At 32.7% G+C, this 270,445-nt stretch overlaps 13 protein-coding genes and 2 pseudogenes across 25 annotated transcripts; 11 read left to right on the plus strand and 4 right to left on the minus strand.

The window, feature by feature from the left end:
• Nucleotides 1-13,398: 13,398 nt before the first annotated feature.
• LOC148619439 (uncharacterized) lies at nt 13,399-23,443 on the plus strand. The gene is made up of 6 exons (XM_088579316.1): nt 13,399-13,462; nt 16,130-16,261; nt 16,620-17,009; nt 18,263-18,319; nt 18,643-18,712; nt 22,388-23,443. Exons 3-6 carry the CDS (start codon nt 16,733-16,735, stop codon nt 22,857-22,859), a joined length of 876 nt encoding a protein of 291 aa, XP_088435442.1. The 5' UTR covers nt 13,399-13,462; nt 16,130-16,261; nt 16,620-16,732; the 3' UTR covers nt 22,860-23,443.
• Nucleotides 23,444-24,214: 771 nt separating this feature from the next.
• On the plus strand, nt 24,215-37,878 carry LOC148619440 (uncharacterized). Of its 3 annotated transcripts, none has more exons than XM_088579308.1 (8): nt 24,215-24,363; nt 26,003-26,293; nt 32,618-32,755; nt 34,728-35,060; nt 35,614-35,883; nt 36,355-36,404; nt 36,679-36,749; nt 36,986-37,878. In XM_088579308.1, the coding sequence occupies exons 1-8, from the start codon at nt 24,312-24,314 to the stop codon at nt 37,515-37,517; spliced, it is 1,737 nt and encodes a 578-aa protein (XP_088435434.1). In that variant the 5' UTR covers nt 24,215-24,311; the 3' UTR covers nt 37,518-37,878. The 3 variants fall into 3 exon arrangements, with proteins under 3 accessions (XP_088435434.1, XP_088435435.1, XP_088435436.1); XM_088579309.1 differs by having other exon boundaries at nt 36,989-37,878; XM_088579310.1 differs by lacking the exons at nt 24,215-24,363; nt 26,003-26,293 and adding an exon at nt 32,132-32,276.
• LOC148619441 (uncharacterized) lies at nt 27,584-31,376 on the plus strand (annotated as a pseudogene).
• A 10,644-nt stretch (nt 37,879-48,522) lies between the features above and the next one.
• Nucleotides 48,523-69,888, plus strand: LOC148619442 (L-rhamnose-binding lectin CSL3-like). Of its 3 annotated transcripts, XM_088579322.1 has the most exons (6): nt 48,544-48,747; nt 55,493-55,552; nt 58,217-58,519; nt 67,869-67,928; nt 68,735-69,037; nt 69,560-69,888. In XM_088579322.1, the coding sequence occupies exons 1-6, from the start codon at nt 48,693-48,695 to the stop codon at nt 69,637-69,639; spliced, it is 861 nt and encodes a 286-aa protein (XP_088435448.1). In that variant the 5' UTR covers nt 48,544-48,692; the 3' UTR covers nt 69,640-69,888. The 3 variants fall into 3 exon arrangements, with proteins under 3 accessions (XP_088435446.1, XP_088435448.1, XP_088435447.1); XM_088579320.1 differs by lacking the exons at nt 67,869-67,928; nt 68,735-69,037; nt 69,560-69,888 and adding exons at nt 61,116-61,185; nt 61,759-65,259 and having other exon boundaries at nt 48,523-48,747; XM_088579321.1 differs by lacking the exons at nt 55,493-55,552; nt 67,869-67,928; nt 68,735-69,037; nt 69,560-69,888 and adding exons at nt 61,116-61,185; nt 61,759-63,374.
• Nucleotides 69,889-70,032: 144 nt separating this feature from the next.
• Nucleotides 70,033-72,323, plus strand: LOC148619443 (uncharacterized). The gene is made up of 2 exons (XM_088579324.1): nt 70,033-70,106; nt 70,652-72,323. The coding sequence occupies exon 2, from the start codon at nt 70,734-70,736 to the stop codon at nt 71,106-71,108; it is 375 nt and encodes a 124-aa protein (XP_088435450.1). The 5' UTR covers nt 70,033-70,106; nt 70,652-70,733; the 3' UTR covers nt 71,109-72,323.
• Nucleotides 72,324-78,490: 6,167 nt separating this feature from the next.
• LOC148619444 (acyl-coenzyme A synthetase ACSM3, mitochondrial-like) lies at nt 78,491-93,680 on the minus strand. Of its 3 annotated transcripts, XM_088579327.1 has the most exons (18): nt 93,663-93,680; nt 92,905-92,961; nt 91,366-91,662; nt 89,768-89,859; nt 89,368-89,480; nt 87,299-87,417; nt 86,515-86,576; nt 85,854-85,908; nt 85,487-85,608; nt 84,709-84,865; nt 84,032-84,160; nt 83,306-83,380; nt 82,531-82,611; nt 81,918-82,019; nt 81,385-81,512; nt 80,469-80,568; nt 79,311-79,430; nt 78,491-78,765 (listed from the first exon to the last, which is right to left on the minus strand). In XM_088579327.1, the coding sequence occupies exons 3-18, from the start codon at nt 91,627-91,629 to the stop codon at nt 78,673-78,675; spliced, it is 1,812 nt and encodes a 603-aa protein (XP_088435453.1). In that variant the 5' UTR covers nt 91,630-91,662; nt 92,905-92,961; nt 93,663-93,680; the 3' UTR covers nt 78,491-78,672. The 3 variants fall into 3 exon arrangements, with proteins under 3 accessions (XP_088435453.1, XP_088435452.1, XP_088435451.1); XM_088579326.1 differs by lacking the exon at nt 93,663-93,680 and having other exon boundaries at nt 92,905-92,979; XM_088579325.1 differs by lacking the exons at nt 92,905-92,961; nt 93,663-93,680 and adding an exon at nt 92,542-92,701.
• LOC148619445 (uncharacterized) lies at nt 88,333-102,501 on the plus strand. Of its 2 annotated transcripts, XM_088579329.1 has the most exons (5): nt 88,333-88,640; nt 94,316-94,566; nt 100,175-100,294; nt 101,411-101,548; nt 102,220-102,501. In XM_088579329.1, the coding sequence occupies exons 1-5, from the start codon at nt 88,600-88,602 to the stop codon at nt 102,450-102,452; spliced, it is 783 nt and encodes a 260-aa protein (XP_088435455.1). In that variant the 5' UTR covers nt 88,333-88,599; the 3' UTR covers nt 102,453-102,501. The 2 variants fall into 2 exon arrangements, with proteins under 2 accessions (XP_088435455.1, XP_088435456.1); XM_088579330.1 differs by lacking the exon at nt 88,333-88,640 and having other exon boundaries at nt 94,023-94,566.
• Nucleotides 102,502-104,086: 1,585 nt separating this feature from the next.
• LOC148619446 (trypsin-1-like) lies at nt 104,087-110,837 on the minus strand. The gene is made up of 7 exons (XM_088579328.1): nt 110,692-110,837; nt 108,609-108,724; nt 107,037-107,140; nt 105,769-106,034; nt 105,219-105,361; nt 104,580-104,637; nt 104,087-104,252 (listed from the first exon to the last, which is right to left on the minus strand). The coding sequence occupies exons 1-7, from the start codon at nt 110,735-110,737 to the stop codon at nt 104,146-104,148; spliced, it is 840 nt and encodes a 279-aa protein (XP_088435454.1). The 5' UTR covers nt 110,738-110,837; the 3' UTR covers nt 104,087-104,145.
• Nucleotides 110,838-111,391: 554 nt separating this feature from the next.
• LOC148619447 (trypsin-1-like) lies at nt 111,392-118,763 on the plus strand. 2 transcript variants are annotated; one of them, XM_088579332.1, is made up of 8 exons: nt 111,392-111,509; nt 112,539-112,660; nt 113,274-113,377; nt 114,903-115,168; nt 115,448-115,590; nt 116,637-116,732; nt 117,676-117,733; nt 118,657-118,763. In XM_088579332.1, exons 1-8 carry the CDS (start codon nt 111,461-111,463, stop codon nt 118,755-118,757), a joined length of 939 nt encoding a protein of 312 aa, XP_088435458.1. In that variant the 5' UTR covers nt 111,392-111,460; the 3' UTR covers nt 118,758-118,763. The 2 variants fall into 2 exon arrangements, with proteins under 2 accessions (XP_088435458.1, XP_088435459.1); XM_088579333.1 differs by lacking the exon at nt 116,637-116,732.
• A 5,365-nt stretch (nt 118,764-124,128) lies between these two features.
• On the plus strand, nt 124,129-195,750 carry LOC148619448 (voltage-dependent calcium channel gamma-5 subunit-like). 5 transcript variants are annotated; one of them, XM_088579337.1, is made up of 6 exons: nt 127,642-127,840; nt 130,064-130,136; nt 176,123-176,459; nt 180,840-180,929; nt 194,772-194,906; nt 195,223-195,750. In XM_088579337.1, exons 3-6 carry the CDS (start codon nt 176,225-176,227, stop codon nt 195,462-195,464), a joined length of 702 nt encoding a protein of 233 aa, XP_088435463.1. In that variant the 5' UTR covers nt 127,642-127,840; nt 130,064-130,136; nt 176,123-176,224; the 3' UTR covers nt 195,465-195,750. The 5 variants fall into 5 exon arrangements, with proteins under 5 accessions (XP_088435462.1, XP_088435463.1, XP_088435460.1 ...); XM_088579336.1 differs by lacking the exons at nt 127,642-127,840; nt 130,064-130,136 and adding an exon at nt 124,129-124,356; XM_088579334.1 differs by lacking the exon at nt 130,064-130,136.
• Nucleotides 195,751-199,900: 4,150 nt separating this feature from the next.
• LOC148619449 (uncharacterized) lies at nt 199,901-202,543 on the minus strand. The gene is made up of 3 exons (XM_088577039.1): nt 202,392-202,543; nt 201,617-202,005; nt 199,901-200,661 (listed from the first exon to the last, which is right to left on the minus strand). Exons 1-3 carry the CDS (start codon nt 202,541-202,543, stop codon nt 199,901-199,903), a joined length of 1,302 nt encoding a protein of 433 aa, XP_088433165.1.
• Nucleotides 202,544-212,475: 9,932 nt separating this feature from the next.
• Nucleotides 212,476-228,599, plus strand: LOC148619450 (uncharacterized). The gene is made up of 5 exons (XM_088579339.1): nt 212,476-212,540; nt 213,516-213,672; nt 216,170-216,442; nt 218,639-219,640; nt 220,584-228,599. The coding sequence occupies exons 2-5, from the start codon at nt 213,585-213,587 to the stop codon at nt 220,811-220,813; spliced, it is 1,593 nt and encodes a 530-aa protein (XP_088435465.1). The 5' UTR covers nt 212,476-212,540; nt 213,516-213,584; the 3' UTR covers nt 220,814-228,599.
• A 1,594-nt stretch (nt 228,600-230,193) lies between these two features.
• LOC148619451 (4-aminobutyrate aminotransferase, mitochondrial-like) lies at nt 230,194-247,812 on the plus strand. The gene is made up of 13 exons (XM_088579340.1): nt 230,194-230,352; nt 230,823-230,947; nt 232,553-232,670; nt 233,155-233,204; nt 236,158-236,238; nt 236,588-236,680; nt 237,749-237,875; nt 239,100-239,248; nt 239,654-239,791; nt 244,658-244,825; nt 246,691-246,837; nt 247,266-247,377; nt 247,558-247,812. Exons 1-13 carry the CDS (start codon nt 230,295-230,297, stop codon nt 247,677-247,679), a joined length of 1,488 nt encoding a protein of 495 aa, XP_088435466.1. The 5' UTR covers nt 230,194-230,294; the 3' UTR covers nt 247,680-247,812.
• A 613-nt stretch (nt 247,813-248,425) lies between these two features.
• Nucleotides 248,426-251,350, plus strand: LOC148619452 (uncharacterized; annotated as a pseudogene).
• Nucleotides 250,234-265,051, minus strand: LOC148619453 (uncharacterized). Its single transcript, XM_088577041.1, has 9 exons — nt 264,904-265,051; nt 263,326-263,453; nt 262,852-262,948; nt 261,454-261,602; nt 257,640-257,674; nt 253,196-256,709; nt 252,534-252,693; nt 251,658-251,743; nt 250,234-251,198 (listed from the first exon to the last, which is right to left on the minus strand). The coding sequence occupies exons 1-9, from the start codon at nt 264,949-264,951 to the stop codon at nt 251,012-251,014; spliced, it is 4,404 nt and encodes a 1,467-aa protein (XP_088433167.1). The 5' UTR covers nt 264,952-265,051; the 3' UTR covers nt 250,234-251,011.
• Nucleotides 265,052-270,445: the final 5,394 nt, after the last annotated feature.

A 270,445-nucleotide genomic window follows, 5' to 3' on the forward strand; every position in this document is an offset into this window, starting at 1 on the left:
CTTTCAAGACAGCATTAGAACGGATGTTTATAACAAATATGCCGATGTATGCAATGGCCTGTAGGACTTGTTTATTCCATATTGTCGCTGAAGGAAATAGTCTTGATATTTATGATTTCACCATACAAATGGTATTTCAATAATACCATAATGTATGTAAATATACTTTGCATCCAACAAAACAAAAAGATATTTACACACTTTACATTTAATGACAATGTTTATTTTTTTAAGAATGTCCAAAAGGCTGGTATGGGTTTGAATATAGTTGTTATTTGATCGGCAATGGTTCCAAACAATTGAAGTATAGCGAGGCACAAAAAAAGTGTGAACAAATAAATAGCCGTCTTGTATCAATTTCTAGTGAGAAAGAAATGAAGTTTGTAATGTCAATTTTGATATCAGAAATAACTAAATCAGGAACATTTAGCGCAAACAATAAAGCCCATATAGGTAATAATGATTTAATTACTAGCAAATTCGACAGTTTTTGTCTTGCATCAAATATGTTTTCAAAAGAAATTCTACAGTGTTATATAATTGCCTTGTCTTGTTTCCATGTCATACCACAAACTGAAATGCGTAAAAAACAACAAAAAGATAAAAAAGAAAAAATTAATAAACAAAAAACAAAGAAAACAAAAAACAAAAAACAAAGAACAAAACAAAACAAAAGCAAAACAAACAAAAGAAAACAAATGGAAAAGCAACCGCTCAACAATTTGATAATTTTGTTTTACTACGTTATATATGTATAATCTGATCTTTAAATCTAGTATACATAATTTATTCATAAAACTTTAAGACCTTATCAAGGTGAGGATTTCTTATCACTTTCGACAGTCTTTTACAACATTTATAAGGAAAGACCCACTCTCTTCTCTGAGCTAACTGATTTATTCGCCAACATTTCATACATTTGCTGAAAGTCTTGCTTTTGTCTCTATAATTATTGACTAATATTTACATTTGTCATTTTGTATTATTTTGATAGAATAAAAATGATATATTTTAGGTGTTTTAAAAACACGTTTTACAAGACACTTTACAGATCACGAATGGAGTAATGGAGAGGCCATGCCATACGCAGCATGGTATTATAATCATTATAATTAGTAGTATCAAAATGCTCTTAAGGATGTTCGCTGTTCATGTTTAGCCATTTTGTCAAATTTTTCAACTCCTGTGGTTTTATCCATTTCATTGCATAATTTCTTTTGTCCTGACCCCCACATTTCTTTTCATAATTTCATTAAACACACATTGAAATGTTATCTTAAGTTTTTTTTTATGAAATCCTTGTTACTTTGTCATAGGTTTTATTAGATAAAACCCACTAAGACAAAACATATGGAAAATGTAGACAAATCCTCCCCCAAGTATTAAATACGTATATCTCCAAAGCACGAACAAACTGACGCATCCATTTGTCTTCTCAAATGCTTCTAGCATGAAATATATTAAAAGATTTCACAAGAAGTCTGTGTCGGATACGTTCTCCCGAAACTTTTAGAGTGAATCAGTACATTCAAATGAAAATCTTTTTCAATCACTTTGTATCTAAAATATTATAAAAAGAAAATAAGAGAAACACATGAAATTAAAATGAAATATCAAACATAAAACGTTGAATTCTTAAATACTTCAATATGGAAGACATTTAACTTGAATAAAGTGTTTTCTAAAATCTGCACACATGCCCCTTTATACAGGACTTTGCTAAATAGCTTAATCTAAAAACTATGATCATATGACTTATACTACAATCATCTATCCTTTCACTTCGGAATAAGTGATCTTAACAACTTGATAAAAAAGTGTAAAATAAAAGTTGTAATGCAGAACCATTTGAATGTTTTCAAAAAAATGTATGAAATTGCAAATTTTAAAAATGAAACATCAAATTTACATATAAAAGCATGTTTACGAATGAAAATATATACCAGCTCAAATGTCAGTGTTTATATAAGTAAACCGGAAAAGTCCAACAATATTTAAATGAATAGAAATTTGTACTTTCAATACAGACAAGGATGCCATCTGCGAATGTGTTTGTTGTCTGAATTTGAATAGATTCAGATAATATCAGAAAGCATGACAGAAAATAAAGCTTTTAGGCAATTTGAACATGCTGACATTTTTCGTATCAAACACATGTACATTATGTCTACAAGTTATTCTTCCATCTAATGCTGCAATAATTGTCATTCTCAGTTCTCTCAGATTGTTTGTTTGTATTGGGGTTTAACGCCCGAGCAGCAATCTTTCAGCTATATTCAGGCGATGAACATTCAGTGGATGATACAATTAACATGAAATGATGATGAAATGAAAAATGGGATGGGACACAAGGGTAATGGGGTCGACAAATTTTGATTGCCGCTAGAAATAGGGAGAGGTGGGTAGGGTCGGGCAATTTAGACTCCTGTGGCGTAGCCCTATGGTTCCTACTCCGAGGAGAATACCACAGTAGGGTTCTTTAACGTGCAAGGAACATGGCATCTGTCCAAACACAGTGCGACACTATGGTTTGCGGTCGGGGTTTCCGTATTATAGCCTGACAACCCCAGCATGTAACACGCCAGCGGTACCCCATTTCACCACATGGAGCACAGAACCCAGTTGTTCTGTGGGCAGAGCGTCCTAGCTGACGGCTAAGGTTCTGAGCGCTATTTAGTCGCCTTTTATGAGAAGCTTAGAGCTGCTGCTGGCCTATTCTTTTGACATCCGGACCTGCACGGTGCTCGATCTATAGATGGCATCAGAGTTAGTGTCTAGGCTGTCTGGCGACTCCTTATTAGTGTTGCTGCACTTGAAAGACCAAAAAAATTATTTTTTTTGGTGTTCACCTTATACTTAAAAGTTGCAGAAGAGTAATCAAGGGAACCAAGGTTCTGGCGGTAATCAAAAGAATATTATCCAGGGACATGGGAAATAGATATACACAACAAAGAACATAAAGTATCTAAAATAAAACTTACAAAGTAACAGAAGAAAATGAGCAACTCGGACTCTACTAAAAACTGGGAGCATGGACCAGGTGCACCGGTAGGGTAAGCGTCCTCTGCCTTCTAGAAACACCAGCCGAGTTGCCCATAAAACGTCAAGTCCGGGGTTGTCGAAGAAGGAAAGGAAACTATGACACGTTGGACAAATCAGTTTTCATGGCGCAGATGGATACACCGTAACGATCCATTAGTTCATGATGACGATCAAAACTTGTGTAGTGATGACTTCAATCTAGTAACAACATAACCCTGTTCCAGAAGCGTAGTTGTTAGAAGTCTAACGCGATACAAAAAGTCTGCGTAGTTTTAGAGCAAGCTCTGGCATAAGATATGAGTTGTGATATGAAAACTCCATAAACAGGTGCTGAAGGGTTGTTGCCACAGATGAAAGGAAAGATGCCAATTCTGAATGAAAAGTCATCATGTTTGTCGTAAAGTTTGGTCAATAGTTATCCCTTACCATCGATTTCTAAGTGTAGGTCAAGATATGAGGATGACTTCACAGTGTCTGTAGTAATTTTGTCTCAAGTTCTTTGGGGTAGATGCGATGTAACAAATAACCAAATGTGGATTGTTTAAAGATAATACGTCATCTATGTAGCAGAAACTGAGATTAAAGGATATAGCTAAACGATATTCTTTCTTTCGGATCAGATAAGTTATTAAGTCAGCCTCATACGAGTTAACGAATAAGTCAGCAAGTAGAGGAGCACAATTTCTTCCCATTGGAGTGCCGACCGTTTTTTGAAAAACGCGTCCACCACACTGGACAAATAGGTTATTGATTAAAATTCACGCATTTTGTAAATTCCTTCTTCTGTATATTTGGAAGATGATCTGGAATTTTTTCTTACAAAGTGTGAGGAACCGAGAATTATATATTTGTATCTAGGTGTACCATCTTTTTTTGAAAAAAAAAAACTACGATGTTTAATGTGTTTAAGTCGGGATTTTAACTGAGTATGCGAAATAGAAGTATACAGTGTTGAAAAATCATAGGTTTTAATGCTATTATAATTTGATAAAAGTCTTGAACTGATGGTGTCCGGAAGATCTTTTGAATTTTTCAGGATCCACATTGAATCAATACCACTACGGTAGTAACAAGTGTTGTGGTAGGACTGCAGACCATCTTTGACAGCTGTGGGTATAAGTTTTGAAAGAGGTTTGATGGTACATTTTAGAAATCCAGCTATGTAACGTTGAATCCGGCATATAGCATGTAAATTACAATCATCTTTGGTAGAGAGACCAAAAGATGATAGCACGGATTTATGGTTTTCCACAATCTCTTCTTTGGATAGTGTGATAGCAGTATAGGTCTTATCACTGGTTTTACTCTCTATGTCTATCTCTGATAATAAACATTGGATGTACAACGTTTTACAGACAAAACAATGTTGTTTTGGGCTTTGTCTGCTGGTTCGAAACATATTTGCCATGTATAGATGACAATGTTTTTGCTACATCGGGGTCTTTAAAAACTGATGTAGCATTGGCACTCATTGACCTACTTGAAACTTTCATCCGTTTCAAAATTAAAGGCCTGACGGCCTTTAACCACTCTGATAGAGAATCAATGTCTTATCCATTTTCTTGCGTAGTCCTCCACGGCATCCATAAGAACTTTAAAGTTATAATTCCAATTTATGGATCGATCGTGGTTCACAGTTCTGGGGACCTTTAGAAAAGATATTACGCAGAAATTCGTTTTCGATTATGGTTACATGTCCCTTAATGGATATGAACTTCCAATTCATGACGTGATCCTTATATCTAGACCTTCATTAGTTATATAGTGAAACTTCTCCAAACCGTACTTTCAGAAAACCGGTCTTCCCATCAAACAGGCCGTTTCTAAAATTCCCGGCCTTAAAACATGTGTGTGTTGTCTTCAATAGAACGACCACCCTTTAATCCGTACATCGGCCGGTTTTTCACAGTTTTAGATACATATTTCAACTAAAAAAAACCTCTCTCGATTACGGCCGCCCGGTTATATTGTTCACCTGTAATAAATGTGTCAAATGATTACGTAATATTACCTAATTAATAATTCATTTACTGTACGGTTTGTATGTCGATTTTTTTATCATCAAACATGAGACGCTTCTCATAACACCTAATTTATCTTATAATTTGCTTTACAAGCAAGACATTGGGGTGTTTAAGATTTTATGTCTATACGGGGTATTAAATAGACGTTCGAAATAAAATGTAAGCTGCTAGAACATAACTTCTAATACATATGGTATGAACGTTTGGTGTTATATAGGTAACTTGATTTTAATACATCGTTTTCAACTTTATGTGTTCAACTTCAATATAATCGCCGAATCGAATTAAATTACGTCTGCACACGGACAATACTGTCAAAAATCCCTAATAAATTATTTCCGTCCTTTAAAAGTCACGATTTTATATTTCTTATTTACTTCCTTCTTACTGGACAAGGATGAATGGCTTAGGAAGGTCTTTTTAATTGGACATTGTATTTTTGTCTAAAATTACATCGATTTACTTTCATATAAAGGCTATGTCAAATGTTGAATGTTCAGTAAAAATAGTTATACCTTAACATTAAGCCAATCTTTATTTTGAGTTGCCAAGCTCATATTCTATGCAACTTTTTGAAATAACCCATTACTACATATGTAGATGGGCAAGATTCATTTTATCCTTTTTTTATTGTATGATTTTACTCCCATGGCTGTTTTAATTAGTACAAAAATAATATTTAAGGTCTACACTTATCGGTTTCTGTTCATTTCAGATATCATACGGGGAAGGATGAACCTTAAACGTTTCCGAAAAAAACTAAACGCCTAAATCCTGTCATAAATTTTGTAATTAGCAAAATGTGTAATGATATACGACTTTTATTGTCCTTATACATTCTCCTATCGTCATGGTCTGAAATATGTATGGGCAAAAATGTCCAGCTTTGGTATGAAATTGTGGGTTGGTTGTCATGGTCCGAAATGTCTTTGCGTCGAATAGTCCGGTATCGATTACGTAATTTTCGTAAACTTTCGGGTGCCATATTTTGACAATCCCTATCTTAGAAAAAACTCAGATTTGATTTGTATTTAATCATCGAAGCTAGTTTATGTATCCTAGACTGATGTCGTTAATCGCATTTACAAGAATATGAAAATGAAGCTGCCATTTAAATGTTTTAAGCTCCCGATTTAACATGCCTCAAACCGGATATTGATGCTTTTTCTGCCCTTAAGTATGCTATGCAGGACCCAGTTAATAATACAGCCATTTACGTCTCTCTCGGGAACGTATAAATTATAGTTTTGTATTATGAAGACAAATGTTCAAAAATGCACCTTGGTTGTTGAATTGAATGCTCTTGTAGGCATAGGAAAAACGGGAAACAGGGAACGGGCTCATGATGAAAAGTGTGAATAACAAGTTCTATTCAATCTATTTAAGACCTGTTTATCGAATTATGTTTTTCGTTTTGATTTAACACACAGGAAGTTATGCATGTCTGCATGTCTTTATTATGTTGTCATTTCTTTACAAAATACAAATTTAATGGGCCATACTAATCTATGTCATCCCTTCCGAACAAGAATGTTAAAAACAATATCGGTTAACTTCCTTAGAATAAGAACTGTCTACTAAATAACCTCTATTGCAAGCAATGAGTAGTTCCAATATAAAATGTTATTTTCTGCTCGGCCGATTATTTTTTTACTTTTAGCAATGTGTTGCATAAAACAAGACTGACATATTTTACTGGGTTTCCGATGTGATAAAAGCATTTAGACCCAGATGATAAAACAAGATAAGTTACAGTCATTGGGAGAAAAATTTGTAGTTTCTATGATCGGTACGGAATCCTACCTTTTAGATATAAAATTGATATATATTATGAAGTGGCTCATATAGTGTAAAGTAAGAGTTCCTTTAGATGTTTTTTTGCCCCTGACGGAGGCCATAAGGCAAAACATTTGGGTCTAACTCTCTATATTTTTATGCGTTTAATGTGTATTTCATTTATAATAAGTTCCAGTTTACCTTTTGAATGTGACTATTGTTCACTTATTTATTATTCGTAACATACATTTTACCTCTGTACGGAATCAAATTTACTTCATGTATCCACAACTTCATTTCAAATTGTGACTTTAAGTAGGTACATTTTTGCGTCATTACTAACCTAGCGTTTCCGTCTGTCTTTTGACACTCGCCTAAAACAACATTAAATACGTTCATAGTGCCGAAAACCAACAGAAACGAAAAGTATTGAAATGGTTTAAAAAGTCACGGCAGAAATGTATTGTGAAAGAAGATGGTTGATTTTATAACGTTTTGAAAGTTACGAATTTTGAAAGTGTAGGATTTCAAAGACAGTATAGTTAAAAAACCATCATAATCAGTGTTTGAAGTCTATATCAATTTATTGTATATAATTCAGTTTTGAATTGGTTGGATGAAACTAGTTTTATAAGAATACAACCATCCCCGTAAAGTACAAAATGAACTGCAACAACAAATAAACACACCATAAAATTTACTCAGTAATATATCTAATTCTTCCTCGTGAAATACCTCTACTTTTAAGATATAGATACAATGAGATATCCAATTAAATGGCGCTTGATGTTACTGAAAGCTAGCTCAGAACATACTAAAGAATGAGTTTCATCGAAATTACTGGCATTAGAAATAATCGGTCACTACAACTCCAGTGAACTGGATTTGAAGTAGTAAAATCAAATATTACATACGTAATATTTGATGTAGTGTAATACTAAATAAAATGACTTAGAAATTACGTAAGTTTGCAACTAGGGTTTTCTTATGAAAACAAGTTTCAAAGAATAGACAATTATTTGAAAATGGTATCCTTTACGAATAAATCTATTAGGGGTAGTTGATCCATCGGATTCTGTTTGAAAAAATGTGTTGTATAGAGTATATATCCACAAAACAAATGAGTCTGCAACACCATTTTATTTTTTTTAACCTGCAAGTGCTATTATAGAGATTATAGCTAAAGGTGCAGCGAAGCCACCCCGACAGTGGTGAAATCCACGGCAACATGCTTGTGCAAATTAGCGGGGGTGCAGAATGATGAGAACAAAACAATTAATCATCCGTAAGTGTTATGTCGCGGAGAGAATATGAAATAACAATAAGTTTCCTCATTAATTATAAAAAAACGATTTCTTAAACGTCTAAAAATCTAGCATTAATAGAAAAATGTATAGTGTATACATTACGAGAAGGTCACGTCGCAGTTTATGTCATCTGTTTTACTTACGTGTTTTAACCAGTTCCGAAGGGAAAAGTCTAAGAATGGAAAATCAACACTAGGAAAATCAAAATCGTTTCTTTTTATAATTATATTTGGTGTAAGGAGCTTGCATTTTCAGTGTTATATCTAAATTACGAAAATGTGTATAGTTTATGCTAGGCTTATTTAACTTAAATGATTTTGGGTAAATATCTTGAACATGATTTTCGAAGTGAGGATTAGAGTTCAGACATTTATACTTTTTTAAATGCAAAAGGCTAAAAAAACTTTTTTTGCAATATATCAAAAAACGTTCAACACAGAAGTTTTCTCCATCAATACGACATCATGCAAAGACAAATCTCAATGCGTAATATTGAATATGTTAAATCCATCAGAGGCCCGTCGAAATGCACAGACAATGATATGAAGGATATTTCACAAGAGACCATTCAGTATGTGGAGGAGCGATGCAATAACAAAACAAACTGTGTCGTCGACAGAAAAAATATATCAGACAGGGAACAATTCCTCTATCAATTTGGGTTTTACGATCTGTAAAGGTACTTAATGTTCAGTTTGCTTAGGTAGCACTCGAAGTACTGAAAGAGTAATCAAGGGAACCAAGGTTATAGCGGTAATCAAAAGAATGTAATCCAGGGACAAGGATCAGACATGGAAAACAGACATACAGAAAGAACATAAAGTAACTAAAATCATACATACAAAGTAACAAAATTAAATGAGCAACTCGGACTCCACTAAAAACTGGGAGCATGGACCAGCTGCACCGGTAGGGAAAGTGTAAAAACTTAAATGTGGGAAAGCTCATATTCGTATTTAATCGTGCTCTATTTTATCATGCATATCTATTTTGCATATCTTACAAATCAATCACTTGATAAGCTTCATATTGTTTGTTAAGCGTTTTAACTTCTTAATCGTTTAAGATTGATAAAGGGTTTGTAACTGTCTTTGCTTTTCCGGAATTACTGATTTTGCAATGTAAACAACCCATCGTTTTATGTTGATAGATATAAAGATTTTGTATCATAGTTACCATTCATCTCATTCTTTAAATGGCTGTTAAATGTAAGTGTAGTATCAATTGACATGTCATACAAGTATCGTACAAGATTGTAATTTTGACAAATCATCCACACTACCTTGGACTACGATTAGCAGAAAAAGTGCGTCAACCTTTTGGTGATTTAGGCGACATGGTAGTCAACACTATTTACCACCCACTGATCACACACATCCAGGTTTTTATTCGTAATCTTATTTTTGTTTACCTTAAACATATTCATTGAAAAAAGTAATACAGGAATTATCTATAACGCTTATCAAACAATAGACTTAAAGTCGTTGTACTGACATAAATATGAATAACGACTACGACTTCCGCAAAACCTACATAGATTGTGAAATCTGTTTGCCAAGAATAGTAGTAGCTTTTGCAACCCAAAAGAAATACCACATTCGATTGTCTATATAAATACTGTACGTTTCATTTCAACGAACAATAATTCAGCACGGTATGCTTACATGTATCAGACCAATTCATCACATAATGACGTAACAACAGTAACAGGTGTTTACACATGATTGTTTGTTTTGTTGGTTGCGCTTTAAAGCCCGAGCTGCAATATTTCAGCTATATGCAGGCGATGAACATGAAAGGGATGATAAAATGAACATGAAACGATGAATGCAAAAAGGGATGGGACACAAGGTAAAAGGGGTCGACAAATTTTGATTGCCACAAGATAAAAGAGGGGATGGGTAGGGTTAGGCAATTTAGCCTCCTGTGGTGGAACGCAAAGGTTCCTACTATTATCGAATACCAGGAACGTGGCATCCTTCCCAACACGGTGCACCACTATGGTTTGCAGTCAGGTTTTCCGTATTATAGCCTGACAACCCCAACATATAACACGCCAAGGGTACCCCATTCCACCACCTGGGGCACACATCCCAATTGCTCTGTGGACAGAGCGCCTAGACCCCGGCTGGGTTTCTGAGCACTATTTAGTCGCCTTTTACGACAAGCTTAGCGCTGCTGCAGGCCTATTCTTTTGACACCCGGACCTGTCAAACAATCCTAGTTTCGGTGATTTGATACATATCATCTACTAAAAAGAACTTGAGATATTACAGACACTGTGAAGTCAGCCTCATATCTCGACCTACACTTAGAAATCGATGGTAAAGGAAAACTATTCACCAAACGACGAACGTGATTACTTTTCATTCAGAATTGTCAGTCAACTTTCCTTTCATCTTTGGCATCATCACTTCAACACCTGCATATGGAGTTTTCATACGTTATGTCAGAGCTTGCCGTAACTACGCAAACTTTTTATATGGCGCTGGACTTCTTGCAATTAGGCTTCTGGAACAGGGTTATGTTGCTTCAAGATTAAATTCATCCTTACAGAAGTTTTATGGTCATCATGAACTCGTGCATCGTTACGGTATATCCATCTGCACCACGAAACATGATTTGTTCAACATGTCATAGTTTTCCGTTCCTCTTTTGTTTATCGCGGACTTGACTTAATCGGCAAGCTTACCCTACCGGTGCACCTGGTCCATGCTCCCAGCTTTTAGTGGAGTCCCAGTTGCTCATTCTTTTTTGTTACTTTGTATGTATTATTTTAGTTAATTTATGTTCTTTGTTGTGTATGTCTATTTTTCATGTCTGGTCTTAGTCCCTGGATTACATTCTTCTGATTTCCGCTAAAATATCAGTTGTCTTGATTTCTTCCATTGTTTGTATCAATTTATCATTACGCTGATGCTGAAAGTTTAAAACAGCCATATATTTTATTTTATTCTAGCACTTACATTTCAGGTGATAAAGTACACAAAATATATGGACATAAATATTTTGTATTTAACCTTTTTTAATATTTAAAAACTGCTTTTTGTAACCACTAAAAATGTAATCGAAGATGATCAATTGCACAATTGTTATTCTTTTTAACAGAAGTAACACAAGTAGAAGTAACGTGTGCTTCAATAAAAGATGAAAGTGATATTGATACATGTGCAGATCCTGAAAATGTTACTTTAAAATTTGACCCCGATGTAATTACATGCGTGGGAACTTATAAGAGTATTGGTGAAACATTTCTTCAATGCAATATCGATAGACAACGCTGTTTATTAACTACAGAGAGGTGTTCAGAGAAAAACCTGATTGTTTCTTTCATAAAAATGTGCACGTGGACTTTTTTTGTTTAGGTAAGTCAATTTGTCATTTTGTTAAAACATTTAGCACTTTTTATTGCATTTCCTTATTTTTTTATCAAAGAAGTAATAAAATAGGGGGAAATAGACCCAAAATACAAGATATAACAGCAAAACATAAATTTTCCTACAATAATGTTTCTATCTGTTTGTAATAAATGAAATACATCGTTGAAATCTAATATCCCTTTATCTGCTGTAAAATGTACCAATATGAAAATATTGCTTGAACTGCTCTTGAGATTAAAATGAAATTTCGAGTACAGTGAAACTCACGGTGCTCGTTGCAATTTCAATGCCTACCCAATATTTATATTTTCACAGGTGTGCCAACGACTTTGGCTATTACAGATAAACCGTCATCAACAGATAAAAAATCTTTTATCATTCTTCACCATTAATTTACTTAAAACATGTAACTGCTTAATATAAACATCCAATAAAATAACTAATGGGATCCTCCATTGCATTTGAATATTGAAAATTTATCAAACTCACATGTATGTAAAAGATGAGGTTAAGCTATTCATATCAATGTTTTTGTAGTTTGACGAATAATTAATAAGATGTTAAGTGTTTTTGTCTTTCCTGTCTGATATTGTGGTTGTTTCAACTACCTTTTTACTTTTAATGAATAAAATTATTTCTTTTAAGACAACATAGACTGGCTATAGATGTTACAGCTTTGGTTATATGTATTATGGTTAGAGTAATTGCTATCATTGTCTTAAAGTAAGTTTAAGAATGAGTTTTACATACTATTCTCTGTGTTAAAAATTATACAGGCATCAAAGCAGAAGAAGGATTGTCGAATACCAAAGCAGGGTTCTTTAACGTGCGAGGAACGTGACATCTTTCCCAACACGGTGCACCACTATGGTTTGCGGTCAGGTTTTTCCGTATTATAGCCTGAAAACTCCACCATGTAACATGCCAGGGGTACCCCATTCCACCACCTGGGGCACACATCCCAGTTGCTCTGTAGGCAGAGCGCCTAGCCCCCGGCTAGGTTCCTGAGCACTATTTAGTCCCCTTTTACGACACGCTTAGTGCTGCTGCAAGCCTATTCTTTTAACACCCGGACCTGCACGGGGCTCGATTCAACAAAGTTAACAGCAGTTATGTGGAATATGTATATGCTACACTATAGGAACACATTGTGGGCCCAACTCCTTAGATACCGCTGAACGGATTTTGTTCGAGTTATCTTGGATAGTTATTCGCAATATGTAGTTGATCATATTGCGCTGCAATTTTTATTCAACGAATTTAACAGGAGTTATGGGACTTTGTTGTTTTTTTACATACTGCACTATAGGTATACTTTGTGAACGCAACTCCTTGAATACCGCTCAGCGGATTTTATTCGAACTTTGTAGGATTGTTAGTCACAATATGTTGTAGATCATATTGCGCCGCGAATTTGATTCAAGGAATTTAACAGGAGTAATGGGACTTTGTTGTTTTTTTACATACTGCACTATAGGAATACTTTGTGGACGCAACTCCTTGAATACCGCTCAGCGGATTTATTCGAATTTTGTAGGATTGTTAGTCACAATATGTTGTAGATCATATTGCGCCGCGAATTTGATTCTACAATTTTTACAGGAGTTATGGGACTTTTTTACTTTTTGTTGCGGCGGTCGACATATGGCTACATGGTGTTTTTTTATTTATTGAACGATTCTCTCTATGGTTTTCAAGTTAAAAGCTATAACCACAAAATAGCGAATTTTTTCACCCAAAGGGCAATCATATTTAGGAGCCGATATGTTTTCTATAAAAACATCTATTCTGAAATATTCAATACAAAATTAATTTTAATTTTAATTCCATTTTTTGCATGCAAATGACAAATTTAGTACATATTTTTTTTCAGATAGTGTAGTAAAATGTGACGAGAAGCTCAGGATCAATGAGAACATCACTACCCTCTCCTGTAATGACAGTATTAAAGTTCTTAATTCTTAATTTTTAAGAGAGTAATCAAGGGAACCAATGTTATAGCGGTAATCAAAAGAATGTAATCCAGACACAAAGATCAGACATGGAAAACAGACATGTACAACAAAGAACATAAAGTAATTAAAATCATACATACAAAGTAACAAAAGCAAATGAGCAACTCGGACTCAACTAAAAACTGGGAGCATGGACAAGGTGCACCGGTAGGGTAAGCGTCCTCTGCTTTTCTAGAAACACCCGCCGAGTTGCTCATGAAAAGTCAAGTCCGGGGTAGACAAGCGAGGAAAGGAAAACTATGACTCGTTGAATAAATCAGTTTTCATGGTGCAGATGCATACACCATAACGATCCACGAGTTCATGATGATGACCATGAAATTTTGTAGTGATGACTTCAATCTTGTAGCAACACAACCCTGTTCCAGAAGCCTATTTGTTAGAGTTCTAGCGCGATACAAAAAGTCTGCGTAGATTCGGCAAGTTCTGGCATCACGTATGAGTTGTGATATGAACACTCCATACGCAGGTACTGAAGGGTTGATGCCACAGATGAAAGGACATTTGACAATTCTGAATGAAAAGTAATCACGTTCGTCGTAAAGTTTGGTCAATAGTTTTCCTTTACCATCGATTTCTAAGTGTAGGTCAAAATATGAGGCTGACTTCACAGTGTCTGTAGTATCCTTTATCTCAAGTTCTTTTGGGTAGATGCGATGTATCAAATCCCCGAAATTAGGATTGTGTAAAGATAATACGTCATCTATATAGCGGAAACTGAGATTAAAGGATCTAGCCAAGGATATTCTTTCTTTCTTTCTTTCTTTGTTGGGGTTTAACGTCCGAGCAGCAATATTTCAGCAGCTATATTCAGACAATGAACATGAAATGGATGATAAAATAACATGAAACGGAAAAAAAAAGGATGGGTCACAAGGATAATAGGGTCGACAAATTTTGTTTGGCCCTGGAAAAAGGGGGGATGGTTTAGGTAGGGCAATTAAGCCTCCTGTGGCGGAGCGCAAAGGTTCCTACTCCTATCGAATACCACAGCAGGGTTCTTTAACGTGCGAGGAACGTGGCATCTTTCCCAACACGGTGCACAACTATGATTTGCAGTCAGGTTTTCCGTATTATAGCCTGACAACCCCAGCATGTAACACGCCAGGGGAACCCCATTCCACCACCTGTTGCACACATCCCAGTTGCTCTGTAGGCGGAGCGCCTAGTCCCCGGCTAGGTTTCTGAGCACTATTTAGTCGCCTTATACGACAAGCTTAGCGCTGCTGCAGGCCTATTCTTTTAACACCAGGACCTGCACAGGGTCGTAAGAGTGAAGGAATAGGTCAGCAAGTAAAGGAGCACAATTAGTTCCCATTGGAATGCCGACCGTTTGTTGAAGATGATTTGGAATTATTTCTTAAAATGTATGAGGAATCTCTACCAAGAACTATATATTTGTATCTCGGTGTACCATCTTTTTTGGAAAAACAACGATGTATAATGTTTTTAAGTCGGGATTTTAACTGAGTATGGGGAATAGAAGTATACAGTGTTGAAAAATCATAGGTTTCAATGCTATTATATTCAGATAAGTCTTGAACTGATTGTCTCCAAAAGATCTTTCGAATTTTTTAGGATCCACATTGAATTAATACCACTACGGGAGTAACAAGTGTTGTGGTAGGACTGCAGACCCTCTTTGACAGTTGTGAGTATAGAAGTTAAAAGTTTTGAAAGAGGTTTGGTGGTACATTTTGCAGATCCAGCTATGAAACGTTGTTTGTATGGATTCTTGTGAAGTTTAGGAATCCAGTACATAGACGGTAAATCACAATCATCGTCCTTGGTAGAGAGACCAAAAGAGGATAGCACAGATTTATGGTTTTTCACAATCTCTTCTTTGGAGAGAGTGGTAGCAGTATAGGTCTTATCACTGCTATTATTTTCTACGCCTACCTCTGATAATAAACATTGGATATAAAACGTTTTGCAGACAAAAACAATGTTGTTTTGGGCTTTATCTGCTGGTACGACAACATATTTGTCATGTATAGTAGAAAATGTTTTTGCTACATCGGGGTCTTTGAAAACTGATGTAGCCTTGGCACTCACTGGCCTACTTAAAAAAATTCCCAACGATGTTAGAACCGTCAAATTTGCGAGAAGCAAATTTTCGATCGTTCCCTCCGCGGGACTCGAACTTGTACCGCTGTGACATCTATGGCAACATTGCCTGCAAAATATAGCTTTCGCAAATATATAAAGCTATATAATATGAAAGCTACATTTTATATAGCCTAGCTGGTCGAGTAGAATAGGGCGCTGGACTTTGCGCAGGCGGTGTTGCCATAGATGTCACAGCGGTACGAGTTCGAGACCCGCGGAGGGAACTATATAAAAATATAGCTTCCGTTAACCGAGTGATACTTCCTCGTAAGTATATATATATATAGCTCCAAATGATATTTTTGTAGAAAGATTAGGCATTAATTTTAATTTCTGCCTCGTCGTGTTTTGTAGTTGGAAGATAATTCCATTGTTTTTTAGTAAAATGATATAAATTTTGTCCAAAATACTAAACAAATATCGGTACCCCATATTTAGTTCCGTTTTGGCTATACAATGTTCATGTATATTTATAGTTAAATATTGCACGTTTGACAGTGGAAGTAAATGGTGTGGGTTTAAAAGAAATGGAACCAATGCATCGCGATTGTGGTGGAGGAGACGTCGGAGACTGTCAAAACTGCTATATTCAGATCATTCGCAGCCAGGTAAATAGGCGTGATATACTAATTCTCAAAACGTTAGATATTAAAGAATTATACACCAGGTCCTTTATTAAACATACATACTAGGTTTTTTAAAGCAATAAGGAAGTACAAGAGGGTGAAAACAAAACATTTTAAGAACAACAGGTAATTTTAATAAGCCTGTACTGCTTGATAAGTCGTTATTTCCATGATATTACTTCCGTTGCATATTATTCTTTTTGTTTGTAAATTCATGCTGACGTGACGTATATTGTATTCTTGAATCTCAACATCATAACAAAATGGTGTTTTTCCCATGTATGCATTTTGACAAATTTGATATTTGAAAATAAACTTAATATTTTATTATCAAATTCAGATGAGGATTTTAAAGGTTTTCTTGGATTCTTTTCATTGATTTCAGCGACAAATAAAAGTGGCCATTTTGCTTATATACGCCAAAACAATTCTATAAATGGTGATGAAGCCACAATGAAAATGATCGTTGAAAAATATTCACGAAATATACCGTGCGTTTCGTTCTGGATTTTTAAAACTGACACCTTGCATGAATTAGATGTGTACGGTGGACAAGATAAACTTACAACGTTATCCGAAAACTACAGTACTACAACATGGGAAGAAATAAAAGTTCCGTTTTCGGGAAAGACAATCCGTGAGATTAGTTTAAGTGTATCCCGCGGTAATACAAGCTTCAACGGCATTATAGCAGTGGATGACTTTAATTTCATTCATTATTCGTGTAATGGTATGTGTAACAGTCTTAAACATAATAATAATATGAAAATTATGTTAGCTATGCGTTATGAAATTTTTATTTTTCCTACAAGTGTTGTTAAAACAGTTTCAAGAATCATTAAACGATCAAAAATAGTTACAGTATATTTTACCTGAATTTGGAAAAAGTGCACATTTTTTTTCATTTACGTCGACATTATAATTTCAAATTGCTTTTTATTCTAAAGTGTATGTTTCCAGCAAATTGATACCATCTACATGATAAAAGGAATATAAATTTGTTAATCATAAATTGCAAAGTTGTGACCAATTACTGATGAGAGAACATTCAAAACATTCAGCTCCTTATAACTGCATTTCTCGACAATTGTGACCATATTCAGTAGCTCTCAAAAATAACCTGGAAGCCCGGGTAATATTTTCGTTCAACAAGTTTCTCTCAAATATAACCCCGGGTCACTAGTGACGTCTTCTGTCTTTTGATTGGCTGAGCGAATATGACGTTATTTTATTTACTTTATACGTTCTAATATTCAAAATTAAATACAAAATACGTTTAAATATTTTTATCTAATTACTTATATCATCTTCCGATACAAATGCACAATAGTTCAGTTAATTTAGATAATTTCATCTTTGTTTTTTTTTTAAATTTTATTTCATAAGCGGCAGTTTACTCATACATGTATATTGTGTATATCTATCGCTGGTGACATATAGTCTATATTTTTTAGATCCTAGGGTCGCTAATGATAATGACCAGGGAACCAGATTATTCTGTAAAGTCAATAAACAATCCTATAATTATTTAAGTAATTTCCTTAAAACATACAAACATACAAGACGTATGTGTTCGAATTCCTGATAATGGTATCGTAAATTATTGTACAAAGCCTGATTATCTTAACAGATCAAACGTCCCAATTTACACTGCTACGACGCCTGACTGCCGGTGTATATCGAACTTGCCCGACGAATTGAAAACGTTTTCTGAATGCTTCAGGGTAAATGAAGTGCACATTCGTTTCACTTGCATAGGTATGTCCTGAGATAATCAGGGTGTTTGTTGCAAATGCAATTACCGTTTTCTAATAATGTCTTGAGGATCTATTGTTGACAGCATCAAAACACTATCTTGAATAAGTTATGAAATTTAAATTACTAGTAGTTTTTGTGTAAATAAAGTAAAAAATTGGTAGAAAAAGTCGGAAAGATCATGACCAAGCTATGAATGTGATAATGATGACTATGTGATATTTTCAGATACGACAACAACATCAATATCGTCTGACAATTCATTATCCACAGAAGATGCGATAGGTAATTTGAAGAACTGTTTTCAAAGACTATTATTAAATGATTTTAGCGATGCTGGTCATGTGATTTAAGAATGGTTAGAGATACAGAAATGTCCATCAATCAGCAATCAAAAGTTTTGAAAATATACTGAATTTGAGTTTCGTATGAAAATTCAAAGTTCAAAATAAATTGTTTCTGATAAAACCGAGCCTACGTTCTATAAACATGTCAAAAGTTAATGTACTGCTTTGTAAAAGACACCACTTAATTTGCAAAACAGAGTAATTTCGTCAACTCAAATGTAAGATTTTTAATTGTTTATATTGTATACATTATGAAACTAGGTGCGGCTATTGGAGCATCGATAGCAGTAATAGGCATTACCTTAGCAATAGTAACGTTTATAGTCATAAGGTAAGAAAAACAAAAGATCATAGTTACCTAGGGTAACAAAGTCTCATCATTGTTGAACTATAATTCTTCATCGACATATTAGGAGGTAAGCAGTATCTTATATCATGTGCAATATCATGTTTCAAAAAAGACAAACACTCTATACTTACGAACAATAATTTGTTTTAAATGCATTTAATAGAACAATGAACTTCAATGGACATTATGCTACATTAATCGCCTCAAATATTTTGATTTATCTCTCTTTAACTGGAAACATATTAATTGTTTTTGTACTGGACAAAAAATCTAACCTCTTATTTGTCTCATTTATAATATGTACATAACGTCATTGACTTTTCAAAGTAAGATAAATTGCAAGCTATTGTAAAGAACAGTGTGTTTATTATACTACTTGAATTTTCAATAGCAGAAATTCTATATGAAAATTATGCGTCAATTAAGATAATAAGGGTCTTTTGTTTATCAATAATTTTTCAAAGTTTTGAGACTCCACATATGATTCCCACCACTTATTCGGTACAATCAATCCAAATTAACCCCCTTAAGTTGTTCTAATTAAGGAGGGTAATTTAACAGTTAATAAATCTAGGATGCCAAAATAAATATATACCAGTTTTATATATTGTAAATTTCTATATGCTGTATACGTGTTTCAAGGAGTAGCCTCTCATCACCAGCAGCATCAAATATGTAGGAAGATCATAATCAAATTATTAGTTGTATACAAGAAGTACTCATAACCAAAACTATCGAACGAGGAAGCAACGAATGAAGTCATGCATTACGTTATCAGTCTTCCTAGACCTGTCAAGAGATAGCATATTTTAAGTGAAACAAGTACCTGCGTTTATGACAACTTCCGAGAAAAAAATCACCACTGTCGTGTTAAGTTTCCCTTGACCAGTTACCAGACAGCGCGTTGATGAATGAAAAATATAATAACCTTTTGTTTATGATATTTAAGTAAATTATTATCCTCAAACATAACAACTTGATAACAATTGATTTTAATACAACTTAACAAATGACATGACAGTTTTCAAAATATACATGTATGTTTGTCATCACTATCCCAGGCAGAAATAAAAAAAGAAGCATATAGACATTTCTGATATTTTAACCGTCTGACCTATCCAAAATGTCATAGTTTTAATAATGTTAGTTTACTCTGGTTAACCTGCTAGGTTTAAATCAAACTTAACACGATCTTTGCAAGACAAAAATGCAATTTATGCATTTTGTCTCAATATTTGTCTTAATAACATGTTTATAAATGGATACTAGAACGTGCAAAATCAAATTGGAGGTATATGTCCCAACTACTCATACTCTTCTTAGAAACAAAAACCATACTTAAGAAGTCCTAAAATGACTCTTGTGAATTTAAACATAAATTATGCACATTGTGATTAAATGACAGATTGGCAGAGGGAAGTTTTACAAACTTTTACGCCCCGTGCAGGTCCGGGTGTCAAAAAAATAGGCCTGCAGCAGCGCTAAGCTTATCGTAAGAGGCGCCTAAATAGTGCTCAGAAACCTAGCCAGGGGCTAGGCGCTCTGCCCACAGAGCAACTGGGATGTGTGCCCCAGGTGATGGAATGGGCTACCCCGGGCGTGTTATATGCTGGGGTTGTCAGGCTATAATATGGAAAACCTGACCATAAACCATTGTGGTGCACCGTGTTGGGAAAGATGTCAGTTCCTCGCACGTTAAAGAACCCTGCTGTGGTATTCGATAGGAGTAAGAAACTTTACGCTCCGCCACAGGAGGCTAAATTGCCCGACCTTACCAATTCCCCCTTTTTTCGAGTGGCAATCAATATTTGTCGACTTTATTATCCTTGTGTCCCATCCTGTTTTTATCATTGCATCATCATTTCATGTTCATTCTATCATCCATTTCTTGTTCATCGTCTGAATATAGCTGAAATATTGCTGCTCGCACGTTGAACAAGCAAGCAAGTAAACAACCTTTTACCATTGTTTTTAACTTGTCGCTTTTGAACAAATTATTGGAGGTAAAACCGTTAGCATGAATATGCTACATAAAAAAATAAATCTGTAACGAGCAAGTCAATAGATAGCGAAATCGAACTATCTATTGTTCATTTATTGCAAAGACAATGGATATGCTGAAAATGTCAGCTCAAGGCCACCCAAGGGTCTTCAATAACCGACAAGGAGACCCTCACACCGTAGGGCAACTGGCCCTATAAACAATATTATATTCGAAATAGCGCTGACTTGTATACTCCGACAACATAAAAATAAACTACAACTGAAAACGAAACAGGACATACAGAGGCAAGATGTATCGGACTTACGACAAGCGCAAAAAAAATTAGGCGGGAGTAAAGTACTTTGGCGTAATCACAATTTCACAATTAAATACACCTAAACAAAGGTCTGAGTCATTTGTTAGACAGATATAAAGAAAACTGACTATTAGCAGTTACCTGATATGTAAGCTCTAGACCAGTTTAAACCTACAATAAGTTATGTTCTAATCGTATGCCATATCAATCCAAATTCTTCTCAAGCGGGTTTTTGAACTATGGTACATCACAAATCATCAAATAAGGACACAACCCATGTCATGCCGACAATTCAACTTTTTTTTTGTGTTAAAACTTCATCAGGATAACTTCTACTAAACCGCTCAAGGGACTTTGTTTTCATCTGTGGCAACATCCTTTCAGCACCTAGGTATGGAGTTTTCAAATCACAAATCATACGTTATGTCAGTACTTGCGGTAATTATGCAGACTTTTTGTTTCGAGCTACCCTTCTTAAAATAAGCTTCTGGAGCAGGGTTATGTTGCTAAAAGATTGAAGTCATCACTACAGAAATGTTATGATCGTCATCATGAACTCGTGGATCGTTATGTTGTATCAATCTTCACCGTGAAAACTGACTTGTTCAACGCGTCAGAGATTTCATTTTATCTTTCGTTACCCTGAACTTGACATTTTATGAGCAACTAGGTAAAGAAAAGCTTACCGGTGCACCTGGTCCATGCTCCCAGTTTTTAGTGGAGTCAGAGTTGTTCATTTACTTTTGTTATTTGTATGTATTATTTTTGGTTATTTTATGTTCTTTTCTTGTGTGTTATTGTTTTCCTTGTTTGGTCGTTGTCCCTGCATTACATTCTTTCAATTTTTGCTGGAATCGTGGTTCCTTGATAACTATTTAACTCTATCATTTGGGGCGGGAATATTCCTTTGTGAGGTAATTCACAGTATTTCTATTTCATTTTAACTCAGTCGTGGTTTAGTTGTATTTGCTCCAAAGCAATGATGATTTGCAAATGAACAGAACCCCCCCCCTTTATTTTTTAAGTGCATACACATCTTAATAGATTATTATTCTAAAGGAACTGTAAAACAGAAAAAAAATAATTTCCTCTCTTGTGATGTTTATTGAACAAATTATTTTATATTAAGTAATGAAATAAATGACTACTCAAAATTCATGAATAAGAATATGTCATTATAACGAACTCTTTGTGAATGAACAATGTTTTGATAAGGCGGTTTAAACCGTAATTTCTGGAGCGGTTGCTGAATAAGTAATATCGTTAACTATTGTAGAATCTTGTAATATTAATTGTCTGATTTCGTCAGTTAAGATTTTGAAACGCATAAAAACTTCATCTTATGATTCTACTTTAGGAAAAGAAATAAGAGTAGAAATATCCAAAAAGAGACGGAACAACATACAGACCATTATATTGGACATCAAAATGTTGCTTTCTCTGAAAACTCCAATGAACATGCGTCATACGATGTGATATGTTATAACAACGATAAAGGCGAAAATAGCGATAACTTAAAGAAAGTCAATTATGACTATGCCTTTCCAGAACCATATCAAATTAACGATAAAAATATACCGGCTTCCGTAGAAAATAAGCAAAACGTTAAAAATACCACTGACCATACCGATGATTATTTTGTACTTGAAAAACAATGTCAGTATGAATTGGCCCAACCGATGGAGAACACCGACAACACCTACACCATTACGGACACAGAATACGCAGTTTCTGGTCAAAATTACCACAAAAATAAGGATGCTAATGTTTACTCGCGTTCTGGGGACACTCTGTATGATTCGACTATTCATACGAAAAAGTCAAAATGAAAATCGATACGATCATTTTGTATGACAGCAAACATAATGGAACTATGATTGAAGGAGAAGATAGCCTTTTTATGGGCGATGTAACTTAGTTCTTGCATTTAAAATTGGATTTAACAAGTTACATATAATTGAACTAAAATAACTGTATCTTGAGTTCCACGGCCGGATTTTTTATTTTTGGTTTGATGAAAACTTAAAGGTGAATAGTTCAATATTAATTATCAATAAGAAAGCATACACAACTCATATTTTACCTAGTTTTTGTGCTTGTACTAATAGATGACTTGCTAGAACGTATTAAATTTTATGTATTCTATACTTAATTCATATCATGTATACCTTAATATGTGTATTAAAAAAGGTCAACTGTTCGCTTTTTTTTTTGGGGGGGGGGTTTCTTAAATACAAATATTTTACTGGTGCACTGTGAGTATAATAAAAAAAATGTCGTATGCAGAATATTTAAAACTACTGAATAATAACTTTGAATGTTTAATATTCCAAACGGTTAACAAACACAAAGAAATATAGTAGTTTTCAGAAACATCTTCAATTATTTGTGTAAATTTATTCAACGGTGTCATTGTTCCAATAAAGATATATTTATATTTACATTCTATACGCATGTTTGTTCCGTTTTCTCGTAGGAATATTATAGACTTTGTTTCTAATACTAAGACATGGACTAGATGCGTGACCCGTGCATGTGGTACAATAGCTGTTATAAAGAACATATTGATGGCATAGCTCATTTTAATTTTTTTCGCACTTTATTACCTTTTTATCAAGCAGATTTTTAGGTTATAATCTCATTATGTAAAACCACAGAAATTAGAATAATACATCAAATTTAGATGAAATCATACTAAAATGAAGAAAAATATAGCTATGCAGGGGCACAATTTGCCCTCAGAAATTTCGTGGTTTGTTATTTAATAGAAATGTCTCTGAGTGAAAATCACTTTAAAAATGACAAAAGCACTCGAGGAAATTACACTAACATAAATACTCACACACACATACAAAACACATGAGCAATCAAACTCATATCTCAATGCTCGGTTGTTTACAAAAGGAAAACTTTAAAATTAAAAAAATGATAATGTTAACTATGTTTAAAAATACACGACTCCATTTAGCCAAGTGCATGTATTTCTTAGAATTATGCAAGAAAAGTATTTGAATTTGGAAAAATAGTGATCATGATAACTGATCGAAAGCAACAAAGTACACTGTAATACTGATAAAGACAAAATAACGTTCATCCGCTTTTGAGGTACATTTGTAAGTGTATATTTACTGAAACAGGAAATTCGAAAATACTTATCACAAGAGTTTAAGGTCATAATTTAGTATAACACTTCATTTACTTGCACATTTAGTATATGAAGATTTATTCAATACTTCCTTCTTCAAGGAAAAAAAATGTGTGACTTACTTTGATTTACTACGATGGCAAATATTTGCATGATCCAAGCTCTTTTTCTGTGTTTTTACTCACAAGGTACGTTGCTCGATTACAAAATAGTTTTCATACAATAATGCTACAATAAATTACATCTTCAGTTACTCTCTCAAACACATGAATGTATGAGGAAAAGTCCAAATGAATCGGTTTTCCGAAAGTTGCCTACATGTGCATACACTCAAGCCACATTTTCTTCGGGCACATGACTCAACAATTGGTTGATATAGACCTGTTTCTTAGTGCATGTATGCTGAGTTAAACGTTAAACTAACAAAACATGACCATTTAAAAATATTTTAGGTACATGTATGTACCTGTAAGTGTGCTTTTTACCTTTAGTCAAACTGATTTTAAAGCAGAAAATCTGTAATATTTTAAAGCGCTTTTTAAATTAAAATGTAGCTATATCCACTTCAATTACTCTCGTTACTTGTAAGTATTTCTATGTATTTTGTACGGACAACACATATATACACGTATTTTTTAATTTCCTTTAACATGTAATAATCATATGAAGTCACAAAAAGGAAACAATGGCCCTTTGTTCTTTATTTGATTGAAACTTTTTTAAGAAATCATTTTGCAGTTTTGAATAGATAATTATTTTGGGCTTCTACAATCGGATCCATGTTCATTGTCTATCTGGCCAACTGATACCGTGAAGGATTATTTTGGACGGTGTAAGATTTTGAGGATAAAAGATATACGAAAAAGTTACGTCTGAATTTTATATGGACTAGTACTTAATGCATTTGTATAACTTAAAAAAAAACAAACTTTCGATAATATTTTATAAACATGTAGAAGATTCGATGAATATGTCTGTCTCTTTCTGTTTATTAACCTGGTTTAAATCACCTTTTTATTTAGAAATGCCTGTACCAAATCAGCACCATTGCAATGGTTTTTAACTTACCGGTTTTTAACCTGATATTGCCATGTTTTATACGGAATTTCCGTTTGACTTTTTTCTTTTGAATACTTTGAATAATCTGTTCGGTAATTTTGTTATTACTTTCGTGATTTCATAGTGCATTTGGTATTTGTTTAAATAAAGTTTGGTGAATTAATGTTATTTGTTTATGTTTACCTTCCTATTTCAAGTCATTTATATGCATTAAGTTATGCATGTAATTTGAATTCACTACTTTAAAATCAAAGACATGTTGAACCTTTTACGTTATATAATACTATGAAATTAAAGAATGAAATGTATCTTTTCCGGGTGTAAAAAGAATAGGCCTGCAGCAGCGCTAAGTTTGTCGTAAAAGGCGACTAAATAGTGCTCAGAAACATAGCCGTGGGGCTAGGCGCTCTGCCCATAGAGCATTTGGGATGTGTGCCCCATGTGGTGGAATGGGGTACCCCTGGCATGTTACATGCTGGGGTTGACAGGCTATAATACAGAAAACCTGACCTGACCGTAGGGCATAATATAAATACCAAATAAGAAATAATTTCAGATATCACAAAAGATCTTCAAAAAGTTTAAACACACCCCTAAAGTAAGCTACGTACGCTGCAGTCACATATTTTTATTTCTGACACAATACAGATTTTTATTAGATTTCCCTAAAACATAAAGCACTGATAATTACTGTCACTTAATTCTTATATGACTTCAAATATATCTCGCAGATGTATTTTAGTTACAGAAGCTTTTTTTCTGCTTTAGGATCCCTGGCTTTTAATTCTACCAAAATTATTGATGGAAATTCAACTATCATGTGCATTGATACTAATCAAGTCCTGAAAATAGTCAGTATATACAGTATCCAACGTTTGATGAAATGCATAGATCGTATAGAGACTAGAACAATTTCTAATCAAACGATACGACGGGTTGGGGATCACTGCAATGGACATCAGATGTGTTATATTAACAGGACTTTAATGTCTGCTGAAGAAACGTACCTCAGCCAGAAAGGATATTTTGATCTTGCTTATAACTGTCGGTTTAATCAAGGTATAGTATTGCAAAATACATACCAAATGTAATCGTGTATCTGTAATTTTGTGTTTTGTTCTCATCGTTACACGTGTTTTATCACTTGTATTCCTTTAGATATATATATATATATGTGTGTGTGTGTGTGTGTGTGTGTGTGAAATCCTGTTTGGGTAAGGTTTAAACTGACAAACGTCGAGGCAAGTCTATATCTCATACAACATATATAAATACTATCACATATGAATTTTAAACTCCTGCGGCAGATCATAAGAATCAATTTCTAATTGTTTGTATGTTGTTGTCCCTTTCGGCAAATGTCGAAGGGGACTTAGGTTTGCACTCCGTCCGTCCGTTCGTCATTCTGTCAGTCCATCAGTCACACTTGGTTTTCCGGACTTTTTTTGTAATGCCTCATCCAATTGATTTCATATTTGGTATATAGTCTTATAATGACAAATTACAAATTAAGTTCGAATGACGTTACGGTTGAACGATTTTGCAAAAGTTTTTGCCCTTGGACATAGTTTTATGTTTTCCGGACTTTTTTTTCGTAATGCCTCATCCAATTGATTTCAATAACTGAAATATTGCTGCTTGGACGTTAAACCCCAACAAACAAACAAACAAATTGATTTCATATTTTGTATATAGTCTTATCATGACGAGTTACAAGTTAAGTTCGAATGACATCATGGTTGAACGCTTTTTACAGAAGTTATGGCCCTTGGACATTGAAAATTTCATGAAATTATATGTTTTCTGGACTTTTTTGTAATGCCTCATCCAATTGATTTCATATTTGGTATATAGTCTTATCATGACAAGTAACAAGTAAGTTCGAGTGATGTTACGGTTGAATGATTTTTACAGAAGTTGTGTCCCTTTGACATAGAAAATTTCATAAAATTTTATGTTTTCCAGACTTTTCTTTGTAATCCCTCATCCAATTGATTTCATATTTGTTAGCTAGTCTTATCGCCCCGTGCAGGTCCGGGTGTCAAAAGAATAGGCCTGCAGCAGCGCTAAACATATGAACCGTATGTTGTAATTATTTTTGGGTATCAGATTATTTTTTGTAAACTAAATTACAATTTGGAATTCATCATGTACCCCTACATACTTGTTTGATTTATTTATACGGAACTTTCTTAATCTACCGAAGCAGAGCATGTTAGCTATACGTGATATTAAAGCTGCTGTTAAGATCACTGTTGTTGACAAGACCAGGTGTTTTCAAAATTTTTTACATTGTAATCAGGTTATAGGAATATATCTTTTGTAAGTTGTTTGTCATCACCTATGACCATGTTTGTTGTATGTTTATGAGTTTTTTCATTGTTCCAAACAATACGGCAAACCCATCTTTCAATATTTGATTGCTAGACGCAAGAATCATAATAAGAGTGATTACATGTAAGTTTAGTTGTGACGTTTACTCCAGTTACCTTAGATGATACAATTGTCTGAATTTAATGATAAACCATTAAATTCGTTTATTGCATTAATACAATTAGTTATGGTTTATATAAATAAGTGATATTCGGAAGAATTTTAAACGGTATAAGCGATTGCGCGCTTTTAAACCCGTGCAAAGGTATACACTTTTCCCGCTTTCAAAGGAATTGTATTTATAAAGGAATGTTGTTAGCTCATCATTCACACTTTGATATTGGAAGGAATGCAGTCAAAATTCAGCACTCGAAAAAATTGCAGTAAGCCGAGAGGTAGGGACGAGGCAGAGCCAGACAAAGGCACAATCCAGTTGGTAGGCAACAAAGGCGTAGGCGGAATCAGATTCAAAATGAAGCTGAACCAGTTCAACCCCGGCCTCAACCCTAGATTGCAGCAGTTGATAGGCGGGAAGAACCTATGAATCAAGAAATGCAAGTTCCTTTGCTTACATTCAAATTTTATCGTCAATTTCATGTCCATCGTCTGAATATAGCTGAAATATTGCTGCTCGGACGTTAAACCCCAAAAAACAAACAAAACTAATTTTGTTGATAAAACATGAAAAAAAAGCTATCGAACAGCTTTCATATATGGGTACAGTCAGAGAAGCTGCAAAAGATGCTGCAAAAGATCAGTGATATACATATGATCAACAATTTAGATTACGTGTATCACGTGATGTTACCAAAAAGTGGTTGAAAAAAAGATACTCAGTTGTGGCTTAGATTTATCACTACACTACTAAACAACATGATCTACAAAGCAATAGTCCAAAGATATGTTATGATTACAATTTTTAAGGGATATGCTTTAGACGTAATTGCCTTTATATGCATTAATTGCAAACATATTCACTCTGCTTTGAAATGCAGCAGATTAATCAATACTGGTTCCAGGCAACAAGTTATAAATCAATTTGGATATAACAGATCTGATGCATTTTAAAAAAAAAGAAGAAACCCATAAATTCGGGAAAAATCAATGCAATTCATTAAGTTAAATATTTCCGATCTCAACAATGAGCAGTTTAATATTTGGTCTCTAGGATATTCTCAAGTAAAAATAATTGAACTAGAGAAGTTACTTTACAACTACCCCGATAAATATAATGCAAAGATTTTACTAGATGGTTTTACATTTGGATTCAAATTGAATTATGCTGGACCACGAGGTTCAGTTATATTTGATAATATTGTCGATAAGACAGAGCCCTGAAATTGCTTCCAAAAAATTACAAGCTAAAATTGAATTGGGACGTATGACCGGGTCTTTCGACAATAAACCTATCTCAAATCTTAGAGCCCTGTGCAGGTCCGGGTGTCAAACGAATAGGCCTGCAGCAGCGCTAAGCTTGTCATGAAAGGCGACTAAATAGTGCTCAGAACCCTAGCCGGGGGCTACGGCGCTTTGCCCACAGAGCAACTGGGTTGTGTGCCCCAGGTGGTGGAATGGGGTACCCCTGGCATGTCACATGCTTGGGTTGTCAGTCTATAATACGGAAAACCTGACCGCAAGCCATAGTGGTGCATCGTGTTGGGAAAGATGCCACGTTCCTCGCACGTTAAAACATCCTACTGTGGTATTCTCCCGGAATAGGAACCATAGGGCTCTGTCACAGGAGGCTAAATTGCCCGACCCTACCCACTTCTCGCTATTTCCAATGGCAATCACAATTTCTCGACCACATTGTCCTTGTGTCTGGTCCCATTTTTTATTTCATCATCATTTCATGTTCATTTTATCATCCACTTTATGTTCATCGCCTGAATATAGCTGAAATATTGCGGCCTTCAACCCAAACAAATCTCAAATCTTGCTCTCCAGTAGGAATAATTCCTACGAAAACTAGTGGATTTCGGCTGACAACTCACCTTAAGATAAAATGATGGTAAAAATATATGTTATTAATCATTTGAAAATGTTGATTAAGTCCAGAAATCATCAGCATTTAGAATTGTAAAGATTCACCCTGATGATTATGTTTTATTGGGAATTAAATTTTTAGATAAATATTTTTTTTGATAAATGCATGCTCATGGGTTGTTTTATTTCGTGCTCAATTTTTAAAAAGTTTTCTACCTTTTTACATTGGGCTGTTTCTGAAGAAGCAAAATCAGAAAATTTAGATCATTACTTTAAATGATTTCTTTTTTGTTAGGAGAGTTGAATCAGATGAATGTTTAAAATTAATGAAAGCTTTTTCAAAGGTATGTTTAAGACTTTTAAGAGTTCCGATAGCGGATGTAAACCTGTGAGACCTACCACAAATATAGAATTTTTGGTACTTACTGTAGATACTTTGGAATTAATGATTAAAATTCCACAGGAAAAAAATAGAAAAATTAAAAGGTATTTCAAATGGTATATTAAATAAAAGGAAAGTTTCTCTAAAAGAATTAGAATCATTAACTGGTATGTTAGCTTTTTGTACAAGAGCATTGCCATCAGGTCGAGCTTTTAGTCGCAGATTGTATGCTTCTTTGAGTAAGGTAAAGATACCTCATTTTCTCATTGGAGTAACTTTAGGGATGAGAAAAGATTTGGAAACATGGAAATCATTTTTTGGATAAGTTTAATGGAACTTGCTACATGAAAGATGTTAATTGGATGTCAAACGTTGATTTGCAATTATGTACGGATAGCGCAGGTGGTAAATCGTTAGGTTGTGCAGGAGAGAGTAATCAAGTGAACCAATGTTATAGCGGTAATCAAAAGAATGTAATCCAGGGACAAAGACCAGACATGGAAAACAGACACACACAACAAAGAACATAAAGTAACTAAAATCATACATATAAAGTAACAAAAGTAAATGAGCAACTCGGAATCCACTAAAAACTGGGAGCATGGACCAAGTGCACCGATAGCAGCCAATGGGTTGTTTTAAGGTGGCCAACCAGTTGGCACAATGAAACATTGGCTATATTACTTATCCTGCAATTATTCTAATTGCCATGGCTATTTATTTGTGGAAAGAAATATTTTCTAATAAAGAATTTTATTTCATTGTGATAATTTAGCACTTGTTTTCAACGTTATATTCGTATAAATTAATATTGAAATATTTCAGTGTATACAGGTGAAAATATTGATTTCAGGTTCGTCTATTATTCATAGGGCCTCAGAACATGTTAAACAAAGGCCAACTGTATCTTATTTTGGATTAGACAGAGATGGCTACAGAGTTGTTTGGATAGGATAAAGCGGTCTACGTTGGCATTCAGTAGAAATCATAATTTAGAATTTACTATCTGCAAAAATGCCCTCCTAAATAGCTTGTTATACATTGTGGGGTTAATGATATTGCTTGCATATCAAATGGTGATTTGATTTTTCAAATAAAAAAAAATACATTACAAATATTTGTTTAATGTTGTCATATACAACTATTATTTTGTCGGGTATTTTACCTCGAAAATGTTGGCGTTTTGATATTAGTAATTTTGTTTCAGAATCAATTAGGATAAGAATTAATAGGACTATAAGAATTTTTACCCAAAGACTTGGAGGAAAGGTCATCTTGCATAAAGTGTTTGCTGATCAACACTCATCTTCCTCCGAAAGTGACGGTGTTCATTTGTCTTATATTGAAAATGACATTTTCATAAATTCAATTCAATCTGCATTGGAGATGTTTATTAACTAGTTGAGTTGTGATTTATATTGTACAGTTATTTATAAGTACACGAATAAAGTTGTATGTTGTAAAATTGAATTTATATTGTTTCAAATTGAGGTTATTGAGGCGAAATTGTCATCGACTGATTAATTTTGTTGGCGATGTTAACTGCGGTGGTGACTTTGCAAACTTTATGATGGTTGCCCGTCAGTGAATATCAATATATTTATTTCATTCTTGCGTCAACATACAATCCGTTTGTTGACAAGTTAATTTTGTTGAATTATTAAAGTCATGACAATTTTGGCCAAAACCTATAGTTGAGTTGTTTATTTTATTATAAGCATTACTAAAATCAATCGAATTGTTTTATTAGGTCATTAAATGATTCATTTGATCATATTTCAAGAAATTTAAATGAACAATTCTGTATTTATGGTAATGGTTTTGTTTAATATAAGCAATAACTAAATTTAATGAATCAACTATTAAATTCGTTTATTGCATTAATAGAATTTGTTATCGTTTATATGTTATCATTTAGTTGAACTTTTTAAATACCTAAGCGATATTCAAAGGAATTTTAAACGGTATAAGCGATTGCGCGCTTTTAAACCCGTGCAAAGGTATATACTTTTCCCACTTTCAACGAAAATGTATTTATAAAGGAATGTTGTTAGTTCATCATTCACAATTTGATATTGGAAGGAATACAATCGAAATCCCTCCCACCGAAAACCCTTTATTTCGATACCTTTTTCTGCTGTTTTGTTTCTTTTTCAGATAGAACAATATCATCAGTAACCACAAAGCGTCATGATTTACCATAAAATGTGTGTCTAGAAAAAAGATTGCGTGTTGGCGGAATTTATCAATCCTCCTGATGGTAGCCCGGTGGTGACGTCACAAATTTTATGATGGTTGCCCGTCAGTGAACATCAATATATTTATTTCATTCCTGCGTCAACATACAATTTGTTTGTTGATAAGTTGATTTTGTTGAATTCATTAAAGTCGTGGCAATTTTCGCCAAAACCTATAGTTGAGTTGTTTATTTTAAGCATAACTAAAATCAATCGAATTGTTTTATTAGGTCATAAAATGATTCAGTTGATCATATTTCAATGAACAGTTCTGTATTTATGGTAATGGTTGTGTTTAATATATGCAATAAATAACGGATTATAAAATATTTTGTTTTTCTTTAATCAGTTTCAACTGCACCAGACAGCTATAGAGGTGTAATTATGATTTTATTATCTTTTTAGTTAAAAACTGTAACTTTGATGATGAACTGGGACATGTATGGTGCAACTTTACAAGACTTGGCGAGAAGGATGGATTTATATGGCGACGAAAATCTAAATTTAATTTCTTACGATCTGATCATACACATCCAAATACCCGTATGCTAATTTTTATTACTTACATTCGTCCTACTGTAAGACGTAAATGTTCACCTGACTTCGTTTTTTTTAGCTCACCTGGCCGAAGGCCATGTGAGCTATTGCCATCACTTAGCGTTCATTGTCGTTAACAATTTTTCAAAATTCTTCTTCTCTGAAACTACTTGACCAATTGGAACCAAACTTGGATGTTTCTTAGGGTATCATGCAAAGAACTGGTGTGGGGATTTTTGATCCAGCGAAAAACATGCCCGCCGTTACTAAAAATAGAACATAGGGGGTCAGACAGAAGTTTTTCGCATATATCTCCAAAACGGTTAGGTTAAGCCCAATCACGACCAGATAGAAGTGTTCAGCATGATGAGATCTATCTGCGGTCAAGTTTTCATTTTAAACTATTCGGCCACGTTGGAGTTATAGCCCTTTTTTTTTTTTTTTTTTGCTATTTTTAATATTCCTACTTTCAAAAATCTTCTGCTCTGACACTACTTGACCAATTAGAACCAAAATTGATATAAATGTTTCTTGGGGTATCCTGCATGGAACTGATGTTTGGATTTTGGATCCATCGAAAAGCATGGCCGTTGTTACTAAAAATAGGACATAGGGATCAGACAATATTTGTTTTGCATATATCTCCAAAACGGTAAGATTTAGCCCATTCTAAAAGGGGTAAAAGTGTTCAGAGTGATAAGATCTGTCTGCGGTCAAATTTTGATTTTAATATATTAAGCCATGTTAGAGTTATTGCTCTTTTCAAAGGTTTTGGCTATTTTTAATGTTATTTCAAAAATCTTCTCCTCCGACACTATTTTACCAATTGAAACAAAACTCGGTATAAGTGTTCCTTGGGGTATCCTGCATAGAATTGAAGTGGAGATTTTTGATCCGTCGAAAAATGTGGCCACTGTTTCTAAATATAGAACATAGGAGTCAGACAGTAGTTTTTTTTTTTTTTTTTTTTTTTTTGGTTTTGCATATATTTCCAAAACCGTTAGATTTAGCTAAATTCTTTCAATAGCTGAAATGATCCTTATTTTTAGGACTACAAAAGTCTTCAGGCATAAAATTTGTCAGACGCTTTCTTATAAGAGTTATTGCCCTTGACAGGGGAAAAATGACTTTTTTTACAGTTTTCAGCCAATGTCTTAAAAACTATGATAGATTTAAACTTTCATTTACTAAAATGATCTTTATGATAAGTCCTATCAAGGTTTTCTTGAGTCAAAATTGTTGGACAACTTCTTGTTTAATTGATTGCCCTAGAAAGCAAACATTCATACAGGTGAGCGATTCAGGCTCCTGGGAGCCTCTTGTTTAGCAAAACACATGAGACAACCAAGGTCAATTGATATCTAACTTTCATTCCTTGTGTCCCATCCGAAATTTTAAATTACCGAATTTCAAAATCTTTTATACTACATTACTTCATACTGAATAATCAATCGCCCTTTTCCAAAATGATTTAGAAGTTTACAACAATTAAGTTTTTTAAATGAAACATGTACGATGTTTTTCATTGAAATATTCTAGTTGGTAGTCATCATTAAACGATATGTTACATGTACTAATAGATAAATCAGTTTTCATCAGTGACGCTAAGTTTGAATTATCCTTTCAACAAAGCTAAAAAAGAATTTCATCACAACACTGTACTATTTATTTCCTAGCAACCACAAACAAAGAAGCTACATGGAATAAAAAAGCAAACTGATTTATATTAACATAAATATTTGTATCAAACCATATCAAATGGTTTTCATTTATTTCCTGAGTACATTCATCTGTTGCATGTTCTTCTTTGTTTTATTATTATTATTTTTTTTTTTGAAAGATGCTTTATAAATCATCATTCTACGATAATGTATGCACGTAATGAAGCTAGGTAAATTAACTAAGCTTCTGGTTACGCATGAATATATGTATTTTGTGAATGGATAAGGTACAGCTGAAATATTGTATTTTATTGCAGCCTCGAAGGGAAAATTTGCGTATATTCTTCACAGAAGGAAGGCGTCTTTAAATGCTACTACTACGATGATGATGGAACTTAAAAACAGGTCTATTAAAGATAGGTGTTTAGTTTTTTGGTATGTGATTACTGACACAAAGCATCGTATGGAGGTACAATTTAATGGCGAAACCAAGCATACAATGTCTGGAGGTCAAAAGATATGGACTCAAAAAATGATTTATGTGTCTGAAAGAATACACAATATTACATTCCTCGTATCTAGAAATGGTGTAACATTTGATGGTCAAATAGCTATTGATGATTTAAGTATTTCTGATATTGATTGCAAATGTAAGTATTAACATAAATATGATATAATGATATCTACGATACCATCAACCATAAGGATACTAAAACAATAGCAAAAAAGAACTGTTTAATAAAACACAGGTTTTATTTAACCAATTTGTAGTGTATATAACCAGAAGGGAAATATAACAATTAAACTATAGTCTATCAGCTCAAATAATTCTTTAGCTGTAAGAGATAATACCCTAGCGCCACAAAACTTTAACAATTACTCAAGTCTGAGAAAATTCTAAACTGGTAATGCAGTCATCAATTTATTTCAAAGACTGTGATTGGAGTTACAATATAAGTAAAGAATATTCTTTGACTATGTTTCAATTTTTGTGGCCCCTGACCTCCAAAAATTCTTGGGTTTACATTTGTTATATCTTTACTGAATTTGAATGTATTTTAACATTCAATGAGTCACAGATAAAACAGTCAAAAAAGGAAACATATAACTATTCAACTTCCTGGTATTCCCAAATTGAATTGAAATCCCTTGCTTTTTGTCATCAAAATAGCACGTGTTTATATATCTTACATGTCTTTTCAGATATGACACTACAAGACGATATGTGTACTCCACTATCTAACATAGACGATAAATTAGAGACTTGTGGTGAGCCTGAAAATTTGACCATCTCATTTGATCCAATCGTGCAGACTTGCACAGATGTGTACTCTTTTATCAAAGAGTCATTTTACAACACATGTTATACATCTAAACCACATTCAAAGTGTGTGTTTGATCTGAGTACCATTGTTGAGATGAAGTCAATGTGTTTCTGGCAAGATGAGGTTATTGTGGAATACGATTGCCTAGGTATTGATAACATGCTTTTATAAGAGTTTGTACTGAAGCCTTGGTTGTTAAGAAATAGAAAATTAAGATAAATATAGTTTTCTGATTTAATTAATTTGTTTACTTGACTGTTGAATTTTTGTTTTTTGTTTTGTTTTTGTTTGTGTTTTTTGTTTTTTGTTTTATGTTTTTGTTTTTGTTTTTGTTTTTTTTTGTTTATGGGCTAGAAATCACAATTATGAACTCTATACGTTGAACAAATACTTGTTTTAGTAAGTAAAACTTACACGATAAATTTTGCTATTAATTACATAACAAAGAACAAATATAATATAACCGGGAATTATCCAATTATTTTTTTTGTCTTGGAAATAATTTGTATATAATATATAAATGAATCCAAAATCATTTTTCAATCAATCATTATCTCTAGAATATATATATATATATTTTAAGGTGTAAGAATGACCTTTTACTCTCCGTATTTTATAGATTTAATGGACCCTTGGTTAAATATAAATAATGAGTCGCCGAAGATATCACTAGGTTTGTATTCAGTCAACTGCATTAACATAATTTATGTCAGTTACAAATACCAAGTGTCGTTCCATTAAAAATTATATATCATTCTACTATGAATTAAAGGTTATTTGGTTTATTTTACCTTCAATGCACCATATGAAACCTTTGACACTTCTGCCTGTTCCTCAATATTTTGAGCTGAACAGTGATTTGCCTATTTTTTTTTATTTTTTTTTCTTTTTTTGTAATTTTGGTTTCCATATCATTTCATTGAAGCGATTTGGTTTTGTTTACCTAGGCACATTTGGAGTGGTAGCATCCTTAGTTTGCATATTGATATCCGTGGCAGCATTTATCAGCATAAGGTAATGAATTAGCTAGTAAAACTTGTTAGACTAATATAACCCCTTCATTCTCCATACTTTAAAAACATCAAAACATTTTCACGCTATATTTGTACGCTATTAAACACTTTTTTTAACGCAGGTATTTTATTTCGTAAAATATATTTGGCAAGTTTGAATGGAGTTTTAAAAGACCGAAGACCGAATAATAGAAGACGACAAAAAAGACTTCTACATTTAATTTCAATTTCTTTCAGAAGAAGAGGAAAACGAAGAAACGCAAACTTAATTATTAAAGATCAAACATTTGAGGACTACATGGGACATCAATGCATCAATTTAACTAAACACCAATCAAGTAATGACACTAACCAGATCCATATAAACCAAACCGCAGAAACAACCTTCATTGATTCCAACACCGACTACGATTACGCAACATCCGGATTTAAACAGACTAACAGAAATAGTAGAAATGATATTGACAATTTTCTGGAATTCAACAGAGATACCGAGGACAGAGATAACATTTCAATCGATGAATATACTATTGAAAAGGTGAACTTTTTACTTGAAAAGTCATCTCCAGATTATGAAATGAGTAATCCAGAAGTTGAAAATGACATTCACGGAACTAACTTTGCAGTATCAGGTCATTCAAAAAGCAATACGCATACGTATGGCCATTCCAAAGACAAAATGTATGATTCAACAGAGCACGCACGGGACAGGTACGATCATTTCACGGGACTGAAAACTGACGATGACTACGACATCAGTCGAAAGTGATAATCAATTCATATATCTGTACCATATTGGATTGTTTTAACTATAGTTAATAATAGAAACATTCAAGTACCTTAAGTTATCGAGAAAATTAAAACTAAAGACAATATCACCAGTAAATAGAAAGGGAAACTGATAAATTCATAAGAGACTAGTTACATTCGTTGAAATTCTGGGCTATGCTATTTTATCTTTATTGAGTGTTAAGGAATTCAAAATGTTGTTATAAATGCCACACTTTCAATCGTTTGATTATTTTTACCGTTTATCATTCGACTGCAATATGGCAATTTTATTATCAACGCTTTTACTTCTTTCCAGCATGTTGTATCATTAATGAGTAAAATATCGCCTGATTGGCAGAGATGTGTGCCATTTTTTATATGATACACAATGCATAAATGATGGTAATCTTTCTCCAGAAACACTCCGATTTTTAGAGTTCGAATTTCTCACCTCTGCTTATTCGTTTAGCTCTCCTGTTTCTCTGTGCTTTGTTTGTCGATAAATATAAATCAGGGCTACTAACAAATTAAGTTAAATAAACACACACAACAAAGAACTGAAATCACCAAAAATAAAAACTACAAAGGAACAAATAATGAAAAAAGAATTGCAATAAGACTTGTTGAAAAATAATAGATACATCTAACAAAGACATATTATGATTTCATCATATAAACTTAATTCATACAATTTCTCAGTATAGAAGTCGGTCCTTATCTACACTAGTAGAACAACGAAAATTTCAATTGAGGCCAACCTAAGGTGTTACAAAATGTGCTTGGTTTTTTTGTGTAAATAAAAACTTTTTATTTCTTGTGCTTTTTTTTAATATCACAGAATCATTTTTTTTTTGTGAATTTATTTTTGAAATATCATTATATAAGCCCAATTTACGAAAATAGATACACGGTATGATAGATATGAAAAATGCATCGAACAAAAGAAAACTTATGTTAAAGATAAATTTTAAAAGTCTTGGCCTTTTAAGACTTTCCACGTCAGTTGGCATGAATATCAACTATAATCACAGATAGGTATTTGTAAGAAGCACAGACTGATCGACCGTCAACAGTACCTGAGCTCACTCTGCCTGGTTTGAATGGGTCGTGTTGTCGTTCGTAAAAGTGTATTTTGTGCTGTAAGTTCTGTTCGTCGGTTGCGGTTTTCCATACAAACTTCTTGCTACCTTAAGGGAATTTGTCTTTGCATGGTTTGAAAACATTGATTTGTTTCTGCACCTGTATGAAGCACGGTTTGATTCTTTCTCTTAACACAAAACATTTACTCTTAGACCTGAAATATAATCAAACATTATTAAGCATATCCATCTGCTCGATAGTTTTAAATCGTCTTTACGGGTTATATATCCACACACTTAAATGAATAATTATTACACGAAATAACCGCCAGATTTATGATATGTACATATAAACTGGATGTTTTAAATCGCATTTCCACAATGCCTACCGTCTTGGGTAATGTACATTCAATAAACTATAGATTTACACGCTTTAAGTAAGAGAGACACAATGAAATGCCTTTGGTTAGTAAAAAAGAAACCACGAGCTTGAAGGACGAGTGAACCAACAGCATATCATTGTTTCTGTTACTTAAATTATTGTTTTGACTTCCCCGTATTAATCTGTATTGACTTTTAATTGGGCCTTTTGTGTAACTCGAGTGATCTTAATTCGCTTCGATATTTCCAACAATCTTGCATTCATTCGTTTAAAGCAGTTTCGAATAAAACCACGATCTATAGCGCCCCGTGCAGGTCCGGGTGTTAAAAGAATAGACCTGCAGCAGCGTTAAGCTTGTCGTAAAAGGCGACTAAATAGTGCTCAGAACCCTAGCCGGGGCTAGGGCGCCCTGCCCGCAGAGCAACTGGGATGTGTGCCCCAGGTGGTGGAATGGGGTACCCCTGGCGTGTTACATGCTGGGGTTGTCAGGCTTAAATACGGAAAACCTGACCGCAAACCATAGTGGTGCACCGTGTTTGGAAAGATGCCACGTTCCTCGCACGTTAAAGAACCCTACTGTGGTATTCTCCCGGAGTAGGAACTATAGGGCTCCGCCACAGGACGCTAAATTGACCGACCTTACCCACCTCTCCCTATTTCCAGTGACAATCAAAATTTGTTGACCCCATTGTCCTTGTGTCCCATCCTTTTTTTCATTTCATCATCATTTCATGTTAATTTGATCATCAATTTCATGTTCATCGTCTGAATATAACTGAAATATTGCTGCTCGGACGTAAAACCCCAACAAACAACAAACAAAAACGATATATAGCAGCTTCGATCCATATCAAGATGTCGATATGTGAACAGTAGATGACACGAAATTTCTATATGACCTTACACTAGAGTCAGGTCGTCCGTTCGAATTTTCTTTCTTTTAGTTTCCGTCCAGCATTATAATCATAGATTGTTGTCCAATGAAAAAGCTGTAAGGTTTGTCTCCATTTCTTTCTTATGAACAGAAAAAACTTGCTAGTATTTCATTTATACATATGTATTTCTTCAAAGTACCTATTATGTTATACAAAATAAAGTACATGTACTCTATGAAACACAAGAAATTATTATTATTATTATTTTGTAATTAAAGGGCATGCGAAAACTGAAGTGTGCTATTAATAACTCATACATTACTTTGGAAAATATTCATCTATTTTTTTATGTAATTATGTTACATCATAGATGTATGATTACATATAAGTGTATCGGTGTAAAGACCAGACTGTTTGTGAAACATGTAAGTGTCTCGGTTTAGAGACCAGACAGTGTGTGAAACATGTAAGTGTCTCGGTGTAGGGACCAGACCGTGCGTGTGAAATATGTAAGTGTCTCGATTTAGGGACCAGACTGTGTGTGTGTGAAACATGTAAGTGTCTCGTTGTAGGGACCAGACTGTGTGTGTGAAACATGTAAGAGTCTCGGTGTAGGGACCAGACTGTGCGTGTGAAATATGTAAGTGTCTCGGTTTAGGGACCAGACTGTGTGTGTGTGAAACATATAAGTGTCTCGTTGTAGGGACCAGAATGTGTGTGTGAAACATGTAAGCGTCCCGGTGTAGGGACCAGACTGTGTGTGTGAAACATGTAAGCAAAATTCAAGGTCCTGTATTGGTAAAAGGAAATTAACAATAGGAAATACAAATATAAATAGACTCTTTATGCTTCTATTCTTAACACTTATACGTTTAAAACCGATAACCAAATTTCATATTTGTTTCATCAATTCATTCCAGATTTGTCCACTACGGCTACTTTTACTGCAGTTCTCTCCACAACTACAAAAACATCATGTAATGACGATAACAAAGTAATCAAGATAACAAACGCATCATTTCAAAGAGACAAATAAAATGTAATAAAGGTTCTGGAACAAAAACCATATCACCAGACACTATAAATTGAATAAAACAACATTATAAGACATTTTGTAATAAAAGAAGAATGATGATTCCAGACAAAGAAGGTGTCTTGAATGATCTTGGATTCTACAATTTGTCCACTTCTTGTCAAGGTATAAATGTACAAATGTTAATGAAAATTTCTCCTTACATTTTTTTTTCTGACGACTTCTGACTTTTTTACCTGAAATATTCTATGACAGTCAAGGAATAAGAGACTGAATTCCTCTGTTATTAATTATTTTATATTTACCACTCATGCTAATCAAGGTTTTAGTGGTTGTTCGAAACTAGAAAAGAAAAGCTTGCAGTGATGAAGAACGAATTACAGACATAAAACAAACATACCCAAACGGATACTGTCATTTTTAAACAAAAGAAAAAAACAAAAAATACGATGTAATATACGGATAACGCACAAACACAATCAAAGAAGGGAACTTCTTTATTTATTTAATGACACGACTCTGACTTGTGTTTCACGCCCCTAGAGATAATAACTTAATAATTACTCTTAAAACGACATTATATAACATCAAGAAATAGGTGAACCGGTAGGGGTTTTCTCCACTGTGTTTTAGAGGCACCTGTCGAAGGACGCTTTTTTTCGAATACAGTATAGTGCAAACAAGTTTGGCGAATTTATTTCTCGTCTATTTTAACACAGTAATCGTCGACAAGATCACAACTAAGTGACTGTAGAAACGCGGTTGTTACATCCATAGTCTTGATGTAATATAATGTTGTTTTAAGAGTAATTAAGGACACCAAGATTCTAGCAGAAATCAGAAGAATGTAATCCAGGGACGAAGACTATAAATGGAAAACACGCATATATAAAATATGAAACACAAAACGAAAATTTAAGTTAACTTTTGCAAGCCACTTATACTGAATGGGTTGAGTGGAGAATCTTTATAGCTAGCGCAAAATCTTCACAGACGTGCGGAAAATTTATGTAGTGAAGTAATATTTCAACGGTCCTATCGAAGATTTGTTGAACAGTATATCTACTGTTATTTTTTAAAATATAACTTATGATTTGTTCTGATATATAGTGGCTATCAAGTAACTTTGTTTTTAATTTGTTTATTGCAATATCACACAAACCGTAACCAGATAATCAAAGAGAGTTATTTTGATTCGCCATGGTGCATTTTGAAAAGAAATTCTATCAAAGGCGACGGCACATGGAGGCCTCGAAAGGGTTGTTTAGACAACTTTAAATTATTGGGTTATAAGCATCCAAGTAAGAAGGGGAGTATTGTATAAATATTTACTCTTTTCCATTGATAAAATGCACAAAGGTTATTATGTTGTGTAACTTATTTTGTTAACCCAGCATTCGTATTCACATTCATACACCCCTCTTACTATTCCTGGGTATACCCATGTGGACTTTCATTTTGTTTGGTTTGCTTACAGTTTTGATGTACGAGTTATACATATATTCAATATATTCAATTTCAATATAACAATATGCATGTGTATATCAATTATTTTTTAATCCCTTTTGTTTTTTTTTCACCATCTAATTGCCTGTATAAAAAAATCCCGAAAGGTGGTGCAAAAGCTATATGTTCAATAGATACAGAAAATTTACATATGAAAAATATCTGTTTGACATTTTCATTCTTTAAAACGGACATAAAACATTCATTAAAGGTTTATGAAACGTCAAACAAGTCGCTGGTTGAAACATTGACTAGAGTGTACTCAAAGTGGACGAAAATATATGTGGAATCGGAGGCAAAGCTTTAAACTTAAACATAACATAACGTTTAGAGTATCAAGAAAAAGCCAAGCTTTTGACGGGAACATTGCTATGGGTGATTTGAACGCTTTGAATTATTCATGCAGTGGTGAATGTTATTATTCATGTTTCCAAAACAATGAAGGGGAACCTTCTGTTATAGTAGTCGACTATTTTTTCTTCTGTTTTTTGCACAGTTTCATATTGTATGCAAAGTGTTAATCCCATACATCAACAATTAACAAGTGGGTCATATTTTTTTAAAGTGTGTGTCTTCAAAATTAAGCACCTGCAAATGGATTTCCAGAAATTACACCAGGTGCACCAGAAGGAAGAGCAGCCTCTGCTTTGCCATAGTATGCGTCTAGGTTGGTTGGTTGTCATTTTGGTAAGATGTGAAATCTAACTAAAATCTTCATGTCACATATGTGAAAAAGAAACTTCATATCAGTCAATCATATTGCAATGACGACTATAAAATTCTGTAGTCATGATAGCGACAAAAGCTTCTTAGAAGCTAATATGACAGTTCCTTGGCCTTCGTATAACATCAGTGTTTAAATTATATACATTACATTAGCGATCAGATGTTATATATATTTCTGTACCACATGAATGGGGAAGTTTTAAAATCACAATATTAGCTCAAACACCCAATTGGCCGAACTCTTGTCTAGAGGTGCCTAAACAAACGCTGTGTTCAGCATTATATCTGTAAAGTTTAAAATTGCAGGGAATACATGTAAAATGAGGGCGCTAATCACTTGGTCTAGAAACACTCAGCTGGGGCACAACAATTTAATGCTGTACGAAATCAAGTTCAAAGTGTACGGCCTTAATCATAGCAATCAATTAACATTTCAAGGCAGATTTTCTAGCCCAATAATACTCGTCGACAGATAGAATACAAAAATACCAACCACATATATCGCTAATTTCGAGATGCTGTACATGTATTTTATGGAGTAACCTCTCATCAGCGACATGAGAATCATTAATATAGAAACATCTTAATCCGAAAAATATTTTCATACAAGAAGTATTCAAAACCAAAATTATCGAAATAGGAAGCCAAATTCACAACACTGAGGGTTTCTAACTTTTGCAATACAAGGAATGGACCCTCGTCTCAGGTATTTTAAAAATTGTGATTCATAAAATCTGATATGCATTCAGACTAGTAAAGGCTATTGAGTCGGTGAGTGTCCTCGGGGACCTTAAATTTACCAGCAGAAGCATCGACCCAGTGTTTATTAGATACAAAAATATCAAACATATATATTGAAAATGTGAACTGTTATATTGAGGCAATTCCGATGGTGACTTGATACTTCATAATATACAATTACATGTAGAATTAAATCGCCATAAAAATGGTTCCTATTTTTGGTTATTTAACTAAACTTTTAGCCAAGAAAGTTCGGTTTTTTAGAATTAATATCATGGGTTTGTTGTTTTCTTTATACGCTTGATTAAGTAGGCAAGGGGATGTGCCAAACATGGTTTTATGACGTGTATGGCTATGAAAAACTCACATAGAAAATTAGAATACCCATATATACAAAAGTTTTCATCCTGTTTAGGTTTGATAATTAAAAATTAATATATTAAACTTTATATGTGTTGAGTATTATATTTGCAGAAATGAAAGAATAGAAATCGTGAAGAGAAGTGTCTCCCATTGCAACCTGAAACTATCTTTGACAATCCGTTTAACACAAAAATCACCTTTGATCCTGATATCAACGAGTGCACTTCTTTGTTTACTCAAATTCAAGAACAGCTCATTGACCAATGTAGTAGTTACACAGGTGTACAGTCGTGTGAATTGAACCTATCTGAAACATTATAGAATGGACGAGAATGTTTTGGGAGAAATGACAGTCAGATTAATTTTACCTGCACAACTAAAATAAGCATATACTTTAAACATAGTCATAATGTACTTGTATGCCCATATTTGAAAATAACATACAAACTTGCCATCTTTTTTACTACCATGCGATTATAACGCCGTTTATTAACATGCCAACTAGATTTAACGAAACTCTTCTTACTTCTCCCCAACTTTTATACGTGTAATCTACAGTGTGCCATAAAGATGAATGTTTAGTGAAAATAAGCCCTGTTTTAGCATGTTTTCATGTAAATAAACTTGTAATAAAATCTATATTATTTGCTGAAGGATTGATCAAATAAATAGGAAAACAGTTGCATAGCATTGAGTGTTACTCAATACTGTATAATCTTTTATTTTAGATGAGGCAAACGTTCCAACCGTATCAGACGTTGAACAATTATTTGCGATTTTTGGTAAGTTATGGGGAATTAAACATCGATCTCAGAATTAAACACAAAACATGGTTTAAACAGTCTTTTTGGTTTTGCTTCCATTTAATTGAGTCATTAAGTGTTTTATGGAGCTTAATAAAATGAACTGAAATAAGGTAAAAAAAGAAACGCATTAATTTCTGTAAATGTGATATATGTTGCTACAATTTTACCAACAATAGCATAAACATGCATTTATCGATATATCTTCTCTTTCTCAATCAGCAACAGAAATTGGAGTTTTAGTAGCGGTACTAGTACTAGTGTTTTGTGTAGTGGGAACATTTGTCTTTATCTTCATGAGGTTTGGAGTATGTGTTCAATGCATAGTCAAATGTATGTATGTGTGTTTGCTTGTTTTGGTTTTGTTTTTTTTTTCTTTTTCTTTTTGTTTTTGTGCTACCTTTTTGGTAAATTATAAAAAAACAATTCTTTCAATCCATTCACAAGGATTGCGATTTTTTTACAACCATTACTTCAATCACGAACAGAACTCGATAGATACATTTTCCAAGACACATGACAACGTTACAATATATATTTTATGTAGAGTTGGGATCCGTTCAAACTTTTATTCTATTCTGTTAACTTATGTAACTTTTAGAACTTTGCAGGATAATCTGAGTTGTGTTGTGATAAAGAAATGCCATAAAATGTTCTGACCTCGAAAACATAAATCGTTATGAACTAAAAGTCTTGTAAGAAATTTATATACATATTCATCTTCTCCGAAATTCAATTATCATAACTGTCCAGACAACCTAACAAATGTTATTCACAAATGTTTGTGTTCGTTTATTATTATTATTATTATTATTATTATTATTATTATTATTATTATAATGATAATGTCGTGTATATTAATTTGTCAAATTTAATTATTGTTTTTTATCTAACTAGAATGAGGAGAATTGGCAAAAATACTAAGCGTGATATACGGCAAAAAAACAATTATACAGGTCATCAAGACATTTCTCTACCACAAACGATAATAATAATCCGCCAAGGGGAAACGAGAATGCTTGCCATCAAACTCACAGGAATGTGAGGCAAAGTAATTATGAGTATGTTGAATCAGAACAAGAACTGATTCCAAACTGAAAAGATAATGCTTTAATGTCTATTTCATACAGAGTGAGTGACCAGTTATCCCAAATAAAAGGTGAGTGTCAACCAGAAGGAATGTATTTTGTACTTGAAAAGACAGCAGATAACTATGAGATGTCCAAACCGATTGTTGACAATGAAAGTATATACGATATTTCCGACAGTGAATACGCGATATCAGGTAGAAATTATCATAGACAAGATATAACAGACAATGTATATTCTCAGTCTGTAGACAATACATATGACTCCTCCTGTCATGCACAAAAGGACAATATAGATCATAGATCACGTTCAATACTATCAACACCCGGGGTAGACAGCTGAAGATGATTATGACATAAGTCGATGATAAGTCATTTTTTATACGTACAAACAAGAGTAATGCTTGGTTTACTTTGTCTTCTACTTTGCTTGTTCTATTTTCTTTAAATTGTTTGTTTTTTGTTTGTTGGGGTTTAACGTCCGAGCAGCAATATTTCAGCTATATTCAGACGATGAACATGAAACGGATGATTAAATGAACATGAAATGAAAAAAAAGGATGGGACACAAGGATAATAGGGTCGACAAATTTTGATTGCCACTGGAAAAAGGGAGGATGGGTAAGGTCGGGCAATTTAGCCTCCTGTGGCGGAGCGCAAAGGTTCCTACTCCTATCGAATATCACAGCAGGGTTCTTTAACGTGCGAGGAACGTGGCATCTTTCCCAACACGGTGCACCACTATGGTTTGCGGTCAGGTTTTCCGTATTATAGCCTGACAACCCCAGCATGTAACACGCCAGGGGTACCCCATTCCACCACCTGGGGCACACATCCCAGTTGCTCTGTGGGCAGAGCGCCTAGCCCCCGGCTAGGTTTCTGAGCACTATTTAGTCGCCTTTTACGACAAGCTTAGCGCTGCTGCAGGCCTATTCTTTTAACACCCGGACCTGCACGGGGCTTTTTTAAATTGATTTACTATTTCAGCCGATCTGATATGCTTACAATATGCGCAGGTCGACGTAATTAGTGAAAAAAAAACAACCATTCTACAAGTTGTTAGGAATATTTTTAAATTCAGTTCACCGCCCTTTTGATAAACATCTTAAGCTAAATTGTAAATATTTAGTTTAAAGTTTAGCAACAAGGAAAACTTTAACATGTCATTGTAACTCGGAACAAAGAATTTAGATAGGCGTTCAAGTTTCAATTTCCGTAGACTGCCAAAATCTCTCTGAAGTGTATTACATGTTTTTATATAATAATTGTAATTAGAAATTCATATATATATATATTTAAAAAAAGAAAAAAGAAAAAATGTTAGTGACATGAATCATATCCTTAAAACGAATGTACGTTTAGCCGATATGTCTTTTTTTTTCATTTGTTCATGCATTTTTTATTAGACTATACGGAATAGATGAATTACATCTGAAACAACGATGGTTACGTCTTTTCTGATATATAATTCAGATAGAGGTTTAAAGTGATCCTCCGTGTTTTGAGTTAACCTACATTTATTTTTTTTTATTTTTGTCCAATATTATTTTCCCAACATCCAAACAAGTTTCCTTGATTACTACTAGTGTATTGCTAATTATGTTGAAGTTGACCTTTTCGAACTATCCTTGAACTCAACGTGTATCACAAAAATGAGAAAAGACCCATGTGGAAAAAGGAGTTGTAAATTGAACATGCAATTGATACCATATTGTAAGCCAAGAAATTCAATATCGGTAATATACTTTTAAGACCTGCTCAATTAACCAACACCGGCTTATGCTCCTTAAGTTCAACTAGCAAAACATGATTAAGATATAGAAAAAAATTTACCAGTAAAAAAATATTAGACAAGCTTCTAAAACAGCTGCGAGTAGTAAAATGTAATCAGGACCAGACAACTTTCCAGCAGAGGCATTAAAAGCAATAAAATGAGGTAAACTACACGCATTATTTACCCGTCTTTTCTACACAAATGGAATGAGGAACATATGCCTGTTCATTGGAAAGAAGGATAGACCTTAGTAACTGTAGTAACTACATAGTAGTTAATACGTAGTTAATCAGAAAGAAGGGACGCATGAAGTTGATAAGGCAAAAACACAATAAGCCAAAGCACTTTAATTCAGCTCGAAAACATCCCATTATGATAATGATGAATTTGAATTAAAAACCATTTATCTAAAATTCAAATGTATATCCGTTTAACTTGTTTTATATGTTGTCGTCAACACGGTCATCTAACGAAATAAATATCATTTTTCGTTTTCCCTTAATTTAATATTATATTGCTATAATCAAACACAATGAACTGTATTGTGGGTTATTGTGAAAGTATTCTTAAAAATGAATTCTAAAAATATTCTTTTCGATAACATATGTTATGCGTTAGGTTTTCCCGGATTTTGATGCTTGAGATTGATCAAAACATAATTCACAAACATAAATAGCGTTCTTTGTCCATCGTATTTTAAACGCCAGTGAAGCTACTTAGCAAGTTATGTTAGACACATTGAAGACTAACCGTTTACAAAATAATTTTTTCAGTGAACGGAAAGGTTACAGATTTTGTCTACAATGGATACAAGAAATGCTTCTTTAAAACAAATAATTGTCATCTTTGTTTTATCTGGTAAGTACAATTTTTCGATATTTTAAGGTGCATGTTTTGTCATAAGACAAAAAATTAAAAGTTGATAAAGCAAACTCATGACGGTCCAATTTTGTAAAGTTTAGAATCATGGTCGAAGTTTTAAAATTACTTTAAAACTTTCAAGAATGATATTTAAGATGACAAAGTACCCGTACCGTTACTTTTTCCATGTCGTATTATCTATGGGTGATAACCTACTTTTCTAACGGCTAAACATTCAAATAGTCTGACCATCGTGTTTTCTTGGACATTTTATTGTCTATACATACATCACAAGATACGACAGACCAACATATAAGCATTTTAACACAGTATTTGATGGTAATATTAACCAGATTTGTCAATATTTGTACTAACAATAATATAGCATGAACACTTTAAAATGAAGTTGATACCACATCTGAACAACGCCATTGACATGAGAAGTAAATCTGAATTTAGCTTTACTTGTACACCATAAAGCCTTTGTTTAATTTTTTTTTTTTTAATTTTATTTGTTTCATGTTAAATTAAAGGTGAATAAATTTAGTCATTTATCTAAAAATTAAACATTACCGAAATCGTATACTCAATCAAGAACAGAAAAACAAAATTAAACATACTTTCAGGATCAACAGATGTACTTCGAATGTAAACATACATTTTAGTAAGCTTTGAAAAGCCCCGACAAAAAGGTAATACAATCCATAGTAATAGAACAGTGACACTTATTCCAAATAAGCGAAAACTTCACAAAAATATATTAATGACGAACATCTCCTGACCCTGGACAGCGGCAAGTCCGTGTTGTGGTTAAACGAGTTTCACAAGGCCTTAACTATCCCCAGCAAGTAATTTCAAGTCACAAATAAACTTTAACAACAAACAAACAAACGTTAAACTTCTCTCAATGATACAATGTTCTCCATGAAATACCTCAACATATGCTATATACAATGTAAACAAAACGCTATGTTTACTATAAGAACGCTTGCAAGTACTAAATTCTAGCTGAAATCATGTGAAAGAGTAATTAAGGTAACCAATTCAAGGTTATAGCGGTAATCAAAAGAATGCAATCCGGGGACGAAGACCAAACATGGAAAACAGACATACACAACAAAGAACATAAAGTAACTAAAAGTATACATACAAAGTAACAAATGCAAATGAGCAACTCGGACTCCACTAAAAAGGGGGTGCACCGGTAAAGTAAGCGGAATAATGATAATACCATCAAAACTATCAACAGAAGACAAAAAAATGCTCACTACGATTCCTGCGGACTAGATTTGATGTAGGAACGTCAAGTACTTAAAAGACAAGCTTAGCTTAGAGGTTACAGACCACCAATTCAACCAATGAGCATTTGGAACGTACGCAAAAATAGTCCTACGCAGAAATTCCCCCTGTTCCTCATAGTGCTGTGAAAAAAGTTCTCATCTTATTTAAAAAATGTAAACAGTTTCTGAAAGGAAAAACATTTCTGTACATTTTATAGGTGCATTTTGCTTCTTGTGATGTGAAGCCTAATCTCCATAATGATTTTAAAATATACCCCTATCTTATGAAAACACTGGGATTTCCCATGCTATTTATAGACCCTTCACTTCCGGTGACAAGTACTGCACTGCAAGTCTGCTAACCCCACATGCCATTCTGAGGATTGTGCGCTGACATTTGTAGAATCATGCTGATATATAGTCCTCTGCAGGTTAAAGTTAAGGTAAAGTCCAGAGAAGCCATTGAATATTGTGAAATTAGCATAGAAGCCTATGGAAAGTGGAATTAGTGGTTTTTAGCCTAGATGTAGTGTAAAAATCAGTTAGTTTTACGTAGGCATGAAATTAGGGGTCAAATTTTTCTTTTTGTGAAAACAAGGTTCAAAGAATAGACAATAATTTATAAATCGTATCCATTACGAATGGATCTTTATTGGACCTCCAGGTTTTGTTTGATAGTTTGTGCTTTCTTGACTATATGCACGTAAAACTAGGTGAGGAACACCATTTTTGATACGATTTTGCAAGTATCTTTATATTTTTGTATCAAAGTTTTGTATTGATGAAAAAAATATTTTAAAAATTTTTGATATTAATACTCCTGGTGCAAACGCTTTTCTATGAGGAATTAGTTGTGTTCATTTTTATTCAAATACGAGCAAACGAACCACTTGTGAAATGTAAATACTTCAGGATGGTGATGATGGAATATCTAGGAAAAGAAAAGGATAATAGGAAAACCAAAACATCTCTTTTGTCGCATTTCCTTATATGAAAGCTGCCATTTTCTAGTCTAATATCTAAATCAAGAAAAAGGTGTAACAGAACTTAAATTATTAGACCTGATCTACTTAAATTCTATTTGGTTTAATAGAGTATATATTTTTTTAGAAATTCAGATTATTTACGGCTAAGATATCATCAAGATATCTACGAGTATTATTAAATTCACGCAGGAGATCATGTTTTGTAGGCTCTTTTAAATTTAGCCATGAACCGTGATTCATAACAAAAGAGAACCAAATCGCCCAAGAGAGGAGCACAGTTAGCCATCGATTGAATACCACAATTATGTATCAATTTAGTATTACCAAATCGAATTTTGACATTGCCAATTATCTAAATATGTCCAATTAACGTAAATCCCGTCTTAGATTTAAAGTACATTGCAGTCATTACAAGAAATGAATTGAGAGCACGATCTATCAAAGGACAATTTAATCAAATGACGCTTCGGTATTTTAATGCCGATTTCAATTAAATCATGTGGGAGTGTTCCTTCATAATAGAAAAGTCATAACTGTAAAAAGAATCCTGAAAGTTACGAGATCGATATTGTACCTCAAAGAAATTTTGACAGGACGCTTACCGTACCGGTGCACCTGATCCATGCTCCCAGTTTTTAGCGGAGTCCGAGTTGCTCATTTGCTTTTGTTACTAATTATGTATGATTTTAGTTACTTTATGTCCTTTGTTGTGTATGTCGGTTTTTCATGTCCGGTCTTTGTCATTGGATTACATTCTTTTGAATACCGCTATAACCTTGGTTCCCTTCATTACTCTTTCAACAAAATAGTTTACACCAATATTTCTTACATTTATTGCAATATTTAATAACAACGTTTTCAATAGTGGTTAAAGAAGAGGTTAATAATTAAGAAATGCTAAAACCATTTACTAGAGGTCTAGTTTGGCCCTGTCCATCTTGATATACAATAGTTTGAACAATTCCTTCTCCAATACTTTAGGTAAAAAATACCACGACAAATTACAGGCAGACGTCATAGGATGTGTATCCATCGATAACGACACGATCTCACTGTCAGTGTTCACAACAAACAAAATCAACTCACACATAACGGAAAAACGGTCCGTTAATATTAAACCGTCCAACAAAAGTTTGGTTTTAATATATCTGTTGAAAAGTGTTTACGTTCATATAAACCCAGGCCCACCAAAACGGCAACCGAAATTCCATGCACAATCTGCGCTAAAGGCGTAATTGCTACAAGCAAAGCTATGGTTTCCAGTAGTTGTTAGAAAAAGACTCATATCAAATTTACATCAGATATAGCCGAACAAATGTACCAGAACAACCAAAATGGTCAAATATTCAATATTTGTGCAATTATTGTATTTAGCAAGATCTACCTCAAGTGAACAACAATGAACATACATATGATATTACCAAGAATAGCAATAACACGGAAACCACTAAAATAAACAGGTATGACTGTGATAATAGCATGATTTATGAAATCACAAAATGTAAAGTACTTTGTTTTTTTTTTCAACATTAATGCTAGATCGCTACTACCTAAAATGTCAAAATTAAGAATTTTAGCCAGCAATGCTAGAGCAGCTGTGATTGCAATTTCTGAAAAGTGGTTAGATGCTACTGTCACTAATGTTGAAATACAAATGGACCTATACTCCATATTACGAAAAGACAGAGACAATTACGGAGATAGAGTCTGCATTTATACAAACAATAAACATGCCTATAATACCAGAAATGACTTACAATTGGGAAAGAACTTGGAACCATCTGGATTGATTTTTTGCTTCCAAAATCAAAGCCTATTCTAATTGGAAATGTTTATAGACTCCCAGACATGACAAACTTTATTGATAGATTTGGAAAAAAAAGTAATTTCTCAACTAAAATCTGACATAGAAACCTATATTTTGGGAGATTTTAATATGTGTACGAAAAACAAATCTAGATCCTGATGTAAATCACTCACAAGTATGGTGAAATTGTTTGGTTTTGAGCAGCTTATAGACGAGCCTACAAGAATCACTGAAAACAGTTCCTCTATTATTGATCTTATTATCTTTAATAAACCAGAAAATATTTTGAAATCTGGGTCAGTATGTATTGGTATAAATGACCATAACATAATTGATTGTGACAGGAAAATAAAGACAACGCCAGTAGGCAAACATAAAATCATTAAAATCCGATTAATGAAAAACCATTTTTCAAATTTCTTGGTAGATGAATTTAAAAAATGTAGATTGGGCAAACTGTATTGAGGGTCAATCAGTAGACGATTGTTGAAATAGTTTAAGGGTGTTATTCACTGGTGTCTTAGATATTGTATCAACATTAAAAGAGATCAGGGTAAAAAAAACTGAACCCTGGATGACAAATGAAATTGTAAATCTGATTAAAGAAAGAGATCATCTTTTTAAACAATACAAACAGTTTTCTTGATCTGAAGATTACAAACTGTTTTGTCAAAAAAGGAATAACGTTCAAAGAGAGGTCAACAAAGCAAAATCTAATTATTTTTCAGACAAAATTGAAGAAAATAAAGATGACCAAAAAAAATTATGGAAACAATTAAAAGACTTAGGATATAAAGTATAGTCTAGTATTGTTCTTAAAATAGAAATCGATCTTTTCAAGACTCGAAACCAATTGCAGACTCCATTGATAATTTTTTCACTACTTGGCTTCAGAACTTGTTAAGAAGTTTGCTAAAGCCAAAGGTTTATATAGTGTCATCTCTCAATAATTTTTAGAATTTTTATAAAAGGCGAAATCCAAATAACAAAAAAATAGTTTTACAACCAGTGTCGTTTTTAAAGAAATTTCATCTTTAAACGCCTCAAAAAGCACAGGATTAGACGAAATCCTTCCAAGATTTATACGGGATGGTGTTAAAGTTTTAAAGTATCTTGATTGATAATAAATTATCAGTGCATTTAGGTAAAACCGAATGTATGCTATTTGGTTCCAAATGAAAAATCAAGCAAATCTCAATTTTTCTGCTAAATGTTATGATCATGAAATTAAAGCTACACATGTTGTCAAATATCTCGGAGTTCATATTGATAGTAATTTGAACTTTGAAAAAATAGTGTCAAATATTGTTTCTTAAGTCAATGGAAGACTGAAATTTTTATATAGATATGCTAAATGTCTGGAATCCAGATCGAGAATAACACCGTCAACGTCTTTGATACAATGCTATTTTGATTATTCATGTGCCTCTTGGTATAGTAGTTTAGGGGCGGGATTAGCAAAAGTCAATTGAAAATCTTGCAAAACAAAGTTGTTAGGTTTATTCTCGGCCTTGGACCCAGAACAAGCGTAAATTTTGAAAATTGGACAGTTTCAATATGCTGTTGGTGCCAGATAGAGTGCGCCAACTTAGAATTAACCATGTTTTTAATATTTACCATGGCACTGCACCTGAATATTTGTGTGAAAATTTCAAAATGAATAACAAAATACAAGGGGTTCTTCAAATCTAAATTATAGTATACCTAATTGTAAATTATGTAGTAAAGATAGTTTCACATATCATGCTATACAAAGTACCACTTACTGTTAAAAATATCACAAACAAAAATTATTTCAAAACTGAAGTTAAACTCTTTATAAAGGAAGAAGCCAAAAGTAGAGAAGAAAATGAATTTATTTATTTTTAACTACAAAACGTCACCTTTTAATATAATAAATTGTATTTACATAAAATGTTAATATTTTAGCAAATGTGAAATGCTTCATGAGTAGATTCAAGTATTCTTCGTGTATTCTTTTTTTTTTAAGGACCCCACTGGAAATAAGCCTTTTTTCATAAGTATGGCTTTATGGGTTTTCCATGACAAGTGTCAAGGTTACATATAAATGTCAATTTTTATTCATGTAATGTCTTTGTCTGTGTACGTTTACGTCTATGTGTATATGTATACTGTAATTATGATGTATTACATGTGCTTGACGTGTCTACATAAATATAAATATAAATAAATAAGTAGAATTTAAAGAAAAGAAATGATTTCAACGGTTTTTATTTTGGAAATTGTTGGTTTCCATAAATACGTTGGGATGGTCATGTGATCGGTGCAATTACATAAAAAGCAATCCGTTTACGATGTATTTTAGTTATTTTAGTCGAAGTAATGAATTGGAAGCACTCAAATCACTTATTTCGTTACGAAGTATTTCTGTTGAATATTTACGTCATATGATGACTACAAAATCAACCGTTTTGTCCATTGGAACAAAAACATTTTATTCTCCATGTCCTTTTACTTTTTTTTATTTATCCTTATTCTAGAAATTGAAAATTAGGTGTCGAATGGTATACAGTAGTAATAACATACTTTAAATAAGTAAAATTTTATGCACATTTTACACATGTATTGTTGTGTTTCAAATGCAATAGCCACATGGACATTAATGTAACACACAAAGACATTTAGAAATATTTATTTTATGTTTTCAGTTTTCATCACCACTGATATAAATGGTGAATATATTTGTCAATCAAACGAAAGAAGTGAAGGTTAGTTTTTTTTTAATTAAATTTCATAATCTTTTCATTTTTTTTTTATATTTACTTTAATTTGTTCTTGTTTGTTTTTTTGTTTGTTTGTTTGTTTGTTTTGTTGTTGTTGTTGTTTTTGTTTTTTGCTGTTAAGCTTTCTGTTTATTATTTCAGCTTTTGTGGTGATTGTTTTTGCTTTGACATGGTTTTATCCTGCTTGATTAACATCTGTGATTTACTTATAATTTGCTTTCGTAGACGAAATAGAAATTTGCGTACTCAAATTATCGATATCATATAATATCGTTCAAAAGATATAAAAAGAATACCGAAAAACATAAAAGGACAACAATGTAGCTAGAAACAAAACTAAGCGAACAAGGAACATGTAAAATAAAACACAAATGACCTTCAGAGTCACCCCAAAATCAATGCACCGTATACAACACGATGAACAAGCCATTTCTCATGGTGTAAATAGATACTCTATCACGATCCACGATTTCAATATAACGACCAATCAAAAACCTTTTTTATCACTTAAATCTGTTAACAGATTATTGTTATAGAAGTCTAACTGTAATAAGTCTAGCTCAGTACAAAAAGTACGCGTAGGAACCCATCATATGGGTGGTGAAATGTGAACTGCTTATGCAGGTGCTGAAGGGATGTTTCCGCATATGAAAAAAAATACAAATATAACTGAAAAAATAGACATTGAACAAAAACTAAAACACTAATAAAATGAATTCCAACAAAATTATAAGACACATTCGGTGCTCAAAAAGGGTAAACACGTTCTATTTCTCTAAAATACCTGTGTCATTGCAAAAGAATGAAATCCGTTGAGAAACTACCTAAAATCATGTTACTCCCTAACACATTCTGTCAAGGTTGAGTAACAAAGAGGTGCCAGTACTAACACTGGTGCAACTCAATAAGCGATTCACACCTGGGTGATACCATTTAACAAAAACTCATGATATAAATAAAATGGAAATGATGGAAAATCATCTAAATAGTCAAATCATATGTAAAAAGTTAAACAAAACATCTGAAAAAATAAAAATTTTATGTAAAATAACTTCATTTTGTTTTCATACAGGTAGATACTTTTATGAGATTATTTTCCCACAAGTTATCAGTTTGGTGAGGTAGAAACATGCGCATGACATATCGATCTTTAAAACCTTACAAATAAGTACGTTACTTTTAAAGATCTTTTTGAGACAATCAGTACAAGACTATTTTCTGAATATAATAGCATTAAAACCTATGATTTTTCAACACTGTATACTTCTACTCCGCATATTCAGTTAAAATACCGACTTAAACACATTATACATCGTTGTTTTTCCAAAAAAAAGATGGTACACATAGATACAAATATATAGTTCTTGGTAGAGATTCCTCATACATTGTAAGAAATAATTCCAAATCATCTTCCAAATATACAGAGGAAGATGTTTACAAAATGCTGGAATTTTTAATCGACAACGTGTTTGTCCAGTGTGGTGAACGTGTTTTTCAACAAACAGTCGGCATTCCAATGAGAACAAATTGTGCTCCTTTACTTGCTGACCTATTCCTTCACTCTTATGAGGCTGACTTTATAGCTGATCTGATCAGAAAGAAAGAATGTCGTTTGGCTACATCCTTCAATCTCAGTTTCCGCTATAAATATGACGTATTATCTTTAAACAATCCTAATTTCGGGGATTTGATACATCGCATCTACCCAAAAGAACTTGAAATAAAGGATACTACAGACACTGTGAAGTCAGCCTCATATCTTGACCTAATCTTAGAAATCGATGATAAAGGAAAACTATTGACCAAACTTTACGACAAACGTGATGACTTTTCATTCAGAATTGTCAACTTTCCTTTCATCTGTGGCAACATCCCTTCGGCTCCTGCGTATGGAGTGTTCATATCACAACTCATACGTTATACCAGAGCTTGCCGAAACTACGCAGACTCTTTGTATCGCGCTAGAACTCTAACAAATAGGCTTCTGGAACAGGGTTATGTTGCTACAAGATTGAAGTCATCACTACAGAAGTTTTATGGTCGTCATCATGAACTCGTGGATCGTTATGGTGTATCCATCAGCACCATGAAAACTGATTTATTCAACTCATAGTTTTCCTTTCCTCGTTTGTCTACCCCGGACATGACATTTTATGAGCAACTCGGCGGATGTTTCTAGAAAGGCAGAGGATGCTTACCCTACCGGTGCACCTGGTCCATGCTCCCAGTTTTTAGTGGAGTCCGAGTTGCTCATTTACTTTTGTTACTTTGTATGTATGATTTTAGTTACTTTATGTTATTTGTTGTGTATGTCTGTTTTCCATGTCTAGTCTTTGTCCCTGGATTACATTCTTTTGATTACGCTAAAATCTTGGTTCCCTTGATTACTCTTTTATAAAATATGGATAGTTTTTAAGCAGTAACTTCCATTCTAATAACATCTACATGTTTTAACAATACTACATGTTTACGACTCAACGTAGTTGAGAGGACAAATTGCAAAAATTGTTCACATATAAAAAATCTAATGATACCGTTATTTCGACCTAAAATATATTTGGATGAATTTTAAGACTTTTTACCTTTCAATTTTTGTATATTTTGCAAACAATAATAAAAATATTCTAAGTGTTATCATTTTTCACACAGTTGTGTGCCAAAAAGAACGACTGAATATCAATTGTACACTAGAGGCAGGAAATAGGAGATCAGCAGTACATTTCATCAAATCAAACTTTGGTCGTAAAGGTTCTTCTCATTGTACACAGTGGTTTGGTTTTGAAACCTTCGATTGTGACGACCAGGAAGAATCACTTCGCATATTAAACAAACATTGTGGCGGCAAATCACTTTGTAACTTGAAAGTAACTAAGGATCTCTTTGGAAACCGATGTTTAACAATCACTAAATATTTGGATGTTTCTTATTGCTGCGTTTCAATCAATTACAATGGTAAGAACTTAAGTATTTTTAAGCTTTAAAAATCATTCAAATTGATTAATGTTCCCTAACCAAGAAATATTTTACTTTTGATCTAGCATGGTAATGCGATAACATAATCAAAATGCCACAAAAATATACAATGTGTTAAATTTCTTAAAATCTAAAATCGTAAGTATTATCATTTTATTATTTCGTGTATGTTGGATTCGAATTTACAAGACAACACTTTCCCTGGCAGACAGTACTGTAAAAGGCAACTTGTATATGAAAATTTATAGCACACGGACGATTTGTTTTCAAATACAAAATAAACTTAATAAATAAAACTCATATTCAGTCTTCGATTCGGGTAATGTTACCGTATTTCTAAATCTATGTAAAGCATTTATCAAGGCAAATAAAAAAAGATAAGGGAACAGTTTTTATCATTTACCGATTTCAGTACAACTGATGCAATTCCAGTGGAACCCTTGTCTGTTGTAGTTCCAGTCATTGAAAGTACTGTCGACAATGGGATAAATTACTTTTCGACACAATTATCTTCAGTTATATTCAATTATTGATTGAATACCATATAGAATAATTTTAGAAGATCTTGTTAACGCATTGCCTTATCTTTATGGCCTTACAAATTTCAATATGTGTGAGCCAAAAGTGTTAAGAAGGGGGGGTCGTTGAAACCAAATACATCATACTCCTGTAAGTGAGCTCTTAATTGCTTGATTTTGAGTACTGTTTTTCACGTATGTGTTCTTTTGGCAACGTACACGTAGAATGCCGTCATTCTTGTGGTACTACTTGAGTTTATGTTTACGTCTGCTCGATTTATTTACCTTTAATATGTATTATATGTACTTCTGAATCAAATTTTTATCACCTGAGACTTTTTCACGCTTTTGAAACTATTGATTAGGAGCCTGTTGGCGACGCATTCGCATAAATGCTTATTTCCTTTCATAGCTTACTTTAAGGTGTGTATACATTTATTGTAGACCTGTTTGTGCTCCTCATTGTATGAAATAACTTTTTTATAAAGGTGATACGATGGTGCATTTGTGGCGTTTCACCGTATTTGTTCTTTTTTCTAGTTTTGATAGTGACTCGATACTCATATGTGTGCATGAAAGGTATCAAGAAAAGTGTTAAACTTTTTTTTAGGCCGGGGGTTGCAGGGGTTGTCGTTCTTTCGTCTATAATATTGTGAGAAAGTTTGTTATTGTGGAACTGAACTCTTACTATAATACCTTTCATATGGAAATTTAAACTGAATTTTCTTTTATAAAGAGTAAAAGTGGATCTATATAGCTTCACACGTCACAGGGTTTATACATCAACACACGACACGCCAGGCATTATATTAAAACTTTATGTAGCAATAGCGGTTGTCATAGTGAGTGATCTCTCAATTATTGCGTTGAATATGTATCACGGTATCTCTTGACTATATCAGTTTTCACACTGACTGCGCAAGTTTCAAGCTGCACGTAACAAATCGGGATTGTCTTTAACAGTGACAAAGAATGTATGAATGATCGGTTTTTTTCCCCCGACATTTCAGATAAAACATCACAATCAGAACTTGTATATTTAATAAGCGAAGAAAAACCGTTTGTTACTAGTATAAGAGATGCTTTACTTTGAGGACAATAGTGTTATGTGTATTTGTGCCATTGAAATGTTGAAATAAAACTGTATCGTTTGCAATTTTTAGGGAAAAGCTTGTTATCTTGATATGCTGGAAAAAAAACATCGTATCTCCAAAGTTGCGTAAATTCAAACCTTCTTGTTTGTTTGATTTTTTGCATTTTTGTATTTAGTGTTACTGAAGACGACACTATATATTTCGCAAAAAGATGTGCCTTTAGTTTCAACCATAGGTATGTACCAATACCATGTCACATTTTGGTTATGTTATGTTTGGTTATAAACTACTCCTTATTTTTATTTAGTACCAATATATTAGTCTTATTTATTATATTATTATATTTGTTTATTAATTCTACTACATCTATTGTTTGAAAACAAGTAATACTGTAATTGTACTTTTACGCGATTTTCAATTTTTCAAACTTTAATTGATTTCATGGTTTTCTTACGTGTTCTCTTTTTTCTGATACCTTCTCAAATCACATTTCTTTTGAATTTTACAGTGTGTTTATTTCGGGGATTCATATCTCTATCACCTTTGGACCTCTGGTGGTTTCATTTCTTTTACCTGATACGTATGACGATACATCATAGATTTGAATACAGCTACATATGCTAAATTTATGTGTTTTAACTACTTTAGGATTTAACTTGTTTTTCATAAATTCATGAAATAGGACGATTCACTCATAATACAAAGCTTCCAATTGTTACATACAATTTATGCATAAAATATAAACTATTGTGAACGCTGTCAATGTGGAGACAGTAGAAGATATACAACCAATCAAAATAAATGAAAAAAAAGCATATGCAAATAAGGATGGAATTATATATAATACCACTCAACAATATTAATTATTATACTTATCTTTATACTTATTTCTTTAACCATTTTATTTACAAGGGAGTTTTTTTTTTAGATATCTATGACAATAATATATATTGTTGTAATTAGGTATAACCGTCGGAGTTGTAATCGTAGTGATGTGTAGTTTGATTGTTGTTGGAGTATTAAGATGTAAAAGGTAGGTATTCCGTGCATTACCATACTCGTAATGACTTTAAAAATTATTCTCCCATTCTAAGCCGATGAGTAAATATGCACGTGACTTTTTAAACATCGGATGGTGATTAAATTTCTGCGAGAGCCTTCCCGCCATTTTACATTTCCGAGTTTCCTACAGATTTTGTGGAAGAAACAAATTATCCTCCAATTCTCAACGTGATTACCAGATTTTTTCACTTGAGCTTAAGCGAGTATGTAAATCTAGAATTGTGCCATCGAGAGTGGAGATACAGTGTAATCTTCTCAAGACTGAAGGACAATATAACGAGAATAGGTATTGTGAATATGTCGAAGAGACACACAATTGCAGAGTAACAATATCGGTTTGTTAGAAGAAAATTTTATTCTGCATTTATCTTTTGCTTTCATGATACATTATACAGATTTTTCTACATCCCATCCAAATAAAAGTGATACTACCATGTTGCTTATATTAAGCTCAAATATTAAGATAACAATTTTGTCAAATGTTTAATTCGACATTTTATGAAACATTTATAGTTTATATTAGTACTTCATTATCTACTATTAGGCAAAAAATGATCCGTAACAACACTCAAAGACTTAGACTTACAGAACATACGGAAGACTATATATATACATGTAATGGGCAACAAAACATGGTTTTACTCGAAAGAAACAGAACAAATGTACCATTCCAAACAATCGGATTGACTCAACATCGAAACCAAAGTCACTCAAGTTTAAGCAATCACTATGAGGAGGTTGAAATTGGTGATGAAATAGTTAGATATCATAAAGACAACACACTGTGCAAGCATGGACAAAATCATGCATCAACCAGTAGTGAGGATAAACTCAACGGATTGTATTTTGTACTTGAAAAAACGTCAAAGGATTACAAGATGGCAAAACCATTAGATGACAACGAAATTACCTACTTCATGTCTGATACTGAATATGCAATATCAGGGAAAACCTATCATAGAAGAAATGATACAGCCGAAGACGGCCATTCTGTCGTAGCTAATATGTATGATTCCCCACTTCAGAAGAATAAGGTGAACTCTGACCCTGATCTAATCAGTCAAATCACAGAATAAGCACATGAGTGTAAAAACAGTGCCTATATATTCTAAGACTTTGTGATGAGGTTGCTCCTGGAATCACCTGTATTGCATACTGTAATTTAAAATACTAATATGAGTAGAACTGTATATATATAATGTCAAATTTTATATATCGATATGCTTTGATTATTCGAGTTTATAAACAATCTAAAATACAACTTCATGTAAATATGTAAATAGTTGTATTAAAAGTTATATTTCTTTTACAATCTGAGCATCCTTTAAAACAATACTTTGAGGGACAATAAACAAATAAAATAACACTTAGGTAATATTACTCACACCAGTCCATGTCTTAATACATCTGTACTAATGTTTCTTCATTTCATTTGGATGTTTTTTTTTATTCTTCCACAATATTTTATTGTACTACATCTGTACAAAGACTTTTCATTGCAACTAAGTTAAGATATCTACCCAGATTAGGAAGAAACTAGAAGCTCCAGAGAGCCTGAGTCGCTCCCCTGGTCCAAAAATTTCTTTTATGTTTGAAAAGCAGGACTGTTGATCTGATAAGAAGCATTTAATTAAAAGAGAGCACATTAGTTATCCAGCCAGTTTTCATATTAAAAAATCTCCAGAAGACTCATTTTTTTAGTCTTCAAGGGCAAATGCCCAACATCGATAAACATATCTTTGTAAAAATTTAGACATAATTTGATCAATAGTAAGTTATTTTTACAAATCCTCAATTTTTAGTTATGCTGGCTATGTTTTTCGACAGAAAAAAATCAACTCACAGATTGTTAAGGATTGCCTAAATAAACATTCATACCATGTTTGGTCACAATTCATCCTATTAGTAGGCAAAAATTTTCAAAGTTTGTAATGTAAAAGGTTGAAACAAATGGTCTAATGGCCAGGTGACCTAAAAAATGGAGGTTCTTATAAACATCTTTTTTTTTCGTCAAGTAACAGAATGTTAAATGCATTAACAACAAATGAATTATTTTATATAAATAAAATATTTTACAAAACCAAAATTGGAAATAGAATAACAAGGTTATGAGGTGTCAAAAATTGGGATTATTTAAAGTTGTAAATTGTCCAATTAGTTATTTATTTACCAACCAATCTGACACATAATGAAATGCAAATGACACCACTCTCCTATATCACGAATGAAGTCAACTTTAGTGTTTCGTTGCATGTGTTTCTGCAGAAAAAAACTGGAGACTCTTAATCGGTAACCTGGCAAAAATTAGTCTTTGTAGCTTTCTAAAGCTGGACTCTTGCCCTTACCGTACTTTTGTCACAAGATTCATGCAATCATTACAGAGCTTCTTAGTTATCCAGCGCTTTTCATATTATAAATAAATAAATCTCTAATCTTTATATTTTTCCCTTCAAGGGCAATAACTCCAATATTGAGCAACAGCATAGGTCGGTCTCACCCTGCATATTAATTTCCCCACTCGAAAAATAGACTACACTCTTTCGTATTCATGTTATATCAACAAGTCGTCAATTGTTATTCGTTGTGACCATGTTTTCGACAGATAAAAAAGTGTTAAGGATACGAACAATGCAATGTTTGATTACAGTTCATCCTACAAGTCGTCTCAGAAGAGATTTTTAATGAATATCCATATCAGGACCCATAACTCATTCATTTGTTCATGAATCATTCTGAAAATTTCGAACATGTAAGTAATCGTATCATGCTGAACGATTTTAATCTCTGCCAGATTTTTTCTTCAATTTGACCCCTACGGTTTATTTTTAGAAAAGGTGGTAATATTTTTCATAAGATCAAAAATCCACACGCATGGATTGTTAAACATATTCTACCTAATATTCATGCAAAATTTTGTTTTAAGCCATCCAATAGTTTCAGAGGAGAAGATTTTCAAAGATTGAAATGTAAAATTCGTGGGAAAATTCCATTTCAGAACCCATTACTCATTCTTTCGTGAACGCAAAAAACATCTCAAGCATTCGATAAAGTGAAAGAATTGCTACATCAAACGAAATAGGAAGTTTAAATAATACAGCACTCAAAATCGCTTACGCAAATTCTGTATAAAGCCATTCCTTTGAAATAAATTCACTCATTTGGAGTCTAGATGATTGGGAAAAATTTAGTTGGACGAACGGACGATCGATATGACGGACAAACTGATTCCAATATACCACCCATTCGTTAAGGGAGTAAAATCTGCACTTTTACGTGTTATGATATTAAAGGATTACTTTTTTCAGTCATTGCCCGCTTTTAGTTTCTCAGTAGGTAAAGCTCCCAAACTCTGATGGGATTACATTTTAGGACATAATCTCTTTTAAGTTCGAACTGTTCAAATTTGGTAACAAAAACTGACAAAGGGTATATTGTAAAATTGGTCGTGATTCTATTACCAATGCAACATTCGATTATTCGTGATTTGACTTAAATCCCTACTTCATATCACAACATCGAGTTTCATATTGTCACACTGGCTAGCGTTGCTTTCATTTTATTTTCAAGTGGCACAGAGTTGCGTATGTACCATCATGTAATTTGAAAAGTGATCAGAGTTTGTAAACAATGTGTTGGTATGAAACAAAGATGAAGGCTATATAATGTAGTTATATATTTGATTTACTTTAAAAGCAATATGTATCGTATTGGCGATAGTGGCTTCACCAAACGGATAATCTCATAATAAATAAAAAGGAAGACAACTCTGATTCGAGATTAGAATGTTAGTGTAATTTGCCTTTTTTTATCGGTAACACTTATTTTGTATACAAAATTAATGGACTAAGAAAGCAGTTTAAGTGTCCTATTATAATTTTGAATTTACATTTAAGCACATTCAAGTGTTGTCTAAACCATAATACTACTTAATAATACACATGAAGTTATATTCTGCCGGTAATTGGAAAGATTGAGTAGTAAGATAGTAAGTGACGATTACTCTTAATGTAGAGATTGACAGAAATACACTTTGTGAATATCGAAAGCATGTTCAATTTTCCTCTACTTGCTGACACATTCCTTCACTCTTATGAGACTGACTTTATAGCTGATCTGATCCAAATGAAGGAAAATCGTTTAGCCAGATCTTTTGATCTCAGTATCCGATATATAGATGACGTAATATTGTTAAATAATCATAGTTTCGGGGATTTTATATATGTCGCAACTTAACCAAAAAATTCGGGATAAAGGATATAACAGACACTGCGAAGTCAGCCTCATATCGTGACCTCCACTTAGAGATCGATAGAAAAGGAAAACTATTGAACAAATTGTACACAAGTTGTGTTTTCTTTCTTTCTTTTTTTGTGGCAACAGCACTTCATTAATTGCATATGAGATTTTAACAATTCATACTTGATGCTAGAGCTTGCTGTAAACTCGTTGATCGTTACGGTGCACCATGAAAACCGCTTTGTCCAAAGTGTCATATTTTTCCTTTTCTTTACCTCTGACTTGACATTTCATGAATAAGTCGTTAAGTGTTTCTAGAAAATCATAGGACTCTAATCCTACCATGCACCTGTTTCATGCTCCCAGCATTTAGTGGAGTCCAAGTTGCTCATTTACATTTGATATTTGTACTTTGCTATTTATGTTTTTTGTCGTGTGTGTCCTTTCCCTTTCCGTGTCTTTATATTGCGTTCTTTTGATTTACGCTCAAATATTGGTTTTCTTGATAACTATTCGTGTCTTCTGTCTGATCTTGCTAAACATGATGAAGGAATGAGTGGACTTCAAACTTGGAGATTAACAGGCTATGTCTTGTAAAAGTAAATCGTGCACTGCTAAAATTTTAAGACCACGGATTATCTTAGAACAATCTACCAAACAGAACTCTTTTCTACACATAACCATAATAGAATATAAAAAGAGAATCGACAATCTTGATAGAGAAAATATTTGTAAGCGATAAAGTAAGATCGCAAATATCATCAGGAGCTCATACGAAGGACTAAACTGTAGAATAGAGTCATTCAATGTCATACATGTAACTGTCCGACAAGGCTGTCTTCCTTCACTGTTTGTTTTCTTAGCAAATTTACCACAAAACAGTAACCAGGGGAAAGCCTTGACACAGCTTAAAATCTAAGATCAACAAAATAGACAAAATATCGATCGGGTAAATTCGAATGTTGATTGGGCGAAAATCACAGTTGTCTGGATCAACAGACCATATCTAACAAATTCGACTTGAAGAAGAACACATATAGAACATTGTAAGAGTAATCAAGGAAACCAAGGTTATAGCGGTAATCAAACGAATGTAATCTAGGGACAAAGACCAGACATGGAAAACACAACAAAGAACATAAAGTAACTAAAATCAAAAATACAAAGTAACAAAAGTAAATGAGCAACTAAAAACTGGGAGCATGGACATTGTAAGAGTAATTAAGGAAACCAAGGTTATAGCGGTAATCAAACGAATGTAATCCAGGGACAAAGACCAGACATGAAAAACACAACAAAGAACATAAAGTAACTAAAATCAAAAATACAAAGTAACAAAAGTAAATGAGCAACTAAAAACTGGGAGCATGGACCAGGTGCACCGGTCGGGTAAGCGTTCTCCGCTTTTCTAGAAAAGCATTGTAAATCAAAAGAATGCAATATAAAGACACGGAAAGGGAAAAACGTCATGTCCTAGGAAGCGAATTTAATCAGAAAGGAGGGACTGATTAAGGTGTGAAAGCAAAAATACAAAAAGCCAAAGCGCTTTCATTCCGCTCGAGAACATCTGAGTTCATATGATATCATTATGATTATGTCTTTTGTTAAATTCAATGCATTTTATCTATATCTATATATATTCAATCTATATCCGTTTAACTATGTATATTATTTTCCGCGTTTCGTTGAAAATATATAGTATTACATTAATATAATCAAACACAATGAATTGAAAACTGCATTGTGTTGTATTGTAAAAGTATTATTCATTCAAAAAAAACAAGCGTTCTTCTCCCGCTGTATTTTATACGCCGATTTAGCTAGTTAGTAACTTCTCTTAGACACATTGATGACTTACCACTTACAAAAGGTAATGCTTCAGTGAACGGAAATGCTTTATTGATACAATGGATACAAGGAATCTTTTTTAAAACAAATCTTGATTCTCTCGTTTTTATCTGGTAAGTACAATTTTTCAATAATATAAGATGCATGTTTTGCCATGAGACAAAAAAAAAACAAAAAGTTTTAAAATAAACTTTTTACGGTTCAATTTCGTAACATTTATAATCCTGATCGAAGATTAAACTACTATAAAACTTTAGAATGATATTCAAGATAACAAAGTACCCGTTAGTTTTATTTTTCCATGTCGTATTTTCTTAGGGTGATTATCTGCTTTTCCAATGGGAACATATTGTGCTCCTCTACTTGCTGACCTATTCCTCCACTATTATGAGGCTGACTTTACAGCTGATCTGATATGTAAGAAAGAATATCGTTTAGCTTGATCCATTTATCCTTTTATCTCAGTTTTCGGGGATTTGATACACCGCAGCTACCCCGCAGAACTTGCGATAAAAGATACTACAGAAACTGTACATGTGAATTCATTAAAAATTTATTTTATACTTTCAGTTCTCATCACTACTGATACAAATGGGGAATATATTTGTCAATCAAAAGTAAGGAATAAAGGTTGGTTTTGTTTTAAATTCCATAATCTTTTCATCTTTCATATTTCTTTCTTTCTTTTTTCTTTTCTTTTTTTTTTTTTGTCACTTTAATATGTTCTTCTTTGATTCTCTGTTTGTTATTATTTCGAAACCTCTTCTTACTCAAATTATCGATATCTTTCAATATTGTTTACAACATGTAATTGATATAAATAGAATACCGAAAATAAATAATGACAACAAGATAGCCAGAACAAAACGGACAAATGGCTTAAGAGTCCAAAACAAATCAATGCGTATTTTTTAGACTTCTGGTGTCAGTTTAAATAACTTATGTTTGTTTTAATGATGTAAATAATATGGAAATTGTGGAAAATAATCCAAACTAAATGTAGAAGATAACAAATCTCTTAAAATAATATTGTTTGATATGAAATTGTTTTCATGCAAGTAGTTACTTCTATTACTATTTTTCCGCAAGTTGTCAAACTAGGGAGGTAGTAAAATGTACATAAGATATCGATCTTCAATTTTTTAACAACTTTAAAAAATGAAGATTATTTTTAAGCAGTCACTTCCATCTAAATAACATCTATATATCTTTACAATCCATGTTTACAGGTAAACGGTCTGGAGATCAAATTCGATGTTGATATGACAAATTGCAAAAACTGTTCACGTTTAAAAAAATCTGATGATACTGAAATTTCGACAAGAAATATATTTGGAAAAATTTTAGGACATCTACTTTCAGTTTGTGTATACTTTTTAAACAAAATAAGATATATTTCTAAGAGTTGTCAATAGTAGATTTGCCATTTTATGCAGTTTTGTGCCAAAAAGAACGACTTAATATCAATTGTGAACGAGAAACTGGAGATAGGACATCAGTAGTACTTTTCATCAAATCAAACTTTGATCGCAAAGGTCATTTTCATTGTACACACTGGTTTGGTGTAGAACACTTCGATTGTGATGACATGGGAAAATCACTACGCATATTGAACAAACGTTGTGGCGGCCGACCACTGTGTTACTTGAAAGTAACTAAGGATCTCTTTGGAAACCCATGTTTAGGAATCACTAAATACTTGGATGTATCTTATTGTTGCACTTCAGTTAATTGTAAAGGTAAGTAATTGAGTTTAGCATGAAATTAAGAATGATTTTCTTTTTTAAGCTTTAAGAATCATGTAAATTGAATATTGCATTACACTTGTAAGACCAAGAAAACTTTACTTAGTTTTAGCATGGTAATACGACAGCAATATTCAAAATGCAATAATATTTGACCATTTTTTTTTATTTCTGAAAATCTCAAATGATTTCTACTATCTTTTTATTATTTCATGTATGTTGAATTCGTAATTACAAGACCACATCTGCCCTGGCTGGCGGTACTGTAACAAGCAACATATATAAAAATAATTATGGCACACAGACGATTTTATCAAATACAAAATAAACTTAATTAACGTCATATTCATTTGTCTTCGAATCGGGTAATCTTACCGTCTTGAAACATTTTTAAATCCATGTTAAACACATGTCAAGGCAAATAGAAAAAGAAAAGGGAACAATTTTTTATCATAAAAACAGCAACTGATGTTAGTACAATTGATGCAATTCAAGTGAAACCCTTCTCTGTTGTAGTTCCTGTAACTGAAAGTACTGAAGACACAGAGATAAATTACTATCCAACACAATTCTCTTCAGGTATATTCAAGTACTGATTGGCTACCATATTAAACATTTTGAGAACGCCTGTGTAAACGCATTGCTCAATCTCTATGGCCTTATAAATATGTGTGAGCCGGAATAGTTAAGGGGGTCAGTGGAAGCAAATACATCATAGTCCTGTAAGTGGCTGCGGTCATTCTAGCGGTACTACTTGAGTCTAGGTTTGGGTCTGCTCGATAGATATACCTTCAATACGTATAAAGTAGGTCTGTACCAAATGTTTGTCTCCTGAGACTTCTTAAAACTTTGGATTAGGAGCCACATAGATTATTTAAACTTAAAGGTATGTATAAACCTATTGAAAAACTGTATGTAATATTTTTTATAAAGGTCATACGATGGTTTTTACGAATCTATGACAATAACATATATATATATTGTTGTATTTAGGTATAACCGTTGGAGTTGTAGTCGTAGTGATCTGTAGTTTGATTGCTGTTGGAGTATTAAGACGTAAAAGGTAGGTATTCTATGCATACCACTCTCATTATGATGCTGTGATTCCAATTCTATGTCATTAATTTTAATATAAGAAATATATATTATATAATAGTTGTCGATAAATTGGTCAATATCGTGATATTTAGATTGCCCACAGGACTGTGGTATTGACTAAGACCGTGATAAGGACCGAGCCATAGGCCCGTGGGCATTATCATATTATGATATTGACTGGCAAAACTTTATACTGCAGGTTAATTAATACCACGTGTAAATATTTTATCTAATTGAAGTTACTGATTTTTTTTTACTGATATGAAATAATCGCAATTATCACATAACAAATGACGTTAATAATTCATTTTCCCACTCTAAGCCAGTGATTAAAAATATTTTTTTTCAGAATACAATATACAGACTTTTCTACATCCCTTCCTATTAAAACAAATTCTAACATGTTACTTACATTAAGTTAAAAAAAGATGACAATTATATTGAAGGGTTTAATATGACAACTAATAAAACCTTCATTGTTCATATTAGTATTTCATTATCTAATATTAGGCAAATAAGGATCAGTAACAACACTCAAAGACTTACAGAACATACCGACAACTACATACATGCATGTAATGAACAACAAAGCATGGTTTTACCTGAAAGAAGCAGAACAAATGAACCATTTCAAACAATCGGATCGATTCAACATCGAATAAAAAGTCACACAAGTTTAGAAAATGGCTATGAGGAGATTGAAATTTCTAATGAACTGATTAGATATCATAAAGACAACACGCTGAGCCAGCATGGACAAAACCATCCACCCACCTGTAGAGATGATAAACTCAATGGATTGTATTTTGTACTTGAAAACACGTCAGAGGATTACGAGATGGTCAAACCGAGAGATGACAACGGCAATACTTACTTCATGTCCGATACTAAATATGCAGTATCAGGGAAAGCTATCACGGAAGGGATGACACAAAGGAGCACGCACATTCTGTCGAAGCTAATATGAATTATTCCTCTGTTCAGAGGAATAAGGTGCATAAACTCTGACCATGATATAGCCAGTGAAATCAAAGAATAAGCACCTGAGTGTGAAATCAATATGACTACGTGATGAGTCACATTGACCTTAAGAGTGCAGTCAAATTAACTAAAATGTTACTTTATATACGGGAAGAGATGTTTTATCACCTAAATTAACATCATCAACTTATTCAAACTACACTGTAGTCACATACTTACTGTAACTATATCATGTCGACTTTTAACAAGTACACTATATATATTTATGAATGTAAAGAGGGTATAATGTTAAAACACGACTACATTAATTTGTAAATAGGTATTAACGTACTTGTATATATCACCATGAACCTGATGAATAGGTTGATACCCGGTGAATCCTCTCTATCCTTTGACGAGTAGGTTGGTCTCCAGTGAATCCTCTTTATCCTTTGATAAGTAGGTTGGTACCCAGAGAATCCTCTCTGTCTTTTGATAGATAGGTTAATACCCAGTGAATCCTCCCTGTCCTTTGATAAATAGGTTGGTACCCAGTGAATCCTCTTTGTCCTTTGACTATTCTACTGAAAGACATAATATGTATTGCCCTAGTACAGATAGAGCGTAAGTTTCGTGACTCAAGGGCAATGTAACATAGTTTCAAACGTATTCTACAAGGAAAGGGCAATCTCATATTTATTTTTATTTTATTTTATTTTTTTTTGGGGGGGGGATAATCTCTCTAATACTATACAACACAGTCGCAAATAATAGTTGGAGTTTTCCTATGTTAACACCACTTTTGTGAAAATATTTGCTAAAATATGAGCTGTTGTTCTAGATTTATACATGCGGAAAAAAACAAAGTCGGAGTTTAGAGTGGTTTGTTTATTGTGAAATTTTGTGCTGAGAAATATTGTAAACGGAAATTTACGTGTGAATTTAATGAACAGTCAATTCGAAAGATACTTCCTGTCCTGAATATGTAATTTATAATACAAAATCAAATCCGTGAGGTAATGTAATGTGTAATGATACCAAAAATAATTGTTTTGAATGATTAAATCTGAGAACAAACTATTTGTTTTTCCTGGTATCGATCGACTGTGTGAAAAACCGAATTTATGGGCATTTGACCCGATTAATTTAATTTTGATTTAATGTTTGTACATTTGTTGTGTTGTGAAATTACATAATTATAGTTTGAAGTATATCGTTAATGTAGTATAGACAGGGCTATATTGGTATCCAGTTCTCGCTTACCCTACTGAAGCACCCATGCTCCCAGTCTTTAGTGGAGTCCGAGTTGCTCATTTGCTTTTGTTAATTCAATTTTTTAACAACTTTAAAAAATGAAGATTATTTTTAAGCAGTCACTTCCATCTAAATAACATCTATATATCTTTACAATCCATGTTTACAGGTAAACGGTCTGGAGATCAAATTCGATGTTGATATGACAAATTGCAAAAACTGTTCACGTTTAAAAAAATCTGATGATACTTAAATTTCGACAAGAAATATATTTGGAAAAATTTTAGGACATCTACTTTCAGTTTGTGTATACTTTTTAAACAAAATAAGATATATTTCTCAATAGTTGTCAATAGTAGATTTGCATTTTATGCAGTTTTGTGCCAAAAAGAAGGACTGAATATCAATTGTGAACGAGAAACTGGAGATAGGACATCAGTAGTACTTTTCATCAAATCAAACTTTGATCGCAAAGGTCATTTTCATTGTACACACTGGTTTGGTGTAGAACACTTCGATTGTGATGACATGGGAAAATCACTACGCATATTGAACAAACGTTGTGGCGGCCGACCACTGTGTTACTTGAAAGTAACTAAGGATCTCTTTGGAAACTCATGTTTAGGAATCACTAAATACTTGGATATATCTTATTGTTGATGAATAGGTTGATACCCGGTGAATCCTCTCTATCCTTTGACAAGTAGGTTGGTCTCCAGTGAATCCTCTTTATCCTTTGATAAGTAGGTTGGTACCCAGAGAATCCTCTCTGTCTTTTGATAGATAGGTTAATACCCAGTGAATCCTCCCTGTCCTTTGATAAATAGGTTGGTACCCAGTGAATCCTCTTTGTCCTTTGACTATTCTACTGAAAGACATAATATGTATTGCCCTAGTACAGATAGAGCGTAAGTTTCGTGACTCAAGGGCAATGTAACATAGTTTCAAACGTATTCTACAAGGAAAGGGCAATCTCATATTTATTTTTATTTTATTTTATTTTTTTTTTGGGGGGGGGATAATCTCTCTAATACTATACAACACAGTCGCAAATAATAGTTGGAGTTTTCCTATGTTAACACCACTTTTGTGAAAATATTAGCTAAAATATGAGCTGTTGTTCTAGATTTATACATGCGGAAAAAACAAAGTCGGAACTTAGAGTGGTTTGTTTATTTTGAAATTTTGTGCTGAGAAATATTGTAAACGGAAATTTACGTGTGAATTTACTGAACAGTCAATTCGAAAGATACTTCCTGTCCTGAATATGTAATTTATAATACAAAACAAATCCGTGAGGTAATGTAATGTGTAATGATACCAAAAATAATTGTTTTGAATGATTAAATCTGAGAACAAACTATTTGTTTTTCCTGGTATCGATCGACTGTGTGAAAAACCGAATTTATGGGCATTTGACCCGATTAATTTAATTTTGATTTAATGTTTGTACATTTGTTGTGTTGTGAAATTACATAATTATAGTTTGAAGTATATCGTTAATGTATTATAGACAGGGCTATATTGGTATCCATTTCTCGCTTACCCTACCGAAGCACCCATGCTCCCAGTTTTTAGTGGAGTCCGAGTTGCTCATTTGCTTTTGTTACTTTGTATGTATGATTTTAGTTACTTTATGTTCTTTGTTGTGTGTGTTAGTTTTTAAATTCTGGTCTTTGTCCCTGGATTACATTCTTTTGATTACCGCTATAACCTTGGTTCCCTTAATTACTCTTTCAACTGTTGTATGGATTGTATTAAAACCAAATACGATGCTTTATAAGTATGCTGTGTCTACATATTCTTTGTGAAGAGGTTGCCCCGGGAATTACGTGTATAACATACTGCAGTTTGAATTACTAATGAGTGGTATTTTGTAAATATTATAACTGTATATATATATATATATATAGGTCTGAAAAATTCCCAACGATGTTAGAACTGTCAAATTTGAGATGCAAATTTTTGGTCGTTCCCTCCGCGGGACTCGAACTCGTACCGCTGTGACATCTATGGCAACACCGCCTGCACTTAATCCAGCGCCCTAGACCACTCGGCCAGCTAGGCTATAAAATATAGCTTTCGCTGGCCGGGTGATTGCTCCTCGTAGGATTAATCTTGGGCTGTAACTTAGTACACGATGTATGGTAGTACGGGACATTTTATTTAGATGTTGTTATGTAGGATAGAGGATCAAATTAATGATGCATGTCACAACAAATCAAGATTATACAACGTCTCAGAATGTGACGACTCTATTCGCTACACTGCTCCATCGGATCAAATTGATACAGGGAAGATATGTAAACGTATAGAAAGGTCAGAAAAATTCCCAACGATGTTAGAACTGTCAAATCTGCATCGATGGAGCAGTGTAGCGAATAGAGTCGTCACATTCTGTGACGTTGTATATATATAATGTCGAATTGTATAAGTCTATATGCTTTGATTATTCGACTTTATCTACGAACTAAAATACAACTTAATGTAATTATTTGTATTAAAAGCTAAAATTCTTTAATAATCTGAGCATCCTTTAAAACAATACTTGAGATTCTCATTTGTTTTTGTTGCTTTATATGTGTGATTTTTGTTGCTTCATGTACTTTGTTGTGTATGTCTATTCCCATGTTTGGTCTTTGTATCTGGGTTACATTCTTTTGATTACCGCTATAACCTTGTTTCCCTTGATTAATCTATGAAAGGCAACACACAATAATAAAAACACTTAGGTAATATTACTCACACCATTCAATGTGTCAGTACATCTGCACTAATTTTCTTTATATCATTTGGATTTTGTTTTACTTTCCTCAATATTTTTGAAACCAATTGAAACCAAGTTAAGATATGTACCTATAATACAAAAACACTAGAGGCTCTACTGAGCCTGAGTCGCACACCTAGTCAAAAATAGTCTTTTTATCTTTCTAAACCTTGACTCTTGACCTTACTGTACTATTGCCATAAGAAGCATTAACAAAAAAAAGCATGTTATCTTTCCAACCGGTTTACATATTAAAAAATAATCTCCTGAAGACTCATTTTGGAGTCTCCAAGCGCAAAAGCCCAACGTCGAAATACAGATCTTTATGAAAATTTAGACATAACCTGATCAATTTTACCTCGGGAAAATTTGTCTAATCCCATTGTTTTTTTTTAAAGTTATTTTCACAAATCCTCAATTTTAGTAATTCTAGCAAGAATCAAAACATTTCTATACTGATTGTTAAGGATAACCTAACAAACATTCATCCTACAATCCATCCTACTAGTAATATCAGATGAGAACATTTTTCAAAGTTCGAAATGTAAAGGTTTAGAAAAAAATCTATTTCGGGACCAGTTACTCATTCATTTGTCAACAGATCTTCCTGAAAATATCGGCATTGGTCCATCCAATCATGTTGAACAATTGTTCATTCTGTCCAGTAGTTTTTGGGAAGAATAATTTTGAAAGAAACAATATAAAAAGGAGCGAAAACACGTCGAAAAGGGACATTAAACTACAATATGGTATGACAGACTAACACTAAAACTGGACCACAGATAGATCGTATCATGCTTAGAACGTGTGTCCTGTGTCAAATTGTGGTTCAACAAAACAGTTTTAGAGATAAATGCGAAAAACTTCTGACCCCTATATTCTATTTAAGTAGGTGACCACGTTTTTCGACAGATCAAAAATCCCAAAACCGGTTCTATGCAAACTACTCTTAGGGACATTAAAACTAAATTTGTTTTTATTTGGCCCAGTAGTATCAAAGGAGAAAAATAAACAAAATTACGACGATGACGGACGACTAGGGAGGCCAAGTGGGGGCAATATCTCAAAATGGCCTATGTTCAGGTTAGCTAAAAATGGAGGTTCGTATAAATATCACCATCTTTTTTCGTCCAGTAACAGAATTATAAATTCATTAACAAAACATGGATATTTAATATAAATGATATATTTTACAAAACCAAAATTGGAAATAAAATAACAAGGTTATGAGGTTTTTTTTCTAAAATTGGGATTGTCATCATGAAATTGTAAACTGTCCAATTAGTTGTTTATTTACCAACCAACTTGACATGTACACTTAATGAAATGCAAATTAGTGAATATGACATCACTCTCCTATATCATGAATAAAGTCTTCTTTGGTGTTCCGTTGCATGTATTTCTGCACAAAAAAGCTGGAAGCTTTGAATCGCTCACATGGTAAAAACTAGTCTTTATAGCTTTCTAAAGGTGGACTCTTGCCCTTACCGTACTATCGTTACAAGAATCATTCAATCAATACAGAACATCTTAGTTACCAACCCGGTTTTAAATTATAACAATAAATCTCTCATCTTAATGTTTTTGCCTTCAAGGGTAATAACTTCAACATTGAGCAACATATATTTATGAATTTGTAGCATTGGTCGGTCTAACTATGATGATTAATATCCCCCTAGAAAATTAAGCTTAACCCTTTGGTTTTCAAGTAATTTCAAGAAGTCCTCAATTTTAATTCGTGGTGGCCATATTTTCGACGGATAAAAAATGTTAAGGATAGATATCCTAACAAAAATTCATACAATGTTTGGACACAATGCATCCTACAAGTATCTAGGAGAAGTTGATTAAGAAATATCCATTTCATGACCCATAACTCATTTATTTGTTAACGAATCTTTCTGAAAATTTCAGCATTCACGCATATGTAGGTAATCCCATTATACTAAACTGTTTTTGAGTTATTTGCCAAATTCTTCAATTTGACCACTATGGACTATTCCTAAAAACGGTAGCCATATTTTGCACAAGATCAAACATCCACACGTATAGATTGTTTAATATATTCTATATAATATTCATGCAAAGTTTTGTATTAATTCATACAGTAGTTTCAGACGAGAAGATTTTTCAAAGTTGGAAATGTAAAACTCGTGGAAAAAATCCAATTCAGGACCCATAATTCATTCACTCGTCGACGGATCTTTCTGACAATTTTGGCATAGGTCCATTCCATCAAGCTGCAATTTGACCCCTACAAGATTTTAGCTAAACCATGCTGTTTTTGAGTTATTTGCACAATTGACCCCCCAATGGTATATTTTTAGTAACGGCGGCAATGTTTTTTTACCAGATTAAAAATCCCCACACAAGCTTTGTTAAAAATACCCAATGGAACATTCATGCAAAGTTTGGTTACAATCTATTGAGTAGTTTTAGAAGAGAGTATGTTTGAAAAAGTTGACGGACAACGGACATATAGTGATAGCAATAGCTCACACAGCCTTTCGGCCAGGTGAACTAAAAACTTGTTTGCGTTTATCACAATTACTTGTTTACTCTAACAGAAAACGTTTAAGATAATTTTATGTGTGTTTATTCTTTATCTGTTCAAATGCAATATGAAGCTTCTCGTACAGTGAAACCTCTTTAAATATAACTCCTTTTGGACTGTATAATTCGGTCGGTTTGGACAGGAGTACGGTTTATCCATGTTCAAAATGCATTTAAAGTGACACAATGAGACTTCAAAAGTGTCTGGTATAGGCAGGATTCGGTTTATAAATATTTTCGGTTAATTCAGGGTTCGGTTTGGAAATGTTTTCGGTTAATTCAGGATTTCGTTAAGACATGTATAACTATAGTAGTGGAAAAAGACAATCAGAACTCGAACGGTAATCAAAAAGAGCATGATCCAGGGATTACCACTAGACAAAGTAAATAGGCACAAACCAAAGCACATAAAATAACCAAATTAAAACGTAAAAGGAAACAAAAATGAGCAACTCACACTACACTATAAAATGGGTGCATGGACCATATGCACCGTCAAGTTAAGCGTAATCTGCTTTTCTAGAAACAACTGCCGAGTTGCTTATAAAATGTTACGAAAAAGGAAAGCAATGAGAAGGCTAACAAATTAGTTATCATGTGTAGATAGATACAACATAACAATCTACAAGTTCATGATGACGACCATGAATCTTTTGTAGTGATAACTGAACATAAGCCAGTAAATATCTGGAAAAAACACTAGTCGGTCTTATATACATAACTAATTGAACCACTTATTGTGTTTACAATAGGCGTGATTCCTGTTTCTTATCACATGCAAACAGTATAACATGGGGCTCTGAGGCAGAAATCAATTCTTAAACATCAAATAAATTTATTATAAAACTGATTGTATACTGAGTATAAACATATTTGTTCATTTTCAAAAAATGATTGTATGTGTAATGTCTATATTATAATACCAAAATTTAACTCGCTAATGATCTCGGCAAGTGAATCTTGTTTACAGACTCACTTGTACAGATTTACATCATGCTCAACTCCTTACACGTCCCCATTCTTTGTCTCGTAATTCTACTCTTCTTATTTTACCACTCACTGTTTTCGGTAACTGTTCAACAAACTCAATCTACAGAACAACAAGGTTTTATGTTTGATATATATATACTAGTATATCACGCTGTCGATTTCACCGTGGTAAATTCGCTCAGATATCTATATCATTCTTAACAGTCAACCGCCTTTTAATTTGATTCAATCATATCTATATACTAGTTATTATGCCATACAGTTGTGTATTTTGGGTATTCAATATCAAAGTGGACAGGTCGTTCAAAAGATATTGAAGTAAAATATCGAATCATTTTATCTGATGCAGTGTTGAATACATATCAATACAAGTTCCAAAAAAAAAGGAAACTAATTTTGTTAAAAGTCGTTCATATGGACTAAATCTTATTCCTTACTAAAAGAAGACCCTAAATTTGTATTCTTCCTGATAGCTGGAATTTTGCTATCAAAATTGAGCAATTTCAATAAAACAACTACATTTGTAGTCGAAATTATCTTTTTTGTTTTGAAAATTCTAAAAAAGTAAATCACATCAATTGTTGGAGCATTTAAAGGTAAAAAGAGTGAATGACAGAAAACTGCAAACCTAAGAAACAGACATACCTTCCGTGGATACTTATAAGGTGCAGTAACAGATTTGACATGATCTTGTATCTCAGCTGTCAATTCCTCCTTATCATAGTCCACATACTGGTCGGTTAATATGATGAAGGCTTTAACGACCTATTAGAAAAAGTGTTTAATATATATATATATTCTTTCTATTTATAGACCTTTCTCTACGTTTATATATCTTCCCTGTATCAATTTGATCCGGTGGAGTAGTGTAGCGAGTGGAGTCGTCACATTCTGAGACGTTTCTATGATATTGATTTGTTGTGACATGCATCATTAATTTGATCCTCTATCCTACATAACAACAACTAAAATAAACTGTCCCGTACTACCATACATCGTGTACTAAGTTACAGCCCTAGATTAATCCTACGAGGAGAAATGACCCGGCCAGCGAAAGCTATATTTTTATAGCCTAACGGGCCGAGTGGTCTAGAGCGCTGGACTTTTGTGCAGGCGGTGTTGCCATAGATGTCAAAGCGGTACGAGTTCGAATCTCGCGAAGGGAACGACCAAAAATTTGCTTCGCAAATTTGACAGTTCTAACATCGTTGGGAATTTTTCAGACCTTTCCATACGTTTATAAATCTTCCCTGTATCAATTTGATCCGATGCAGCAGTGTAGCGAATAGAGTCGTCACATTCTGAGACGTTTAGATATATATATATATATATATAATAAAATCTTAATAATAGTTTTACTTCATGCATAATTCTTTGCTATCGTAAGATGTGACTCTTCAAAGACAATCTCTTTGGCTAATATTTCTTTTTCAAACTATCATCCACATATTTTGCTTCTGTTTATTCGTGGGTCTTTTTTAGTAATCTTCATGTGTTTCTGTTTGGTTTTGTATTGCTTTTTTTTTTGTTTTTTTTGTTTTTTTTGTTTTTTGTTTTTTTTGTTGTTTTTGTTGTTTTTTTTTTTTGGTTTTTTTGTTTTTGTTTTTTTTGTTTTTTGTTTTTTTTTTTTGGTTTTGGCAGGGTGGTTTGTTGTGTTTTTTGTTTTTCTTTTTTTTTTGTTTTTTGTTTTGGTTTTTTTTGGGGGGGTTTTTTTGTTTGTTTTTTGTCTTTTTTATTATTTCTTGATAGAGTTGCAATTTTTTAAACATATAATCAATGTTTGTAATAAATGAATACCCTTACCTCCCCTCTATCCTTGTCTGGACTACTGACTACAGCAGATTCTAATACAGCAGGATGTTCTATTAAGGCACTCTCTACTTCAAATGGTCCTATCCGATACCTGAATTGAACCGTAGTTTTAAAATATCCCATTCACAATGATTTCCTAGTCCCATTTATTTTTATTCGGATGTAAAAAATTCTTAATCATAAATAATGAAAAGAACATAACTTCTAACATGCAAGAAGTTTTCATACTTATTGTTCTACAGTAATTGAAAATAGTTTAGAGACTATGCAACATGTTAGAGGCAAATTACATAATGTGATACTATAATTAGTATAAAGGAAATCAACCAATATTGAAAATAATCGCAATTGAAACATGTTTAGTGCGCTATAAAATCTGGTTAAACCCACCATTCTAATGGGAAATTCCAAGACCATGTCAGGACCGTTGTATTTCCTTTTTTCATTGACATTGTTAATTTTATCCTTCATAATTACAGATGTATATCCATCAATAACTAAAGTATACACTTCACCAAGAGCAATTTGGACAAGACAAAGAACTAAAACGTGCGCAACGTAAAGTACGAACATCGTTACAAACCGTGAGGTATACTCAAGGTGGGGAGAGCAGTTCTTGATTATTGTAAAACACCAGCCGTGCTACAGTACTCGTCGAAGGTCAAGAACAGTGAAAGAAAAGTATTACAAATGTTTCCATGACATGGAGATTTCGTTTGTCACACACTGAAAACAGGTCATGTGCGGAAAGACCATAAAACTTATAAGTTACGAAATGAACCAAAAACGACTATCAACAACTTTGCCCTTTCATAACCGCTCATCTATACCCAATCCAGACAGTAAGACAAATAATGAAAGCTAAAAATAAAATATAGCGTTCTGAAAGAGAAAAAAAGATACTTACCCTGAGGTTAATATGACATCATCATCACGTCCAATAAACCATATATAATCATCTTCGTCCATTCTGCCTCTATCTCCAGTCAAGTAGAAATCTCCTTTAAATACGGCCTTATTCCTGTTGTCGTCATTCTAAATATAAAACAACAGCGTGAGTTCAATTTGACATTTTATAGTTTGTTGAACCATGTCCACTAAGCCTTTCTTATTACTATTTTCTGTAGCTGTATGTACATGTATTCGATCTAGAATTCAATGAATCGACTACTTTCATTCATCAACAATTAACAACTAAAATATTTTTTTGTATCTAACCTGTGTATGTTTGTTCTCTAATTACTACAACAAAATCCTAAATCACTTTTGAACCATTAAAATGCGTCCGTTAATGATAAAAAAATCATCGTCAAAATGACAAAACGGTTTTCAAATATATGATGCGCGTATCCCCGTTTTTATTTTCTTTATACACTACTTTTCTTAACGATAGAAATAGCAGACTTCTTTTGCATGGTAAAAACATGCCAATACACTTACTATATATCCCAAAAACAGACCTATTGGTCGGATCGGGTTCACTCTCACGCCAATAATGCCTTCGGTATTTCTGGGAAGTATATTCCCATCGTTGTCAACGATCTATAAGTAAAAGCATTATTTAAATTAAATAAACATTTTATTTACATTTTTTCAGTCAATAGGATTAGATTTCTTCATTCAAATTTGGTGTTAGGTCGTTTGGTGAGCTTAAAGTGACTAAATTGCTAAAAGTGTCACAACATGAACATATATATAACGTATGACATTTATTTGGGCTGAGTACTTTCTCATTTTATGTAGATTTAACTATACAATGTTACTTAGAGTGCTAAGCAGCGTTTGTTTCAAAACAGTGATATTGTATTATAAATCAGTATATTAAAGTACATTTCTAACACCTGTTTTACAATTTCTATTTAACTTAAAACAGTTAACGTAACGAAATGCGGGCCGCAACACATTATAATGATAATCATTATTATCATTTCATTACAGAACTAATTGTAGCATACATAGAATCTAAAAGTGTTAACTTCAATACACAGAAGGTAGAACATCATTGTTATAATCCTTAATATGTGTATTGAAATTATACAATGAGAACACATACCTCAATATCAATACCCGGGGCTGCCTTTCCCATAGATCCTGGTCTTATTTCCGAACATTGGTACGTTCCACATAAGAAAGTCTGAAAATTCCATTTATATGTACGTGTAACAACTACGTTTCAGACTGCGTAGAATATTAATAATGTATTTCATCACTTTTTTTATACACAATGAATTTGCTGACTATTTTGGTGTGTTTCAATGATAGGTCAAATGGGTTCAGTTTTCATGTTAAACACTGTGACATATAAATATTTTTTTTCATGAATCAATAACTAGTTTATTGTTTCACTTTAGTCATGTAATGATACATCTGGAATTAATTACAGAGTGTTGCCTAATAAATCAACATATGCCTGAAGGAAATGAAGCGAATGGAACCAAATAAAATAGAACTTTATAAATAGTGAGTGAGTTTAAGCACCAATCCATTTAAATTCAAACACTGCCTTTTCGATCTACACTGCCATAATTTTTCATAACTATATAAAGTCATTTCTAAACAGAGATCCGTATTTAAAAAAAAACAAAACAAAAACATGCATTCATCTCCCACTCAAATAAAGCAAATCAAGTATGACAACTCTTAACAAAATACAAATTGCATGTACAGTCTATAAAATTTTTATCTTGAAAGTGCAACATCAAGATGACAAACTAAGACTGGTTTTGTGGTCTGTAACTGTTTCTGCATAAGAATCGAAGGGTTTTTGACATGTATGAATCACTTCTCGTCTGAATTTTAAATAGACTGCTTCTTAAAATATTTCTCACAGTTTCAGTCTGACCATATGCTTCATATAATGGTAGGCCTGTGCCGTCTTCCCACTCTTTCAATAGCTCTGGGTTCTGTTAAGGAATCGAAATGAATAAGCAGTTTAGTCAATATTTCTCCCTTTTCAGGTTTTTTTTTCGGATTGTATCTAAAAACCATATATTAAATACAAACTTTTATGTTAAAACTTACAATTAGTGAATGAACAAAACAATTGACTTCAATACATATCCCACAGAGAAATGTTGCGATATTTATGACAAAATGACTCATTACTTTTAAGTTCGAATCGCTATTTTTTAACGATGGAGCGTCCGCGATGTCTTTTATGTATATGCAAATGACGAATATAATAAGCTCTGGATTGCCAAGGAAATTCGAGGAGAACCACAACAGATCTATGACTGTTTTATTTTTTAAAGTTGGCAGAAATTATGGGTATGCATGTTTGGACAAAACTTTCAATAGTGTTGACTATGATTTTGAAAGTGCTAGCTGCTTCATGTACAGGTAATACATTACTCAAAGTAAAGTTAAATTAAAATTCAAAACAAATTTAAACCAATTTTGCAGTTTATCGTGTTCAGTATGTCTAAAATTGAACTAACACGACGTATTCAAGCGATGTTTCCTCATGCCGAGCGCCTTGTAAAAAAAGGCATGACTCGGATTTTGAGTCGTGTGATTATGATAAACATTCATACCTGAAGTTAGTGTATACTTACCACTGGTTCACCAGCACCATAGCAGATGAGCTTTTTATTCCAGTTGTAATTGCTGAGTTGTTGTTTGCAGAGATGTCTGTAGACAGTAGGCGGGCCACAGAAGTTGGTCAATGGATATTTGTCGATAATCTGGTAGAATAAGAAGGAAATCACACAATACAATTATCTGTCATTAAAGTTACATTTACATGTTCAACGAAGTTTGTTATCCACATAAGTTGCAATTTGAAGTATATGTTCCCCTAGAGTTTGATGTTTCAAGTAGCAATAATAATTTTTGTATATTATCATATATAGGTCTGAAAAATTCATCAAAGGTAAAACAGAATATCAACTCATGAAACCTGTATTGTGATTTTGAAACTAAATGATTAAGATGATTGTTTTTACTAAATCCTTATTGTATTTGACATAGTAAAGAAGCTTTAAGGCCACACAAACAACGTCATCACACTTGATAAATACATGAATTGCAAAATAAACTTGTGTCATCATCACTAAGTACAGTCGATTTAATTGGTTCAATTTCTGTTTTACATCTTTGATAGACACTTCAGCTTAACAAGTCACTAATTCAAGTAGTATCAAGAAATTGTAGTAAAACAGATTGTCTTTATTTACCAAGTTGTTATATGACTATCTTTTTTGTGAATTAATTAACATATTTAGTAATTTACCTGTAGAGTTCTTTCTGGATCAAATTTGTCTGACAAATGAATGAATATGCATGCGCCACTAATCCATGGAGCAAATAGGGAAGTCCATGCTGCTTTTGCCCAGCCAGTATCAGCCATGGTCCATATCATTCCAGTATGGTTTATATTCAACATGTATCTACATTCACCAAGAAAAGATGTAAAATAAGGTAAGCGTGTTTACCGAAGAGGCAAAATACAATGTTGATTATATATACGATACATGAAAGATGCACCCGTTTGCTACACAAAATAGCCATATTCACGTGACACGCACGAACATACACGGTTGTCATACGATGCTATGTTCACACATATTTAACTCAAGATGTGCACTCATTAGATGCAGGCGCACGGTATGCAAACGATGCGTCACTAAATGCATACAATGCACTCGCTTGATCCATACTACGCACTCACTTAGTCAACAATATGCAGTTGCCATTTCAACACGTTGCACTAACTGATTCCATATTTACAAATGTTTCAGAGTATATCCAGTAGAATAATATAGAATGTGAAATACACATTGAACATTTAACAAAAGACACATTTAGGTGTGACTCTTGTAAAGTTTATTTTGAAATATTTTTTTTTCCTTTCGTTCTAACTTACAACTGTGTTACAACGAAATTTAAAATATCAGGTTGATGCATATAAACATTTTGTTTTGTAGTTATATACTTTTGGTTGCAAGTACATGTCCTTTAAAGCTTTCTGTGTGCTAATAATACTTTTTAAAAATGTTGTTGAATCATACTTTCCAGTAATGAAATGCCCTAATCCATAGCTGCTATGGGAATGAAGTGCCATTTTGGGGTCTCCTGTTGTACCACTGGTAAAGAATACCATCATAGGATCACTCGCTTTAGACTTCACAGTCTATAATAGATAGTGACCACATGGGTCAACTGTTTGGGTTTTGATAATTGTACTAAGATTAATAAATATTTGAGTCTAAAATGCAAAACATGCCGCAAATAAATATGCTAAATGGTGTACATCGTTGTACCATCCAAAACTTTAGTATTATATACACATTCGTATATGTGGGTAAGATTTTTAAAATTATTTCTTTCGGTTTAGTAAGACAATAAACACTTTCTGTTTTTGCTTAGCATTTTTACCTCAAAACTGTTGGATGCATTTTTCATTAGACCATCGAAGTTCACCCAACCGGATCTACAAATAAGAGATAAAACGAAGTAACAATTATGTCCATCATACAGAGTTAAACAAATGTCCATTATTTCTAACAAAACAGTAACTGAAGAAGAAAGTTTTATTCTGTAGTCTATATGTTTTATAATATTCGCAATACCACTGTAGTGTTAACAGTATAAATGTTTGCAGTTTTTAGAATGTAGAATTGTAATGATATTATTGATGTCCATTGCAATATTCATAGTAAAATAATACAAAGAAAAGGTTAGGTACTGTGTCATCTGCATTTAAACTAATATTTCCAAAAATACAATCTATAATTCTAAAACAACGTCCGTTGTAACGTCGAATACATCGGAAACATGGCAGATTTCAGAAAACACGTTCACGATTGACATCCATTTTTTTCTAAACGCACATGAAGAGGTAATTAATATCTTTAAGATGTTTTTCAAAGAAAACAAACGATAAAATACATATGCTATTTCATTTAATTTAGTGCCTTAACTAATATTGCAAATAAAACATAAGACTTTCGACACTAACTGTTCAAAAAGTTAAGCTTTATACATACAATATTTCTTATATTTGCTTGTTATTTCTTATATCATGCGAACAACTTACCTAGTTCTGTCACTGTCTCCAACGAAGAGTTTTTGTGATGGTTGTTCAATGCCTTCTATTGCCTTTGAAATATTAGATACATGTATTACAGTTTATATTTAAAACATTGAATATTATACATCAATTACTAATTGAAGTTTTTATCAGCTATTAAGTAGTAGTCTTTGTAAAAATCATGCAAAATCTGAAAAAAGTGATACACCCCAAAAAAGGCTACATATTTTTATTTTTGTAATTAAGTTGGTTTATGGGTGTATATTATGAAATGTGTTATTATTCATTCAAATCTGCCTGCTCTTAGGAGATAGTCAACATTGAAAATCCAATAGATTCTATTGTATTTGAGTGTCATTTACAGAGTTATCTCCCTTAATTTTGAAACCTACAGTATATTCTAAATATTTTTTATTTCCTATGAACCCGGGTTATATGAAAAACTGAATGTTAATTTCTGTTCAATATGACAATTTAAACAAAATATCAAAAATAAAAATATGTAGACTTTTCACCTACGAATCACATTTTGCATGATTCTTAGCTAGAGTGCTAGTTAATTACTGTCTAGACTTCCATTATCATTATTACATGTAGATGGAACCTAGCAAGAAAATGTCACAATTTCAAGCATTGTAGTTCTACGAGTAATGAATAAATAAAAGTTCCTACATTTGAAAGAAAAAAAATATAACTAAATACAAGAAGATACAAATAAAATGTGTTAGAAATTTTGTTTTACGTTTCATGAATTTTAAACTGCATGCTTAAAAGTACATTTTATTTATACCATATCAACATTCTCTGCTGCTGTGATATCAGCAATAACTAGTTTGGCGCCAGATGATTTGATTCTATGTTTGATGTCCTTTGGCCTTAGAAGCACGGTTCCAGGACTTAGTATGACACCTACAATGATTGATTGATTGATTGTGATTTAACACCCTATATTAGATAGTTCATCCATTTCAGGACGAGAATATGGTACAAAAAATACCAGTTTTATATATCGTAAATTTCGATATGCTGTGCACGTGTTTCAAGGAGCAACCTCTCATCAGCAGCATTAAAATCAAATATGTAGGAAGATCATAATCAAAATATTAGTTATATACAAGAAGTACTCATAACCAAATATATCGAATGAGGAAGCCAAATCCATCACCGAGAGGTTCTACCATATGCAATGCAAGGAATGAAGCCTCGGTGTTTAATGTATTTTTAAATTTGGAATACTACAAGATTTCATGAATAGTGTAGATAAAATATGATATTATTCCGTTGACTGATTGAATGTGATTTAACACCCTGTATTAGATAATGGTACTTGATCCATTTCTGGACCGGAATTTTAGTATGCTAGCTTACAAAAGCAACAACCCACTAGAAAGCATATCACCCAAATCGGACACATTATTTTGACTCCGACGAACAGATCATGAATCATATTGCCGAAATGAAATAAGACCGTCGCTAATGAACAATATCGGTGGAGTGATTCCTATTTCATATCTGGGAATATACGCAAAAAAATGTTCACGAGGAAGAAAATCATCATATAATTATTAATCGGTGAAGACGGATCAATTTTCTTTCTTACAAAGGAAGAAATACTTCAAGTATTTTCTAAAGAGTCCAGTTTATCGAAAGACTCTCTAGTGTATATGTTGAAAGAGTGAAACAATCATTTTTATTGATTAATTTTACTTAACAATACCTTGTAAATAATGCTTAAAAACTGCATTTCAGATGCAGACAGTTTAATGGAACAACATTATATAATCCAGACATTTAGTAAATTATATCTGACACTTATCTTACACAATGATTGCAAAAAACTAAAAAGTGTCATCGCTTTAGCTTTCAGACACAGCAAAAAAGAAATTCGAGACGGAATAATCATGTCGTATAAATTATGCATGGGAAATACAAAGTATAGTTCAGAAGGTCTCTCGTGACCCATCATTCGTATCTTTAGTGTACACATTTAGTGTTCATCTATTGAATTAACGGTTCAAGTTTAGGAGCCTGATATTTTTATATTGTTATAATATAGTTTTTTTTTTAAACTTTTAAGAACTAACTCGAACTATGACTCAGTCAGGAATTTTACCCCGAAAGCTAAAGATAAGGTAAGTACCTTTCTTATCTAATTACTCATGAAATGTCCATAAAGAGCTTTAAATTTGAGCTAAGTTATTACATTTACTGTGGTTATTAGTACTTTTTCAGCTTTCTTATTTTAGTAACAATTCTATCCCTGAATATTTGTATATGTTTGCGTTACTTACATGACGGTATCATGTTTGCAAATGTTTATAAACTGTTACACAAGTTCTCATTATAATAGAACATGACACAATTACATCGAGCACAGTTCAGTGAGATGGAGAAGATGCTAAAAATACATCACTTTGTCCAAATGAACATGTACTCACTTAAAATTGATGTTAGAATTGGTCATTTCGATCTGTACAGAAATTTAAGAAGTGCATAATGTCGTCTTACTATCATAGTCAGAGGCGGATTCAGGCGGGACGTGGCGGGTGTGCGCCCCTCCCCTAAAATTTGCAAAGCATGGGTTGTCAGGGGTAGATTTAGGCGGTATTGCCACAAAAGATATCTACATTGCACCCACTCTGGAAGAATATTTAATAAATTAACCTAAAAAAAATTAACTGTGCGCTCCCGCCCCCTTTTCTAAAATCCTGGACCCGCCCCTGATAGTTTTCAAAACCACTGTAGCATGTGAAAAAAAAACAAAATTCCCTGAAACGTAATGTTGAACTTTGTCTATTGCTTATCGTTCTGTCATCGCAAGAAAATCTGTCAAGGACCCTGACGACCATGTTTTCTTACCTGCTCTTATTGCAGCCAAATTAATAATCCACCATTCCGGTATTCTTGGAAGAATAACGATGATTGTGTCATTGATCTTCAACTTGCAATCTTTGCACAAGACATTGGCTGCTCTGAAAAAGTGAACACACTAATACTTAGGACACGAAAGCTATCGTTAATATTGTGTTATCGTCATCACCTGTTACATGTACATATATTGTCAAAGATCATATATTTCAAAAATACTGACGAGGTTTACTAGAGAAAAAATGTGGAGAACATTGACCACAAGTTTTTGTAAATTTACAAGCTATTATGATTGTTCGATCACATAAGAGTAAATGTCAAAATCTTAAATAGTTTATTTTTCATAGATGATGCAAATCTTGTTCGATTGTCATATCGTTTCTGTCTGTACCTTCTAGACAGCTCGCTTAGCTCAGGAAAGCTCCATTTTAGTTCGTTCCCATAGTCATCTATCCACCAGAAGGCAGGATGACTCGGATCCCTCTGAAATTGAGGAATTTCTTCAACCAAAATATACACATGTATTAAGAATTCGCGTGAAAGTAAATGTTTGTCAAATAACACTAACATAACATAAAAAGTACTGGTAGCAAATCGACCCCCTCTATAGTATAAGTAACAAATCAACCTAGGCCATGTATAGCATAAATAACAGAAATACATGTACCTACCGGTTGAACTTATTGTTCCTATTACTTGAATACATGTATATGCACTTCTATTCTCCTATGTATTCTTGTTATATTGTACATCATTGTCAAAGTATTCTTCGTGTATCGACAACTTGTCGACTAAAGCCCAAATGACAGGCTGAGCAGAAGAGACGGTTGAGTTTATTACTGGAGATAATATAACCGAACAGTTAAGGTACCAGTATCGCAATGCATATCCCTGAGCGGGTGTACGGGATGCTATAAAAATATAGTGCATTTTCTTTTTGCCTCTCTACAAACTAATGTTATGTCAAAAGATAGGAACAATGACTTATAAAATAGAGCAAACATCACACTATAAGATGACAAACATAAAGAAAAATAGAAAATCTAACATAATGACATAAAAATGTTCCACTAAAAAGGTTAGTTTGATGAGTGCAAAACGAAAGTGAAAGAAGAGAAAATGGCTATTTATAGTTCAAGACTACTTTTCTGACCGATCGTCGTGGACTCACCTTATTTTCTTTGCGGGAAATTATTTTTTCACATGTCCTTAGACATGCTACATAAGTAAAAGTTTTATTGAATCAATTTACATAGATTTTTTTTTAATCCTAAAAATATGCACTTCACTATAGAAGTCTATGGGAAAATTAATACAATACTGAGACCTTAAACACTCTTATCTCGATAGCTTGATATATCGAGTCCCTTGAAAGAACGTTCTGGTCGATGACCTGGGGTCAAGCAAATTTCATACAATAAAAATGTCAATTTCAGGGTCTAAGGAGCACATTTTGCCAAGGGCGTTATTCTTTTTTTAATAATTAAGAGAGAAACAAACAATATTACCATGGAACTTTTCTGATATCACATTTGTCGTACATGGCCGACTCTGGTACTCGGGACATTATTTATTGCCGTTTGCAAATATTTACTTAATACTGCACTAATATTTAAAACTGTTACTGATCTGTAGCATTTTTTTGTTATGAATGTGTTCATTTTAGTAGTTCCAGTAATACCCAAAGAACACGCTTTCGACTGGATGAACTGATGTACCCCTGGGTCACAATAAAGTTCTTCTGTATTCTGAATCGATTTATTTACAAATACAGTGGCATCAACAGGTTTTGAAATAGGGGTCCAGGCTATATTATTTGCTAATTTTTCCCCAAACCATGCCCTAAATCAAACAAAAGTGGAAGTCAGATCCTTCCTACTGGACCCGCCACTGAATCGTACATTTGTCAGTTGCACGACGATACCGATTGCCACATTAAACTACATGCATTTTGCAAACATTTGCTTTGGTTATAATGTAAGTGCTTACCTCTTTGCTCACTGCCCATTTATCGATCACGTGTTCACAAAAATTGAAATATTCGGGTATTTTAATATCACTTGCCAAATTCCTATGTAGTTCATAATCGTTGACATTGTTAGGAATTCCGGGAACTAAAGAAAATTGTCTTTGTGGAATACGTGCAGTTGTTCTGGAATAAGATAATAATGTCCGTCTCGTTTGATTCGTTGTGATAAAGTGTTTATGTTTGGATTTGTGAAAAAGACAATTAACATATCTTGTTAATCTCATTTGCCGACCGTTAGGAAAGAATAACCCGAAACACTGCAATAAAACAAAAAAAAATTATATGTATATATTGGCATATGTAACAACAAATGTCTTTATCTTAGTATGTCCGTGTATTTAAAATTTAAATTGTCGAACTACAGTGTACCTCAGCCTAAAGCGTATTTAGAATATTGTAAAAGACGTTAAAATTAGAAGTTCGCATTATCAATGATACTGACACGACAAATTGTGTTTTCTATTTAATATGAATATTACATAAGAATACTGCTTCTGCTACGTGTAGATATCATATTCCTCAAAATATTACTTTCACATTGGGGAAAGACAAAAGCAGTAACAAATTAAAGGCACGTGTATGTTAGAAACAAAGAATGACAACTCTTGATGACGCGAAACATCACAAGTAGATATTGGAGAAAACTCTAAGCTTATTCAGTTCATTCAATTATTTTAAAATTCGCATTTACCTGTAATCATTACTTTATAGTCACTTTGTATCAATACACACGTACATGTTTATATAGTGTATATATTATACTTTCAATTTTCACACAACGTGGACATGCAAGAGAATGGTTAACTTTTAACTTCAGAAGAGGATGTACAAATTTGTGTCATACGACACCTAATTCATGATACAGTCTGCATTTAAATAAAAAGAAGTATGGCACCTGACATACCCACCGCAGTGAACCACAGTGCATATAGTGTTTAATGTGGTAAAACCATTTGATTAGAAAATTAAGCCCCATAATTGCAATTGCATATACATGTATGAAATACAACAAGTTCTTCATCACTATTCAATAACAAACTTTATCTGCTTGCCGGAAAAAGCTCTTTGAATGCACGATTTCATAATAAAAGATACTTAAGAGAGTACATGTACATGCATATATAAAATGTACTTACATTTGCTATAGTTATGAGTGTAAATCAAACATATACGTTTTAAATTGTATGCTTTCTAGCTTTGATCAGAATGATCTTAAACTTTGGGAAATGTCCTATCTTAACTAATATGCAAGTTTAAACTTCCTTAATAATAGCCGAGTAATACAATATTCAATATGTGTGTGTACACTGTTAATTGTTCACAAACAGTTTACACACAATAAAATGTATTTAGCGGACAGTGCATAAATAACAAAACTAAATTATAGTCTTCTACTTAAATTAGACGAGCATCGTCCTATGTATAAAATAAAACCATGCACGTGCTAGAATGTCGATCACACGTATTTGCTTGTGTGTATACTTTTTATCTATATTTACCTGTTTTCTTGACGGTAAAGGTATATTTACCCTACTTGATGTACTTCCAGCGCATGCCTGAAAAGCTTAAGTTTGTTAAACATTTTAAAGATTATAGATGGATGATAACGTTCATGTTATACTTGTATGATCAACTGTTTCAGATATAGTTGTAAAACTAAAACGTTTCATTTCATTACATCTTTTCATTAAGGTTCAACAAATCCGAAAGAAGCTATTAGATAAGATTCGGAAAATCAACGTTTGCTCACTTTTTACTTATTAATAACACATATTTATGTACTTTATTTGACCCACCGAGTTACGATATTGATTTGCTGCACTTGCAGTACACTGTAAACTAATGTCAGGAAATGTGCTCCGTGCGCCGATTTTAATCAAACAAACTCATTTCCTTTCCTTGACCTTGACTAACAGCCTAATTTCGTTTTATGACATTGACCGCATATAAAATAAAAAAGTAGTTGAGGGTGAGTTCCTGGATAAACAAATCGAACAAAACAGTAAAATATAGTGTGCATATTGTATAGCTCGTATACATATACTAATTGGCTTCATGAAACTTTCTGTTTAAATGCACGAAAGGATTCATCTATAAGATAAAAATTAAATAAGACCGAGAAAAATATTCAAGGGCATAGATAAGTTCTTATAGTTTAAAACTCTGAAATACAAAATTGATTAAGAAAACCACTTTAGAAGTCCCGTTTTCGAAACATCTTTTGCTTATACAGATAAGGTAGTAACAATAAAATTACCGAACACTAATCCGATCCACAGCCAACTCAGATGGTCAAGTCAAGTCCAAAATAAATCTGACAAACACTCAACGACTTCCTGTGTAAAATGATATATTAGAAACTCTATCCAAACAAATCCATTATTTACCCAAACAAGTCGAAATGTTTATTTTCATTGTTCATTATTCAACAAAGAAAACAATCATTTAATATAACCAATACAGAAAGAGAAAGCTGTAATAACATACGTTAAATGATAATTATAGTGGTCATTGTTAACGGTTTCCAATATGTAAAAATAGTCAGAAAGCCTTCAACATCGATTAAATGAAAACGTTAGTCGTAATCATTGCCGTAAATTGGTCGATTCCAACAGTTTACTGGGATATCGATCCTTCTTGACAACTTCGCTGTGACTGTCATAGAAACCATTAACAGCGCATGCTTGGCAGGAAGAGCACGACGCGGTAATGTCTTTTTATCACCGCTCAGTGATGTAATTGGAATTTAAATTAATTTATCGAATTTCAAGAAGAAATTTCTCAAGATGACTTGACAAACTGGCTGTCGTTAAAAAGCAACATGTGACGTTATCATAAGTGTTTTCTCATTTGATACATTCTGTGTGTATATTAAATTATGACATCTCCTTTATTAATTCTCATCTGCAGTGCTATTAGTGTTGGAGTGTTGGGTTCTTTCCTACTGTTGCTTGTATTTGGAGTGACAAGATGGGAGGAATTGGATTATGATGCTGCTGTTTTGTCAAAATATGTTAATGCTACATCTAATATACAAGTAGTTTTGCCAACCAAATCGAATTGGTTTACAGAGTTCAGAGTTCAAAGTGGAAGTGTTTGGACATCTTACTACCTATATAAAGAACACAATGATGTTTGGAAACAGTGTGATGATATGTCAGGTAATTTATAGGGTGGTACAGATAGGGTTGTAGCCTGTTATACCGTCCTTTATCTTTGTCTATTACTATGAAAACGTATATCATTTTATGGAGAAACTCCTACCAATATTAAATGATAATTCATATGTTCCTCTTACTTTCCAAAGAAAAAAGCACAGACACAAAAAAAAAACAATATACGTACAAAAACACATTTATTTTGTGACTTAGTCTACTAAATATTATTTTAGACATGTATACGTCATTTGAAACCAACTCGGTACTGATAAACGTGTCGTCACTATTATGTTGAAGGTTAAGTTCAAAAATATATATTTACTTTTATCATTACCTGATAAAAAATCCCCTCTGATACATGTATCCTTTATTCTAGTACAAATCGTCTTTTCTTGTCTATTACACGTGGAATTCAAATTCACATCTTTTTTAGACCTTATTTTCTCTCTGAATATAGAGTTGTTGTGTGTGTGTGTGTTTTTGTTTTTTTTTTTTTTTCATTTTCGTGTTTTTTTTCTATCCATTTCTTCATGTATGTTATATTCTTTGAAAAATATTTTTATGATGATCCCTCAAGATAACATTATCATCTGAAAACTTCATGTGCAGGTACTGAAGGGATGTTGTTAAAGATGAAAGGAAAGTTGACGATACGGAAAGTCACGGCGTTTGTCGTGTAATTTGATCATACTTTTTTTCCCTTTCTATCGTTCTCTAAGAGTAGGTCAAGATATGAGGCTGACTTGATAGTGTCTGAAGTGTCCTTTTCTCAAGTTTTTTCGGGGTTGATGGGATGTATAAAACCACGAACCTATAGGAATGTTAAAAAACAAAACATCATATTTATAGCGGTTATTGAGATCAAATGGTCTGGCTAAACGATGTTCCTTCTTTTGGATTAGATGAATTATAGTCAGCCTTGTAAGATTGAAGGAATGAGTCAGCAATTGGCGGAAAACAATTTGTACCTAATTGAATACCGACCGTCTGTTGAAAAATAAAAAATGGACAACAATTACTCTGTTATTCAAGATTTTTGTCACTTGCATTACTAAACTTGCTAGCAAGATACAGCACTTGTATGGGGAAAACTTCTCATTCTATGGTATATGGGTGGAGACTGGGGAGAGAATGAATGGAAATAGTGTATGGGGTGGGAATTTTTTAAAAGAAATACGTTTTTTAAAACATACATCTATATGAAAAATATATCAAATTCAACTAAGAACAGCATTTAAATAATGAATATTCTAAAATCTACAATTCAATGTGATAATTTAATTTATATACAAAGAAAATGCATTGGGGATTCTATTGAGGGATTGAGCATTTTTTCTATGGGGAAGTTGGATGGGACGATGGGGGTGGTAAATAGTGTAAATGGAAAGTTTATACCAAGAGCTGTATCTAAAGCGTTCTTTACGAGGAGTTTTATATGGTATCAAATCAAATCAAATATAATTATCACGATTTAACATTAACCTTATTTACTTTGTAATGACCTACATGTACATGTAATAGTGATTTTATGGTTGATCTAGCAGATTTGTATATTAGAGGAAAAACTTCAAAGATTTAGATAACCGCACGAGTATTTCAGGTTGTGAATGAATCATAAACTATGGTCCATGCTCCTAGTTTTTAGTGGAGTCCGAGTTGCTCATTTACTTTTGTTACTTTACTTAATGTTCTTTGTTGTGTATATCTGTTTTCCATGTCTGGTCTTTGTCCCTGGATTACATTCTTTTGATTACCGCTATAACCTTGGTTCCCTTGATTACTCTTCTGTAACGGTTCAGCTTGATATTGAAAAACACAGGAAGTACATTGAAGATACACAAGTATGATTCATCACTGTGGCTATAATTTCTTCATTTAATCAATTGCCATGGAAACATTTGACTCTAAAGTACATGCATGTTAATTCAATTTTTGTTTTGGTAAAAGATCAAACGAAAACTAAGATGTTTAGATGATACATTTGCAAAGTTCACATTCTTTTTACCACATTTCATGTCTCTGTGAGTTTAATACTCTCTCTCTCTCTCTCTCTCTCTCTCTCTCTCTCTCTCTCTCATTACTTAATGTTATATATGTGTTTTGTAGATTTTGATATTCCTTATTTATTTTAGTTTTCTCCACCATTTATCCATCATTTATCATAATACACCGCTATGTGTTAGATGGGATTGTTTGTTATCGTTGGTTTTCCGTCTCCGTGTTATGGCCGAACGAAATATCTATTGTCGTAAGATTTTCCCCCATCTTGTAACGAATATATAAATTATGTATAACGTCTCAGAACGACTCTATTCGCTACACTGCTCCATCGGATCAAATTGATACAGTGAAGATAATGTAAACATCTATAAAGGTCTGAAAAATATATATGAATTCGTTTTTGTTTCTGGTTCATTGTGTCTCCATTTTTTTTATAACGATTGTGTTTTTTGTAGTATTCAATACTTTTTGTTCATTCTAAGAACTTTTTAGAAACATTACGTTACTGTTTTGTTGTTTTGGAATGTTTAAAACTTTAATAGATAATAAATTGTCGGTCCACTTTAAGGTTCTTCATATTCGTAGAAAGCCGCCGTGTTTTCATTACAGCTCACAACGACAATACGTTGAAATGTAATTATAAGTACAGTATTTCGACCTTATGACTGAGAACAAAATGTGAATGGAAGGATGAGTAAAACAAACAAAAAAGTTTTATGTAAATCGTTCAAGAGTTACAAGAGTCATAGAGTATTGCTTCAGAAATGAGTAACATAACTTAACTGGATATAAATCAAACCGTCATCGGTTTTTTTTTTTTTCTTTTAAGCTCCTCGTAAAGTTATCAATAAAATTGTTATCAAACACGCTCATGCTTTAAGTTACATAAATTGAAAGGTACCCAATCAGAACCAGTGCTTCGTTCCATAACATCGGGAAGTACAATCATTTAAACTGAAGCCTTATATACAAATATAGCATGTAACAGAACTTATGTCTCACGTTGTATTGATTTTCAGTATTAGCTGAGAAATCACCTGCTGTTCAAATATAAAGGCAGATTTTTTTTTTAAATTGATGACGAAGGAAGACAAATTCGCAAATAACGAAGATTTTTTTTTTGAATAATGTTATAAACTTGTAAACGGAACTTCCAAAAAATTGACACGGTATATAATGACTTATTCCACAATGAATTCGCCATTGTACATTTTTGTCATTATTGATCATAAGACTGGTACATGTATGTGTCTTTAAGAGTGGAGCAAAATTTACTATTGCTTGTTGCATGTATTGAAATTCTTTTGATGTCTGGTACGCAAGTCTTGAATATATCTTCAAATAAATGTTAGAAATAGTGAACTATTATTGGTAATGGAAAAACTTCTTTAAAAAACACTAAAAACAACGTCCATAAGTGATATCAAACTCCTGAACAAAATTGTAAACCCAATCGTTACTTTCAGACTTTCAATTTTTGAAATTCTTAATAAAACAATAATTAACTTATTTAAGGGAATCAGATTTACTAGTGATGAACTGACGAATCAAACCAGAATCCCGTATTCTGCTTTAACCCTAACAATATTTCTGCGTTGGACATAGTTAACGAATATGCGCAAAAATTTCAATAGCAATATTTGAATTGCGATATGAATTCATTTAATCATTCAAAGCAGTATACATATAAGTAGAGGTTCACGTCAGACATACGGGTGGAAAATCCAAAAATTTGAGAAGGGGGCTGAGATCCAGACATTTATGGCGTTTCTAAGCAGTCGTTGCTTTTTGTACCATATATTGCACATAATTTAATCTTTCAACAAAGAAGATGGAGGGGTTCCAACTTCCAAAACAATCCGTCTGTCCGTAACTGCCAAACTTTACAAAATGCTATGTTTTAATCTAGTCCAAACGTTCAAAAATCAATATAGAAAGGAAGCATTGTAGCATACAACGGTGTGTATAGACTTTAATTAGAAATATAGATCTGTAGTCTACTTAAACATACATGTAAACCACCTGCCTTTCAAACCTTTCATCTCATCTATTTTACCTTTATTGTGACATGCAATACTGTAATATTGAACAACCATGTCTGAATTGAAACTTGAACCAGGATCCTGTCTAAACGTATCGTGTTCTAAAGTCCTTTGTTAAGAAAAGCTAAACTAAAGTCAAAAAATCAAAATGACAGTTTATCTGGAAGATGTTTAAGTAAACTCTGGACTGTTAAATCCGATGGTTGATAAGATATCTCCTGGCTGTCTATTTGTCGTTTTGTGTGTTATTATGTTTTTTTCTCTCTTTCTTTCTTTCTTTCTTTCTTTTGGTTTGTTTTTGTTTTTGTTGATTAATATAGTCAATTAAGACAACTTTAAATTTATGCTTTGTTTATGGTTATTGTCTTGTTGCGATCAAAACCATACATTAGAAAAGTTTAAATAATTTATTTAGGCAGATCAAATATTTGATAATTGCAATTCAATCAATAAATTAATCCATTATTTTATGCAATATTTCAAGGTCGTTTATATTAATCATTAAATTAGATTCAAAACTATATTCCTAAATACAGAAATGTTTCAATTAAGTATAATTTTATGAAGATTACATTTAGATCGATAGATTGAAAATTCATATGCATCTCATGCCCATTACTTGCACAACAGACACTCACAAAATCTGTTTGTACTAAAACCAACTTCGTTACATATGTTTTACTGATGTTAAGTAGCAGTTTTTGTACATGCAAGAATCATGCAAATTCAGTTAAAATATGATGCACCTTAAACCAGGCTATACATTTTTATTTTTGACAGTAAGTTGCTTTCTAGGTCTATATGATGAAATGTATAATTATTCATTCCAATCTGTCTGCTTTTAGAAGATAATCCAACAGTTTCTATTGTATTTCAGTGTCATTTACAAAGTTATCGCCCTTAATTTTGAATTCTAGTGCATTGTATATAAATTTTATCTCATAAGAACACGGGTTATATGAAAAACCGATTGTTAATTTCTGTTCACTGTGGTGATTTAAACAAAATATTAAAGATAAACGTATGTAGGCTTTTCACCCATGAATCACATTTTGTATGATTCTTAAGTGGGGTGCTACTTAACATGCTGTAAACACATTGCTCACCCGGAATCAACAATATGCATGTACTTTCAGAGAAACATATACATACCGTACATGTATAAATGAAACTCAAACATTAATAAATGAACGTTGGTTTTTAACTCATTTACAACCTGTTTTTATTACACATGTACAATGTAGTTCACAAAAATATCCTGCTTCGAGACTGTGTTATTATTTGGCTTTAGTTTCTAGTGCTATAGTGCTATTGTGTAGTGGACATTTCACAGTCAACACACATGATCGTATCAATATCTCAATTTTACGATTGGCTTTAATTTAGTAATAAATATAATTTTCATGTTTTTATTGAAGTGATAAAATTGTTGTTGCCCATTATAGTATATTGCTTAATTGTACCCCATTATGTCAATTCACAACAGATTATTGATTTGATTTGATTTGATTTGATTTGATTTATTAAGTTATTTATTTATTTATTTTTTTTTTTTTTTGCTTTTCTAGATGCTGCAAGAACTGAATTGTCCAGGTTGAATGCAACAGTGAAGGAATGCTACAACTTTGTTATGGAATACGACGAAGAAAAAGATACATCACTTACAACTGATGGCAAAGCCTTGGCTAGTATGTTTATGTTATAAAACTCACAGGCACTTGGGAACAGGATTTTGTTTCCCTAAAAATCATTTTGTTTCCAGATGTGAGTTATTATGCGTGTTCCCTGACATGTCCGCTTGCTATTTAATGCTGTTTATACTATGCCTAGTTTTTCATTTATATACTTCTCTATTGAAAAACTAGGCATAGTATAAACAGTAATAAATAGCAAGCGGACATATCTGAGAACACGCATAATAACTCAAATATGGAAACAACATGATTTAATGATATTTTAGGGGGAAAATCCTGATCCCAAGTGCCTGTGATAAAACTCTATGGTTTGTCGAAGGTCAAGTTGTTGTAATGAAAGTAATATACATATATAATGTATGTACATGTAATTATGTGTCTGCGTACATTATTTTTAAGCGAACGAGAATTGTATAAAACAGGTTTTTTTTTTTGTCGGTCTGCTTAGATTGGTTTAACTGTGCATAAACAGTTCCTATTCACAGAAGCGTTTTATAATTTACAATCCTAGACAGCCGAGTTTTATGAAAAGAATTTAAGTAAAGAATATAAATTCAATAAACACTTGAGCTTAACTACAAGTTTCGCCCAGACTTTTTAGAGATGTCTAACAACGGAAAACGAACCAAAGCGATCTTCCCCAAATAAAACCAAGTATAAAAATCTGAGTTCTAAGTTAACGTACACAGTATAGACTGACAGACATTACAGCCATACACACTGACCAAAGATGGTGGTACAAAACATGAATGGACAACATACCACTCTTCAGGCTTTACAGCGGCTTCTGTCTAACCAGAAAATTATCCCTAACAAAAGGAAATCGGATAGGAAAAGAAAGAAATTATCAATTGAAATAATCTGGAATGATCATAATCATGTCCGATTTATGTGGGTCCAATGGCGGATTTAGGGGGATACCCCTTCTGTTGGTTGTTGGGTTTTTTTGTTTTTGTTTTTTGTTTTGTTTTGTTTTGTTTTGTTTTTTTTTTGCTAAATGTAGGCATAAGTAAGAAAATGCTGATCTATAACCCCCTTTATAAACTTTTTGATCGACTCCACCTATTATAGAATTTGACAGTTAATGTGTTTCATTTTTCTTATTTTTAGGGTTACAAAATTCTGCAGCGTCCTGTTTTATTGTCAGTATAATAGATCTAGTGATGGCAGCTGGTGTCGGTATTTTTGCAGTAATTACCAAACAAGTTACCGCTTTTATGGTAACAGGCGTGCTTTACGCAATGGCAGGTACGATATTTTTAGATATGATTATGAATTTTACGTGACTGCCACTACTTCTTCTCCAATAAACACCGAGTTTAGCTACATCTTTATCATGTATACCAAAACTTAAAGTGTATGTTTACGCTATAAAATTTATAGTTATATATAGTAATTTGAAATTAAGAGAGACTGTTACACTTTTCATTTGTCGTGATAGTTTGATAGATGTACTTGCAAAAGTAGCTATAAAATGAAAAAAAAATCTTTAATTCAATGCGACTTCGTTTGTTACATTAAGTCTTTTATAACAAGCTAAGAGTTCAAAATCATTCGAGATAATTTCGTGATTTTACTGAAAAATTTCAATGTGCACTTTGTATATCAATCGGTTCAGGAGTTCCAGTTCTTAGATGGTCATCATATCTTTTTGTGTACAGCAGAGTAATGCATAGAAATAATTATGAATTTCTTATTTCTACCACGATTATCGCACTGAATCCTGCTAATTTAATGCTTATAACAAAGACTGGTAAATTTGAAGTATTTTCGCTCCAAATCGTTTTATATAAAGTTTTACATTAATCTATATAACTGATCGTTTAGCTTGGAAATTATTTTGAAATTACTGACTTTTACATTTCATAAATGTCATGCAGTAAAAAAAAGTCATTTTTGTACTATAATTTCTGTTTCAGGTTTATTCACAATATTTGGATTGGCCATTTTCCATACTAAGAACTTTTATGAAAAGTCAGAATGTCATACTATCCGGGAGTATCCGTCCTCGAGTTGTGAAGCCAGAACAGTTTCTATATTATGGCCCGCGCCTGTTGCTTGGTGTGGAGTTGTAGTATGCTTTGTTGCGTGTTTCCTGTGGTTATTTCTTACAAGAGCCTTACGTGTCATTAAAGCTAAAACAATGTTGTGATATGTTAAGAGTATACGTTATATTTTTGTTGAATAAATCATTATTTGTATCTTTTGAGTAAATTTATCGATTTTGCTCTTTTAGAAGTAAGTACTAGAGTATATCATGAAATCAAAAGCTTATGAACTATCGACATGAACAAGACGAGATTGTGCAAATTGTGTTGGTGGTGGCATTTGTATTTAGGCACAACCTGCAGTCTTCTGTCAACATCCGGGAAATACTTTATAACTATACGGAAAAAGATTACACTGTATATTCCTTTCTACGGAAGCCCGTTAGTACCATGTGAAGCTCTTTTTTATTTTGTTATAACAACTTAACTAACTTGTTGTATCAACTTAGTTTACTTGTTATATCAATTTAGCTAACTTGTTATATCAACTTAGTACATGTATATAAACGATTTAAATGGCCACATCCCAAAACAATTGCATTAAAAATGGACCGAGAAAGGATATGTCGCTTTTATTTTGACCTTGGACTTAGATATTATTAGAGTTTTTAGCACAACATCATCATATTACTATAAGTATGACAACATTGAAGAGAATATTCAGAAAAGAGGGATTGTTCAGACGCAAATTTCGAAATGATATTCTCGAAGTAGCTGAATTTATCCAAGATAACAACTAGATAATGGTAGTCAACTAGGATATCGCACAATGCATTTAAGATGTAGTCACAATGGAATATGTGTCTCAAGGGAGGCTGTGAGTATCTTAATGAGAATTTTTGACAAAAAGGGCATCGAGTTTGGATTAAAACGTCGCCTCCGTAGACGAAAGTACTTTGCATCTGGTCCAGACTTTTTGTGGCAAGTAGACTCATACGATAAGCTTAAGAAATTTGGTATCTGCATAAATGGATGTATTGACGGGTTTTCCAGAAACATAATACGGCTATGTGCAAATCAAACCAGCAGTGACCCCAAAGTAGTTGCAGAGTACTTCATTGAATCAGTAAGCAAAAGAGGTGGTTGGGCACATCTTGTAAGAGGAGATATGGGGACTGAAAACGGACATATTGCACAAATGCAAGAATTTCTAACCAATCGCGAAGAGAGTTTTATATATGGTAAAAGTACGGGAAATCAGCGTATTGAAATGCTATGGAGTTTTTTTCCGAAGGCAATGCTCACAGTTTTGGATAGATGTTCTTTCAACCCTTCTCGATAATGGGCAGTTTAGTGGGAATCATGTCGACAAAAATTTGATGCAATTCTGTTTTCTCCGTTTGGTTCAGGTAACTATAAAGTTGAATTCAACATGTCGACATCTTACTAACATGTCATTACATTAATATTAGCAAGTCGGTATTGTAATTCATTTTTTTCTACATCATTCCCACATGCTATCTTCAACATGATAACTTGATTCCAGCTTATAACACACAATATAACTTATCATTCTGACTTATTTGCCACAAAGTATCCTTACATGGGGTGTACCATATGCGTTTCCACAGTTTAGGTTATATATATATTTGATATTTTGATAGTGTTGAATATGTATAACTGAATACATACCATTATACATTGCATATATTAATTATTTTAAAAATATATATATGTATTCTATTCAAAAAGAGTTTTAATATGTATAACACAAGAAAAAATAGGTTGAATAAAAGAATAAAAGTAAAACAATTTACTAAAAATAATAACATAATCGTGAGGGTTCTATATGACAATCTACACATCAGCAGTGTTAGCAGCAATCCAGTCCAGGAATTTATGGACGTTAGCGTATACCGCAGGAAAACCTTCTCGGGCACAACCGAAACCCCAGCTAACAATACCTGAAAGAACAAAGATTACCAGTCAGAACTCATTAACTGGCCTATCTTTACTATATGCAAATGAATGTGTATGTATAAGTACCTACTTGAAATGGTCGAGGCGTATGTATCTCCGTACAGGTTGACAACTCGTAAAAAATGTAAATACTACTGTCTAGTATTTGTCTGGGGCGAGTAAAAAACAACTGATTCGGAACCCTGTTTACATAGTTACATTGTATCTTAGACTTGATAAAACAAAATAATATTGATTTCTCTATTACTTTAATTACTTTAGTATTCTCTCAAAGTACTTAAATTGGTTGTAATATTTATTATTTATCTTACCAATCAAATCCCAGTGTCCTTCGCTATTCTTGCAGGCTAATGGACCACCATTGTCTCCCTGAGTAAAGGCATTTTCATATAGTATTTTATTGATAAAAAGCAATGTAATGTCAAGTTAACTCATGCAATATGTTCCCGCATTTACCAAAATGGTTAAAGCCCAAAATTTGTAAAATTAAATTATGTCTGATTTACCATAGTTCTAAAACATTCTCTGTCAAGATGGCGGATATTTAAGGGGTTTCCGGGACTGGAATTTCAGCCAACTTCTCCAATGAACAATGTCATAAACCTCTTCATCATATAAAACATCTCACGATGTTCTGCTTCGAACAAAGGACTGATTGTACCAAGGACAATTCCAATGGTTCCTATATAATTTTTATTGTTTCTTTGAGATGGTTGCATGTAAGAACTGTGTCACATTATGGTGAGCATTGATCTAGAAACATATCCATGAAGATCCATGACTTGTGTATAATGTCGGAAATTTCTGTTTTCGTTTGACACTTGTAAGTGGATGAGTTTCATGTACATGCATGCATTTATTTGCAATTGTTAAATCCAGTTTGGATTGTTCATGAGAAAAAGAATCAGTCACTATAGCTATCTATTTGTGAAAATAATAGTAGTACATACTGCGCATGCTCCTTCTCCGCCGGCTAAATATCCTGCGCACAACATTGTATTGACATCATAGGAACCACCGACATTAGTTGAGCACTGAGTATCTGTTAACACTGGTTTGTACACTTCTTTTAGTCTGTCGGATGGCTCTCCGCCTGCGTTGCAATGTAAAAACTATTTTTTTAAACAATTGTTAAAAAATAGGACATCCGTTGCATTTTGAAATTTTTTGTCGGGCGCATATCCAAAGAAAAGTGTGTAGGTCATAACATCACACCTTTAAATTAAAAAAAGTTTCTTGCATGAAATCATTTTATGCTAAAAATGCCTTTTCTTGCTTTGCTGGTCTTTACACCACTCCTTACCTAAAATCCTGGACCTCCATTAAATTTCTTGTACATGTACAATTGTAGCTAATTTAAACGAAAACTATAATTGTTTATCTTCTTCACACTGTCATGTGAAAATGTACAGACAGTAGAAATATTTCAACTACCAAAAGCAACTACTTTGAAAAGGTCGAAACAACTACATAGTATTTACATAATGAAAATATTCATACCTTCTACAGTGGCTCCCCATCCAGTTACAACACAATCTTTTCCCCAGAAGTCACTGCTTGGGAATGATGTAATACAGATAGGATAAACGGCATTACTTTCTGTGACATCAGTAGTCAATTTGACTATACCAATGTCATTCTCAAGATAGTAAGGACTGTAGTTCTGATGGACCACGACTTCCTTCACGTTGTAGGTTTTCTGATAGATCTCTTGTGCAGACCTTGAGTGAGCACCAACATCGACCTGCCAATCTGCTGGGTTTGTTCTATAAAATGAGTTAAATTTCTAAAAGCAAACCATTCCTCGAACGCCAACGAATTTACAGGAAAATTATCGTCAGGTCAGAGGATCAAGGTATTCGAGAAATAAACAATAAATAAATCCAGATTCCAGATTGTCAATGCTGCCAAATAAAAGGACATTCATACATGTATTTGAAAAAAGCATATACGACCTTAGTATGTAATGAATATTTCTCACTTAGGTAGTCGCAAAAACAGAAAATTAAAAAACAAAACAACAAACAAAAAAGGTGTATAACTCGTCTTAAATTTTTTGTTCTATACTTAACACTCATAACGAGAATGTGGTGCAGAGAAAAAAAAGACTATTTTCTATAGCTCGCAGAATTCGTATATAAATAGCATGCAGAAATTTAAAATTATTTTATATTTTTGAAGCAGCTGGTTATCAAAAATGACAGCTTAAAACCTATCTGAATACACAACTCGCCATATAAATACACTAAGCTGCTCTTAGAAACCTATTTGAGTACAAACCTCACCTTCAATACACTGAGCTGCAGTTATAAAACAATTTTAATACATATCTCATCCCTCCATACACCGAGCTGGTGTCATATACTTTTTGGGGTACAAACAGTAACTTAACCATCAATACACTGAGCTACTGTTATTAACCTATTTAAGTACAAAACCTTCCCCTCAGTTCACTGAGCTGCTGTTATAAACCTATGAGTACATAACTCACCCATCAACACATTAAGCCGCTGAATATTATAAACATACTGGAGTACATTTTGTACATAACGCAACCCTAAATACAATTAGCTGCTGTTATTAACCTTTTGAGTACATTACAGTTACTCATCCATACACTGAGCTGTTGTCATGCTCAAATGTACCTATTTGAGTACATAACTCACCCGTCAATACACCGAGCTGCTGTTATAAACCTATCTGAGTACATAACTCACCTACCAATACATTTAGCTGCTGTTATAAACATTTTTGAGTACATAACTTACCCATCAATACACTGAGCTGCTGTTATAACTGCTAGTTTTCCTGATGCAGCACGAACCAGAGTACCACCACATGTTAGAGGGTTAGAACGGAATCTAAGGTCAACCTGTCGTAAGAGGTCGGACATTATTCATATATTGCAATGGTTCCTTCGTTTGATTGCTGTTTGGTACCATCGTAGACTACGCAAAAAAACTAGAAGTTAAACCTTTTTTAAAAGTTTACTTTCAAAATATTTTATTTCGCAAAAAAAGAAAAAAAATGCCATTCGAAAACATTGTCTATTTAAGACCAGATATATAAAGTGGATAACATTATGATAGGATTTTAAAAAAATATCACTTAAATAGAACAAAAATAGAGAAAATAAAACCCAAAAAAATCCCCAAAAAAACCGCATGTTTTCAATTTTTTTTTAATTTTAAGTTTTTTTTAAAATAAAAATTGATGTACATAGAAAGGAACACACAGTATTAATAGCAAATATAGGTTGCATTGCATTGTCTAGCAAAAGCAAATTGATTTTCTTAACACCACTTTTATGAAAAAGAAACATAGACCGAAGTTTGCTAGAGTAGTGGACCTTTGATCATAATACACGTTCTACAGCCTTCCATAAATATCGCACATTCATTCTACTCTGCATGGTTTGTATGATTAAAGTATTCATTATGTCTATTTCCTAAATATTGTACTTGTATTAATATTATTTATTGCATACTACAAAATATCGTTAATAAATGTTCACCTTTTCAGTGGTAGTCTTACTTACATGTAATAAGTTTCTATTAGACATTTTTAATAAATGTTCACCTTTTCAGTGGTAGTCTTACTTACATGTAATAAGTTTCTATTAGACATTTTTAATGGATCAGTGTTCAGCGTCAATTGCTAATTTCGTCGGGATCTTGGTAATGTTATATTGTTTAGTTGTGTAGAATTTTCCATGCAGTCATACACAGGCAAAATTATTTCAAATGATTTTCCCACGAATTGAGCAAATAAACTTCATGTCAGAATTCACGTGAAATTCGAGTGAATCGACTTTCACGTGAATTGTTCTCATGCAATTCATGTGAAGTGAATTTCCCTTGAAAATCACGTTAAATTCTTTTGAAGCTCGATTAACATGAATTTCACGTGAACAATTTTTTGGCTGTGTAGTCCTTATCGGAGTTTATTTCTTTAAGGTTTGTGCAGTTACTTTAACATTCTTATCCTCACTTTTAGCACGTTTCTTATGTTAGATTGTTATGAATGAATGAATTAGTTTTGAAAATCGCATATAGTGTTTCTTTTGGTCTAAGCATTCTTTGTTATTTCAGTGCCTTTTTGTAAGTGTATTTGCATTTCAAATGAAATAAAGATCTAAAATGAATACTAGTTGTTACTACAAACTCTGTTACACTATTCCCCTTTTGATATTGTAAAATCTCATTTTCTTTCGAATTTCAATACTGAATTAACCAAAGTTATATATTTTATTCGTTCAAAGAGTTCCACTATAGAAAAGTGTGGTATATCGAGGAAATGGCCTATAAAGTAACTTTAGCATTACAGTCTACTTTATGTACCTGCCAAGGCCAGCTGTGTGGGACTGCCTCTCTGCCGCCGACAATTTTAGATGATGGAATCGGCCATGTGTGTGGTGGGTATGTCTGATTACCGCACTGTATATTTGTGCTCTGTCCTGGAATACAAATTTAGATATCTGCAAATTTGCAACGCACAGATATGAGAATCATGTATCGAATAAGATTCCGATTCAGAATGGAAATTCTTCTAAAATTCTACACTATAAATGTACATGAATAAAACGTGAAACGAATGGTCGAATCATTGGCCCATCCTGGGGAGTGGGTTCTAGTGGTTGTTTACTCTATCTTTGTTTTAAATGTTTGGTAATTTTGTGCATTTTTGGGAGAAATTGACCAATTACAAAATATATAATCCCTGGAAGTTATCTATATACAAATCGGTAGACAAGTCTGTATTAAGTGTTTGGCAACATATATGGCAAGGAGTTTGAGGCCAATTAAGGCTCTGATCGTGTCCTGCAGGGAAAAATCCCTTCTGGGGATTCTTTTGCGTACCTCTACGGAATATTGTTTTCGTTCTGTGTCAAACTTTTCAAATTTAGGCCATGATGACTACTTGAAGTTTGACGGAGAAAGACAGGAACGAGATGTGATGACAAAGTTGGAAGACAGCAGAAGAGGTTGCCAGAGCTTGACCAAGGTGGAGAGATCTGTGACTCGCCTTATGCTCCACGAGGAGTCAAGAGGATAGGTAGGTAGTACTTGAATGTTAATGTATCATGATACTAGTAGTTCTAATTATTGACGCTTCGGTCTCTATACCGATATGATTATTATATTTATTAATTAGATACAAGGCATTCCTTTTTTTAAAGAGAGAGATCGAAATTACGTGTATATTAAACGAATTGGCTAATTAAGCAATAATGTTGTAAATGGTATTTAATAACGAGTTGAAAAACCCAGCGGAAAAGTATGACGGCAATAAGTTCCGGGGATAGCTAAGGGAAAAAATGGTTTTTACTTTGGATCTTGACATGTTCTTGTTACGTTGTTTAATTGTTTATACTCCCTGCAGAACGGTGAAGTATATAGTGATCGGAATGTCCGCCCTTCTCTCCTTATGAGCATCCATCTATTATCCGTTACTCCTCCTACACCACTGAATGATATTTAATGACACTTTCACAGAATGTTAATGACATATTCCCATTGTACTCCTCAAATTACAGATTTTGACTTAAAATAGTTTGGAGGTTAAAAGGTGTATGATTTCAATGTGTGAGTGGGGTATCATTTCAAACAGCTTTTCTAGTTTAATTTTGAGGTAATTGAAAAAAAAAAACCTTAATTCAATCATGACTTGAGACAACATGGAAGTCACGTACAGTTCAAGCCTATCGAACTTCAATGATTAATCATGTACTGTCAGTAAACTGTACTTAAGAGGGGATCAATTATTTACTGTAAATAAATTGTACTAAAAAGATGGATCAGTCGTGTACTGTCAGTAATTTGTACTAAAGAGGGGGATAAAACATGTATTGTCAGTAAACTATTAAATAGTGGTCAATCACGTACTGTCAGTTAACTGTATATAAGAAGGCAATTAGTCATTTACTGTCTAAACTGTATTTAAGAAGGGGATGAATCGTGTGTTGTCAGTAAACTGTACTAAAGAGTGGGATCAACCGTGTACTGTCAGTAAAATTCACTTAAGAGGGGTATCAAACATGTACTTTCAATAAACTGTAATCAATCATGTACTGTCAGTAAACTGTACATTAGAAGGGGTGGTCAATCATTAACTGTCAGTAAACTCTGAATACTATCATCCTGGAGATGGAAAAAGAAGTTTTATTAGACTAGTTGTAAGTTTTATAAAAGTTGCTGCTGTTCTCCGACAAATTTAATAATACGTTCGCACCTGTATTATAAGTTCATGACCAAAACTATATAAATGGTCTTTAAGTTAAAAATTGTGTACCTGTTAACGTATACGGTTTCATTTACCTTGTACGTAGATCTCCGAATGATGAAGAATTTATGAAATCCCACAGACATGCCATTTAAAAAGAAAACTCCTGCAAGTGAAGTCGTAACATAAATAAACGCGTACCTTGAGCAAGGAGGAAGTGTCCCACGAGGAATATGATTGCCCTCATCTTCGAAAAGGTCGTCTATAAGATTGGATCTGTCTTATCTAGTATTGTACTACAAGTCATGATAATAGAACTCACGAGGGAACGCCAGCCCCATTTATAATTTTACGCAATCAATCAATAAACCTAAGACAACCTTGGAAAGTGTACTTCTGAAGTCTCTAGCTCTTGGGCACTATTTGTTCAATCTTACAAAACTATCTTTGAATTCGATTAACATTTATAAATTAAGACGTATCAAGGCCAATATTCACATTTTGGTAAAGAAATGGTCATTAAAGGTAGATACACAGAAAAATCACTATGAGCCCAATAGGGAGTGATATGATGCTCTGTTGATACATTCAAAACTTGCATAATTAATTCCCTTTATCGGCATCATTACAGTCGATTTGACGAATATATATTGTTTTTAATTTCGTTTAGGATCAAATCTGTTAATACAATGTATAGGTGACTTTAGAACTTATAACCTAACTTATAATATGCATATTTTATGGCGATATTCCTGATAAGTTAATGTCTCATGATGCAATAATGTCATAAACATGTTTTCAGGGAAAATAAGTTGAGCAATGGTCTTTACTTATATCTTAATTGAAAGTGGAAAGAAAACAACCATAAACTTTAAATTTCGTGACAACATGTTCACTGATAACTATATATGTATGCTAATAGATTACCGAAATCACAGAGTTGACCGAAATCTAAAGCCTTTACCAGAAAATGGTAATATTTTGGTTCGTTCTCGGATGTTTTGTCACTTTCGCGAATGGTAAGAGACACAGATACATACATTTTTTATTCAATTATCTTCATATAGTTTGAACAGAAAAATAACTGCAGTATATTTCGTAACCTATATTGACAGTAATCTCGTTGACTTTACTCTATACCGTATCCTCGGTCGAAACACCAACTTGTAACATTTATACTCGTTTGATAGTTGTATACTCTCGAATAACGCTAATTAAGATTGCTGTCCTAGTAACCCCAATTACATGCATTTATTCAAGAAATACCAGGTTGAATAATGTAAACGCTAAGTTATTTAAAGACAAAAACAAAAAAACAAAAAAACTAGTAAGTGGCTGAAGGACCGCCACCCTAAACGTAATTGTAAGGGAAAACGCTGATTACCACTATCATTGCGGTCTCCACACCGTTTGATAATTGCATGATTAAGCTACATGTAGTTCTCGAATAGAAAGTTAATTGTTCTGGAACTTCTTTGATACATAAGCAGATTACTAATTATTATATACATGCATATACTTTTAAAACGTATCGATATTCCATATATTATTTGTTTTTTTGCAACCCCGTATATGCTGAAGTGGGGTTCAAGCAAACAGTTGTTCGTTCCACTTAAAGTAATTAAACTGTTAGCGTCAATATACCGAGAAAAATACAGAACATTAAAACATACATGACTAATTAAATGACATCAGAACCAAAAGACATGTCCAAAGCGTGAAAACAAGAACTAGGCGATCCTCATGCCCAATTTAAACAATAGAATAAAATATTATAACAGAAGATAATGAAAACAAGACAACATGTGTAACTAAAGCATTTGCAAAATTACTTCAACAAAAAATCACTAGAATGACATCGAGTGCTCCGGAAAGGAAAGCATCTCCTGCTTCCCCAGTGGCAACCTTCATATTGCATATCAGTAAAATCTGGTAAGCGTCTAGTTTAGTGGGTTGTCAATCAGTTAAGTTAAGTTATGAAATCAAAGATATCGTCGCAATTATGAGATAGAAACTTCATTTTGGTCACATTGAATGTATTGTTTTAGGTTTAGATTGTGGTAACACTACAGCATGTGGAGTACAATTTTATCCTCCACACACGCCACCAATACCTGAATTACGAATTGTGGGAGGTCAGGAAGCTATTCCTCATAGTTGGCCATGGATGGTACGTGTTATAAGTTGCTTACCGGCTATTAAGCAATATTGGGTAGCGGCGGGTTTTTATGATTAAGGGAATAAGAATAAATTTAGTACATTTGTTGTTCTGTTCGGGTGATTGTTTCCCATGTTTTACAATATTGGTAAAAGTTACCCCTGTTAAAAAGTAATATTATGTCCCTTCCCATCAAGGCTAAACTAACCATGGACATATGATAAGATTGCAGCATAGGTTTGACTTTTTAGTGCATCAGGGAAGATAGCATTAAATGTTGATTAAGAAGCTACTTTAAGTATACTTAATTTACTTTACTTATAATCATTGTGTTTTTGCTAAGCTAACTTATAAGTCATCTTTCTTTTTTAATTTTTACTATTTTTCAATGCCAGTAAATATATTCAATCATCTCATTGAAAGATTTAACCCCAGTTTTATCTCTGATATTGACAAAAAATATTCAGAATTGTAATTACATAAATGTAATCTGTCGTCCGTTTATTCCTAATATTAAAATATTATGTAAATATGATTCAACACTGCTCTTGTTTGTTTTGTTTGCACAAATTTTCCTATTGAATAATATATCAAAGCACTGTATTTTTACCCTTACCGTTTCTAGGCATTACTCCGCTTCAGAACATCGTCTCTATCTTGCGGTGGAACTTTGATACGAACATGCACAGACGAGATGGTTGTTATAACTGCAGCTCAGTGTGTTGAAGGGTATGAACTCTTGACTCGTTTTTGTGGTCTACTTATAGATCGTATCGACAACATATTTGTCCAGTGTGGTGGATGTGTTTTATAACAAACGGTCGGAATTCCAATGAGAACAAATTGTGCTCCTTTACTTGCTGACCTATTCCTTCACTCTTATTAGGCTGACTTTATAGCTGATCTGATCCGAAAGAAAGAATATCGTTTAGCTAGACCATTTAACCTCAGTCTCCGCTATATAGATGACGTATTATCTTTAAACAATCCTAATTTCGGGGATTTGATACATCGCATCTACCCCAAAGAACTTGAGATAAAGGATACTACAGACACTGTGAAGTCAGCCTCATATCTTGACCTACACTTAGAAATCGATGGTAAAGGGGAACTATTGACCAAACTTTAAGACCAACGTGATGACTTTTCATTCAGAATTGTCAATTTTCCTTTCATCTGTGGCAACATCCCTTCAGCACCTGTCATATTACAACTCATACGTTATGCCAGAGCTTGCCGAAACTACGCAGACTTTTTGTATTGCGCTAGAACTCTAACAAATAGGCTTTTGGAACAGGGTTATGTTGCTACAAGATTTAAGTCATCACTACAGAGGTTTTATGGTCGTCATGAACTCGTGGATTGTTATGGTGTATCCGTCTGCACCATGAAACTGATTTATTCAACGAGTCATAGTTTTCCTTTCCTCGTTTGTCTACCCCGGACTTGACTTTTTATGAGCAACTCGGCGGGTGTTTCTAGACAAGTAGGGGACGCTTACCCTACCGGTGCACCTGGTCCATGCTCCCAATTTATAGTGGAGTCCGAGTTGCTCATTTTCTTTTGGCACTTTGTATGTGTGATTTTAGTTCCTTTATGTTCTTTGTTGTGTATGTCTGTTTTCCATGTCTAGTCTTTGTCCCTGGATTACATTCTTTTGATTCCCTTGATTATTCTTTCCTAAAAAACAAACATGTATACACGTAGTTACATTTAAATGATAGGAATTAGCAAAATTGGGAACAAGATCAAGCCTTAAACAAAAATGAATGAAGTTCCTTCATATTTCTGTTACTGTAGTTTCATACATGATGTATACTTTAAAATGATTTAGTCTCCTAAGAAAAAAATGAACAGACTTACGTAAGCAACAAAGCGAGATAACTTAGAAATCACATATCGATTTTGATGCTACATTTAATGTTTCTATCAAAACGCCTAGCGTTATAATTAGGCCCAGTAAGTTTTGAAAAATTATATAACTGTCAATGACTTTACATGTTCATGTATCTAATGGAGAATTTACTGGTAACCGAAATGAAACGTTGTCAAATCTAAAATGATGCAGTTAACCTGAAGAGCCTACAGGTTTTTGCTTCGAAAATGGTGAAATACAGTCTCTCGAGTGTGCATGACTTGGCAAATATTTCTTATACTAAGAAAACCCATTCTGAATTAACACAATTGCATCATGGTTATTTTTTTATCAGTTTAGGGGAGGTTTAATATTCATATTCTGATATATACGATTTAGGACCTTTGCCTCAGATTGGCAGGTAGATTTAGGAGTTCACTCAAGATCTGCCAATGAGCTTAATCAGAGAGCTTATGCTGTTAGCGAGATGCATATCCATGATAACTACAGCGCATCCACACTGGAGAGTGATATAGCAATATTACGGTTTAATGAACCGGTAGAAGAAAATTCGGACGTTCAACCTATTTGTGTGACGTCACTTCCAATTAGCGATTTTTATGGACAGCAGTGTGTAGTTACCGGGTGGGGTACAACGACAGAGAGTAAGTTTCAGTGACACAATTATATGTTGCTTTGTATATATTATCGATAAAGTATACAATTGTAAAACTATGGTGTCGTTTGTCATCTGAGAAAGCCTGAACAACGCACACTTAATAAATTATTTTTTTTAACACCGCCAATACATGGAAACAGTTTTTTCAACTCCTTTTACTGTTTTCAATCGAGAATGGTTCCAGGCTATTATTTGGATTAGTACGATAGCAAAGAAACGTCTTTAAATGCTTAAACTACTACCGGTATCAATTTTGACATTACAGATGGCAATTTGGCAGACAGATTAAAAGAGGTTTACAAACCAATTATGGATAGCAACCAGTGCCGAACATTGTTAGGCGATTTGTTTAAACCCGCCTTTATGACATGCGCAGGATATCTTGATGGCGGGAAGGGCGCATGCCAGGTAATTAACATGTCCTCCGTGTACACCTAATGTATGTAACAAAAAAGGCAACATTACATATCAACCTGCAACTGAATCAATAATTTTAAGTCGCTAATAGTGTTAGCGACTTCTGGCACTCTGTATTTAATATTCGCATATGATTTGCTTTAATGTGAAGTCGTACGCCACATAATCCAGCAGATCTTCGCCGTGTTTACCACGAAAGCATCGTAGTTCCAGATTCATACGAGATAAAAAATGTACCTCTTAAATATCATACACGTGTGTTCTACCTGTGTTTCTTGCTTGTATGAGTAGGGGAAATTTTCATGAAATGATGCAGTAAGCTTTGGACATTATCCGGTTTCCGATTCAGGCACTGAGGCTAGTTACAAGACTATATAGGTCAAATACATTAGCACGCCCCGATATTCATGAATATTCATTGCCAGCTGCTAAATCTGGTTCATAAACTGGTTCCCGGTCAATATCAAAAGCGACCCAAAGATCCCTACAACGTACCATTTTGAATTATATACCATACACATGTCTACGCGTGTTTTTTTTTTCAAAATGATCAGTCAGTATTGAATTTATATAATATTACCCAGTTTCCAGTACACCAATATCTATATATAGCCATTCGGGTCATCACGGTTACAAAAGAGTACGCAATAATATCAAGGGCACCAAACTTTCAGCGGAAGTCCCCCGATTTTAGAGCGTATTGCATTTGTACCATTTAGGATGTTTAAAGTATGCCAAAATCAGTGACAGTGAATATTTGACGATTAGCGACTTTGAAGACTTCAGTCTGATTATTTCAGTACTACTTTCGGGAAGTTGTACGATGTACATTCTCTAGTGCCGAACTCGTCAATCACCTTAACTAAAGGCTTATCCAATACATCGTCTAAAATATTCATTATAATGCAGTCGTTGTAACAAGAAATTAAATGAGACGAAATCCAAAATTTCAAGACATTAATTCCACGATTGACTGTCTTAAAATTTAAGGCAGATACATATTTCTGTTTATGGAGTTTTAATTTTCATTTTCACAGATACTTGACAGTTACATTGTAATGAAGATAACCGTTTCGGAGGCGTCAAATCCACAACTGTCGCCCCAAATCATCAAATACAAATACAGTTATCTCGTAATTAATTAGATTTATAACGAAAATAAAACAAAAACAAACTTTCTATTAATTGAGGACATTTTCATGGAAAAAACTGATGTATGCAAAGCAATTATACTGCCATTCTTTTACATGCATTTTCGTTATTCATTTCATTAAAACAAATTTAGCTGGAATTTCAAAATTTCAGTGTCACGTTTTTCACTCTATTGGTGAAGTTTTGTCGACCACATAGGTATACAAGTTAACTAAATAATTTTAAAATTATTCAAAGAGTTCTGTTCTAAAACTGTTTAAAATTTGGGTGATACCATTATTTTGCTTATAATTTGCTATCTATTGAGCTATCATCAACAGATAGAGCCGAAGCAACACCTTTTTCGAAAACCAATTATTGTGGATGCACGCAAATCTTCAATTTGTGTAATGACAAAAGACAAGTGAAAATAATGCGTCATATATTTTGACAATGCCCGTTTGTCAAGCAACAGATAACTTATCGAACTGTTCGAGAATTATGATGATAATGACCTAATCTTAATGAAAGGAAAACAAATTAGAACACGAGACTAAGGATGACTTCCAGTTCTAGTGAAGTTAGTATTCCGTGATCCATTGATGTCATATTAAGAAGAAATCCAATGTATTGCCTTACTGAGTAACCTGACTATAATTATTTATAGTTGCCAAGGGGTTACAGATACCCCTCTCCCAAATCAGACAAGAATTGGTTTGTTTAACGTTAAGCAAGAGGTCCCAAATTTCAAACCAGCGCTAAAAAACCCTCCCTCGATTTCGGTTTGGATATTTACGCAATAATCACCTCTTTTTGTCATACTGTCTGTTGTCGTATCATTTACGATGCAATACGTTATCGTCTGTTGTTACATGTATATGTTTACGGAGGTAGGTAAATGAGTGCAATTTTTTTTTTAAAGTGTACTTTTATTTTGTTTTGCAGGGTGACCAAGGAGGACCCCTAATGTGCTTAAACAGTGCTAACAAATATGATTTGATTGGTGAGTGTTTGAAATGCTACAAAGTAAGAAAAAAATATACGTCACTGCATTGCACGTGTATGCAATGTGCATGGACCTTTATGTAAATGCGTGTTGTGTTTTTATTGTACATGTCTATAAATTTAACTAAAACAGTTGTCTGTGGTACATGGCAGCAGTTATTTTTTTATAAGAATACTGCCTATTGAAAAATAACTCCGCATGTAACGAAAAAAACTCTATGTGTAACGAAAAAAAACTTTGCATGTAACATGACTTAAATCTCGGAATTTCTCATTGGTCATATGACTGAAGCAGGCACATTTTAATTTTAATATAACTATCAATACTGACTTTATGAGTATATTAGCAATCCGCAGGTAATTAAGTCATCGCCTTAGCATGCATGGTTCAATTCATATTGCCCGTTAGTTTGGATTCCCCTTTCATAACAAATCTACAACTTAGAGAGTGTTATTTTGAAAAAAAAACGGAAAAATCTAATGACGGTCAAATGCATGACGACTTAGGAGATTAAGCACAAATCTGTAGTTCTTGCTGTCAGCATCAATTACTTTGCTTCATTATCTGCTTATTCAGCACGTTTTCAGATCATTCTGTCATTTATCCCGCAAAATTATTAAAACACTAGTAATGAATACTTACTTTCCAGTCTGTGCAATTATTGTTTGTTTTGTTTTAATATAAGCATTAATTATATTCTATATTAGAGGTGTCTCTACGTGTATCTACCCAACGCGTCAAGAAAATATTGAACATACATGTGATGGGTTTAATTGTCTAAAACAGTGACCGAAAATGTATCTGAATGCGTAAATGTGGAATTAGAGAGGAAAGGCAAACAAAAAATGAAGCAAATATGATTCAAATAAATGTTAAATATACGCTGAAAAGTCTTATTTACGGTTGTTTGTTATTTTTAGGTATTGTCAGTTGGGGACTTGGTTGTGCTAGGGAAGGATATCCGGCTGTTTACGCCAATGTTCACAACTACTTAGATTGGATTAAAATACATACTACGTAGTGTAAAGTTTTTCTGTATTTTTTTAATAGCGAGCACAGCAAGAGTGGAAAACAAGTGATTTTAACAGCAACATAGGTCTGAATTTTTTTTTCAAAGGCCCTCATGGATAGGTAACAGCCAAACCGAAACCGGGTCGGTGATCAGGGCAAGAAAGCGGTTCCACGACAAAAAAGTAGATACAAATCGGCGTCGATGGATGACAGCTCCATTTTTCATTGTATAATATGTATTCTAATTTATTCTTGATCACTGTTTTTCACAAGACATATTCTCTTTATCGGTCGGCGTGACGTTATGCGATATGTCGTCAAGGTAGCCACCAGTGTTGATTAGAGAAAGACATTTTGTAAATTCTTTATTTAAAGAGGGTTACCCAATTAGAATAACTTTAACTTTCATTGGGGCCCTCTAATACACAAATAAATTTTAAACAACTATACAACATAAATACAATAATACATTGTATATAAAATGTTAAGATTCTATACATCTACGTGAATAGACAGTTATATAAATCCATTAAAAAATGACCTCGATCACGTTGTGCACAATAAATATTTTAAAGTGAGTACCACAGGCATTGAGGTTATTTTAAATAGACCCCAAAAATGTGGCAGTCATCAATTATATCGAAATTCAACGAGTTGGTCATCAAAAAAGGTTTATCTTGTAAAATTTGGTCTATGCGAAATAAACAAACAAATTGATCCAATCAGAAAGCTTGTTACTTGTGAAAAAGAAATCATGCTCATCAAATTTACTCAGAACTTTTAAGACGCAACGTTAGATTGAACAAAATACAGATACAGGAATAACGAAAAAAATGTAAACTAGAGTTCGAAATGCTCTTGATGACGTACTTTGTGTTAACCTAAAATTGTCTAATATTCCTAATGAATGATTTATAGCAGCCCTCGCCCAAGAAGGATTCGTCGTTGACAACTAAAATAACAGAGTCTTCGCTGCAAGTTTAACCAGGTATATAAAAATAATGAACAAAAAAAAAAATAAAAAAGACAACAAAACGAAAGATACATGGATGAAAAAGTCCAAAAGCGTGCAAAAAGTAGGTCCCATTTTCAAATTCTCACATAGAATCTACGATACAAAATTACTTAATTTAAAAAAAAAACAATTGTAATGCCATTTGACAAGTGGTTTTAAGAACTTTTCATCGTATGAAAAAAGACTATCTAGAAACTACCATTATTAATGTTTAGAGGAATACTGGATATGCAGACTAGGTACTGCAATACCTAAGGGGCGTAATGACAACATTAAAAGTTTATAGGAAACCCGTTAAGCCAATATAACAATAACATAAATGTGATGAATTTATTTGACAAACATTCAAGACGGATAATGAGTCATGGCCATTGCTATTATACATTACCCAAGATGCATGATGTCTCCTTAGATGGTCTTCTTCCTTTTTATACAAAAAACCTCTTGGACTTCATCACATTCAAACTAAACTATATTCTATACCTCTCAGTCTACTACACTCTCTGTACATTCCTGTTTCTGAACCTGCCCCATCTTTTTTACAGACTTGCGGCCATCATTTTGGATATTGGTTTCCACAGACTCTTTAAACCAAGTTTTGTTAAAGGTAAAGATGGAAGAAAAACGATCCACTACCATTTGTCAATGAAGCTATAAATGCAATTAATTGGGCTAACATCCTCCATTACAAATACGTCACGATTAAAATTCTCCCATACGTCAATACCGATTATTGCATATACCTATACTTCACCTATTGCATCCAAAATTTTCAATTATAAAAGGCTGTTGTAGGACCTCGAGATTGAGGACTTCAAGGCTAAACCACCTGTCTGCTCTTGCAAAAACTCTTCATTCAAATATGGTCCTTCCGGTCACGTCATTACGGGAGATTTAAACATCATCGAAAACGAATCTCTCCGTTTGGTCCTTTCTGAAGGTCCAAGTACTGTGAACAACGCTTCATAAATTGGAATTTTAACTTTAAAGTTATTATGGATGCCGTGGAGGACTACGCAAGGAATAAATAAAAAAGCGAAGACATTGATTCTCTGTCACAATGGGTAAAGGCTGTGTGGCCTTAAATTTTGAAAAGTATAGAAGTTTTAGGTAGGTCAATGAATGTCAATGCTACACCAGTTTTCAAAGACCCCGGTGTAGCAAATTGTCTATATGACAAATATGTTATCGTACCTGCAGAGAAAGCCCAAAACAACATTGATTTTGTCTACAAAACGTATTACATCCAATGTTAATTATCAGAGGTAGACATAGAAAACAAGTGATAAGATCTATTCTGCTACCGCTCTCCAAGACAGAGATAGTGGAAAAAAGAGATAGTGGAAAACCATAAATCTGTGCTATCCTCTTTTGATCTCTCTACGAAAGACGATGATTGTGATCTACCGCCTATGAATTGAATTCCTAAACTCCACAAGAATCCATTCAAACAAAGCTACATAGCTGGATATGAAAAATGTACCAAGAAACTTCTTTCAAAAGTTTGAACCTCTATACTAACAGTTGTCAAAGAGGATCTCCAATCTTGCCACGACACTTGTTACTCCCATAGTGGTATTAATTCACTGTGGATCCATCCTGAAGAATTCGAAAATTCTTCTGGAAACTCTCAATTCAAGATTAATAGCATTAAAACCTATACTTTTTCAACTCTTTATACTTCTATTCCCCATACTTACTTGCAAGTCCGACTCAAAAACATTACACATCGGTAACGTTGTTACTCCAAAACAAACAGTAAACCTAGATACAAATATGTAGTTCTTTGAAGTGATTCCTAATACTTTGTAAAAATAATTTCAAATCATCTTCCAAATATACAGAAGAAGATGTTTTCAAAATGCTGGAATTTTTTATCGACAACATAATTGCCAGTGTGGTGGACGCGTTTTTCAATTTTTCAATGAACGGTTAGCATTCCAATGGGAACAAATTTTGCTGCTCTACTCAATGAACTATTCCTTCACTCTTATGAGGCTGACTTTATAGCTGATCTGACCCAAAAGAAGGAACATCGTTTAGTTAGGTCCTTTAATCTCAGTCTATGAGTCCGATTTGTTCATTTACTTTCGTTACTTTGTATGTGTTATTTTAGTCATTTTATGTTCTTTGTTGTGTATGTCTGTTTTCCCTGTCTGGTTTTTGTCCCTGGACTATTTTCTTTTTATTTCCGCTAGAAACTTGGTTTCCTTGATTACTCTTACAATAAAAATAAGGAGTCACAATTAATCTATAAAAGCAAGACATTTTCACGTAATTTTCATCATCAACTTTTTGTTATTTCAAAGTCATCTCATTTAAACTTCAACCAAATAGAGATTTGAACTTTTGCTTTTGTATCCCGCTATAGATATTACTTTCATTAAGATTAATGATAGTACAGTTTCATATCTTTTTTTATTTTTTTATTTTATTTTATTTTATTTTATTTTATTTTATTTTATCTATCTATCTATCTATCTATCTATCTATTTTTTTTAAATTTTTTTATTTAATTTTTTTTTTTTTTTTTTTTTTGTAAAATGTAATTTTTACACAGATTCAGTGCAGAATTAGAAAATAAGACTCGCGTTTGGCACGATGATGTTATATGTAAAAGTGAATAAGTCTTACAGTCTTAAAGTTCAATTGCAAATGACATTTGACCAATCGGAAATCATTTCTTAAGATGTTAAATAAAATGTCTCTTTTCTTGTTATTCCTGTCTAGATGCTAAATTAATGTTATTTGTTTTCCATCCATTTTATGTCCTCTCTTTCGTCAATAATCAGGTTCTCGCAATAAAAAGTAAAAAGCAATTATAACTTGGAGAAGTTTGAACTTACAGTCTAAAGTGATACTGTATGTGGATCAACTACAATAAAGTCATACTTATTATAAGGTGTAAGTGGTTTCTTTACATTCATGAGTAAAATGAATTTGATATTTTACCGAGTGCAATATCATCACTCACGTACTCACTCTCCACCAATCACAAAAGCTTATGATTAGCATTGTACATCTGACGCAAACATCTTATTTTTATTCCAGACATTTTTCAATACGATTCTTCATTGATGTTAAATGTACATTGTGTAAAGAGCAAGAGTTAGAATATTATTATTCAATAATAATAATAATAATAACTAGTCCCAGCTAATAGTATAAAGGTGACCTTGAACCCAGTAATCAAACATAGGACCTTTACACTTTTACAAGAACCAATTGAAATTGCTGTGAACAGCATTGCCGCTGAAAGTGGACGTTCCTGTCTCATGTGAAGACAAAAGCGCAGGAAGTGGCTTTTGGTTAGAGCCCCACATGTATCCATGTTCCGCAACACTTTCCTGAGCCCGTGGAATCTACCGATTTTCCAGCTTTGAGAATCGGGTTTGTTTCTTCTACAAGCCGCTAGTCTATGCGAGAAGCTCATAATCACGAAATCGTCTTGCCGTCGGTTAAAAGCTTAACATAGGTCATGTCAATTGTTAACTTGTATACGCACATTAAATAACATTTAACGCTAATAAATAATAAAAGTTAAAATTTATATGACGCTTCTTTTTGGGAATCCCCAATTATATAGATTTCTAGATCAACACCTGAATGCTTCCAGTTCTAATTGCCTAAGTTCTTGGACCACAGTGTCCTCTGTTACATTGATATTGGATTATTGAATATTATTTCAAATGCGGTTTTCGCTTGATGTCATACTTCCAAGTACTCTGTAATTTTTCCCGTTCGTTTTAAAAGGTCAAGATTCTTTACAATGTTTTATAGCTATGGATGCACAATTTGATGTTGAAGACTAAAGGCATTGATCTCTGTTATAGCGAAGTGATAATGGCTGCAAATTTTGTCAGCACCGAATAAACGATTTAAACACCATTTACATTGCGCTAATTGCCTACAGAATGTGTCATGTCTGACAATAAAATTACAACGTTAGGTACCTTTTTGAAGCATAAAAGAAAGTCAATGCTGTTTTACTAAAACGATGTTGTCTGTCGAAAATAAGTGCAATGTTGTAGTCACTGTACAATGCTTATACAAATACATAAGGTATGTGGCCATTTTGTGAAATATTATATCATTTGCGTTCACAACAAATATTTGTTAATGTCCTCGCCAGAACTTAGGGCGATCAAACTATCTATAAAATATGAAATAGTTTGTACAGCAACGACATAATTCTTAAAAATTAAATTATTGAACACTCATTAACGCAATTTAGTAAATGCGACACAGAGTTAATGGTTTCCTAGAAATACGAGAATTGCTGACTGTTTCAATCAACAAGATTACGTCGGAATATCAGTGAAAAAATCAAATCGTAAAATAGAAATAGGTTTTTTTTTTATAAAGTACTGTATAGGATGTGTAAGGGATTAATTATAGATCGAATACGATGGTAGTGTTAATATTAGATATATACAAAGTATAAATGTTGTGTCAATCAACTTATTGCCGTTATATATTGTATGTGTATGTTTAAGGCAAGACAAATAGTCCGTATTTATTTAACTCTATATACCGACAGTTTTCAGAAATTGGAGACAACCTACTACTCTGATATTTCATCTACGAAATGCAGGTAAGTCATCATCGTTAACTATAATTAATTACGTATTGCATGTTTTTTTTTATAATAACCTAATTAGGAATATCGGGATAATCACATTAATATACATATAAGGGTGTAGAAAACTGTAATCATTTCTTTTTTGTTTGTCCTTTCTACAATGAAGAACGACACAAGCTTTAAATTATTAATACTCTTTACTGGCTACTGGAAATAGTAACACGTAAACAAATATGGAAATTTCCTATGAACAAACACTAAAATGTTCAGATGTGTTTTGAGTTCATCATGTGATCAAAACATTTCATATTGTGAAAAGTAATGTATGGGAATGTTTTCGTTTGTATGTACCATAGACAGGGATTTGCAGTAAAAAAGTCAAATTATTTTGAAAAATGAATTTTTAGGAATTTCTATAAAATTAATATATAATGAAATGATTTAAGATTTATTTAGTAAGACCGTCAAATATTCAAGACTCTCACATCATCAACCATCATTACACCAGTTCATTTTCTCCCATTGTTCTACAGTAACACTTATTTTTCTTTGTATTTTCCCTGCAAACATGTTTTAATTTTTTTTGTAGAAATATATGTGGGATAAAATTTTGTAATTTGATCCAAGTGTATCATATGCGTATCGATTTATATATATCATTATCATTGTATTGTAGAGACTGTGAATTTCATGCTTTGTGTTATCAGCTCCTTTAATATGTTTAAACTAATTGTACAGTAGTGAAATGAATTATTATATATTTGCTTTGATTCTCATATTCTCTTCCGGTTACCCCGCACTAAATATTGTGTTTCTAGAAAAGCAGAGGACGCTTACCCTACCGGTGCATCTGGTCCATGTTCCCAGTTTTTAGTAGAGTCCCAGTTGGTCATTCGCTTTTGTAACTTTGTTTGTATGATTTTATTTACTTTATGTTCTTCGTTGTGTATGTCTGTTTTTTTCCATGTCTGGTCTTTGTTCCTGGGTTACATTCTTTTGACTACCGCTAGGACCTTGGTTCCCTTGATTACTCTTGCACTAAAATGATGTATAGCGGTGAAAAACACTACAAAAATCATGTCAGTTGATCTCCCTAAAATGGAATGATTAATAATACATGAGATACACTATACTTATATTGCTGCTGTTGTTTGATTCACTGCAATCATATTGTTTTGCATGTTTGTCTTATTTTTACAATATTTCACAAATTGTTTATGTTAGAAATTAACATTATTATTATTACATTTTTTGTTGCTGTAGTTGTTGTATTTTTATCTATACCTTTTCTGCATGTGACGTCACTGTTTATGAAACATGGTTGACATACATAAACTAGTTTAAAGGTTCAGCCATTTTAAGAAATGATCTTATTATTTTACCTATTTCACCAAGCGTAACTTTATTATTGACCTTTCGAATGCACAAAATTCAGTTTGGTACAAAGCGATGTGGGCTTTTGGTTTTTATACATATACATGTAGATAGACTTTAGGCAAATGGGTCTAAAGGTTTTAGATTAGAAGTAGTGTTTCAAATATTAAGACATCCCGTAGCCGATATAATCCCAAGATGTTCTTTATCCAAGAAAATAGTTTTCTATGTGAATTAAGCTTCAATTCATAATGTCAGAATACACACATATCTGCACACACATATATAGTCTGATATATACTTTTTTTAAAGAGGTCGAACATTAAAGAGGTAAACGTTTGGTGTTTGTTTACAAATAAAGGATTAACACGAAACGTACTTTATGAACGTTGATCATCAGTGTTAATATGGACAATAACAAAAGCCTTAAAGTAAAAGCGGGAATTAAAATCCTGTAACAAACCCGTATTATGACAAGTTCTTATATAGACATATTAAATTGCAAAAATATGTGTTTTTATAGACATTTTTAATTATGTTTTATGTCTGTGGTTAAAGAAACATTGTTTTTCAAGTGTCGCAAATACGACCTGAAAGCTAGACAGTACAATACAAAACATCTCCATCGTTTTAACTCTGAGCAAAATTATTATTAAAAGCATAAATTCCGAATATATCTTGGGTATCTACTTTAATCTGAATGAAGAAGAAATACAAAAGTATTCGGGGTAAAACAATTTTACTAATCAGATAAAATGTGTGTTATGGAAAATATTTTCTAAATACATACTTACATGTAACAACACAATTGGAAAACAGGTGTTCCCTTTTTAGAAATCAATTAACGTTAAATCTGAACTAACTTGCATAGAAATGCTTTCCATTGATATTGAAGAACTAAAAAAATTTCCTTCGGTTCATTATGGTAACAATTACATGTATGCCATTGTTTTAACCATAATGTATTTTGAAAATTTTCTCCTGTTGAATAATATATATGTCCTGGTTAGGTTACCTGTCTGGAAAGGGATATGTTGGTATACACTTGCCATGGCAGCGAGTATGTTCAAAGCTCTTGACTGGTAACCACAGAGGCCAAGTTGCTCACAATTCCAGGCGGATTTACAAAATAAAGAGAATTTTCATTAATCTACAGTTTATTACGATTATATAGAAAATACAAGTTACAGGATAAAAAGTGTTTTCGTTTTACATATTATACGGAATAAAAATACTTCCAATCTTACATTCAGTCTTCAAACGTATATTCCTAAACATCAAATCTCAATTCTTTATTTGACCAGCCATCCCATTATATTCAACTACTAAATTTCAATCTCCAGTTTGATAACTGAAAATCAAAGCTCTAATATACTGTTCAACACCAATATAACACCAACTATGCCCCAACTACTTCTATTATGATATCTTACATAACTGACCTTAATTAAGCACCAATTTAACACCAATTTAGCACCAAGTTCCAATATACCAAAAACTTAGACAACTACTTAAAACAACATGGTACTGTACTTCATCACCTTTTCTATAGCAAACTACATAAAATTATGATAAAGATAAACTTCTGGATATACGACTAACAATACAATCACTAAATGAAAATATGCCTATCTAGACATACAACTTGTTATCATAAAAACATACACCTCTACACACTTCTTAAACAAAGAATGTACGTATCCCTTAGCGTGACGGACGGACGGACGTAGTCGAGCGGCTACCAGACTTGCTTCAACCATTGGTGACGCAAGTACCCCATAGTCTTCCTCTTGGGCAAATTCGTAGTATCAGCAGTATAAAAATCACATGGAACATAATTCGGAAAATAAATATGTAAAACTGTCGAAATTATTAGATAATGCGGATGGCATTTGCTTAGAGGACAAATTGGTGTATTGATAACTAAATGACGCAAAGCCGATCTTGTTTAAATAAGGAAATCTTTAACGTGTGTAAATCGTTTGTTAAGCAACATGATTATTCCTTTGAATAGTTCTTGTACGCTAATTTACACTTTAACATGGAACTAATGGATTTTTAGACTTCTGAGAATAGTTGAGTGTTACTGTCGACAGCATGACCATGAAGTAATTATGAATAAGTACGTATTCCAAACCTAATATATGATGATATAGATGTAGTGCATGTTGTCGCTGAAAGCACAAGTGTTATATTTATGGTTATATTACGTGCATTATCTGAAATGTTGTTTGTGCATTAATCAACAGATGTATTTTCACATAACAATAATTTTAGTAATAAATTGCATCAGTCGAGGATTGTAAGGTGTTTTGTACAGACTTGAAAAATTGTTATTTTCAGATCCTTATGTTTTTAAAGTTGATATGATAATATTCAAACAGTACATAAATTATCTAAGTCAGAATCCTCCTTCAGTCTATCATTAAAGTCAATTTTTAATGCCCACATTTCTGTCTAGTGACGATTCATTGAGCCTCTGTTTCTATACATGAATTTAGTTCGTTTCTTAAGGTATCTTAAGAGTTTAAAGTAAGGAAACATAGTTTTTCGAATCATTTTCAATGTGACGTTTATACACGAAAATGTAATTTTAGTCACCCTTATATATATGCATTGTACAACTAAATAATAGCTCCTTTTTCAAATGCTTAACCATATAAAATCTATGATGGTAGTATACGTATCATTTTTTGTTTTATTTCCAATGTATAAAGAGTATGACCTTTATGTACATACATTTTGTACAGTTCTAAATTATCTAACTATGGTCTTGACGGTTATTTATCAATCATTTCTGTATGTTATTCAACATGTTAATAATATGTTTTTATTGATATTAACACACGACTCACTGACTTATCAACTAGTTTTTTTATTTGTCCGTCAGTGTATAAATATACGAAATGCTTCTTATTTTAGAAAGTCATTTTTCTTCTTAATTCAATAGTGAATGTATTTCAAATCGTCTGTCGGTGTTTCTGATATTTATCAAGTTCATAGCAAACGCGGCGTCAAGATGAGCAAGTACCGGGACGTGTATTACTAATATAATATCATACTGAAAGACAATTAAAATCCTTATTTTCACATGTCATCGTATTTTAATTTCCCGCATTTCTGCGTTAGAAGTTTTTTTTAATTAAGTAATCTAATAGACCCAATAGTATATATATATATATGAATTTTTATGGAACGCCTTAACTGTATGATGAGATACACATTTGTTTACGTGTTGTCAATTTTATATTACTTGCTGTGGTTTTATAATTACATGCGGTCATTTTGTATTTACGTTATGTAGGAACATCTTTACATTATGTCGTTTTGTCTTAACGTTCTGCCATTTCGTCTTTACGTTCTGAACTTTTGTCTTTACGTTCTGAACTTTTGTCTTTACGTTCTGCCATTTCGTCTTTACGTTCTGTAATTTTGTCTTTACGTTCTGTCGTTTTATGATTACGTTATGTCAACATATATTTACGTTATGTGGATTTATCTTTACGTGTGTTAGTTTTCTTATAAGGTGAGGTCGTTTCATCATTACGTTATGTCGATCTCTAAATACTTTATATGCATTTTCTTTTCTTTACGTGCAGTGATTTCTTCTTTACGTGATGGTGACAAAAAATGACGACATGTGACCCCGGAACTTTTCGATCCGGTGTAAACCTCAAATCAGTCCGTAAAAGACAAAATAGACGTCACAACGCCGATTAGAAAAATGCTGAATGAATTACACTTGAGTAGTCTATCCAGTCACCCTAGAGTGTTTATTCTATAGTAAAAATAGCTTATTTGTTATTTACGTTCAATATTATCCAAATTGATACACCTGGGACTCTGTTGATGACTTGTGGCGATTATCTTAGTCAGAATTTATAAAACCAAAACAAAAAATAATAATAAGAATTTAAAAAATATGAAAAAATAGGAATTTCAATATTCCCGTAAAAAGTCGCATAACTTCGACTCGCCAAGATATTACTCGACTAAAAAGTATCAAATTGTGAATAATTCGATAGAAATTAAATTTCCTGAATTAATAAACCACCAATAACTGATTTTCAAGAAAGATTTTGTTTTTAAATGTTTTAAAATTTAACCCCTTCCCCGAAAAAAACTGGTCTCAGTATCAAGCATAATTCTCATTCACAGCATACCGACGCTGTGAAACTCATATTTTAGGCATTCATAATTTAAAAGATAATTATTTGCCCATAATATCTGAACAATTCAGGCGTGTGTTTTTTTATAGGGTTACAATTACTATAAAATCGTAAAAAGTAGAATTTATAGAATTTCAGAATTTCTTCTATATCACCCGTTATTATCTTTTTTTCAGAATACCGTAGTTTAAACAAGCTTTTGTGTGATACAGTAGATTTGTATAGTGTCTAAGCTGTCAAATCGGCCAGGTAATTAATATTTGAACTTTTCCAAATAAAGTTGGTGCAAAAATTACCTCCCCTACCCATGAAAAAAAAAACTCAACATGAACCAAAATGTTAATTTTTAACATATAAACGGCGTACACTGGGCATGTTGCGGGCGATTACTTTCATTTTCGATGCATCCAACATATTTGCTAATTTCAAGAGCGTAGGCGACAATAATTTGTTTTTGTTTTTTTCATAAAAAGGGAAAATTCATAAAGAAATTCAAACGCCTGAATTGATCAGATATGTTGAGTAAATCATTATCTTAATTACGAATACCTGAAATATGAGTTTCACAGTGTCCGTATGCTGTGAATGAGAATTATGTTTAATGAGACCATTTTTCTAGGGATAGGGGTAATATATTTTTTTTTTTTAAATTCTTTCTTGAAAATTAGTTTTGGTGGTTTATTAATTTAGAAAATAAATTTAGTCACGCAATAACTTGTAGATTCGAATTTATGCAAATTTTCGCAGGAGTCGAAATTCCCATGTTTTTGGAATTAAAAAAATATATTCTGACTACGAAAATCGCCACAAGTCATCAACAGAGTCCCAGGTGTATCAATTGTGATAATATTGAACGTAAATAACAAATAAACTATTTTTACTATAGAATAAACACTCTAGGGTGACTGGATAGACTACCCAAGTATATTTCGTTCAGCATTTTTCTAATCGGCGTTGTGACGTCTATTTTGCCTTTTACGACTAATTTGAAGTTACACCGAACCGAAAAGTTCCGGAGTCACACGTCATCATGAAATTGGTGTCCACATCACGTAAAGAAGAAATCACTGCACGTAAAGAAAAGAAAATGCACATAAAGTATTTAGAGATCGACATAACGTAAAGATGAAACGACCTCACGTTATAAGAAACCCACTGCACGTAAAGATAAATCCACATAACGTAAATATATGTTGACATAACGTAATCATAAAACGACAGAACGTAGAGACAAAAGTTCAGAACGTAAAGACGAAATGGCAGAACGTAAAGACAAAACGACATAACGTAAAGTTGTTCCTACATAACGTAAGTACAAAATGACCACATGTACTTATAAAACCACAGCAAGTAATATAAAATTGACAACACGTAAACAAATGTGTATCTCATCAGACAGTTAAGGCGTTCCATAAATTTTGACATGTTTTCATTTATCCCCACTTTTAATTACTGCCAGAGTGATTCTCTTGAGACGGTTATCACATTGGATTCGTATACAGGTTCCACTCCTTTTAATTTGGTGTTTCAGATTGGCGATATTTTTTTAGAGAGTTAGATATTCATTCGTTATGTAGATTTCTAAGCGTTTTGAGGTTATAGCCCCAAAACCTGTATTTTTATTTTTATTTTTTTTTTAAATTGTTGGCTACTATGTCACAAACCGTTACAGAAATGGACATACTGTCATGTATATGTTAATCTGTTAATGACAATTAGACAAGTACCTGAAAGTAGATCGAAATAGAAATAGATGAGGAAGATCATTCGATTATTCTCAAACAATTGATCTTTTAATGGTTTCATGTTGTTTTGTTTTTGTTTTTTTTTTTTTCATATTCAATTTCATATTTATATATCTGTGGTATACCAAATGCTAACGCAACAATTTTTGATATCGTACATATGAGATATGATTTATGTTAGTGACATATTTTTCTATAATAATAACTGGTTTTCTCTATGTACTGTTGCATTGGTATAAATTGTTTCCTCTTAATTGTGTGGAAGAGTACAGCATACATGCTGATGATTTCGTTGAACCGCTGTTTTAACTTTAAATTTATATATTCAAGCTTAAAAGTTTCAGCGCAGCAAATATGTGGATTTAATCTTGATACATGTATATTTGATGGAAGCTAATCATTTTCAATCGAGTCTCTAGTCTTATTTTTTTTGGTGAAGGACGTTTTGATGATTTATTATTTTCAGGTTAAAGGACCAAAAGGGATCATCGCCCTAAAATATTCTTTTAAATTTCAGTTTGATTTTTTCCCTATAACAATTCCTGTTTCATTTTTGTTTTCACTCACTTCTTTTAAAATGCCTTGAAATAGTGATCTGATGTGTGATATGCATGTTTTATTGATGAGTTACATATATAGGTTGAGTTCTCTTCTACTTTGTTGATTTTTGATGGATTACTGATTGTACTGCAAGGGGAGGCAATTGTGACATACCGACACATTTGGTTTAATTACCCTCCAGAAAGTGGTCGAGGCATATAGTTTTCCCCTTTGTTCATCATTCAGTCATTCCATCCGACTGTCATTCCAGGACAGGACTTTCTTCTTAACCCCTTAAAATATTGAAGATTGTGCGTTTAGCTAAAATCTGGTATGGTGAAGTTGTTCAGGAAGATGAAACGAAGTTCGGAATGATCTTGTTGATGGCTGTTTGAGTCCTGAAATAAATTATTTAACCAAAGTTGACATTCCCAAAATCTTCTCTGAATTAACTGACTGCATTGTAACTAAATTTTGCTTGAATGTTCCGTGGGGTGTGTGTAATATAACAATCTCAGTGTGAGGACTTTTGCTACAACAAATAAATATGGCCACTGTTACTATACCATGGAGATCAATTTAAAGATTTTTTTTTTAAATAACTTAAAAACCAAATGGGTTTAACTTTATTCTGATAGTGTAAAACTAATCAGCTTGAGACGGACATGCATCCTTGTACACATCTTGTAAAGTATGTATACTAAAATCAAGTATGTTTTAATATTCTCCATCAATGCTAACACGGCAACTACATCTTCATGTTCATTGCTCCTTAACAACTGAAACATAAAGTAACACTTCAAGTTTTGGTACAGTTATATTATCCAAATCCTCTCATAGATTTTATATTTTTTTAGATTTATATCTCAAAGATATTCTCGATCTCCAGACTGATTAAATTTTATTTCAGGGGTATTGAATGAGCTGAAGCATTTCAAATCAAATGTGCATTTATGAGTAGTATCAGCTTTCATGATTTGGTATCTAAATTTTGGAAGACTTTGACGACAGTTTCCTGTTGTTAACATTTCTATTCCACTTTTCAAAAGAAAAGGTACATGTAAGGGGTTTATTTGTGATAAATACCGGACCTTTTAAAAAATATAACTTTCATAACATCATCACGTTTGCAAAAAAATTACAGGTACATGCAAATGTTATAATTTTTGTATGAACCTACAAATAAAAGTTTATAAATTAGAAATTATTTTTAGAACCTACCACATCAGTATTCTAACATACATGAACAGAATTTCAAAGTTGGAGACAACTGCGCCTTTCTGAGTTTTGTACTGCTACTGGAGGGATTTGATTAATAGATGTTGTATAAATTTGGTGACGTTTTTGATAACTTCTAACATTGCTCGCGCTCAAAATTATTTCTCCTCTGAATCATATCTTTCTCCATCATTACGTTATCATTAAGATGTGCGATGCAACAAAAACCCAGCTTTCATGTCGTGTTAATTTTAGTTTTAACGTCCTTTAAAACCAACAAAAAATTAACACAGTAAGAACGCTTCCTGGGTTTGGTCAATTACCTCTAACAATTATACGGCATTTATCATAAATTCTAAACTTTTGCCCTTTCGCCATTTAATGGTACTAAATTTGAAATACGGAAAGGATTAAATTTGATACTATTGAAATATAAAACAATGCACCATATAAAATTATCTATACCAAATTTAAAATTTACTTTAAAATAAACTAACCTTACTTGATATATAACGAAATATAATGACCAAAAAACTTTCGGTACGCATCCATATGATTACGCTAAGCCAGGCTATTTGTTTCGAGTTTCCTCTACGCAAAGTAAAATTTCCCGAAACAAAATGAGCCAGGCTTTCAATTCGACACTCTCTTCGCTTTTGGTATACACATAGGAGGCATTCGCTTGTTACTACAAATAGGTTTTCTATAAGCGTGTGCATTCAATAATAATGTTCGGTAATCCCTTTATTCACGAGACGTGTGTGTTGCTTTAACTAATATCAAGACCGTAAATATATAAATCTCATTGCTCGATTTAAAAACATATTCTAAAGCAGATGCAATAAAACAACTGCGATTAAATATAGTCTAAATTTAACGCCATTATGCACTTTCAATCCTCGAAGCAATGCTCCCGCTATTCCACCATTTGGACCCAGAAATTATTCCTGGGTGCGTGGTTAAAAGGAGTTGGGGAGAATTTCACCGCAAAAAAAAGTTTCTATTTTCTCTTTTACAGTATAAACAATAAATATCGAAGCAATCAATTGTGGGCATTGATGTTGCAGTCATTTTGGGCTATAAATGATACCAATCAATCTCTTATAAAGGCGTACATTATAAGTTTTCCAAAAAAGATATTTATTTGTATATTTTTATAAAATATTTTAATAGTTTTATTAATGTTTTGGTAAATCTAGTTCACATGTGAATAAAAAGTCACATTGTGTATCGATTAATGAATAATTGTGCTTTATTGGTACTTGTATCAATAATTCACTTATCGATTCATTTACTTGATTTATTGAAACCAGTAAAAGTAAATAAATTCCATAACAGCTAATCATATGTGATAAACATTACATTATTTCTAAATAACCTTAAAATGGTCTTACATACTCTCATTTAATTTTTTTCTGTTTATTTTTACGGAAAATAAAGTTACACAAGTAATTTATTTTATTATTATACCCATCTCCCGGTATTTTGAGTTTCTATTATTTCCCACGTTGAATGATAAATTATGTAATTTGGACAGTAAGTAACAATTATATATTCCAGATTTGTAATACGAACTGTCGCTGAACATTGTGATGGGTCAGTAAGGTATCTGTACATCTGTTTCTAAAATGCTATCAAATCATTATAATTCGAATCTTCTAATATTAAGCGCGGTGTCAAACTACTAACTAAAACTGTATGAAGTCTTTAATTTCATTTCAAGTTACCTAAGAGGGAACAGATTTTTTGATAAGGCCATAAACTTTGTGTGACTTTATTTATAGTGAAAGAAAGTGAAAGTGGTACATGTTACAAATAGACATAAATACCAACCAAACAATGGGAAAAGGGAGACAACAAATTACCCGGATCAACCGAATGGGCATCATACTGCATACTGTCCATATATATAAAACAAAAGTCAAACAGGAAAAATGTGCAATTTACAAGCTAAGAAGTTCCTGACTTGGGACAAATATAAGATACGCTGAGATTGAAATAGTTAGATAGAGGCACAACCTTCCCTATCTCTTACAAATGCAGACAAACAATTCTCAAAAAGCAGATCATGTATAAAAAACAATTAACACAGGACTACTTGCAGTTACTGATATATCAGTCTCAGACCTCAGTTGACTTGATGGAAAGATTATGTCTCATTACAAAGTAAATCAATTATCATTCGTCTTATTTCTGGAATAGAATAAATCTACAAATTTATAAGTGATATAAAACCATTTCCATCCAGTATTAGGACAATGACCTTATCATGGTATACAGGAATCAATTTTATTTGTAATTAATAAATACCAGATAAGTTTTATTCGAAATGAACAAACATCAGGGGATTCATAACATGTGTTAAATCCTTACAAAACTAGTAACAGAAAGAGGACAAATCAAATTATTTTACGTTCACTTACACACGTAAATAACATTTATCATGATGGATTTCATAATTAAGTTGGACTGTTTTTATATTATGCCTAACATTGTTGCATGCTAACTAATAACCATATTTGAACAACACGTGAATCGTGAACCCGATCTATAAGTATCTACATGTAGGGTGCTGTTTGTTTAAATTCGGTCTAGTTGTTATTCCCTTTTTGTATCTGTCCTTGTTTATTAAACGGTAAAACTTGGCAAATATGTAATTAACTTACAGTCATGCAGATTGGTATTGCAAGCATATTATTTGATACACAAGATAATTGATAGATTTCATTGTATTATGATCTTGTTTCTGGCAATCTTGTGGTGTTAAAAACGCGATTATTAATAATAATAATGAAAATCAAGGGTGCAAGTATACAAAGGTTTTTATTACAACAGATTACCAGAATTATTCAGAGACTATTTTAAGACTAAACAAATTAAGTTTGTTTTGCCCTTTTTAATTGCGATTTTATGAGTGATTTTTTTAGACAACACGTTTAACAAAAGTTTCATCGATATTTCAATTGTTTTATGTATATCTTCGTTTTCACCCTTTTTCGTTTTTGAGATTTAGTGTGCGCGTGTTCGTATTTTTTTTTTATTTTTATTATTTTTTTTTTTTTTTTTTTTTTTGTTTTTGTTTGATGATTATACCAAGTTTCATTAAAGCGTGATGTTGATGGATCCGGGCTGCAAATGGTGATATAAAAGCATTATTAATATTAGATGCAGTTAATTACAAACAAGCTTACATGTACCTTCTACTCTTTCTATTGCGGGTTCGATAGATTTTATCTTAAAAAATCGATACAAAAGCTCCCCTGAGAACTACTTGTATGGTAGATCACTTTGATGCTCGATGGCTTGAAGACTTGCACTGCAAAATGCAACAAAAGGATTACGTAAGATAACAACGTTGACTGCAGTATCACAGAAACTTACATTTCCAAGTCACAGGAGAATTCTAATTAATATATATATATATATATATATATATATATATATATATATATATATATATATATATATATATACAGATTATCTTTGGAAGACTACCTAATTTCTTACTAATATGCATTATCCTTGATTCAAAATAAAGAATATCCCAAAGGCTTTTATAACTGCGTATATAAGAAATTAAGATAGATATGCCCTTAAATTTGGAAGTGTTCTAACATGTATTAGAGTGGAATAGGTATAGAATTTTCTCAGATAGTTTGAGAAAATGAAAATGTACTTGCTGTAACTGTTTATTCTTATTTATTTATTTAATAATTTTTTGAATTAAATTCAATTTAATTTTTTTTTTTTTTTTTGGGGGGGGGGTGTTTGTTTATTTTTATTAATAGCCATACATGCCAAGATATTATGGGCAACCGTCCATACGTATTTATTCATGTCTCCATCTGTTCGGCTCTTTGTCCACCGTGGTTTTCATGCGTAATATTTCACTATTATTTAGTAATGCAAAATACAGATCAATTTCGAGTTTCAACATAATTCTCTTGTTTTTTATAGCATGCCATTTTTTAAAAATTTTGCCAAATACACTTTTAGGTACTTCTGGTGTTTTATTCAGAGTTTTGTCCCACAACATGGCAGAATATATTGTGTGTCCATGTAAATGTCCCATTTCATGTGCTTGTTTTACTTATTATTTGTTGTGTGGGATATTAACGAAAGTTTTTGATATAGATTTAATTTTCATTCAGTCCAATGCGACTTATAAAATTTGATCATATTCACACAATACTATGACACACTTTACAACATGATTTTGTTTTATGAAGATGTCGTTTTAACACAGACGGAGAGTCTTGAACAGTATACGTGTAGCTCTGTTATCGTTTATAGTTTTTTTTTTCTTTTTTTTTTGTATTTGATAACATGGTAAAGTTTAAAATGGTTTGTACTTGCATATCACTATAATTGAAAGTGAACGCAAGACAGGAAAATCCTTTCGAATGTGTTTTATGATATACGGAACATAATCAGACATTCTGTTCACGCGTATCCTTCTCATGAACCAATGATAAAGACAGTTTTAAATTACTTTTTGTCTGAATTAACTATATTGTTTACATACATTTTCTAATTCCTTGGTAGAGTATCGAATGGTGTAAAGTTTTATTAACCTTCTTAAACGTTAGTGACTTTGTATGGTAGTTTGATTCTGAATTGAAGGCGATTGTAAGGTAAGACAAAACAACAAGATTAAAATTATGTTTTATTGACATAACTCAGCATATCAATTATACATTACTTAATAAATTATTGACACTAATTTTGTTCATTTACTATCCATTTGCAGATATACAAATCTTATAAAATATTAATACAAGAAAGACTTGTTGCAAGTCTGTGATCTTTTTTTTAACATCATGAACTGTAATATCATGATAGAAATGGTTAGTTACAGGTCTTCATACTGACAATTTTTGACTAGACATTTTATGACATTGAATAAAAGATCCTTTACAAATATGGCCCTTTCTGTTTACATTCAGTCAGGGATAATAACATAATTATTATAATTGACCAAAATAGAATCGTCTGCGAAAACAAACGAACGACTGTTAAAGGTAGAATTGAATTTTACGCAAAAATAATAATGTAAAATAAAGATAATTTTTCGAATTACCGAAGGGTTATTTTCGCGTAAGCTATTTTCCAGCTCGTTTATTTATTTATTTGTTTTTATTTTATTTTTTTTTTTTTTTTTGTCGTTCCCACTATGACATCTTGTGAACAAATTTGTGTATTTAAACGGTTACAAAAACAAGACAAAAAATGTCAGCGGGGTGTTACTTAATTAATGTGCTTTTTACTGTCCTTTTCATATGTTTGACGAACAAAATAATTTGTGATAAGTTGTCTTTATAACAAAGGTTTTCATGGGTAAAAATATTGTAAACGCAAGTGTCACATTTTACACCAATTTCGTCGAATCACACCTTTACCATTTCAGTTGAATTTTGCTTCCTTTCCATGTCATTAATGCATTAATTTCAATTAAGGCTTTGAAAGCATAACAATCATACAATTAACTGAAAAAAGTATTCAGTATCGATTAGGAGACAACTGTATTTAATTCGATGATCATGAATTTGACGGAGGCAAATTGAGTTTACTGTCGACTCTTAATCGGAGTAAAAAATCGGATACTTTCCACCTTTAAATCTTTAAATCTAGATTGATTTCATATTTGACATATTCATATACATGCTGTACCCCCTGTTATAATACAATTTTTTATACTAGGATAAACTCTCCATAAGCATCTGGTTTGGTCTATTTAAAAAAAAAACTTATTTATATATTTGATATTCCATTTTATTTTAACTTCCGAATGATATTTCAATTATAGAATGATGTTTGAAAATATTTATATTGTTATAAATTGTATTTCCTACGATGTTGTAGCTCCTTCGACATATTATGGTTGAACTCTTCAGTGCTGGATTTGGCTTTTTGCCTCGATATTTTTTTTGTGATTTAGGTGCTTCTTGTATATACGTCTACAAACAATGTAATTGTTTTTTTAATCGTAAACTTCCTACATTTTTGTCTCTAATGCTGCTGATGAGATCTTGAAATACGTAAACAGCATACCGAAATTTGCAATAATTAACAGATAACTGCATTGTACAAAGACGCCGTCGAGCCAAAACTTGCCATTAAATTTAGAAAAAAAATCACAACAAACTTAGATCATTTCATAACATTGCTATATTCACACATATATGTTGAAATAATGTTATCTTAGATTTTTAAGCACAAAATGCTCAAGGAGTAAAACAAGAAAAAAAAACATGAGGTTTGCATGTGCCGAGAAATTTTTTAAATCGTATTAGAAAGAAAACTCTTTTACCCCATGAACGACTTATATTGACATTGCTACATGCGCCATTTCTAAAAAAAAAACGGATTGAATATCTATTTTGCCAATTATTTGTAAAATATCGTTTCTATATAGTAACAGAGAAGCTTTTCAGAAGTAACATGTTGACAAGTACCAGAGATTTCCGAAATTAAAGTTAAATGCTTTGACTTACTATATAATGTTGATGGTAGTCACAGAGTCATATTGTGTCTTTCCCGTATACTTCGAAGCCATTTCATGTTATTGAGTACTACATACAAATGCACTTGTTGCATGTGATTTGTTGCAACTTTTGCTTTATTCCTTTACTTGATTTCAGTGTGTTGCCAAATTAACAATTACCATGAGAATGTCAAGTGCTTATGTGTAAAGTCTTTAAATGCTTCATTCGCCAAACCATCAATCAAATTAACGTATTGTATGCCTTAGACCACTAATATTCTTAAGACGAAAAAAAAAGTACTTTAAACCTTGGTATTTTTTACTCTTAATCTCGAAATTAATTATAAGATAACATTTATTTGGAGATTGCGTGTCTTATTAGTCTAGTTGCTTATTAAAATATATTTTAGTCAACATTTGTCACCGGATCTCAGTTGAAATCTCTTTAAATTATTATACCGTTATTTTGAAATGAGTTTGGATAGCCAGTTTTTTTCTTTTAAATTTGAATCACAAATAAAAGTTTCACCCCACCAGAACATTTTTACATTTTTGTTATCAGTTCAAAATTACAAAAAAAATACTTCTGCAGGCTTTTATCTGGAATATTACTTAATTACATTAAATTCAAGTGCATATCATGGATTAGATGTTATAATTAACGTAATTTAATTAAGCCACAAGACAGAAAAGGGGTAGACTTAGTAATCATAGGATACTCATTCAGACCAAACTATACCTGCTTTGGTTTTTTTTTGTTTGGAGAGTACTATTTCTTTTTTTTTTTTTTTTTCATTATTATTCAATGCCATGCAAGAAGTGTATTGTGATCGTGGTGTCTGTACTTCACATATTTTTGATGTTTTTATAGAAGTTTTATATGGATATGCCATATTGTTCAATTCAATTTCAGACTAATGCAACATGATTGTTTTGATAGATTTGTGCTTTCGTTACCATATCCTTACTTGGGGGTATCATTTAGTTCACATTTTTCCTAATTTATTGAGCGATAGTCGTATAAGTGATTGTTTTTTACAGTAATGTTTAGTTGTGTACTTCGGTTTATGAGCCTGACATTCAGTATAATTACTACTGCCTGCTTATTTTCCATGACCGGTAGCAAATCTTTTGTTTTCATGTCTTACTTCAGAATGATACGTTATTTTAACATATTACTTCGTCTAAACAAACAATGGAACATTAAGTTATTGTACAAATTATATTTCACTTCTATAAATAAATTAATCATTATTACTCTGTTCAGAATATAATGCTGACAGATTTATCTTGCTAACAAAATAACCTGCATTTATGCATTTATGGTCGTTCATCTTATGCAGATGACACAATTAGATTGTTTTTTTGTTTTTTTTTTTCAATGTTTGATATTTCACTTATCCATAGCAAAACCCTAGTCACCCCAACCAAAACAAACGCAGTTGAAAGTGTTTACAAAATTTTGAAAGCACGATAAATCATTTAAATCAAATTGATATTTCCAGGGATTAATTTCGGAAACAAGATATGGAAGTAGGGTTTTCAGCAAATACAGACAGACAAACCAAATAATGAAATCTGACAGTGTTGTCCCATGGCATATTTTTTTTAATCTACTGGAGGCTTGTAAAATATATTGATTACAATGCGTATACTCTTTGATTTTGCGTTTGTTTGGTTACATATTTACGTATGTTTTATTATAGTGGCCACTCTTCATTGTTTAGTACAGAGAGTAAACACTAAATTGTTAATTGCAAGCAATAGCTAGTGTTGCCATGTTAACTTGTTGTTTGCTTGTTGGATTGATTTTAATTTGCATAATGTTGTTAGATTAAATCACCAATTTGTACCGTATTTATAAAAAAAAAATGCAGTATTACAAATTTCAAAATATCCTTAACACTGAGGTTTCATTCCTTGAAGTGCCCATCGTAGACTTCTCGATATTGGATTTGGTTTCGTATTTCCTATTTAGATATTCCTATATGTTTTATTGTAATCCTGCTAATGAGATATAAAAATAGAAGATGTGGTATAATTGCCAATAAAAAAGTAATCCACCAAATACCAAGAAATGAACAATTAAACTTCTACAGGTCAATACATGAGAATTTGAGAGTTTTCTCCTTGAAACATGTGCACAGCAATTACAATTTTCAATATATATGATTAATATTTTTATATTCTCTAACATCATACCTTTATTCAAGTTTCTTCCAACCAGTGTTTCAAATGTCTTAGATTACACTTACACAAATGCCAAATAAATATAACTTCCTTTTTCGGAACAGAACACTACCACAATGACGTTATCTCATACTACCAAAGATAGCCTAAGTTGTGAGATCGAGTATATTATTAGAGGATTTCGGACACGCCTTATTATGTTTGTAGATAAATCAAGAGAACCAAGATTCTAGCAGAAAGTTTAAAAAAATGTAATCCAGGGATAAAGACCGGGCATGGAAAACGGACACACATAACAAAGAACATAAAATAACAAAAATAATACGTACGAAACAACAAAAGTAAGTGAGAAACTCGAAATGCACCTAAACTAGGAGCGTGGACCGGTAGGGTAATCGTCCTCTGCTTTTCTAGAAACACATACCGAGTTGCTCATTCTAAAAGAAAAGTCCGGGATAGACGAAAAAGGAAAGGAAAACTATGAACTAACTAATTATAACTAATTACACAGAACACTGTTAAATTCCTTTCTTGTTTGAATAAAATCCATTTGTTCACTTTAACAATGAAATATGCTCCAACTAGCTATAGCAATTTTTAATGCATGAAACTATTGACGACCCATGAACTTGAAAGAGTTACCTTTTTTTTCATGGAATAATTGACAATTAATTACAATGAAAACTTTGTCTATGCATAACATGAAAATTGCTTAAATCCATTACATGTCATGGAAACATTTCAAACTAACCATAAAATGGAATGTTTTAAAACAATCTACAAAATAAACACGGATAGCTATTTATAATCAGGTACAGTGAAAGACAACCAGTCTTTTATATGGAAACATGTGATACATTATAATATACAATGAATACTATTGAAAATTTAGTACAGTGAAAACTATTCAAACTTTATTACAGAAAAAAGAAACAATTTATAACAGTGAGAACTATTCACAGAGTTAAACAAATAAAATTACTGCATTAATATGAAAATTATTACTCAATATTTACATGGAAGCCTATCTTTAAAAAGGTCGTAAAAAAAATTGCCACAAATAACATACTGTTGCTATGAAAACCTCACACCTGTTTATTTATTTTGTTCTTAAGTGTTTGATTGTTTGTTTGTTCTGTTGTTGGTTTTTGTGAGTTTTATATTGTGCGTATCTGTGAGTATTCTTTCCTTGGTGTTATTTGCGTTTGTACAATTATGTGTTATTGAAAGTATTTTGTCAGATGGATGGTCCCTCTGAAATTTCCCTCCTCATTCATTGGCACTTCGGTGGGTGTCATTACATTACACGGGAACATATTTTAAACAATTAATAAAATGGAATATTATTAGCAATTTTTAACACGACTAGCTTTTAGCCATCTGTATGGATGAACAGTGTGACCATAAAGTTACGGACGAAAAAACTTTCAATATTTATTGCATTGGAAATAACCTCATTTCGTTTATAGTAATCCTAGACTGTACTTATTTGGAGGGTAATAACAAAATTACCGACCTGATAAACACCAGGCACTATTCAAAATGAATACACTTTAAAGCACTAAACATCCTGCTTCACATGAGTGAGTTTATTTGAGTGAGAATGTTCAGATATACGACTTTAACAACTAATTTTTTGCTTTTAATCGTGCATATTAATGTCACCTGACTGTAGACGAGTTCATGGTACGGTGTAATGTCTAAAAACTGTTTTCAAAACATCTACAGTTCTGAGGATTAGAAGGACACCTGTCTTAGTATGCTCTATTAGTCTAATTACTAGCTTTCATCTTAAAAATCAACGACAATTTATTACATTTGGATTATACACACCAAAATGTCAAGCTTTATTTTTTATGTTTTTAGATGTCACAGACATTTATTTCGTTATAATCGACACTATCATTTAATTAATCTCTAATGAACGCTCTGTTAATCTGATCAAAATCATCAACAATAAGTTAAAATATGTAACTCAAAGCTCTACTGTGTCTGTCTCTCGGGTAAAAGGTTACCTGTATTATTAAATGCATAGATTATATCATGTTAAAATCTGTTTTTGTTTCAATTTCCAAAATGAAAAAAAAATCTGCTTTAGTTTTAATGAATCTCTAACAATACGAACGTCGTAACTGATTAAAATTGTTGAAGTGTTATGTTTGCTTCGGTTTGTGTGAAAGTGACATACAGGGGCACAACTAACAGAGCTTAAAAGCTTGAAATCGTCGGTTAGACAAAACAAATTAAACATAATCACAACACACAGAAATTGATATTAAAAGCACACAAAAACACTAATGTTAAAGAGTTATTTGAACTAATCTTCAAGGAGGAGGAAAACTGGCTAGGGACAAATATACTTTTAGGGAAATCGATCGAGAGAAAAAAAACTACGACTCAATTAGAATATTACAATTAAATCAAAAAAACGAAACAAATCATAACAGAAGAAATATGGAGACATTACATATAGACAAAACAAATTCCACATAAAAGGAAATAAACTGACAACTTGAACACTAAATACCGTGAATCTAGACCGATTGGTAACGTCCCAAAAGACACATATCTATTTTATCTCATATCATAAGAAATCTGCTTTGACGCAATTTGTCAGTCAAGTTATGATTTATCCGTTGGCTTCACATCATCTGAAAATATGGTTTAATCAACAATTTGTAAAATAACAAGTATAAAAGTAATAACTGTGTTTTGAGTTACACATCAGGATTAACAGGGAAAGGGAAAAAAGTCTAATGCATTTTGTTTTTATATGGTTTTTTTTTATAATATAACTTTGAATATTCGTTTTAATTGTCATTTGGTATTTAATTTACTGATAGGAATTGCTTTTGAAATATTTGATATAACAAAATATTCAACACTTTTCGTGATATGCAAAATGAGATGAAGTTTGAAAGTAGCCATATTCCCAAACCACCAACAACCAAGGAGAGAGAAATGAACTTATTTTTATACATCTAAGAAAATTAACTTTATATAAGGTTTCTTCTTGAAACAGTGTACAGCATGCCGGCAGGTGCAGCATTAATATATTTAGTATTCTTATACTAATCCAATTATAAGAAATATAGTGGTACTATCATCTTTGATGAATTCCAACCAATTTTACTTCTTACAGTTTTGTTTTGATATACTTTGCTATTTTGCTGTTTGACATTGTGTACATATTTAAATACTGCAAAGTAGTAATTGTGTCAACTCCATCCCAAATTCTAGTTTTATGATTCTTATTTATTGTTATTTCTACGTTTTTCCTCCTGATTATGAATGACAGTTTTGTAGTTGGATGTTTCACTAGCTATTGCTTGCAATTAACAATTTAGTGTTTACTCTCTGTACTAAACAATGAAAGGTGGCCAGTATAATAAAACATACGTAACTATGTAACCAAACAAAAGCAAAATCAAAGAGTAAACGCATTGTAATCAATATATTTTACAAGCCTCTAGCAGATTAAAAAAAAATATGCCATGGGACAACACTGTCAGATTTCATTATTTGGTTTGTCTGTCTGTATTTGCTGAAAACCCTACTTCCATATCTTGTTTCCGAAATTAATCCCTGGAAACATCAATTTGATTTAAATGATTTATCGTGCTTTCAAAATTTTGTAAACACTTTCAACTGCGTTTGTTTTGGTTGGGGTGGCTAGGGTTTTGCTATGGATAAGTTTGCGCTATATAGATGACGTATTATCTTTAAACAATCCTAATTTTGGGGATTTGATACATCGCATCTACCCAAAAGAACTTGAGATAAAGGATACTACAGACACCGTGAAGTCAGCCTCTTATCTTCACCTACACTTAGAAATCGATGGTAAAGGAAAACTATTGACCAAAATTTACGACAAACGTAATGACTTTTCATTCAGAATTGTCAACTTTCCTTTCATCTGTGGCAACATCCCTTCACCACCTGCGTATATACTCATACGTTATGCCAGAGCTTGCCTAAACTACGCAGACTTTTTGTATCCACTAGAACTCTAACAAATAGGCTTCTGGAACAGGGTTATGTTGCTACAAGATTGAAGTCATCAGTACAGAAGTTCTATGGTCGTCATCGTGAACTCGTGGATCGTTATGGTGTATCCGTCTGCACCATGAAAACTGATTTATTCAACGAGTCATAGTTTTCCTTTCCTCGTTTGTCTACCCCGGACTTGACTTTTTTATGAGAAATTCGGCGGGTGTTTCTAGAAAAGCAGAGGACTATTACCCTACCGGTGCACCTGGTCCATGCTCCCAGTATTATTTTAGTGGAGTCGGAGTTGCTCATTTGCTCTTTTTCACTTTGTATGTATGCTTTTAGTTACTGTATGTTCTTTGTTGTGTATGTCTGTTTTCCATGTCGGGCCTTTGTCCCTGGATTACATTCTTTTGATTACCGCTATAACCTTGGTTCCCTTGATTACTCTTTCAGGAACACAGCCAATCAGTCATGTTTCTTCTAAAAGGCATGGTTCAGGTCAAATCGAATTTTATTGGCCCTGGAAATAACGATTTCCACTACAGCCCTTCATTCATATGTCAACAAACATTCAGAAGCACCTTTTCTAAAAGGACGGAGATGCTTCCTCTATTCATAACGTGCAATCGGATTTGAGAGAAAACCTTAGTTCTGTTGATGACTTAAAACTCCTATATGTATCTGTTAAGTAACTTTTTCTGTGGTCACTTGAATGTAAACTGCTTGAGACAACCGTGGTGTCCTTCTTGTTCTGTAATTCCTGCTCGCTCTTAACTTCGATTATAATCTATATTTGTCTAAATTGACGATCCATAATTGAATATGAATGATTTAAATGTAAAGAAATAATCTGTTCAATCCTTGATTGGAAAACTCTTCAGATTAGCAGCTGATCTTATTGAAAAAATGTAACTAAACATAAAAATACGTTTGAAGTTTTTAAGATTCCTTAAGTATTTTGATATACTCATCATTACGTTTGAAATCAATGTAAGAAGATTATTTATTTTAATCATATTGTGATCTGATATTTTAATATATGTTTAAACCATTATTTAAGTGATCAGTTAATCCTTCTCCCATCCTTTATAATGATGCTTTGCAAAGAAAACAAAAACAGCTTATTTACTTTCCAAAGTATTAATGCTATGAAAGGAATTATTTGTTATCGTGCAAGCCTAATACACCTACAACAACTGAGTAATTCAAACATGTATTTTAACCTAACTTTTCGATGGGTTTAAAAGATAATAGAATTTCATACTATTGTTCAGTGCATAAACCCGGGTAAAAGACGGTAGTTGGCGTAGTGATATATCGGTGCATATGATTAATCTGCTTGCCTTTATTGTGAAAAACGTTAATGGAATTCCGAAACAGTACTTGCTATGAGCCATCTTACAATGACTTACAAAAGAAAACAATATTTTTCGGGAAGTAATTTGATATCTTTAATATCATTTCCCCTACATTTGACAGTCGCATGTTGCGAAACACAATTACAACAGTGTGTGTACTCAGAATTGTACTTCATTGGCATTAATGAATAATTGTTTACAAGAAAATCAATTTAGTTTTCGCCTTAAATATATTGTAGTAAAAGAATATTTTATTATTTTCTGAAAATTAGAATAAATGCGTCTTATTTCTTGTAGAGTGCCAATATTAATTCTTTCTGCAAATTTTCGGTTGACCCGTCCCATCAAACCAATACACTTCTTTGCTTTAGGTTTATAGTGATAGTGGTGCTCGTACGTCCGTCCTTTTTCGTTAGTGTTCATTCCATTTACTTATCACAGCCACTTGATACTTTTGAAAGAGGTTTTATATTTGTAAGCGATATCATGGGATTACATTTCAGACAGATGCAATATCAACTTCCCGTTTGACGATTTTGTATGCTTTGACCAGATTGTAACTCCCTTGTGTGCAAATATATTATAAAAAGAGCTTTGTTCACAATTTGTACTAGTCTTTATTGTGGCATAGATATGATTTTCTAATCAAATATTCACTATATTTGCGGTATAATTTCATGAGACACTCAGCTGCAAGGTTTTTATATTAGTGCAGAATATGTTTTCTCTTAAATTTTTTTTTTTTTTTTTTTTTTTTTTTTTTTCCGCACTGTTTATAATACGATCAAATCATTGTCATGCTTTCTGCGAAAAAGAAACAGAGGATATCTTCGTCATTATTATTTTTTTTTCTTTTGCGGTTTTTTTTTTTTTTTTTTTTTTTTTTTTTTTTAATTAAAAGTTTAACATACCATTAACATAGATCAGATCTAATAATTCTAGTAGATGAATTTTTCTAACTTTATCTCAAAGATGACTATGAATCAACATAATTCAGAATTTTAGTGTAAAAACACATGTCACAAATCTTGATATTGAGATTATTGGGCCTTAAAAAGCTAATATTTTACTACACTTTATACGGCTTCTATTGATTCAATATTTCTCAAACTTATGAAAAAACTGGCAAATTTCTTATAACTCTATATAAAGAACACTCAACTTGCATTCTTTCATATTTGAAAACGACTATTGGGGTCACCGAACTTTTTCTTGCAATATTACAAAACAAACAAAGTTCCTAATACATTTTGCCGCCAATTTTGCCCCCTTTAAAAAATTCTCGCCAATAATTTTCCTTTGAAAGAAACTTTTAAAAAATAATGTTTTTACTTTTATCAATCTAAATGTTAAAAAAGCATCATTCAAGTAAATTATTTTACCTTATTCCAACAACTATAAGTTAATAGATAATATATATGTCTGTATGATTTTGCAAGATGACAGAAAAGCATGCTCCGTTTAATAGGTATGATATATATTATTAAGTCATTTGTTAGGTATATGTTTTAGGTAACTATCTTAACAAAATCATAATGTGAAGTAAGACCATTGCACATTTCATTTTAAAACTAGTCATGCGAATTGTATTTTAAAAAATATGAACTCATATTATTGCTGCCTTTATTACAGTTTATCTAAGCTGTGATTTAGTTTGGAAATTGTGCAATTTATTTTGATAATCTGACAACAATATCATAGAAAAGCATAAACAAGTTTATGGATGGGTGATCTGAACGAACAGATTACATAACATAATGAATTGATTACTCATGATTTGTATTTTGCTGTCTGACAAATCAAGTATCAATGATTAAATCTAATGAATTTGAAAACAAAATTATATAACGCAAACATAAATATGAGTAATTTTAGTGCATTGTCATTTTTGTGCAAGTGTAACTTTGAAGCATGATCTTATTTTGCGAAATCAAGAAGTTTTAACTTTTTCGATTTTGGCAACATTCAAGGTCTTTTTGTCTTTCTTTACAAATTTGAATTAAAATCATTCCTATATGCGTGTCCTTTTCTCACATGGGAAAGTATTACTAGTTGTTTTGCGCCATCCGAGGTTACTTTAAAAAAATCTGAACTAAAATTTTGTTGTTTTTTTTTAAGATTAATACAGTCCTTAATGTAGATATCATATCATAAAAATGGACGTAAAATAAAATACAATATTCCAAAGGTAAGTAAATCCGTTTGGAATGTGATTGATTTATTGATTGTTGGGGTTTAACGTACGAGCAGCAATATTTCAGCTATATTCAGACGATGAACGTGAAATGGATGATAAAATGAACATGAAATGATGATGAAATGAAAAAATGGGATGGGACACAAGAATAATAGGGTCGACAAATTTTGATTGCCACAACAAAAAGAAAGGGATGGGTAGGGTCGGGCAATTTAGCCTCCTGTGGCGGAACGCAAAGGTTCTTACTCCTATCGAATACTACAGCAGGGTTCTTTAACGTACGCGGAATGTGATATCTTTCCCAACACGGTGCACCACTATGGTTTGCGGTCAGGTTTTCCGTATTATAGCTTGACACTCCTAGCATGTAACACGCCAGGGGTACCCAATTCCGTTACCTGGGGCTAGGTTTCTGAGCACTATTTAGTCGCCTTTAACGACAAGCTTAGCGCTGCTGCAAGCCTGTTTTTTGTAACACCCGGACCTGCATGGGGCGTTTGGAATGTGTCGTATTTGAATCAAATTCAAAATGAGATATAAAGATAAAAATGCAACATTTGTATTCCTATGTTCAAAACATATGGGATTATATGTTAAGGACCGGTATGGAAATATAGGTTTCCCATTTATTTGTGTACTACAGATGTATCCATCTGCGCCATAAAACCGATTTGTTCAATGTGTCATATTTTTTTCTCCTCTTTGGTCTACCCCGGACTTGACTTTTTATGAGCAACTCGGCGGGTGTTTCTAGAAAAGCAGAGGACGATACGATTACCCTACCGGTGCACCTGGTCCATGCTCCCAGTTTGTTTTTAGTGGAGTCGGAGTTGCTCATTTGCTCTTTTTCACTTTGTATGTATGATTTTAGTTACTTTTTGTTACTTTGTTGTGTATTTCTGTTTTCAATGTCTGGTCTTAGTCCCTGGATTACATTCTTTTGATTACCGCTATAACCTTGGTTCCCTTGATTACTCTTGTCAAATCAACAAATTCAAGATTCTACGAATTGATTTGTTCCCTAAATCACAAAAAATTGGTAACAACGAATAAAAGTATTTTAACAGTGTTTAAGCTTTCAAATGTTAAACAACAGTAATATCCTATTTATTACTACAATTTTTCATTGCAATACGTGTTATAGGATGGCCCGACAATTGTATGAGAGACGTTCAAGCTTTAGATGCATGAGTCTAATAACGACAGTAAGGTTTTAAATCTGAGGGCAACGTGTGACAAATAATACAAAAGTACAATTTTAATGCTGCCTTCGAAAATTCAACTACAATTTATAATGTCTATTCCATCTCATAGAGACTCAGCATACATTTTATGGTTGTTTGTTTTTTTTATATATTTGTTGTTGTTTTTGTTTTTGTTTTTATTTATTTATTTTTTTTTTGTAGTTGTGTAATTTTATTTTATTTTTTTGGGGTTTTTTTTGTAGTTGTTTTATTTTATTTTATTTTATTTATTTATTTATTTAATTTTTTTTTCATAGCAATTATGTTATTCGCCCAGTTACCCACCCCCCCCCCTTTCCACTTTTTTTCTTGATTTCATTAAACACTCCTTAAAATGTTATTTGATGAGTTTTTTATCTTTGTTATTTCTTCAGAGTTTCAACAGATGAAACCTGCAAATGAATGACCTATGGGGAATCAAAAGAAATTCTTTTCCCGACGAAATTCCAATGATTATATTTCAAAAATCAAGCAAATTAATCCATCATTTTTTTACTCGTATTGTTCAAGCGTGAAAGATCTTGATAGATTTCACAACCTTTTAAACAGAGTAACGAACATCCTTAATACCCCCTTCGCTTACACGAATTTTTTTTCTTTTTTTTTCCGAATCCTTGCAAATCACAAAGACTAACACGAATTCTTGCGATTGATGAACTTTTACAATTGGTAACGAGTATGGTCGATCACTTTCCGATTTACTAAATATGAATGCGATGAGTTCATGATAACAGTTCACGATTCATTGCGGTTAAATATGATCAATTTAAGAATGCATACGAATTTATTGCGAGTGTATTGCGAATTGTTACGATTTTTTACATATAATTAGCGAATGGTTTTGCGATAATAATTGCAGTTTATCTACGAGTATTTTTACGAACGTTGACAATTTTCAATGGGGTTGCATATTGTCATGTAAATTCAAGCCATACAACCTCATGCATTCTTCAATTAAACATTAGAATAATTTACGAGAGAAATAAGTCAATATTATACCAAAAATGCTTTTCAACTGCTTCGCCCACTCGCAATTCGTCCTAGACAAGTCATCCGTATATATTTGCAAAGTGTTCGCTTTATCCGTAAAGTTATCGAAAAAAACCGTTAACTACTCTCAATCATTCACGAGTAAATCGTAAAACATTCGTATGAAATAGCAAACAGATCTTTCGAATGCTTTACGAGTTCATACGATCGATAAACGATCAAAAATGATTCGTGGACATTCCTGTTAAACGTTTTGCGTGTTCAAAAAATTCATCTCCTTTTGCGGATCCCTCCACTCCCATACATTACATGAACGGCCTTGGGCCCTTCATTGAGTTTGGGAGCTCCGAGATCCGTTCATACATGCATGAAAGACCGAAAATAGCTGTTCAATCCTATAATGAACAGATCTCGGAGCTCATGCATGTATGAACTTTCTGGCAACGACGTTTTCGACCAATCAAAAAAGGATATAAGCATGAAGAATCTCATGATAAGAATTATTTATACTTAAACACATTTTCACTCCACATACCTTCCCTGAAATAAGCATATATTTTATCAACGCAACCGCGTCAAGCAGCGCCTGAAAGGACTGCTTAGGGTATACAGTAATGTATAGTGACATGCTTTTTATTACAAGGACATTACCAACATAAATGAGTTGTAATTTAATTAGAGTTAGAAATTATCTCAATTAGGTAAATCCGGTTCCGAGATAATGGATTTCCCGACTAGGATATTGTTCATTTGCTCTATATTAAGGAGAATCAAGAAACATCCCAAAGGATGGTGCTACAAGATATAGATAGGAATAGGAATTGAAATACATGACTTCACTGGTCAATCTAATATATTACTATAGCTAACTTCCTGGTTAGCATTGTGAATTCGGTGGACTAAAGTTATTTTGGTCACTTACAAAAACGTTTGGTATGCTGTAATTTCGGAACAAACCTAATTGTGTTTTGATTATGGGAATAAATTCAATTTTCCATGGAAAACCATTTAATATGGAAACGTGAAGTGCTTTGTTTCGTTTTATAGAAGATGAACTCATTTGAAAATGATGTTGCGTTTCAGAAAAAAAATTCAGAAATGTTCGACTTTGTTTTTATAAATTGTAACTATGAGGTTATGTAGTGGTATAATGGTATATTGAATTGCTTTTATAGTTCATATTAAATATATGGTAACCTTTATTCAAGCAGGACTATATTAACTATTCAAGAATATAGGGCTGGCAGATGTAAAGTATATATATTTCCACATTTAATAAACGAGATACATACAATAATTCAAGTTTTGGGACCAAAAGAAAAAGACTTGTATATGAATATATCGACGATTAAAATAATCTTAATTGAATTTAAAGCACCTTCCAATCAGTTTAAATTGATAAATTGGAACGTATAGTAAAACATCCAAGCTCATGGACATAAAACAATATTATTTTCTTTTTAACACAACATGCAAATATTGCCGGTATAAAACAAAGCTAAATTTAGTGAACAGCAGTTATAATCTTCTGGGACATTAAACTATATTGCATCACTCAATTCCTTGAAATCCATTATTATATAACATGTCAGTCAATCTAAAATCATTATTTTTTTCTCTTACCTCTAGACAATATTATGATTGTATCGCTCATATAATGCACAGATAATAGAATTGAACGCATTAGGATACAATGATTGATTGTTTTAGTGTTGGGTTTTTGATGAAGTGGACTCGTGAGATTAGACTTAATGTATGGAAAACCTAATGTGTGTGAGCGCTATTAAAATTATATTTTTAATATAAATTTGAGCTCAAACAAACGCCAAGTATACGTTTCATCTCTTACTATAGCTAACAGATGATGGAAAGCCCATTGTGTTTATTTTCTTCGTTTTTACCTGTGTTTTGTGTTTTTGCCTTCTTCCTTGGTACTGATAATGGTAAAGATGGTCAAGAGAAGAGAGTTATGGTTAATATACTTTTTTTAAAAAAGTAGCAGTACAGCTTTGACAATCATTGAACTTAAAGCACGTTTGCTTTTTTTTCACATGACTGAAAGAAATCAGCATTGATCAATATGGTACAGATATTTTGTCAGAATCGTATTTTGTTTCAAAACCTTTATATTTCTGGCATAACTGGGTCTTCAAAATCCCCCGCATGTGCACAACTCCTATACGAAGACTTACGTTTGTTAAAGATTCTACCCAGAAAATAACAACTGAACTGGAAAACTTTAACTTTTATTTTAAGGAATTATTTGACAAATCAATTATTTTGTATTAGAATTAACAAAATATTAAAGTTTCGCATGTGTGAACATCTTTTACCTTGTTACCTTCATCTTCTAAATATCACATTGAAACTTATAAAGTGGGGTTTCTAGAGTAACAATTCTTGTTACTCAAGTAGAACTCTTGTTAAATTGTTGGTTTTAAAGTATTTACCAAATTAAAGATGATGGAACAAGGGCGGACATCAGATAAGGTATATTGTTGTCACATCTTGGTTGGCAAGGCAACACAATGTGTTAATGCGAAACAACTTATTACATTGCGAGTGGAAGGTAGAAATAAGGACTGATTGAATGGGAACAATATATACGGTTATAAATAAGAACGGGAATTGAGCTTTTGAAAGGAGAATAGTAATTTGTGGAAAAATTGAGTATACACTTCAATTTGATTTTAATATGAATTAAAAAAATATCAACATTTTATCACATAGAATGTAAAAAAATACCTCATTTTGTACCTTTGATGAAGAATTATTAAAAGAACCAAGTTTCTAGCAGTAGTCAAAAGAATGTAATCCAGGGACAAAGACCAGACATGGAAAACAGACACACATAATAAAGAACACAAAATAATCAAAATAATATGAAAAAAGGCAACAAAAGTAAGAAAAAGGAGTATGGACCTGGTGCATCGGTAAGGTAAGCGTCCTCTGCTTTTCTAGAAACACCCGCCGAGCTGCTCATAGAAAATCAAAAAGAGGGAAAGGAAACTGTGACGCTTTGAACAAATGTGTTATCATGGTGCAGATGGATACACCGTAACGATCCACGAGTTCATTTGACGACCATAAAACTTATGCAATGATCAGTAAGATCTTGTAGCAACATAACCCTGAAGCTTAATTGTCATATGAAAACTCCATACTCAGGTTTTGAAGGGATGTTGTCACAGATGAAAGGAAAGTTGACAATACGGAAAGAAAAGTCGTTGCGTTTGTCGTATAATTTGGTCACTAGTTTTCTTTTACAATCGCTCTCTAAGTGTGGTCCAAGATATGATGCATACTTCACAGTGTTAGTAGGATCCTGTTTCTCAAGTTCTTTGGGGGGTAGACGCCATGTATAAAATCCCCAAAACTAGGATTATTTAACGATAATACGTCATCTATATAGCAGAAACTTAGATAAAAGATCTGGCTAAACAATGTTCTCTCCTTTGAATTAGATCAGCTAAAAGGTCAGCCTCATAAGAGTGAAGGAATACTTCAGTTAGTAAAACAGCACAATTTGTTTCATTTGAAATGCCGACCGTTTGTTTAAAAAACGCGTCTACCACACCGGACAAATATGTTATCGATAAAAAAATCCAGCATTTAAGAAAAATCTCCGGTATATTTGATAGATGATTTGGAATCGTTTTTTACAAAGTATGAAGCATATCTACCAAGCTCTACATATCTGTATCTAGGCATGCCGTATTGTTGGAGTAACAACGTTAATGATGTATAATGTTTTTGAGTCGGGATTTTAACTGAGTATGTGGAATAGAAGTATAAACAGTTGACAAAATCATAGGTTTTAATGCTATTGTATGTGCAAAAGTTAACGGGGTTTTGTCTATGGGTCTATGAGTAATTGAAAACATTGATTGTGGTATAGTAGAATAAGGGACTCTTTCGTGTACCTTGGACGGGCTATAAATATAACTTTATATAAAATGTTTTGTCACAATTTCTCCCAATCCAAGCCAGTAATTACAAATGCGCGTGACTTCTGAACTTCAGATCGGAGGGTTTTTGAAATGTTATAATTCTGATTTTTCCCATTTTGCCTGATTCTTACAAAAACTTACACTTAGCATGTACATGTAGTTGTGGCTTGTGTTTGATTTGATTTATTTTGCAAGTAATAATATTTAAATCATAGAAGCAAAAATATCATATCATCTGTTGGCTGGTTGATTTGGTTGATTGTCCGATGGCAAATATTTCAGAACGAAAAACGGTTGCGCAATCTCAGAGTAATCCCTATACTAAATCGGCCCGAGGAGCAATTTTTTAAAATTACGATTTCTTTTAGAATTTGGAATCTACAGCCAACAGGAAGGCATGTCACCCACTCGGAAATATTATTATTAATTTATGCATTTAAGAAGTAATTTAATTTGTATATACTGCGAGCTCGGATGCAGAAGCATTAAATCAACATGAAATAGCATCCGTGAACTGCAGTATTTTACACGGGCAGGCTTCCACTATACTGACAAGGTGGTTGTAGAATGCTTAAGTCGTTATGAAATGATTGTGATTTTAGTTTCATTTGGAAAACGTCAACTTTTTCATCTAAAGCGTTCCTTTATTTTTCTCAACTTTCAATTACAGCTGTAATACTAAACTACTGCTTACACTAACGATCAACACGATCGACATTATCTTTTCAAGAAACTCTTTATTGATATAATCAATACACCCAATAACAATATGTTGCTACAAGCCTCTTTACTAACGCTTACTTAGTTAAAAGACTTAATGTTCCAGGAATAAATTGGCAATTCCAATATCCTTCGTCTTTTGACATGACAGTATCTTGCTGCGAACCGAAATTACAGCGGACGTAGTAAATATCATTATCATTCGTTTTCCATAAGGTTCCACATAGATTTATCTGACAAATCCTGAATTGTTCGTGACAAAATGCATATCATATATTTATTTATTCAGGAACTTTAAAATAGTCAGAAGGCATGATAAGGCTATGTCGTTTCTTAAATAGTATCACCGAGAAAGTCATCTAATTGCAAATTACCTCTTTAAAAGAGTCAATTCGGATTTTCCGGTGGCTGTCCATCCATTTATGTATCTATGGGTAATTTTCTTCAAATCTTTAATTCGTAATCTAAATGTTACTCCTGGAAATATTAAAAATGCAAAGGAACATAACAATAGATAATTTTATGTTTCTGCGTTTTTAATAATTTGATATATTAATGTGAATATTCATGTTAATTTTTGTAAATATGTTTTCTATAAGAACCTATGCTGCTGGTAGTGTAACATTTAAATACGTGTTTGCAATACACTTTTTATACACAACGATCACCTTTTCAACTATATTTATAACTGCGACTAGATATATAAACGTGAATAACGTTGTAACGTGCTTGCAATATCACTTGTAAACGCCGTCTTACCAGCTTATGAGTAGTCAAGCAAACCAAGATTCTAGCGGAAATCTAAACAATGTAATCCACAAACAAAGACCATATATGGAAAACAGACAAACATTACAAAGAACATAAAATGACTAAAATAAAACATACAAAGTAACAAAAGTAATTCGGACTGTACTAAAAACTGGGAGTGTGGACCAGGTTCACCGACCGGTAAGCGTCTTCTACCCGCCTAGAGGTTCATAAAATGTCAAGTCTGGGTAGAAGAAAGAGGAGAGGAAATCTATGACACGTTGAACAAGTCAATTGTCATGGTGCAGATGGATACGTGTGCATTGCAACGATCCACGAGTTCATGATGGGGACCATAAAATATAATGCATCCTTTATATTTGTTTTAATCTGTTTCATTGAAAACCATTATTACCACGGTGAAAATTAATATACACAATTCGAAAGTAAGTAGGAGGAAGTGACGAAAGTTAAGACAGGGTCCACATTTGTAACGCTCACTGCTCTGCTTAACATTTTTTTTAAGCTTATTTAGTTTTGACGTCTTTCGATTCACTTTCTCGGTTTGTTTTCTTAACACATACTTACAATTGTGAGAAAAGAGTGTTCTACTCTTATAATACTTTTTTCCTTCGAATTCCATTGTAAACATAATTAAAACGAGTTGCTTTATGACGTTTCACAAAAAAGAGAAAACACACATTAATATAGCTCCTCTTTCTGAGGCCCTTCCATTGCTATCGTAATCCCTTGGATATCAAACCTTCTAGTCATGGTGAGACATGTATAGCGGGAGATTTTCGCGAACTTCATGTTTTCGTTATAATCGAGAGGTTTGGGAAATCATGAACAAAGTGCTCGACATATTTAAGTCAAGATATTTTTACGTATAATTTCTATTCCATTGATTGTAAGAAAAACCACGAACATTCAATACCCCTATTCATAGAGTAAAATTGAGGCATTTGGTAACCAAGGAAATAACCCGCTATAGAGTACATTATGTTTCATCAAACTAGATTGTTTTGGTTTAGGAATTTATGCACAAAAGCAAACTAATTTACAATTGTTTTATTACGTTTTGGTTTGATCCAGATGGTGTGTGTTTAAGTATGTCCATGCGAGTTGAATTGCGTAAATGTTTCACTTCTGAGTTAGTTCGTTTCAAGTTGTATGTGGATGATTATCTTATTATACTTTTTTCAGTTATGATACGTTTTTAGGTTTAAATTTGACAGATGTCAATACATGTAGTGTAATTTTATTTTCTATAACGTTAAATGTAAGCGTTCTACGAAACTCGTCACGGTAGTTATAATATTCATTTTCCGAATACGAAGTCAAATAAATAGATTTGGTTTTCGTCAATTTGAAATATGCTTTAATAAACTATAAGCAATATTTTTTTTATTTAGAATGGGAAGACTTTCCCTTATTTTTTCTTTTCCATTTCTCTATTCTTGGTAAAGCTAAATATATATATTTTTGATTATGTTCCAATCCTGCTTCCGATACCTTTTAATAGTATTGTTTCTCCTATGATAGCTATATTACATGGTCTCAACTTATTTACTAACAATCGCTATGATTATGATCAAAGCACGTGATAAATCAATCCTTTGAAATCGTATAATTCTTACACAACATCTCCTCTTAAGCACATATTAACACTATATAAACCGAAACATGAATTATCCAAAAGATACGTTCGTAAAGTAAAAATAAGGAACACTAGTACCGTATTCTTCACAAACTATATTTTTGTTATTTGAAAATCCTGTTAAAGAATGTATGTCATCCATTCCTCTCGCGTCGAAAGCTGTCAGGCAATTCGTTATGTGTAAAATCACAAGAAACTTAGCGGCAAAATTCTTCACAATTGAATTATTGTATGTCCATTAACACAATTTAATAAGCACAGAACGGAGATAATGGATTTCCGGACAACAAGAAATGTTCACTGGCTTTATCTACAGGGACACCGAGAAATGTCTAGTTTGGTAGTATAGAAGTCTTAAAATTGGTATGGTTACTAAATGTTAATTAATGGCTTTTGGGTCAATGTAGTCAGTCCATGTATGGTGTTTACAATTAGCCCTTAGCCTTTCTGTTTTATTAAAATCTTAAAATCCTCCTTTATAGTATCCTTGCTTGATAAAAAATAAATGACTTGGTTATAATAAGTACTGCTGATTTTTGTCACTTAGAAATTTACACAATAGTTAATAACATCCAGATTGGCGTTCATACTCAGGCACAGAAATGAACGGTTTTTTTGGTAAGATTGTCCCTTTCTCATTTTACTAATGGAATAAACTTTTTTGTGAAGCATCGTACAATATGTTAATATTGTCTTATTAGCTATCTATATTGTTGTTTATCGAAATACGGATTTCTTCAATAACCATGCACATTAATACCGTGAAATGTAATAATTATAATTTTGAAATGTAAATTTATTTAAATTGCTTTCATCGAAATCTTCTTTCTATTGTACATTAACCATTACCTTCCGTATTGATTAATGGTCAGATTAATATAATATAATAAGTAATACAAGGTTGTTATACGGGCACGGGAATATTTTGCTATGGGGCTTGGAGAGAGGTGTAATCGGTTTAATCTGGCACCATTCTAGAGTAACAAATGTAAAATATTGTACCTATAGGTTTCATAATGAGTGACAGATGAATATTACAACTATCAACTCGAATTATTTAATTTCGACAACATAACAAACAAGCATTGGCGAGTTGTTTTAAATAAAGAGTCATTTTCACGAGTTAAAACCTTTGTCTATCTGAGTCTTTAAGAATGTTTTTAACAGCTTGACATTCGGCATCTGTTATGACGGAAATTCTATGACGTCACCAATGGTTTCTGGGGAACAACGTTAGAAACGTCACAACGTCACTTTCGACCGATCAGTTTTTTTAAGAAAATAATACACAATCACACAACAACCAATCGTAACGGCGAATTTTTCATATCAGTATAACGAGAATAGGTATGGTGAATATGTCAATAAGACAACAACTCCTACTGGATTGAGCCCCGTGCAGGTCCGGGTATTAAAAAAATAGGCCTGCAGCAGCGCTAGGCTTGTCGTAAAAGGCGACTAAATAGTGCTCAGAACCCTAGCCGGGGGCTAGGGCGCTCTGCCCATAGAGCAACTGGGATGTGTGCCCCAGGTGGTGGAATGGGGTACCCCTGGCGTGTTACATGCTGGGGTTGTCAGGCTATAATACGGAAAACCTGACCGCAAACCATTGTGGTGCACCGTGTTGGGAAAGATGCCACGTTCCCCGCACGTTAAAGAACCCTACTGTGGTATTCTCCCGGAGTAGGAACCATAGGACTCCGCCACAGGAGGCTAAATTGCCCGACCTTACCCATCTCTCCCTATTTCCAGTGGAAATCAAAATTTATCGACCCCATTGTCCTTGTGTCCCATCCCTTTTTCATTTCATCATAATTTCATGTCCATTTTATCATCTATTTTATGTTCATCGTCTGAATATAGCTGAAATATTGCTGCTCGGACGTTAAACCCCAACAAACAAAACAAACCTACGGGACTGAAGTTGCAGCCACAGGCCACCCATTGTTCTTCAATGAACGAAGAAGAAACCCTCGCACTACTGCGCAGTCTGCAGCTGGCTCTAAAAAAACTTTATACACAACTACAGCGAGTTGCTTTTATATATTCAAGTAACATAAAAATAAACTAAAGGTATAAACGAAACAAGACATACAGAGGCCAGACATTCCTGAAGTGGGAGAGACTATTCATATCACATTGTCCATGGTGTAATATCACAAATATGTAGCCGTCCGAAAAGTAAATAAAACGACCAAATCACAGAGAATAAATAAACATTATTAATAAAATATTTTTGTAACACAGATAATCCCTGTTTATTACGTATGAGGCGATGTTTGACATGTATGGGGAATAAAATATGGGAAATGGAGGCAATGGGGTGGGGAGAGTGTACCAGTGTGTGTTATATGCTCAAGAAAATGTCTCATTGTTATGATAGAATACAAAATACAATAAGTATTGTAAGATTTTTCTTAAATTGAAACTATTCAATTTTAGTATTCATTGCGTCATCCTTTATAACATTCTTTTTTTTAACGTTCTTCGAAATGCATACATTTATTACGTATTTAAATTTAAAAAAAACATAATGTTTTTACTTGTGGCAGAAATGTGACTATGTTATATCACTAAAAGTTTAAACTAGCATTCTATAATTTTTACCATTTGTAAAGTAGGATTTATCTCAAAATCGCAAAATCGCAAAATTAATAGGACATAGGGGCATTAGGCTATGAATATGGCCAAACAATATAAACTTTGCAGTAATAGCATAAAAATTGTCCAAAACATGTCAAAATATATTTTTTACATAAACACCTAGAAACATGTATGACCAGTGGGTTACCAAAAAAGTACTAAATTAACAGAGTAACTGAAAGTTGGTAAACTCTAGCAATACTTTCGCCTTTTTATACTAGAAGTATCCTTATGTTTCTCAGTTATTATAGCTATTCATAGCTAACCGTTTAAACACTCGATGATTAACTTTCAGTTGCACTTAAGGCAAACAGTAGCCTTTAACGCCACTTCAGCTTCAATTTTCGACTAAAATGAAGAAAAAAACTGCATTCATGAATGCACGCACTAGGATTGGCATTTGCAGTAAATAAGAAAACACTTATAAATCTATCGCCTTTTAAGTTCTACAGTCTCCACTATGGTAAATATGTGCCTATTATCCTGCATATCTTTCATTTATTTCGCCATATATTTTTCTTTTCATCATTCACCACTCTATATTATTCGCTGAGCTGTATTTTTGTACTAAGAAACAGTGCCCAAGGCCTAGTTTTTATCTAAATTCGAGATGACAATTAATGCACAAAGTTGCAAATACATCATTTGATTAAGAACTATAAACCCAGACAACAAAACTATCATTATTAATAAAAACAAAACCTGCAAAGCATGGTTTAACCCCCAGGGACAGCATATAGTATTACATTTCAGCTTTATGTAATCAACTGTTATGCAACTCTTTATTCAAACTAAACATTTTCATCCAATTTGTTTTCGATATTTGACAACAAAGCGATTGTATAACAGAAATAAATAGGCAGATTATAATTATCAATGTATTAGACTACCCTGTGTACTTTAGATGTATTACGTTACACGCCCAAGCATTTACCAAATATGTTGCAAATACGTTTAACCGTAGAGATATATTCGAAAGTCACGAAACAACAAAAATATGCTTAAACACAATGAAAAAGAATCTTATAGAAAATAGCATAATGACAAATCAATATGTTTTGATTGATTGATTGATTGATTGATTGATTGTTGGGGTTTAACGTCCGAGCAGCAATATTTCAGCTATATTCAGACGATGAACATGAAATGGATGATAAAAATGAACATGAAATTATGATGAAATGAAAAATGGGATAGGACAGAAGGATAATGGGTTTGAAAAATTTTGATTACCACTGGAAATAGGGTGAGGCGTGTAGGGTCGGGCAATTTAGCCCCCTGTGGCGGAGCCCTATGGTTCCTACTCCGGGAAAATACCACAGTAGGGTTCTTTAACGTGCGAGGAACGTGACATCTTTCCCAGCACGGTGCACCACTATGGTTTGCGGTCAGGTTTTCCGTATTATAAGCCCGACAACCCCAGCATGTAACACGCAAAGGGTACTCTATTCCACCACCTGGGGCACACAACCCAGTTGCTCTATGGGCAGAGCGCCCTAGCCCCCGGCTAGGGTTCTGAGAACTATTTAGTCGCCTTTTACGACAAGCCTAGCGCTGCTGCATGTCTATTCTTTTAACACCCGGACCTACACGGGGTCAATCCAGTAGGAGTTGTTGTCTTATTGACATATTCACCATACCTATTCTCGTTATACTGATATGAAAAATTCGCCGTTACGATTGGTTGTTGTGTGATTGTGTATTATTTTCTTTAAAAAAACTGATCGGTCGAAAGGGTTCTGAGCACTATTTAGTCGCCTTTTACGACAAGCTTAGCTCTGCTGTAGGCCTTTTCTTTCGACACCCGGACCTGCACGGGGTCAATATGTTTTGAAGCACGATGAGCTAATTATGATTTTTTTTTTAAATATTTGATGAAAAGCATAGTTTTATATGGAAACACTTTTAAAGTCGTTTTTTCCCTAAGATGTCATGTATTAAAACATATTTGCTTGAAATGACAGTATATAACAATAAGGAACAAAGTGGGCAATAAAAATAAAATGAAACTAGTATCATTGATTGTATAAGAGTGATGGATTGACAAGCAATCAAGAATATAGGCTGCAATTCTAGTTTTATTACTAAGTTGATTTAGAATTAACATACATTTACTTTTCAGTGGATTCTTTCAGCAATGTTCTGTCATTACAATCACTCAACTTGAAGATTAGTAGTTCTCTAAGCCAATGCGACAAGCCCTTGATAAATGATAAGTTGTATTAGGGTTACATACTTGTCATTTCAAATATTTTCCATTCATTTCTTTAATGGGCCTTGTTGAGACATAGTGTATATCATTTGCATAGTTTAACAGTCTAAAGTAAGAAATATATCACTATGATTTTTATGAAGAGTCTTGAATTGTTCGTAACATTGTACAAATGAGATGAGTGAATATGATAACCGATTGATTCCTGCATATACAGCCATTAAAATTTTGATTCAGTTTTAATGGAATCCGATTTGGTAATGTTCTTTGTTGTGTTTATCTGTTTTCCCTGTCTTTTCTTAATTCGTGGATTCTATTCTTTTGATTTCCACTAGAATACTGTTCCCGTGATTACTCTATAGTCAACCAGACACATAATATACAAAAAGAAATATAATTAAACAAACAAATACTGAGTACCAATTTAACATGAACTCGACCACAAAATTGAAGAAAGAACCAACTGCAACGTTAAGTCACTTGTTTATTATACATGTAACAGTGCGTTTTTTAGTGTTCCTTGTGTAAAAGGAAATGGACCATTCAAACTTACAAAATAAATTTGGTATTTCACTCTCGGATTTTCTCCCGTCAAAACGTAATGAAACGATCACAAATTTTAAAATAAATGCTGAACATAGCAATGAATTATAAATTATGGAGAAAATATAAATAACAAATATGATAATACATTGTTTATCGTGAATAACCGAAATGAAATTACTCGTACCGGAACGCATCAAGATTTAACTCGTGCTCGGAAGAAAATCCGCACATTCGTTAAATCTAGTCATTCTTTGACGATTGTGGTCATATTCAATTATTATTTGTCCTATTATAAGTCATCTTCTACTTATTCGTGTCATATTTTGAATTTACAATAGAAAACAATTTGAGTAGAAAACAATATCTGTCATTTTGTTGAAAAGATTAATTATTTAATGGTATAAATGATGTTTAGTTTGGTATGCTGTTGATTACTTACTTAAGTATTCCTTAATGTTTTAAAAGTACCGAAAGTGCAAATTTTGTAGCATTGACAATTATAAGATAAACACACTAAAAACTTTTGAATTATAAATAGCGTGATCAAATCCGCTGAGACCTGCTACTGTATGCATCCGCCTCGATACATAATCAAATATGTAATAATGAACAATGTCTTTCAAATAAAAGATATTATATATCCTATTTCCATAATATTACTACATTACAGCCGTTCATCTCCAAGTGATAAAAAGAGCATCTGATTATTGCTTAACAACTTTTTTACGAATGGTATTTCGTGTTCAAACATGATGACCAGCAAATTTGTTTCTGTAGATGTATTGTATTACAACTTCTGCAATTGGAATTAGGCTTCTTATCATTCAAAATACGCAGTGTCATCTGGACGGGCTGTTGTAAAAGGGATTGCGCTATACGTTCTTTTTAAAGTCTGTATAAGATTAACTGCATTACAGCATATCAATACAGCTTGGTCTGTAGATATTGACTTTTAAAAAACATTCAATATATAGTGATTTACAAGTATAAAGATCTTGGCATTTTAATACATACACATCTTCACATGTTTTGTGGTAGATTTAGGGGCTTTCCCTTGCGCTGCTCTTGGTCAATGTGCGAATACCCAGCTTTTTAGCTTTTTATCAATCTACCGTGAAAGTACTTCCAATTTTCATGGTTAAGGGAAAATTATCTGTTCGTAGATTATTAACTTTGTGGATTTGACTTTATCATACAAATGAATGGGTAATTCCTTTTCGTTAGGAACTAAATTTCGTGGTTTACCGAACCCACGAAAATTGGTACCCCACGAACAATGATACTTTCACAGTATTTGATTACATTTGATGCTTGTTGCTTGTTGCTTGTTGCTTTTATTTTGTTCAATTTTGGTTTTGTCACCATTTTGAATTTAGGATGTTATTTAAAAAACAATTTTTATCATAAGTTTCTCAGTCCTTCTTGACATATATATTACTAATTTCTAGTCTTTCATAGACAGTGTTATCTAATGCATTTCATGACAGAAACTGATCATGTGAACACATAACCTAACCAATAATATAATGAGACAACAGTATGATTATGAGGAACTTATCCACAACATAAAAGTGCATTTGGATCTTCTCCATTAAGATAATAAGTTTATGAACGCAAATCATATCAATGTACAAACGCATTTTCCAAATAAAGGCCACGATTTTTAAAAAAACATATAAGCAAAAGTTCAATACTTTCTATTGATATAACGAATCTCTGACGTTTATGACTCATTTGTTTCAATGTTAAAATATTAATTCATTGTTTTATTCAGAATGTCACAGAGTAAAAAAAAAATAATATTGAGATAATTGTAATCCAAATAATAATGTGGTAAAACATTTTTTTTAGTGTTTAAGTGCCAGTCCATGTATTATTCAGATACTACCTATGGTACAGGTGATTCATGATGTAGAAAAATCCATGGATCAAATGATGCTATATTTTTAAGGAACCATAAATCTTTTTTTTTTTTATTTATATCTGTACTTGTAAGAAAATCATACATTTACCTCCAACTAAAATTAACCAAATCAAAGCAAATCAGGAACGATAACTCTTGCAAAGTGCTAATTTCATGCACAATTTATATAATTTCTATCTCAAAAGCGCAACACCCAAATGAAAAACAAGAATGGTTATGTTGTCTGTATCTGATTTTGTAAAGGAATTCAAAGTAAATTTGGTGGGTTTTTGATATGTATAAATACTTCATGTCTAAATTTTGTAAAGATTCCTACTTAATTAAAATCATTTTATTTAAGATCATATGAGTATCTGAATCTTACTTGACACTGGATTAAATATAACTGTTAACACGTACCAATTGACGTTTATAAAATTATCAATGGCAACAACATTGTTTTACACAGGTTGATTGGACGGTCGTGGAAATGTTGTATATTTTAAAGTACAGATTAACCACTTTATTAAGCATATTCTTAGTTCTTCTTAAATAAATTTGCTGAATACAAAAAATGGAACTGTTGAGTAATCACAAAATGACATGCTCCGTGATTATTTGGAAGAATTACTGTTAGTTCAACATCGAACTTCCGAATCAATCTCATTGTCATACTTATCCGAGACTACAATCTTGTAAACATCAGACTGTCTTGTATTGTATTTATAAAACAGAATAAAAGTGAAATCAATGAATTCAGGTACAAGTAAATGCCTATAATATAGTATAAACTTGGCTAATTAGTACATCAAAATGCTCTCAGAGTTGCTTTTGTGTTTTGTTTTCATTAGTTTCTTCCAAGTTCTCAAAGGTAATCACTCATCTAAAACTTCAAATTTACTGTAGCATTTATTTTTTGTATTAGCATGAAACTGAACGTTATTTGATCATTTGTGTTTCAAAACACTAGTACTATTACAGTTAGCGAGTCTGAAGTAATTTGTTTGATTTCAATTGTACCATATTTATCAATTTTGAAAATGGACGAATGCATCCAATCCATTAGCATACCTTGAAATGACTCCACTTAAGTGTTATTCAAATTTCATTGACATGAATGTCACCTCAACTTTGTTGTTTTTATATGCTGCAAGCAATGCGTGACTACCGGTGTACCTGCTTCATATATTCAGTTCTGAAAGAAATCTAAAATGTTTTATATCTATTTTTTTTATCAATCTGGTACTTACAATTGATCTTTGATACTTATGTCTCTGTTTTACTTCTATACTTTTGACGTTCAAACGTTTTGATTAAACATCGTTCCTTCTGTTAGTTTATATATTGATTTAGGTTTTTTTTCTTGGTAATTTGAAATTGCCTTCTTGAATGTCTTTAGGCTTCGGATAATGTTTATGGAAAAACCAGCATTTGATAATGCCAAAATGCTCAAAATCATATGCATAATATAACAGAAAAATACTTTTTTTGTAACATCAGTAACTGTAGGAAAACTGTAAATCTTATTCGATCTCATAGAACTTCAATTCCTGTAGAAAATGTCAAACCATTTCCAAGATAGTTTTGTGGTTCATTATACGGTGTTACGTTACAGATTGTCAATGAACTATGGATAAATGGATACATGATATACAAAATTTTATGTTACATAATGTAATGATAAACGCGTTTGCAATTAAATCATAAATTTCAAACATATATGTCCCTTTCTTTTCTTTTCGTTTTTCAATTTAGAGACATCAGTGGCCGGTTTAAGAACAAAGAAATCTTTAATTGAGATTTGTTCAAAGCTTCCCTTAACTCAATTACGATCAATCAGATCACTTGAAATTGAAGATTTGAGAAAAAAAAAAAACTCAGGATTTGAGGAAATTCTCAATCTGTGTAAAGAACTGAAGATAAGAATAAAAAGATACCACACAAAATTAAAGTACTTAGAATATGAACTACAAAATTTGGACATTAAACAGAATGCCCGGAAAGGTGCGCATATCATGCTCAACCACGCCATCATTTAAATTACAATCGAGTAAAATCAGGTAAGCGTTCAACGATTTTGGTTTTGTTTTTGTGTTTTTTTGAACAGAAATGTTTATAAGTATTTGATGGTGTATATGACTTACAGTTACAAAAAACTTGTATCCGTTTTTCACATGAAGACATTGCTTCTTTTGTTTCGCATAACTTAATGTAACATAGATTTTATACAAGTAAATAATGATACCTATAATATCCATCATTAAGTAATAAAAGGACTATTGCGTAATTATTGGTGGTTTTAATCCCCCGCAGAGAATCATATTGCACTCGCAAGCTCGTACCATGTAATTTCTGTTGGCAGAATTTTCACCAATATAAATGCAATAACCCTATTTCACTGCTTTTTTGTGACAAAGCACATGTTTGCATCCTTTCGATTTCCTTTAGTTATGCATTGCTCTTGTCTTATTTTGTGTGTAGGCTTTCTTATTCAAAACAAATAATATTCATGAAGAAACACATATTTCTGATGTGCTTTCTTTCTTTGCAGTCTCCAAAGACTGTTTATATTCACTCAATCTGTTTTCTCTACAACGTATCCTGGTTCCCGGGACTACGTTCCAGGTATTAGCTACTAGCAATACACAATACTACAACGCCTCTCAGACACCTAACATGATGTCTATAGAAATACGTTGAGAGTTAACAGTTATAATGAATGTCTCTGCTAATGCTGAACTTCCTGTGGTGATATGAGCAAGTTAAATTTTGTTCGTTAAGAGATTAACATCTGTACATATCTGAATTCCATGACGGGACTTTTAACCAATCTATTCATTGATTTATATCTATTCCGAAAAACTGACAACTATAGAAAGGAAACTATGAATAAAATGACTTGGGCAATATTGGTGGATTAAACCACGCTGCGAACACCGACTACGATTTTCTTCTCTGACAATGAACATTTTATTGATATGCTGGGCCTTGGGAATCAAGAATTCTAACATTATACGTATTGTAGTTGATTAATCGGGAAAGCGGAGGTATCAAATAATACTAGATAAATTATGTGGTGTTATAAATAAATGATGGAAGCATTCAGTACTGAAAGTTTGGTTAAGAAAATACAGGTAAGGTTTATTATTATCTAAATGTTACTTCGTACTTTTTTTATCATTGAAAAATTTTGTCATAAAAAAATTGTTTATGACATTATGTGATTGACTTCATTTTATGGAGATACTAGTTCTACAATCAGTCATATTATCTATTGGAAACGTATATCTAGTCGTCATTTTCTCTTAATGCATTACAACATAGTGTGTTTTTGAGTTACCTCTTAAACGGTGTTTTCACATTATTAAATATTTATTAAAACATAAAATTAATGTCTTTGTTTTGCTTTATTTATTATAAACGATGTATTTATTTGACGAAATTCGTTTCCCCAACCTGACATATCAATATCCATATAACAAAGAGGAGGGTTGAGGAAATTCGGAATATCAAACAAAGTGCAAGTTCTAATCGTGAAACAGAATACGATCTGGAGCGATCCACAGAGGTTGAGGTGCGATGGATTTTGATAAAAGAACTCCGTGCCTTACATCCACACGGAATAAATAAAAAAAATACATTAAGTTCTTCCATGCTTGTGCAGTCTTTTTACAGTGTTTTTTATGATTCCAATTGAATTCCTCAGAAAGTTCAAGATCATCTCAAATTTGGGTTTGGGTTTCACTTTCGACAATAACATTAATACGTCATATTCACTTGATTATGCAGTGAGTTGTATCCATACACACTCAATTTATGTCTAGCACTGAAGGTCATATGTTGACTGAAATTTTGCTCGTTCATATTCTTCTATAACATCTTTATCGGTATCGTTGTAAAATCCTTTAGACTCATATATATCATTAGCTAATGAATGGTGTCTTGACTTGAATGTGACTGTTTATCAAACATTTGGGAGAGTGTACGACTTTAATTGGAACAGTCTTCCACTTATAAGAACAATTTTATTAGCAATTAAAAATATCTGAAATATAAAATCTATTCCATTAAAAGGAAATTTAGAACTAAAGAAGCACTCCAGATAAGAATCATGCAAAATTTGATTCATGGTTGGAAAGCCATCATTTTATTTGATATTTTGTATAAAATGTTATAGTAAACAGAAATTGATACATGGCTTTTCTTATAACCCTTGTTCTTAGGAGATAAAAATTATATAGAATCTACTGTAGAATTCAAAATTAAGAGAGATAACTCTAAAATACAATAGAAACTGTTGGATTTTCAAAGTGGATTTTCTCCTACCATCAGACAGATGGGAATGGATAGTTATGCATTTCTTCATATGGACCTATAAAGCAACTAAATAACACATAAAATGTGTAGCCTTTTTTGAAGGGGTGTATCACATATTACAGAATTTGATTCTTAGAAAGACTATTACTTAATTGGCCATAGAATATAGATTAAGTAAGAACATAAACAATGACTTGGTAAACGTAGTTGTCACTGGACACAAAAATACAAATATATAATAATCTAACAGCTCCTAGCCTAGGCAGGGCAATTCAAGGTCACGACTTTTTATGAGCAACTCGGCGGATGTTTCTAAAAAAACAGAGGATGCTTACCTTACGGGTGCACCGGGTCCATGCTCCCAGTATTTAAAGAAGTCCACGTTGCTCATTTACTTGTGTTGCTTTGTACGTACTATTTTAGTTACTTTATGTTCTTTGTTGTGTATGTCTGTTTTTCATGTCTGGTCTTTGTCCCTTGATTACATTCTTTTGATCTATACTAGTATCGTGATTCCCTTGATTACTCTTACAATTATTGAAGGTATTTGCATTTTTTAAAAATTATTTTATCAAAATGATTATTATTATCCCTCAGAATACTTATTTGAAAGAAACAAAAAATGTCATCAAAATGAATTTAAGTTGTAGCGAGGAAACCATTTTTTAAAGGTTCTGGCTTAGGGGTCACTTCCTCTATATCCTCAGAAAATGATTGAAAAAAAGAACATAAAGTAACTAAAATAATACATTCACTGAAACAAAAGTAATGCGGACTCCACTAAAAACTGGGAGCATGGACTAGGTGCACCCGGTAAGCGTCCTCTGATTCCTCTGATTTTCTAGAAGGAAAGTTGACGATCGCCTTTTTTGTTCAGGTAGGTGTCTGAGAAATGTTGATTGACTGGTTCCCCAAATTTAGTTAATTCTTCTGTTATCTACGTAATCGTGGTTTTGATACATGATGTATATATATATATATATAAATTTTTATCGCTTTTGTTTTCACTTAGAAACTTCGACCAGTATGTTAATTGATGTTGTGTGAGTCTGCATTTTTGTCCTAACTATTTGTAAGCAAATTTCTACAAAATTGCTGTGGTAAGCTTTAATTTTACAACTCGTATATCGTCAGATCTAAATTGATTAAGGAGCACATTGAGGAGCATACGAGTAATTGACTTGTGCAATGGGTACATATTACTCACACAAACTTCTGACGAGTTGTCTTACATATTGTTCAGTTATTAAGATATTGTCAATGATTTTGGTAAGTTATATTTTACTATTACCAAATGCAGATTCTAAAAAATTTTACGTAATATAGGGATAAGCAGTTTTTCGAAATATGATGTTTGTCACATCACATGTGGGGCCTGCCGTTCCGTTTTCATCTATTGAGTAAGTCACGTTTGATTCATCCTGGTGGCAAGTCATGTGTGAATGTTTTCTGAAATTACCGATTTTTAAAAATGATACTTTGGCAGCTTAATTAGAAAATAGGTAACGTACATTCTGTATCTCAAAACAATGGAGGAAAGCAATTTATTGGCAGTTTTGAAAAAAAAAACATTGACTTCAATATTTACTGTCCATTTAGCAATAATAATTGACCTAAATAATTATCGATACAGAAAACATTTCACATTTGCTTAAGAGATAAAAAAAAAACTTTATAGAATAAACAATTTTGATTCTCGTCATTCTTATTTTTTTATATTTTTTATTATGCCGAGGGCATACATTTGAAATTATACTCCGCTCTAAAGATTACAAAATGATGTATGGTCACATTTATGTTATCATAAAACAGGAATTTCACAAGAATAACAGAAATCTTGGCAAATAAATGGAGTAATTTTCTTCCTATCATATACATTGACATTTGTGATAGATCGTTCGTTGCTGTAAGTCATTTTCTAAAAAGACGATTATATTTTTATGGAACACACTACGAATGAATCACATTTTCTTCCATTAATTACACATTGCAGTATTGACCAATATGAATGGAATTATGTTTGTTTTGTTAAACCCTTATTTACTCTAGCTGTAGAGAAAGTCACATGGTATTTTTTTATTGTGATGCTTACCTTTTAACATTGATCATAAATAAACCCTGCTGTCTATCTTTTAAGCTATTGAAAAAGCCAAACTGTTATTTCAGAACTATGAAAGTGTTTTATCTATAAACAAAATTACATGCAATTGTAAAATCTGCTCGTTTTCGTGTATGATACAACTGAAAGTTGGATGACATTTTTGATGTTATGCATTGTAACAAAATAAGTAAAAATGTTTCATATCTGATTTACAACATTGTATTAATTCAAATGTCAACCCTGCCGTGTTTTATTAATTATGTTACTTATACGGACGGAACGTTAGCGACGTCCTATATATGTAGAACATTGGACCAGAACTATGAATGGCTTAAAAATATTCTGACGGAAGTGGAGAAATTTGTCATGTCGACACGGAAGTAGATGATTGCGCAAGTGCGGAGGTGGTGTTTTATCTAAAACAAGCCAGTTTAGCTTTTTTTAAAAAAAAGCTTGCCGTCTTTGTAGCTTCTTACTGCGGCTAATAATAAAAGTAGTAATATTTAGTCTCAGCTTCTTATGTTCATGTTTAAAATATATCAGTGGAAACCTTGTTCTTTTGTTTCCAATGAAGATTTGGCATTTTGTTTAGGGATGTTGAAAATTACCTTAGTAATGTTTGTATACGATTATTTATATTATATTAATGTAAAGTTAGCTGTTTGAATTCTATTATGTGAAGGTAGTGTTGTATTATGGATAATGTGACGACCATAAACATTTAGCAGATAAAGACTTTTTTCTGCGGGAAAAGTTTTCGGGGGCTACAAATTATTAAGTCAGAAGGAATTCCGAGGTATCGGAAGATCCCGAAAAGCAAACACCTGGTGGTACTCTCTTTCTACGTTACCCTCCCCAGTCCAAAGAAACGTTATCAAATGAAAAAATACCTGACTAATTACCTGAAGACGGCAATAAGACATTGAGCTCCGTCTATCGTAGGCATAGCCTAAAATCATATTCTGATATGTCGTGCTTCAAAGCTGTTTAGACCACAATCGTGTTAAAAAATGATAAACATATGACCAACGTCATAGACTGTGTTTATTCCAATATATGAACTCATCCTATTAGAATCGAAATAAATCACGAAAACTCCATTTAGTTATTGTTTTACCAAAATACATATACAATTAATATTTTGGTATAAAAATATTGTTTTGAAAAGAAGGGTGTTGAACGATGCATTTGTATATCTTTTGTAGCATTTTGTGTATGTCCAGTTCTTTTTTTTTTTTTTTTTTTTTTTTTTTTTTTTTTTGTGGTGTTTACTTTGTTACCACTGTCCGTATATGATTTTACCAACAAGCAATAGCAAAGCAGCCTGCATCACCAGGCCACTGTTACCGGCTTCTTTTGTTGCTATCGCCTACATTATAAACGTCACCTTACGATAGGACATGACTTGAGTAATATGGCGGGTCTTTCTAGAGAGTCTTTTTTCTCATAAGATGGTAGAATTAATATTTTTAATTTGCGAACTTAAGCGATAATGTGAAAGTATTAATTTTGTCGAAAACAGTAGAGAAAAAACTTAAATCAAGTATAGGCTGAATGTTTTTTTCTCATGCATTCTGTAGAAAACTTGTGAGGGTAAATGGTGAGAAAACTCTTCGGGAAATTTAATCACCGCCCTGTGGTTAAAAAGTTGCATACATTTGTAATTACCAGCTTAGAGTAGGGGAAATTATGTTTATCTCTAAAAATGATTATTCATATTGATATGTACAAATAACCCGATTTGTATGTAGTGCCGGTATTTTTTACAACATAATAAAACAATGATCTTTGTGTTTGTTTGTTTTTTTTATGTAAAATCAAATTGTTTGCGGAATTTATTCATTACTAGAATTCAAATGCTTGATTCGGCACATTAGAAATCTCGTTCATTAATTTGTTCTGTCCATCTATTGCTGAAATGTTTACAGTATCGTCTTAATAGATTCATCCCATCAACTTTATCAGCAATCAAGGTGTATCAGAACTCTTTTAATTTGAATATCTGCGTTTGTAATTTTCTGCAGTTTGCATCTAAATTTGATTTTTAGATCTAAATGGGAAAACCTTTGCCTTTTAATGAAATTAATTTCTCGTAAATGGTGTAGATACTGCAAGTATTTCCATTTCGTAATTCAAACTTTCTGCATTATTCAATACATCACTTTTACTGAATTTACACCAACGTTCACGTATATGTCCGCACTCAGTCTGACTCTGACTTTTATGAGATCGTCCAGGGATCGCTGTGAAACACATCAAATTGTTGGGATTTGCTTTTGGGTAATATAAATCGTGTTATAATAGAGATACTTTGTTTTTTTTACAAAGTCTACAAACCTAGGAATTTCGACATTAAAAGCTTTTCTCTCAAATCAAAATTTACCAGAAAGTCGGAATGCAGTTATTTGTCCGAAATATTGTTTGTGAAATTGTGTTCTATAGAATTAAGTAGAAGTCGGTGAGATCCTATAAACAGCAATAGTTAGATAAGGCATCTGGCAAAAACCATATGTACCTCAGACAATATAAAACTAAATATGGAAGAAGTTCAATAAAGAGTAAGACTGGATTTTGGCTTCGCGCCAGGTACAGGAAACGTCTATCTTCATCTGTGGCAACATCCCTTCGGGTCATGCGTATGCAGTGTTCATATCACAACTCATACGTTATGCCAGAGCTTGCCGACACTACGCAGACTTTTTGTATTGTGCTAGAACTCTAACAAATAGGCTTCTGGAACAGGGTTATGTTGCTACAAGATTGAGGTCATCACTACAGAAGTTTTATGGTCGTCATCATGAACTCGTGGATCGTTATGGTGTATCCATCTGCACCATGAAAACTGACTGATTTATTCAACGGGTCATAGTTTTCCATTCCTTGCTTATCTACCCCAGACTTGACTTTTTATGAGCAACTCGGCGATTGTTTCTAGAAAAGCAGAGGGCGCTTACCCTTCTGATTGTTGTTTAATGTAAACAAAGATTAGAAATGAATCGACTATTCAACAGTATAAATAAACAAATTGTAAGATTTAAATCAATAACTGTACGTCTAACAACTAGAAACAGTACTTTAAAATTTCAGTTGTAGTCATCCTGGTTCTTAGAAATTATTGTATTGTTGTATGAAAATGGCAATGCAACTGTCTTTTAGATACATATTTTAGAAAAAGAACATGTCGCTGATCCGCCGTGTGTTTTCGTTTATACTCTAAACATGTCTGTGATTGCTTCCAATAACGTTATTTTGTTCTCTGTAAATTGGTTAATAGCGGAGAAATTCTAGTGACAGGAAGATTTAGTTCATATTTGTATTCATAAACAAAGGCGTATAGGATATCTGCAATTTGTAAACGCATCCGTTAGCAAGCAAAAAGACTTTTATGTTATGAGACCGAAAATTAAACAGTAAACAATTTAGTCTTCTGATGTATGACCATTTTTTTTTAATTTTCTGATTTCTTTTCAGATACAATGTATTTGAAATTCGTATACGAATGGAGTCTTGATAAGGTATTTCATTGCACGTAATGACTATTAAAACTTCTGGATACAGCGACCAACATTCACTATGCAATGTTCGAAGTTAATGCTGACCTGTGTAGCTTTTGGATTAGGTGCCGTTTCGTTGGCAAGCATTGCACTTGCTATTAGCACGGATTACTGGCTTTTGCTGTACGAGGAAGTGGCCTACGATAAAATGTCTGTGGATGAATCAGTTGGTGTCAATACAACAATAAAGCCTATATCCGTTAATTCAAGAATTGGACTTTGGAGATTTTGTGTTTTGAATGAAATTGTGTACGGTAAGTACATCTTTAGTTGCAGATATTTTATCATCCATTCAGTTAGGTTTTCATTCTTATTCTCAGGGATTTTTGTATTTTGGAAATAATTGTAGATTCATAATTTTATTTTACGACTATTACTCACTTGGTTAAATTAGCACAAATGTCACATTTTTAATAAAAGTTTTGCTATTCCTTTGACAAACAAATGTTTTTACAAGCTTCTTAAGAAGAAAATCAATTAATTACTGATTAAAGTCTGCTAGATAAGAAAAAAATGAAACTAATTTGGCAGACATTGATTGTCGGCTCGAAGGCACACAAATGTAATGACAAAAGATAAATTAATAAAGTTTTAGTACAAAAAACGAAACTATACTTACTATATCAAGATAAAACAAAAAAACAATAGTCATTACTCAAAGTCAAGATACATATATAGAAACAGGGGAACAGAAATATTACTCAGCATACCGACAGCGAAATATAACACCTAAAAAGCTACACGTTATTAAAAAAACGGGAATATTTACAATAAACGAAATCGTAAATATAACAGTTGTCGTAAGTTATGACGTCACAATGCTATTTTTTTATCATGATATAATTGGTTTCAACTCATACACTTTCAACTTTTTGATAAACCACACGTACTATGGTATCACAAATCATTATCCTCTTAAATCGTTGTAACGCCATGTCTCCTTTGGCATGATATTAATAAACTGCCCTTAAACAAACGCCTAATGAAAACAATTCCCTGTGGTATGACCAACTTACTTAGTTTTCATGACGGTTTCTGGCCAAACATAAACAAGAAATGTGCATTAATTGTTACAATATGTTGTAACCTCGAACTTACCGCAAATCGTTATGGTATGAGACATGCTTAGTACTTATCCGTTTTTCCTATGTGTTCCGATGTTAAAATCATATACACTCTATGCATAACATAGTTACTGTATGCATTTTAGCAATACAATTTTTGAAGGAGTATAGATACATTCTTAGAACTTGATGTGATTCACATAGAGATCATGACGGAAATTTTACTCGTGCTTTTAAAATTCATTTAACCAGTAATTAATAAGTTGCCATTCGTAGATGTTTTGTACAAATCTATGATCTTTAAAAATAATTAATTGCTACTAAGAAATGCATATTAGTGAAAGTATTATTTTGCAGTATGTTGGATGAATGGTGTAGAAACAAATCTACAGTAACGTTTTGATTTAGGACTTTGACTGCAGGAGCCAGTAACCGTCGTGTTGCTTCTTTCATGTCAGAAAATGATTGTGACATCCTTCATGTTTACTTACTACATTCATTTAAAGTTCCGAAGCCATGTGCATGCAATGTAATTATCAGAATAAAGCCGCTGAAGTGTGTATACTGAGGTTTGTTTCATTGACAACCCTCCATTTAATTTCTGTCTATTCTATAACATGAACAAATGGGGCAAATAACAAATTTTTGCAATTCATCCATCTAAAAAAGGAAAAATACAGCGAACAAATATCATTTTTTAAAACGTTAAAAAAATTAATACGATTATTTTCTTTATTTCAAAGTTGTTTTTTTTTAATAAGCAACATTCATTCAACAAAACTCACTGAAAGTATTTGAAGTCGTACTCAGTTATTTGTTGATAACTTTTTGGCGCAGGAAGGTGTCAGCCTAAGATTTAAGAAGTAATTCCATTTGAACTTATTCCTAATGATCTCTCTACCACGTGAATATTATTTTTGATTCAACATTTTTTTTTCCACATGAACGAAGTTATCCTTGCAATGATCCTACAGATACGCTTATGTTTAAAGAAAACTAATGGATGTTTTGCGATGCCCATTTATTTAACAAACTGTAACGATTTTTGAAACGAACTGATTCTTACTTAATAGTTATTCTGCATTTTTTGCATTCAACTTGCCCCGTGCAGGTCCGGGTGTTAAAAGAATAGGCCTACAGCAGCGCTAAGCTTGTCGTATAAGGCGACTAAATAGTGCTCAGAAACCTAGCCGGGGGCTAGGCGCTCTGCCCACAGAGCAACTGGGATGTGTGCCCCAGGTGGTGGAATGGGGTACCTCTGGCGTGTTAAATGCTGGGGTTGTCGGGCTATAATACGGAAAACCTGACCGCAAACCATTGTGGTGCACCGTGTTGGGAAAGATGCCACGTTCCTCGCACGTTAAAGAACACTGCTGGGGTATTCGATAGGAGTAGGAACCTTTGCGCTCCACCACAGGAGGCTAAATTGCCCGACCTTACCCATCCCCCTTTTTTCCAGTGGCAATCAAAATTTGTCGACCCTATTGCCCTTGTGCCCATCCTTTTTTTTTCATTTCATGTTCATTTTATCATCCATTTCATGTTCATTGTCTGAATATAGCTGAAATATTGCTGCTCGGACGTTAAACCATAACAAACAAACAAACATTGCATTCAACTTCAGTTTTTTAGGATTGAAATAATAAGGGGGTGAAATGCTAGAGTGACTTCTATAAATATTGCTCTGAGACAGTGTTATGAAATACAAGATGAAAAGGGGGGATATGTAAATTGATGGTGGTTAATACAATATGATACTTTGCATGTTTTAATGTTTAGTAGATTATTTATATGTTATGTACAGTAGAAATGGTCTGGTCAAGTATAAGTGCTGCAAATATTAAACTTTTTTATTCAAATTGTCCTTTTGTTTTGTTTGAGTAAATTGGGATCTAAATTACAGATTTTAGTGGAAATACTAAAAGTTTTGATCCTGAATGTATTGAATCCTGATTAATTATAGTAGTATTGATAATTTTAACAATGAAGGGATGCATGTAACTACTTAACTTACTATTTTGAATTATTCCTTTAGAGAAACAGCGTCCCTGAGACAAAGTTAATTCACTTTTTAGTGGAATTTGCTTTGTATCTAAACTTTTCATCCGTACAGCACATATCTTTAATGTTATTTTAACTTTCTGATAAGCCAAAAGCACAAATCACGGCATCGAAGGCCATTGTTTACGGTAAAGAATTCCTTGCCGTAAATTGGTTTATTGACGTAAAATGTTGACGTCACGTGCGCTTAGCGGGACATATTAAATGGAATGCGCGTTTGATACTCTTCAGTCGTGATTCGACTCCTGAGAAAATGTAGTATTCTCAAATTTCAAGAGGTCCTCAGGACACTATGTGAAAGAGTAATCAAGGGAGCCAAGGTTATAGCGGTAATCAAAAGAATGTAACCCAGGGACAAAGACCAGACATGGAAAACAGACACACACAACAAAGAACACAAAGTAACTAAAATCATACATACAAAGCAACAAAAGTAAATGAGCAACTCGGACTCCACCAAAAACTTGGAGCATGGACCGGGTGCACCGGTAGGGTAAGCGTCCTCTGCTTTTCTATAAACACCCGCCGAGTTGCTCATAAAACGTCAAGTTCGGGGTAGACAAACGAGGGAAAGAAAACTATGACCCGTTGAACAAATCAGTTCTCATGATGCTGATGGATACACCATAACGATCCACGAGTTCATGATAACGACCATGAAACTTCTGGAGTGATGACTTCAATCTTGTAGCAACATAACCTTGTTCCAGAAGCCTATTTGTTAGAGTTCTAGCGCGATACAAAAAGTCTGCGTAGTTTCGGCAAGCTCTGGCATAACGTATTCCTTTTTTAAGTTATTCTATGCGTACAAAACTGTCTTTAATATTCTATAGTGACTGCCACTAAAAAGCTTTATGTATACTGAAGTTCGACTCATTGATTAATCGTAACTTACAATAGTTGTACAAAGAAACGAGACTAATTACCACTTATACCAGTTTTACAATATCCCATATTGCGAGTTAAATATTAATGTACAATGAACTAGAGCGCTTGACCAGAGCCACTTCCCCGAGTTTCATATATTGTATACAGATGTAAACATTGTTAATTCATTTGGGACTTGTTCAATTATCAACAGTATAATAATAAATAGTTAATTTTTATTGGGCTTTAGTCGTTACTTATCAAACACAGGTCGTGATTTTCGTGAGTCTGTTGTCAATCTGTCTTTTGGTGTCCTTTAGTATCGATCTTTCGATTAAAGTTAAAGTTGCTTCAGTAGTAACGGGAGAAAGCGTTACAATACAAAAGATACTTATTTATCATAAGGATAAAATTAGTGTTGGAACTAAAAGAAAGATGGTCGGAAAAAAAACTTATTATTATCATATGAATTGCCGGAAACCCACGGATGACGTCGCTCCATACCTCCTTCCATCATGGGAGGGTGGTACGAAGCATTGTTAACCACGGGTTTCTGACGATGTGTCATATTGTACTACACATTCAATATTGAATAATTCTGTATATATTTTCCTTTATTGCATGTATCTGTCTCGATTTTAGGCCATCCGTTCTGTGTGACACTTGATTACTCGAGTAGCCTGGGGAAACAGCAAAGCAGCGATGATCAAGTCACAGCCATAGCTATAGCAGGTAAACTGTCATTAAACGAGAACGGAAACAATCTGTTTAAAACTACAAGATGTTTAGGTAGTAGATGGTACATGCCAAATCTTGTTTTCTTGTTTGTTCATCCATTTGATGTCATGTAATCTAAAAACAAAATGGATGTTGTTTTGTTACAAACCGAAATAATGAGATTGAAATAAATTATATAGCACTGCAAAACTATATCTGTTTATAACTTTTAAATTAATATTATTTGTTAGGGAACTTTGAATGTATATTCTGAGTCACACAGTTTTGATAAAGACAAATCCCCTTTTTTCCCGTCATCAAGTGGTTTTAACATATCATTGGTACTAAATATTTGGTTTATAAAATTCACCATGTGTAACCCATATTATAGGACCTGCCTGGTTTCTACATGGACAGTCTCTTAATAAAACATAAGTTTTGTCATTTGTTGAGCACATAACGACCAGTGAGGTTGAGCTGTAGTAAACATATAATTTGAAGATCACTTACAATTTTTTTTCTTCGAATGTTGTTGTCTAATGCAAATATGAGACAAGCGAAGAAGACGTAACTTTTCCATTTAACAACAACCAAGTAGCCAAATTATGTAACAACAAAATATCGAAGGTTGAGGCTTCAAAACAAAGAACTGACTAAATGGATAGATCCATAATGTCACGAGAATAGGTCTTAATCTATCATTTACAGAGCGTTGAGTTCAGTATTAAAAAATATAACAATAAAACCTGTCTGTGTAAAATACCGATAAAATGGCACATTATATTTGCATGATACTAGAGTTAAGGAAAGCAATAAAAAATATATATTGCATTGTAAGGCAGCTTTTCTAGATCCCGGATGTAAAACAATAAAATGCCGATCGGTCTTCAGACTCAAAATATTTTGTGGGGAAAATTAAAATAAAACAAGATTTATAAACCATATACCCTACAACATTAAAAAAGACAATACCATTACCAAAAAAAAAAGATCCTGATTTACGATTGGTGTGTATCAAAACAGTGGTTAATAATATTTTGTTAAGGTCTTTGTCCTCCCCCTATCAAGATGGCATGATAAATGTTAAGAGCAGTACAAATAAGTGTGAAGTGTTTATTGATTCGATTTTGAAACCATTTCTCAAGATTAAATAGTTTGTTTAATAGAGTGGAAATTTAATTATCTCAATTAAAAAAAAACAGTTTGTCATTCACTTTGTTGTACGTCATTTGAAATATCTTCTAACAATCTTTTTTCCAATAAAACAAATCTTCATCTTAAGTAAATACACTTCCTTGGTGGTTGTCACTATTTTTGACATTTGTTTTAAACAATATGACAACTAGTCGAAAAGATATTAATTTCAAAGATATTTTTTTAAACTTTGAAGATCTTAAAATAATGTTCTATACATGTACAACATAGGAAATAATTCTTATAAGGCTGCTATTGACATCAAATTCTAATTGAAATGGCGTCTAGAATAACTAGAAAATTCTAGATAAGGACTGAAATGCTTTAGCGATTATGGGATGCTAAATATACACAATGATGTGTTATCTATCGTTTGTGTTGACTCATGTTAACGTATGTCAAGTATTTAACCTAAAATATCAAGTTAAATGTTGATTGTTTGTAATAAACTTTAGAATGTGAAGCTCTTATACAGTTTAGAAAAACAAAAAAGTAAGAGAGGAACGTTTTACAACAACCAAAAACAATACCACAGTAAACAAATATCGAAAACTTAAAAGTTTCCGCTATAGTAGAACAGATGATTCGGACCATATGTATACCTACTTCAGAATGTTTGTACTAATATAGTATAAGGTGTTATTTAACAGATAGCAGTGTTTTATCGAATGTTCCCAGTGTAATAAGTTTCGATAATTTACACTATGAAATAATTTCGGTAATTTCACTCCTGGACTTACTCCCGACAAAATGTCACATTTTTAATATAAATCCGCAAATCAAAGAATTTAAAATTCATGCTGAAAATATCGATAAATTGTAAAGAAAATCTGTAGAATAATAGGATAATCATTTGGTTACCGTGAACTACTAAAATATGATCATTTGTGCCAAGAATGCTTGAGGATTTAACTCGTGCACGGAACAAGTTCCGCACACTCGTTAAATCTAAGCGTTCTTCAACACTCGTGATAATATTTTGGTTATTCACTCTATCCAAGTAATAATACTATTAATATTTCATTGTTTACTTTACATTGGTGACAATGAGACTTTTGAAATTATAACGTTATGAAGAACGTGATGATTTCGACTTGACAATATACCAATAATCTAACCTAGTTACATTTCACGGTTGATTTGATACTGTTGTGCGTTTGATTTGTTCACTTTCCTTCGTAGTAAAACGAGTACACATTTTACGTTACTGTTGTGCGTTTAATTGTTTCACTGTCCTTCGTAGTAAAACGAGTATACATTTTACGTTACTGTTGTGTGTTTGATTTGTTCACTTTCCTTCGTAGTAAAACGAGTATTCATTTTACGTTACTGTTGTGTGTTTGATTTGTTCACTTTTCTTAGTGGTAAAACGAGTATACATTTTACGTTACTGTTGTGTGTTTGATTTGTTCACTGTCCGTAGTAAAACGAGTATTCATTTTACGTTACTGTTGTGTGTTTGATTTGTTCACTTTCCTTCGTAGTAAAATGAGTATATATTTCAAGGTTGATTCGTCAGTATTGTATTTTTTTCATTGTATTTCCTATTATAGCGAGTATACTATCAAATTACATCATTAAGCATCTAAAGAAAGGATATTTTAATATCCAGCGATACAGATATCAGTGGTAATTTCAACGATAGAAGACTACCTTATTTAAAAGTTGTTATATGCATAGTTTCAGATTTCTTTTAATGTTTTTCCTAATTGTTAAAAGGATTTATACTTATTTGCGCCAATAAAAGTCTGACATTTCGATTTTTCAAAACTATCAGATATGCAGTAGTAAAATAATCGCTAAAAGATATTTTTGTTCTGTGTGTTCAAAACAAGATATCATATAACTTACATTTAACACTTTGTATTTATATTGATGATTACAGTAAATCGTTATTCTCAGAAACTGTAATCTTAAATTCGAAGAAGTAATATAAACAATATATAATATAACGGTGACCTATATACAATACACAGAATGTATAACCTTTTACAGCTTTTCTTACTCAACTAAGTTGAACTCCATCTGTCATAGGTATTTTTTCTCCTCACCATACTTGTACTGCCTTTCAGAAATCAGCATTGTGGGCGCTTGCATGGAGTATAGAATGCTCTCCCTTCTGGACATTTGAGATTACTATAGGTTTTAGTTTGGTTAGTGCTGTTCTGTTTTCAATGTGTAGTATTTTATTTCTTGTACGATTTAATTTCAAATGATGTCTGCTACGTGTTTTTGGTGTTATTTTGTAGAATTATTTCCCTAGATTGTACCCTCGGTATTGCTATTTCTTTTTGTTACTGTTAAAAACCATAAAACTCATATCAATAGGTTTTTTGAGACCTTTTTTCAGTTCTTCTGTAACTACCGGTAAATGATCTAAAACAATCCTTTTCGTTGGTGTTTAACAATTTAAAGTCATTTGTAGTTACTTAATGTGTTTTAACTTAGTTCAACTAAAGCGAAAATCATATCCTTCAACATCCATTTCTCTTACATTACTTCAATTTTTTTTCTGCATCAAAACTTTGTGACCATAATTTACAACTCTATTTAACTTAATAACTACCCTTACTTGAATCTACAAGTATCAACTTACTCATCATTGGCGTGTTAAAACTTCTGTTACAACAAAAAATATATAAATGATTATCTGGCTAATGTCTTTCATAAATCAAAGTTTTTATATTCCTAGATAGCGGTTGGTAGCCATGGTTCAAATTTTTTCAAGACGAAATTAATAATACTTTAGTTGGGGTAAAAATTTGCGTGTCTATATAGCCTTGAATGCTTCCATTAAGAAAATGCAGCACGCACATATATACACAGAAGGTCGTAAAGACGGAGTATTGAGCATTATGTTAAAGCGTAAAACTAAAGTCATGCATTAGCGATAAAACTATAACACAAAATGTCAGTTAGACATTTTGAAGAAGATCTAAGTCGTGACTTTATATCGAGTTTATTTTGAAGTGGTGTGTTTAAAGTTGAACAATTAAATGACTATTAAACGATTTATATAACAGAAGATTAAGCCAAACATTCTTTCTTTTGACATTAAATCCGTTTAACTTTCTTCGAAAATCTTAAAGGAATATTTCTAATTTCTTTAAATAGGTTATAAAAATAATATGGTTTGGGCCCGTTTACACGATTTACTTTCGACTATCCTGGACTTGACTTTTTATGAGTAACTCGACCAATGTTTCTAGAAAAGCAGAGGATGCTTACCCTACCGGTACAACTGGTCCATGCTCCCAGTTTTTAATGGAGTCCGAGTTGCTCATTTGCTTTTTTTACTTTATATGTATTATTTAGTTACTTTATGTTCTTTGTTGTTGTTGTGTATGTCTGTTTTTCATGTCTGGACTTTGCCCTGGATTACATTATTTTGATTTCTGCTAGAACCTTGGTTCCCTTGATTACTCTTTTATAAACTGATTAACATTTCTTATAGCTCGATTTCTAATGGATTTAAATCTAAAATTAAAAATGTGCACATTACCAAAGCGTTATTTTGTTAGGGATTATTTGAATCGCGATCCACGTTATTGAAGTCCCAAAGTAAGTTGTACAGAATAACTTGAGTGAATAACTCAGTGAGAACCAACTACATGTAATCAGAAAGCATGCTAAAATTCAAATTAAAACATTTAACTAAACATAAGAGCGTGTGACACTTTAAATTTAAGGGTTCAACAAAGGAGCATGACATTAAAGGGTCGATGGTTTCAATCGTGCAACAACATAATCAAGGCAACTATGCTCGAACGAATATAAAAAAGAACAATATCCTGGGATAACGACTAGAATACGAAAGTAAACAAAAGAAAAAAAGAAAGGGAAACTACGACACGGAAAACACATTAGTGTTCATGGTGCAGATGGATATACCGTAGGGACTTCATGATGACGACCATAAAGTTTTGTATTGATGACTTAACTCTTGTAGCAACACTGCACTTTAAATTAAGGGAAAACTAAATAACAAAATTATGAGATTACATACTAGTATGTCATAGTTTAAAAAGTGTTCAAACGTATACATTTACCGTTCAACCATTAATTGTAATGATTATGTGATTAATTCATGGTTTACTGTCATAATATAGCAATGAAAATGGTGAGTTAACTGCTATGTACAGCCATGTAATTCACTATTGACATATGACTATTGGTTCAGTAAAGTTGAAAACTTTACTAGGATAATTGTACAAAAAACTTTTCTTATTAGGAAAACGAATGCAAAAAAAAAGATAACGTCACTGTTTGGCGATGTATATATGTTTGGCGATCATTGTTACTTTGTATGTATGATTTGGTTATTCTAAGTTCTTTGTTGTGTGAGTCTGTTTTTCATGTCTGGTCTTTGTCCCTGGATTACATTCTATTGATTACCGCTATAACCTTGGTTCCCTTGATTACTCTAATATAAAAGCAAAATGAAGGTAACTGTCCGATGAAGTATAATAAAATTATAAATAAACTTTCTGAAGAAGTATAATAAAAAGACGGTTCTGCCCTTACGAACTTAGCATAACCTTAAGAAAAATATCGTTATGAAGAATAACTAAAGCACAATAAAGACGACAGTGGATCAATAACTGCATGTTCAGGTATGGCTAAAGCAAAAAAACAAGAAGCTTTCTGCTGAAAAAGAATCAAAGCAAGAAACAGGTACGTATAAGTCTCCGAAGGAAAACAAACTAAAGCAATGAACAGATATCTATCTGATGGTAAAGAACTATAGCAATGAAGATGTACCTATCAGAAGGAAAAAAACTAAAGCATTGAATAGGTAGCTCTCTGATGGAAAAGAACTAATTAAAAGCAATGACAGTATGATTTATAATAAGTACTTCAATATACAGATTACATTTCGATATGAGTACATAATTTCGGATTACTTTTTGAAAACGTGTAACCAAAGCAGTCTCTGACAATGTATAGTAAATGTAATGGAAAGATGCCTATTAAGAGGTGTTTAGCTAAAACAATAGACGGGTTACTTACGCTCCAGTCATAACGCTTTGGCTATGTCGTATTGACAGTTTAATTTAGACTTTCGTTATGTACTTGTTTTAAGCATTTAAGGGGTATGTTATCTCTTGGTTTTCTTGCTTTCGCCTACAATTCTTGATATGTATTTTTTTTATTTACAATGTACGAAATTTGTAACAGTGAATGGCACGTGTTTTTTCTGCCCCAATTCATCAACCTTTCATTGCGAACTAATTTGTCGCTATTCTCGGACAATTTTACAGCCAGGCCTTTATTTTGTACCCCCAGTGAGTAAAAGGCATAGATTACAAGTTGAAAACTTTCCCGCCTGCAATAACTTTTTTTTAATTTAAAAATACGTTTTGCAATTTTGACAACAAAAAATAGCAACATATCGTAAAAATCTCAAATTGTGATCAATTGTGATACTAGCTACCCAACCGAAATTACCAAATATGCCATTTTCACTTAAACCTAAATAATCTTGATATTATGACTTTGAAATTGAAATGCCAATTTAAAAACTTTTAGTGAGATAGGGGTGATTTTTTCCGTTTTTTAAACATAAGTGTGTGGTACCAACGTTCGTGACAGCATTAGAAACTGAGACATTAGCAAACAATCAATTACAGAACCAAAATGGACAGTAATCATGATTACGTTTTAATTACTTTTATTTGATTACATTCCGAAGACTTTTTGGGAGAAAGACATCCTTTAGGCTTCTGATCTAGTATTTCTCTGTTTATTCTATTAACCAAACGGTGTCATGTGGACCTTTTTCTATTTTTTATTATGTTTTAGTTCAGTTCGATCCCCCAAAGTTGATTCTAAATATGTTTAAAATTCTTTAATGCAAACCTTTACATTTATATTTGATGATATATACTGGCTGTATATACAATTAAAATAAAAATGTCATTTCCAGTTCATTTACTTTTTGACACTTCATACATTCACTGTCAACCAAGTATTGAAAATACGTGTAGGTATGAAATCAAGGCCATTTCAGTTACATGTACTAAACACTAAACAAACAAATGCTATTTAAGTTTATATTTTAGCTTAGGGTTTCATTCTCTTGTAGCTTAATAATCATTGATTTTAAGTATATGTTCACTATTAACCAAGTTGAAATTAATCAAATGGAAAGTGAGTGAGTTCTTGTCCAAACACATACGTAAACTTTATAAGTGTTTGTCTTTCTGTCACCAAATCATGCAAAAAACACCTCATCTTTATTAATTTCATTTTGTTTTTATTTTATTTTATTTTTGGAAATTCCAGCTGGAATTGAAGGTCCAGTCATCAAAGCAAAATATCTTATTCATTGCAAACGTTGTTTTGTTGTACATGTACATATGTTTTGAAAATGTGCTGACTTTATTATCTACCTCAAATATGCTCATATTTTTATAGAATGTTTCATTAAACACGTATCAATAAAGTTTGGATTTGTTGTATTAGTTACTACCTTTGAGGAAAAAAGTATAAAGTAATCAAAAGTAATCCAAAGTAATGATGATAGCATGATGAAAGTAATGAGTAATTTAATGGTAATTGTAATCATAAAATGTAAATGTAATTGTAAATTAATCAATTACATTCCGATTTAATCAACCACTTGCTGTGACATTAGGGTGCCTAATGATACCTATATATGTCAAATGTAGAAGTTTAAGGAATCAAAACACAAAAATTGTATATATTTGCCTCAACAAGGTATAAAAAGCATTGAAGAAACAAAAATGCTTCAGTTATTTTTTGTCCACAAACTGATACCTAAATCGGAGGTATAAGGGTACATGTACCCGAAAATCATATTGGAGTTGATGGGGTTCATAGGGGTAGTCCATGTTCTGTTGTACATTACCATAAAGAACACGTGTCCTTACTATTTTTTTCTATTTTTTTAACGCGAAAGGTCATTAAACGCTTCGTCCTAAATAACACACTTCAACAATATATTTCCTCTCGATGTCTGACATTTAACAAGTTTTACAAAAAGCCGTGAAAGTCGTAAAATGACGTACATGTATCCCTGGTCTGAGTTTCATCAAAAATATCCAACTGAGATTTTCCTCGAATCCTTGAGTTTTTCTATCAACTTTCAGTTAAAAAAACTTGATTGGTCAAAATTTTAGCTGAAATAGGATTTGAGGAAAATATCAATTTGACATTCTTTTTAAAACCGGGTACTGATAGTAAAAATGTATTAAAAAACTAATAGTCTTGCTTTAAATATGGTTTATCAACCAGCACTATGATGTTGTTACAAAAATAGCTCATTTCTATTGCTAATGTAACCACATATAATAAGTAAGTCACGTGTATGACGCCGTGGGGACTATGTCGTACTTCCTTTCAAAAGAGCTTCGAATTCCAGACTAAAATACATTTACTCTCAAGGGTTGCATGAGTATTAGTTCGTCTACTGATACAATTACTGATTTTTATGTAAAAACTTTTTAGAGTAAATTGTTAAGTTAAACAATTCGAATGTCATTAGTCCTTTTTTTTCTGTCCTTTTTTTTTTTGTATCAATAGATCATCAATCTCCTTTATCAAATCTCATTTATCAGTCTGAATTTAGTTTCATCAACATCTTGTCTGAAATATCACGTCTTAACAACCTCCCGTCGATACCAATACCTTATTGACCATCATATCACTTTTCCAACCATTTTAAAATATTCTTAAGCATGTAAATAACGTTCATTGAATCTGTGTCTGAATATATCGATTAAAAGACAAAAACGTATATTCATAGGATGCTAGGAGAAGAAAAGAATCTTATATTAGGGACATTAGCAATAACTTCTTAATAGGAAAAAAATACTATTGACTTTATTTGTTAATACTACCGCCCTGTTCAACTCCATTGTAGGGTTTTGCAAATTATTGTATTGCAATTTTATTCTTTAAGTGGTCAAATCAGTTTAAGGTTTCTGAAATCATCTATAAGTTATTGAAGTTTTTATTATTATCATTTTTCTTTTTCATCAGTTTCAAAATAATGATTGTAATGATTGCTTTTTGTAAATTATGCTTTGTACTGATATGACCACTGTTTTACCGACTATGGCACAATAGCATGTAAATGCTATTTAATCAACACCGGTGTATTCACGCCGCAATGGAAGAGTGAAGTTTGGCGCGCTGTAAAACCTAGATTTAACCTTCCATTTCGTTTGAAATGGCCGTACCAAGTCAGGACCATTGTGATACCAGCTACTCCGGTGATGTAGTATCTATTTTGTCAGATTTATTTTGGACTTGACTTGATTATGGATCGGATTAGTGTTCGATAATTTTGTTGTTGTCCTTTTTACTATTTGAGTAATTGCTCTGGAGCATTTGTAACCAATAAGTTTTCACATTTATAAATTAATGTTTACCTTATAAGCCTCAAGATTTAGGTGTTTGTTTGTATGTTTTATTTTAGTTGGAGATTTTAGTGTATCATTTTTTTCGCAGTTATTAAAGCGAATTATTATGGTTTATGTGTATGGTACTATTGGAATTACTGGTGTGATTTTATAAGTGTTATAGGAGTAATTAGCTCATTTGCGAATTTGTAAATACATGTAATTAGTGCACATGATTATTTTTCTTCTATCAAGAAAGTATAGAGTTCTCATAATCTAGAGTATGTTAATACTATTGTGGTAACGTAGAAATTTATGAAAAATACAAACTATGAAAAAACGCAATTTCTGTGTTACTTTAAAATGTTTTTCTACTAATAGATCTCGTGGCTTTGTGGTTCAATATTTCTTCATCATTTATTTTATTATTGTATTAATAATTAGTATTATTATTATTGTTTTTATTTTTATTGATGTTGTTGTTATTTTTATAATTGTCAGAATTTGTTCTACGACATTGATTGGTCAAACGTCATAGTGTCGACGTAAAATGTTGAAGGAAGAGGGGTGCGCATAAAACGGAGACTATGTATACGAATTCTTTTCACCCAGTGAAATGTATTTTGGGCAACTACACAGGCAAAGTTATTTCACATGATTTTCACACGAAGTAAGCAAATGAACTTTGTGATAGAGATCACGTGAAATTCGTGTGAATTGAGCCTTCACGTGAAATTCACACGAGCTGTTCGCATGCAATTCATGTTAAGTGAATTTCACTTGAAAATCACGTTAATTTCATGTGAAGTACATGTGAATTTCATGTGAAGCACGATTAACATGAATTTCACGTGAAAAATATCTGCCTGTGTGCGTGGGTGTATACATGATGCATGAGCTGCGCAACCTTCTTGGGCAGCCAAGTTCCTTCCCAGTATTTATTTTAAGTTTGTATTGTTTGTCTCTGTGTGTATTTTTTTTTTTTTATTTTTTATTTTTTTTTTTTTGTTGTTGTTGTTGTTTTATTCTCGTCAGTTTGTATTTGTTTACTGGAATGTGTTTTTGTCCATTGATTTCCCATCTTAGATGTCCCCCTTTTTATTGGCACCTCGATATTTTCGCTAGTTGAACCTTGAATGTTTTCGAAATGTTCATAGTTACCTACCTATATCTACATTTGTTATAAGTTACACATTATCAACTTCACTAAAAAAAAAAGACACAAAATAGAGAGTAATTGAAACATCCAGAGACTATTGCTTTGGAACAGACTTGAATTATTTACATATAATATAAAGATAAAAAGCCACAAACTAGTTACCTTAAATACAGGAAACGATTGGTCACATTTAAAATAGAAAAAAGGAAAACGTTTTCTGGTGAAGACTCAAATTTGGTGTTCATTTTGTATATTCAAGTGGTATTTTGTTTTAAATTAAATCATTTTACTTCGTATTGTAACTAGCATTCGTGTCGCCTTTCCTGAAATAAAATGTTTAATAATGTTGACTATAGAGTAAAATGTCTTATTTTATTGTTTATTATGAGTATTTTCAGCTACAATTACATCTTTGATTCAAGTTTCATCAATATATACTATTTAAAGTTAGACAGTCGAAATCACATTTGGCGTGTTTTTCCTGTTTATTGGACTCATCAATAGAGCATTCGTCTTCCTAGATAAATCTCGTTTGTCTGTCTGAAAGGCTGATGATGAACAAATAATACGACAATTCACGTCTCAAATCTTCTACATTGAGTACTCTGATCTAAACTATCATTCTGATATTATTGTAAGAATGAATTATTTATATTTAGAAATGGACATTTTCTGATTTTATAAATTAACTGTTTCTCTTACAGTTTGCCTCGTCGTTCTTGTTTAGCGCTTGCCCTTAGTGTAGGTTCAAAGTTGAATAATTCGTCGAATCCTACCTAATAATTGCTTGTTTTCTCCCAGTATGGAATTTTGTTTCCATTCAGGTCAAACAATACCGTTAAACCAAAGGTTACGCCTACAAACATTTCTGTCTCCTCGTGTGTCCAGCGGTAGGGTGTTCGCCTCGTTGGTCCAGCGGTGGGTGTTTGCCTCTTTGGTCTAGTGGTAGGGTGTACGCCTCGTTGGTCTAGCGGTAGGGTGTTCGCCTCGATTGTCTAGCGGTAGGGTGTTCGCCTCGTTGGTCTAGCGGTAGGGTGTGTCTCCTCGTTGGTCTTGAGGTATGATGTTCGCTTCGTTGGTCTAACGGTGGGTGTTTGCCTCTTTGGTCCAGCGGTAGGATGTTCGCCTTGTTGGTGTAACGGTGGGTGTTTGCTTCTTTGGTCTAGTGGTAGGGTGTTTGCCTCGTTGGTCTAGCGGTATGATGTTCGCATCGTTGGTCTAACGGTGGGTGTTTGCCTCTTTGGACTAGCGGTAGGGTGTTCACCTCGATTGTCTAGTGGTAGAATGTTCGTCCCGATGGTCTAGCGGTAGGATCTGTCTTCTCGTTGGTTAGCGGTGGGGTTTGTCTCGTGGTTGGTCTTGCGGTAGGGTGTTCGCCTCGGGTGTAGGTTCTTTCCCGAGCGAGTCATACCAAAGACCAAAGTTGCTTCTCCGCAAAGGACGTGATAAATAGGAAATAAAGAGTTAATAAATATCTGTTCGAATGGATTAACTGCAGAATATTACAAATCTGGTTAAGCTTTCATACTATTACTAAATTAACTGGGTCTGTTCGATTGATCAAACGGCCTACAATGCATGAAACTTCTCACTTTTGAGACAAGATATACCTATTTTAGTCTTTTTTTTTTCATTTTGGAGAAAACGATTTACCTATTTGAGCCATTTTCTCACTTTGGAGACAAGAATATTCCTGTATAAGCCATAAGGGATTTTCATATTCCCCCTAAGGCAAAGAAATAGCAGTACAGCAATATAAGTTAGCGTACTAATCGAAAACTTATTTTTACAGACTATAAAATATCAGACACTCTTGAGCAAGATTTAAGGAGTTTGAGAACATTTAAGTAGGTAGACCCAGGGTAAGGGTCACAACTATTGAAATCAGTGATATGTTTGTATCATATTCAATTCACCAAAGCCTATCAAGCTTTCGTTTGAAACAGAATGAAATTAATCCAAGTTACTTTGATGCTTTCATGAGATGGAAAAATTTCATGTAAAATGCTGAATACAAACGTTTCAATGAATTTTAAGAGTTGTGGCCCTTACCCTAGGTCTACCTACTTAAATGTTCTCAAACTCGGGCGTCGATAGAGAACTTGCAATCGTATCTTTTGGTTCCCAAGATTTCTTTGTCTTGCACTCTCAACGATATCTAAGTCGTAATATCTGTAATAGGAAGCAAAAATAAAATTAGTCATTTTTTGAAATTCCTAACATAACACCAATGCCGTTTGATTAGAAACGATAGTGACAATCATAAATCTGCAAAACATATTGACCTTAACCATGAATACAACATGAAGCAATAAATTATCTAAACGCCGTGGACCTATTTGATAACTTGCCAGATAATTTGACCTTCTTCTGGAAATCAGGCTTCAGGCAATTTATTATCGAAAGGTATAAATCTTCTCTTGAAAATAATCACGAGAAGGTGCACTGACTTAACTTGGCCAAACACAAAACACATATTTATAATGAGTTTCCATTATGTTTACTCCACCACGCTCAGTTCGCACATTAACTTCGATCGATATTGTCTTTTTTTAGCATTAATTACTATTTACACCATGGTTGTAATGAAATACATTTCTACTACTCATCAGAAACATTACTGAGTTAGTTGGGTGTATCTAATGAAATACATTTGTACTACTCTTAAAAAAAATTACCGAGTTATTTGGATGTATAGAAAGTACAACGATTATAGTTATACATGTAAGCCTCAAATAAAATATGAAATATTTATTAAATACCAGACGTGGTCACAAGTACCTTTAATGAAAGTCACATACATGTTGACTGCTTCGCCATGGCTTCTTTTTTGACAGAGTTATCTGCCCTTAAAATGTTCATTTTCAGTGCGTTTCAATGACATTGTACATTTAACTCAATGATCCAGCCTGATATGGAAAATCTTGTCTGTTTTCGTTGATTCTGGTGGTGCAAATAGTCAAACTACACTATCAAAATTATGGGTTTTTGTCATACCATGTTTCACCCACTGCCTGATTCTTACAGGGACTGACACTTAATTGACAAGAACCAAAGAACCGCATTCTTATTACAGTACGACGGGCTATGCAGTCTTACAATCACTTAAAATGTAATTCAATTCATTTCATTTTTCAGGGGCACAAAGGGAGGCCACTCCAGTTTTCCTCACTGGGTTTTTCCTTGTAATTTGCTCAAGTCTTTGTAATGCAGTTGGAAACATCAGAGGAAACGTTTTAACATTATTGGCAGCAGTGTTGTACATCAATGCAGGTAAAGCATCAGTAAAATATACCATATTTTATTGACAATAAAATGAATAATTTTTTTTTTCAACGTATGCTGAAATAACATGATGATTTTAAGGATATTTTATTTTTTAGCAACTTGTCCCTTATAAAGTTCTTATATACTTGATTGATATTATTAACAAGTACTATCTTTTTTTAAGACGATATTTGTTTGAGTTATTTAGATTTGTTAATCCTCGAAGCTTTATTAGAAATTATTGTTAAAGACTTCTAAATTTATACCATTCAAAACAAATGATCAGTCAGTACAAAATTCAAAATACTCGATTATCTTACAGGTTTGTGTATTGCGGTAGGGATGATATTATACATTACATTTATTAACGATGAAACAAACCATGCTAAGAAGAGTGACGATTCCATATTCCGCTATACGTATGGCTGGTCAGCCTATTTGGTCGGACTTTGCTTCTTCACTTCTGAAACTGCTGCTGTTATCTGTATAACTTTGTTTATCAAACGATATCAAACGTGCGAAGAAAAACTTAAAATGATTCCTGGATTGGAAAGGAAGCTTTAAAGTGCCTACTATGTTTCTTCTATCTGGGTCGATTTCCAAAGAAATATCTTGTAGATGTTCCTGAGACGCGACGTTCAAGTGTGAAATCTTGTGATTGCGACACTTACGATTAATTTCACACTTCTGACGTTTTGAAATCGACCACAAGATCACATTCCTTGACTATTTTCATGCAAGATTCTTTGCTTTTTTCTACCTGTAATTTTGAATATTTGTTCTTATCTTATGTGATTTACTTATCTCAATGACAAATTTTGTAAAGTAGGTAAATAGAAAAAAAAACTCACTTATCGATTTTTCTCATTTAGATGCAAATTGCAAGGTGAGAAAACGAAAACTAGAGGATCGCTCACCTGGTTCATTTTTGCCTTTCAAGAGCAATAACTAACAAAAAGTCGTCCTTCAAGTTCAACCTAATGGAGTCTTCTATACAGGCGACACATTTTTCGAAGTAGATACACTAATGATGCTTGCGACTTAATTTGGTAATAATTCACCAAGTGGTTTCAGATGAGAAGATTTTTAAAGAAAAAAGTTAACAGCGACAGACGGACGTAAAGTGGTGGCACTTTTGTCACCTTTAGCTAGGTGATTTTAAGAACAGGAAATGAATCGAGTAAATGGTGGAGATAACAAAAAAACATAAGTCACCATTATGGTATGATAAAGCATTATGAGACAAAGTTTATGAAATGAAATACATTTTAATTTCCATTTTCAATGAAACGAAATAACATCAGAACACAACTGCAAATACAAATTAATGCGTCTCGTCGACATTTTTAAGTCGCTAACATTGTAAACGACTTCTTGCACTCGCAATTTCAGTACTTTATATTCGTATATGATTTGCATAATTATATATAACTACTCCAAGTTATGCTGCAGATTTGTGCAGTGTTTACCTCCATAGCGTCATAGTTCTAGCTTCATACGAGATAAAAATGTACATCTTTAATATCATAACGTGTGCTTCTTGCTTGTATGAGAGCGGAAAGTACGCATGAAATGATCGGGTAGCATTCAACATTTGTTTACCCAGTTTCCAACTCCGGCACAGAGGTTCGTTACAAGACTATATAGGTCATACACATTAGCAGGACCCCGATATAAATAAATATTCATTGCCAGTTGTTTAAACTGGTTCCTAATCTGGTACCCTGATCAATATCATAATTAAGCGACCCAAAAATCGCTAAAATGTACCTCTTTTAAAAAAAATATCATACAGATGTCTTTGTGTGTATGCTTGTATGAGAACGGGAAGTTTATATCAAAAGATGAAACGATCGGTTACATGTAGCATTGAATTTATGTAACATTACCCAGTTTCCGATTCAAACACAGGGGATCGTTACAGTTGACTATATAGGTCATAAACATTATCAGGGCCCCGATATCTATATATAGCCATTGCCAGTTGTTTGATCTGGTTCCTGGTAACCAGGTATTTGATTGAAATCATTCGAGTATCACAGTAATCATATCAAAAGAACCAGGATTCTAGTGGAAGTCATCCGATTTTAGAACATATTTTATTCGTCCAATTTTCGATGTTGAAAGTAATCCAAAACCAGTGGCAGAGAATATTTGACGATTAGCAACTTTGAAAACTTCAGTCTTTGATCTTTATTATGTGGTCGCACAGGACTCGTTCACGTCACTTCTACTTACGTCACAAATACAGCTACACTTTATTTCAATGAATATACATGTATCTAGATTATTTTGATGAATATCTCTTTTGTCTTTAAGAAGATATATAAATATCAAAGTCATGATTTATTTTGGATTTTTTAAGCTTTTCAGTCGATAAAGGTTTTGTGGTTATCAGTGCTACGATGGCATATGTTTGTCTTCCATATTTAAATAAATATCTTTCTAACTTGTGAATGTACATATAGATGCTTCAACTGTCTGGCACATGATGACTATGTAAAAACGATATAGATAATCTACATAATTAGGAGTTATTATAGTGAAAAATTCAATATTCCATCATCTCATATTCCGTCAAGCTGAAAATAAGAAATAATTTTAAATCATAACGTTCGTAAGTACCCATGGTAACAAAAACAACAATTTCCAATATCTCCGCAAAAGTTAGTTGTTTGAATCCAAAAAGCAGTCATGCTAAAACGAAATACCCACGAGTCCTTATTATTGATGAACACGATTTTTGATTTTACAAATTTAGTTGATGATATTTGTTCTAGCTGATTGTGAAAATTGAGGAATAAAACACAATTTTCCTTTATCAAGTACAGAATCGATGGTAAATTTGGTCAATGTATTCAAATTGTGAGATATTAGTAACATATAACAAGGGAATATATAGAAAGCTTCAACAGAAAAGTTATTATAGGTTATTTTGTTGTTGCTTAGTTCCCGTTGTACAACGACCGGATGCAGCATATGGAAAAATTGGCAGCAGCCCTTTTCACAAAAAAATCGCAAGAGTAAAATTAGTCGTAAGTTGTGACGTCAAAATACTTAACTCTATTATGAGATCATAACTTACGACTAAATTTACACTTACGATTTTTTGTGAAGAGGACCGCTGAATTTTATGATTAGTAAGTGACCGGGAAATCAAACAAACTGGTTTACCGACATCCTTTGTGTGTTTGAAAATATAGTAGCAAAAGTGAATTCCAATGTAAAATAAATTAGAGATTGATGTAGTAAAAGCAATAACAAGATAGACACAGTCATTCATATTACGTGGCGTCTGATTGGAGGAAACGCATCTTTAGAAACTCTAACTCGGAGCAACCGAAATCTTAGAAAACGAACTGAGTATCTTAGTAAATACATACAGAAGTCAATCAAGCTTATTATTGATCCTAACCAAAAACTACTTGAAATAGAAAACATTAAAATGTGCTTTAGTTTCAGCAACATAACCCAAGAAAACGAATGAATGCAAAACAAGTTACAGCTGAATGTTACACATGGGTTTAGGTATTCAATCTTGGTAAAACAATAACAAAATCATCAATACGTAGACTATATAGACTAGGTCAAATAATCATTAATACGTAGACTATGTAGACTAGGTCGTTAGATCATTAATACGTAGACTATGTAGACTAGGTCGTACGATCATCAATACGTAGACTATGTTGACTTGGTCATACGATTATTAATACGTAGACTATGTAGACTAGGTCGTTAGATCATCAATGCGTAGACTATGTAGACTAGGTCGTACGATCATTAATACGTAGACTATGTAGACTTGGTCATACGATCATTAATACGTAGACTATGTAGACTAGGTCGTATGATCATCAATACGTAGACTATGTAGACTTGGTCATACGATCATCAATACGTAGACTATGTAGACTAGGTCATATAATCATCAATACGTAGACTATGTTGACTTGGTTGTACGATCATTAATACGTTGACAGTATAGACGAGGTTATGAATCATTCTCAAAATTAGTCAAAATTGAAATTGACAAATAAGACAATATCTGTTTGTTTGTAATTAACTTTTAATGATGAAATAGTAACTATAAACATATGTAAAATACAAAACCAGCAACATGATACCTTAAAAAAACTTTTGACAATTGAAGCTGATCAGGTAAAAAATAATTCCTTCCAGTAATACATATTTATATGTCTGAATATAATGTTAATTTCTTTCAAATTCCATGTGTTCATAGTTAGATAAGATAAATGTCAATAGTAATTGCCTTTGGTAATGAAAACTGCTTCAAAAAGTAATTTAAAGACAATTTTTTTTTAAAGATAACATACTGTTCTGAACAAAACTATGTAAAGAGGAATCTTTTTATTTATATATAAGTCTATATATCTGAAAATGAACATAATATGTGACATTACAACAATGCACATGTAATGGCAAACATTATTGAATACTTATTTTTTGTTTTAAGATCACAAGCTTGACAATTATCAATAAAAGTGCTATGTTACAGGAAGGAAAATGATGTTACAGGATAGATCTTTTTTGTTACTGGAAAGAAATTTTCTCATTAAAATATGCACTGTTGTTGTTTCCAACCGTAGTGACAGAAATATTTTGAATTTACTTGTTAATAAATTTTATTTAACGATCAATTTAATAATTTGTTTCGAAAAAACTATATATCTTTTTGATTTTTAAACATAAACTGTTATAGGAAGGAATTCATATTGCTATGGGAAAGAACTTTGATGTTTTTTTCTAAGAAATTTCATTTTTTCAATAGTATTTTAAATGGTACAAAGATGAATTTTAATGAAAAGAAAAGAGCACATTAACTTAACAATCAATTGAAAAAAATGGGACAAAATAATATTTCTTTTCAAGTTTATAAAATAAACTGTTATAGGAAGGAATTCCATTTGTTATGGGAGAGAACTTTAATGTTATTTTTTAAGATTCAAATTGTAGTTTTAAAGGTACCAAGATGAATTTCATGAAGAAAAAGACAGAAAATACTTAAGTGATTCCCAAATTTCTTTATCAACCTCAAAACGAGGGAATGATCCAGAAATTGGTTGCGGTTGTGGAATAATTGCCAAGATATCATCGTGTTCATACCAGCATTTGTCTTTGATTTTCCTTGCCCAATAGAAACAATTTTTATGCTTCTTTCCAACCCTATGCATGCATTCTACAAAAACATCACTTTCACCAGCCTCTTCTACATATCCTGGATAGGATGTTCCCTCATAGTTTACAATTACATATTTCCCAATACATTCAGTTGGAGTTGGAACCATTTTCCAATTTTGATCTTTTGTACTTTCAGTTTCTTCCATCATCTCTGTTTCTCCACTCTCAGCTTCTTCAGTCTTTTGTGCACCCTTATTCACATTATCTGCATTATCGCTCACTCCTTTGCATTCTATCCCTTCCTGCCTATCTTCTCCTCCATTCTCTACACTATCCAACATTTCTGCTCCTCTTTGCTCTGTTTCTTCTATCTTCCTTGTCCTTGCACTCCCACTTTCATCGAGCTTCTCTACTCCTTCAGTCTTTATTTCACTCTTCTCGTATCCAATTTCAATTCCTTCCATCTTCTCTACAACAGCATTCTCTATTTCTTCCATCATCTCTTCACCAGCATTCTCTATTTTGTCAATCCAGCTATCTCCTCGGCCATTCTCACCAGCAACTTCCTTCTCTCCAATACTCTCAATTTCTTCATTCTCTTTTTCATCACATCTTGTGTCTCATTATCAACATCTATTACAGTAACTATAGTTTCAGTTTCATGATTATCAATTGCCAAAATCGGTACAAAATGGTTTGGGATCCAATGTTCCCGAACTATGTCTGTTCTTGTACTTGTCCATATTATGTACAGTGGGTCTTGGCTTTCATCTGTGCTAAATCTAGGAAGAACTAGTCTGTTTAAATCGCTTCTAACATTAGGATTGCCGAGTTTAGGATAAATGGAAAAGATAGGCAATTTCAACACACTTGACAAGCCATGAATTTGCCATATCCCCATCTAGGTTTTATCAAGTCTTATCTTCATTAGCTCTATTTGATAAATGCTTTTTATGGTTTTTTCGCCCAAAGGCATCCCAACAGTAAACATATCAGAAAATTGTGCATAAAGTTTTGGTAAAAAGGCTGACTGCTTCATCTGCAATGGGAGTCCTCTCTGAAGAAACTTGTTGTCAAGATAAGTACTGTCATTCAAGGTGAGCTCCATCAAAATGCGTATCCTGAGTTCTGTTGACTTTATACTTGAGCCACATACCAAAACACCTCCAGAAGATGGAAGACAGTTTCCATCAGTGGGACTTTGCAAGGAAACAGTGCTCTTTTATCTGGAACATCATCAGGGTATGAATCCATTGCACCAGTGTCAACTTCTAAACCATAGTTCATGAAATTAATCCTCTGTGATGACACAAGTCATTTAATTCTGTATTGAGTTGCACACACTTTTTTCAACTGAGTGTATGACCTACAAGACTTCAGTTCTTTCAATATCTTTTCATTTCTTGAAGTATCTACATCTTTTCTATCCTTTTGGGGTTGTCTAATTTCAATATTTTGCAAGGGTGTGTCATAACTGCTTATGTTGTCTGTTTTATTCCTACTGCATGCATTGTGTACTTTTTAGTATCTTTCACTGGCTGGTCATGTGCAATCTTCTGACAAGACACATGTACAGCTAACATCTCTGTACAATATTTCGTTTTCACTTTGTACAAGCAGTTGATGAAGTCTCATAGTGCCAACAACTGTTTTTAATTGTTGTTCCTGAAGAAAGCACTGCATGTCATTGATTGCAGATTCTTTTATTAAAAAGCATTGTGTTGAACTGTTCTTCATCAGATCCACAAAGGCCTTTGCTGAGGTAACATCATTGCCATATTTGATATGTCTGTCAGCATTACTTTTCAAAGCACCTCCTATGGCATCTGATATACCTTTACCATGACCTGACTCAAAAAAGTTCCATTCAATATTATTGAATCCAAATTTGAATGGTAATGTACTAGCAAGATAAAAGTTTCCTTTCTGCCTATACTGGGTAGTTGGACCATCACTAAAGCAACTTAAAGAATCAATATTTGGATTGTTTTTTTATTACTGTCAAGACAGGATCAAGATGTGCCCATATAGCAGGTGGTCCATGATTTAAACTTTCAGAAACAGTACAAAATGTTTTTGGCTTTGGATTTATTCCTGCATAGTATACCCCTGTATGTAAGGTTATTTGTCTTTTTGATGCACCAAATTGTATACTCTGTATCTCTGTGCCAAGTTTGCAGACATAATTCTCGGAAACATCAACGTGGACTATGCACTGATTGTCTTTTAATGTATCTCTCCTTTCTGTAAAATATCCATACTGTGCTCCTATTAAAAAGAGATGTTTCTTGTATCTTTTTATTTGCTGCTCAAATAACTCCAGTAAATCTGAAACCAATCCTGACTTGCTTGACTTCAGCTTTTTCCTCTTCCTTTTTTCCTGTCCTTATTATTCTCTTTTCTGTTATTGTTGACCATTCTTTCCATGTGATATTATCATTAAGAAGGATTTGGTTAAAACTTATTCTGTTTTCTTTGCATTTGTTGCAGTCTGCAAACATACAGTTTTTGTTTGAAGAAGAACAAACCAAGGTTTTCTAAATTTTCAACTGACTTTGATTTTCTTAAGGATGACCACATAAATTATGTGTTTTCACACAACTTGCATTGACAAATATTTCTGTCACTTTCAGTTTTCAGGGAAAACAACCCAAAAGGGACAAAGTCTACAGAAGGTGGTAAAACTAACTTTACATGATTCTGTTTCAGATAAAAATTTATGATGAAGATTCTTTAGTGTATCATTTAAAACTCTACGTTGTTTTTTTACCAATCTTTTGGTTACTGTTTGTTTCAATCCTGTCATGACTCTGGAAACATCATTTCTTTCAAAAAAGTCTTGAATGTTCTTATTCATTCGTTTTGACAGACATGTTCTGCTTTTAAGATTCATGCCAACATCAATTCCAATTGCTTTCATAGTTGTGGTCTTTAGCTTATACCTTTGAAGAATAGAATCAAACAATAAACTATACATTTGCCTTTTCTCTGATTTCTTTGTTTTGTTTTTGTATGAATTCTTTATTTGATCTATTAATGCATTATGGAACACTAAGGTTTTTCTAACTTCTTTCTTCGAAAAATTTCTCAACAGTTTTCTTGTTTTAGATCTGGGTGTGTCTTCTTTTTTAGTAGTAGTGTCTTTATTGGGAGTCTTCTTTTTTAGTAGTAGTGTCTTTATTGGGAGTCTTCTTTTTCAGCCTTTGTAACCTTTTGATGTACATACAAGTTTTTAACCGCTCTGCTCTAAGTTGAATTTGTAGAAGTTTATTGTCCCGATAGCATTTTGCCCGATCTTTATTTTGTTTTTTTCTGGCTTTGCTTTCTTTGTGGAGAGATCTGGTTTCTCCTTTGTGGTTGCTCTGTTGGCGAATTTGGAGAAAATGTTAAAAGAACATTGCTCAATTGTTTTTTTAGCCTCTTTCTGTTTTTGTTTTTGTGTTCGCCAATATTTCCTTGCTGATCTTTTTTCCCTTTCTGTCATATCCTTAACAGACTTCTTTTTCCCTGATTTTTTTATCTTTTAAATATTGTTGCTTCTCTTTGTCTAAGTATACTTGTCGTCTAGCAGTATCTCTATCCCTGTTTTCTCTAAACTTCCGTTGTCTTTCAGCATTTGACATTGCCATTCTGACTAAAAAAAAACACAATTTTGTTATATTTTCTCATTTTGTGTAAAACTATCATTATGCTTATGTAAATTAAGTATTCATATTGAAGTTCTTCTATTTTCTTTTCAGTCACATAACATACTTTCCTTCCCATAACAACATGGAACAACTCCATTTTACAGTTTGATTTTGATTTCTTTCTTATATAAGATGACACTTATTAAGGCAAAATATTAATGGATGTTGTTTTTTTAGAAAAATGGGATATATGTGTAACATATTGAACAGTTGAAGAAGTTGTCAAAAGTTTCCATCATGTAACAATATGATGCCTTCCTGTAACACAAAACTAAGTGAAAGGATAAATATTTTATTGGAATGTCAAAGTCATCAGATCCATATTTGAATGACTTTCAATTTACCAAGTAAGACTTTGTAAACAAAAGAACTACAACTTTCTATCAAACCATAATAATTTTAATTAAAAAAGAAAAAAAGTCTTTCCTATAACAAAACAGTTCTTTCCTGTAACTGAAATATGCCGAGAAAAAGATATTCTAACATTATTAGGTTTTTAACCAGAAAAAAAACTCAAAGATTAAGCACTATTTATCTAATTAAAAAGAATAAAGAGAAAAATATTAAAAACAACTTCGATAAACATTCAATATCTTCCATAAAGTTTTGTTTATCCTTCCTGTAACAATATTTCTCTTTCCCATACAGAAATATGAGAATAGGGAATATTCAAAGACTAGCAATATTTATATTACTACAAAACACCTATTAGTTAAAGTAATTAAGTGTACAAAATGAACAAATTATATTCAACAGTTATATCTTACAGATATATTAATACATCTTATTTTTTTTTCTTTCCAATAACAAAAAACCATCTTTCCTGTAACAAAAAACAGTGTTACAGGAAAGAGTGTTATGGGAAGGAATAATTTTATATTTATTCCACTTTAAATAATAAATGCTCCCTATAGGGGATTTCCCTTATGCTAGAAAGTTTTAGAACTACCAAAGTAAGAAAACTTCTTTAAAGTTATAAAATGAAGGTTTCATAAGTAGAGTTTTGAGCAGTTACAGTAAAGAAAGTGTTAGAATATATTTTGTAGCAGTACTTACTCTGAAAGTTGAATATTTTCCTTCTGCTTCAGAATGTTTTTGTATCTACATGCATCATTTTCAGAAATATCAGAATGAGGCTTGCAGGAAGTTCCAACATCTGCAACTCATGGGATCCTTTATTATTTTCATTTTTTAAAGATTGTTACGGGAAGGAACAATATTTGATGGACAAACCAATTTCAATTTTTTTTTTTTTATATTTTAATCAATAGATACAACATTTATTCTCTCTTATTATAAATCTTGAATGATTGGTTCACTTATTAAGCAAAAGTTATTCAAAATTACATTAATTTCTGCATGTTTTACACTTCTTTCTACGGCATAAGGCAAAAGACACAGGATTTCTATGTGATTGACAATACCTAAAACACATTTTTGCAAAGACAATACCTGCAATATGAATTTCATCTTCAATATTCATAAAATGATACCAACAAAAAAATATCATCTTTACTTCAGGGTATTATGGGTTTTCTTACAGAAAAAACCTGAAAGACATAAAAAGGGACATATTTTAAGAATGACTCTTATACGATCATTAATACGTAGGCAATATAGACGAAGTTATACGATCATTAATACGTAGGCAATATAGACTAGGTTACATGATGGTGCATTTGTTGCATTTCACTAAATCTGTTCCTTTTCTATAGACTCCCAGAAAACTAAAATAGAAAAACTATCCTCTCGTTAAATAAACCCAAATATTCCTTATTTTAAGACTCTTAACATACACTGGTAAACATACATATATAGCAACACAAAACAAAACAGCGCTGTTGGTCATAAAGGTAGAATAACAAAATTACCGAATTCATAAATCGGGAAGGGAGATGAACTAACAAAATAATTGATAACCCGGAAGAAATTATACGCTATGTTTCTGACTTGGTACGGGCACTTAAGTGACAGTGGGTTAAACCAAAGTGTATGGCTAGCAAAACGTCCGGCTTCCACTATGAGTAAAACAATAGCCTATACAGTACGTAAGAACCAGGGGAAAATGACTGAATGACTAGTTTATATATTTATGTTACTTATATAGTTAGTATCGATGTCGCAACTCTCGATAGACAAATCAAATAAATGAAAACAACGATTCCTTTAAATGCTAACTCAAACCACATATCGCCTGATAGCTTATCTATTCCTCTTCTCAACATGCTTCCACAAAGAGTGATGAGAGTTCAAATTTGGTTTGATGAAATGCCAGAAATCCCCTATGTCAAGCCATTTTCAATTATATCCTTAATAGAACAGCTTTTTCTAAAAGCCAGGTATGCCCAAATGGAAGAGTGCATGACGTGCTGAAAACAATTTTTTTTTACACTGTGAAATTTATTCCTTTTTTGGATTTGTTAATGTTACGTCAGTACTTTGAAAAATGAGTTCGAATCAGATGAATAATTTTTTTTTCTTGTTTTTGTTTTTTGTTTTTGTTTTTTTTTGTTTGTTTGTTTGTTGTTGTTGTTGTTTTTTTTGTTTTTTTGTTTTGTTTTGTTTTTTTTTTTTTTTTTTGTTTTGTTTGGTTTTGTTTGTTTGGTTTTGTTTGTTTGTTTGTTTGTTTTTTTTTGGGGGGGGTTTTTTTTGTAATAAAGTTGTCTCTCTTGCATCTTTCATTTAAAACGTATATTAATTTGTCTTCTTCTTTGCCGATACCGATATTTAAACATATCATTCCAATCCAAAACGCAATAAAATTTCTGTGTTTTTTCATACCATGAATTACACCCAGCCTGACTCTCATAAATAGCTATTGTTTCTGAAAGCACAGTAAGGTTTACATAGTCAAATGTTTGCTGAGCATACAACATACCAGTATAATATGTGTGTTGTGATGTCTAGACATTTATCATCCTTATGAATCATTGGTATAAACTTAACACGATAAGAACTCAAAGTTCAGTAACCCATGTCTTCTCCGAATGCATTAACAGGTAATAACTCTATATAAATTTGGGAAAAAAACACAGACCTTCAATGCAAGAAATAACTTCATCACAAAATTACAAAAAATCCTACATTGTCATAAAATTTCGACTGAAATTAATTTATTTGTAGGCTTGTTTTTATTATAGAAACGTTAAATATAAGACGTAACAAGCGGAAAAAAAATGAACAAAACCAAATTACTTATGAGGGTATAGTCTTTCTTGATCGTTTCGTGTAAAGCCTTTCAGATGATAAATATTATAAAAAAAACAATTTCTACGTTCATTTCAGCTTTCTATTGCTAGTTTTAATGGTCAGAACACATATCATGTAATAAAGTTGATAACAATGATAGCAATAAAACAACGACCAACCATTTTGGGTGCATTCAAGTTTATATAATGAATATTATCCGCCTGATTCTTTGACAGTACAGGTAGCACTGCATGAAGACTGGATATGAACACAATTTGACATGTTTGGATTGTGAAGCCTTTTAGCCTACAACGCAAGTACCAAAAAAAACGAACACGCCAAATAAACAAGCGTAAATAACAAAACGAAGAGTCGTGGCCTAACTCTGAGACAAACTCGTTCAGAGCCGTATTACGTCCATTTGGTGATTGTATCAATTTGAAAATGTAACGCGATTGTTAAAGCCTGTGTACGTCGTTGGTGTTTGCTTGTTTGTTTGTTTGGTTTGGTTTTGTTTTGTTTTGTTTTTTTTTTTTTTCATTTATATTCCATTTTTATCAATTGATAAGGAAATTATTTATTAAAAAAGCCAATTAGCAAAAGCAATTAGCAATTAAAGTTAAGTTAAAGTTACATTGGATATGATTTCTGGTATTATCCTGTTAAGCTCACTAAAGCTATTGAACCCATTGTTTCTAAGATTGGAGGAATGAAGGAGACAACGTCTGTTTCCAAATAAATGTCATTTATTAAATGACGAAATATAACAAAATAAAGCACATAAATCAAAAATGTATAATAACAAGGAGAGTTCAGTACAATATATATACATGCATCTATGCTCCCTGTCATCAATGATAAATCACAAATTTATACAGAAAGGTGCGACTCCTAGAAAGCGGCCACAAGTGACAACAGTTAAAAAAACACTAATGGCACTAAGGTCACATCTGGATGGTTGCATTGGTATCTTTGTTATACACTTTAATTACGAAGTTAAATATTATCAATGTTTACACGTCAATTTTAATAGCAAAAAAATACGTACATAAACATTTTATAACTTTTGTTCTCGGGGCCTTTCAGAGACTTTACACTTATTGAAGACCTTTTGATGATCTCTGTACGTATTCACTATTTTCATTAAGGTTATGCGATGGTGCATTTGTTGCGTTTCACCATATCTGTTCCTTTTTCTAATGTATACATGTAGTCACTCAGCTCTGAAAAACCCTGAAAACAAAAGTAAAGACAATCATTTCTTAGCAAACCCCAAAATGAAAAGTGTATGCACCAGGTTCAATATGTAGCAACTTGTTGAAGAGCCATCAAATTTTATGGAGCATTCTTCCTCACTGATTGACTTGATAATTACAGACGATCAGTATTTTGTACCATATGTTACTGTTGGTCCCCACTTCTCGACCAAATTCGTTACCACTGCCCTGTCATTAGCTTTATATATTCCCACAAACCAGCTACAAAAATATTTTATCGTTAATTTTGGCTTTATAACCAAGGCAATTGCAATATGTATAGGCAGATGTTGGCTAATACTAATTGGGACAAAATTCTGAACTCAAGTGATATAGACAAGATTGTGAGCGATGTAATATAGGGTTATTAAATGGTTATTTTCATATTAATCCAGTATTATGTCCAAGTACAGTCGTATTGGGTTGAGATCACTTGTATTGGCCCGAAATATGTAAATTGATTCAATAAAACTTTCACTTATGTAGCATTTCTAAGGACATGTGAAAAAATAATTTCCCGCAAAGAAAATAGGGTGAGTCCACGATGATTAGACAGAAAAGTAGTCTTGAACTATAAATAGCCATTTTCCCTACTTTCACTTTCGGTTTGCACTCACCAAACCAACCTTTTCAGTGGAACATTTTTATGATATTATGTTAGATTTTTTTTTAAAAAAGTTCTTCATCTTACAGTGTGATGTTTGCTCTATTTTTTAAGTCATTGTTCATGTCTTTTGACAAAACATTAGTTTGTAGAGAGGCAAAAAGAAAATGCACTATATTTTTATGGCATCCATGTTTTGACGTACACCCGCTCAGGGATATGCAATACGATACTGGTACCTAACTTCCGGTCGTTTGGCACCGCCATTTTGAGTTAGAATTGGATTTCATGAACTTTGATCATCAGGACTAAAAGCTGCAGAAACTCAAAAAGATCTTCCATTTTATACAAAAAGGATATTTATAAGACTGATTGATGCAAAATAAACCTACATGTTTTTGGTAAAACACGAAAACAACTGTTCTACAAATCATCTAGTTGAGTTGGTTAATAAAATTGTCAATAAATATGTAATTTCATATTGGCCCTGATATAGGTTTCGCTCAATCATATTGGCCTCGACAGCCGTATTGGCTCTCGGCGATGTCTCGATCAATATGACAAACCTCAAACGTATAACGGGGCCAATATGAAATTACATATTTATTAACATGTATTATTTTACATGCAGCGGACTCGTGTGTACCGAATCGTTAGACCTATCTCATTATATTAGCTTTATTAGAAATGTGTGTACAAACATAGTAGAGATTGATTTTTTCAAGTATTGGCTCCTGGTGTGAATATATTGTTATGAAAACTTTTACTAGAGTATTATTTCTAATAATTTTGACAGTATAAATTGCCAAAATTGATAAGAAGACGGATTAATAAAGCTTAGCGCTTGTTTCGGAATCCTGTTTGTCAACTTTGTTGATTTATTATGTCTGATATTTATAGATAAAATATGTTTAATCTAATAAAAATATTAAATATTTTGTTATTATTATTGTTAGGCACTTTATCCATGATCTTCACATAGTTCGTTCGTTGCAAATAAATATGGACGACATTTAATTGCAGAAATGATAGAAACCCTGCTACGAGGAGCTAAAATTAACAGTGAAAAAGAAAGTGAGATACATGTAGTTGTTTTCCTAGTATAATTACGAGTCATAGAATTTTTTTTAAAAATATGGGGGACAGGTCAAAATTTTAACAGATAAAGATAAGTCAGAAAGAAATGTATTAGGAAACAATTCCTGAAGCTAGCTCGCAACTGTGTCTCTCCTTTGTGTTACGGAGTTATAGGAGAGAAATAACCCCCAGAAAAAATAGGAATAACATCAGGTGACAAAATTAGAACGTTAGAGATAATGGAGAAATATTGTAGGCAAGATCAGATGACGAATGTAAAACATATATGTACGAGAAGCTTACGTACTTACGAACTACCAAGTTCAGTTGTATCTTATTATAATAGAAACTGGCATACCATAAAATCAGAGTGGGTAAATGGGCTTAAAAGGTGGAGACAATTTGGGAAATAGAACAAATAACAGAATGAAAGCATAAATTACAAGGTTAAATCTGTGTTTCACCGCCATTCAAAAACTCATTATAATCGTCATAAAACCATTGCAAACGGAGCGTGATCACAAAACTGTAAGAATGTTTCTAAAGAGACCAATATAATCACTTTTTAAAATGATACCAGGATTTCCCTTGAATACGTTTTGAAACAGATATCGAACAGATGATGACAACGTTGGTATGCAGAAAGTAAAGAGGGTAAAATTGTAGTTGATTCGTCAATGTGTACATGTTCTTTCTTCAAAAGTATGTTACTTCCTTGTAGACATATCTTCAATGTTCAGAGATTTCATCATCATTTCATGTTCATTTAATCATCCATTTCATGTTCATCGCCTGAATATAGCTGAAATATTGCTACTCGGGCGTTAAACCCCAACAATCAATCAATCAATGTTCAGAGACATGAAAAATAAAGACTAGTATGGCTAGCCAAAGTGGACAAAAATGAGTGTAAATGATTTTTTAATATTACTAATTCATTCTTTTTAATATTACAAATTTTGATTTCTAATATTACAAAACCCTTTTTCATGTTAAAAATTTAACTGAATTTCTAATATTAAAAAAAACCGATTTTTTAATGTTAGAAATTGATTTTCTAATATTAGAAAATGGATTTATTGTATTCAATTACGATTTTTTAATATTAGGAAATCGTTTTGTAGTATTAAAAATGTGACTGATTTTGCCAAGTGATTTTTTTAATATTACAAATCTATTTTCTAATATTACAAATTCGTTTTCAAATATATTACAAATTCATTTTCTGATATTACAAATTCAATTTGTAATATTACCAAATGTGTAATATTTTATAATATTACTATATCAGGAATTTTTTAACATTACAAAATGAATTTATAATATCAAAAAACATTTTCTGATATTAAAAAAGTATTTTTTCTAACATTACGAAATTACGTGTTTTCTAATATTAAAAATGATTTTTTTTAAATATTACAAATTCATTTTTAATATTACAAAATCATTTTCTAATATTACAAATTTAATTTCTAATATCACAGAAACTTTTTTTATTATTAAAAAAATCAATTGAATTTCTAATATTAAAAACAATTTGTTAATATTAGAAATTGATTTTCTTATATTTAGAAAATGAATTTGTAATATTAAAAAATGTGATTGATTTTGCAATATTGCAAATTGATTTTTTAATATTACAATCGATTTTCTATTTTCTAATACTCCAAATTCATTTTCTAATATTACAAATTCAATTTGTAATGTTACAAAAAGTGTGATATGTTATAATATTACTAAATCGGGAATTTGTAATATTAGAAAATGATTTTTTAATATTACAAAATTAATTTCTAATGTTAAAAAATATTTTCAAATATTGAAAAAAATGATTTTGTAATATTAAAAATTCATTTTCAAATTACACAAAATATCAATTTTTGTCCACTTTGGCTTGCCATAGCATAGTACTTTTAGAGTTTTTAAGAAGCCTTAATTAAACAATTTTTTTTTTATTTATTGATAAATATTTTTAAAGATCATGACGTATTTCTATCTCAGTATGACGATATGTGTGTATTTATACAATGTGCCTATGTAGGTATAATTGTTTTAAATGTTACTCCATGTATTATTATTTTTATTTTATAAAGTCAAAGAGTAACTTTTATTAAGAGCCGGTAGAATACCACATTCAACCCTATATATAGATCCACTATTATGCCGGAGCCGGCAAAATCACGTGGGCTAAATTGCCACTGCCTAATTAAATTTAATTACGGGTCTATGTTTAAACACAGAAAACTAATAATGTCTCGTTTATCTTCAATTATTAAAACATATATGTTGCCATTCTCTAATTTTCTGTATTCAGTTCGGAACATAGTTTCATCTACTGGTTAACTGGCATGGTATCATAATCTCTAGTGAACCTTGGCCTTTGCAGCACAGTTTCAGCTGACAGTTGAGATGTCAAGGGTATTTTAACTTAATTAGTCACGGAGTTCACTAATACTTAAACGTTATTTTTCAATATAGAACAATTCTCATTTTCTGAGCTTGCGTTAATTTTCAATATAGGACAATTCTCATTTTCTGAGCTTGCTTTTGTTTGGAAACATGTTGTCATTTATACGGAAAACTACTCTTGTCCGTCATCGTTTAAAATTTAATTAGCGCTTCATCTGACTTCCGCTTCGAGGCGACCAAAGCTTCTTTTTGTATTTTCTCACCTGTGATCCAGGTAAAAATGCATTAAATGTCCATTCATAAGTACTGTAGTATAGTATAAACATTGATCATATGTTACTTTGCCCCTTTTACAGGTATTTTAGGGGACAAATGGACATATTCCCACGAAAATCAGATGGCGTAACTTGCATGCACTAATGAAAAGAATGGATTCACCATATCCTGGACTTTTTCTTCACTTTTTTTGTGCAGATGCATTCAGTTAGTTTTCATTCAACATGCTTATGTTTGGAGATTTAAATATATTTATGTAATTGCCCAAATAACTTCATTTGATGTGTTGGAAATGTGAAAATATGTTGTTGAGAGTTATCCATTCAGTGCTCATTGTATTGTCCAATCTTAAATAAGACTACATAGAAGTAGTTAAGTGTTAAATTAATATACATATATACAAGTCAGGGGCATGCACAGTATTTTTTTTTTTTACAAATTTAGGGATTAATGTTGCCCAATAAATAATGTACATTAAAGAACTATTGATGTGGACATCTTTGATGGTGTTGACAGGTGTGTAAGGGTTTCTCATTCATAAGAATATATATTTATTTTCTATAAATGTGCATGCATGTACACAGTGTTTCTTCAGATAAAAATGGCTAGTGACCATTTAATACTTAATCTCAAATGCTTAGAGCATGTTTATTTTGAATTTGTCAGAGAATTTGAAATGGAACACTTACATGTAGCTCTGAGCAACAGTTTTCAATGATCTGTTTTTGGTGGATAAAACTCTTTCAGCACACACTGAAAAGCATTGGATTTGTCACATGCATTTTTATGGGGGTACATTATTTTGTACATGAGCAACTGTTAATTGCATGTGTGTTCATGTACATTGAATTACATATTGGTAATTTTCTACTGTAAGTTCTTACTTGTCAATGCTAATATACACAAAGACATATTTTTCATTATGTCCTGTATTTTTAAAAATAATTGTATGGTATAAATCATTGTTTTACAGACTTGTAATGCTGTGATGCATTGGCTGCAGAATATATTCTTTGTTGGAGTAGCCGATATAGAATTGTAAATGCCAATACATGTAAATATGGAACAGGAGGTTCAAACTCAAGGCATTCAGAGAAGTGTCAAACGAAGAAAACCAAAAGAAGATCCAGGTACATGTGTTACCATTTAGCTCAAAAAGATAATTTATATGTATTTTGTTCAGTTTCAGTAGAGAATAGGTGTACATGTTTGATATAAACAGGAACTGTTTTTAAATGTTTCAATGCTTTCTGTATCAATTATTCTATTTGAACACTCAAACTGCTTTTGATTATATTTAAATGTACATGTAATACGCAGTCACTGACAGTCACACTCTCATACATGTGATAAAGTGGGTTTTTTTTTTTTTTTAAAAACGGGAGATTTGGGTTTTTTTCCATTATGTTTTTCTTTTTTTTTTTTCTTTTTTTTTTGGGGGGGGGGGGTGGTTGGGATAACAAGTAAATTATGTGTGAAGTTCATGGAAAACTTCATATGTATTGTTTGTAGAATTTGTTTCCTTGAAAAACTACAAGTGTATGCTGAAAATTCTAATTGAAATATCTCTCTTTATCTAGTTACATGTATGAATCATGAGTTCTCTCATTCATTATTGACTATATTTTGGTTACCTTAAATATACCCACCAGAGCTTGAGGTAAAGGAGACTACAGAAACAGCTTGTTTTGCATCTTTTGTTGTACTTCTCGAATTTGACAACAGTGATCAATGGTCATCTCAGCACCAATAATTATTATATAAGAGACAACTTTAATTTAATTTTGATATCGTTAGTTTCCCTTACCTGTTCAGCAGTATACTTTCATCTCTTCTATATGGTGTTTATATTCACAATTGATTCGCCAGGCTAGAGCAAGGACTTATTGCTCTGATTTCCTTGAATGCCATAAATGTCTGCGGAACAGAATCCTGAATCAGGGGTATCAGGATACACGTATGTGTCTTAATAGGTCTCTTAGAAAATTCTTTTTTAGATATCAGTCCTTTGTCAATAAATACTTAATTTCTTCTAAAATAATTATTAAGGCTAATCAAAAAAATATGCTAGGTTCTCAGGCACCGCCGCATCCCTAAACATCCTGCTTCATCTGCGATTTTTATCACGGTAAAATCTGGAAATTTCATATCTCTTCCTAAAATTTTTATATCCAGTTCGGAATCAGCTTTTAATTAGTTAACAGATTCATCTGTGTGCTTGACAGAAAGGTAAAAAATACGATGCTAATGAGGCTGTTATTTAACATTGATCATTGAAAGCAAAAATATATGTATACTATAATACCCCTGATAAAGTATGTCTCGTGACGGAGAGATGGCTCTTATTTCTTGCCACATTTCATATTCCAGTAAAGTTTTAATGCCATGGTGGCCTGAGAATCTAGACATTTTTTTGTTTGGCCTAATGATTTTTTTTTTTTGTAAATTGTTCTTTGTGCTGATGTGACCCCTGATTTACAGATTATGATGCCATAGCATGCAAATGCTATTTAACCACCACTAGTATATTCACGCTGCAATGAAAGAGTTTAAGAGAGAGGTGTAGCACACTGTAAAACCTAAATTTAATCACCATTTTGTTTGAAATGCTAGTACCAAGTCAAGACCATTGCAGTATTACTGTACTTGCACCGGTGGTGTTACATCTACATGTACATATATTTTGCTAGATTTGTGTTTGCAATTGACTGAATCAGAATATTGTTCAGTAATTTTGTTGTTACCCTAATTTTCATAATCATATTCTCATGGAGACTCACAAAGTATCTTGTGGTATGATGCATTATCCTGTGTAATGAAGGGTGTGAAGTTTGGAAACCCTTTTTTCTTGAATTGCTTACCATGAGGTAAAATATTTGGGGAAATGTGACAAATATTAAAGAATGCTGTTATTGAATTTCTAAAATCATCACCATTTTAAAGGAGTAGTATTTCCTATAATATTGCAAACAAAACTTAGGAAATATACTGTACTGTTGAAATTAAGGAAATGTTAAAAAAAAATTAGGAAGTTTTAAGGGAGGTAACTGATATTTTGCATAAAAAATGGTAGTTTTTTAAATTTGTTTACAAATTTAGACTTGTTTCAGTATTTGTCAAATTAATTGTGCATTAGAAAATGATTGGCTGTCCATAAAATGGTGATATACATTCTATTTGGATCCATGTTCAAAAAGTATTGGATTTTCTGTTCCCACTGAACTGTAGAAAGATTCGCATTGTGATAGAAATGACCTACCGATCGGTAGGTTCACATGTACATATATGCACTCCTTATAAATTTAATTGTGATATTTAAAAAATTATGATGATTTAAAGTTTCTTGCACAGAAAGTGGCTTCAGGTCAAAATAAAAGTTTTTGCACTAAAGACTCTTTTGAAGTTCTGTGATATTGTACAGACATACCCACTGTGCACTTCCTGTACTAAACATAGGAAAACGTTACATTTTTCCACAATTTTTAGGCTCACCCTACATATACTGTATATTGGTTTTATGTTTATTCAGTGCAGTGCTATTCTCTATATACATCTACAAAATACACTTTCATCAGGTTGTTACTTGTTTACATAAAGACATTGAATTTTACATTTAATATTTTTCAGGTGAACGTAAATATGCTTGCAGTACTTGTGGTAAAGCTTTCAAACACAAACATCACAGAACTGAACACGAACGTCTCCACACTGGAGAGAAACCATTTGAATGTGAATGGTGTGGCAAGCGTTTTGCTCACTCAGGCTCATACAGTCAACATAGGAACCAGGCATGGTGCAAAAATGCTGAAGGGCGTGACAGAGAGAAGAAAAAACCAAGAAGTAAAAGTGTGGATGTTGAAAAGAAAAGACCAACACCTACTGGTACAAAAACTGTTGCAGGTAATTATTAGTTCAGTTTTTTTTTGTTTTCAATTAGACAAAATGTACATGTGGAAGTTTGAGTAAAATAAAATACATATATTGTAAAATTCATTATCCAAATCAGGTTTGACAAAGTCTTGATTTTTATTAGCATTGCCCTGGCCACTTTGCCACACTAGGAATCAGACAATAATACTTACAGAAAAAGAACGAAGTGTATATCAATGTTCTTACTAGATGAAAATGGAGGACACTCCTCCCATCCCTCCAAGACCTGCACCTCTACCCTTCCAATGTTGCTTTTCAAACTTTCAAAGTACCCAGATTAAAATTTGATAAACAGGGTCACCCAAGCCTTCCCTACATATTTATAAAAAAAAACTTTGCAAGAAACTATTTTTTCCAGTACTGTAAATGTATATACATGTACTACATGTACTAATTAATTTGACAAATCTGAAGGTCTACATGTAGCTAGAACACTGTACACATGTACATATATATCCATACATAAAATGTATTTATCAGTCTGTCTATCAGATAAAAGATTGCCCACAAATCTTCCTTTTGTTACTTATTGGTTTATGCTGTTACTACATGTAAATAGAATGTAAGACAACTGCAATGTTGTGGGAGATATGCATATTGCTAGGAAATTGACTGACTTGTATATCTTCATGAATGCTACAGGTGACTGTGTTATTACCTTTAAAACCAAAGAAATGTCTGTAGGAAAAAGATTCTGAATAGTCTTGCATGCCATCATGATTTTCTTAATTAGTAACTATATTCACTTTAGAAATTCAGTGTTGATTTTTCTTATCTAACAATAAAAAAATACATATTATTGTATTATTATGCAATTATTCCTGATTTTTTTAGAGAATAACACTGGCAAATAAGTTTTTGTTTGTACAATCAGACCTGTAGTTCTAATTCAAGTACAGAACTAATAGGTAGAATACCTTACACTGTTAGTGCAGTATTGATTTTTCAGAACTGAATTCTTTTTCTGTACTTTCTTTTTTAATATCATCCAGTGTTATATCACTTTATGAAGATGTACATACATTTGAACGTGTATACATGTATTCATGAATTGTTATTTTAAAAGTGATGTGCCATATTTGGTTATGGACTTTAACATATACATGTACATGTATAAGTCTCTTTAAGAATGATCTTAGAACTGTTTTAGTTTACCAGATTTTTCAAAGGGAAAACTCTTTTATAAGTTTGGGTGTATACTGTTGCTAGGCAGTAGGGTGGCTGCCAAACTGCCTGTTCAGTAACTTGAAAAGTACTGAGCTGATTGCTTTCAAATTTTACTATGATGTTGAGAATGACAAAATAAAGGTCAAGTTTTATTTTCACAAATATGTGTTTTTTTTTTCAATTCCAAGTGGACCATCTAATTAAAATTATCCATTGTTCCATTCAGTCACTGCATGTACATGTACACTCCATTCTACTTTCTGTTCTGATGACCCTTCTGATCAGCCAATCAAATTTTTTAAAGCATTATTATCAAGGGTAAACAGGGATTCTGAAAAGGTCATCTGAACAGAAAGTAGAATGGAATGTTGTTAGATCCTACTTACAGTGACCGAGTAGAACAATTGAAAGGTCTAATTATTTTAATTTGATTGCCCAAGGGTGGCCATTTTTGTCTTAAAAATGGGGACATTTGAACATTGTCCTTTCAATGACCATGAAAAGTATTTAGCCAATTGCTTTCAAATTTTAATATGTTTGAGATCACAAAATAAAGGTCTTTTCACAAAGGTTTTCATCAATGTAAGTTTTTCGTTTCCAACTGGTGGTAATTTTTGTTGCAGAAATGGGACTTGGAACCTTGTCAAAATTTAATATAATGTTTAGATTGACAAAATAATAATCATTGATTTGACATTGGTCAACCAACTTACAGGGGCAAACATAGTGATGCAGGAAAATTTGGGTTGCTGCCTCTTTGACATCTTGTTTTACTTCTGATATTAAGTTTTGGAACATTGTTAAACATTTTCACCTGCACTAATACTAAACATTCTCATGTAGATGTGTTTAGAGTTCTAGCAAGGTGTAACCATGTTTTCAATTCAATTATAATACTGATGTATGAATCTAAAACATAATTATAGCTTGCATTATTAATATGTTGTACTTAATTTTGAATATGCAATAATCTTTAAAAAATATTATATTATATTTCAGTTCTGAAAGACAGACATGTTGAACAAGCAACAATCAATATTAATACTACACATCAGGCTGTCACCCCAGCAACAGTCAAAACTGAAGTAGTAGCCAATAAACAGCCATACCCTGTTAGCCTGAACAGTCAAATGATGCACCAGGCATACCAACACCTACTAAACTCCTCAGCAGAACAGTTCAACATTCCATCTACTTCAGCAGATCAAGCATACCAGGTCCCTGCAGGAGAAACAAAAGACCAGCTATCCTATACACAGATTGCAAAGTTGCTACAAGCAGAAAATGGTGCTCAAATTCCAGCTGAGTTTGCTCAGTCAGCTTCAGCTTGGCTTGTAGAAAATGCCAACATGCAAAATATGTTGGATGTTCATGCAAATAATCTGTCCCAAGCTGAGCAAGGTGTTGGGACATCCAATGTGCAATATTTGTATACAATACCTGGCGATCAAACAACATATTGTCTTTCTGGCATTCCTTACGTAAATAAAGTTGCTGAAGTTCAGGGTGAGGGTCAATCTAGAGAGGAAGGGAATAGTGGTGAAAACAGCCAATCGGCTTATGAAAGTTACAATATATTCAATGTACAGCCTAGATCTGAAAACAGTGAGATAGCAAAATCTGATGGGGATGATGAGTTGAAATCTGCTAATTATAGCATTTTTAATGTTACAAAAACCGAAGCAGAAAAAGCTGCATTGATAGAAGCTGGATCAATAGAATCTTCTACAGCTGTCAGCAATCTATTGGGTTATGAAAGCAGTCAAAACCCCGACCGATCTCAAGAATTGCAAAAGACTGAGACACCTTCAAGTATAACATCCCATTTACCCACCTATGAAGAGGCTGTAAAAAAGGTCGAAGCTGATGCAACCCAATACACTGTCCCAGTTAAAACTGAAGATGGACAGTATACAGTCCCTATAAAGGCAGAAGAGACGCATTATATTGTCCCCATAAAAACAGAAGAAATTGTTGACAGTAAAAATACTGCCCCTCCAGGTATGGCTAATGATTGTTTCTGTTTAATCTGATCTGCCTTGGAGTCAGTCATACAACAGTCAAAAGCTATTATGACAGTTAAATTACTTGTAACAATCAAACGATTGTGTTCAGTTGTGAAATGATTTTTTCTTGTTTTACATCAAGATTTTGACAGGACGTATTATGGGCGTCCATCTGCTCATTATAAACATGTTGTACCGTAACTTGAGAGCAATTTAAAATTTTGTTTCTTATGATAGTCAAATGGTCTGTATACTTATTTTGTGAAAATTAGATTGAAATTTTTCAAGTTATAGGACTTTGTAACACAAATAAGGGGTGTTTCATTCAGATTTTGCACCATATCTCAAAAACTATTTACAAGGTACGATTATTGCATTCTGAAGATCTGCATACTCTTACATGATGATTCTTTATTTATTCTTTTTGAGTTATTGAATTTTTGTTGTGTTTTTTGGTAAAAAAAAAGTGTAAAATATAAAAATCTATGTAACATATAAAACATATAAAATCTGTCGTTTAATTTTAGTCAGCGAAGACTTCACACAAGAAAGGATTGGAAACAGTTTTCTTTAAATTTGATCATATCCCATGTTTATCTACTTGATATGTTCTATTTTGTTTTATTTAACATGGAAAAGGTGGATAGTTGTCAATGTTCTCCCCATAATTTTTAATAGCACAGTGCTTACTGTTATAGCACAGCTCTTGTGGCCTTCCTCTAAAATTATGGCACAGTGCCCATAGTGCATTCTAACTAGAATTAATTACTGATAGCACAGTGCTAAGAAATTATAGCACTGCAAAGTACAGCGCTGTAATGGCCAGGGGAGAACACTGGTTGTATAGAATCCCATTAAGATTTTTTTATCAAAAATTGAAAAAGAGAGTGAGATCAACATGATTTGTATTAAAAACAAGCTTTTAATTTTTTTTCCAGCTTTAATACCAGCAAGTCAGCTAGTGCAAGGAAGATTACCATTCCCAATCAATGTTATCCAATGTGTTTTATGTTCAGAAGAATGTGCTGACACCAATGCTTTAGTGGAACATATAAAGAACAAACATTATTGTCAAGTAGCCGACCAAATGTCTTCAGCGACCCGTACGGAGACAATGCAAGAAAAGGCACCTTCATCAACAGATGGCTTCCCTATGACTTCATCGTGAATATAGTACAATATATTTTATAGGCAATTTCATCAAAATGTGTTATTTGAATTGTATGTACATGTAAGTAGACAACTTGTATGTAGCGTTTGTAAAATAATCGATATGCTATAATTTAGCCACCTATGCTGGATAGGTGGCTACTATTATGATCAAAGAACTGCAGTTATTTATGACACTGCAGTCTTGTTAATGTTGTTTTTTGTGGGAATTGACAGATAAGCAAACTGAGGGCTAGTTTTTGATAATTTGTACAGTAGAACATCCATAATATAGATGTTAGAATATCCATTGAAAAAATCCTCATACCTGTTTGAAAATTCAGATTTATTATTATCTCATAATTACAGTAGATTGTAGTCCCTTAGGAATGATTTTGGTAAAACCAAAAATGCTGTTGTAGAAATATGTTGATGAAACATAAATGAAACTTCATTATTGCAGAAATGGATTCTACTCCGTAAATTAATCAGGCAGGGGTTGGCACATTTGTATTCTTTTTACAAATGTCTTAGGAACAATCAGTATTTGAAGGACAGTTTTTTTGTTTGTATGTCTATTTAGTATTTTCATACCCCCACTCAACCAGGGCAAGAAACTCACTCACATTCTAGCCAGTCCTGAATACCATTTTTCAATATATTTACTATATGGCTATATAAATTTTTGCTAAAATGAGCCAGCCCTGCGAAAAAATAGTCAGTCACGGGCTGGTGGGCAGGCTACTATTTCTAACTCTGACTCAACAAGTTGATCTGAATTTCTTTGCAATTATCTTGGCTTAGAATTCCATTGGGTGGATTTATTTCAAATTTGGTATGTGTCTTCATATATATCAGGCATATGTTGTAAGTGATTTTGGGTGCTGTATGATATCAACTTTCTGTTTTATGGGGCTTGCCATTTTTTTGTTTAATGATGGAGAAAATTTTGATTACAAAAATCTCAGTTCCCAAAGGATGAATTTGTTTCAAATTTAGTGTGATGCCTTATATAGATAGGGTATTGGTTGTTAGCAATTTTGGGTGCTGTTCAATATCAATATCCTTTACAAGTGGCATTACAATGTGTGCAACTTCATGCCAATGATTGGTTGGGTAAAGGTTGCTAAGAAAGATTTATTTTGTGCATGTATTACTCAATGAAATAAAGACTTCTAATAATCTTGAATATACATGTGTCTCTCGATAACCCATAGCCACATTGTTTTGTTAATGCTGTTTTTCATCTCTAGAGACATTCCCAAGTATTCAGTTACTTAAATAAAAATCCCATTCCTTTTTATGAAAAATTGAGATTTTACACAATAAGTTTTATTTTGAAAGCCAGTGTTCTAGGGTTCCTATTTCCTGTTACCTGGGGCAGGTGAAATTTGGGTCAGGGAAAGTTAGGTTCTTAGCTACACTTTCCCGTGGCAAGTTGAAAACTTCATATGCTGTAAGGATTTGTTTTGTTAGGAAAGCAGTCATTGACTGTGGAAAGGTTAATTTTATATGGATTTTTCCCAGGGAAACCTCAATTTCTGAAAAATCTTAGAACACTGAAAGCATATTAAAATCATCTTAAAAACACATTTAGCATAATTTTTCAAAAGATTGTGGTTTGGTATAGTAAGTAATAGCACATTTTGTGATGTTTAAAACAACTTTTGCATGCACAAATATCTGTACATGTGTTTCAATAAAATCTTATCTAAAGTCATTAAGGTTATTATATGCACCACCCCATGACTGATATTACCTGATTTTTATTTGGAGTAGTAATCATACACATAGTTTAAAATTATTACTCAGAAGAATACATGCACTTGATATGTATAATGTATAAATTGTTCGTCCTGATTGTGAACATTCCTGTTTCATACATGTATATGATTTGTTGACTTCTTTGTTACTTTACTTTTATACAAATCATTTTTAGTAATTGTCATTTATCACCAAATGTTATTTCTTTACCTTTTATTTTGTTAACATTGATAAGAATTTTTCACAATTATATACATGCTTTGTTTGTATGTTTTTTTCTTCATAACAAATGTTCACCTTATATACATGTATTTTATGGTTACAAATTTGTATAATGGAGTATTTGTATATTTCTCTTTCATTTTTTTGCATCTTTTGGAAAATACAATTCTTTTTGAAATTTTATGGCATGTTTTCCTTCTATTTACAACTTTAAAAATGGGATATTTGGCCTAATGGCTTATTGCTCCCATTTATTTCCCAAAAATGTATATCTGATTATCTCCCTTGTGTATCATTTTTTAACAGTAAAGTGCCTTGTTGATTGCAAGCATTCCACATGTTCTGTACTTCGAGTGCTTAAGGTCCTGTAATAAAGCAAAAAATATGTGCATGCAATGGTAAAAATTCTTTGCAAGAGTAAACATTCTCTTGTCATATAGTCCGAAAGTAGGTGATAGCTAATCAGTGTTTTAGGTACATGTAATAAACTTGGTTACAATGGAATTATTGATACTGAGGTACCATAGGAAAAGCCAAATATTCTGTGCTATGCAACTAAGCACTGTGCTAATTTAAATTTATAGAGAGAAATCTTGTGTGTTTAAATTGGTTAATTTGATGAAAGTTTTATTTTTAGCTATTTATGAAAAAAAATTCTAGCAATAGATTTCTGTGACAGTTTCAGACTTTTTGAGAAAAAGTATTTACCGTATATATTTCCCTTTTTAAACCAGGGTTAAGTAGCATTTAGATTTCCTTTGTTTTCCGATAGGATGCTTGTAGAAAAGTTGCCTATGATACTGCTAATTAGTGAATTATGTGAACAAATGGTATAGTACTGCCATTTACAAATGGGCATCTTATTTCTAATGAAAAGAATTTTGTGATTTCTTGAACCCAAGAACAGGTTGGTATTGTGTTATTTGGTTGTGATTTGAATTATATTATTATTTTACAGAAAATGTGTTGTATAGTGTCATAAATTTCCACCACAAGAATTCTATTATGCATGTAAATTACAAATGGGGTTTTAATATTATAAATATTGTGTATCATCCTTATGATGGGTTAGGAAAGGAGGTAGTGTTTTGCATACCTTGAGTACCAAATAAAACCTTATTAAGTACCTGAAGAATATTGTGGATCCTAGATTTCAGGTTTAGGTGTGGTGAGCATTAACAAAATTTATCACTGTACAGAACTAAGCTGAAACGTATTTTTGGTATGATATGCAAAATAAGATTTTATTTGAAGCCTTTGATTTTTATATTACTAGGTTGGGCCATTTACATTTCAATTATTATATAATCATGCTAAAGAATTAAATTATTTTTACCCAAAAGCCCAGACATGATTTTTTTCCGCTTTTTAGCAGAATTCTGCTATTTCAAATCTGGATTTTACTGTAACGATTAATTTTTTACTGTATATTTACTTCTGATTTTGCCTATTCCTGCTTTGTTTGTAGACCTCGTAAAATCATGTCTGAAAACCAACGACCAATTAACTATACATATAAACGGTTGAAATTTTGTTTGGTTGTGATATTGTATTTGTACACAAAATTTTTGAAGCTTTGGTCATAGCCTTCAAAAAGATAAAGTCTGAACAAAAATCTGAATTGTATTGATTTCATTTATTCCAGACTTTGGTGAGAGTAGAGAACGATCTAAGACTTAAGTATTTTGTTTAGCTAGTTGGCATACCAACCAGGTTGGTTTGGTCACATCCACTCACTAACTGTGAATAAAAGAAGCTCACTTTTCCTTCCATTTCTTTTATAAATACACCATTCTACATATGTTTGTTGTATTTTGCTAAATGGAAATAGCTGAATTAGCTAATATATTGAATATGGGAGATAATCCATGGGAGTGTTTACACAATATTATTGAAAATAGATCTACTGATTGTCATTACATATAGGGGCTAACAACATTCCATTTCAACTTTTGTTCAGTTGACCTTTCTGATCAGCCAATCAGGTTTCAGTTGTTTTTTTTTTTCAATTTGAAAGTATCCATTAAAGCAACAAACATAAGGATTCTGAAATTTTACCTTAAGTAGAATAGTGTGTTTTGACTGTAGAGCTTAAACATGGTACAATTAAATTTACATTACATTTTTTGTTTAATTGACCTCAAAATATTTAAAATATAACTTATAATATTCCAACTTCAACAATATCTTATGTATCAATGTTTGGATGTAATTTACAGTGTGAGTTTAGAGTTAGCCTTATCTTTTTTGGATTATTTTGAGCATTATGGAGATTATTAGATGAATAATTACCATTGTATATAGAATAATCTAAGAACGGAAATACTATAAAACAGACTTCATTATAACATGTATAGATATTGTTTTGTTTATGTTGAAAGTGTTAATTTGTAAATAAGATTTTTTAACATCAATTATAGATTGCCATTGTACAGTTTTTAGAATTGATTTATTAATGTTACATTTCTGCCTTCCCTTTGGAGTCATTCCCTGGTATATTTGGAAGTTATAAACCAGAAAAATCTTGTTGACTTATCAAAGTATATTTGCTTTTTAAAAGCTGTGCTTAACCATTTTGTTCCATTTTTTTTTTATCAGAAAGGAGTATGGACAGTATCTATTCTGTCTTGGTTCAATAGTTAAGTTTGGAGATTTCAACATCTCATTTCTAAGACCTATTGTTAGTACTGTGAACCCTATCTAATCCATTTGGACTGGAGGATTAAATCCAAATACCTTCTAGACTGAAGGATTTGCTTGTTTAAGGTCTTTGGTTTACACATGTTCCAAATATGTTGGTACTTATGTATAGGGTCTTTATAAGATTTGATACTCTTGTATAGGGAGTGATCTCCCCTGGGCAGTATAGCATCACATTACTCTGATGCTATATTTATTACCAGGATGCTATTCAAAATGAACTTCTCATAGGATCCAATACAAAAGTGATGCTATAACTTTCAGATGCAAGATACTATATCAAAATTTAAGGGTTACCAGGATGCTATCTGTAAATCTTAAGAAGAAAATTGTGTTGGGTCTTCATAAAATTTGATACGTATGTATAGGGTCTCCATAGGATTTGATATGTATGTATAGAGTCTCCATAAGATTTGATACTTTTGTGGAGGGTCTTCATACGATTTGATACTTATGTGTAGATTTAAGATTTCTGGTTTAATCTTGGGTTAAGACAGGTTTCACTGAGTGGTTGACTATTTAAGAATTTTAATATTAGCAAGGAGTTTGATGTTCAAACTGCAGTTTATACACACTATGCAGATATTGAATGTGAAATAAGATTTCTATATATTTTTTTAATATTAGCCCTCTTCATATTCTGTTTATGCAAATTAACTATTATAACATGGGACTGTCAATTCAAAAATGAATGACTATTTTTATATAGATACATTGTACATGTAGTTGACTGTGTTATGAAATTATATATATATCCTATAATCCCATTTTTAGTGCTCAATCATACAAGATATTGTTAGAAATAATTCACAGCTTACATTATACTAGAAACTCAAGAGAGGGAAAGTATTTAATGCTTGACTAGTTCGCTTACTTTTTAACTCAATAGTGGTAAATACATTTATTGTCATTAAATAAAGAGAGAGAATTCTAATGTAGCTTTAGCAGAAAGTTGTGTATTGTTCAAGTAAAATGTTTTTAATGATTCAATGCACTTATACATAATGCATTTATATTGTAAAATTGTTTTAGTTGCTTGTTCAGAGTAGATGTAATCAAAGTTGAAGTGTTCTTCACATAGGTTGTCAAGTTTGCACAATTTTGACAATTTAATCTTTTTCAAGGATTGACATAATTGCAAATAGCATTGTTTTTTTTACCATTAAAGTCTTTTATCATTTACAACAAGGGCATATCCTTCACAGTTACAGTAGCTGAACATCGAATGGTTAATTTATATATTATAACGGTTAGGTAATTTAGTTTGATTGTAACAAGACATCTGATTGGTTGGTTATATTATTATGCAAAAATTTATTTGGTACTATGAAATCATTAGCAGTGATGGTCAGCATTCAGTGCTTCAACTCCAACATTATCCAAAACTAAACAACATTTTGAGTAGGAATCAGTATGAACCAAGCAGAAATTAAATTTTAAAATGTATATTTATCATTATTTGTCCAAGTTATGCGCTTCACAAACTGCCCAAATTATTGGTTATATACTTGGTGAGCACAGACAATTTCAAAATTGTTCAAATACCAAGGAATCAAATTAAGTAGTTTTGGTTTACTGTGTGATCTGGGGATTAAAGATCTGATAACATGATATGTAAATTCATTTTTGTGGGTGAAAAATTTGTTTAGATTAATTAATTACTGTTCTGTATATAAATACTAGCATTGGGTTAATGTTGTGTTTTATATGTGGGAAGACATTATATATGAGGTTACCTGGTAATGCTTTCATATTTGAAGGTATATTCTAGTTAAGTATATTTTTTCCACTAGCCTCTAAGTAGGCAAATAAAATTATTTGCCAATTTTCATGTTACATTTTCTAATCAGGAAGCAATTTTTTCCAGCTCTCAAAAATCTAGTGCAAACTTAAGAGTGACATATTTTTAAGTCCCAAAATTGTAGTGTACCACATAAAAAATATCATTTAGTGTATCCGTCTGTCTGTCTGTCAGGTGTTAAGTGTTGTGTAGGAGCATTTTACCTGAAAATTGGTTAATACCATTATAAAACGTACAACATGAAATCTTCATGATGTAAATTTTAAAAAAAAACTAGGTGCATTTTAACTGTCTGACAGAAAAGTGCTGAGCTGGTATCAGTGTTGCCCATCTCCTACATCATAACTTATGTTTTTCTAGCTTCAAATATAGAGCAAACTTTCATATACTAGAATCATCTGTCTACCTCTTGCGGACATTGAACTCTGAACTCCTTTAAATTAAATTAATTCAGTGTCTTTTAAGTGCTATTCAACGTAACACATGTATTTTGTATTTTCGTATCAAGTTTGTTATGTGTACATTTTTTAAACTAAAATTGCATTTTTTTATGATTTCGCATTATAATCAGATGTATTCATTATGTTGAAATATTTTCCTTGACCCACAGGTTTTGCTTGATTCTCTAATTCAAAGTAGTGGAGACTATGGGTTTACATAAAGTGGTTATAAAATCCTTTAAAGGGAATTTTTTAAATGAAAAAAAATGTGTTTATTCTCCATAAGTTTATCTTATTTGTAAAAAGCCTTCTGATTGGTTAGTGTTCTTTGTATAACATAGATTTTTTTTATTCAATTCATTTGCAGATTTATTTGATTTGAATATGACCTGATATTTGAGTTTCTTAAAATTTGCTTTGCTTTTCTTGAAGTGTTAACTGTCCTGAATTGTTTATATCTTATAACATTGTCAAAAATTGGAAGCAATGTTTAATTTATCAAAACAACGTCAATTACACAATTACATCTATGACCCTCAATATATAATGTCAAAATAACTGAAACCTTTTAACCAACCAATATAAGATTTTATGTTATAGGCCTCTGTTTCTTGTTTTGATTTGTTGATAATTCCATGTATATATTAACAATACTGTATATTTGTGTTGAGCCATAGTGTATTTTCACATCATCAAATTGAATTATGTAATGTACATTCCTTGATTTTCCATGTATCATCTACAAAAAGTCACCGTGTACCTTATAGATGTAGATATATGCATAATACAATGAAAATATGCGTTAGATCTGAACAAATCTTTGCTTAAATGTAGACACCTTACAAATGAACTTTAAATGATTAAATTGGTTGATTTTCTCTGTGAATTTTATTTTTATATAAGACCACAATAAATTGCTGTTGTTTATTAGTAAACATTGTTAACTCATTTAGTTCTGGATACCAGTTTTAAAAAGTGAGTTAATGTAGTTAGGTAATCTGTCGAAGCCTGTCCTCTTGTTTTCCTATAGCTATAGGACTAAAATTAAATTTCGCAATGGAGTTGTCTTTTCTTAGCTGTTAAGCTTATTGGAAGTTTCCTTTACCCTGTTACAGCCTCTAATGTATTCTTCAAGTTGATTCAAAAGGTGGTGTTAACAGACAGCTTAACCTCATTTATTTAGCAGTTTAGGCTATATCATCTGCAGTACTTGGCTTATGAATATAAAAAAGCAGTTGGAATGTATCTTTAAAAGGTCAGTTTTTCATATCACTAGTATTGGAAACACGTTATATTAAGCAAATAGTTCATAATGCTAATGGTCATATGGCAATAAATGGACCGGTTGGTCGCCCAAAAAGTTATATAGACCGAAGCGTATTCGGCGGGAAAAACGAGTGTGCGTCAACCAAGTTTAAAGATGAAAACAGGTGGACTGCTTATTTACTCATATATCGTAAGTTTTTAGAAAATCCAAAATTGAAATGAAAATGTTCAATACTTACAGAGAATGACTGTGAGTTACTTGATTTTATAGTTGGGCTGCTTTGAATTAAGACGCAAAAGAATTATGGGATACATTTTCGATTTTTTACATATATCCTTTTATACGTTGCATACTTATTTATAGAAAATTTAATGTGTAACGTTTTTTTATTTTTCAATTTTGGATCCCAATAAAAAGTTTCTACATTCTCCATCCATGAGAAATTAAAATTAAAAAAAAACAAAATTAAAAGAAAAACACACATAAAAATCATCACTTGAACGACATGACTTACCTTTTAACGGCCTCTGAAGATCTCAGTAGCGGTGGTGTAGCTATAGGGCCAAATCAATGTGGAAGCCTTTCGTAGTGCTCACTGAAAAGGGGATTATGTTGGTTGGTTATTAATGCAAGCATGTTGTAACCTTGGCTTCTTGAAATACGATGTACATATCCTCAACACTGACTAACTACAATTATACAGCTCCTGGGCCATATTCTGTTCGCAGACTAGTAATGTTACAAAGAGATCTCATTTAAAGCATCAATTGTGCTAGCTGTTCACGTTGTTATTGACAACTGGGGGAAAACTTCTTATGAGGCGCGGAAGTAGTCAAATTATCATTATTTAAGGTCATAAATCATTTATATACCTTAAAATTCGATTTCAGGACCATCATTAATAATTGTTTTATTTCAGGAGATCATCAGATATTTCTGGACCTCCACAATTCGATTTCAGGACCTCTGGAAATATTAATAGAGCTCCTGAAATAATGATTATTTTGACTAATTTCGCTCCTCACAACTTCTCGTACCATGAATAAATCTGAATCTGAAATTTCCTAATTTTCCACAATTAGAACATGTCTTAAAGCCATTGAATTTGATAATTCTACATTTAAACCATAATTTTTATCACTGAAGGCCTTGAACACAAAAAAAGGATAATATATACAAGCAAAGTGGAATTCAATCGCCATCCTTTACCTTTTTTTCTGAAGCGGCGAAGATCACGTGACTGATAAAACAGTGAAGATAATATATACATAAAGTTTACGACATAAATTTACGTATTGGTACTACAATGAAGAAGCAAACACTTCTGACGACGGGGAGGCACTATTTACAGAACCATTTCAATGGTGAGAATACACTTCTGACACTCGCTGTATAGAAATGTATGTAATATTGATCGCTTTCTATGAACATACAATATCGATCATGATGTAAATATTTCCACGTGTATAATTTTCGAACTAGCATTTCATTAGATAACTCTACTCTGAATTATTGTGACCGCTTGTCGATAATATGTGTGGTTGTAAACTAGTCCATTAAAATACACAGACAAAATCTAAGTAACGTCCTCGTACTTGACCTGTAGTATATACGGCGGGAAGGGGAAGACATAAATATAATTCAACGATCACTTTTAGAAGGAAATATATTATTAATATCTACCAGTAAGCACTGAGATATAAAAGTGATTTTTTTAATGTGAATGTGAATAATGGGACCACCTTAATTGCATCAACGAAATTCAAATTAAGTGAACCCTATATTGGCCGATCAATGCTCATGATGAATTAACGACTTACTTATACTATTAAAGGCATTCACAGAAGTGCTACGACTTTACAAGAGATAGCAACTTCAGAACCAACATCGCCTAAAATCGTAACTGAAATACCAGGTCCGAGATCCCGACATATGCTCCGAGAGCTTAATAGTTTACAGGTGAGTGCATATCTTGTGTAAAACAACTAGCAGAATATTTAGATTGGAACAAAAATACTCTTAAAATTTAACATAGTACTAAATTTATTATTTTAAACAAACTTAAACATAAATATAATAAAATATGGCAAGAGGAGATTATTAAATCATAAATCACAGAAAATCCAGTTTATTATTGTTTTACTGCACATGCTGGCCATTAAAATCGCATTGTTTTACCCCGAGCGATAGTTATTGGTTTAATAACGACATAAATGGCCAGCCCGTGGTAAAACTATGATAAAATGGAGTTTCCATTGTTTATTTCAATTATAATAGGAATAGTTTTTTTCATATTTTTTGAATAGCCGCAGCTTATGAGTTGCATGAAGTGTTGGTCACTTTTTTACCATGGTTGGACTACAGAGCTTTAAAGAACGTCATTGTAGAATTGATGATCATGTATCCAAAACATTATACTAGTAATCTAAGAATCTAGAGAACCTTTAAAGGATTTTTGTGGCTCATTTGAAAAAAAATATCTTTCACATGGAAATTTTAAAGAAATAAACTTATTAACAAATCTAAGAATAAGCTCTCATAAATTAGAAATTGAATTGAGTAAATATAAAGGAGTCAATGCAAATGAAAGAAAATGGTGCGTGGGCTTAGATAACTCATCTGATCAACCAAAATATGATTTTCAGGTACCCTTACACCTCCCAGTTACATGTATAAATCACTTGTCGCCAAAAAATAAACTGAAGCATTTTTGTATACTTTTGGTCACTTTTTGTACTTCAATTAGGCAAAAATCCGGTTTATTGTTTGTTTGTTTTTGTTATTCTTCGAGCTTCTACTTCCTACAAAACGAAGTTAATTGACATGTTAAGGTATCATCAGTTTGCCTAATATCTACCAAAAAAGTCGCGGTAACACTTAAGGGTTTTGAGTAAAATGAAAAAAAAACCCTACCCCTACGACAAATCGATTTTTAATCTCAAAATCCATAAAGTATTTATGCTTCGGTAAAAAAATGCTAATTTCGGTATTTTCTTCTTGGTATCATCACTATGGATACTTCTAGGGTTCTTTTAATGATTTGTGGCCATGTTCATAGTTGCAAAAAATGGGATTTGCAGTTATCTCATAAAAACTCGCATACATTCGACTTTAATATATATATATCAGTTTGATACATAATAAAACCACGAAAACCTGATTTTCATAAAACTATTTTCATAATAGAAATACTACCCCTACCCACAGAAAAATGGTCTCAGTATCAAACAATTCTCATTCACAGCATACCAACGCTGTAAAACTTATAATTATATTTTTTTCATAATTAAGGTGGTGATGTATCCAACATATCTGATCAAATAAGCGTATAGAGTGGTCTTTTGGCGTTACAATTATTATAAAATCTTAAAAAGGGGAGTTTTCAGAATTTCAGATTTTCAGAAAAGGTACTTGAAAATCATATTTGTTTGATGAGTGGGTGGCGGGGGCAGCACGGTGGATTTTCCCAGCCCATTGACTAAATTATATAATATTATAATATACCGACTGTTGTGTTAAATATGTAGCACACATTGAATAATTGCATGTATCGTCGTATTTTAGAATACAGGTGCGGTTCAGTTTTTTGTTGATTATGAGAAAAGTTTTGGTAACTACGTGGTCGATGCTGACAATAACTACATATTGGACCTATATACACAGATAGCGTCCATTCCTATAGGTATGAAGTTTTAACTCCAGCTGGCTGATAGTTCGCTGACTCTGGCCGACCACTTACAGAACTGTCGACTCTTGATAAGCCACTTGCGTGAAATTTCCCAAAATTTTAAAATTCGAAATAGAGAAAAGAAGGATAATTATCGGAAATTTTAATGTTACTAAAAATAAATACGAGTCTATCGAACTGGCAAAACTTTAGGAAATTTATTTTAGTGCCTACTAAGGAAACACACGAAATAAACTATATATTATGATAGAACTACTCAATAACCAACATTCACGTCACCACAAATCACATGTAATTTATTCCGTTCATGTTCCAGTTTGTTCATTAGTTTTTTCCCTTATTTCGATCATTATTTGCAAAGTGCACCATGATTTTGATTTTGATGGGTTTATTATATTTTTGTATTGGTTTTATATAAACAGAACACGAGAATACCAACTGTTACAATTGTTTTTACTACCTTCAATCTTTCTTTCAGGTTACAATCACCCAAAGATGATTGATGCTGTCACAGACAAAAATAATTTGGTCAGTATCATCAAACCCAGCTAATAAAAGTTATTTGTTGAACAATACTCCTTATGAAATAATATTACTGGTAATATAAGAATACACTAACTTTTTTACTTTGAAAATTCTGCTGATTAGCATGTTGTTTCCGTCTCAATCAAGACGATAGATTCATTCCAATGAACGCTGTTTCTTCTATTTCATATACTGGTTTATTCCCGATTGTCAAACATTTTAAAATTATGGAGTTCTGGTTGTGTAACAACAATAGTTCTTATTGTCCTACTTCAATTGTTGTTAATTAAACAATGTATGATCATCATTATGATTTGAGGGTAACAAGGTTTTTTTTATTGTAAATAAATAAATAAATAAATAAACATTAATATAGAGTAAATATGTGACTTTTTTTCTTTAAATAGATGAAAGATAATTTTTAAATATACATATTTATTTCTTATAATATTGTTTTGGAAATTTTAATCTGAAGCAAACAATATTGTCAAAACAAATCATACTTTTTAAAAAATATTCAATATATATATTTTTTTAAATATTCAGTATTTTCATGCTTCTGGAATCAAATACTGTATAAATTAACAATGAGTTTTGATTTAAGTATAAATTCAAGCAATACAAATTATTTAATAAAATTGTAATTCAAATATAATATCTGAAATGTACTCTTTAATGATTTGTAGCACTCCAAGCTAATTGCTTAATAATTTGTTTTATTCGACAAAAAATGACAACTATTCTAGCCTAATCAGCCCAAGCTATATTATAAACTGAGTATGGGATGCTGACAGAATACTTCTCTCAAGTGATATATAAGGTGGCTACTGTCTCATTTGTATTATAATCAGTTCAGATGGCTAATGCACAGTTGCAAGTTTCCTTCGTAGAAATTGAACGTGGTGGGCAGAGTCTTGTGTATCAGAATTACCGCTTCCAGGTTAAGACCAGACATAATGACAGAGTGTATTAGAGATTTGCCGTTAGAACCTGTCATGCAACAATTTACACCCACAACAACATAATTGTAAGGTTCAACATACAACATAACCACCCAGTAAACCCAGCAAAGTTAGAGGTCAATAAAGTACTGCAATTGAACATTTTACATCTGTCCAACTCTCTTCAAATAAATATACACTCTACATGCATTAGTTAACGGAGAGATGTTTCCACTAGTATTTGCACTACTACCCGGTAAGTCAGAGATCATCTACACACGATTCTTCACTCTACTCAAGGATGTTTGTACTCAACGGCAGCTTAACCTTAACCCAACTACATTCTTCATGGACTACGAATCTGCTGTCCAGAATGCTGCAAGAACATCATTTCCAGGAGTTACTATCAATGGATGTTTTGTCATTTTACGCAGTGCATCTGGCGTAAAGTACAGGACACTGGACTTGTGACCAGCTACCGAGACGACGAAGAAGTATACGGACTCGTTCGCAGAGCAGCTGTTCTTCCACTAGTACCACAAGCAGAGGTAGAAGATGTCTGGTTCAATACTATGGAAGACATGGAGAACTCAAACTCACCAGTCAACACCACCAACTTCACAGATTAGGTCATCACTAACTGGGTTGAAACCAATAGACACTTGTGGGACCACTACCACACAGAGGGACCGAGAACAACAAACCACCTCGATGGTTGGCATAGTAGTATCAAGAAGACCGTCCAGGTTCCACACCCAAAATATACCGCCTACTCACGCATCTGTAAGAAGAACAGGCAGTCAATGAGTCACCCTCATCCAGTACACAGCAGGAAAGTTACGACCAGTGAAAGGTAGAAAATACACGCAATTGAACCAACGACTTCAGCAACTGAAAGTTAATGTGTTCCAGTTTGCAGACACTGCCTCTATTTTATTGCATTTGACTGATTATCTATATGTATTACATTGTAAGTTATTAGTGCTCCTATCATATGTGATATGTATATCTTATGTCTTTATTTAAGTCAAATAGTTGATGTTAAATAATCATTGTTCATAACTGTAATAGTGTGTGTATTGCTTTAATATATATATGTATAATTTCATATTTATTGAATGAAAATAAAGCAATTGAATATAAGTATTTTCATTTATTTTCCTTTTAAAAGAATTACATATGTACAAAAATTACATATAAATATCTGAATGCAAACATCAGCTATCGGATCCAGGAGCAACAAATGAAACTGATAATCAAGATAATCATAAGTCATTAAACATCAGCTAACAAATACTCAGGCAACAACCAAATGGGTAATCAAGAAAATCATGAATCAAACAACCATGCCACAAGAAGGCTTACATGCAGGGAGACAAGACACATAAAAACAACAAAAAGTTAGACAAACACACTGACATTACAATCCTAAAGCGACTCTAGTATATTTTCTTTTAATGCACACCCCTTATAGAACCTCAAAACTAATTTTATCAAAACATTTTCTAATTAACCTACATGTATATTTCTTATCAATTCATTCCCAATTGTCCAACATTTTTTACCCTTTTTTATCTGTAATTTTCAAATGTTGGATAATCGGGAAGACACCAATATACAGGCATTATTAAAAAACAGAAATCTTAACCTTTCAGTGCACCTGCCAGGTTCATACTTTCAATTTTTAGTTTTTGTTTTTGGTTATTGTTTCGATGTTGTTTTTTTTTTATAGAGTATGGGTTGTTAATTTACGTCGTGTTTACAATGATTTTATGTGCTGTTTCTTACGTGTTTGTCTTAACTTCCTATGTTTTGTGTTTGGTTTAAAGATACTGTTTAACCGTGTCAACCCTTTATTTTTTTTACCCTTACTACTTCAGGTCTGAGAGCAAACAGTGTCAGTAGCCTGTTCGCTTTTGTTATTCACATGTACTCATATATTAAAGACAGTGTCGTCGTCTTTATTGTAACTTCAATGTAAATTGCGATTTTTCTGTTCTGTTTTCTTCTTCAAGGCCACATTTGTGAATAGACCAGCTTTAGGTTGTTTCCCGCCTTTAGACTGGAGCCAAAGATTACAAGCAACTCTAATGGCCGTAAGATGTTCATCTGTTAGAAAGATAATTGAACTTAATTTGTATATTGGTCTGTAATGGATAAATTGTTCAGAGTTTATTTTTGATATGTATGCTTGTACCGACCATGTAAACGAATTGTTTTAAAGTTGAAGTATTTCACAAGGAAAGGAAATATTAGTTCTATCCAACTGTTTAGCTGAAACATTGCTGTTTTTCTCTTTTCAAATTATATATTAATGATGATGAAAATGGGTTGAACCATAGATCTTTAGATGTCAGATTTGTCGTTTGATTAATACCATATCAATGGACTTAATGGTTTAGATTGGCTAATAACAGAATTTATTTTCTTTATTTATTTATACAGGTAGCACCTCCAGGGATGACAGAGGTACAGACGATGGCATGCGGTGCCTGCTCAGTAGAGCATGCGCAAAAAGCCATGTTCGTAGCATTTCAGGTACAAACAATAATTTTTACCTTTCTACAACTCGCTGTGATTTCTTTTACGGGACTTGGTTAAGTAATTTTTATTCTGGAAATGAAAGAAACTACCTTATTTTTTTTAGAAACTGTTATCCCATGTTCTTTGTAAGAGAACAGTTTAACAAGTTTCTCCTTTCCTCCTACAATATTCTGTATCATTTGGGTTTTTTTTAAATAATGATATGGTTCTAATTGCAGTTATGCTCCTAGCGTATCGTAGGAACAGGATTGCTATTTTTTCGGTATTTGCTATAATTTTCTTTGTTTTTTTGTTTTGTTTTTTTGTTTTCTTGTTTTGGTCTTCCAGTATTTTTTTGCTTATCTTCACCCCGAAACTTTTGAATCTTTTAAAACACAACTGGTTTCTTTTGTCAATGTTTTCACTTGCTTTTGTGCAGGAGCTACATGATGTTTTATTGAATAATCATATAATTTATTTTTCTTTTATTCACCGCCTCTTCTGATTGTTTGACATTTTTTCGTTTTGTATATAGTGGACGTAATTCAACTTGTGATAGTTGCATCATTTACATTATCTTTTTATTAACTTTTTTAAATTTTTTAATCAAAATGAAATTATAGCGAATGCTAGAAATGATCGTAATTTTTTCGGTATATTCGAAATAACCACAACGTACATGATTCACACTCGAAAATTACTCGATTTGTAAACCACGTGATTGTGGTTATTTCTTCATATTTATGCCACAAAATAACGTATTAATTGAAACATATCTTACTTTATACCACTGGGCATCTGAGGATTGGAATTTGATCGTAAAGATACATATTTGACGTCATTGTCACATTGATGCTTATAGTGTGTGTATTACATTGTAAAAAAACAGAATTAAGCAGTCATGTTCAAGACTTTTGTTTGTTATCGAGTATAAGGTGTTCAGTCCTCGTCTAGTATTAAAAGTTTACATGGAATGTGGCAAAATAAGTTTTGAATTATAGAAAAAAATCATACACCTAAGCACTTGTTATGCTATAATTTACAGTTTTTTAAAGTTCTTTATCGGGTATTTTTTATTACAAGAGAAGGAAGCGCAGAGGGGCACCACCGACACAGGAGGAACTTAGGTCATGTGTAGTCAATGAATTACCTGGTACTCCAAATCTGTCCGTACTGTCTTTTACAAACGCCTTCCATGGAAGAACAATGGGTAAGTTTATTGTATTAGGCAAGAACACAAGTAGACATTAGACGTGGGGTCTCTGTTATACTCTCGAGCCACTCATTTCATAAAAAAATATCTAAATGACTAAAAAGTGTATAGCAAGAATACTGCAAAAAAAACAAAAAGTTTCTGTTAATGGTTTCAAAGAGAATCTAGTAAGGTAACCGCTGAAACGCTGATACTAAAAAGGTCAAAGGCAAGGGGACGAAGGCGAAACAGATAATTTAAATAGACATAAATATATCTAACGAAAATATAGAAACTTGGCTCATCATAGACTCGTGGTTCGTTACGGTAACTCATCAGCACCATGTAAACCGATTTGATCAAATCTTCCCTCTTTCATCTACCTCGGACTTAGACTTTTTATGAACAACTTGGCGGGTGTTTCTAGAAAAGCATATGACGCTTAACCTACCCTCCATGCTCCCAGCTTTTAGAGGAGTCAGAGTTACCTTTGTTGCTTTGTACGTATTATTTTGGTTATTTTATGTTCTTTGGTGTGTGTGTCTGTTTTCCCTTTCTGGTCTTTTTCCCTGGATTACATTCTTTAGATTACCGCTAGAATCTTTGTCCCCTTGATTACTCTTTCTATTAACATGCAATAATTGCGTAGGTGGACCCGCAGTTTGTTTTGGAAAAAAATGAATGTTCATTACGGAGTTGAGACAATCATAGCTGAATGAACACGAAACAAATATGAAAAAAAGTCCATTGGCCACGTATGCCATATGTGACCCCAGTTTTGTGGAATTTTCAAAGGCTTATTTTTTTACTTATTACTTTTTTATTACCTAAAGAACAAGTATTGACTTGTTTGCCAACTAGAAATTAATGTAAAGTATGAAAACTGCTGTGAATTTTGGATTTAAAGAAAAACAACTTGAAGTAACTTGAATGAATTTACTAATTACTAAAATTACAGTTTCTTTAAACTATTCTCCAAAGTTTCTGCTTTACGATGAGTCCAAATATTACAACATTTACTGATGTCTTATTGCGGTTGAAGTGAAAAACATACCCTTACCCAAAACAAATTCAGTGAGTTTATTTCGAAAATTACATATTGTGCTTTGCTGATGTCAGGTTAAATATTGTTTTTGTACATGTCATGTTTTTCACATTTACTGATATATGTTCACATTTGTTCCATGGACATAGGTTTTCATTTTATCTTGATGACTTCGTAAACTTAATTGTTTCATGCAGGTGCCCTTTCTCTAACACACAGTAAGCCAATGCATAAACTAGATTTTCCACAACCAAAATGGCCAATTGCAACATTTCCGACATTAAAATATCCTTTAGAAGAATACGTTAAGGAGAATGAGGCCGAAGAAAAACGTTGTCTAGAAGAGGTTAGTGTTTGGAAGATTAACGAAATAAGATTTAGGGATAGCAATGTTTTTTTATTTCGAATTCTAATATACATTTTTGATACTTAACAAATTAAGTCGATGGAAAAACAACGATGATTCTAGTTTACTTGCAATTTATTTGAAACAAAATTCACCAAACGACCTTTAAAATATTGTACCTTGTAGAGTTAAAGTTACATTACAAACGACGTGCGACTCTTTTTAAATATCACATTAAAAGTATTTGTGAAGAACGAATGCAGAAAACTTAAGGCATGTATTTTGTTTTAATACAATGTGAAATATTTTTTTCAAACATATTTATAAAGGAGAAATATATTTTGTAAATAATTTAAACTAAAAATTATTGAAATGAATACAATAAATTAAATATTATTTTTTAAGGTTGAAGACCTTCTTGAGAAATGGAAGAAAGATGGTCAACCCGTGGTTGGCATAGTTGTAGAACCTATACAAGGGGAAGGGGGAGATAACTTTGCTTCACCTCAATTCTTCCAAGGCTTACAGGATTTATGTATCAAGGTAAGGGTAATCTCTGATTCTCTGTTCCTGGCATAATAATTCTAAACTAACAGAAAGAGTAATCAAGGGAACCAAAGTTCTTGCGGTAACTCAATAAGGTATTCATGTTAAGTTGCTGATATTTTTAATCCATAATATAAGTGTTTTTTGCATTATATATCGGACAATGAACAAAAAAAGCATATTTTCCAATTTTTACAAATTTGGAGTCATTTATTTGCTATTTACACAACATTTATATTTTAAACATAAGATATTCATTTTTTTCCATAAAGCATCAATCTCTTCTCGTTATCTTTTTCGCTAAAATAATACATTTATTCAAGCTCCACTTAACTGTCACATTTAAATAAAAGATATTCCCCTGCTATTACGTTTTCTATAGAAACTCAATTATTTTATATCAATACAATTTGCTATGATAACTCCAATATGATTTTCGTATGTATGCAATGCTGACACTGTAATAATTAACGATTATATTATATAAATGATCTATACATACGAATCACCATCAGCAAAATTATAACAAATAATGTATGTTTATTTTAGCAACTGGTATATACTATATTTGTCCAATTCGATGGCAAAGAAATTTAGTAGTAATTAACGAATGTTGTTACTAACACAAAGTATCGAAAGAACAAAAAAGAACAAAAAAATACAATGAATAATCATAGGCGTATCCATGGCGGGACTTTTGTTATGAAAAAAAACTTTGGTTCATAAGATGTATATAATTAAAACTACATAACACTGGAGTGACCCCATAAGGACAGTCAGTTCCCCCCTTTTAGAATTTCTGGATCCACCACAGATAATTATTCAAAATCTAAAACTCTGATAGAATAACTAGAATATTACTGGAATGGAATGGACAGATTATCCTAAAGGATAATGGCGATCACTTCACGGCTTAATTAAGAGTACAACACGACACAAGCTGAAAGTAGGTGTAGAAATCTGATGAACGGCTTAGCAGAGAATAAGTTGGAATCACATTTGTAACAGCGGACGAAGTTCATATTACGTAATCTATACGAAATCAACTGATGACTTTAACTGATGATCCTGACTCGAAGAACATAATACATAGTTGTTACTCCGAAAAAGACTTATAGATATGTAGCACGGCAGAAATTCCTCATACGTTGTAAAAACCGATTCCAAATATACCGAATAAGATGTTTTCAAAGTACTGCTATTTTTATTGACAACATATTTGTCCAGTATGGTGGACGCTTTTTTTTTAACTCGGTCCGCATTCTAATGGAAAAAAATTGTGCTTTTCTACTCGCTGAACTATTCCTTCACTCTTTTGACTTTATTGCTGGTATGATCAAAGGGAAGGAACATCGTTTAACCATATCCTTTAATCTCAGCTTCCGCTGTATAGATGACGTATTATCGTTAAACAATCCTATACTCGGCGTCACATAAATAACATACTGTTAAAATTTGAATAAAAATATTTTCTACGACTTTATTGACACCAACCGTCGTTTAAATTGTCTTAAATGACTTGCTCATTCGTTTAGCCAAACAGCTTCTCAAAAACAAGTCGCTTATTAGCTTAAATCATGCGTAACAAATCCTTACGGGAAAATCCCATACTAATATCCGCCATGTTGGTTTTTACGGGACGATTTGTTTACAAACGAAGTGCGTGAGTTCCCGTCGAACTCCGGTGACAATCGTCTGCTTGATCAACTTCTCGGTATTATACGTTGTTCGCGTAAAATAAATCCGAGATATCCGAAATAACACCGAATTGCATTCTGGGTTCTTCGGTTTTTGGACAAACCATTTAAACGTAAACAACATCTCCTAGCAACCCGATCACTGTAAACATGGCCGACTTTTTACAATGTAAATATTGCCACCTAGAATTAAAATCTGACCGGAATTTAACGATTCAATGTTTAGGGAGAAGCCGTTTGGCTAAACGAATGAGCAAGTCATTTAAGACAATTTAAACGACGGTAGGTGTCAATAAAGTCGTAGAAAATATTTTTATTCAAATTTTAACAGTATGTTATTTATGTGACGCCGACTATAGTTTCGGGGATTATATATCGCATCGACCCCCAACGAACTTGCGATAAAGGATACAACAGACTCTGTGAAGTCAGCCCCATATCTTGACGTACACTGTAGTGATCGATGGTAAAGAAAAACTGTTTACCACACTATAAGACAAACGCGATGACTTTCCTTTCATCTGTTGCAACTTCACTTCAGCACCTGCGTATGGAGTTTTCCTATCATAACTCATATGTTATACCTGAGGTAGCCGTAATTACGCAGACTTTTTGTATCGCGCTAGACTTCTTACAATTAGGCTTACCCTACCAATTCATCTAATACATGCTTCCAGTTTTTAGTGGTGTCCGAGTTGCTCAATTACTTTTGTTGCTTTGTATGTATTATATTTATTAATCGATGTTCCTTGTATTCCCTGTCTGGTCTTAGTCCCTGGGTTACATTCTTTTGATTTCCACTAGAATTTTGTTTCCATTGATTACTCTTAGACTGACTGCGGGTCTATTTTCAGTCTGACAGGAAATGATCTATTGTGCAAATGACGTGGTGCATACACGGAAATAGATCGATAGAAAAGTCGTCAAGAGTCTACTGGGACAAAAATCGGCAAGCGTCAGCAGTTGGAAATTCAAATACGTCAAATTCTTGCCTGAACATAAACGCATGTAACAATGACGATCTGATTACACAGTAAAGCGAACCGAATAAAATAGAAAACACCTAAAACTGAATACAAGGGAAACAAGACACACAAAAAACTATTCCGCTAGCAAAATTGAATCCCACAAAAATCCCGGAGTGACATCAGGTGCTAAGAATGGGTAAGTATATCTTGTTCCGCCAGCGCCACTCGTCATATTTCAAATGAGTAAAATCTGGTTATAGTCTTGCAGCAATAATGCAGCTCCCCAACAGGAGCCATGATGAAGTCCCCTAAAAAATTATTTGCACAGGGGAAATGGGACAATGGAAGTCAACCAACGCATTATGAGGGAAATATTAGTCGACAAGGCCTGTTCAGCGAATAACTTTGTCGTCTTACAGGTTACACTTCCCTTATATTAGCTTCATCTGTGGAAGAAAGAATGTTTACTTATTGTAAATCGACAAGTTAGTATAAGTGAGCAAGTGTTTTGGTTGATAAGGTATATTTCTCGCACCTTTGGTACTGTCAATTAATATCATCTCCTCAATGTCTACTTTGTCGTACCAGCAGACAAAGCCCAAAACAACATTGTTTTTGTCTGCAAAACGTTTTACATCCAATGTTTATTATCAGAGGTAGACGTAGAAAATAATAGCAGTGATAAGACCTATACTGCTACCACACTCTCCAAAGAAGAGATTGTGGAAAACCATAAATCTGTGCTATCCTCTTTTGGTCTCTCTACCAAGCACAATGATTGTGATTTACAGTCTATATACTGGATTCCTAAACTCCACAGGAATCCATACAAACAACGTTTTGTAGCTGGATCTGCAAAATGTACCACCAAACCTCTTTCAAAACGTTTAACTTTTATACTCACAACTGTCAAAGGGGGTCTGCAGTCCTACCACAACACTTGTTACTCCCGTAGTGGTATTAATTCAATGTGGATCTAGACAAATTCGAAAGATCTTTTGGAGACAATTAGTTCAAGACTATTATTTGAATATAAATAGCATTAAAACCTATGATTTTTCAACACTGTATACTTCTATTCCCCATATTCAGTTAAAATCCCGACTTAATAACATTATACATCGTTGTTTTTCCAAAAAAAAATGGTACACCTAGATACAAATATATAGTTCTTGGTAAAGATTCCTCATACTTTGTAAGAAATAATTCCAAATCATCTTCCAAATATACAGAGGAAGATATTTACAAAATGCTGGAATGTTAAATCGACAGTATATTTGTCCAGTGTGGTGGACGTGTTTTTCAACCAACGGTCGGCATTCCAATGGAAACAAATTGTGCTCCTTTACTTGCTGACCTATTCCTTCACTTTTATGAGGCTGATTTTATAGCTGATCTGATCAGAAAGAAAGAATATCATTTGGCTAGATCCTTCAACCTCAGTTTCCGCTATATAGATGACGTATTATCTTTAAACAATCATAATTTCGGGAATTTGATACATCTCATCTACCCAAAGAACTTGAGATAAAGGATACTACAGACTGTGAAGTCAGCCTCATATCTTACCTACACTTAGAAATCGATGGTAAAGGAAAACTATTGACCAAACTTTACGACAAACGTTATGACTTTTCATTCAGAATTGTCAACTTTCTTTTCATCTGTGGCAACATCCCTTCACCACCTGCGTATGGAGTGTTCATATCACAACTCATACGTTATGCCAGAGCTTGTCGAAACTACGCAGACTTTTTGTATCGCGCTAGAACTCTAACAAATAGGCTTCTGGAACAGGGTTATGTTTCTACAAGATTGAAGTCATCACTACAGAAGTTTTATGGTCGTCATCATGAACTCGTGGATCGTTGTGGTGTATCCATCTGCACCATGAAAACTGATTTATTCAACGGGTCATAGTTTTCCTTTCCTCGTTTGTCTACCCCGGACTTGACTTTTTATGAGCAACTCGGCGGGTGTTTCTAGAAAAGCAGAGGACGCTTACCCTACCGGTGCACCAGGTCTATGCTCCCAGTTTTAGTGGAGTCTGAGTTACTTTTGTTACTTTTTATGTATGATTTTAGTTACTTTATATGTTCGTTGTTGTATATGTCTGTTTTAACATGTCTGGTCTTTGTCCCTGGATTACATTCTTTTGATTACACCTATAACCTTGGTTCCCTTGATTACTGTTTCAGAATGACATTTGCTTCAATCTGGACGAGGTACAGACTGGATGTGGCGCCACTGGTAAATTCTGGGCACACGAACATTTTAATCTGAGGCAACCTCCAGATATTGTTACTTTCAGTAAAAAGATGTTGACCGGTGGATTTTATTATAGAAGTGAATACAGATCTCAAGAGGTAGCTTTCTTTTTTCATGTTTTTTTTTCTGGTAAAATCACGGTTAATGCATTATTCAATTGACAAAGGTTGGGCTCTTTCCGTGCACATCTGATTGTAAGGCCAATCACAGCTACCAGCAGGCCTTGTTTATAATACTTTTTGGATTCATTCTTTCACACTTTACAACCAATCTTTACCATATTTAACCTTTATTTCCCATTTTCACAAGGTTGGCTCCATCTCAAAGCTACCAATAGAGGCTTTCTCCAATCTCTATTACTACACTTTCTATCCTTCACAATTTACGTTTTTTATATCTATTTGTGGGTACATTTACCATAGCCATGCTACTTAGCAGATCTTTCAAAGACAGGTAGCTGATAGATTTTTTAATTACTTCATATGAATTTATAGCATTCCGATCCATATACGACAAGAATGAAAAATTTGGTCGTAGAAAAACCTTTCTTGATGGGCAGATTAGCATGCAATGTCATCTTCAGGAGACGGAATTTACTGTTTGTTTTTTTTTTTTTTTTTAAGTTTCTGATTCATTGTTTTGTTGATGTTCCATTCCTTGAACTAACAAGTTGCAAAAGTATTTAAAGTCTCTTCATTGTGTATTGCAGAATTTTACAGTATCTTCTGCGACGAATAAAATTTTCGTCATCCATAAAACTGAGCATTGTCCGTCATGTTCCGATGGTTGTCATTTCAAGTTTTGAGCTTGATCTGCAAAATGTACAACCAAGCTTCTTTCAAAACATTTAACTTCTATACTGACAGCTGTCAAAGAGGGTCTCCAGTCTACCACAACACTTGTTTCTCCCGTCGTGGTACTAATTCAATGTGGATCCTGAAAGATTCAAAAGATTTTCATGATTATTATCGGAATATTATATTATTAAAACCTATGATTTTTCAACGCTGTAGTCTTCTATTCCCCATACTCAGTTAAAATCCCGACATTATACATCGTTGTTTTTCCAAAAGATGGTTCACCTAGATATAAATATATAGTTCTTGGGAGAGATTCCTCATACTTTGTAAAAATAATTGCAAATCATCTTCCAAATATAAAGAAGTTGTTTTGTCCCTGGATTACATTGTTTTGATTTCTGCTATAGTCTTGGTTCGCTTGATTACTCTTTGATACGTAAGTCTATAATTGTTACAAAGAGATATCATGAAAACTTGTATAAACACAATTTGGTGATCATATCCATACTTGTGAAAAATTGTTTTAATGAGTAGAACATTTTAGTAGAGAGATTATTCCATATGCAATGTCTGCTATTTCTATCAAATCTCTCTTGAAGCTTGTTAATTGTATGTGTTTGTAAGAATCAGGCAAAATGGGGAAAATCAGAAATATGCATTTTAAAACCCCACCAATCTGACAATGTAATATAATTTATGGATACTTTCTCTATTTGAAAATAACACTATTTAATCTCTGCATCACTGGCTTTGCTCAGAAATTTATCAATAGAATGTTAGATAAATGAGGTTTTTGACAGCGTTATCTGCCCTTGAAATGTTCATTTTCTGTTTCAGTTTCCTTAATTCTGATTCTAATGGTACAATTAGTCAAATTAAATTATCAAACTGATGGTTTTTTTTCCATACCATGTTTCACCAACTGCCTGATTCTTACACGAACTGAAACTTAATTACATGCAGACAGTCATGATTTGGGATATTTTCTTAAAACAATATTCATTAAATACAAGTTCGACCATTTTGAATTGCCAAAGAATGATGTGTGATCTTTATTTATCCTTTTTGCTTATTTCAACTAAAGAATTTAAAAGTGTTTTTTGTTTCAACTAAATTGTTGTTTTTTTTATTTGTCACTGTTATAATATTGTGTATTGTTTTAGGCCTTCAGGATATTTAACACGTGGGTAGGAGACCCATCCAAAGTTGTTCTGTTGGATGCAGTTATCAAAGTGATGAAAGCAGAAAATCTGCTTCAACAAGTTACGGGTGTAGGGGATTATCTTTGGTCTGGAATTAAAGGTATTCAGGTAAGAATGAAGAAAGAAAGACAAATTACAATTTTGGTTTAAAAACAAGATTAGGGTTTTGCTATTTCTTTAGAAGAGGTGATGTACATTTCGACTATATTAAACATCGGAATGCCGATTTCCTGCTTTCAAAACATGAGTTGGGATTTGTGAAATTGGAGTTATTGCCCTTCTTTGATGTCTTTTATTTCTATTTTTCTCCTCGGAAACTACTGGAAAGAATTTAATGATTGTTCCTTTGGTATGAGCATTGGGACAGTTTCTAGGCGAATTGTAGTCGAGATTAAAGGCTTTCTATGGAGTTGTCAACGCGAGCAAAGTGACATGTGATATGTCCACAACCATTAAACAGGAAATAAATGGTAAAATTTCATCGGAAGCATGTGCTAGTACCCATAATTCTCCTTTGTTTTTTTCTTTCATTACAGGCAAAATATCCAGGATTGTTAAGCAGAACTCGAGGATTAGGTATAATGGGATCAGTTGACTTTCCAACAGTAGATCAAAGAAATAAAGCTATTTCTAAGCTATTAGCTAAAGGTAAATATATTTCATCAATCTCTGTAGGCCATTAACTATTAGACAAAACAATATCCATAATTTCGGAAAAGGCTTTTAAGTTGTATGTAAACAGTCAAAGTGGAGTGGAATGTATTCATTTTTTTTAGCTTAGTGGTTGTATTTCTGGTTATAACTACTACTATTTCTGTTAATTCACAGGTGTTAATGTCGGAGGATGTGGAGAAACAGCGATGAGATTGAGGCCAACACTTACATTACAGAAGCATCATGTCGACATATTTCTGGACAAGATGAATTCGGTTTGTGACGATATGAAGTGATATATTATCGTATTTAATCAAAGAATGGGAATTGTACATATTTTTTAAGCAGAAAGAAGATACTTCATCAACCAGATATACACTTCTTTGGCTGAAATCCCTTTTTACATGTTAATAAAATCATATGATTTTTTTTTTGGCTTAATTTGTTTTAGCTTCATTTAATTCCATCAATTTCTTTGTTATATATCCATTTATTTTCTCCTTAAATTTACAAAGCATATTCATACTTCTGATTAGTATTCTGAAATTTCTGATAAAGCCGCACAACCAATTAGAAAGGGTCAACTTTATTTTCAAAATGTAGTTGTAGATACGGATTTTATTCGAAAATTATTGTGCGGGTAAGGATAATAGCAAACTTCAATTTTCGAAAATGTATTTAGCTAAGAGGATAATGTAGTAAGAGATGAAATTGTGTAATAGATTTTTAGTTTGACTTTCTTTAATATTGATAAAAATCTTGAATACTCGGTGCATTTTTTTTTAAAATAGTATCTTATTTCACCATATAAAGGCTATGTAGTTGAATGAAAAAACTTTATATTTCATTGAAAAAAAACAAAAAACCCCAAAAACTCAGTATCATTGAAATGGTAACTAATAATTGTTTATAAAACTCTAAGGTAAGAGCACAACCACAATATACTATTTCGCGTAACTTGTGGGGTAGTCTATGTACACCTCCGCAAGAAAAAATAATTTGTTCTGCCTAAAACCCAACCGCGTGGAATTATACGTTACGCATGCTCGTCGACTACCCTGAGGTTACCAGGGTGTATTATTACTTTGGCTAACGTGAGTGTTTGGGTAATAACAAAATCGTTGAAGGCTCCACTCTTGTGATGTTTATGGTTTCCTCTAAAGTTTACTACTAGGTTTATCATCTCATGCGAAAACCTGACCGCAAACCATAGTGGTGCACCATGTTGGGAAAGATGCCACGTTCCTCGCACGTTAAAAAAACCCAACTGTGATATTCTCCTAGAGTAGGAACCATAGGGCTCCGCCACAGGAGGCTAAAGTGCCCGACCCTACCCACCTTTCCATATTTTCAGTTGCAATCAAAATTTCTCCACCAAATTATCCTTGTGTCCTATCCCATTTTTAATTTCATCATCATTTCATGTTCATTTTATCATCCACTTCATGTTCATCGCCTGAATATAGCTGAAATATTGCTGCTCGGGCGTTAAATCCCAACAAACAAACAAACAAACTAAAGCGTAGTCAGGCTGCTGCACAATTCCTTAGAGTAATTGGACCTTTTGTCAGTTTAATATAAGGATTTGTTAACATCGGTGAATCTGCAGAATTGAAAGCTATCAAAGCTCTGTACAAAAATGTGGTGGACCAACGATTTGATCAAGTAGACTTGCAATTCACTGAAGTAAAGCGGCTAATTAAATGGAGCACAACACAAATTCCGTTCATTTCAATCGAACAGAAAATTAACGCAGGGTGGGATTATTTCCATGATCTTTACACATTTCCTACTACCGCAATACGTTCCCAGAGGAAAATCTTCTTAGCAAAATTCGAAAGCGATTACGATGAAAGTGGAACTAAACTGTATAACGGCATTACGAACAAAGATCATTTGGTAATGGAATTTTGACATCGGCAATGGCAGCAACACAATATGACAGACGAAAAATCCAGGTATTCATGGAAGGATTGGAACTTACTTACTATTCGCTCAAGGGATACCATTCTAGCATTCCAACGTATGAAAAGAAATGGAAAACTCGTCTTGATCATGTAAGATCTAAAATGGAAGACATTTACCATCAACTTATGGCTCAATATCAACGACACGTACCAACTGATGTTGAGAAATTTATGAAGGGAAATCCAAAAGACGTTTTAAACAAAATGCTACTGCCAATGCCTTATACAACCGTCTTGTGGAATAATATTTCTCGCGAGATTGGTTCGTTGTTGTTTATAATAACATTGCAGGTGGTGATACACATTGGTTTGGTGGGTGTCATGGAGTCGGAAAATTTAGATCCTATGGTCAAAACTATCTCGTTGCTAGTGTGAATAAGAAAACTTCACATATTTCAAAATAACCATGATTAACATCGTAAATCATGTCCATTCCTGTGATGTCAGACACACCACTACAGTTCACAGACATATTCATACTAGAGTTGATGCACAAAAGGCTTACGAGACATTTCCAGCCTCAATTCGGGGCCACTATTCACCGTATGCTGCCAAAGATGTTATTGAAGTTTCAGCGGATTCACATTTTGAGGCGCCTGATTTGCGCTTTGCTCATCCTTCACTTGAAGATGGTGTAACCATGTTGTGTTATGCGTTAAACAATAAATATTCAGTTATATTTGTATTACAAGTTCAAGTGAATATTCTTCAATTTAGGGTTCCTTTCGAACACTGACATTTAGCACCAAAATGCCTTAAATACCAATAGATTTCCCTACTGATTATGCACTCAAGCTGCAGCCTTTGAAATCTTTTCTCATAACGTTGCCGGTAAGGGACATATCAGTGCTATCTAGTAATGCCGATAGAAACATAAGACCGCTCAAACTTTAGAATACTTTAATACAAGGTTATACTAAATGGACATTCTCTTGCTTGTTAAACATATTTGATTGCAACAAAAAACTAACATAATACACTACAAATGGTAAAAGAAATTCTACGAAATTTTTGTATGCTTTTGTGTAAGACCATTTGTTTTCCAATGTAAGGCATCACAAGTCAGAATATAATGGTATAATGATAGTTTCAGTGAAGTGTCAATTTAGATGACAGATTGTGAATAGATCGATATTATTATACGTCAATTATTGCCGGTTGATCGAATGTGAGCGAAGGATGTTGAAGATCAACTTTGGCCCTACATATTTTAGCATAATACTACACGCATGATGTCAATAGTGAAAAATATAACCTATTTAATGTACATTTGAACAAAAACAAATACAATAGTTTTGATAGGACGGAACCACAACTATATAACCTCAGCAATAACGTTAAATTATAGAAAATTGTATTTAATGCGTAGTTCTCCCGTAATGAGTATAGGAATCATATTATATCAACATCATATGCAGTGCAATCGTTAATATATTACTTTCTACATTTAAACGAATGTCATACACAAAATAAAAGCGTTTACTGGATGATCAAAATATGAAAATTGGAGTAAAAATGACCGGTTTAATTTTTATCCCTACACGAAATGTATTTGAAAACTAGGTCCAACAATATAAAATTGAGTATTTTACACTTCACAACATATTATAAATTTATACAAAATGGGTATGTACAAAAGTTAATATTCCTGTATATTTCTATCACATGCTTATGCTTTGATTTCTGTCTTGTTTTTGTTCACTGGTTGTTATATCATATGTTTGATTCACAAATGTTGCTTCAGTATCGTCATAACCTAGATTATCCAGAGTGACGTCATCTTTGTATTTTTGACTCCCATCATCATCACCATAACGTGCAGAATTGCCATTGGACCTTGCCTTTGTACTGAAGACAAAAACAAATCGTATAACTTCCATAGCATAGTCGGTTGTTTGAGTCTATGATGTGTACCTTAACCATTGACACCAAAAGTTTATTAAAAAATCGTTTTACTTTCAACAGACGGTGTCTTTTAAAAAACAATAAAATTATAATTTGATCTTAAAGAATTGTGATTAATTTTACGTATTTTTTCTGTAGGTCAAACAAAATGACATGTAGTTATGCCAGGTTAGAAAGGATCTGAAGTGTGGAAAATAATTGTCAGTCGCTTCTTTCTCCATACTGACAATTTTTCTACCAAAATTCTAGCAATCATTTTTTGGTTACATTTGAGAAAATATCCATTACTGATGTCAACATTATCTTGCACTTTTCCATGGCGATTATATGAATAAATCTCGCGTTTTCCTCAGATTACTATGTTTTTTTTTTTCAAAATATGTAAAATTTACATATGACTACCTTCTTCTCCGAAAAATCAATGCTACAACTACTCCACAGATAACAATTACAGCAGCTAATACTCCAATAATAACTCCAGTATTGTTCTAAAATTAAAATGTATTTAACACAACAAACCAACCAAATTTACTTTATACTAGTCTCGCAATTTGTGCCAGTTTTCCGATATTAAATTACCTGGTACCATATGTATTGACTATATTATCTATTGTGCTTTACTTCTTTCAGGTGATATTGCTTGAAGCTTTACGTCATCAGCTAAAATATTCTACATTTGCTTAAATACACTGACTGAATTTATTCAAATTATGGAAACAAATTATTTCTATCTTTAGTTCAAATTCTCACAACCGGACATGAGATAATGAAGAACAGAAAATATTTTACTTTCACTCCACATCCAGTCTTGATTTAATGCTTTATTATTTATCTGTGTTTCTAGGGTTGCATTCGACTACGTTGTTTTACTAGACAATAATAGCAAAATAATACCTGTAGATGTCAATATAATGCAAATCTCGGTATACTGTACACTTGTTTCAATCAGTATCATTACAATCTAATACTACGCAAGTTCAAGATTCACAATATATATAAAATTATTTTATGGTTGATTCCAATGGTTATATCAGTAAATTATAGTGTTACGTAGCAAGGGTCATGTTTTCGTTTAATTCAATTGACCAATTGATCTTTTCTTTTCATATTAGTTCATATAATAACAAAAATGCACGATAAGCATGGATCATGATCAGTGTTTATTGTGTTAAGTTGAAAATATTGATCCCTACAAATGTTCTTTGTTAACAAGGAAATAAACAAGAAATTAAACGTGTTAAAAGCCATATTGATTTATGACAGACCATTCATATTTACCTGTTTGTTCTTGGGTTTGTTTTTGGTGGGTCTTACTCTTCCATCGTATGTTTTTAAATGAAGTTGTTTGGATGCTTTGTTAAAGTACTGTCGTGCTTCACTGTTACTAAGTTTTTTACCATTTAATAACACAGAATATGTCACATTTGTCACTGGTTCACTAAAGAATAAAGCAAGACCAAAATCATAAGATAAACAAAGGATCTTTACTTCATGTTCTTTGTTGTGTATGTCTGTTTTCCATGTCTTTGTCCCTTGATTACATTCTTTTGATTACCGCTATAACCTTGGTTCCCTTGATTATTCTTTAACAAGCGTAAATGTCTTTTATGTAGTGTAATACATGTATTTCTGAACAAAGTCACTTATCAATAAAGGTGAGTCATCTTTCAATTCAAAATATTTCCCTTTTAGAACATTGATAGATCGAAATTACTGAAAATATTTAACTCAGTACAAATTATTTCCTTTATATAATAATAACAGATATGTATCATATATTTAGGTTTAATATCAATAAAATATGAACTATAACAATTTTTTCTTTGATTCTGACATTAATGCATTGTTGTGTATTTGCATTATTTATGTCCTTATGCGCTGAACTTATATTTAGATAAAGGAACAAATCAATAATTATTATAAACATGAAACTGACTTACTTGTTTTCACCGAAAACGATACTTATTTCCGTTGTCACCTGGACATTAAGGCTATTATCATTTAAATCACTTCGTATAAGGTTCTGCATTATGGAAGTAATATTCCTCATATATCGTTTAATGTTTCCTTTTATCAAAGTTTGTGATTTAGTTTTAGGTGGTAAAATAGTTATTTCTGGTTTTGAATGCGTTGCAAATGTGCCTTTCGTCTGAGTTTTAGTATACAACACAGTTGAAGAGACAAGCATCGATGAATCTGTTTTCCTTGTCGTTAATGAAGGAGTTGTCGTCATATTTCTTAGTGTATTTGAAGACATCGGTATTTTTGATGAGGTTGTCGATGTTTTTGAACGTGTAGTCGTAGACATTATTGTAGGAGTATTTGCCGGTTTTGTTGTAGGTGATATTGTCGACGTTGTCGATGTTTTCGAACGTGTAGTCGCAGACATTGTTGTAGGAGTATTTGTCGATTTTGCTGCAGGTGATATTGTCGACATTGGTGTTGTCATCAGCATTGTAGTAGATGGAGTCAAGGAAGTGGGAGAAGTCGTTGGTGCTGTAGTTGCACTCTTCGGTGATGATTTTGCTGTTGTCGTTGGCATTGACGGCGTAAATGAAGTCGTGGATGTTGTCATGGGTGTAGTCATTGGTGTTGATGGTGAAGTCGATATTTTTGTAGGTGTTGAAGATACGCTAAACGTTTTTGTTGATGGTGGTGTAATTGTCGGCATTGTCGTTGGCTTTGTGGTAGGTGAAGCCGTTGGTGTTATTTTTGTAGATTTCGTTTTAGGTGCAGTTGTTGGTGTAATTTTTGTCGATGTTTTAGATGTAGACATTGATGATGTTGCTGTGGTTTGTGTTGCTGTAGGTGTAGTCGTCGGTGTTAATGTTGATTTTGTTGTTTTCGATGTTGGAAATGTAGTAGTTGGCGTTTTTGTTCTTCTATGCGTAGTCGTTGGTGTTGGTGTGGATTTCGTTGTTGTAGATGTTGTGGGTGTAGTTGTTGGTTTTGTTTGTGTGGTTGTTGTAGGTGTAGTCGTCGGGGTTAATGTTGATTTTGTTGTTTTCGATGTTGGAAATGTAGTCGTTGGCGTTTTTGTTCTTCTATGCGTAGTCGTTGGTGTTGGTGTGGATTTCGTTGTTGTAGATGTTGTGGGTGTAGTTGTTGGTTTTGTTTGTGTGGTTGTTGTAGGAGTAGTCGTCGGGGTTAATGTTGATTTTGTTGTTTTCGATGTTGGAAATGTAGTCGTTGGCGTTTTTGTTCTTGTATGCGTAGTCGTCGGTGTTGATGTGGATTTTGTTGTTGTAGATGTTGTGGGTGTAGTTGTTGGTTTTGTTTGTGTGGTTGTTGTAGGTGTAGTCGTCGGGGTTAATGTTGATTTTGTTGTTTTCGATGTTGGAAATGTAGTCGTTGGCGTTTTTGTTCTTCTATGCGTAGTCGTTGGTGTTGGTGTGGATTTCGTTGTTGTAGATGTTGTGGGTGTAGTTGTTGGTTTTGTTTGTGTGGTTGCTGTAGGTGTAGTCGTCGGGGTTAATATTGATTTTGTTGTTTTAGATGTTGTAGGTGTAGTCGTTGGTGTTGAAGTTCTTCTATGCGTATTCGTCGGTGTTGGTGTGGATTTCGTTGTTGTAGATGTAGGTGAAGTTGTTGGTGTTGTTTGTGTGGTTGTTGTAGATGTAGTCGTTGGTGTTGTTGTCGGTGTTGTTGTAGGAGAAGTCGTCGGTGTTGTTGTGAATTTTGTTGTAGTTAGTGTAATCGTTGGCGTAGATGTGTATTGTGTTGTCAGTGTTGTTGGTGTAGCCGTTGGTGTTGTTGTGGGTTGTGTTTGTATAGTATGTGTTTTTGTTGGCGTTGTTGAAGGTGTTGTAGATGTGGTCGTTGTAGTCGGAATTTTTGTTGTACGTTTAATTTGACATTTGTTTCCAATGAATCCATACGTACAATTACACTTAAAGGTGTTTTCAAGATTAATGCACTCCCCACTATTTTGACATGGTTTCATTTTGCAATGGTCAATAGCAGAATCACAATTTTTACCAGAGAAACCAGCTGAACAAAAACATTGGAAACCTTCAACCTGATCTACACACGTGCCGTGTTGACATGGTGAGGATGTACAATCATCAATACTGGTTTCACATATCTTGCCTGAAAAACCTTTCGGACATTTACAAGAATATCTGTCGATATTGTCAACACAGGTCGCTCCATTTCTACACGGTGACGAAGAACACTCGTTAATGTCGATTTCACACTTTTTACCTGAAAATCCCGGTTTGCATGAGCAATTATATCCATATATCAAGCTATTGCATGTTGCGTTATTTTTACAAGGAGTCGCTTTACAGAAATTGATTTTGGAAGAACAATTTTTTCCAGTGAATCCAGGCAAACAAGTACAAGAATAGTCATTAACAAGATTATGGCAGGTTGCACCGTTTAAGCATGAATTATGTCTACATTCATCAATATCTTCATCACACGTTTTTCCCATATATCCTGGTTTGCATGAACAACGAAAGCTATTTACTAAATCGGTACATTGACCATGGATACATGGTTTAGATGCACAATCGTCAACATTAATTTCACATTGTTTGCCTTGAAAACCTACCGAACAAGTACAGTTGTAGCCGCCTAGTATATCGGTACAGGTACCGTGTTGACAAGGGGAGGAGGCGCATTCGTCTATATTTATTTCACAGTTCTTACCTGTGTATCCTTTCGTACATTTACAGGTATAACTGTTTACATTATCAGTGCATTTCGCACCATTCCTGCACGGGGCTGATGCGCATTCGTTTGTATTTATTTGACAATGCGTTCCATTGAATCCAGATAAACATGAACAAGTATACCCATTCTTATGATTTTGGCATGTTGCATTGTTTTTACAGGGAATAACCTTACAGAAGTCAATTTCAGTTGAGCAATTTTTGCCTGTATATCCAGGCAAACAAATACAGGAATAGTCATTCACATGGTCCTGACAGGTTGATCCGTTTTGGCAATAGTTAAAACTACATTCGTCAATTTCTATATCGCATGCTTCTCCTGTATATCCCGGTGCACATAAACATCTAAATTTATTAAGTCCATCGATGCAAGTACCGTTTTTGCAAGGATTGGTTACGCAATCGTCAATATTGATTTCACAGTTTTTACCCGCTAACCCAGTTTTACATGTACAGGAGTATTTATTTATACCGTCGCGGCATGTTCCATTATGTTGACAGGGATGTGATAAACATTCGTTAACGTTAATCTCACAATAATAACCAGTAAATCCAGGTGCACATTTACAAGTGTAGTTATTTACACCATTAGCACAAGTTGCATTGTTTTTGCACTTACTTGATATACACTCATCAATATATTTTTCACAACGTTGACCAGTATAACCATTTCTACATGTACAATCAAAACTTGTTCCTGTATTGGTACAGTTGACAGCGTTTAGGCATGGATTGGAGGCGCAACTGTTGACAATGTCACAGTTTTTTCCAACTTGCCCTATAAAAAAGGAAAAATAATAATGGTATTTCACGAACTTCGAATTTTGAACAATACCCTTTTAAATATTTAGATACAGGTTCAACCAACGCAATTAATAAACTGAATATTCATACACTGAATAATATTTCACTTCCCAACATGTCCTCATTATTTCCAAAATGCATCATTTCAAGAAGGTTAATAATAAGTACATGTACATTATAAAGAATAATTTACACTTCAAAACAAGCAGTAATTGTCATTGTTATTTGTTAGTTGGTTGTTTGTATGAGCTTGTTTTTACTTTTGTTTAGTCTTTTGTTTGTATGTTTTTGTGGGTTTTTGTGATTTTTTTGTGATTTTTTTTTTTGCATTTGCATTTGCATGAATCAAATAACGCTTTTCATATTTAGTAGCTTACAATAATATCAATATCATATCAATAATAAGATGTTTAAGATCAACAGTCCATGTTGTCATAAATATTGAATGATCTTATCCGTGATTCCGACCACATTTCCAATGAATTTTGGCCAGTCTTGCCGGTTAACAAATTAAGTAGTGAAATTATCACTCAAATGTTTAAAATATTCTACGATTCTTGGATTTTAGCGTCATATAACTATACGATTTAGTTTCATAGCGAAAAATCTAACTTTACAATAATGAAAACTTTTTTTTCAATCTACCTGAATCAAAATGATAATAACTCTTAAATTGTTGACATGTTCATAATCATATTCCATGTATTCCACTGGGCGTCATTATTCGGATTACTCCTTCATTACTCGTATCGTTCGAAATATTTTTGAAAGATGTTTTTAATTTGTTTTTGCAAGCTTTTGAGTCTTGGAGATTTCTGTGTTGTTATCAAATGTTAATACTTCGGACGGACTATAAATGATATGATGTAAAAGGTGTCATGAAATAATCTCTATATGTTTATACCTGCTTCACATGCTGAGAAATACTCCAGTTGTATTCTAAAATAAATTTATGTTTCTATAATTAGAATTAATTAATTAACATTTCTGACAAAAGACTAAGAATATCAACAATTGCTCGAGTAGTACTCGATCATCGCTCGGTAGTACCAGGAATTGAATACAAAAGTGCTACTCAACTAATGAGTGTCTTAAATGAGATTGTCCACATATTTGTTTTCATTAAGGCCAAAATCAGAAGAACACTATTCATGTGCAGGTATACAATAACCATGAAAGCCAATCCGGTACGATGATCAGAAGAATACTACTCATGTACACAAATTCAAAGCACCAACATGTCATTACGTGTACACAAGTCAAAGTTCCTCAATTAATAAGTACAATTTCGTCCCATGAGGTATAGGGACAGTGAATGATTTAACAATGTTTTCATCGTTATATTTACCGGTTGTCATCTATACTACTAAAGGAAAAGACCGATTTCTTTGAGCCGCAACTCCTTTGAAACCATACAAGGTCGAATATATTTGTGATATGATATAAATGTAGTGTCATGTACTTCCTGAATTTGTCTTTGAAACAATATTATTTCTACGGAAAACGCGATTTTTTGGGAAAATATCCCAATTTGGAGACCGTCATAGGTCCGTGTGTTACACTATGCTTTGACGCATGCTCAATCGACGTACTGTCCGGATTATGTGTACAGGTAGAACGGTACTATTTCTCATTATTTTAGGTTGGCCTTTTGTGTACCCTACTTAAGTAAATACTTCCGGACACTGTGATTGGACAAATTGTGCTGATACCCAAAATGTTTTATTAATTCCAGACTCTAACATTATTATACTTTTAAAAAATTGCATTATATTTTTTGAAAACCATTTTATTCAAATATTATAAATTTTTAAAATTTATGTGCGATTCGCAGAAAAAGGGGGATCTTTGACCCCAAACATTATCTGCTTAAAATACCAAAAAATCGAGATGGTTTTGCTAAGACTTTGATCGCAATTTTAGTTAGAGAAATGAAGATATTACTGGAAGAAAGTCAGTTTATAGCTCCGTCGTTGTTTTAAAGTTGTAATTTTTCAAAAAGCTTTACTATTGTCGCCTGTGGGAAATAAATAGTACCGTTCTACCTACATGTGTAACACAAGTATTGTACGTTCATTATTTTGCTTAATTAAACGACAACCACCATTTTTCTGAGGTGCAAAACTGTCCAGACATGGCAAGGCGCAGAACGTGTCAAAATAAACCTCCTCCCTTCTAAGTGTAAACATCTGCACCCGAAGTCCGGACCCCTCCCCCTTTTTATGTATAAACTGGCATGACTGGTAAACTCCCTACCCATTGCTTTTAGTAAAATGTTGAATTATTTAAAAATTTAAAAACTGAAAATGAAAAAAACGTTAACTCCCTCAAACCAGACCAAGAAGGCCCCCTATAACGTGTACATGATAAAATAAAAATCAAGGTTACTCTCTTGCTGCCCACTGGCCATGAAGTGAAAACTTGGGTAAAGCCTGGGGATAACCAGCTAATAGCACTAGGGTAACATGTAGAGACTGCTAATATTGAATTAATCGATCACTGTCATTAACGCAGCGCATGTCTGGAGCAGTTATATTGTTTATTGCAAGTGTATTTTAATGGAGTATTTTTTTCCTCGACGGCCCATATCAACTTCTAAAGTCTTAATTCTCTTTGCGTTAGTCGGTGTCGTTATCGTCGTCGTAAAACATCAGCTCCTCCCATACCCCTGGGTCAAATTAAACCTGGACAAATAAAACAGCTTCTTAGTCGCGGATTAAACCAATTTGTCCAGGTAAGTGTATTGGCATGGAAATTTTGCTTAGGGACACACAATTTAACTTTCGGGGGGGCGTTTTCTTTGGTTGTTAAAAATATTTCGATCCTGATTGTGGAGAAAAGATAATTTGGTAAGGATTAGTTAAAAAATAAGTAATGTGAATAAAAAAAAAAGAAAAAAAAGTAATTCGCTTACATGCGTCAGAGAAAAAAAACAATTCTGAGTCATAAGAAAACCAAGTCCCTTAAAAGGTTAATGGTCAACTCTTCTTAAACCACTTAAGCAATTTGAACAAAGCTATACATCATTGTTGTATGGTAGATGATCATAGATCCTTTACAACGATTACTCATTTTGTTTTAATTCGCGTAATCGTCAAATTAGTACTGTGTCCACACTTCGCTCAATCGAACGCGATTTCACGGGCATCCTCTAGCGCTATTTATATGATCAGGGACGACTTCGTTATCTTTGATTTTCAATTCATATTTGTTGAATTCCTGATTAAGTATCTCTCTCTGTCATTACATATATTGGCCACTGAACATATTATATAAGCTATTAATTGTTGGTTGCAATTTCGATTAATATCACATTATACATGATCTGTACAGTACAATACAAAAGAATAAGTACTCAAGTATTGCTCGTTGTTAGATTAACAAGTGTTTGAGTGTTACAGTATATTATACCAGACTTCCTGAGCTAAGTTTACAGTATAGTATCACTTTTCTACTTTGGTATTGTTTAAACTTGTTAATCTGTCTTTTAATGTTTTCATGTTGTACATCCAACGTACATTTGCCTGTACGCTTATTCATTGCATTGAATTAATTTAAAGTATACACCGAAAATCAAACAGCATGTCATTGACCCATTAATAGCCTAAAACCAATGTCGCAAATGCAATTATAAAATATTTCAAAAATCACCAGTAAAAAAATGCTGGAGTGTTGTAACAAAAGCAAACACGAAAACTAAAATTGTGAATAAGTTCAAAATACAAAAACAAAAATACCAATCATATATAATGAAAATTTCGATATGCTGTACACGTGTTTCAAGGTATAACCTCATCAGCGGCAATTGAATCAAATTTGCGAGATCCAAATAACCGAAGCAGCAATATGCAAATGAGGATGATACATACAAAATCTATCTGCCATTGAAAAAAAATTCGAATGAACAATATGCAAATGACCATGAATGTCATGACAAAGATATTTCAATCACGCCACTGGCCAGTGTATACATTTGACCAGAAAAATAGATTTTTCCTAGTAACACCGAATGATTTAAAAGAAAAAAATTCAAAAAATATAGTTCGATACAAAGATTAATTTCTTTTCCCATAATATAGATAAGCAAAATCTTACAAAAATATTATAAGCTTAATCCAATATTAGTTTTATACAAGAAGTCCTCCAAACCGAAACTATCAAATTAGGAAGTAATACCAATCACCGAGAGGTTCTCCCTTATGCAATACAAATGAAATTGGAATAAGGTTTTGAATAAGACAGTGTAAATCCATAGAGACAGCAAACAAGTAAGACGTTTAAACTCTAAAAACTGTTTATTGCCAATGTTTCTTGACAGAAAGTAAATGCTTGTCTCTAGTCACAAATGACAACTATACTATATTTTTTGTAAAAATCAGTTCAGAAACTAAACATTGTCATGCTGTTACAAAGCCTTGAAATGTTTTGTATTTGTTTGATTTGATTATTAATATTTAATGTATTAGTCAAATGTTATCTTATTATGCATAGAATCGTTACATTACACACTGAGACCTGACTCGTTTTTACTTATCCGGTCTTTAGTAGGTGATAAAGGGCACAAAAAATAAAATATCAACAATAGTGCCTCACTATATTAAGCTTATTTTCCTATTAAGGTTATAATAACATTGTTATGATTTTGTGTTTTATTTCTGTATAACTTTAAATTGTGAACAAATACTATGAATCGACGCCAAGACATAAGCTTATTATACCTCGTGTTTTGAGGTCCAGTCATCGTTAAGTGAACTTTGTTTTTGCTTGACAGGTCTGGTATTGTAATTGTTTGTTCAAGTGTAACGAAGTTCGTGTCCTTTCCAATTATATTTGCATCATAAACCTCAATTCTCAGATTCAACGTGTGCTGAAATAATATAATTAGTATACTGCAAAACAACTAGCCTCTAAATAGCCCGAAATAGTAATAGTATATAAAAAAAAAACCTTCCATACTAATGTCCTGTTTTCACGGAGTTTCATCTCGATAAGTTATAGAATGTTTCCATATTTTTTTTTCAAATTGATTATCGAGTTTCCTATTATAGGGTTGTTGTATTCATACTTGCAAATATTGTCTCGAACTAATATATCATATTACACGAGCTTGCATGAGCAATATTATATTCTGCGGAAATGCACAAACACAGTGATAAATGTGTTGGACATCTTGATGTATAGGTACAATACATTCGTTTGCTAATTTCCTTCCCTCTTTCGTCTTATCGGACGTGACAATTTATGGGCAACTATGTATTATTTCTAGGAAAGCAGAGGACACTCACACTACCGTTGCACCTGGACTTTGCTCGCAGTCTTAAGTTGAGTCCGAGTTGCTCATCTACATTTTTGTTTTGTTTTGTGCGTGCTATTTTTGGTTATTTCGTGTTCTTTGTTGTGTGTGGTTTTTTCCCTGTCTATAGATTCTTTTGATAATTCCTGGAATCTTGGTTCTCTTGTTTACTCTTATATAATATTGAGCTAGTTTTTATCAACTAAATATTCATATTTCAACTAGATCAATATACATGAACGGTAATGAAAAAATTTCCGAACAGATATACTCTAGGTAATAGTCAAAAGAAAAAATCGAAAATATCGTACAACAAGTGGCAATATCAAGGTAAAAAAGCACGCAATGGTCCTGACTTGGTACAGTCATTTCCAATTGAAATACAATGCAATATCATAGGGGTTAATTTCGGAACGCATCTTTTTTTTCCCAAATAATCATATAGATTCCGTGCAAATGTCGATGTATAATTCTTGCACGATTGTTTACATTGAATTAAACAAGTTAATATGTTTAATTTTTAATGAATACCATCTTTGCAGTCAAACGCCTATGGAATCTGATGAAATTGAAATCTCAAATAGTTTATTATAAGCTTATTTCAAAAGTATTAGTGAAGTTTTACCGTTACAAAATTGTCAATTATCATTATTTCTCATGAGGACACTAACCGGCTTTTCTGGATTTTTTTATTCCGATATGATAATTAATATTGTTTGGAATAACTTCGAAACCTATCCTATGAATTTAACTAGTGGCCCCGAAACTATTTTAAAAAATGTGTAGCAATACATGCATAGTCAAATTATGTTCATATACTTACAGTACTTGCTCCTGACGAAAAAGATATCGGATTAGGTTTGATGCCTGTTAAATCAATGTGGTTAGTATTATCTTTTCCATTGGTCTGTTTGCAATCCCTAGAAATGATCATCGATTTACATGGAGGAAATTGTTTCGTAAAATTAATTCTGTAGTAATATATTTAATTCAATACTTTTTTTTTTTTTTTTTTTTTTTTTTTTTTTTGTTTGTTTGTTTGTTTGTTTGGTTTTTTTTTGGTTTTTTTTAAACACAGCGTATTTTCTAAAACGCCTTAGCCGTCTTTCGACTATAATTCAATATCTAACTGTTGCTAAAATAGTGAGCGGTCGCCACTATTACATTGTACCGGAAACAATTTATTCTCTTCTATTTTTTATAACTTTATGAATATTTTTTTTATTTTTTTATCTTGGTTAGGTTTCTTTTAGTATTATCCCCTTTTCTTTAAAGTGTGGTTTGTTTACTAACTTACCCTGATAGGCATACTTTGAAGTAGGGATCGCATGGTTTATTTAACCAAGAATCACAGTTTCCCCAATCTGTGTCGTATCGTAAGAGTTTGACATTAACATTATAAGCACCATCTGCAAACATTTGTTCCTGAAAAGACAAACGTGTTTAAATAGCAATTTTTAATGTTTAGTAAACGTATCATTTTGATTTCATTCCTTCTTTTTTATTATAAAATAAAATTGTTTTGCATTGTGTTAATGAAAAAATGGGACTTGTATTCTACAAAATATTGGTTTTACTTCTATATATATGATTATTTGCTTTTGTTACTTTGTATGTATGATTTTAGTTACTTTATGTTCTTTGTTGTGTATGTCTGTTTTCCATGTCCGGTCTTTGTCTCTGGATTACATTCTTTTGATTACCGCTATAACCTTGGTTCCCTTGATTACTCTTTATTATCCCATGCATAAACATGAAAACACTTAATTCAATAAAACACATATTAAATCATATGCAATTCATATTCAATACTAATGTAAAGATAAACATAGTTATTCAAGTATTGTTTTCTTTTGTGGTTTCAATTCTTAGGTATTGTATGATGGCGAGCACAATCCCTAGCTTCGAAATAAGTTCAATCTAGTCATATAGATATCGCATTAACAGCTCCACTTGTGTTAAGAATAAGGACGTATCACCTTCAGAATTATCTGGTTGTGTTTATGGTCATATCTCGCTTTAAAATGGTACACAGACTGTTATTATGACATTGAAATCCGTCATATTTAGTTGATAAATTATGAACCGATTCTATATTTCATTAACAACCGGAACAAACGCCTAACTAAGATTACATTTTAACCAACTTCTACAATTGCTAGAACTAACATACTGGCATTTTTTTTTATTTTTTTTTATTTATTATTTTTATTTTTTTTTAATTTCACAATTATATTTCATATAACTAAAATTCTCCATCCATAAACCAACTATTTTAAAATAGCTCTTACTTTCAGTCACAGTGCAGTTGTTGTTTCAATGAAATCGAAAGTATAGATGTATGTTTCTCGGTAGGAACTATTATATAACCCATGTCTGTTAAAATCCTTTTGTCAATATGTTTAACTTGCAATGGAATACACATTTGCAATTGTAAAGGTTTTTTTTTTTTAATTCTAACAATTTCACAGACGTGTTAGACTGTTACATAAGAATGGGGATTTGTTGATGCATCCGAATTAAAATACCTGTTACCTGTTTATACTATGCCCAGTTTTTCATCAATAGAGAAGTATATAGATAAAAAACTAGGCATAGTATAAACAGCATTAAATAGCAAGCGGACATGTCAGAGAACACGCATAATAACTCAAATATGGAAACAAAATGATTTTATGTTATTTTTAGATAAAAAAAAAAGAAAACAAATCCTGGTTCCAAGGCCCTGTGATCAGATCGCATCAACTCGTAACCAAGCGCATCTTCTCGCTACACATCTTAATTCTAGAAAAAGTTTCACGTCAGTAACGATTTGACAATCCCGGTAATCGCAGCTAATAGCACAGTAATGGGAACCTAGGCTATTAAAACTTACGTATTGTGTGACAGCAAAAACAAACACTAAACACCAAAGAAATTCCATTTAGTCCTTATTATTTTCGTTGTTAATGAATAAAATTAAGTTTTCATATGAGGTCAAAGATTAATTATCTGAATCATTATCAATAATAATAAATAGGATTGTTCAGTATTCTAACAGATAGTACAGTGATATCTGATTCATTATCGATGTGTCGTGTACATAAACAAATACACATGAAAGAACCCACTAAGATTTGACGTATGGTTTCTTAATCATTATTATCAAAATGTGCCTTAACAAGACACCAATTAAGAGGCATCACAGGCCAGTAATATGTTTGTTCCAAGTCATAGGTTTAGCCATAAAATAAAGTATTTACAATTTATTGTGCGCCAATCCCACGTTAGATCTTCCTAAACATTAGATTCTTTGGTTACTCCTTGAAACACGTGTACAGCATACCGAAATTAGCAATATATATGATTGGTATTTATTTTTGTATTTCAAGTAAATAAATCTCCATGAAACTTGGTAGGAATGCTTTATGTGTTGTGAAATTGTAAAACCAAAATATTATTTTTTTTTCTGAATATATTTGGAGTTTTTATTACATCAGCAGATTTTGGTGGTGACTGATTAGTCCTCATTTGAATTATCAATCATTAAAAACCATTTTCAGGTAACGTTAATTGTGTAATCTACTTACTATTTTGACTGTCCAACTACTAGTGATAAATTCTGTGTTCCCAACTGCAAATGAACATTACTTTATATTTTAACTCCTGGGGAGGTACATTCATTTTAATACACTCCTGATTAACTTGGTCATTGCAAATAATTTAACATTGTTTTTTTTATTTCACATGCAAGACCATTTTCACTAGAATAAGGGGTAAAAACACATTTCATTGATGGTGTAAAGCTTTTGATATCTTTGCATGTCCTTCCGAACCACGAATATATGTAACAAGTCATAAAGCAAAATTATAGAAAAAAATATGATAATGATTTTATATGCATAATATGCCGTAGTGGAGCTTTTGAAGTCACTAAAGTAAAGTTTAATTATTTTGTTTAATAATTTAGTACATTTTTTAAAAGTCAGTGCACTTACATTGTAAGAATAGTTTAATCGATTTTTCAGCTGTTTTGTAAATTTTTTTATATATTTGTTTTGTGTTTTTAAATTTTTTTGTAGTTCAATTTTAGTTTGTAATTCAAGATTATTGTTTCAGTTGCAAAATTTGCCAAATAATTTAATTTCTTGAATAATTGACATCGACCTAAAATTGTGATAACTTGATAAGAATCCAACTTTGAATCCAAGTAATATTTCAACATTTTATGTTTTGATAATTGACCCTTGATGATACCGTCTTTGAGCGAGAATGTAATACAGAAAGTTAACTAATCTATCCTACATTGTGTATCTTTTCAGAAAATCGAATGATCCTTAGCTTAATTTGAGGGCAGTAGTTCATTCCGTGTTTTCATGTACAATGTATGATAACGCAATATATGGATTACTATGACAAGGGGAGATAGTGACCATGCTGAATGATATTTGATGTTTAGAAACAGATAATAAACGGTGTTGTTGTTAGCATATGTACCTGGGCAACTCCTCTTATGTTTAATATTTCGTAATGTCATGCAGGCATTTAACGTGCTTGATAAAACCATGCATAACAAGATGGGATATACAAACTACGCTTACTGGACTTTTGTAAGGCTTATAGGTCAAGAGATGTGGTTTTATAGAAACCACAATCTTAAAAATTATATCAGAAGGACAGGACCACAAGCTGTTGGAAATATAACAGCAAGGTGGTCGATGGGTAGGGCGAAAGAAAATAATAAATGCAAATCCTATTTTCATCTCATTGGGGTACATGAAATTTTGTTGGGTGCGATTTTCCTCAACAGCACCCGGAGTTAAAATTATCATTTGAAATCTACACTGTTAAGTGATGTGGGAAATATTGAATCATATTTTTTCTGTCCATAGCTGAGAAAAATAAATTGTTAAAATTCGCGGAGCTCAGCATGATACGACCGCTGCATGTTGAACTCTGTCCACTTGGGGATATTTGTTAATACGTTTTTGACACACGTTAGAATAGAGACTTACAGTTCATTATGACCGGAAGGGTACTTATCAAAGACGTTTGTCTTCGATCCCTGTACCTAAAAACGCAAGAAATATAAATCTGATCGAAAAATGCAGACAGGTGTTTTCATAAGGAATGAAATTTTAAAAAAAATTAAAATTGGATCCAAAATAAACAAGAGGCTCTCTAAAGAGCCTGGATCGCTCACCTTGCTTGATTCTAATTCTTTTTTTTTTTTGTAAAAGCTGCCAGGTTTTTTTTTGAGAAAAAATTTCTAACGCTCATACCTAAAGAACAGTCATATCAAATTTCATTATAGTTTCTGAGGAGAAAAGTTTTGAAAGTAATAACATTTAAAATAGGAAAAAACATTAAACAGATTCGGACGAAAATTTTACCACATAAGAGCTCATCATGCTGAACATTTTTATCCGGTAATAATTTGGCTAAACCTTAATTACGGTTATGGAAATATATGCAAGGTAAAACTGCTGTCTGACTCCTAATTCTATCTTTACTAACAGCGATCGCGTTTCTTTTTTTTTTTTTTTTCGCTAAATCTAGCGGCTTTGGAGATATCTGCCAAAAACTGCTGTATGATACCTATGTTCTATTTTTAGTAGAAACGACCATGTTTTACGACGAATCGAAAATCCCTACAAGCTCCATTGTTTCCAATTCAGTAGATAAACTGATACTTACCGTGGGCAATTCAAGTTCAACAAGGTCAGAGGTCAATGTCAGCTCACTGTAAAAGTTGATTTCAGGGTGTGGCTACTTCGGAACCTTATATTTGATCCACGTTGAGAGAGGAACATTTGCATAAATTAAAATTAATGCTTTCATGCTACCTTTTTCTTGTATTTTCAAGGTTGAGACATCTCAAGAGTCTGAAATGAACACCTTGGAACATGATGAAAATAAAAAAAATCCAGCTTTATCCTATTCTGATCCAAAAAAGGGACCGACAAGTTTACTTTTTGTTTACTTTGATCCAGTAGTTGTAGAAAAAAATGGAGGAGTCAGGCCAGATCGAGACAGAAACCAGATGCTCTCAAAATCTGTGAAGCTCGTCAGGTTTCGGATATCACAAGGATCTGGTGAAGGTAAAACCATACACTTCAGGGCATAAAAACTTCAATGCCAGTGATTTGAATTTAATGAAATGTTACAGACATGTACAACTGATCATGCTAACGATTGATTGTCTATGTCTTATAGTTTTCAAGATATAAAGCTTCAAAATACTGAAAATGATCAAATCACTTAAAAACAGGCATTCCATCGACTTCTTCAATATCAGAGATCTGATTTTAATAAATTTGTTACACAGATATAGACCTGATCATCGAATTTTCAGCTGATTATCTTCAAATTTTCAACTTGTTTTCTGGAATTTTCTACTTACTAACTTGAATTTTCAAGTTATTTTATTGAATTTTCAACTTGTTATCTTGAGTTGTTTAATAACCATCTTGAATTTTTGCAAGTTATTTAATTAAATTTTCAATTTTAACTTATTATTTTGGAATATTCTAGTTATTGTCTTGAATTTTCAAGTTATTATCTTACAATTTTCAACTTTGTGTTTTCTAAAAAAATAAAGAGTGGTCGATATAGGCTTCCGTAGATATCTGATGCAAATTGTTTGGGTTATTTTACTCGTTCGGAAACGTTTTGCACATACATCGTAATTTACAAAACATTCCAATATATTGGGGGATCTTGGGTGTTTCCACAGGGCGCATGGGAATCAGGAAGATGAGACGCGTTATGTACTAATAAAACTTGGATATCGATCTTCACTACCTAAATAGTTAATCATCCTTATTTTCACTTTAAGCATAATGAAAAGCTGCAGTGAAACATTTCTACTTCTGGATAGGTTTTTAATGTATATGTAAAGAAGTGTTTAAGGTTTGTGACCCTGAACTCGGTTCATATCTTTTTAACTGTATTGTGGCAGGATACTGCATAATTAACTACAATTATTTTCGATGGGTGGTGAAGGTTCAGCTTTCGGCGTCTAAAAATATCTTATGTCCAACATATATTTCATGGGTTCTTTTTTCATTTATTACTGAACATGAGCAAAAAGTAAACATAAGCTTCTCTAAAGTAAATCTAAAACAAGACCAATACATGTCTTGACTTACCTGTACATGTCACAGTCATGTATTTGCCAGCGCATTGTATATCAACACTAAGCAAGTTAAAAAGAGTACAGTGTGGGTTACAAATTTTCAGAAGTAATGCACTAATGATAGCACATACTGCAGAACAATAAGTTAAGTTCAACATGCTAAAAATGTAGGAAACAATTAATCAAATTTCTCAATAATAAACTTGTAGGTGCACATCACCTACCGGTGCACATGGTCCATGCTCACAGTTTTTAGTGGAGTCCGAGGTGCTCATTTGCTTTTGTTACTTTGCATGCATTATTTCAGTTGCTTTGTGTTCTTTGTGTATGTCTGTTTTCCATGTCTGGAAGTTGAGCGACTACTAAACCTACTATCACCTTTGGTGAAAACTAATTTGCATGATACGACAACAGCATGTTGAGCTCTGTTTAGTGGCAAGTGTGGACACAATATTAGTTTTTGACACACTTAAACATAGGAACTTAGTTACAGCTCATTTTGGATAAAACAACTGGTTTTGATACAATTTTGCACAATATTTTGAAATTCAGTTTTTGTAAAAAGTACTGCTTTCAGGGTTTTTTTATGGATTACTTTGTACCCCATTATCTCAACATTGTTAAATGAATAAATTTGCTTACATAGTTACTAAACCTCTTGAAAAAGGAATAATTTGCCAAAAAAAAATAAAAAGCTTTGCCAATAACAGCATGCTTTCGCCACAGCCACTTAAACTCATTTCATTTTGGGCAAGTGTGGATACAATATAAGTTTTTGACGCACTCAAGCATAGGGACTTACAGTTCATGAAGAACAAAAAAAAACTAATTTGGATACAATATTTTGAAATTCAGTTGAAGAACATAGCTCAGCTTCAAGGTGTTTTCGTGAATCACTTTGTACCTCATCACCACAAAAACAGTAAATGATGGGGTAAATTTGCTAAGATGTAAAGATAAAACAGTATATACCCCCTTATCCTTCAGAGTGGGGGTATAAAATTTTCCAAAGGAATACATTGACATCTGAATCATCAAATTCAGATTAACATTATCTTCCCATTATTTTCCCCCTTTTAGTCCCTTTATTTTCAAAAGTTGCAGGGAAAAATCCTCCAGAAACTATAGGGCACTCCATTATGTTTTTAAATTGTGTTTAAATTTCAAAAGATTGGGTAAATTTTACTTAAGTTATTGTAAATAAAAAAAGTAAACAGATCCAAATGATGCAGACAACAATGACAGGGTGATACCATTATACAACAGAAAAAATTGTTTGGGGGCATATAAAAATCACTTT

This window comes from Perna viridis, chromosome 4, assembly GCF_037379345.1.
Source record: "Perna viridis isolate PV_CMFRI_1.1 ecotype Kerala chromosome 4, ASM3737934v1, whole genome shotgun sequence".
Taxonomy (NCBI): domain Eukaryota; kingdom Metazoa; phylum Mollusca; class Bivalvia; order Mytilida; family Mytilidae; genus Perna; species Perna viridis.

Excerpts from the sequence above, each read along its gene's own strand:
- LOC148619443 (XM_088579324.1), top strand. The coding sequence starts at position 70,734 with ATGGTTTTACCTGAAAGAAGCAGAACAAATGAACCATTTCAAACAATC.
- LOC148619449 (XM_088577039.1), bottom strand. The coding sequence starts at position 202,543 with ATGTTTGCAGACTGCAACAAATGCAAAGAAAACAGAATAAGTTTTAAC. Across the intron at positions 202,006-202,391 it reads GAGGAAAAAGCTGAAGTCAA|TTGCTTTAGTGATGGTCCAA; the intron begins GCAAGTCAGGAT and ends TGATTCTTTAAG. Across the intron at positions 200,662-201,616 it reads ATTGTACAGAGATGTTAGCT|ACACAAGATGTGATGAAAAA; the intron begins GTACATGTGTCT and ends GTTGATAATGAG.
- LOC148619448 (XM_088579336.1), top strand. The coding sequence starts at position 176,225 with ATGCAATGTTCGAAGTTAATGCTGACCTGTGTAGCTTTTGGATTAGGT. Across the intron at positions 176,460-180,839 it reads TTTGAATGAAATTGTGTACG|GCCATCCGTTCTGTGTGACA; the intron begins GTAAGTACATCT and ends TCTCGATTTTAG. Across the intron at positions 180,930-194,771 it reads CACAGCCATAGCTATAGCAG|GGGCACAAAGGGAGGCCACT; the intron begins GTAAACTGTCAT and ends TTCATTTTTCAG.
- LOC148619447 (XM_088579332.1), top strand. The coding sequence starts at position 111,461 with ATGGTAATATTTTGGTTCGTTCTCGGATGTTTTGTCACTTTCGCGAAT. Across the intron at positions 112,661-113,273 it reads CTCATAGTTGGCCATGGATG|GCATTACTCCGCTTCAGAAC; the intron begins GTACGTGTTATA and ends TACCGTTTCTAG. Across the intron at positions 116,733-117,675 it reads AATACAAATACAGTTATCTC|GGTGACCAAGGAGGACCCCT; the intron begins GTAATTAATTAG and ends TTTGTTTTGCAG.
- LOC148619453 (XM_088577041.1), bottom strand. The coding sequence starts at position 264,951 with ATGGAATTTCTTTGGTGTTTAGTGTTTGTTTTTGCTGTCACACAATAC. Across the intron at positions 261,603-262,851 it reads TTTCGTCAGGAGCAAGTACT|CACACGTTGAATCTGAGAAT; the intron begins GTAAGTATATGA and ends ATATTATTTCAG. Across the intron at positions 251,744-252,533 it reads ACAAACCCAAGAACAAACAG|AACAATACTGGAGTTATTAT; the intron begins GTAAATATGAAT and ends TTTTAATTTTAG.
- LOC148619439 (XM_088579316.1), top strand. The coding sequence starts at position 16,733 with ATGAAAATGATCGTTGAAAAATATTCACGAAATATACCGTGCGTTTCG. Across the intron at positions 18,320-18,642 it reads ATCCACAGAAGATGCGATAG|GTGCGGCTATTGGAGCATCG; the intron begins GTAATTTGAAGA and ends TTATGAAACTAG. Across the intron at positions 18,713-22,387 it reads GTAACGTTTATAGTCATAAG|GAAAAGAAATAAGAGTAGAA; the intron begins GTAAGAAAAACA and ends ATTCTACTTTAG.
- LOC148619446 (XM_088579328.1), bottom strand. The coding sequence starts at position 110,737 with ATGAGGGCAATCATATTCCTCGTGGGACACTTCCTCCTTGCTCAAG. Across the intron at positions 106,035-107,036 it reads GCAGCTCAGTGTATTGATGG|AACAAACCCAGCAGATTGGC; the intron begins GTAAGTTATGTA and ends CTCATTTTATAG. Across the intron at positions 104,638-105,218 it reads GCGGAGAAGGAGCATGCGCA|GGAGACAATGGTGGTCCATT; the intron begins GTATGTACTACT and ends GCCTTTACTCAG.
- LOC148619451 (XM_088579340.1), top strand. The coding sequence starts at position 230,295 with ATGAAGAAGCAAACACTTCTGACGACGGGGAGGCACTATTTACAGAAC. Across the intron at positions 236,239-236,587 it reads TACAAGCAACTCTAATGGCC|GTAGCACCTCCAGGGATGAC; the intron begins GTAAGATGTTCA and ends TTATTTATACAG. Across the intron at positions 237,876-239,099 it reads CTTCCATGGAAGAACAATGG|GTGCCCTTTCTCTAACACAC; the intron begins GTAAGTTTATTG and ends TGTTTCATGCAG.
- LOC148619442 (XM_088579320.1), top strand. The coding sequence starts at position 48,693 with ATGGATACAAGAAATGCTTCTTTAAAACAAATAATTGTCATCTTTGTT. Across the intron at positions 48,748-55,492 it reads TGTCATCTTTGTTTTATCTG|TTTTCATCACCACTGATATA; the intron begins GTAAGTACAATT and ends TTATGTTTTCAG. Across the intron at positions 61,186-61,758 it reads GGAGTATTAAGATGTAAAAG|GCAAAAAATGATCCGTAACA; the intron begins GTAGGTATTCCG and ends ATCTACTATTAG.
- LOC148619444 (XM_088579327.1), bottom strand. The coding sequence starts at position 91,629 with ATGAGATTAACAAGATATGTTAATTGTCTTTTTCACAAATCCAAACAT. Across the intron at positions 89,860-91,365 it reads AATGGGCAGTGAGCAAAGAG|AGGGATCCGAGTCATCCTGC; the intron begins GTAAGCACTTAC and ends CCTCAATTTCAG. Across the intron at positions 89,481-89,767 it reads CTAAGCGAGCTGTCTAGAAG|AGCAGCCAATGTCTTGTGCA; the intron begins GTACAGACAGAA and ends TCACTTTTTCAG.
- LOC148619440 (XM_088579308.1), top strand. The coding sequence starts at position 24,312 with ATGGCAAATATTTGCATGATCCAAGCTCTTTTTCTGTGTTTTTACTCA. Across the intron at positions 35,061-35,613 it reads TTCTGATATTGATTGCAAAT|ATATGACACTACAAGACGAT; the intron begins GTAAGTATTAAC and ends ATGTCTTTTCAG. Across the intron at positions 35,884-36,354 it reads TGTGGAATACGATTGCCTAG|ATTTAATGGACCCTTGGTTA; the intron begins GTATTGATAACA and ends CGTATTTTATAG.
- LOC148619450 (XM_088579339.1), top strand. The coding sequence starts at position 213,585 with ATGCCAATACATGTAAATATGGAACAGGAGGTTCAAACTCAAGGCATT. Across the intron at positions 213,673-216,169 it reads AAAACCAAAAGAAGATCCAG|GTGAACGTAAATATGCTTGC; the intron begins GTACATGTGTTA and ends AATATTTTTCAG. Across the intron at positions 219,641-220,583 it reads TAAAAATACTGCCCCTCCAG|CTTTAATACCAGCAAGTCAG; the intron begins GTATGGCTAATG and ends TTTTTTTTCCAG.
- LOC148619445 (XM_088579329.1), top strand. The coding sequence starts at position 88,600 with ATGACTCAGTCAGGAATTTTACCCCGAAAGCTAAAGATAAG. Across the intron at positions 94,567-100,174 it reads ACAGTGTGATGATATGTCAG|ATGCTGCAAGAACTGAATTG; the intron begins GTAATTTATAGG and ends TTGCTTTTCTAG. Across the intron at positions 100,295-101,410 it reads TGATGGCAAAGCCTTGGCTA|GGTTACAAAATTCTGCAGCG; the intron begins GTATGTTTATGT and ends TCTTATTTTTAG.